This window comes from Quercus robur, chromosome 6 (assembly GCF_932294415.1).
Source record: "Quercus robur chromosome 6, dhQueRobu3.1, whole genome shotgun sequence".
Lineage (NCBI taxonomy): Eukaryota > Viridiplantae > Streptophyta > Magnoliopsida > Fagales > Fagaceae > Quercus > Quercus robur.
Window position 1 is genome coordinate 3,782,357 of NC_065539.1, and position 277,300 is coordinate 4,059,656.

General features: G+C 34.6%; 19 protein-coding genes and 1 non-coding gene across 29 annotated transcripts; 13 read left to right on the forward strand and 7 right to left on the reverse strand.

Moving 5' to 3' along the window:
• Positions 1–3,061: 3,061 nt before the first annotated feature.
• LOC126689604 (uncharacterized) lies at positions 3,062–7,587 on the reverse strand. Its single transcript, XM_050384836.1, has 2 exons — positions 6,247–7,587; positions 3,062–3,362 (listed from the first exon to the last, which is right to left on the reverse strand). The coding sequence occupies exons 1-2, from the start codon at positions 7,548–7,550 to the stop codon at positions 3,062–3,064; spliced, it is 1,605 nt and encodes a 534-aa protein (XP_050240793.1). The 5' UTR covers positions 7,551–7,587.
• A 12,829-nt stretch (positions 7,588–20,416) lies between these two features.
• On the forward strand, positions 20,417–32,410 carry LOC126732354 (uncharacterized). Of its 3 annotated transcripts, none has more exons than XM_050435142.1 (4): positions 20,417–20,797; positions 21,866–22,917; positions 26,745–27,621; positions 31,935–32,410. In XM_050435142.1, the coding sequence occupies exons 2-4, from the start codon at positions 21,949–21,951 to the stop codon at positions 31,940–31,942; spliced, it is 1,854 nt and encodes a 617-aa protein (XP_050291099.1). In that variant the 5' UTR covers positions 20,417–20,797; positions 21,866–21,948; the 3' UTR covers positions 31,943–32,410. The 3 variants fall into 3 exon arrangements, with proteins under 3 accessions (XP_050291099.1, XP_050291097.1, XP_050291098.1); XM_050435140.1 differs by having other exon boundaries at positions 31,953–32,410; XM_050435141.1 differs by having other exon boundaries at positions 31,979–32,410.
• Positions 32,411–39,752: 7,342 nt separating this feature from the next.
• LOC126732355 (ABC transporter D family member 1) lies at positions 39,753–67,562 on the forward strand. The gene is made up of 27 exons (XM_050435143.1): positions 39,753–40,085; positions 42,527–42,688; positions 48,594–48,873; positions 51,609–51,833; positions 53,438–53,635; positions 53,803–54,257; positions 54,396–54,534; positions 54,648–54,726; positions 55,930–56,168; positions 56,321–56,625; positions 56,719–56,830; positions 56,932–57,090; positions 58,161–58,260; positions 58,337–58,445; positions 59,123–59,213; positions 59,712–59,836; positions 59,970–60,119; positions 60,210–60,282; positions 61,619–61,799; positions 61,892–62,050; positions 64,650–64,811; positions 64,883–65,119; positions 66,068–66,231; positions 66,332–66,384; positions 66,483–66,561; positions 67,049–67,179; positions 67,296–67,562. The coding sequence occupies exons 2-26, from the start codon at positions 42,627–42,629 to the stop codon at positions 67,133–67,135; spliced, it is 4,023 nt and encodes a 1,340-aa protein (XP_050291100.1). The 5' UTR covers positions 39,753–40,085; positions 42,527–42,626; the 3' UTR covers positions 67,136–67,179; positions 67,296–67,562.
• A 7,830-nt stretch (positions 67,563–75,392) lies between these two features.
• LOC126732356 (uncharacterized) lies at positions 75,393–91,261 on the forward strand. Its single transcript, XM_050435144.1, has 2 exons — positions 75,393–75,923; positions 90,848–91,261. The coding sequence occupies exons 1-2, from the start codon at positions 75,512–75,514 to the stop codon at positions 91,033–91,035; spliced, it is 600 nt and encodes a 199-aa protein (XP_050291101.1). The 5' UTR covers positions 75,393–75,511; the 3' UTR covers positions 91,036–91,261.
• A 9,441-nt stretch (positions 91,262–100,702) lies between these two features.
• LOC126689605 (uncharacterized) lies at positions 100,703–101,302 on the forward strand. The gene has a single exon (XM_050384838.1). The coding sequence runs from the start codon at positions 100,703–100,705 to the stop codon at positions 101,300–101,302; it is 600 nt and encodes a 199-aa protein (XP_050240795.1).
• Positions 101,303–108,218: 6,916 nt separating this feature from the next.
• LOC126689606 (uncharacterized) lies at positions 108,219–109,250 on the reverse strand. The gene has a single exon (XM_050384839.1). It carries the CDS (start codon positions 109,248–109,250, stop codon positions 108,219–108,221), a length of 1,032 nt encoding a protein of 343 aa, XP_050240796.1.
• A 9,657-nt stretch (positions 109,251–118,907) lies between these two features.
• LOC126689607 (uncharacterized) lies at positions 118,908–119,288 on the forward strand. The gene has a single exon (XM_050384840.1). The coding sequence runs from the start codon at positions 118,908–118,910 to the stop codon at positions 119,286–119,288; it is 381 nt and encodes a 126-aa protein (XP_050240797.1).
• An 8,736-nt stretch (positions 119,289–128,024) lies between these two features.
• On the forward strand, positions 128,025–131,579 carry LOC126732357 (uncharacterized). 2 transcript variants are annotated; one of them, XM_050435146.1, is made up of 5 exons: positions 128,025–128,271; positions 128,400–128,473; positions 129,693–129,810; positions 129,922–130,233; positions 131,029–131,579. In XM_050435146.1, exons 1-5 carry the CDS (start codon positions 128,155–128,157, stop codon positions 131,299–131,301), a joined length of 894 nt encoding a protein of 297 aa, XP_050291103.1. In that variant the 5' UTR covers positions 128,025–128,154; the 3' UTR covers positions 131,302–131,579. The 2 variants fall into 2 exon arrangements, with proteins under 2 accessions (XP_050291103.1, XP_050291102.1); XM_050435145.1 differs by having other exon boundaries at positions 128,027–128,271; positions 129,919–130,233.
• A 1,446-nt stretch (positions 131,580–133,025) lies between these two features.
• LOC126732358 (annexin D2) lies at positions 133,026–136,371 on the reverse strand. The gene is made up of 5 exons (XM_050435148.1): positions 136,181–136,371; positions 135,690–135,835; positions 134,767–134,985; positions 134,142–134,354; positions 133,026–133,556 (listed from the first exon to the last, which is right to left on the reverse strand). The coding sequence occupies exons 1-5, from the start codon at positions 136,254–136,256 to the stop codon at positions 133,260–133,262; spliced, it is 951 nt and encodes a 316-aa protein (XP_050291105.1). The 5' UTR covers positions 136,257–136,371; the 3' UTR covers positions 133,026–133,259.
• Positions 136,372–140,217: 3,846 nt separating this feature from the next.
• Positions 140,218–140,290, reverse strand: TRNAR-ACG (transfer RNA arginine (anticodon ACG)). The gene has a single exon. It is a non-coding gene; the product is annotated as a tRNA-Arg (tRNA).
• Positions 140,291–140,379: 89 nt separating this feature from the next.
• LOC126732359 (uncharacterized) lies at positions 140,380–144,587 on the forward strand. Its single transcript, XM_050435149.1, has 8 exons — positions 140,380–140,829; positions 141,273–141,799; positions 141,915–141,987; positions 142,382–142,462; positions 142,548–142,611; positions 143,752–143,839; positions 143,972–144,056; positions 144,244–144,587. The coding sequence occupies exons 1-8, from the start codon at positions 140,707–140,709 to the stop codon at positions 144,325–144,327; spliced, it is 1,125 nt and encodes a 374-aa protein (XP_050291106.1). The 5' UTR covers positions 140,380–140,706; the 3' UTR covers positions 144,328–144,587.
• A 7,517-nt stretch (positions 144,588–152,104) lies between these two features.
• On the reverse strand, positions 152,105–160,299 carry LOC126732360 (asparagine synthetase [glutamine-hydrolyzing] 3). Its single transcript, XM_050435150.1, has 15 exons — positions 159,985–160,299; positions 159,322–159,460; positions 158,282–158,377; positions 158,057–158,198; positions 156,959–157,054; positions 156,443–156,537; positions 156,037–156,198; positions 155,029–155,109; positions 154,700–154,921; positions 154,450–154,584; positions 153,762–153,842; positions 153,516–153,602; positions 153,219–153,326; positions 152,619–152,905; positions 152,105–152,319 (listed from the first exon to the last, which is right to left on the reverse strand). The coding sequence occupies exons 1-14, from the start codon at positions 160,062–160,064 to the stop codon at positions 152,675–152,677; spliced, it is 1,755 nt and encodes a 584-aa protein (XP_050291107.1). The 5' UTR covers positions 160,065–160,299; the 3' UTR covers positions 152,105–152,319; positions 152,619–152,674.
• Positions 160,300–167,430: 7,131 nt separating this feature from the next.
• On the forward strand, positions 167,431–172,927 carry LOC126732361 (UDP-N-acetylglucosamine transporter ROCK1). The gene is made up of 7 exons (XM_050435151.1): positions 167,431–167,820; positions 169,099–169,147; positions 169,290–169,516; positions 170,386–170,584; positions 170,680–170,823; positions 172,160–172,234; positions 172,472–172,927. The coding sequence occupies exons 1-7, from the start codon at positions 167,687–167,689 to the stop codon at positions 172,631–172,633; spliced, it is 990 nt and encodes a 329-aa protein (XP_050291108.1). The 5' UTR covers positions 167,431–167,686; the 3' UTR covers positions 172,634–172,927.
• A 2,339-nt stretch (positions 172,928–175,266) lies between these two features.
• Positions 175,267–181,632, forward strand: LOC126732363 (uncharacterized). Of its 2 annotated transcripts, none has more exons than XM_050435158.1 (2): positions 175,267–175,889; positions 181,611–181,632. In XM_050435158.1, the coding sequence occupies exons 1-2, from the start codon at positions 175,336–175,338 to the stop codon at positions 181,615–181,617; spliced, it is 561 nt and encodes a 186-aa protein (XP_050291115.1). In that variant the 5' UTR covers positions 175,267–175,335; the 3' UTR covers positions 181,618–181,632. The 2 variants fall into 2 exon arrangements, with proteins under 2 accessions (XP_050291115.1, XP_050291114.1); XM_050435157.1 differs by lacking the exon at positions 181,611–181,632 and adding an exon at positions 179,044–179,450.
• LOC126732362 (BTB/POZ domain-containing protein DOT3) lies at positions 176,493–180,789 on the reverse strand. 4 transcript variants are annotated; one of them, XM_050435154.1, is made up of 7 exons: positions 180,647–180,789; positions 180,374–180,443; positions 178,479–179,374; positions 178,163–178,281; positions 178,017–178,072; positions 177,766–177,894; positions 176,493–177,127 (listed from the first exon to the last, which is right to left on the reverse strand). In XM_050435154.1, exons 1-7 carry the CDS (start codon positions 180,787–180,789, stop codon positions 176,774–176,776), a joined length of 1,767 nt encoding a protein of 588 aa, XP_050291111.1. In that variant the 3' UTR covers positions 176,493–176,773. The 4 variants fall into 4 exon arrangements, with proteins under 4 accessions (XP_050291111.1, XP_050291110.1, XP_050291109.1 ...); XM_050435153.1 differs by having other exon boundaries at positions 177,850–177,894; positions 178,017–178,281; XM_050435152.1 differs by having other exon boundaries at positions 178,017–178,281.
• A 16,641-nt stretch (positions 181,633–198,273) lies between the features above and the next one.
• On the forward strand, positions 198,274–201,385 carry LOC126732365 (ras-related protein RABH1e). The gene is made up of 6 exons (XM_050435161.1): positions 198,274–198,569; positions 199,491–199,561; positions 199,821–199,909; positions 200,107–200,218; positions 200,578–200,668; positions 200,928–201,385. Exons 1-6 carry the CDS (start codon positions 198,453–198,455, stop codon positions 201,066–201,068), a joined length of 621 nt encoding a protein of 206 aa, XP_050291118.1. The 5' UTR covers positions 198,274–198,452; the 3' UTR covers positions 201,069–201,385.
• A 201-nt stretch (positions 201,386–201,586) lies between these two features.
• LOC126732364 (uncharacterized) lies at positions 201,587–207,497 on the reverse strand. 3 transcript variants are annotated; one of them, XR_007659463.1, is made up of 8 exons: positions 207,273–207,497; positions 205,808–205,922; positions 205,661–205,731; positions 204,243–204,527; positions 203,967–204,054; positions 202,522–202,726; positions 202,032–202,479; positions 201,587–201,942 (listed from the first exon to the last, which is right to left on the reverse strand). XR_007659463.1 is itself a non-coding variant. In XM_050435160.1 (7 exons), the coding sequence occupies exons 1-7, from the start codon at positions 207,300–207,302 to the stop codon at positions 201,864–201,866; spliced, it is 768 nt and encodes a 255-aa protein (XP_050291117.1). In that variant the 5' UTR covers positions 207,303–207,496; the 3' UTR covers positions 201,587–201,863. The 3 variants fall into 3 exon arrangements, 2 of the variants coding, with proteins under 2 accessions (XP_050291117.1, XP_050291116.1); XM_050435160.1 differs by lacking the exon at positions 202,032–202,479 and having other exon boundaries at positions 202,618–202,726; positions 203,967–204,045; positions 207,273–207,496; XM_050435159.1 differs by lacking the exon at positions 202,032–202,479 and having other exon boundaries at positions 202,618–202,726; positions 207,273–207,494.
• An 18,184-nt stretch (positions 207,498–225,681) lies between these two features.
• Positions 225,682–230,894, forward strand: LOC126732366 (probable mitochondrial adenine nucleotide transporter BTL3). Its single transcript, XM_050435162.1, has 4 exons — positions 225,682–226,497; positions 227,185–227,488; positions 228,934–229,398; positions 230,500–230,894. The coding sequence occupies exons 1-4, from the start codon at positions 226,067–226,069 to the stop codon at positions 230,572–230,574; spliced, it is 1,275 nt and encodes a 424-aa protein (XP_050291119.1). The 5' UTR covers positions 225,682–226,066; the 3' UTR covers positions 230,575–230,894.
• Positions 230,895–235,783: 4,889 nt separating this feature from the next.
• LOC126732369 (1-aminocyclopropane-1-carboxylate oxidase homolog 6-like) lies at positions 235,784–244,797 on the forward strand. The gene is made up of 2 exons (XM_050435164.1): positions 235,784–236,695; positions 244,131–244,797. Exons 1-2 carry the CDS (start codon positions 235,838–235,840, stop codon positions 244,383–244,385), a joined length of 1,113 nt encoding a protein of 370 aa, XP_050291121.1. The 5' UTR covers positions 235,784–235,837; the 3' UTR covers positions 244,386–244,797.
• A 21,258-nt stretch (positions 244,798–266,055) lies between these two features.
• LOC126732367 (1-aminocyclopropane-1-carboxylate oxidase homolog 4-like) lies at positions 266,056–268,760 on the forward strand. The gene is made up of 2 exons (XM_050435163.1): positions 266,056–267,004; positions 268,120–268,760. Exons 1-2 carry the CDS (start codon positions 266,147–266,149, stop codon positions 268,372–268,374), a joined length of 1,113 nt encoding a protein of 370 aa, XP_050291120.1. The 5' UTR covers positions 266,056–266,146; the 3' UTR covers positions 268,375–268,760.
• The last annotated feature ends 8,540 nt before the right edge of the window (positions 268,761–277,300 follow it).

Genomic DNA, 277,300 nt, shown 5'->3' on the forward strand with positions numbered 1-277,300 from the left:
ATTGGACTCGTTGGATTAAGACTCCATACATTTTAAGCTTGGGCTCCAAATTGTGACCCTACAATTGGCGCCGTCTGTGGGGACCTGGTGTTTTAGCGAGTTGAACGCTCAACATACCGAGGCGAGGCAGCGATATATCGACCATTGGTGGAGGAGACCATTTTGGCCGTGGCGCATGCTACGCGGAGGATTGCTCCGTACGAAACAATATTGGGGGCTTTTAATATCAAGTACATATCTCATGCCTCCGTCAAGGGCCATGTTCTCACGAACCTGGTGGTCGAGATCGCTGAACCCTCATCAGATGAAATGACAGAAGCACAGTACATAGATGGAAAATTAGTTGACACGGTCTCGCTGCGTGGGATCTTTTGTCTAGAATGGTACATGTTGATGGCACTACAAATCAAAGGTGATCCAAAGTGGGGCTAGTACTATACCATCTCTATAAAGTGCTTAAACAGAACCTAACGCATGCCTGAGTCCTCGGACCAGGTGCTTGGGGGAAATTAACACTATGACATCTCTATAAAATGCTTAAACAAAACCTAACGCATGCCTGAGTCTTCGGACCAATGCTTGGGGGAAATTAACACTAGGACATCTCTATAAAGTGCTTAAATAGAACCTAACGCATGCTTGAGTCCTCGGACCAGGTGCTTGGGGGAAATTAACACTATGACATCTCTATAAAGTACTTAAATAGAACCTAACGCATGCCTGAGTCCTCGGACCAGGTGCTTGGGGGAAATTAACACTATGACCTCCCTATAAAGTGCTTAAACAGAACCTAACGCATGCCTGAGTCCTCGGACCAGGTACTTGGGGGAAATTAACACTATGACCTCCCTATAATGTGCATAAACAAAACCTAACGCATGCCTGAGTCCTCGAACTAGGTGCTTGAGAGAAATTAACACTATGACATCTCTATAAAGTGCTAAAACAGAATCTAACGCATGCCTGAGTCCTCGGACCAGGTGCTTGGGGGAAATTAACACTATGACATCTCTATAAAGTGCTTAAACAAAATTTAACGCATGCCTAAGTCTTGAGAGAAATTAACACTATGACCTCCCTATAAAGTGCTTAAACAGAACTTAACGCATGCCTGAGTCCTTGGACCAGGTGCTTAAGGGAAATTAACACTATGACCTCCCTATAAAGTGCTTAAACAGAACTTAACGCATGCCTGAGTCCTCGGACCAGGTGCTTGGGGGAAATTAACACTATGACATCTCTATAAAGTGCTTAAATAGAACCTAACGCATGCCTGAGTCCTCGGACCAGGTGCTTGGGGGAAATTAACACTATGGCATCTCTATAAAGTGCTTAAACAGAACCTAACGCATGCTTGAGTCCTCGGACTAGATGCTTGGGGGAAATTAACACTGTGACCTCCCTATAAAGTGCTTAAACAGAACCTAACGCATGCCTGAGTCCTCGGACCAGGTGCTTGGGGGAAATTAACACTATAACCTCCCTATAAAGTGCTTAAACAGAACCTAACGCATGCCTGAGTTCTCGGACCAGGTGCTTGGGGGAAATTAACACTATGACCTCCCTATAAAGTGCTTAAACAGAACCTAACGCATGCTTGAGTCCTCGGACCAGGTGTTTGGGGGAAATTAACATTATGACCTTCTTATAAAGTGCTTAAACAGAACCTAACGCATGCCTAAGTCCTCGGACCAGGTGCTTGGGAGGAAATTAACACTATGAAATCTCTATAAAGTGCTTAAACAGAACCTAATGCATGCCTGAGTCCTCAGACCAGGTGCTTGGAGGAAATTAACATTATGACATCTCTATAAAGTGCTTAAACAGAACCTAACGCATGCCTGAGTCCTCGGACCAGATGCTTGGGGGAAATTAACACTATGACCTCCCTATAAAATACTTAAACAGAACCTAACGCATGTCTGAGTCCTCGGACCAAGTGCTTGGGGGAAATTAACATTATGATATCTCTATAAAGTGCTTAAACAGAACCTAACGCATGCCTGAGTCCTCGGATCAAGTGCTTGGGGGAAATTAACACTATGACCTCCCTATAAAGTGCTTAAACAAAACCTAACGCATGCTTAAGTTCTCGGACCAGGTGCTTGGGGGAAATTAACACTATGACATCTCTATAAAGTGCTTAAACAGAACCTAATGCATGCCTGGGTCCTCAGACCATGTGCTTGGGAAAAATTAACACTATGACATCTCTATGAAGTACTTAAACAGAACCTAACGCATGCTTGAGTCCTCGGACCAAGTGCTTGGGGGAAATTAACACTATGACATCTCTATAAAGTGCTTAAACAGAACCTAACGCATGCCTGAGTCCTCGGACCAGGTGCTTGGGGGAAATTAACACTATGATCTCTCTTTAAAAACACTTAAATAGAACCTAAGACATGCCTGGGTCCTCGGACCAAACGCTTAGGGGAAATTAACGCTATGACATCATTATAAATGTTGAACAGAACCTTAGTACATGATGGTCCCCTTGGATCACTTGCTTTAAATTCCACATTCTTTGATGGTCGCACTGTTCGCAGTATAGAGCACACAATTATTTTCCTGATTATTTCTACATAGTTAACTTATTTAAAGTTAGCGGCCGGGTACTACTGTCGGTTTTAATAAAGTCAGGGTGACAACTTTTTGTTGCCGTCAACAGCATCAATTTTAAGTCCCATTTGAGGAAAAATACCAACACACCCATTCATGAAATAATTATTGCAGAAAAAGGAAAGATTCATAAAGTAAAAGTGCAGCCATTTTTTATTAAATAAAGGAAAAGTGCATCATATACAAAGTGGCTTAGGCAGGCTTGTTTCAAAAGCTAACTATAAAAAAGAAAGCTCATAGGAATGGTAGATCCACAATCTTGTTCTAGCAGCAATCGAGCCAGTATGGATGGTACCAGCGATGAGAAAGAAGAACAGGCGGGAACGCTTGATGGACCCCTCTTCTCCTAACTACAAAATGTTCTGCTATCAAGGCTAAGAAACAAGAAACCTATCTATCCTTGTCCTTGTTGATTTGCTTGATCAACCTTGGGTCGTTTTCACATCTGTACACGCATGATATATGTTGCCAGGTGAGACCCAAACTTTGTCGCACCAAAAATCTGATACAATCTACACCTGCTTTGGGTCTTGGCTGAAGGAGGAGAGATTTCTTTCTTGCTTGGTTGAAGGGAAGGAACGTCTTTGGCCTCTACTTCCCTTGCCTTAACTGTGTCATCCTGGATCTTGGTGGCATCTTTGGTTTCTGAGAAGGGCTTGGTTTCCTTGCCCTCACCTTTATCCTTGGCCACCTCATTTCCTAGACTTTGATCACCATCATGGCAAGGTCCTTGGGAATGCCTGAAAGGTTAAGAACTTGAGATTCCTACAGAATTTAAGGATCTGTAAATGAGGAAGAACGATTCCCCCAAGGTGTCTTATATAGAAGGCAAAATCTAGTGGAAATTAATTTGCCCGAATTTCAAAGAAAGAGTTATGAGCGAGATAAATCCCGCTCAATTTCCTGAGAAATTCTCAACCGTTGGATCTGCGTCACTTCGTAAAGATATTAATGAAGGTGCACCTCATGTACCGAAACATCAGGAACGCGACTTGGATAAACTAAAAGATATCTTGCAATCAAGTGGTGTAAAATGGGCACGAAGAGGCTATTATCACATCGAGATCCTCCTTTCCTCCCATGGAGAAGAAAAGAAGAATCCCGAAGGACTATTGTGGGGGTGAAAGGCCAGGAAGCCCATATCTATGTATATGTTGGGCTAAGGGCCCAATCCGAGGAAGAATTCCTCCTCGGCCAGGCAAGGCCGAGAACAAAGGGAATAGTCTGCCATCGAGAGTGACACCCCAGACCATTCCGTAGAAGAGGACAAGTGTTAAAAAAGAACAGGACAAAGGAAGGCATGGAAATATCTAAGAAAAGCTGCTACTATTGCATTAAATGATCTACAACTAACTGAACCAAGCTTTTCAACCTTTACAACTACTCCCAAAGACTTTGGAAAGGGGCTGATGGGATAAGTATTATCCCTAACAATCTAAATCTACACGTGGACGGTGGAAATGAGAGAAAGATAGTATAAAATAAAGGAGAAGAGAACAAAATCAGGGGAGGAGACTTGTAACAAAGTCTTAAGAACAGTATTGAAGAATCAACCTCCTCGAGTGAAATCCGAGGACATCTTCCCCTAGTAAACTTATGTTATCTTTCTTTCTTTATTGTCAAAACCTATTGGTCGATCATCTAATTCACTAAGGTCCAAGTTTCCAACTCATTCTCTATAAATTCATTGTATTGGGCTCGTTGGACCAAGACTCCATACATTTTGGGCTTGGGCTCCAAATTGTGACCCTACACCTTTTACAATTGAATTATTTCTCAACATTTTATACGATGGCTTGATGTATATTATTTTAAAGAGATAGAGATTATAATTTATGTGAACCTCAATATTGAATTACGTGAGACCATTAATAAATCTAGACGAGCATACAAAAGGGATTTCAACTAGAGTATAGTAATGTTCCAATAAAAAGTCCCTTTCACAATTGAGATGGTTTGATTTTTTTTTTTAAATAAAAAAACTATAATGTTTGTTCCATAATAAATATTTTTTATTATTAGAATAAGATACCAATAGATTTGGATTTATTTTGTAGTAGTTGGAGCTAGATTGGATTCACAGTTTCTTTTTCGATAACAAGAAACGTTATTAATTAAATTTAATTTGCTGGTGTCAATGTTCAACCCAACCCGCGAACACGACACAAACCCAACACGGGTTTTTGTGGGTTAAGGTTGGGCCTTAGCGGGTTTGAGTTATAAACGGGTTAATCCGAAAGTAACACAATAAGAAACAGGTTATCAGAGGGTTAACCCGCATGACTTGCAATATATACGTTTGACACACCAATTTATTTATGTCAACCTAAAATAACACATTTAACACAACCCATTTAACTTGTATAACAAAAAAATATTCATTTTATTTTAGAGTTGTCAAATACCTTTTATATCCAACCTATATTTTAAACGTAAAATAAAAAGTGAGTAATTACAAAAAACTTATAAGTATAATTGGAAATTGAAACTTTACAAATTTTATGTGCCCTAATATAATTGGAAATTGAACTATATTATTTTGAATGTGGGTTGAAGACTTGAAGTATATGCACTACTTTTGAAATGTAAAAAATATATATGTTACATTTAATATTAAGCATGTTGAAAATGGGTTGTGTCACATTCTTGTCAATCCTAACACGACATGTTTATTAAGCGTGTTAATTGGGTTGGGTCTGGTCAACCAGCCTCATTAACGTGTCGGATTAGAATTGAAGGATCATGACACGATTATTAAATGGGTTGGATTAGGGTTGAGCCATTTAGTCGAATACTCCTACCTCGACAAGACACGAACTTGACACAACACTAACCTGACGCGCTAACCCGAATTTACACTCCTAAATGGAAGTACCATTTGGGTGGTGGGTGCATGGTTTTAAATGGCAGAAGTACTTTCAATTTCAGGGCCTCCAATAGTAATATGAATATCCAGCGAGATTGAGAAAACGAATGCTTTGAAATTTGAATATTGAATCAATGCAAATCTACTTATCTGAAAGACAAAACATAGAACCGGTTTTTAAAACTGAAATTTCTACCACCTTTTTAATGGACAACAGCAAATTGTTTTGCAATAAAGATTTACAGTACAAACAAATTAAGCATTTAATTCAGAAACAATAAACATTTAAGAGCATCTCCAACAGCCTCTCCAAATTTTTGCCTAATTTTTGCCTGTTTGGAGAATGAACAGTGACATTTAGCTTTTAGCTATCCACTTTTTAAAATACACTTTCCAACAGACTCTCTATTCCTTTCTCTATCTCATTTAAATATTATTTCTTCATTCTTTCTTTATTATTTCTTTAATCTTTCTTTATTATTTTTTTATTCATTCCCAACAACTATATTTTTCAAATTCCTAACAGCTATATTTTTAAATTTCCCAACGGTAACATTTTCAAATTTTCCAACAATTATATTTTCTCAATAGCCTTTTTTTTTAAGGGTTATTTTTTTCAAATGGTAATATTTTTCAATAGTCATACTTTTCAAAAAGACTTGATAAATTTCAAAATTAACATAGATATGATAAATTTCAAATTACATCGAATTTAACCTGTAGAAAACTTTCATAAATGAAGAGAAATTTCAAATTACATCGAATCACTATATCGTTGCCACAAGTGCTCAATGAGATCCAATTGGAGTTGAAAATGAGTTTCTGTATCTCTAATTTTTTCATGGGCTGCAATGAATGCCGTAAATTGACTAAATTCTTCTGCAGGCTCATGGGACACTGTTGTAGGGATGCTTTCAGGCAATTGTTCATAATCAAAGTCTTCTGCTCCATTAGTATCACGTTCATCTTCAATTATCATGTTATGCAATATTATGCATGCCTTCATAATGTAATCAAGAGCCTCTGTTTTCCAAAGACGTGTAGGCCCACGAATGATTGCAAATCGTGCTTGAAGTACTCCAAACGCACGCTCTACATCCTTCCTTGTTGACTCCTGAGTTGTAGCAAAAAGACTATTCTTTCTACCCAGTGGAACGGAGATTGTCTTTACAAAAGTGGACCATGAAGGATATATACCATCAGCAAGATAATATCCCATTGTATAATCATGTCCATTGATTGAGTAATTCACCGAAGGTGCACGACCTTGAGCAAGGTTGGTAAATATAAAAGAACGGTCTAGCACGTTGATGTCATTATGAGACCCAGGTAACCCAAAAAATGCATGCCATATCCAAAGATCATATGATGCTACTGCTTCCAAAATAATTGTTGACTCACGACTATGACCAGTATACTGACCTTTCCACCCCGATGGGCAATTCTTCCATTTCCAGTGCATGCAATCAATGCTTCCTAGCATCCTTGGAAATCCACGCCTTTCACCAACTCTTAGCAACCTAGCAATGTCATTGCTATTTGGAGACCTCAAGTACTCTGTAGAATAAATGTCGACTATGGCTTCAACAAATTTTTTGAGACTCTCTATTGCAGTGCTTTCTCCAATTCTCACATATTCATCTGTAAAATCTGCCGCTACTCCATACGCAAGCATCCTTAGTGCGGCAGTCATCTTCTGAAGGGAAGACAAACCAAGCAATCCGGTAGCATTTCTTTTTTGAACAAAATATTCATCTTTCTCTTCTAGATTAGATTTAATACGTAAAAAAAGAGAACGACTCATTCGAAACCTCCTCCGAAATATGTTAGGAGGATATACTGGTGATTCTGCAAAATAGTCTTGAAAAAGTCTTTGGTGGCCTTGCTCATGATCACGTTGGATACACCTACGGCCTGGAACAGAACCACGACGTGATGTTGATGCCCTTTCTTTTTCTAATCTTTCTTCTTCCAATGCAAGAAGCGCAATTATCTCAAAATCATCATTGGAATCAGAGTCATTTAGAAGCATATTACGTACATAATTTGTATTACGACCCATGGACAAAATTTCCCAAGTTGCTGCCAAGTATCCTAAAAAAGCATTCAAAAGGTTTACTTAGCAAAGCATTTAAACTTTTAATCTCTAGCAAAACAAGAAACAAACTCCAGAGGAATGAATGATAAATGATAAATCACAAATCAACACCATACTTCAGGCCTAGGTCTAAATAAATGTTTTTACCACAGGGAGTTCTTTGTAGAAGATTAAGAACTCCCTTATATGGCGTCCAGGATACTCACACTGCAAAAAACAATGGCTTCCCTACAGTTTAGAAACTGAGTTCTGGTTTTAGAAAGATCCTCTCCACTGAAACCTAAATAACTTCTTGCATTCATGTTGATTGGTTATTTTAGGCCCTGTCCTTGGCCTGCTCTCAACTACCCTAGGCTGGGTACTTCCATTTTGGGGCTATCTTTAGTCTTAACCCAAAAAGCTTGCCCTCAAGCCTCTCGAACCTAATACTGAACGAACAATTTCATTGCTCCACACAAAGATATGCACTTGTTTTTTTGTTGGGCATGACACATTTGTTACTTGAGAGGAGATTTATTGAAAACAGACGAACATAACAAAATAAAATCAATGAAAATCAAATTGAAACAATCAAAGAAAATACATCACAAATTTATAGATTCTAAACATTAGCTCAAAACAACAAAATTGAACTGAGATTAAAGCCAATACTTTGGTTGAAGGCACAAAGATAGACCCAAAAATCCCAGATGACGAAGAAGATTCTTTAATTGGACCTAAAAAGTTCAGAAGTCAAGGAAGAAGATGACGCCGTTTTCTTATTCCCGTCCATTGCTTCTCTCAGAAACCTCTCTGTTGGTGTGTGTCTATATATATATATATATATATATATATTCAACAACTACTGTCTAAGAAAAAATTTCCCAAGTTTCCCCTGCCTTCTCTGTTTTCCTCAGAGCAAGATTTCAATCATATTACTGTAACACATGAATCAAAATGCATTGAAAAAAAAATAAAAGAACAAGAAGAAGGAAGGAAGAAAGAAAGGGATTAAGCTCTGTATCAGGGAAGGCCTTAAGTCGAACAGTTGGCATGCAAAAATAGAGATGAAGCCAAAAAATTTATTAAAAAATAAGAAACTAAAAAGAATCAGATTAGCTTATTGACTCTAAATAAGATTGATTAAATAGCTATAGATGAGATCAAGAAACAGAGTGAAAAGAAAAACACAAATCAGAGATACATAGAAAAAACCCATAAATCCAAAACTAAATCCAGACAGTAGCAATAGCAAATCATGCAAAACCACCAATAAATTCAAACATTATTAAAAAAAAACCATGAAATCAAATTTTGGGTACCGATTTCCGTTGTTGACCGATATTCTCAGATTTCCATTGTTGACCGATGTTCTCAGATTTCCGTTCTTCCTCACTGGTGGTTAAGCCACGATTTGGGCTTCAAAATATCTGGGCAGATCGTTTTGTGAGAGAGAGCTTCGTCGATTTTATGCTTCACCGTCGTTTTCTGATGAGAAGCAAAGAGAGAGTTTTTTTTCTAAAGAGAAGCAAGAGAGAGACGGAGTGAAGAAGATAGAGAAAGGAAGGAAAGAGAAAAAACTATTTTTTTAATTCAACCGGTATTAGTTTAATGAGAAATATTTTTTGCAAATGCTACAGTGATTGCTACAGTGCTCTCCAGACCTGGAGAGTCACTGTAGCAAATCTAAAAAAAAAAATAGAGATAGAGAGGCTGCTGGACTTCATTTTGGGCGTGAATAGTGGTTTTTTTCTCCAAATTTTAGATATGCCTAGTGCTGTTGGAGATGCTCTAATAAGCCCGTAATTTTTCTGTGTAAGTTTTTTATTTATTTAAATTTTGGTTCTTTCTTCGAGGAGGGAAAAATTAATTTTGATTCAGCACCACCAATATTGCTTTTATGTTTTAGAATCGGAAACTATTTTCTTGAAGTATCACTTTCCATAGCAAACCATTGGATTGGACATTGGTCCCCATTTGTCTCTCAAGTGCTTGACAGTTAAACAAGAAAATTGTCCCTAGTTTCACATTTGTTTGCACCTTTGGAAGCACATGTATATCACCATGTGTTGTACAGTACTATTTACAGATCATGGTTTTCAAGTGCGCATGCATGAATTCTCAAATGAAAGGGAGTGATGCCTCTTCTTAAACTACTGGAACATGGTTTTCACACACCACAACAAGAAACCAAACAGATATATACATATTGGTTTTAGAAATTAGAACCGCACTTGTGTACAATCTGCTGCGATCCCAGGGAAACAGACATTTATAGCTTAATAATACACCATTGTGGACTGGTTGTGCGTGTCCCCTTTTTAATCAAAATTACCTCATCATGATAATACATATTTTATTGCATAAACCTTACGAACAGATATATTATCAATCACAAAAAAATTAATATAGTTACAAATTAATGTATTATCAATCTCTAAAAAAAATTAAGTCGTACATTTGTTTATCATATTAAAATGACATTAATTATGTTGATTATCACTTTTGTAAGTTGTTTATAATAAAAATTTTTTTATCATTTTAAAGTGACATTACACGTAAATTCATGCATCTATGTTTGGAAAATATAAAAAGATTCAATTCGAATTCATTGTACTTATTGTTCTTAATTACATGTAATTACTACTATGAATATATATATTGTCCTAATAAAAAAAATTGAATATATATTGTCTACTATTTATTAAGAAAAAATGTTTCAAACATATATAATTTGTCATTATTCTGCTAGGGCCGGGCTATCAATTCCACGTATATACATTATATTGATCCCACAAAAGAATGTAAGCATAAACTTTTTTTTTTTTTTTTTGATAAACACCAGTTCAGAACTTTCATTAACTTGAATAAAGATTACATTGGATTACATCAGCTTGAATCTGATCAACAAAAAACAACACTAAGGGGAGAGTTGAAAAGAAGAACCTGCAGCTGCAGGAGCTGGTATATAGATATGCAGACAACGTATGAACAGAAACAGCTACTGTAACTTGGCTCCATAGCTAAAAGAAAACTAAAATGCTTTCCATGTCATATCCCCTTTTATTTCCTTTGTCAGAGTTATGTGTTTAGTGTTTACGAATATATATATATATATATATATATATACACACACATTGCAAGCATCGATCTTCTATCATTTTTCTTAATCTATTGATTTATTCTTCTTCCTCTTTCTTTCCCTATTTTTATTGGGAAAAGGAAATTTAACAACATTACTTAAACATCCGTACAAGGAAAGTCTGGGCCGGGGGTGAGTCACACCGCATACACATCAACCTCAAGTTGGCTCTGCACAAAAGTAGGGACAGAGAAAACAACAAAGGTTTTAGCTAGACGACAGCATTTTTTTGCGAGGAGATAATAAGCATAATGATTTTCCTCTCTATGTAAGTGATGCAAATGATAAACAGTCCAATTCTTGGCAATATGTTTACCCCAAAAAAAAATAATTCCTTACAACCTATTCTCACTCAATGAAATCAATAGCAATTTGGCACATGTGTACATTATTATTATTATTTTTTTGATGCACATGTGTACATTATTGGAGATTAATTGTATGAATTTCAAATCTTGATCTCTAATAAAATCGAATAAAGTAGCACATGGAACGTCATTGTGCATCAACCCTTTGAGAAGGTATCTTATACGTTAGAGATATATGTTCGATCTCTCATGGTACACAGATTTCACATGACTATGAAGTCCATATGAGAGGATTTTGCATTGTGAATGTAAACCATCAAACAAAATTATGTTAAAATCTTGTTTCCATTTTTTTTTTCTTCTCTCTTCATTAATTCACTCCACAACCTTAACCATACCTATATTGGTTTTATGATTAAACACAAGGTGTTCTTCGCTCAACAACTTTTAACCATACCTATATTGGTTTTATGATTAAATACAAAGTGGTAAGTTTCTACGAATGAAAAGCACTTCAGAGACAATAGATCAAAGAAAAGAAAGCCTTACGGAGACACATTTTTCCTTCTTTTTTTGGATATGGTAAAACTGAAATTACAACAAACACGGTCATTGTTTTATCATCGAGCATATATACTACTTTCTATTTAATAATATAAAAATGGAGTTTGTAGGTGTGGTCACTATTACCACATCACTTAAACCCTTGTATTGAGTAATGGCGTGAGACTACTTAAACACTAATGAATTTGTCACTATTCGAACCGACAACTCTTAAACTTGAAGGTGTGATAGGCAACAAGAGCTTCCTATTACTAGCTAAGCCACCTCCACCACTGACACTAAGACTATGAATTAATTATTTCTTGAAATAATAGCTAACCTCTTGTAGTTCTTAAGTTGGAGAGGACATATATTTCCACGATTCACTTTTTAAAGAAATAGGAGCAACATAATGACGATCATCCATAATGGCTGTCCCGCTAAATATCAAACACAGAGCCCTATTGCATGCCTAGCTACCTACCTACCTCAGCCAGACAGCCACCTTCGGTAATACTCCATTAATCCGTTTGGTTTTATGTAATTAATGATGTTTTAACAGTGCTTGCATTACAAGTTACAACCAACACAATAACAAAGTTTTCATGTCCCAGCCAAAAAATAATAAGTGTTCATGAAGGTTGTCGATTACTATTATTAACATGCAAGGTCACGTGACCTTTCGTCCATCTTGCTTAAAAATCTTCCATTCCAAGACGAAGAAACAAAAAAATCAAATTGATTTCAAAAATTTAATCATAATGCATTATTCTCTTTTTCTCATATTTATTGATGTCAATGAAAATAAACAGGAACACGTAAGTAGGAAGAGAAATGCTAAGATGCTAAGGTTAATCTCACGTATGACTAACACTGTCATGAAAGTATTTATGGACCTTAATTGCTATTAGTTTTGTGAGTCAGTGTAGCTTATTTTGTTATCTACAACTTTTTAAAATTTAACACTTTTCTTTTTACTCAACTCATTGTTCAAGCTGTTTCTCAACCAAAAAAAAAATTATTGTTTAAGCTGGCGAGTACTTTTCTTAATGTTGGACCTGGAGTTTAGAAAAAAAAAAAAAGGTTATTGTTTAAGCAAAATAAGCTTTTTTTTATTTAAAAAAAAAATACTTAATCCTTATAACACACCAGGATAGTTTTTTGACATTCAAAGTCATGCATGCATCAAGCCATCATATAGCATGTTGAGAAATAATTTCAGTTGTAAAAGGTTAAATCAAAATTAATACAAATGATGGCTTGATGCATATACCGAATAGGATTAAAGTGGACTAAATAACACCAAAGTTGATGCATCTTTTTTCCATCCCACCAAAAAAAAAAAAAAAAAAAAAACCTTAAGGTGGACCGAATAAGACCAAAGTGGACCGAATATGACAAAATTGGACTGATTAAGACTGAATATGATCAAAGTGGACCAACAGGACAAAAGTAGATTGAATAGGATTTAATGGACTTATAGGACCAAAGTTGATTGAATACAACCAAACAAGACCAAAGTGAACTGAATAGGACTGACGTATATTGAATAGGACCAAAGTGGACCAAATAGAACATAGATTGAATAGATCAAAGTGGACTAAATAGGACCAAAATGGATTGAATAGAACCAAATAAGAACAAAGTGGACAAAATGGACCGAATATAACTGAAGTGGATAAATTTCAAACAGGTGATGGGAGAAGCTGCATAAACAAAAATAAATTTCAAAATGCAGAAAATATAAACGAAAAACAAAGCCACAAATAAACAATTTAACAAGGCAACTAATAAAGACAAGATGCATACCTATTGGATTGGGCAAGTAAAAAATAGCACCCAATTAAGAGGTTGATATCATGTGTGTGTATATAAAATTCAATTAAATTCTAAGTTGGATAGTTAATTTTGTGTTACGTATCCGTCTAAATTTTTGTGCTAAAATAAATGATGCATTAACACCTAACACAAAAGGCAAGAAAACCACAACAAATACACTCAAATCTCTTAAAGCCAAAATTAAAAGAAAATCAAATTAGATTTCATATGGAGTATAATTTGATGCCAAGTGTCAAATTTAATTTATTAGTTTTGGTGTAGCTATTAACAACACTACAAAAATAGAGGAATGCAATTAAAAATATATTAAATGATGTAAATAGTGTGCAATTGTAATTGTTCTTAATTTTTCCCATGCATATGAATGGGGTCCCAAGCTAATTGAAATATGGGTGCTATTAACGGGTGTTGTCATAAAATTTAAAATAAATTATTCACTTTTTTTAGGGATGTGGAAAAAATTGAATATGTAATAAATATGTGTCAGTTTATATGAAAAAAGTCAAATCATTTTATGATAAAGTACACTTAAACAGTAAAATTTTGCCAAAGCTGATTCATTAACAGGTGTTGGCCGGCACCTGTTAACAAAGTCCTTAAAATATATACTACCTTCTAAAAATTAATCCATTGAAAAATAAAAAAGATTAAACCAAAGTGGAACCAAACCGGGGACAATTATGCTACCCTAGATCTTCCTTGATAAAGAATCATGATAGTTTTAGCTTTTTTTACGATGTTTGGGAGATCTAATTAATATATACATATTAATTATAGGGTACTCTATTACTAATATAATATTTTAAAAAATTTTATTAGTCATAATGCATTTATTAATAATTATAGTGTGGCATTATTGAGGGAAATAATGCCTATGATGCCACTAAATAGGAATTTTTTTAATTATTGGTTTAATGAGCCATTTCTCCCTATTGGATTTTTTTTTTTTTTTCGGTTAGTAATTATTAGGTTCTTTATTGTCAAAGAAATATTTTTGGTAGTTTTTTTTTTGTAATTATGCATTTAAAGATAATTAATGATGTGACATTATTGAGGAAGTGAATGCATGTGTATTGTAATGCCAATTATATTTTTGTTAGTTTTTTTAATTATTAGTTTAATCTCCTTTTGGAAATTTTTTTTCCTAGAGGGTACTCTACTGCTGGAGTATATTAGATTTTTTACACCAATTAATTATTTTTAAAAAAATAAATAACTAATAAAAAGGAAAGATTAGGAAAGTTTATTAGACAAATTTAAATTAATTTAACATTAATTTTAGTAGTACTTCTACCATTCTACATATTTATAGTCATTACACATAAACTGGTCAACTAATGCATTTTCAACAAAATATTTGAATAGTTGTTGTTTTGGAAGGAGAATGATTATGAAAATTAATAGGAAAATGACAAATTAAGAATGAATGATCATAGGTAAGAATAAGAAGGTGAGGTGAGCACAGATACCATAATAAAGAAATGTACTTGCTTATTCAAAATTTAAATTATATGCCAAATATTTAATAGGACAAAGTTTGGTTACAAAATTAGTTATAGTCTGAGAATACAATTTTACTCAATATTTTTTTATTGAAGGCGAATTTTGATAAATCCACTATTGGATTACATTTTCTTCTTATATTCTCTATGTTTGCAAAATTTATAGAAAATTAAGGTTTCGTTTGGAAGTTCATAATAGAATAGAATGATCATAAGGCTCCGTTTAGGAGGAGAGAATGGAATAGAATAAAAGGAATATTTTTAGAATATTCTTCCCTCCTCTTGTTTGGGAGTTTTAACGGAGGGAATGGAATGTCCATTCCCTTGTTTGGGAGTTTAAGTGGGAGGGAATAGAATGGTTAGGAGGGAATGCTCATTCCTCCCTTTTCCCTCAAAATCTCAAATTTTTGTTCCCCTCAAAATTGGGAGGAATGAGAGGGAATGAATTTAGGTTTAATGAAATTTTTGTTAAAATCCCTAAAATACCCCTTTAATATTAGCCTTTTTTTTTCTCATTCAGTCGTAAGAAAAATAAAGCTATAATTCTTGTACAATATTATCCGTCCTCTATAAAGTGAAGCTGCTGCCATTGGTCTTTTTTTTTTTTTTTTTTTTTTGTCTGCTGCAATTTTCAGATATTGCTCAAACCAAGTATGTCTATCTTTTTCTTTTTCTTTTCAGTTGTTTGCTAGTCTTTTTTTTTTTTAAATTTTTATGAACTGTTTGCTAGTGATTCATGAGAGTGATATATAGTGTTTTTGTACACCTAAAAACCAAAACAAACTACATTCTATACAACTAAAAACCTTGAAAGTGAAAAGAAACGAAAAAACCTTGAAAGTGAAAAGAAGCGAAAACTGCTGTTACCTGTACAGCTAAAAAAAAATTGTATTTAGAAATTTAAAAGTAAGAATTGTTGGAAAACTGCTATAGAACTGTTGTGAATTTGAAACTGAGAACCGCTAGAGAACTCAAATTGCTTTTTACTCTGTTTCCTCTTTGATTCTTCTGTTATTTACGAAGCAAGTGGTGTGTTACGTACACTTGCAGTTTTAAGTCAACCATCCAATTAGTTAATAGCTCCAAGGCTTCACCACCTGTATGGTTAAGAGGAAATGTCTACAAAAGCTAGTGTACAAGTTTAGACAAAGACATGTGTGTGGTTAAGAAAAAAACAAGAGTAAAAAAAAATTTAAATGAGAAGAAACTAGAAAGTAATGCACTGTTGCAGAAAATCATACACTGAGTTAGCATAGAAATTTATTTTTTTACTATTAATGCTGAACATGAAAATGATTCAGCCTAGGACCAAGTAACATGACTCTGCCCAAATTCAAATCAAGGCATTTCATTGAATATATTCTTAGCCAAAAATAATTCAAACAAATTTATTGCCCACTACTTATTCATGAAATCACAACAGAATTCTTGCAATGCAAATAACAAAACCAATATCAGACCAAGATAGTTCCCTTTTCTATCCATCAATCTATGTTATAATTTATCAACGTCAATTCCCTTTCTGTCTAAACAAAATATATACATAATATATTTTATGCATTTGTTTACAACTTATTAAGATGTTAAAGCTAGTGTACAAGGACAGGTGTGTGGTTAAGAAAAAAACAAGAGTAGAAAAAATTTAAAATGAGAAGAAAATAAAATGAAAAGTATTTTAATTAAAATAATAGTAGTTTAGAACTTTAATAAGTTGGAGTAGATTATTTTTAATATAAATTTTTTTATGCCTAAGGCCTACATATTTTTGATGGAAAATCCAACTTATAAAGAGATGTTCTTTGGTTGCCCAGATCATGAGCGCAAATGTGTCTTATTGACACTGATGTCTAGGCCTAAAAATTAAAAAAGTGTGGGATTTTTTGGCCAACCTTAGTTTTAGAATGGATTATGTTATTTTGTTTTGTTTTGGCATGACTCATTACCGGAGTTTTTTTTTTTAAAGATATTTGTTTGCATTGTTAGACAATATTTATTTTGTTGAGAATAAATATGTGATGCGTGAATTTTTTTCAACATAGAAATATACATAACTTGTTTTTTAGCTACAATAATTTTTTTTTTCCTTAATGAAATTGGGAGATGAAGATGTATTAAATTATCAAATTCATTGTAAAGCATACCAGCCAAAAAAAAATCCAATCTAAAACTAGCAGCCCCTAAAAAAAATTTGCAAATTGAAATAAAGAAATTGTACTATTGTTAATTTTTCATACCATTATCTTCATCTGTTAAATTATTGATTAGCGTGATACAATCTATTCACCTTGACAAAACAATATTGTAATTCAATAATCTAACACAGACCCAATTGTGGCTAACTAGTTTCACATCATCCACTAAATACTAAGTATTTCAAAGCAATTATAAGTTCTCATTGATTATTTTTTATGTTCTTTAAAATGAGGGGTATAATAGTAATGTTATTATAAAATGATTCCATTCCATTCCTTCCAATATCACTCCCAAACGGTGTTACTTACTTTCCATTCCATTCCTTTATTTTATAACATCCAAACAAGATTTTTAAATCACATTCCATTCCATTCCTTTCCCTACTAAATCCATTCCATTCTATTCCATTCCATTCCATTCCTTTAATGATCATTCCATTCCATTCCATTCTATTCCTTTATAAACTCCCAAACAGACCCTAAGAGAATGGAAAGGAATGGAATGAAATTAAGTAATCTTGATTAAATGTTTTAAAACAAAGGAATGAAAAGGAATGCAAATGAATATAATGTAAGTAATCTTGTTTGGAAGTAACATGAAGGGAATGGAATAGAATCATTTTATGACAATATTACTATTAGACCTCTATTTTAAAATAAAAGGGTTGAATATATAGGGGTATTTTGGGAGTTTTAGTATAAAATTTATTAAATCTAATTCCATTATCTTCCCTTCCCTTATGAACTCTCAAGCGAAACCTAAGGCTCCGCTCGGGAGGAGGGAATGGAATGGAATGGAAAGGAATAGAAAGGAATAAAAAAAATAATTTTAAAATGTTCTTCCATTCTCTTGTTTGAGAGTTTTGATGGAGGGAAAAGAAAGTTCATTTATTTGTTTGAGAGTTTAAGTAAGAGGGAATGAAATGGATAGGAGGAAACACTTATTCCTCTCTATTCCCATAAAATATCAAATTTTCATTCCCCGCGAAATTGGGAGGAATGAAATTAGATTTAATGATTTTTGTACCAAAACTCCCAAAATACCCTTATATATTCAACTCTTTATTTTAAAATATGGGTTTAATAGTAATATTGTCATAAAATGATTCCATTCCATTCTTTCAATGTTGCTTCCAAACATGATTAATTACATTCAATTCATTTTCATTCCTTTATTTTAAAACATCCAATCAAGGTTACTTAATTCCATTCCATTCTATTCTTTTCCATTCATTTCCCTTACTTAAATACATTCCATTCTATTCCTTTCTATTCCCTTATGACCATCTCATTTCATTCCATTCCATTCCCTTATGAACTCCCAAGCGAAGTCTAAGGAAATAAAGAGGAATAAGTGTTCCCTCCTATCCATCCCATTCCCTCTTAAACTCCCAAATAAGGGAATGAACTTTCCATTCCCTTCATTAAAACTCTCAAACAAGGAAATGGAAGAATATTCTAAAATTATTATTTTCATTCCTTTACATTCCATTCTCTCATCCCAAACGAGGCCTAAATATCAATAGCCATGTTATCAATAAATTGTTTAAATTGTAAGTTTTTGTAGTTTAAAATTATGCACAAAATATAAGTTTATAGATCATATAGTAAATAATATCCGATTGACACAAAATTTGACATTTGTATTAAGAGTATAAAGAACATACAATTCAACAGCTAGATTTCCAAAATATATAATAATGTCTATTTTATTAAATAAGGTTGTATCCTTAAACTACAACCAATTTTATAACTAAACTTTACATTTATAAAAAACATATAAATAATTTTTTAAAACTTGATATTGTTTGTCCATATAATACCAAAAAAATATAATGCATCCACAAGTTTAAAGAAGTAATTTTTAAATTTAAGTTTTTGGGCCATAAAGACCGATTCTGAAATTCAAAGTGTTGTTTAATAAGAGTCCTAAGACAAAAGAAAAAGACAGGCGTGTAGGAAACTGGGACCAAGAGCAGAAAAATAAAGGTTAATGATAAGATACTGTTGGCGGAATTATAATTGGAGAAAATGAACCTGGCCACTACCCACCCAGCCCCATGACCCATCCTCAATTGCCCCTTTACTTTCATAACGGCACTCCCTCGCGCTCTCACTCTCTCTCTCTCTCTCTCTCACGCTCCTTTCCTTCCCATTCTCTATAGTAGCTGTCCTTTTCTTCAATTTTTTTTTTAATTTGCTTTTAAAAAATAGAATAAAATGTAAATTTTACTTTTTTTTTAGTTTGACTAAAATTTATTTAAGTTTTTTAAGCTTATTTTTATTCAATTGAGTATTTTAAGTTTTAAATTTATTCAATTCAAACATTCTATTCAATATTTTATAGATTTTTATGCGAGATTTTTTTTTTTTTGGAAAAAATCTTATTTCTTTCATTAATTGCATATTTAATGATAATTTTTTAACAAAATTATAAAAAGTTCTGAATTGAATAAATGATAAATTGCAAATTACATTCCTAAAATTTGGAGTGTTTGGATTTTACATTATAAAGTTTCAGAATTTGAATTTTTTCTCCTAAAATTTGGGAGAATTTGGATTTTATACCTCAAAATTCTAAAATATCATGGCGTAAAATTCAAACACTTCCAAACTTTAAGGAATAAAATCTAAATACTTCAAAAATTTAGAAAGTAAAATCCAAAATTTGAAATATGAAGGTATAAAAACCAAACACCCCTAAATTTGAGGGGATAAAATCCAAATTTTAAAATTTCAGTGTGTAAAATTCAAATATCTGCAAACTTTAGGAATGCAGTTTGCAATTTATTTTTGAATAAATTTGAAAATTAGAGAATTCAAATAAAGAAAAGCAAAGTTCTAACTAAATGAATTTTAGTCAAACTTAGAGTACACAATTTACATTTTAGCCCCAAAAAGAGAAATAATATGTGCACAACATTTTCACAATATTTTTATAACAAATCCTAAGTGGTAAGTTGTTATTGTTTGTTATTGTTGGGGCAAAAAAAAAATCTTAGTATTAAGTTTAAATTTGAATTAATAATAACTAACCACTTATGATTTGTTGTAAAAATATTTTAAAAATATTGTGTATGAAGCATCTCTCACCAGAAAATATCACAAATTTATAATATTTTCAAAAATATATCAGAATATGTAGAACAAAATGAAAAAAAGCTTTTGCTAAAAAAAGAAAAAGAAAAGAGCTTGGGTACTACGTGAACAGGCAGCGCGCGTGGGAATAGATCTGTTGATTCTGTTCTTTTGGGAAAATCAAATTTTATTGGGTTGTAGGCTTTTTTAAAACAGTGACCATATTTTTTAATTCAAAGAGACGAGATCTTCTCTCGCCTGTCAGAATCAAAACCCCTTCACATTCACAAAACACAAACACAAACACACAACACTTCGTATGTAGTCTTTTTACTCCTCTCTCTCTTTCTCTCTTCTTCTTGTCTTTTTACTTCAGTTCCGTTTCGCAACAACACCAGAAAAAGAAGCAGAAACACAACAACAACAACAACAAAAAAGATCAAAATCACTGGAAAGCAATATATTCTACTTTCAAGCACTTGGGAAAAGAAAGAGAGAGAGAGAGAGAGAGAGAAAGGTTTTTTCTTTTTTCTTCTTTTTTTTTTCAGTGTTCGGTTTGGCTAAGGATTTTTTCTTCTGTTGTTAGTTCCCTTGTTGTACTTGTTACAAAACGAGTTCGTCGTCCGAGGTATCTCTCTCTTTTTCACTTCTTCGCTGTCTCTGTTTTTTTTTCTTCGCAAATGTATTTTTCACTCTTCATGTTTGAGATTGTTGTTTTGCTTGTTATTATTTTGTGGGTTTGCGAGGTTGAATTTTACTGTGTGATTACTGATTAGGTCGTCTTGGGGTTTGGATCTTACTTAAGAACTTGTATTTATAAGAGAACCCTTTGGTTAAAGCTTTGTCCTTTAGATCTAATTGATTCGAAAATTTAAGTTTAGTTGTTTTGTTTGTTTGTAGTTTGTACTAGAGTGGTCAACCTCTATTTTGTCTTAGTTTTTTTTTGTAAATTAATTGAAAATTTTAAAGATGCCGATTCTTCAGAACTTTGACAATTTGGGCTTTTGGATATGTAGAAATTCTGAACTTGTTGACAATGCATCTGTTGGATTGACTCAGATTTTTTATGTCGTATGTGGGTTTGGTTTGAATTAATATTTATGACATATGTGGTTTCTATGGATTCACTTTTTGCATTGATGAAATGAAATGAAAATTGAGTAATATGCTAATTTTGCTAGTGATTTGTATAGTTAATTAGTTATTTGATTTTATATGTCAATCCCTAAACAATGAATTCAACCATTACTTGGAGACCCTTTTAGGAACTTTCCTTAGAAAAAATGGGAATGGATATTCCTTAATTCAAAACTCTCTACGCCTATAGCCTGGATTTTCTAGAATTATTAGTGTTAGGAAATATGTATTGCAATTTATATGTAAATACATCTAGGAAATCAGGTAGTTATTTAGAATGAAGATATAGTTTGGTAAACCATAGGGAAGTTAGAGTAGTTTAGTAAAGTTAATATTTTTATTCAATGGATCATGGATTAGTGGTTATGCATGATAACATGGGCTAATGTGTATTTAACAAGTACTATTACATTCAAGTTCTTATGTACAGTCCACAATCTACAGTGTCTGCACTATGCTTTCTTGCCACAGAATGTTTCTGGGGGGTTTATTGGCTTTGGTTGGCAGCTAATGACATTCTACCAGCCAGTTGCTAATCCAATGTGTCATTTTTATGCAGTGTTGAAGAATTTATTCAGTTCAGCTAGTTGATGAGGAATTAACTTGTCAGCTCTATGAATACTGATTAGTTCATTGCTGAGCATGGATAAAGTATCATCTGACTGTCCGTATCCAGGTTGCTTCTTCTGTGTCATGAAGGAAGGAAATCCGAGCAAGCGCAGAGCAAGTATACTGAAATTCTTTAGAGAACTTCCTTCACAGGATGATGATGGTCAGGTTCTCCCAATCAGTGGTCTTTGGAATACTGCCATGGCACACCCAAATGACCAGGAGTTTATTGATTTGGGAATATTTGAATGCATGGCTGCACTCATATGGAAGGGCCTAAAAAATCGCCGTTGGCTTGCTCATGACCAAAACATATACATTCCATACTATGCAGCCCATATTATTGGATCCTACACCATGAACATGGAAGAATTTGCAGATAGTGCTGTTCATGCTGGAGTGATCCCTCCATTGGTTGAACTTCTGAGAGGGAGGTTAACTTGGGTTGAACAAAGAGTAGCAGTTCGAGCTTTAGGACACTTGGCTACATATTCCAGCACTTTTCCTGCTTTAGCAAGTCATGGTGAGATTCTGGAGCTTTCCATTCAGCTAGCAATGAGTTCCCTAGAAATAGTTTACTCACATTTTTACCAGTATGTTGATAGAAGGCTAAGTTATCACTGTGATCTGCTTACCCGTGGCATGGGTGGTGTTGAAATGGAGTCCAGAAAGGCAGAAGAATGGGCTAGTCAGTTACAGTGCTGGTCCCTTCAGCTCATCAATTGCTTTGCTTTTAAACCTGAATTTCTTTCTACTATATGCAAGCCTGAATTCTTAATAAAGCTACCAGGAATGTGGGGTGGACTTGTTAATGAAAATTCACCTGCTGGTATTGGTTTATTAAGAACAATCTGCCATCATAAGCTGGGCAGGGGACCTGTTGCTAGCTGTACTGGCATTATTGAAGCATTGTGCAATATTGCTCGATCATCAGATGATTGGCAATATATGGCTATTGATTGTCTTCTATGGTTGCTACAAGACCCAAGTACTTGTCATAAGGTATGTATCTTTCACATTATGCTGCATATACTTCACCTTGCAAACAATTTTAATTTCCAAAGATTCCCGGGAAATCCAAATGGCACAACAGATTTAATTTAAACCTTTTAGTGACTGTTAATGTGGATTATTTAGTTTTTCTTTTGTCCAATTATTAATAATCATTGTCATAAATTTTAGATGTAGAAGCTATGGTCTATTAAATCCTTATATTAAATTTTATTGTTCTCATTTCTTATGTTGAAAACATCACTTATGCTATTTGGATTTGATTTTTATTGTGGACAGTTTTTACCTGTAACAGTAGCCTAAAGTATTGTGTCTTATACTATAAAATGACTATTTCTTACTCTTGAAAAACCCTTTGCATTTAGGAGCCTATCACTTTGTCAAGGGAAATGTGGAATAAATATCTTCTGATGTTTTCATAGGTATTCCTTGCACGAGTCATGCAAGATGGTTAAGCTTTCCCAAATCGTTTGAACAGGCCCATCATTAATCCTTATCTATATTAAGTTGTCTATTTTTCTGAAGAATCATTATTCATCTGATACAGTTTACGTTTGATCAAGATATCAATTAATAGCTGGATCAACGTCTAACCGAATATTAATGCAAGGCACAACTCTTTTTAGGTTTTCGAAAGTTCTGTCTTACCTCAAAGCATTACCTTTTTTTTTTTTTTTTGGATAAGTAAGATGTTTTATTAAAAGAAAGGAAAGCTCAAAATGGCAAGCTTCCCTAAAAAATTACAAATGGACATTCAAATGGTCCAAAAAATCAATTATAGAACTGTATTTCACCTCCACCTAATCACAATGCAATATCCAAACAAAGATCCTAGAAAACTATTTATAATATCCAGTGTTAATTCCTCTTCATCATTGAAAGTCCAATGGTTTCTCTCTGTCCAAACGGTCCACTTTATACAATGGGAGTTGCTTGCCGCACAACCTAGTTTTGATGACGTCTGAACACATCACTCCATGAAAACAGCAAATATATCACCTGCTTTTGCACCATCCTTATCACTCCAAAAGCTGTAAGTGCAAAAGACCACAGCTGTTGGGCCATTGGGAAATGAAGTAGCAGATTTCACAGCTACATTTGCACATTATACATCTATCAACAACCACCATCTTCCTTTTAATAAGATTATCTAAGTTTAGGATAGAATTTATGACTGTTGTTCGTGCAAAGAAAGCCACCTTGCATGGTATCTAAGGGAATTGTGATGAAGGGACATGTCTCAAACACTCATAAAAAGATCTTACCCTAAACCTCCCTTTCCCATTCAGAATCCAAAGTAAGCAATCCTATTTCCTTTTGAAATTTGCTTGGAGTAAAGCAAATGTATCAATTCATTCATCCCTTCTAGTTCCCAAATCATGAAAAGTACCAAAGAATCATGGGTTCCAATACAAACTTCTATTATCCCCTCTAAATGAAATCAATTAGTTCATTGTAACATCCTTATTTGCGGCAATCAAATATAAATCTAGGTACAATTCCTTCAATGAATGATCCCCACACCAAATGTCATGCCAAAACCTGATTCTTTTACCATTCCCTGCCCTAAAAGACAAGAAATCAGAGAATCTATCCCAGCCAGCCCAAATGCTTTTCCACAAGCTATATGGTATTCTTGCCATTGCTGTAGTCTAGTCTCCCCAAGCTTGTCACCATTCTTGCATTATGCATGAACACCTCTGCATTGAAACATGGTAAGCAAAGCCCCACTCCCTTCTTGTTTTCTGTAGTTAAATGTATAGATTAATATGCCCTATTAATAAATAAATGTTTGTTTACATGTTACTAACTTGTGCATATTGGATTTTGAAAGTTAAAACTAATGGGTCTACTCAAATTGCAATCAAAATTCCATAGATAGAAGCAGGTTTGACTAACTTTTTTTTGCTATCATAGGATAAACTGTTAATTTTGCAAGCACTTGGAGTCCATAGACAAAAATTCGCTCCTTTATTTTTTCAGAGACCAGCATTCTTATGCTTTTGAGAGCAGCTCATATTGGGTTGACTATCACCAAAATTAATACTAAGGTTGAGTGCTATCATATTGTTATCTTTTAGTTTACAGTAAATCACTGAAATGTGTTTCATAAGGTGCTAATGGCAACTGGCTTACTGCTAACTTATAGAGAACATACTTTTCAGTGGCTTTTGAGGCACCCCTTGATGTGAAATTCAAGACAAATGTGTCAAAGCATAACCTTTAGGCTTAATTCTAGGCTCACACCAAGATTTTAAGGCTTTCATTCGCCATTTTCTTTTCACCTTAAGCCTCACTATATGTATGAAACATGCACCTCATATGAGTTCTTTTCAACTCTATAGCTTTTTGGTTCCTTTAATGTTCAATCGCTACTTTATTCTTTAAATTATATTGTATGACTGAAGATGAATAAAAGCTCTGCAGCACAAATAAGTGCCTTTATGAATAGGACAATTAAGAAAGGCAACATATTGGAGATGCTATCATCTGATCTTGTATCTTGAAAATTGAAGACTGTGTTTTGATATGGACTTCATGGTTGCATGTCACTGGCTTTAAACTTTGTGTTTGAGTTCCTGCCTTAATTAGGGAGCTCAAATGGCAAGCCTGCTGGAAACCTAACAATATCATAAACTCCTTTTTCAGTCTACAACCTAATATTGGTAATGTGATATGGAGTTCTCTGCCTTAAATGCTGTTTACAAAGATGCACTCTACATTGTTGGAACCTTGTTCGTTCAAAATGTAATATAGTTTTGCTTCACATTGCCTTGCCATGTTTTCTAGGTTACAGTTGGTAATTTAAGAATTAATTTCAAATTTTGACAGTTTGAAGTATCATTTTGCACCTTTTTTTTTTTTTTTTTTTTTTTTTTTTTTATAGGTAAGAAAAAGATTTATTGAAAAAAGATAAGCATGAGAAAACACAAGGTTCACGATAGTGAACAAGAAGAAAAAAAGAGGTAAAAAAAAGCAAACAAACACTAAGCTATACTAGAGACAAATAAAATCCGAGATAGTAGAACAATCTGAAAGGCTCCAACACCGAGACCAATCAAAAAGGGTCTGTCTGCATAACTCCAACATCTGATCCAATGACTTTCCCGTATCCTCAAAAGAACGCCGATTCCGTTCGGTCCAAATATTCCACATTAAACAACCCGGAACCAGATTCCAAATATCAGAATTATATTTCCCAAGCCAATGATACCAATAGAAAAATAAGTCTGCAACGGAACCTGGCATGACCCAATCAATCCCAAACAGCCGAAGCATAAACATCCACAGAGAATGAGCAACCGGACAGGAAATCAGCAAGTGGTCCACAGATTCCTCATTACAACAACACATACAACAATGATTTGCCAAAATGCAGCCACGGAGCATAAGATTATCCAAAGTAAGGATCTGACCATGAGCTGCTGTCCACATAAAGAATTCCACCCTTCTAGGAACTTTTACTTTCCAAATGCCCTTCCAAGGGAAAGTAGGAAAAGTTACATTTCGAATCTTATTATAAAAAGACCGAACATCAAACTTCCCACTTCTGTTAAGACACCAAAAAAGTCTGTCACTACCTTCACCCCTAGGAATTCAAGTTTGAATGAAGTGAAAAAGGGAATAGGAAGCAGCCAACTCCCAATCATTAAATTCCCTATAAAATCTTAAGCTCCATACTCTAACATTATCATTTTGCACTTATCAAAAAAAAGAAGTATCATTTTGTGGGGCTATGATTGAGTGAACACCATGATAAACTTCTTAGGAAGAATCAACTTATACTTGACTATAATACTTCCTGACTTGTTTTTCAGGTTATCGATAAGGCGGTACCAGCACTTGTAGATCTTGCAGAGATATCAGCTCTAGGTGATCACAAGAAGCTTGGTGATACCATTGTATCTGTTCTTCAGGAATGCATCCAATCACAAGGGAATGGACGTAACTCTCTCAGCAACCGCACAAAAGAACAGATCGAGGAACTACTAAATTCTAGGCAGAGATTGAAATGGGAAAAGAGCATGCCAAAGGAGGATCTCCACATTAAACAGGCAGCAGCCCTAGTGGTCAAGCTTGAGGGAAATTCCCTCTTTTCATCAGGTAATATATCTGGAGCTGCATCAAAGTACTCAGAAGCATTGGCATTGTGTCCAATGAGATCCAAGAAAGAAAGAGTGGTTTTGTACAGTAATCGAGCTCAGTGTTATCTTCTTTTGCAACAACCTTTGTTTGCCATAAGTGATGCTACACGTGCTCTTTGTCTTCACAATCCTCTTAACCGTCATGCCAAAAGTTTATGGAGAAGAGCTCAGGCATATGACATGCTGGGTTTAGCTAAAGAGAGTTTGTTAGATGCCATTCTGTTCATAAATGAGTGCTCTCAATCAAATGACCCTGATCTGTCATTGAGGCAAAATAAGGTTCCTGACTATGCTGAACGATTAGTGAAGAAGCAGATGCGTGCAGCTTGGTTATTCAGGGAGGCAGCTATCAAACATGGGGGTGTCCATTGTGAGGGTGATGCTGGTGACATCTATGGCCGAGAGACTGATGATTCCGAGTGGGAGACAGCTAGTGAAAGTGATATTGGAAATGATGGAAGAGATGAGATGGGCGATGATGATGATGATGACAGTGAATGGAAGAATGAGGACGAGAGGAAAGATAAATATGATAAACCCTCGATAAAAGGTATTGTTTGAGACTTGTATAACTGCTAACTTTATGTACTCGGTGTTTTGGATCTTTAAGAATGCTGAGGGCAAGTGGTCCATATGTGGAGAGTAATCCCACAATCCAATTTGCCCAACCTATAAAATGATGTTAACTGGCCGTGATGAAAAATTTAATCATATGATGAATCAAATTTTTCTATGGTCAAAGGTGATATTTATGTGAAACTCTAGAAGAGTTAAATTAAATGGTTTCCATCAACAGTTAAGTGTGTGCTTTACTTAAAAAATAATGATAATAATAAATAAATAAATAAAGAAAAGATAACTGTCTGGAAATAAAAAGAAAATGGTTCTTGCATATAGTTGTTGGTTCTCTCAGTGAGAATACTACTTCACTGTGATATGATAATAATGCTTAATTCGTGTGGCAAAATTATAAATAGGCTAAAATATCTTTAAAGATTACCCCTTTTTCTTTTTGTCTATTTTAAGGTACCTCCTGCTTTTGGTTTTCATAACTTCAGAGTTGGACATAGTTTATATACAACCCAGTTTGGAGGAATTCCTCCAAACTATTCCTCCAAACTAGGTTTGGTAGCACAATTAAAAATTGACTAGTATCTTTGTCACATGACCAATTAAATGAGCTATCAGACCCAAAGAAGTCTTTACCTGCTTAGTTATGCCACTTGCCACCCCCACCACCGGTGGTGGCTCCTAAGATCAATCCCTCTCTCTTCCTAAAGCTGAACCACCATGAACGAGTGTCAAGATCCTCTCACTGTTCCTCACAGACCCACTCTCTCTCTTTGATCTAAAGCGGAGGCTGCCACTCCATGACGGCGATTCTTAGCTTGGTTTGACTGAGTCTAAACCCCCACCCTCTCTCTCTCTCTAAAGCCTAACCCTCACATCTCTCATATCTCTCTCAACCTTAATTTTTTCTCTCTGGCGATGGTTCTTTGATTTTGGGGCTGTTGTTTTGGAGATCTAACTGAGCCATGGTGAGGACTAGAAATAGTGAATGGTTATGAAATGGGTATTTACAAAAGTTGGGTTTTAGGGGCTGAGGGGAGAACACGAGTTGGGTTTGTAAGGGACTGGTGGAGAGAAGTGGGTTAGGAGTTGTAAGGGCAGAGAGAGAAAAGGTGATGCAGAACGTGTAGGTGAATAGTAGTAAATAAAAGAACAAAACAAAAACCCAAGGCTTCACCACCTTGGGGTGTTTGGCATCATCACTAAATGTACAACACAAATCAGAAAATATCCTCTTATTTCAAAATACTCTACCACAGAATGTTTGGGGTGCCTCTTCTTATAGGTTCCAGATTACAACCATAATAAATGGCCACTGATTTGAAGGTACAGAAGTCAAAAACAAGGGCTACAAAGATCAATTTGAAGATACTGAGGACAAAAGGGGTAGTAGTACAACAACCCTCCCCCCCCCCCCCCCCCCCCCCACAAAAAAGAAAAGAAAATAACTATCTAATCTATCTGGTGTTCGAACCAACTCCCCCAAGGTGAGAGAGACTCAACCTTGTCGCCTACACCTCCCCTAAACTCTTGTAATAGGTGGGTGATGTCCTTGATCTAGTGATGTATCCACGCCACTCTGGTAGTGCTTGAATAAATATGGATCAAGTTGCTGTAGATCGTCTCTGATAATCCAAGTGCAGACAGACTTCGGACATTCTTGCCAGAGAACCTAAAAGCATTGAATTGTTCCACCCTTAGTGAAAACATCCTACAATCCAAAATAGCATCAATGGATTCTTTATGGGCTTGTGGAATGTGTAGTGGGGCAGGGTTAGGTGTAGGGCTAGGTTTTTTTGGGGGGGGGGGGGGGGGTTGTGTAACAAATAGGTCATAGTGATTGCTGGATCTTTGTATGCAACTAAATCCTCAATGTTAAAATTCAAGCTAATGCCATAATCATAGGGAAGATCAATAACATACACATTCTGGCCTACCCGCTTTAGAACTATGAACGGCCCAACGCTACAAGCTTGCAATTTCCTAATGGTCCAATCAGGCCTGATACGGATATGACATAGTCCCCTACATTAAACTCTAGGTATCAATGATGAGAATCAACCCTAATTTTGTAACAAGCATTGCTCTCATGAATATGCTTACTAATCTCTTTGTGCAAGTCATGAATGTGCCGAGCAAAAGACTTGGTGGATTCAAACATAAGAACATGAGGTGACATAGGGAGGAGGCTTGGCCTTGTAACCATGCACCACCTTAAATGGGATCATGCCAATGGTTCTATTAGCTGAGTTATTGTATGCAAACTGGTTTGTAGGGAGGATAGTGGCCCAATTTTGAGTGTTCACCCACTAGCCACCGCAACAAATTCCCTAGGCTTTGATGACAACCTTAATCTGGCCGTCTGGGGATGATATGTTGTATAGAACTTCAATTTCGTATTGACAAGGTACCTGATGCAGGTAATGTGATGGGCTGTTTGTGTATGGTTTAGAAACAATGAAAGGTTGAGTTGCTTAGAACACATTGATAGGTGGATAAGTACCTCTGCAAGAACACACAGTTCCAAATAGCATGCAAAGGCTAACAATTCATTCAATTACCCGAAACTGATTTACAAAGAGCTTACATTCTATTACTTATACTAGTTGTTTGGCATTGGCAGCCTCTAGATGGTTGACAAGTGTCTAAATCCTATCGGCTAATGCTTAAGAAATCATCTAACTAACTAACTAATTAGTTACAAGAGGATTAGGATATAGCAACTTGAAATTGCCCTGCATCAGTGCCACAGGGTTTTTCAAAAATAACCCATAAAGCCAACGTCCCTGTTTGACACGATGGACTTGGGGAGGCCATACAATTTGAAAACTTCTTCAAAATACAACCTGGCAATTTTGGCCGCATCTGACTTCTTGCTTGGAGCAGGGGAGGACCTATTGAAAACAATGAGAATGGACTCATGCTTCTTAATGGTTAGAGGGAGGCCTAACACAAATTCCATGCTGATATCTTGCCATGGTCTATTGGGTATGGGCAGGGAGTGTAAAGGCCAACGTTTTGCTTACAATGTTTGGCCAGTTGACATTGGTGACATTGATCAGTTACCTTGGCAAATGATGGTTGGGTATTTTGATGGCACAATAGGTAGATTTTTGTTGTTTTTTTGTTTTTTTTTTTTTTTTTTTTTTTTTGGTTTTTTTTGTTTTTGTTTTTTTTGTTTGTTTGGTTTTGTTTGTTTGTTTGTTTGTTTGGTTTGGAAGGTTGGGTTTTTGGATCGGTTGTGGTTGTAGGTGTTACGTTTTGAAGGGGTGGGGGCTCTCAGGTTCAGAGTCGTGCAAGGGGAAGGGTGGTGGGACTCACGGGTTTTGGGGGATTTGTGGTGGGATTTGGGGTCTGTTTGTGGGCAGCAGCGGCTTGATTGGGCTTGTTCAAGATGTCATGGGGTAAGTACTTGAAATGCGAGTCATGATTTTACCAGGTCTGTGAATGAAGCTTCTTCTGTGTTTTGTTATGGCTAAGTTGTGAAGGGGTGCTGTTCTGAGTGTGGATGGGACTTGCTGTTTTAGGCTTAGAATAGTGGGGGTTGGGTTGGTGGGATCAAAAACACTCTGATACAAAGTTGATGCAGAATGTTTAGGTGAATAGTAGTAACTTAAAGAACAAAACATAACCCAAGGCTTCACCACGTTGGGGTGTTTGGCATCACCACCAAACGTAAAACACAAATCAGACAATATCTTCTTATTTCAAAACACGCTACCACAAAATTTCTGGGGAGCCTCTTCTTATAGTTTATTGACAGTATGATTGATGGTCTATTTCTCTTAATACAAAGTTCTGGAAAATTGAAATCTTTACAAAATCAAAATCCAATTATAATAACTGTACCCTAAACATATAATTTTTTTCCAATATAATCTACAAATATTAATTCCATGATTGGGTGTCAATGTTTAAACTACTGTTTGTGCAGTGTAAATTTAAAACGGATTTGACTTTTTGGTGGTAGATGTTTAAAGCTAAGCTTGTCTGCAGGTTTTTTTTTTTTTAATTTAAACCATATCCTGTGCTCTGCTCTGCAAAAAGTTAGTTTGGCATGAATTGTTATGTGGTAGGTTTAAGGCCTTTTGTCCCTTGGACCACGTAATAAATTGGAGATGATCGATAACTAATCATCTTAATTTGTTTTGAAGATTGAATATTATAATATTTTTTATTCATTGCAAAGTTTGTTGCCTTTTTCAGTTTTATTTTTCACTTGCCAAGTTCTTATATGGTGTTTATTTTGTTCTTTTTGTGCCTTTCATGTTGGACTCGTTAATTTTGTGTTAGAACCTTGATATGGAACAGACATAAAGCATGGATACAATGTGCAGCTTGCGGAGGATGAACCATGAATTGTAGATGAGTGAACCATCATCAAATAGAAACACTTATTGTGACATACATAACAAGGCCATGAATGAAGCAGATTTGTTGGGTTTCACGTTTGGCACCTATAGCCACCTTGATAGCAGTGGCAGTTGTAACTTCCATCTCATATCAAGCAGCTTGGAAAGGAAACATGTTTTGGGTCATTGTGTTTGAGAGCAAAAACTTGTTTTATATCATTGTTATTATTATCATTTTCTTTTCTTTTTCATTTTCATTTTTTAACAAAATTTTCTTATTAAAATCAACTGTAGAAAAATGAACAAAGATTTTGAGTCTAGAGTATGTGAAACTTTTCAAGTGATGTAAGAGGCTTGTATATATAAAACCTTGGGGTTTATTGAATTTGAAATGCATATTTCTGTATTTGAATGATAGTGTGAATGTATGCTTTTCATTTGATATGTTCTTTCTCTGAGTTTATAAGAGTGCATTTGGATGCACTTTATTGATTGTTTGGTTGCTGAAAGTATAGTAGAAAGGTGAGGGAAATTATTTTTTCATTGTGGAACCTGCCAAGAGAAGCTGGTATTTTTTGGCTTGACAAACGCACACAAGCTCACATTATTAAGCATATTGTCCCAAGAAATATTCTCATAATCATGTTAGTAATTTACTTGGATTATTGCTGTTGCAAAAGTAGGGTGCTTCTTCTTGGTGGGTCTTTTTCAGAAAGTGTCTGCAGACTTTGAGGCAGTGTTATTTTCATTTCTGAAAGTGCCTGCATTAGAAATGCACTGGCTAGGAATATGTCGGTTTTCAATTGTCTAAACATCATCATTAGAAATGCACTGGCTAGGAATGTGGCAACTTACGCCCATGGTCTTTAGGTGAAATGTATAAAGAAAAGGTTTTTTTTTTTTTTTTTTTTTGGGGGGGGGGGGGGGGGTGGGGGGTTTAAAAAATAAGGGATAGGTTAAAATGCATTAAATTTTTTATCAAGTAATAATTTTATATTTTTAAAAAATAAAAATAAAGTCAAATTGTACACATATATTAAAAAAAAATCATAATAAATTTGTGCGTGTAAGTCAATGAATCATTAACAATTATATTTTCTTTTTAAAAAAGTGTGCATTACAACTTATAATTTAATGTTTATTAATTTTTAATGTGCATTCTTGAGACACTTGTTGACGAGTTTTAAAGATGACAGCTTCTATTTTTGAAATATGATCTTCAATAGTGACATGATTTTATTGGACCAAAATGGCCACAAATAGGTGTGTTTTGTAATTTAGTACAACTTATTTTTGTTATTATATTATTTAGTTTAAAACTCAAATAACAAAAATATAATAATATTCAAATAAAAATAAAAATTTGAAAATTATATGCAAATGAATAAAGTTAATGGTTCGATTAACGGGTGTTCTTAGCGCATTTGTAAGTAGACAATTTTATAAAAGTTTTAATAGCACTTTCATTATAAAAAATTATCAACAAAATTAATTGTTTTTTTTTAATTTTTCCATAAAAAATTTTTAAAAATAATTGTTAAATCAATACTCTTAGAAAATTTGTTAACTATTTTCAAAGTTAATAGGAAATGTTAAAGCCTTAAAGAATGTTCTAAGAGCATTGGTTTAGAAACATTTTATGAAAAAATGATAAAAAAAATTAATTTTTTTAACGACTTTTTATATTTTTATAAAAATTATGTCAAAACTTTGCTAATATAATTTATTAACAATTACTATAGACACTCATGACATGAACAGAGTTAATAAACCACATCAAAAAGTCTTAAGAAAGCAGTTGGATGTTGTTAGTTATATTCCAAATAATGGAAAATGACTGAATGAGAACCATGTGTCAATTTGGAGAGGTAAGACAGTTTGATGTCCTAATATTAAAAGGCATTGACGAGAAAGAAATATCCCCTCAATGATTTATTTATTTATTTATAAATCATTTTGGCACCGGCGTATTTTTGCCTCAATTATTTTGTGGTCAATTATAAATGATTGGTTGTCATTTTTTCTTAATTTTTTTTTTTCTTATCATCCACAATGTGGACAGTTATAATAAAAAGGCGAAAAACCCATTTTTGTCCTTACATTTTCACGCGATTCTTACTTTGGTCCCTAAGTTTTTTTTTTTTACCGCTTTTAGTCCCTATTTAGAAAAACACGTTCTGACATGGCGTTGATGTGGCGATTAAGTGGTATTTTTATATGCCACGTCAGCATTTTAATTTTTTTATAAAAAGCCACATCAGAAAATTTAAACCAAAAAAGAAAATAAATTAAAAATCAAAACTTAATGATTCTCAAAAAAAAAAAAAAAATCAAAACTTAAGCTTGCCCAGAAAATTAGTTAATTCTTATGCTTGCCCAGAAAATCAAAACTTATGCTTTGAAACCAAACACAAAAAGAAAACACAAAACTCAAACTGGACTCCCTTAATATTTTCAAACCTTCCTCTCTCTCTTCCAAAACTCTCACAACTCTTTCTAACTCCAATGCCGGCCTCTCTGCTCATCTCCACCGTCGCCGCCACTAAAACCGACAGAAGTTCATCGCCTCACCACATCTGACTGACCCACTCTCACGATTCGCTAAAGTCTCTCTCTGACCACCTGTGACCGATCCACTCTCACGAATCGTTGTCTCTCTCTCCCAGATAGGCAAGTTTCTCTCTTTCATCTTTCTATCTCTCAGCTCAGTGGTGTGGATCTGGGTTTGTAGGTTGTGGGTTTGTTGAGTTTTGATGATCTGAGTTTGTGGATTTGTGGCGGATTGGTGCACTAATCTGTGGCGAATTTGTGGGTTCGTGGGTTTGTGAGATTTGTTGATCTGGGTTTTTGGGTTTTTGGCGGATTGGTACACTGATATGTGGCGAATTTGTGGGTTATGATTCAAAGGTTGGGTTTGAGAGAATGGTGGGATTTGGAGGATGGTGGAGATTGGTGGGTTTCCAAGTTGGATTTAATTTTGTGTTTCGATGGATTGGTGGGTTTCCAACTTGGAGATTGGTGTTGATTTTGTGAACAAAGAGGATGCAGGTCTTTTGATTTTAATGGGTGTATGTTAGGTTAAAATTTTTGAATATGCAGATCTGTTTCTGGGTTTGATTGTTGGTGTATGTTGATTTTTGGGTTTTCAATTTTGGGGGGTGTATGTTGATTTCTGGATTTTGGTTGGTGTATGTTGATTATTGTTTGATCTAAGTTCTGAATTTCAATTTGTTTGGTTACAAAGAAAGTACTGGAAAGGCAAAGAAAAGAAAAGACAAGAAACTAGGAATTAATTTACTAAAAACATGAAGAATATGAACTGTAAGAAAACGAAGAACACAAAGATGATCTTCCAACAAAATAATGAAAAGAAAAGAAAATTTTATGTTAATTATTAATTATTATTTAAATAATTAAATAATAACTAAAATTTTATTTTATTTTAAAATGCTGACGTGGCATATAAAAATGCCACTTAATCGCCACATCAATGCCACGTCAGCTAATAGGGTGTTCCGACTGCCACCTAGAATTTTGCCGTTAGAGCACTGACGGTAGGGACTAAAACAGAACGTGTTTTTCTAAATATGGACTAAAAGTGGTAAAAAAAAAAAAACTTAGGGACCAAAGTGGGAATCGCGTGAAAATGTAGGGGCGAAAATGGGCTTTTCGCCTAATAAAAATTATAGTGTATTATGTGGTTTAGAATTCTTTTTGTTTTTTGTTTTTGTTTTTTATTTTTATTTTTTATTTATAAACAAAACATTTTCACAATAAATTATAGATGATTAATTGTTATTGATTTTAATTTAAATCTACTATTGAGATTAATTTTTTACACCACCTATAACAATTCGTGCTGTTTATAATTTGTTGTGAAAAATATTGTCAAAAATAACATTTAAAAAAAAAAAAAAAATCCAATCCACTCTCATACTGTACATCCCAAGGGATTCACATCAAACGTCAGGCCCTAGATAAGGACGTAGTCGTTGAGATATTTGTTTTCTTATGCGCACGGATACGATTGTAATTTGCAATTAACATAGGCATCGTATTACGAATTACTCTTACGGACCACGTATGTGTATGTACTATATAATATATATATATATATATATATACTCACTAGTCTCATCTTAATTAAAAAAAAAACAATGCCTACGTTTATAAAAGCAGTGGAGCAATTAGAGAAAGAGAGTAAAAAAGAAAGACAAAGAAAAAAAGAAAGCAATATAATGAAATTTATTAAAAACAAATGGAATGCTCATACATTTTAATTGAGTTTTGAGTTATTATCTTCCTTTGAAAGTAGTGAGAAAGTTATAACAGATGTACTTGATTTGATTTGTCTTTTAGAATGCGAAGAAGAAATAGAAAAAATGATAAAGACGGAGAGATATGTAGAATGAAGTAACTGTTTGTTATTGAGAATGTGATAATAAATATGTTCAAGAGAACAAGGAAAAAAAAAAACATAACTTTTTTTAAAAATAAAAAATGAATTTTAAAAAATAAAAACCGATTGTTGGTAAACTGCTTTTTTAAATTAGTAGTTTTACATGTCTAATCCTATTATTTAAGTTTTTTAAATATGTGAGTTTGAGGATATTTTAAGCATAAAAAAAGTATGAATCAAAATAGGAGAAACAACTTTTTTAAATTTATCTAAAATTTAGGAATTTTAAAATTAATAATTTTATGTGTATAATCCTATTATTTAAACTTTCTAAATAGGTGAATTTTAGGTGTAAAAAAATAGGAATCTAAACAGGAAAAACTTCTTAAATAGAAGTATATACATATAGTTTCGGAGTGTCAAGTTTTTTCGATCATGGAATATGGTAAAAGCCAAGAGCCATGGTTCCACATCCATTCAAGGTATTGGGTTCAAATTCATGGTTTTAATTATTGAATTAAAAAAAAAAAAAAAAAACCCTAACATCAATGGCACATCAATTGATAAATTTTATGTGTAATAACTAACATCACTTTTTGGTTATTTTAAATCAAAAAATCATTTAAAAATAAAATATAATTGGTCAATCACTATGTTTTTCAGAAATTTTTGTAGACATTTTTTTTCTTCTAGTCAGCTTAAAAGCTGGAACCCCACTTCATGTTATAAAATAATAAATAAATAACTTGATTTGCGATTGGTCTAGATATAATCTAATTTTTTTGGGTAATGCTATAGACACAAACTATTTTACAATATTTTTACAAACTGCTGATTTGGTTTTAGCATTTACCAAATAATTATTGGTAAATAAAAATGTGATGTTAATGGTGCTCCATATTAAAACTAATAATAATTTGCCACGTCAATAATTTATAAAAATATTGTAAAATAATTTGTGACTGTAGCATTACTCTATTTTTCTACTTTATTTTAATTTTCTATTAGTTGACACCTTCATATATTGTGAAAATGTCATGAGATCTTGTTGTGAAATAAAAAAGAACTCTTACATTAAAAAAAAAATTATAATCAAAATGTAAATATAGTTTTTTAGCTATAGTAAAGTAGATTCTCAAAAAGGAATGAAATGGGTGGGAAAAAAGGCTACAATAAGTTACGAGATTAAGATGATTGTGTCTAGTTTGGGAGAGACATACTTGATTCTTGAAAATTATCTTGAAAAAATGGCTTTTGTTAATGAATACCCCAAGTGTAGTGATTAAGGTGCATTTAATTCTTTATTAAATAGTATTTTTGTACATTTTTCAAAAAATAAAATCAAAATGTACACATATCAAAACACACACACACACACATAATTACAACGGGCTTATGTGTGTAAGCCAATGAATAACAATAAGTTTATTTTATCACCGCTCACTTTTGACGTGATAATCATTCTATAAATACAAGTTATTATGGGGTGGCGGGGAGGGTCATGATTTAAGTTTCTATAATGAAGTTTCACGTACATATATGCTAAATGATGATGATGTGGTCTTACCTAAGTGAATGAGGTTATCATCTTGGCTTTCATGTTGATTATTATGAATGGGTTATTTGACACTAAAATTAAAAAAATAAACTGGATATGTAAAGCAATGGACTAATTTTAGATTCAATTTTGGGTTATGATTGTGATTCTAATTTGTAGGAAATTGTATAAAAGTGGTGACTAATACAATTTGCAATACTCTAGGCCTTCAAGCCTAAAAGGTTGAGTTGATGGGTAATATGATTGACATTGTGTTTATAAACATAATAATATTTTGGAAAGTATAAATAGTAACTCATTAAGATTGTTATAAATAAATCAAACCTAATTCACATTCCCATAAATATAATAATCATATTTATAAATTAAATGTTTCTCAAAAAAAAAAATTATAAATTAAATTAAATGTGGGCATAGTTACATTTCTGAGCATCTAGGTTCTTTTGAGAACCCAGACGTTGAGGGTCATGTTAGATTTTCCAAACCAAACACTGCCTATAAGTAACAGGAAGAGGGGAAAAAAAAAAAAAAAATCCTTTCTTAAAATTGAAAATCCCATAGACCAACTACGAACAAATAAACTATAATAAAAAAATATATTACAACACCAAAGGTTATGCAAAAATTTGAGTAGACGACAACTAGAAGAATAATATCACTTACAAAATAAGAAATACAATCTCGACATAACAAAGGCGTAAGCGTCACTCAATGAAACTAATACCACAATGAGATCACTATTGTTAATATTTTATTTATTGAGAGAAAGGCAATGAGATCAAAGTTGTTGCACTTTTATTAAAAAAAAAAAAAAAATCGTTGCACTTATTTATTTATTTATTTATTTTTGATAAAAAGGAAACAACTTTTATCAAGAAAACTTAACTAAAGTTGGCTAAAGTAAAGTTACAGAAACTAGGCGTGAAGGAATATCCTTTATTCATATTGTCATCGATAAATCGCTAACAAGTCTAGTATGACTAGACAGGTTGACACTTTAAGTGTTTTATGATTATATTTTTGTTTTTGTTTTTAAACTTTTTTTTTTTTTTTTTTTTTTTTTGGAGTTTCAATTAGGACGTCTGTTTTTAAAGACTTAACCAATTGAGTTAATTGAAAAGATATGCTACGTCCACAATATTTTTACAATATTTTCATAACAAATCATAGGTGATTAGTTGTTGTTGGTTCAAATTTGAACCTAACACTAAGATTACTTTTTTGCCCAACAATAACAACCAGTAACAACTTGCCACTTAAAATTTGTTGTAAAAATATTGTGAAAATATTATGGACATATCATTTATCTTAATTGAAACCTATTTTTAAAGTTTTTATTTCATATTATAAAGAAGAAGGTTTATTTTATTTTATTTTATATTTTTTTTACGTGTATATTACTAACTATGATACCCACTCCTATATTTATGGATAGGTGATATATTACACTTCACTTTAAGATGCTATATATCATTTAATGAATTTACCAACCATTCCTTTAGAATTTTTAGGTAATTCTACCAAGATTACTAAAAATGAGAAAATTAAATTTTATCTAATTAACATTTGGAAAAAATAATGTTAATTATCATAATTTCTAAAAAAACAAAGGATCCTAAAATCCTAATTTCAGGTGTCACCTGGTTGTTAGTTATTATTACAGACAATAAATATTGTTGCCGTATAAAGTCATTGCCCATAACGATTTAAAAAAAAAGAAGAAGAAGAAATTTACCCCATTGCCCAAAATTACTAAATACCAAATATTCAGGACAAAAAAAAAAAAAAAAAAGAGCAGAGAATTTCCGGAAAAGGCTGCTGACACGATTCAAGATCACATATCACAATCACAATCACTCTCACTTTCTCTCCTCTCCTCTCCTCCTTGGCTATAAAAATTCAAAAGCAAACTATTGATTGATGAAAACTCTTACAATCTCTCTCCTTATGGTTTGGAGTTTTCCTCTCTCCGGTTCTTTTCCTGCCATCCAAACAGTTCTTCTGGATTAGACCAAAAAAAGAAAAAAAAGAAAAAGAAAAAAAAAAGGAAAATCAAGAAAATCCTAGGGTTTCGATCGCCAAGATCTCCGTTTCAATTTTCTTAGGCGTCCGGCTTGGGCTCGAATTCTCATCAGGTAATGGAACCGATTTTACCGGAATTGGAAATTCAAATTCTGTTTTTGTTTTTTGTTCTTCTAAATTCCAAGGGACTGTGAAATTGAATTTCTTCTTCCTCTTCTTGATTGTTTGATAATTTAGATGGATTTATATTAGGTAGGTGTTTGGGCATTAGGTTATATTTTTGTCGAGGAAATTTAGTTTTAGGCTGGTATGGAAGTAGAAAGTAGCTAGAGTAGCTGATTGAAAATCGTATATGGCAATTAAATCAAGTTATAGCGTATTGTTTTTTCCCTCCATAGTGAGAGGTGTTTCGGACTATGTGTGTATGTGTGGAAGTAGAAAGTAGCTAAATTGAAAATTGTATACAGCAATTCTAGCGTTATAGCTCATTTTTTTTCCAGCCCCTAACAAGGTGTTTGGGACTCTTTGTGAGAGAGAGAGAGAGAGAGAGAGAGAGGCATTCCGTGTGGAGGCCATCCTCAAGTTGCATTTCCTAATGTCATCTATCCTATCCATTATGGACAATTGATTCAAAATATGTAAAATCATCACTTTTAGGTAGGTGTCCCGTCAGGGTGCAACCTAGTGGTTGGAAGCTTGAGATGAGCTGTAAACTCAGACATTTTAGGTTCGAGAGCCACTAGGAGCTCTCTTGGATTACCTTATACTCGGTTTTGGCGGGCGGGTTGTGTATATGTGGTTTACTCAATAAGGGTGGGTCCGAAGGGCCCTGCCTTGGTAAGGTTCCATGTCGTCATAAAAAGAAAAAAGAGGTGTCCCCTTTCTATGGTCCGAAAATTTTAGATTACCCACATTGCAATGCAATCGATATATGGTGTGTCTTGTAATCTTTGATACTTATTTTTTTTGGGTATCCGTTTGCTCTTGACTAACCATGTTATTCTTTGTTCTCTCTATCATTCATTAGGTAAACTTACCTTGATTTTTACTTGGGTTTGAAATTATTACTTGAAGTGCTTCTTTTTCTCCAAAGAACCTATAACTAAACTTTCACAAAATCCTTGGGAATATCATCTGTGACATGCTTGTTGCATTTCTACTAGTTTGCTCATGCAGTTTCGTGATTCCTTGGTTAGTTGGTTATCAACTCAGTCAAATGATATTGCAGACATGTTTTTTTGATAAGTGATGTTGCAGATATGTTAACTGTTATTTGTGCCAAGAACTATTGTTAAGAACAAGCAAATTATGTAATGCATGTTTGCTGGTCCTAAATTAGAATCTTCAGTCTCCCAAAACTACGCCCTCACTGAATTTTACATATGGCGGAGCATGGTTAACATTATTGTCTGTTCAAAGGTTTTGGTTCCTTCAGAGCTTACTCTGAAATGGTACTGCAATGTAGCATCCTCTACGTGTAGTTAGCAGTGTTTGTGGTATATATACAGGGTCTACTTAATACATTGTTATTGTTGTACAGTATCTCTGCTAACTTTGATCATCTTCTTCTGTGTTGGCAGATATCAACAGCTGCCTTTCCATTAGGCTGCTTACTCAATTCCAAGTGAATAATTGTCAAATGAGAAAAATGTATGGGAATGTAGAGAATTTAATTTCTCCTCCAAATTTCTGAAACTGTTCTTCAATATATTTGTGTCTATGGTCCAACAGCCTTGTAGCTCAAATGGCACTAGGATTTTCCACGGAGATGTCCAAGGTTCAAATGGCCCCTCTTCCATAGTAACTATCCAAAAATGTATATAGAGTCCTTAATCAAGTATAGCCTTAAATGAATTCTTAATATTTTATTAAAAAATATTTTTCTAAATTTTCTCTCAATTCTCACATATTCGAATCAACTAAGCCTTAAATTCAATTAATTTGAGGCAGCATTATGAACCCTATTTAACTAAGGCCAACCACGCTTATTCATTTCTACCATTTATCTAATTATCCTGCAATTTCCGTATTTAAAATATTCTTCTTTACTACTTTTACCCTTGTTTTATGCTTTGTCCACTTCTTTTCGCTCCATCATGTCTATTTTCATCTATTTTGATCCAAAATGGCAAAGAAGAAATGAACTGTCACGTCAGTTTCCTAAGATGGTTGCTTTTCAGTCTTACCGTGCTCCTTTTAAACCTTTGAATTATGGTTGGAATTTGATGTATAATGAAAGGGCCTGGTGTATACCACTGGTCCAAAAATTAATAATAAATAGAAAAGGAAAGGCGAATCTGGATTTTGACATTTAGAATGACCGTTTGGGATGTATATATGTGTCCTGTGTAGTGTGATTTGCCTTGTATTTGTCCATAGCTAAAGTTAAGGGGTGACACTGGCTTCATAGTTGATATAAAATAATGTGGAATTTCGCAGAAAACATGTCTCAATTACGCTTTTAGTGTGTGCAGCTTTCATCCTTAATCCATTAAATGCTTCTACTCTGTCTCATGTTCTCTGAAATTTTTTATTACTCCTATTTTGGCTGCAGATTATGTTTTCTCAATTACATCTAATTTCTAGCTCTGGGGGCTAGGAGGAAGCCATCACAGTTGCTGATATTTGTTGATAGGGGGGGTTGATCTTAAGCCATGCCTTCTCTTCAACTCTTGCAATTAACAGAGCATGGTCGAAGTTTTCTTGCCTCAAGGAGGTATTTACTGCCTTCTATTTGTGTTTCTGCTGATAATGTGGATGGCTGGTTTCAACACTTCAATTCCATTATTGTTTCTTTTTTTTGGGGGTTTTATAGATATGGTTCTTGCATTTGTGCTGTCTTTTTATGGTCATGATTTTACCAAAATTTTATAATCTATTATTATTTTTGACAAAGTCCTGGCATTGTATAATTTAATTCAATATATGATTATATGAATTTAGATTTAATAGAAATCGATTGTTTAATGAGCGATGTGAAAGCCTAATTAATTGACTAGTTGAAATTCATTAAAATCAAGATCCAGCAGAGACTATATTTACATGATATTGAATAATATGCAATAGATATCTTTTTTTTTTTTTGGATAGGCAAGAAAGAAAATATATTTTTGAAAAAGGAATAGCAGGAAAAATACATAGGGTTCACGATAGTGATCAAAGAGTAAAAAGAAACAAAAAATAACAAACAGTCATTAAACTATTCTAAGAGACAAAAGAAAATCCATAAGAGCGGAACAATCTAAGAGACCCCAACATTGGGACCAATCAAAGAGGGACCGTTGGCATAAATCTAACAACTGAGCTAGAGTTTTCCTAGTATCATCAAAAGAACGTTGATTATGTTCAGTCCGAATAGTCCACATTAGACAGTCTGGAACTAAATTCCAAATATCAGAATTATGTTTCCCAAGCCAATGATACCAACCAAATAATAAATCTGCAATTGAACTTGGCATGACCCAATCAATTCCAAACAACTGAAGCATATACATCAACAAAGAATGAGCAACTGGACAGAAAATCAGTAGGTGATCCACAAATTCCTCATTACAACAACACATACAACAATTCGCCAAAGTGCGATCACGAAGCATAAGGTTATCCAAAGTTAGAATCTGGCCATGAGTTGCTGTCCACATAAAGAAAGCCACCCTTTTAGGAACCTTAACTTTCCAAATGTCCTTCCAAGGGAAAGTAGAATGCGTTACATTTCAAATCTCCCACTTCCGTTTAGACGCCAACAAAGACTGTCACAACCTCCACCCCTAGGAATCTGAGTTTGGATGAAGTAAAGAAAGGAGAAAGAAGCTGCTAACTCCCAATCATTGAATCCCCTATAAAATCTTAAATTCCACACTATCATTTTCACCCACTAGAGGACTTAACACTTCAGAAATACAAGCTTTCTTATTGGCTGCACACACAAATAGCTGAGGATAAAGAGTAATATGCGATAGATATCTATGAGAGATTTTATTGTTTTGGGGGAGATAGGACAGATTGTCATTGTTTATAAATGTTAAAAATGTGTTAATAGAAATTGAGAATTAAACAGTTGAGAAGCATTTTTCTCTACATATTGGCATTACTTGCGAATCAAGATAATGTAAATAATGGCATTACTTGTTAATCAAGACAATGTAATTAATGACTTTACTTGTGAATTACGACAATGTAAATAACATCATTACTTGTGAATGAAGACAATGTAAATAATGACATAGTAAAGATTGCCTATTGAGGCCTTTTGGTGTTCAAAGTTGAACTATAGAACAAAAATTCAACCTTTCTCATTGCAATTCTTTGACCTTCATACCTTGAGGAGTGGAAGCTAACTAGGAAACAGAACCAATGAAGCTTGACTTGGCGTTCGACAACATTCTTAGAGCATTAACTTTGGGAGTTTTATTTTTTGATGACATAGGAGAACTTCACTCAAATTAGTTGCATGTCGCAAACTATACTGTACAACAATTCTCATTTTTAATCAAACTCCTACGGGCAACTGACCCCACCCACTAGAACCAATTACCGAGTAATCAAAGGGCTTTTTACCCTTGATGGGCTAAGCTTTTTATCCTCATGCTCAGGAGGCAATTAGCATTGGGAGTTTTAGAACTCCCAAAATGTCATTTTAGACTTCAAAAAAACAAAAAACAGCCCACATCCCGGTTCTCAAACTCTACAAATTTTACCCACCAGCTACAGTAAACTTTTACATATCAGTAAACTCTATAGTTTACTGTAGCATCTCTTTTATTTTTCTCTCTTCTGCTGTACTCTCTCTCACTCAGACCTCACCTCTCTCTCTCTCTCTCTCTCTCTCTCTCTCTCTTGCCTCTCACTTCTCTCTGGCAGACCGGGTTTGGTGGTTGTTGGATTGTGGTTTTGTGTTTGCTGGTGGTGGCTGTGGTTTTTGTGGCTGGTGATGACAGTGGCTGGTTGTGGCTGTGGGGTGGGGTTTTTGTGGATTGTTTGGTGGGTTGCGGGTTTTGGGTGTGGTGGTGGAGGGTCGTTTTGGTGGGGCGGTGGCTCGTTGTGGGGGTGGATGGTTGAGTTTTTGTGGGTTGTGGGGTTTGTATGTGGTGGTGGTGGCAGTGGTTTTTGTGGCTGGTGGTGATGGTGGCAGTGGTGGTGGCTGGCTATGGAGGTGGATGGTTGGGTTTTTGTGGCTTGTGTGGGTTTGCTGACTGAGAGGAAGAGAGAGAGTGAGAAATGAATAAATAAATGAATAGTGTTAGGTGTGATGTGAAATATAAGAAATGGGATGTTGGGCGAGTTGTAAAATAGAAAAAATAGGTTTTTAGAGTGTAAATTGAGTATATCTTTAGAACTCCAAATGCTAATGCTCTTAGAAACCGAATCACTAATCTAATCTTTTTTTTTTTTTTTTTTCTCTGGTTGAAACAATCAAAGATTCTTTGTGGCTGGCAAGATAGGCCATTTGGAGCTGGAATTTTAGTGCATGTTCTCAGTGCTTGCTTTCTTCTTCTTCTTCTTTTTTTGTTTGTTTTTTTTCAAATGGCACCTTCTCCCCTTGTAAGAGGGAAGGCGGACGGTGAGGTTGTGGGGTTCAAATCCTACCAGGTGCAACTTACTAAATGAAAATAAAAAACAATGTTCAAGTTTGTTTGCCTTGGCTAGACATAAAGTGGTTTCTGTTGCTTCGAATATTATATCGGAGGGAGGAGTGTGTTGTTGGAATCTTTATTTTATACAAGATTTTCATGATTGGAAGTTAGAGTTGGTTAATAAGTTTTTTTTTTTTTTTTGGTTTTTTTGTTTTTTTTTTTTTTTTACCTTCTTTATTCTAACTTTCAAGCTACCTACTGAACACTTTTGTTCCTTGAAATTTCAAATGAGTGCTATTGGATAGCGGCATTGGGGAAAGTGATAGTGTAAAATCCTTGTAAGAGGGGTTTGTGCTAGATTGGTATTTTAATGTGCAAGGAAAGTGGATAATCATTGGATCATCTTTTGCTTCATTGTTTTCTAGCAAGAGAACTCCGTGTGCTCGTCTTTTCTTTATTTGGGGTTAAATGGGGGATGTTTAAGACAGTGGTGGATTGTCTTGCTTGTTGGAGAAGGAAATGTGGTATGGCTATGAGGATTGAAATATGGAATGCTACTCTGTCATGTCTTATATGGATTATTTGGTGAAAAAGGAATAATTGAACTTTTGAAGGAGTAGAGCTCTCAATGATTTCGCTCAAATCACTATACCTAAGAACTCTATCTGCTTGAATGAAGAAATTAGCCAGCATCAAGTCTTCTTTTTCTGTAGAATTTGTTGATCCTATAAATTTTAGATTGTGATTCTTCTAGAGTTCTCATATACTTCCTACATACTAGAGTAATTTTGTCTTTTCAAAAAATTGATATATTTTTTTAATGTGAACTGTCCATTCTTGAGTTTAAGTCTTTCTTTTTCCTTACTCTTCTTGAATGGTGTTTAGTTTTACTGACTTTTTTCTTGTCTTTCCCTTCTTGTTTTGCTTGATCATTGTAATTTGGTTTCTTGTTGATGATGCCCATATAGTATATTTCTTGTTTACTTGGGCTGTTTTATTTTCTAAATGAAAGTTTTATGATACTTGTCAAAAAAAAAGAAAAAAGAAAAGAAAAAAAAAAGAGATTTTTTTAAAAAAGCTCTCTTCAAAGCAATGTTGGTAAACAACTAAACATGAAGGGTATTTTCTTCAATTTTAAAGAACCATCAATAATGGTCAAAAGTCAAAACACTAACTCTCTATCTATTGAAGATACAAAATGTCTAAGCATAGATTCTTTTTGGTCAATTGAAGTTATGTTCATTGAAATAGGTCATTTTTCAAATTCCAATTCTATCTTAGCAACAATAATCTGTTCTAAGAAATTCTAACTTGTAAGTTTAATCTTAACCCGTCAATTATCAATTCTCAAGATTCAAATTTATTAGCACAAATAAGTCTTAAAACTTCCATTTTTTGAGTGAAATTCCCTACATAAATAATATATTGATATAGAGACTTGTGCATTGATATTTTGCCCAGGTTCATGGTATTTTGTATAGTTTATGTGGTTGCGAGGTGCCATTGTGATTACTACTAATGAAGAATTTATGGTCATTCAAAGTTTAAAGAGTTTAGGATATTGTGGATACACTGCCTTTTTTTGTAGGATTAATATGTTTTGCTTTTGGATATAATCTTTGAAATACAATAATAAAAACATTGAAGCCTTATTGTTTGTTCAGTATAGCTTATTTTGGTGAGCTGAAAATAACGCGGGGTTTGACTAAGCTGTTCCTAGGAAAAAGTGAGGCTTTAAAAAAGTTGTACCTAAGAGAATACGTTGGTTTAATTTATAAGATCAAAAGAACAATTGGAAATTACATATATAACTTGTAGGAGTTAGCAAATCGTCTATTAAAAAACTGCTTATAGAAAAGAAGAAGAAGAAGCTGGATACTTTATAAAAAAAAAGAAGATGAAGCTGGATATAATTTGATTTTAATCAGCCCTAGATATGTCATCCTTCAGTTTAATTGAGGGCACAATGTTGCTCTTTTATTTTCTATGGCTTGAATACTTAAATTTCACATGGATAATGGATTTTTTTTTTATAAAATTTTTACAAGTAATAATAATTTTATTGAAAGGAAGGAGATACTTTATGCGCAGAGTGTGTACACAAAAGATTTCCAAAAAATATAAACTCCAATTTTCGCAAAGGAAGAGCAAGTTCATCAACAAAATCTAAAATAGTTTGCAAACATCTAGAACCTCTTTGGGACTACTCAAACTATATTGTCAGAAAACTAGATTTCAATTCCAAAATAGTAGACTCATTATTATATGCTCAATTGTAACTCTCCTCCCATATAGCCCACATTAAACAATGAGGGGCAGAATTCCATGCAAAGGAGCTTCTATGTTTATAAAACCAACTTAACTCCCCTCCTTTTTTCCTTAAGACTCTTCTGGATTGGGTTACAGTGTTAGGCTTTTGTTCTTTTTCTTCAGTCCATGGTTTCATGGACTTTTGTACTTTATGCACTTAATTTGTTTTTGTCCCTGATGTATACTTCTTGTATACTCAGGTGACACCCTTCTTTTTAATATATTTTTATTACTTATCAAAAAAAAAAAAAAAAATTATAAAACCAACCAGCTACACCAGCAGAAAAAGACCTTGGTCACTTTGGTATTCTTGAGTTATTTTCGTCTCTCTCTCTCTCTCTCTCTCTCTCTCTTTTTATCTTTATCTTTTATTGATAAGTAATGAAGAAGAGTTATATTCTTTTCTCTGTCTAGAATAATGTGTCTAATCTGTTTTTGGACTGCTGTCTATTGTACAATCCATCATCAAAAGGCACATCTTATTATGGATATGCATTTTATTGCATTTTTTTTGTTTTGTTTTCTGTTTTAAATTTCAATTATTTTTTATGAAGTTATATGCTCTGGTTTCCTTGTTCTTGGTCTAGTGAATTTTGTGTTTGCTTTAATTGAATATCATTGTGACAGAAAAGTCCTTTCTTCCTTACCATATATTTTTGTGTTCTACATACCATCATGTGTACAACCCCCTGCTTGACCCTTTATACAGACAATTATGATATTGTTCTTGTTCCACAGGAAAACTCTGCTACTTGCCACTGGTATCTTAGTTGCTGGAGGGACTGCTGCGTATGTGCAATCACGGTTTAGCTCTAAAAAGCCTGATTCTTTTCATCATTACAATGGGCTCAATAATGATAAAGAAAAACTGGAGAACGTGGTTAGTGATACTAGTAATGTGAAGAAAACTACGCGGAAGAAAGGAGGATTGAAGTCACTAAAAGTCCTTGCTGCAATCTTACTTTCTGAGATGGGCAAGATGGGTACGAGGGACCTCTTAGCTTTAGTGGCCATTGTGGTAAGCCTCTTTTTTGTGCACATCTGAGGTGGAGAGTTTCAAATGCCTTTTGTTGTTATTTGCCAATTACTCTTTTATAACTTTATCTTACATTTAAATATTAGTGTGTATTACTTTGAGACATGAAAATCATGAAAATTCAAATAATTATGAGTCATGAAGAAAGAACCTTTCAATGGTATCATGCTTGAACCATTATATAGATGAGTGTAAATATGAAGTTTTAATATCTACTGTATAAGCTCTTGGCTGAAAGATACTATCATGAATGCTTCCACAAGTTCTGTAACCTTTAACATTTTGTAATGGCTCTACATTTGTTCCCTTGCAAGTATTTTGTCAGCTATCAGTATGTTTTCTATGATCTGTTTTGGACAGTGTCTCAAATGTACTCCATTATAGTTGTGGGGCTTGCTTTTGCATTTTTTGTCATTATGCCTTAACAAAAAGGAAAATTATAGCTGGTAGCTTTGGATCTACAAATCTTTCCTTTCTTTGGCAAATGAATGTAGCTCTTGAATTGCGTATTGTTATTGCAATGAATAAAACCTGTGCTTTTTTGTAACACGTATTTATCAAAAGATATAATTAAAAATAAGAAAAATATGCAAAAAGAAAAACATTTATACCATGATCATGTATAAAATATAAATTGTAATGATCATATTCTCGGGAAATTGTGTTCCAAATATTTAATCCTAATTACAACTCAGAAGGTTGTGGGGACGGGATTTTTTTTTTCTTTTTTTGACAAGTAAGAATAATTTATTAAAAGAATACTGCTTCATGCACAAAGTACACCAAGTGGCCAATTTTTTTCAAAGAAATTATGTACAAAAGGACAATGACAAAATGGAATCTCGAGTCATAAAGCCCCTAGCACAAGACCAATCAAACAAAGTGCCTACAAAAGTGTCCAGAAGCTGATCCCCAGTACTCTCCAGGGTTGGGACTAAATATTATATCATGAAATGTCTCTTCATTTTTTTTCCTCTTTGCTCTGACTTTATTCCGCATCTGAAGTTCTGAGTTTGCTACTTTGGGTATAACGTTTTAGGACACATATTTCTTTTCTCACTTTATTAAAGTTTCATTTTTCTCCTATTAAACCTTTTGGTGCTCCCTTCTTTAACTTCCTTTTTTGGTCATTTTTTTCCTATTAAACCTTGAGAGATCACTTGCCACTTTTTCTTTTTTTTGGTTTTCTGTTTTGGGTAGAGGCATAAAAACCTTTAGACAATAAGGGTGTTGGGGAGAAAAAAGAGGAAAAGAAAACAGGACTACTTGTAAGAGACAATTGTATATGTTAATATACTACTTCTAAGGGAAGTTCTAACTTTTTATTTTTCTTTAATTTTTTTTTTTTTTGGTCCAAGTAAGAAGTTGTAAATCTTTTATAAAATAAAGTTAACATCTTTTAGTGATACTGAAGATAATTAGAGTATGTGGGTATTGTATTTATTCTCTTGCATTTTTTTTTGTAGGTAAAGAATTTAAATTTGCTTAAAGAGCACCTGGGGTAACAAATTATGGTTATATAACGTAATTTCTCAGATTTGTTTCAGGCATACTTTCATGTGTACTATTATCCATTATATGAGGTTAGCAGTTTATTGGTTTGTATCCCCCCTTCTCTGTTCTATTTTCTCTCCTTCACCCCCAACAAGGATCCTACTTTAGCTTGAAACAGATGTGATTGCTGGCCGGTTTCATTAGAGCCTCATCTGATTGGACAGTCCCATTTTTCTTAACAGTAGTTAAACATGTGGATTTCCAAGTATAAAGGGTCAATACTCTGTACTGGTCCCCTAGGAGGGTTGGCTTTGATATGATCATACCCTTCAGCATTTTTCCATGAAGAGGTGGTTCTTGAGACTTGAACCCATACACACTTGTGCTTGGCAGCCCAATACTACTAGAGTTAAAGCTAGAAGGGATTGCAGTTTGAATTCTAATTATAATTTTTTTTCTTTACTTGTGATAATTCAGATTCAAGCAATGGAGTTACTCTCCAACATAGAAAGTAATATCATAGATATCTTAGCAGATGGATAATGGATAAAGATAAAATACAGGCTTGAAGGAATCACTCTCCAACATAAAAGTATAAAATCATGTATATCTTAGCAGATGTATATGTAATGTCTTGTTAAAATAAATTTTGTTGATGGTTGTTACTATACTTATTTAACGTGAAAAGACATAATCCCTTCTATGAGTGGTATGATGGGCTTTGAACTTGCAGCTGCTGTGTCACCAGTAGGCCCTAAAGAACCAAAAAAAGGTTTTATGTATCTTGTCTGTCTTAGTACCTAAGAAGGGGATAGAGAACTGCCAAATATTTAGCTATATGCATAAAATTAACTTATTTGAGAATATCAACTTTCCCCTTGTAAGGAATGGATTAAAAAAACCATGATTTAGATAGAAGAGTCATCAGTATATCATTGGAATGCGTTCTTTATTTTTGTGCTTTTTTAATGTGTTTATTTGTTGTGTATAAGAATGCATATTTGTATGGTTTAAGGTCAGAAGTGAAGGTTTATGTATCTTGTCTGTCTTAATACCTAAGAAAAAGGGGAAAGAGAACTGCCAAATCTTAAGCTATATGCAAAAAAATTACTTATTTGAGAATATGAATTTTCTACTGATAAGGAATGGGCAAGTTTTTGTGACAAGGACATGAGTGGTCTTCTAGTCTTTCTGTTGATTACTACCTCTGCCACTGTTTTCAGGTTTTGCGAACTTCTTTGAGCAACAGGCTAGCGAAAGTGCAAGGATTTCTATTCCGTGCTGCTTTTCTTCGACGTGTACCATTATTTTTTCGGTTGATTTCAGAAAATATTTTATTATGTTTCCTTCTTTCAACCATGCATGCGACTTCAAAGTACATTACAGGAATCTTAAGTCTGCGGTTCAGAAAAATTTTGACGAGACTTATCCATGCTCATTATTTTGAGGTACTTATGGTTGCCATTTTTGGGTGCCAGATTGCTGCACTAGTTTTTTGCTTCTTTTTTTTTTTTTTTTTTTTTCCTCCCTTTCTCTTATGTTTTTTTTTTCTTTAATTTTTATTTTTTATTTTTAATGTCTTGTATACTTTCTTTATTAGTGTTGTCTATATGCTTTGCCAGAAATTTCAAAGAAAAAAAAAAAATTTAAAAAAAATCCTCAGTGAGGCTTTGTTAGATATTGGTGACCAAGCTCAGAAGTTATTTTATATGTATTTGGCATTGGCCATTATTTGGAAATGTTTACAAGGAGCTTGTGATCTTTTAGCTTCCAAGGAAGCAAACTCTAGGGAGGGCTTATTTCACTCTAAAGATGGATTCGGTAATACTATTTGCTGAAGAGGTAACAAGTTAGATGGGTCTAGGTGATCTTTTCTGTTACTTGGATATCTTATATTTGTAGGCCAATCTGAAACTGCATTTTCTTGTGAGATCCTATGTTGGCTTACCTAAAAATTTGATTTTTTTGACCAAGATTAGGACCTTCTGTTGAGAGTAATTTGTGGAACATTTAGAGGGTCCTATGCCCCTTGTTCCTTTGACATCTTCTCAGTGGTTAAAATGATGTGAGCCAATATGATATAGTTACTGTTTCCATGCTTCTAATATATTCTGCATGCTTGGGCCTTGGCTCAGGTTATAAGGGGCTGGGTGGGTTCAATTTTAACTGATCAGAGAAAAAAAAAAGTATTTTTAAGATACCCCAAGAAGGCAAAATTCAAGGGTTTCCGTCTAAAGAGAGTCAATGATTTTAGGTAAGTCTAAAGCGCATCGTCTTGTATGCTCAAGTTTGTAGGCAAATCTTAAGTGCTTGTTCTTGTAAGCTCCTTTGCTACTTTACAATAGTTTGTTAGGCATAGAGTGCATTTTGGGATGTGTGATCCAAACCTTCACCTTCTTCTTTTAACTTCAGATTTTGCAATTTGGGCTGATACATTCTGGTATAGCTATGTAAGTTTTGTACATTTGGATTTACTTGATTTATGTAATTTTTGTATTTGATATGTACACCACTGTATACTCCCTGTGTACTTGGGTGTCTTTTTTTTTTGATATCAATAAATCTTTATTACTTATCAAAAAAAAAAGTTTTGTACATTTGGATCTTATTTTGCATTTCTAAACCTTTTTTCTGTCTGATAATTTTGTTTTAAATAAAAAGGCCTGTTGTGATAACCTTTTCTCTGAATGCAATCTTAGATATAATATATATATATATATATATTCTTTGGTACCTTCGGTTCCTTTATGAGGGAGAGAGTTATTTAGTGTGCATATGGCTGATTTTCTCATAATCATCTTGTATTGTCCTTTTCGTTTGGTTTGTATTGCTTCTGCATCTTAATGTCCTGCTTTCGTTCAAACATTTATAGTGCTCTCTCTTTAGTTAAGATCATGAAAATCTCATTTTTTTAATCATCTTTTCACTGTTGACACAAGAAAGAGCAGAATCTAATAATTGAGAAGTTGCCTAGTGAATGCGTGATGGTGTTTTACCTGGTACTAACAACACATTCTTTTTGTTGTTTATTAATTCTTTATTTTGGTTTCAGAATATGGCTTATTACAAAATATCACATGTTGATGGCCGAATAAGTAATCCTGAACAACGAATTGCCAGTGATGTACCGAGGTTCTGTTCAGAATTGAGTGAACTTGTACAGGAAGATCTAACAGCTGTAACTGATGGTCTGCTCTATACTTGGCGCCTGTGTTCTTATACCAGCCCCAAATATCTGTTCTGGATATTGGTAATTTTTTTTGTCGATCTCTGCCCTGATCTTTCATGTCTTTGATATGGTTCTTGATACTTTAGATGTTACAATACAGCTGCTTTCCTCACTATTTTCTGATAGCTTGTAGATTAATGTAATAATTGTTATAGCTTGCAACTTCAACCTCTTTTGTTGCTTTCCAGGCCTATGTAACAGGAGCAGGTGCCATGCTCAGAAAATTTTCTCCTGCTTTTGGGAAACTAATGTCCGAAGAGCAACAATTGGAAGGAGATTATCGGCAGCTGCATTCTCGGTTGAGGACCCATGCAGAAAGTATAGCATTTTATGGTGGAGAAAGCAGGGAGGAGTCTCATATTCAGCAGAAGTTTAAAAACTTGCTTAAGCATATGAGTCTTGTGCTTCACGATCATTGGTGGTTTGGGATGATTCAGGACTTTTTAGTGAAGTATCTTGGTGCTACAGTTGCTGTTATACTGATCATTGAGCCCTTCTTTTCTGGACATCTGAGACCTGATACTTCAACCATAGGGCGTGCAGAGATGTTAAGCAATTTAAGATATCATACAAGTGTCATAATTTCACTATTTCAGTCTCTTGGGACTCTTTCTATAAGTTCAAGACGTCTTAATCGTCTCAGGTATAATATGAGAATAAAATAGGTGTTTTGTAAGAATCAATATAAGCATTGTTTTAGAGAGAGAGAGGGATGGTGGCAATTAGGCATGTCCTATGCTGACTTTTGAATAATATTCTGACATATCATCTTTGTTTACAGTGGTTATGCTGACCGCATTCATGAATTAATGGCCATATCAAGAGAGCTAAGTGTGGGTAATGATAAATCTTCTCTGCAGAGAGATGGGAGCCCTAAATACATTAGTGAAGCTAATTACATTGAGTTTGCTGGTGTCAAGGTATGTGAAGTTCTTTGTATTGTCTACCTTGTGTTTGTATTTGTTTGATAAGCCTGCCCTGTGTTTGTACCATTTTTGTGTTTTTATGTTCTTATAGTAATAGTGTATTTCAGATTGTTACCCCCTCTGGTAACGTTTTGGTGGATAAGTTGACTCTAAGGGTTGAATCAGGATCTAATCTTTTGATCACAGGTAGCCTTTTTAACTTAAGAGCATATTTATTTGGTGTTATTGCATTAATATTTTCTCTGCTATGTGCCTCCTTGCACTTTGAGCATTATTCTACATTGGTCTTCTTCCTCAGCATGCTTTTCACTTTTTTCAAGAAAAAGGAAAATTATGTGAGATCATAGTACTCTTTTTTGTTTTTTTAAACTTTGATTCTAAATGATGGTTAATGTTCTCAGTGCAACAGAGCACAGTATTCATTCATTACAAAGTGCTTAATTTGGTATGGTATTTAGTGTTGGTAGCTTATTGCAAGTAATGTTCAGTGTTTTAAATCTGTAGACCACACAGCTTGCTTGATGTGGTTCTGTTGAATACAGTGTTGGTGTGGCGGAAGTTGGGGGTTTTGTGGATGTGGTGAACTTATGATGCTCCGGGAGTGATGGTGGACGGTGGACCCAAGGTAGCATCAATGTGCTATTCTCAGACGTTATAGCACACATGGGTTTAAGCTTTTGGGGTGGTGGTTTGGTTGAGTTGGTGCTGGAGGTGGCTATGGCTTTATGCTTTAAGATGCTAGAGTGGTGGTGGTGGAGGTATAGGCTAAGGTGGAGGTTTTATCGCGCAAATCGAGAAATTGTCCAAATTTACTTTATCAAAAAAAGAAGAGGTTTTAACTTAAGTGTAGATAAACTGGATATAAAATAAAATCATTTCAATTCTTAATTGGTTTTATTTTTGGTTCAGTTTATATCGGAACTGAACAACTATATGGTTTGTCAAAAATCCTTTACAAACTACTTCTTTATGGCAGAATCAGAAATTACAAAACAGACACCAAGGGGAAAAAACCAAGCAGCACATATGCAAATAAAATACAATTTAAGGGCATGGGTAGACAGGGTAGTTTAAGATTGTAATTCAAGAAAATTTAATTTTTAGAAGAATTGTACTTAGTACCTCATTTGTCAACATATGTAGGCATTGTTTGCAATGTGATGATAACCTTTATACTCAGCGTCTTGACATAAAAACAGCTCGTACTTAGTATTTTATTTGTCAACCTATTTAACTGACAATTTGATGTTTTTTAAATGCAATATGTTTTGTGATTTTAAATATATATAAAAATGCTTGTTTCAGTATGAATGGTGTATTTTTTTTCTGAGATACCAGCTCAGTATGTCATCATGAAATATGGAATTTATTGATTATTTTCTGCTGAAGGTCCAAATGGTAGTGGGAAGAGCTCACTTTTCCGAGTTCTAGGAGGCCTTTGGCCTCTAGTATCTGGACACATTGTGAAACCTGGGGTTGGTTCTGATCTTAATAAGGAGATTTTCTATGTGCCACAACGACCGTACACAGCTGTAGGAACACTTAGGGATCAGTTAATTTATCCTCTTACTGCAGATCAAGAGGCTGAATCTCTCACTGATAGTGGGATGGTGGAGCTATTGAAAAATGTAAAGTTACTATTTTCTCTTTTCTCTCTTATTCTTTTCTGACTATCACATGATTCACATTGATGCTTAAATGTTTTATTTCTATCGGTGTTTGATGAACATCCTTTGATATTCCTACTTCAATTGTGCGCGCGCGTGTTTTTTTTTTCAAGGTTGACCTTGAGTACCTATTAGACCGTTACCCACCTGAGAAAGAGATAAACTGGGGAGATGAACTGTCTCTGGGTGAGCAACAAAGATTGGGGATGGCTAGACTGTTTTACCATAAACCTAAATTTGCAATTCTTGATGAGTGCACAAGTGCTGTTACAACTGATATGGAGGAACGTTTTTGTGCTAAAGTTCGAGCAATGGGAACATCGTGCATAACTATATCACATCGACCAGCACTAGTTGCATTTCATGATCTGGTGTTATCCTTGGATGGAGAAGGAGGCTGGAGGGTTCATGATAGAAGGTAGGATTTCTAAGTTTGCTAATTTGCAGTATTTGTGTTCGTTTATGTTAGGAATTAAGACTTTTGTTTATTAAACTTCCGTTATAACTGCAGGGAGGATTCTCCAGTCCTTACTGAAGCAGATAGCACTATGGCGAACCCTTTTGAGACAAACCGCCAAAGTGATGCAATGGCTGTTCAACGAGCATTTGCCTTGACTGTAAAGGTTAAAAAGATTTTCTCAAATCTTAGTTCCTGTTATGGCTAGCTTTCTTATATTGTACCGTTTTACTTTATACAACTCTGTGTTCAATGGTTTTTGTCCAGAATTCTGCATTTTCAAATTCGAAGGAACAGTCATACATTACAGAGGTGATAGCAAGATCTCCCTCTGTGGATCAAACAGTTCAATTGCCTGTGTTTCCACAATTCCAAACAGCTCCGAGGGCATTGCCATTGAGAGTAGCTGCCATGTTTAAAATACTGGTGAATCTTTTTGGCTCGGTGATGATTTTTAAGTCAGTTTTATTATGCTATATTGTTGCCATAGTCTAAATTCACCAGCATAGTGGGTAAAGGTTGTGTTTTGTAATTACGTTATTTTCTGATGTTTTAATTTTTGATTTGGATCCTCTGATGAAAAGATGGCCCTTAGCATTCCAGTTTCTTCATCTTTTGAAACTTCTCAATATTTAATCCCAGTGGAAGTTTCATCCTTATGATTTTGCAAATTACAATGGTTAAGATATTCACATAATTGCCTGAAAATGTACTTGTTTGACAATTTCAATGGCTGTAGCTTTTGACTTTATTGCTTTGTTTTAACTTGTTGATGTTTTTTTTTGCAATCCACCATTTTATATTGGGAGTCCTGGTGGTTTTTTTTTTTTTTTTTTTTTTAATTTTTAATTTTTAGAAAATTATGATAATTCTGTGACATTGTTGCCCCCCCCCCCCCCCCCCACAAAAAAAAGACTTAAGGAAAAGAAAAAAAAAATTAGAAAGAGATGTGCTGACAATGGAACCCAACACTTGGTCTAATAAATTGATTTCTTAGTCATAAACAGGGTATCTTAGGTCCTTCGCAGCTGTGGGTGGTTTTTGGTTGTAGTGGGTCAATGGACTTGGGGTGAAATTTGTGATTGGGTTTGTTCCAGCCATGGGTGGTTGGTTGCCGGTGAATGGTTTTGACTATTTTTTTTTTTAAATCTTTAAAATCTTCTTTTAGAACATTTTTAAAAAACAACTACCAATCATGCCCTTAAGTTTACAAATAACAATTTTTGTTGTCAGTATATCATGATACGAACAGCAAAGTGCATAATTTCTACCCTAAAATTTATATGTGAAATCATCATTTTTCCCAGTTACTTCCAATATATTTCTTTCCTTGAGCTTAGTAATCTTGATCTTTGTTGGGTTGTTGAATGCTTCTAACAGAGATTATTTTAAAGTGGTTCTTGCTACAGCATCATTTTTTCATGGAATTTTTTTGGATCCACAACTACGAGTTTCTTAGAAATGTTTTTATTGACCTCTAACTAGTTGTTTTCCAGGTACCAACATTACTTGATAGACAAGGAGCACAATTGCTTGCAGTTGCTTTTCTTGTTGTATCAAGAACATGGATCTCAGATCGTATTGCCTCACTGAATGGTATTTTCGTTTCCCTTTTGTAAGCATTTTATGATCATAGGGATAATGTTTCTCATTGAAGTGCATTATTTCTCAGGAACCACTGTGAAGTTTGTTTTGGAGCAGGATAAGGCATCCTTTCTTCGGTTAATTGGTGTTAGTGTTCTTCAAAGTGCTGCATCTTCTTTCGTTGCACCTTCTTTAAGGTAATTTCTTGCTGCATCTTCTTTTATTGCACCTTCTTCAAAGTGTGGTGCCTTTGACGAGATTGGAATGCTAGAAGTTTTGATGGTTGTGAATGGTCTATCCTTGATGTTAAAACCTTCTTCCTTTGTACCTCGTTAGATTGGCTTATTGCTTTTCATCCTTCTCCTTGTTTTTCTCATTTAGATTTGGTTGAGCTTTGTAGTTTGAGAGCTTTTTGTAATTCTCCCTGAGTACACCCCCAGTGTACATTTTTTTTTTTTTTTGGAGAAGGTCCCCCATTGTACTTAGTTTTGTTTTTATTAATAAATTTTTTTGTTACTTATCAAAAAAAGAAAGAAAGAAAGAAGAATTTTTTTAAAACTCAAGACATTAACCAGTTTGATTTTTGGCTACTGAAAATCACATTTTATAAATAATTTTGCTAAAAATGGAGTGTTAGCAGTTAAATCCATATACTGTTTACTTTGTTCCTCAGGGAAGAAAGTTGTGTGATATTCCATCTGTGGTAATTTTCTTGAGTAGGTTGCTGGTAGTTGTTCTTTCTGTACTTAATGCTCTTGTACAGCTGATTTTGTATGATTACCTGTATTAGATTGTTTACGGCGTGGTGAAGAGAAAATTAAGACAATTTATTACCACTCATTTAATAATGGTCTAATTATGTTTTGTTTCATAGGCACTTGACAGCCAGGCTGGCCCTTGGTTGGAGGATCCGTTTGACCCAACACTTACTGAAGAACTATTTGAGAAATAATGCATTTTATAAGGTACTTATGTCTGAAGTGCACAGTTGATTATTTTGGTATGTCTATCATGTGTGAACCCCCTAAGCATGCTTGGTAGACAATCCTCAGATGCAGCGCATTAAATTAAAGCTTTTTGTTTGCTTATGGTTTGCATTAACTGACACTGCTATGATTCAAAATTAGTATTATTTCGTTTCAAATGATTCAGAAAAAGATTTTTGTTTTGGGAATTGTGCGCTGCATATCACAATCTAAGTAGTTTCAATTTTTTGGGTCGGTGACCAACTTATTAAAAGTTTATATTTTTTTGGTATTTGAATTAACTGTCAGTGTTATGATTTTTTTATTTTATTTATGAAAAAATATTGTCTTAAAATTTATGCTTCATGGTCAAAATATATGATTCTGTTCTTTTGGATTGGTGTTTGTTTCATTAAAAGCTATTTGCTTGATTTTTAAGCTCTTTAGTGAGACATCCAGGAGTAATGCCAAATTCACGTGAAACGCCTGTCTTTGTAGGTCTTTAACATGGCAAGCAAAAGTATTGATGCAGATCAGAGATTAACTCATGATCTGGAAAAGTTGACAACTGATTTGTCAGGACTGGTTACTGGAATGGTAAAGCCATCTGTGGACATTGTCTGGTGAGTATTTTATTCAATTTAGTTATCATAGTGGCAGGAGTTGGTGCCAGTAGTACTGATATGAGGTCGAGCTAGTACTTCCTCTTTTGTGATTTTGATTGATACATTATTACATGTTGCTCTTATTGTCAAGGTTTACCTGGAGAATGAAGCTGTTAACAGGTCATAGGGGAGTTGCCATACTGTATGCTTATATGTTACTGGGTCTGGGTTTTCTAAGAACTTTTACTCCTGAATTTGGTGATTTGGCAAGTCAAGAACAACAACTTGAAGGAACCTTTAGGTAACTTCTTTTTTGTTTCAGCTTCCTGCTTTGCTAATGCTTGGCTATTTGCTTTAAACCTTAACCTCACCTTTTATCATGCATAAATAGGTTCATGCATGAAAGACTGCGTACCCATGCTGAGTCTGTTGCTTTCTTTGGGGGTGGTGCTCGAGAAAAAGCTGTAAGTTACCTGAACTTCACAGTATGTTTTGTGTATGGATGTTAAGTTGTTTTTCTGTGATTATGGATGTTGGTATTGCTTGATGGTCTGGACCTTGATCTTTGAACATAGATGTAGGGTTTGGATTTTCACCTGATTGTTGGTGTCACTCATTGTCCTAATTGTCAAAGACTAGAGTAAACCAGTGAAAAAAGTGACTACTTTATATGATAATTTCTAAAAGGGGATTGATACATAAGAATTGGGTGTAGAATGCACTGGTATAGGACACTTGAATATGCCATGTTGTTTATCAAGCCAATCTTAAAATTTTAATTTCCCTGGATAAAAAAAGGCTTTTGTTAGATGAATACATTCTATTGAAGTTGAACTTGTCTTTTTAGGTGATGTTTTCAATTCAAATGATGTTTCTTGTTAGTGATATTAAAATAACATCTCCTTTTTGGTAAATGCTATGGTGACCTATCACTGAAAAAATAAAGATCTGAATAATGTAGTGATTCTACTGTCTCTGTCTTAAAGCATCTATTTAGTTACTTCAGCTTGTCTGGTAATCACCTTAGGTTAAAATGAGAAGCTTAAAGTTTTCATTGACATGTTAGCAATCATAAATATCTGAACTTTCGTTTACAGATTGGTGACAATTTGGGTCAGATTTATCTTCTGAATAAGTGAAAAACAGTTAATGGATTGTTAATGAAATGTTTCCCCCCCTGTTTTTGGTGATACCTGGATGTCTAGCATGTATTCAATTAAGAGGTTGAATGACTTGTTGAAATCTGGACTCAACAAGAAAAGAAAATTGTTGTTGTAGGTTAGGTGTCTTTAAGGATCATCAGTCGAACATTGTAGAACTCCTTGAATATGTACTTTTGGCCATACTAATGTCTACATAGCTTTTATTCTTCTACTCTTGAATTTTATTTTGATAAATGCTTCTGCCTTCAAGTATCGATTTGAAGCTTATCAAAATTGATTCTATTTGAGGCAATGGATATTTGAGTTGCTTAATATCCTTACATTTACACTTTTATAGTTCTTCCTATCTATTCCTTTATCATATGCTCATTGCACTCCTTGTAGTAGCTGGCAACTTTTAAAACTTGTCTGCTACTTCTCAAGGATGTGAAAACAATAGATACAACTGAACCACAATGCTATTAGACATTGTGTTTTGTATTTTTTTTGGGAAGGAACTTGTCTTTAACTTGTTTTGTATGCAGCACGGTTAACTCTAGCCAAAAAAGTTTGTATGAGATGCGGTCTTTAACATTATGTTTCACATCGTTGGTATACCTATTAATTTCTTAATTTATATGCTCCTAATACTAAGCAGATGATTGAGTCAAGATTCCGGGAGCTTCTCAATCACTCCACGTCTCTTTTGAAGAAGAAATGGTTGTTTGGTATACTTGATGATTTTACCACAAAGCAACTCCCACATAATGTGACTTGGGGGTTGAGCTTGTTATATGCTATGGAACACAAGGGTGACCGAGCATTAGTTTCCACTCAAGGTATGATTAGCATAACAATACTTTCATGACACTTTTAATAATTACTCTCTCTCTCTCTCTCTCTCTCTCTTATATGGTGATATTTTCTCCAGGTGAGCTGGCACACGCATTGCGGTTCTTAGCTTCTGTTGTATCTCAGAGCTTTTTAGCCTTTGGCGACATTCTTGAATTGCATAAGAAAATCATTGAGCTCTCTGGTGGCATTAACCGAATTTTTGAACTTGAAGAGCTTCTAGATGCTGCACAGTCCAGTATGTCTTTCTTTGTTCCTTTAAGACTTCAACTAATATTCGTATGGTCAATCTGTACTTTTTAGTCTCTTACATATGCAGTAGTTTCTAATATTCGTCTCTGAAATTTTTAATCATGAGCTGCTACCAGGCTCTCTTGGCAGTTTAGCCTATTTTTATTGAGCTTTTTAAAAAAGTATAGTCCAACTTTCTCAGTTTCTTGTGACGACTGGGAGAGGCAAATGATGTAAAACGGAAAAAACAAAAATGATGATGAGATTTTGGATGCAACTGAGTTTTAACTGCTTAGTACAGAGTTCGATCCTTAGTTTCTTGGAGACTGTGTTGTTTGCTAGGGAATAAAATTTTTATTTTACTTTCTGTCGGATAAATGTCAGGTTGTTTGTACCTCCTTGACTTGTACCAGCTATGTTTATTTGAATTAGAAAAGAAGGGGAGTTTTGGATTTTTTATGTTTTGACATCTGTATGTTGCTTGTTGAATTATTTTCCATTTCAGTCAAGCATAGGTTAGTACAGGTTGATCTTTCCCACATTTTGGGTGTCAATTTAATCCACTGCCCTTGGTTGAGGATTTTTCAGTTATCCTTTTGATCTAGAATGTAGATCTAGTGAATATCTGTTCTTTCTTCAACCAGCCACTGGATCTAGTTTCCATTGTTTTTCCTTTGATTTTGGCTAAATGATGCAGGACTGCAAGGGTAGCAAATAGAAATAATAGGAAAGAAAGAAGAACCTGACAGATCCTAAACTTCACTACCTAGAATAACTGAAACCCTTAGAATTTATCACCAAAAGGTGCTTGGAATCAACACCAAGCTTGAGAGAGAAACTCTCTATTCTGTATTATTCATCAAATTCGACATAACAATATTGTTACTCTAAAGCATATTAAAGGGGTAGCAGATTATATCAAATAAGGGGAATCAATTCATAATTAGATGGCAATCAAATATTAAAAACCTCAAAATAAAATTTATATCAACACAAATCCCATATCTGGACCAATGGAATCAATTGGCATTAATGTAGTGTCCACACTAATTCTTTTGGGGTGAGAGAAACTTGACCTTGTCAAGTACAACTCATGGAGGCACAAGATGGGTAACAGATGTAGGACTAAATGGGGCTTAAGGATGGATCGGGTTTGGGTTTTTAATGGGTTGAGTTGGGTTTAAGGGCCTTTTTTGTCATTGTTTTAATGGGTTGGGTTGGGTAAAAGTTTTTTTTTTTTTTTTTGTTTGGGGTGGGGGGGGTGGTTTGGAATTTTTTTTTTGAATAGGTTGAGTTGGGTGAAGTCTTGGGTTTATGTAAGTTAGGTTGGGTCAGTTGCAAACTTGGGGCTTTTGAAGATTCGGGTCAAATGCAAGTCTGAGTCAGGTTTTACTTAGTTACAGGGGTTATGGCTTTGGTAACAACAGTGTGGTGGCAGTGAAGGATTTTGGCGGTCTGATTTGACAATGCACGAACCAAAGTTTGCTTTGATACCAAATTTGGTGCAGGACAGGGAGGGTAGCAAATAAAAATAACAGGAAAGAAAGTACATGACAAATTCTTCGCTTTAACACCTAGAATCTGCCTGTAAGCTTCATCATCTAAAGGTGCTTGGAATATCCACCAAGCGAGAGAATCTCTATTCCTATTATTCATAAAGTCAATCTAACAATAATATTTACTCTGTGGCCTATAAATAGGGCATTGGCTTATATAAAATAAAGGAGATAAAATCTTAATTAAGATAACATACAATTCCCTTAAAACCCTCAAAATAAGATTCATATCAATTCATTCCATAATCTGGACCAATGGAATCAATTGACATTATTCTCGTGTCCGCATCATTCAGCTGGTATAGAGCCCCTTAAGTTTGTTTGTGGAACCATACTAGCGCTTGTTAGTGGGGAGATATTGAGGAAGAGACTACATGATGGGAAGCTGATATATGGTTTATTGGAATATGATCATTCTTCTCTTTTCTATCAGTTGCAACATGAAGAACATGCCTTGGTTTATTGGTAAAAAAAGAAAAAAGAAGAAGTGAGCTATACTATTTATTACTGAAGGAGAGCTCTCAAGTAACTAAATCCAAGTGGCAGAGGATGAGATTTAGGGGTATAAACTGCAGAGTTATTATGCTTTCCTTTTCCTCTATAATTATCTTTAGATTACTGGGACAGTTGGACGATGATGACACAGTTTTGAGTTTATTTATTCTTGTGTCATTTGGGAAGCATGTCTGTTTTATCGGTATAGATGTGGATTACAGCATGTTGAAACTTTTTGGAAAGGCTAAAAAATGTTGTTAAAAGGGATCAGGGAGAAAATAAATCTCTCTTATCATAGTGACGTTAGTTTCTGAGCTCGCCATATCAAACTTTGGAACTTAGTTGTAGTTTTATTTTGTCTTCGTTTGTTTGATTGTAATGTGTACCATGTCACAATGCTTTTCTTCAAATATATTGATGAGTTGAACTGGCTTTTTTGCCTGTATATATTGCTATGTAAATTATGGTTAATCACAATTATTCTTGCTTGATGATTGTTTGAATTGGTTCATCAGAAGTTATATGTTTGTGCTAATATATTAGCTGGCCTTGCAGCGGATTCTATGTTTGATAGTAAGTCACTATCTAAGAGGAGAGATCTTTACTCTGAAGAAGCCATTTCCTTCTCTGAGGTGGATATCATTACCCCGGCACACAAAATGTTGGCTAGGCAGTTGACATGTGACATAAGACCAGGGGAAAGCCTGCTTGTAACTGGTTAGTGAAGTAAGTTTCTATATTTATCCGGTTATGCAAATTTGATTCTGACAACAATGCAATATTTTAAGGTCCAAATGGGAGTGGGAAAAGTTCAGTCTTCAGAGTCCTTGGAGGTCTGTGGCCTGTCGTTAGCGGAAGACTTGCTAAACCAAACCAGAATATTTCTGAAGAGGCTGGATCTGGTTGTGGTGTCTTCTATGTTCCTCAGCGACCTTATACGTGCTTAGGAACGCTGAGGGATCAAATTATATATCCTCTCTCCTCTGAGGAAGCAGAGTTGAAGGCACTGAAGTTGTATGGAAAAGGTGAATTTCTTGATTAGATCAGAATACCTATGCTATACACTCTACTTTCCATCCTACTGTATCATATCTAGATATGGTTAGCAAGTCATCTTTTTCTCATGTTGAAATGTTTGAGACATTTTGCTTATGTTTCTATTTTCAGACTGAAATATGTTGAACCTCAGAAGTAGAACTTATATCTTCAATTGGTGAAACATTTATGGTAGTAGTAGTAGTAGTAAAAAGTCTTTCCTTCACCCTTTTTTCCTTGGTTGTTTCCCAGCCTACTTGAAATTGTCCCTTCGCACTGTGTTTAACCAAGGATCAGCCAGAGTTTATGTTTTCCTGGGGATGCACATTTGGGCATCCCAAAGCTAGAGTATGTCAGCATCTCTAGTTTGTTTTCTTGTTTTTTCTTTTTTGGGGATAAGTAACATCTCTAGTTCTTGACATTAACATATTAGCATGTGTGCTGAATTTGGAGACATCTAAACAATATTTAGTGTCTGTTTAGGAACAGTTTATTTAGCTTTTTGCTAAAAACTATTTGCTGGAAGTGTGCTAAAGTATACTTGTACCTTGCGAAAATGCAGAAAAAGTAAGGTTTTAAAAAGTTGTACATAAAAGCTAAAAACTAAAAGCTGGAGCTAATAAGCTGATGCCAAACAGACATTTAAAGTTGAAACATTTGAATTGGATCCTATTGCTTGACTTTGCCATGGTCCCCCACCAAACACCATCATGGTCCATTATCATGAGCTTTTAGTAAGAAGCTACAGCTTCATGGGTGATTTTGATAGTATGTAAAGTCTCTCCTCTCTATGTCAAGAGATTCAAAGAAAATGCTATGAAGTCAACTTTTTATCAAATATATGTTTGCACCAATTACTTTGCTTTTAATACATTCTTCTAGCCATTGTTTAAGGAGAAGTATCATTAATATATTTCTTTGTAATTGTGGAAATGTAGGTCAAAAAACTGCTGACACCAAAAACATCCTTGATTCACGATTGAAAACTATTTTGGAGAATGTTCGATTAAATTATCTTTTGGAAAGAGAGGAAGCTGGTTGGGATGCTAATGTGAATTGGCAAGATATTCTTTCTCTTGGGGAACAGCAGAGATTGGGCATGGTGAGCCAAATTAATACAAGTCACTTGTTTAAAAAAATGCTATAAAGAATGTAGTGACAAATTTCTTTATAACTTCAATACGATATTTCTGTTGTACCAGGCGCGCTTATTCTTTCACAAGCCTAAATTTGGCATCCTTGACGAGTGTACCAAGTATGTTATGGAAGTACTCATCTTTTTCCTTCTCAAAAGAGATGGTTTGCCGGTTATCTGATTTCTTGGTTTTATGTTTATCTTTTCTATAATTGCAGTGCAACAAGTGTTGATGTCGAAGAACACCTTTATAGGATTGCAAAGGATTTAGGAATCACAGTTGTTACCTCCTCACAAGTAAGTATTTGGAGTATGTTGTACTTTAGAGGCACTCTGTATTGATTACCCCTACCATTTCCCTGCATGCACAGATTTTATATAGAATAACATAAATTTAAAGTTTGGTTATGTGCATAAAATAATAAAAGTACTAAAACCCTTATGTGCATATATTATATATAGAAATATCATAATGCAGTGTGATTTGAGTACCTTCCTAAACCATGGTTCCCATTTGTAAATTATAAAATGGGAAATGCTAACGAGTGCCCATAGGGCATTGGTTAATAATCTATTTAAAGAAAGTTTTTTATGAGAAATAAAAAAAAGTAATTAATATTTTGACAGTTTTTTTCATTTTCCATAAAAATGGTATCAAAACTTTCCTAAAATAGTTTATTAATGAGTGCCCTAAGGGCACTCGTTAGCATGACCCTTATAAAATTTATCCATTCCCCACCCCCCATTTGCATTATGTTTATCTGTTGCTTTTGTCTTTTGGCAGCGACCAGCACTTATACCATTCCATGCCATCGAATTACGGCTAATTGATGGGGAGGGAAACTGGGAACTTAGTTTAATCAAGCAATGAAGTCAACTCTGCTAGCATCTGCAATGACTTCCCTTTTTCACCGTGTAAGATGATAATAACACTTACACTTTGCGGTGGGAAAAAGCCATATTTGGCTTTGCTAATAGAAGAAATTGATTTTTTTTACATATACCATGAATTATTGTGCTATATACTTCAGGTGGGGCTAAGTCAGATGCTAATCAAATCAGTCCAAGTGCAGAAACGATTATACAAATGGATAATAAGATTGGAGCGTACAAGCGGGTCATAATAGCTTCAGTAGCATAAAGTAAAATCCTTTCTGTAAAGTTTTCTTCCATTTTTTCCTCCCCTTTTTATTAGCCATTTAATCAGTCATATCATATGTTGTAAGAATTCTAAATCTATTACATTTATTAGCCCCCCATCAATAAAAATGCCAGAAGAAAAGGTTATTTTGATCTCATTCTGCATTTTATTTTCTTTAATCCCAAAGAAGTGCCTTCAACTTTCATCAACCTCATATTATAGTCGCTCTTTCATCACTCTATTTCATCATCCTTCGACTCTATTTATGGGCCTCGTTGAGTTAGCATTAGGAAAAGCCCAATCTGTTTATCATTTAGCGTTGAATTGTTTACCTATCTTTTAAACTTGTGTTATGCATGGCCGAATGATATGAGTTGTATTGGGAAAGTTTAGGGATGGAATTTTTTTGTCAGAACTTGCTAAGGTGATTGTCCACCACATCAGTCAATCACTCAATCATTTTAGAAAGTTGTGACAAAAGCTAAAAAATTGTGGTAAAAGTTGTATTTACGTAACAGAGAACAGAACAGGGCCTATATAACTTACATACTACAAGGAAAAAAAAAACATAGATTAACAAATAGTCTATTATTGTTTCTTTAAAAATAACCATTAAGGATGATTTATTGTGGAGTTCATCTAATAAAAAATTGGTAAAAATTAATGAGGTGATCGAAAATATTACTAAAGTGATAAATGAAATTTAAAAAGTTAACTTTATTGACTATATACTCTATAAAGTTGATAAAAAATCTGACATAAAACAAAATGATTTGGCATAAAGTTATTTTTTAATGAATTTTTTTTGGTTTAACGGGTACTTTACGGTGTTTATTAACATTACCCAAAAATAAAAATTCTGTTATTGGGCTAAAGTTGTTAATTTAACTGGTCTGTAACCAGTGGGGTGCGCAAGAATGCAGGTAATGTGGATTTCTCTCTCTTTTTAAATCTTTTTTTTGTCTATTTATGAAATTTGATAATTATTATGATTGTGTTTGTATATGAAACAAAATATTGTATCATTAGACATTTATTATAAAATATACTATGTTCAAAAACTTTTTTTTTTTTTTTTTTTGAGAAACAAACACACACAGAGGGGAAAAGGAAATAGGTTCTAACACAAAGAATGTTCAAAAACTTGATTGTTCATATCTTATTTGAAAAATGCACAACTGGAATAATTTTATTATATCACAATAATAATAAAATAAGTTAAGAAGTAACAATTTTTTTTCCTAAAATAAAATTAACAAGAATGAACAATTTTCAATTGCTACCAAACAATATTCTTATTAGACTTTTAAGTTGACAAAATATGAGAATGGCCATAGTGTAGGAATTTTAATGTGCGCTAGTGCTTGCCCGTATGCTAACTTAGCTGCTGTCGGCTCGCCCGGTGCAAATGGCTTTTTTTTTTTTTTTTTTTTTTAAATTTTTTTTATGAAACCAATCACCCTTTTGTTGAAGGTCATTTAAGCTTTTCTTGGAATTTAAACTTATCCATGCATGTATATGAAGTTACAAGTTAGTTTATATTATATATATAAAAACTGAAGCATTTTGACATTTTTTTTCTTTTTTAACTTTTTCATGTTGTGTCACGTTAGTTTTTGAGACTTCACAATTTTACATATCATTATTCTAATTTTTTTTAATTGATTTTAATTTCTTTTTTATATTTAAACCATCCCTTAAAATCTTGGTGCATCATACATTGTATGTATTCTACATTTAAACTATCCATCAAAATTTTGCTACTCGTGGCGGCTATGCTTGAAGCTAGGGCCGTGGACTAAGTCGCAACAAGGAGGAGCTCAGAATACTAACGTGTGGTTAACGATTACTAACTTTATTAGTATTTAAAAAAACTGTGTGGATCACAGTCATTCTATCGGATTACAACAACATTTTAGCAATTAAAAATCCAAAAGATAAACTCCGGTATCCTTTCTAGTAAAGTGAGAATTATAATTTATATATAGTAAAATAAAGTGTTATTTTCTGATCTGAGGATCTTGTTAAGCAAGTTGGGTTGTAAAGTAAAATCTTCTTGCTTAGGAGGTTTTGCTTCCACTTAGTAGAATAGTGATTTCTTCTCAACTTGTAGGGACGAGGATAGATGATAGTACTTTCAAGCAAGAAAAAAAAAAGAGAGATAGAAGATGGGAGAGAGAAGCAATTTGTTATAATAAAGTTTTCATGATAGACAGAAGATGGGAGAGAGATGCAATTTGTTATAATAAAATTTTCATGATACACGGGTTGATGTCGTGTGATATTGAATCTCAAATTTCTTATTCAGAGACTTTATCAGTTGAGCTAATTGGAACCCACATACGTTATAGCTTTTAAATTTTTTTTTTTTTGACTTATATATAATATTTATTATAAAATATAATGATTGGAGAATAAGTTTTAATTATATTATATATGTCATCAACAAGAAAGTAAAATAAAAATTTTCTATGATTAATATATGTAAGAATATAATAACTATTTTACTTGAGTTAATTTATAATTATTTAATTATTTCGACTAAATTAAACGTATGATTATTTATTATATTATTTTTGATTATATGTGTTATTAAATTTGTTTTGTCTTTTGCTATTTCCAATAGTTATCAAAGCAACTAAACTTGAGGAAGAATAGAATATCATGTTCCGAACCATTTTTTTATTTAAAAAATGTAAATTTTAGAAAAATAATCATAATAAATTTATGTAGGGTCACATTTTTCAGCCTAGGCCCAAGATGCATGGGACCTTAGACCAGTGAGCCCGGTACAATGAATTTGTAGAGAGTGGGCCAAAGAGCTAGGCTTTAGCATATGGACAACGGTTAACACGGTGTTCTTCATGATCGAGTTGAGATGGACTGAGTTTACCAGAGAGGATTGGTCCTCGGCTCGGTCCGAGGAGCTTTTCTGGTGTCTCTGGTGTGTTGGGGGGTCTCAGCCCCGCCTTTCTGTCTCCTTCCCCTCCCTTTTTATAGTAGTTTCCTCCTTTCTGAATGGGGTCCTTTGGGTAGGTACTTGTCCCATCAGCCCTTCCCTCCAGTTGTTGGGAGTGGTTGTAAAGGTAGAAAAACATAGCTATGTCAGGCACAAGGCACTGAATGCAGTCATGGCAGCTTTTCCCTCTGACATTTCCATTTTCTCTATTGTCTTTTTCTGCTCTAGTCCTTTTATTGTTCCGTGGAATGATCTGGAGTGTCATTACCAGTGGCGGGTTGCCCCCTTTGTCTTCGGCTACATCCATGCCGAGGAGAGTTCTTCCCATGGCTGAGGAGGGGTTTTTCCTTGGACTGGGCCCTTGGCCTAATGTTGACATGGACTTTTTTGGTCTTTTACCCCCCACAATTCATATTACATAAATTTACACCTTCTATAAATAATGAATTCATAAAAATAAATGCATTTATCTCTTTAAAATTAAAGATTATTTCATTATTATTTTTAAAATAGATATCATACAACAGAATTTTAACTTTTGATGTCCGTTCTATGATGATTGTGCTTTATTATTCGGTCAAGACATCAATATGTTTTTGGTGCAAGTAGGGTTCGAATCACATATTTCTTATTTGACAACAAGAAACTTTACCAGTTAAGACATGACACTAATTTATGATATTGCAATATAAGTTACTAAAGACCATAGATTTTAGTAAAATCAAACTATAATTAATTAAAAAAATTAACTTAAGTTATATGACAAAAGCAAGTAAGATTTAAAAAAAAAAAAAAATCAAAACTAAAACTTATGAGAGAAGATAAATAATTTAAAATAAATAACGGAACTTCATTTCTTTTAAAAAATTAAAACTTTTTAATAATAAATTGTAATGTAATTTTAATGTAGTGAAACTATTTCATCCAGAATAAAAATTAGCTTAATAATTTTAATGTATTTATAGTATGTAATGGGTACTCTTTTATTATATACACAGTAAATAAAGGGAGAGTATTTTTTTTTTTTTTGGGTAGAATAAAAGGAGAATATTCACTTATTTTATTGACAATTTCTAAAACGAAACTTATATCATATATTATATGATATAATAATGTGTGTGTGTATATATATATAAATAAAAATGAAAGATGAGTATATGTGTGTGTTATTGGAGAGTTTAGGTCCCTATCTTTTCTTTTGAAAGAAAATACGCAGATTTCACACAATAAATTAACACGACCGTATGAAATTAAGCTAATCACATGACACATTAAAATTTTATCATTTGGGGTCATGAAGTTAAGGTATATTCCTTTATTCCAACAATAAGAATCTTTTGTGTCTTGGAAGTTGGAACTAAGTTTTAATGTAAAAAAGAAAAGAAAAAAAAATCACTTATTTAAGGTTTCGTTTAACTTATATTAGGGTATGTTTCTATACAGAAATTTTAAAAGATTTCTTGCAAAGATCATGACTTCAAACTTCAAAGCAATAGCCTCTATAGTTGATGTATAAAAGACAAAAACAAGGTCTAAGATAAAAAAAGCAATAACACATGCATATACGAATTGTGTAGATGACCAATAACGAGTTAGTGGTATTTTGAGATTAGCCAAAAAAAAAAAAAAAAGAGTTAGTGGTATTTTGTTTTTTTTAATTTCACAAGATCGGATTAGAATCTAAGGGCAATCACTCTATAATGATTATATATTATACACACAGATAAAAATACACTCACAGATAGTGTATTATTGGGGGTGTCCGTAATTTTTTAACATTTTGGATCAGACTCCGTAAAACGATTCCATGGTGACTCCACTCCAGCAAGTTTCTAGTGATTAATAAATAAGAAATTAAAGCTTATAATATGTAACTTACGGGATGAGTCTACTTTAGCTACAACATGAAATAAATATAATCAAAAGCTTAGCAGAATATAAGACAATTTATGATAAGTATAACCCAACAGCTAGCCTACTGTTAAACAATTCTTGGTGGCTGTGGCCAGTGGCAACTGTTTTAGTGACAATTTCGAAACAGTATTTTTTTGCTAAAAATTTCCAAAAAATGTGGTATTTGGCCATTTTGGCCCAATTATAGTGCTATACAGTACAGACATTCACATAAGGACTTTTTCTACATCTACATGTTGAAAATTTTAAATAATATTGCTAATAAAACTTATCTAAAATAACCTTTCTTTAGAATAGTAGTAGTGGATAGAAATTATATCTCATCAAAGGGAGATCACTGATTCAAGATGAATCTACATAGAATAATGGATTTATTTGTGAGTTGCTGGATGATGCGAAGCTAGAACTTTTTCCCAAGAGGGGACAATGAGTAAAATTTAAAAAATATATATATATATATATATATTTTATAAAAATTGCAAAGGGGGGGGGGGGGGGGGGGGATAAGGGTTTTTTTTAAAAAAAAAAAAACAAACCTAGGGGACCCCTCCCTCGCTCTGCCAATGGTGATAACTTATAGTAGAAGAGGCCAAACTGCCAAAGTGTTGGCCGATCTTGACCTTTAGCAACAAGATCAGCTAACACTTGTTCTATGAAGTATTTATCTTCAACTTGTTTATATTTTTAGGGAGTATTGCTATCCAGTGGTTGTAAGAATTACTAAATTATTTATTTTTAAATTAAATAATGATGTGAGGATTTTATTCCAAGTTTAACCATTTGGAGGTTTGGTTTTCTCAAAGAAAATCACTACTTACTGTTTAGACTTTTATTTTCTACATATATAAACTTTTTTTTTTAATAATTCGATAATTACAATGGGAGATAGGGCATTGAATCTTGGATGTTTCCATTGGAAATACTAAGAGATGCCAATCAGTTGAGTAACAAAACTTTTGACCAACCAAGTTCAACATAAAAGAATATTACAAATGATTTTATAGTTTAGGGTGGATAGTTGCGATTAATTGTAATATAAAATTTTAACATAAATGCATAACCATTAGATCAATATTTTATAAGAAATTTATCACTAATTTTTTACTAAAAAGCTCATGATTTTAATAAGAACTAGTCCCTTAGCATGTGCTTTTGGAGTATTAGGTGAAAGGATTAGCAAAAATGAATTAATAAATTGGATAAAGCTTGGGTTCAGTGCTATGTGTTCATTAACGAAATCAAAAGTTTGGCAAGGATTATTATACTTTTAAAAACCAAACCAGTCCAAACTACTTAGTCCAATTAGTTCAAGCATGAATGAGATTTTAATTGGTTTGGTCAATACCCTATAATTGAAACTTTCTAAAAAACTAGTGAATATAGAAAAACGATAGTTCAACCACACAAACCGAAAATTAGAATTGGTTTTGACTCACCATTTCTTACCTAGCAAAAAAAATCTTTTGACCTACACAAACCGAGCAAAATTGCAACTGCAACTCAATTTATAGTTTCTTTTTATTAATTTTGACACTAGTTTTAGATAATGAAGTGGAAATTAACAATTAATTTCAAATCAGTGTATTTTTTTTTAATAATTCGGATAGTTACAGTGAAAAATGGAAAACTTGAACCCTAGACATTTATATTAAAAACATCGCTAAAGTGCTAATTGAGTAATAATACTCTTGACATTTCAAATCAGGGTGTTGACTGTTGATGAACATGATACGTGTGAATGTTGCATGCATGAAATAATTTTTGAGGTAGAAATAAGGTATAGGAAATAGGAATACTACTTTTGAGTTTTGACGGTCAAAATGTGTTCTTAACTGAAAGTGCCTTCTTTTTCTGTTAGAAAGTGTAGAAGTAGATCAGCTAGGTGATGGGAACACTACTTGGTTGGTGCTTATACCAATCTGGCTTTGACAAGAGTAATAGCAGATGCATTTGGCAAGATATATTTTGAGCAACACCAATTGGAGACTTACATGTAAAATTATGTTGAATAAATTATGAAAAATTATTCAGTTTTTAGGTATTATGGTTGATTCGAGGGTTGCTTGATAGTTGGACCATATAGTCCATGAATAATAAATATCTTACTTAAAGATATATCACTCAACTTATTAACTTGAGATCTCAAAATATAATTTTAATTTTTGCCTTATGAAAGAAGCTTGCAAAGACTCTTGCCAATTGTCAATCGTCTTTTCCAATGAAAGATAAAAAGGAAAATTGTCTTACTAATAAGTAAAAATATTGAATAATTATAGAGACATGCTTAATTTTACAAATTATTGATTTGTGTAACTGTGAATGGTGAACACTTTTTTTCCACTACTAATTATATGGACCCAAAACTTTTCATCGATTACTCACAATTGCATAAGTCAATAAATTGTAAAATTTAATGTGTGATTAGGTGTGTTTATAGGCGGACCGAAAAATATTAGTAATAACATTCATTTTTGAATTAAAAAAATAAAAGAGATTAGTTTTGTTTTGATGATTGGAAGTTTCGCATTGAAAAAAAAATAAGAAGAATGATATATACTTCTTTTCTCTATAAATATCATTCTCTTTCAATAATTCAAGCATTGGGTAGATGGGTTAACTTTGGTAGGAGACACAACATTCTTTTATAAGTAATGATGGGAACATATAAAATAACACAATTTTTACCACAACTTGTGGCAAAAGTTTTCTGCTATTTACTCTTTTTTTTTTTTTTTTTTCCCCTTTCTCTGTTGTGAAATATGTACTCAGGGTCAAGCTTAGCCGTTTCTCAAAAAAGAAAAAAAAGAAAAAAAAGAAAAAGGATCAAGCTTAGCTACTTTAAGCATCCACGCGTGCCAATTAACATTAAGGTTTCTTTTTGGTGGGCAGGGCGTGGCAATGAAGTTGCAAGTTGCAATGGTCGATTCAGAAAATCTTGTACGCACTACACAATCTCGTAGGATCATCCACTTCATGTAGATCTAAAGCATTAAATTAGTAAACTAAATCCGCCCACGAGTACAATTAAGATCTACCTGGCTAGCTGGGTCACACATATAATTTTTTAAGGCTAAGTACAGTCTCCTCTAAAAGCAATACCATCTTTCCCTTCCAAATTTCCAATATATATATATCTCCAGTTTCCCACAGACCAAGGTATCTAAATTAACCCAACAACACAGTTTTCTTTACAAACACCAACTTTCAAAGCCTTTACTTCTCTTTAAATCTCAATGGGTGCTCCTCAACTTTTGTCTTCCCTTAGCTGTGAATTGAGAATCATCGAAGCAAAAAATGTGGAATTCAAGTCCAAAGGTTCCTTCTTTGTCAGATACTATCTTTCTGCAGGAAACAACAAAAGTATTCGCCTCAACACCCGAGAAATCTCCTCCAAGTCCGACCTCTCTTGGAACGAGTCCTTCTCTTTGGATTGTTTTGGTAACCAAGACTCCATGGACAACCTAAAGCAAGAAAGCGTGGTTTTCGAGCTCCGGTGGAGGAACAAAGTGCCAGTTCTTGGAAAGATTGGAGGGTCACAGCTGTTGGGGAGGGCAGAGATTCCATGGAAACAAGTGTTTGAGTCACCAAACATGGAAATAGAGAATTGGGTCACTATGGCTTCAACAAGACAACATGTGCTTGAAGGTGCCAAGCCACCTAAGCTGCAAGTGGGAATAAGAATTCGAGTTCCTGCAATGGTGGAGATGGAGGGGAGGACACAAAGGAAGGTTAACAAGCGGGAATATGAGTGTGGATGCATAGATGGTCATGATTACAGTACTTGTAGAGATTATGAAATCTTTGCACTAACAGCAGCTTTGGAGGCCTTTTAGGCACAACTGAAAATTAAGTTTCGGTTGGTGTAGATAATTTTGCCTTGGCTATTGTTATTTGTTTTATTAAATTGAGGATCTGGGAATTTTGATTTTGTATATTTTTAGATAGTGGTGATGGGAAATGTGTACAGCTCCATCAAAATGAGTTGGTGTTCGAGCTAATTTGAAGACTGTTCTTTCCTTAGGAGCAATTTTCTAATGAGAATTTTCAGCAATTATAACTAATTACTTGGCTGCTTGGTTGGTTATATCATTTGGGCATAAATATAGGCAAAAACCTAAAACTGACTCATTTTCATCCTTTGTCATTTTAGTTCTCTGACTTTCATTTTTATCATTTCAGTTATTTAAGTTTTAATTTTTGTCAATTTAATATTTTGTTAGACGTCAAAACAATTGCCTATATTGAGAGATATTTGAGAGAGATATCAATATGAACTTCAGCTATTTTTGACACCGAATCAATCTCAACCTTCCCAACCAGCTTCGACCCATTCAACAAAATCTTCATATCACTCAGCAACCTCAACCTCCTCCTTCGCCAAGAACCCATCCCGGGAATCCATCGAATTGAACACCGCTGCCACGTCAGCCTTAATGGCCTCGCACGACAATGCCACAACCGCATCGAAAACCGTTGACAATGTTGCTGATTCGTGATCCAACAAAGTAGAAACTCCAAACGCCGATGAGAGTCTATCGAGTGCAGAGGAGTTGAGTCGTAGTGAAGCGAAGTTGGTGGCAATGACGTAGAGTGTTGGATTAGGGACTTGGAATGTTGGTTTCACAATTTTAAGATGATTTGCACCAGAATCCTCACTGCACAATGGAACTTCCTGGCATTTAGATTTTATTGGTCTCTCAAGTGTAACATCCACCTTCTTTTCTTCTTCATCTTCCCAAATTAAAAAAAAAAAAAAAAAAAAAAAAAAAAAAAAAAAAAAAAACGGCGTCGTTTTGACTCACTTAATGACACCACTTAACTAACGTCTAACGGAATACTAAATTGACAAAAATTGAAACTTTGAAAACTAAAATGACAAAAATAAAAATTAGAAAACTGAAATGACAGAGGATGAAAGTTAGAGGGTCAATTTTGAATTTTTGCCATATATGGTTTACGAACATCAAACAATTCCACTTTGTTTTAATTGTCACAACATCCAAACTAATAGCAAATAATGGGTTTTAGCATCCGAGTGACCAAGAATATATACTTCTTCTTGCTACGTGAAAAAGGAGAAGATATATATACCTAACATTCAGTATATGTCAGTACAAATTGGATCCAAAAATTCCAGTACCAGGCATATCAGTGCAGCCAAATTTATCTTTTAAGCCTTACATCCCTATGCTTGTAGCTAGCCTGGATATTTATGTTGTGTCTTGTAAAATGATAAAGATAATAAAAATAGATAAATGAAATATTTTCTTTAATTTTTCTGGCCCTATATTTCTTTACTAGGAAGAATTCGTTAAAGGAAGCAATTAGATTAATTTCTTTTTCAATTAGCCCTAACGTTGTTCCTTTTCGAACCCAGAGTGTGTTGCTCAGTAGGATGGAGTAGGATAGTCACTTGGATATGATTTTGAGCTGGACCTAATTAAGATCGGGTTTATGATGAGGTCAAGATCAGGCATTCCTTAGGGATGAGCCAACTTTATAATATTGGAAGAGAGCAGGCTCAGGGCATGAAGGGATATATACCATGAGGAGGCTTGCAACGCAAGTCCCTGAAAACAGCTGAGTGAGGCTGGTCGACCCTCCTCGAGGAGGTCGAGGGTAGCCAAGAAGAATTTATAGGCAGTTAAGATGGTTTTGAAGAAGACCTAGAAACTAGAGTTTTAAAATCCAAAGCAAATGAAAAACTGAAAAAGTGAGTGATTTCCTTATTTTTTTAGTCGTATCGAGGTTCAACCAATAATCAAACTAATGAAGTTATAAATATTTTAATCAATAATTCAAAAAAAAAGAGAGAACAAATTGCATATTATAAGAGAGGCTTAAGCTACCACATGAAAAAGTAAATCTAGAATAATTATAAACAAAAATAACAAAGCAGCAAGATCCCCCTTAGTGGGAACTAGTATAGGACCTCATATATCAAAATGGACAATGACAAATGGTGCAGAAGAAAAAGAATCACTGTTATTAATTAAATGGTAAATTTGTTTGCTTCCCAAATTGCAAGACATACAATCAAACTTATTAAATCTAATTGATCCTAAGTGACTTTTAATTAAGATGCTAATAATTGAAGACATGACAAGGATCCATGATGAAAAGGGGGGGAGTGCCACAATAATTGGGAGTGATGGTGGCAATAGCAGAGAAGAAGATCATACGAGAGAGAACCTTTAGGTGGTTGACCTCAAACAAATGTACAACTTTATGGCCTATCCCCACTCCCAAAAGCTGGTCTATCTGTGGATCTTGCACATCAAGACCACTGTTAGAGAAATGAAGATGAAGATTAAAGGATAGCTTAGGAACAAGGTAAAGTATTTCCCAACGGAAAACTTAGATGAGGAAATAGATCTGATGTTACCAACAAGCATAGAAGATCCGTCAAAGGTGTAAATGGTAGTAGGATGAGCTAAGGATGTTTTATGAGAGAAAAATAATTTATTAAGTATCATGTGATTGCAACATAGAATATCAAAGAACCAGGAATTTTTACACAAAAAATCAGTTTAAAAATGAAATGTTTGCCGTTTTTGGGTTTCTATTGAAACAATACTAGTAATGGAGACTAACAGAAGGCCTTGATTGAATATAGTTTGAAACTTATAGGGTTCAATTAAATAAAAGTAAAGTTAGAGGTCTAAAAATAATTTTGGTCAAACTTAAATAATGCAATTTATAATTTAGCTTTTTTGTTTTTTGTTTTTTCTTTAATGCGAGACTTCCAAAAAGTTTTTCTCATGACAACATTAATCTCTTTTATTTATTTTATACTCCAAAAAAAATGTTATGACTTATGACTAATATTTTTCAATTTGCTTACAAACACACTTAATCGACCGTACACACAATTTCACAATTTGCTAATTTGTGCGATTGTGAGTGGTAGATGAAAAGTGATGAGATCATATAATCTGTAATAGACAAAAGTATCAACCACTCATAGTCACACAAATCAACAAGTTATGAAATTAAGTGTGTGAGTGTGTCTCTAGAATTATTCAATATTTTTAATTATTTACTTATACCTTTCCCTTCTAATTTTCATTACAAAATACAATTGTGTCTTTACAAGCCTCTTTAGTAAGGTAAAAAATTAAAAATATATTTAAGAATTTTTGAGCTCATGTCCTATACAATCCAACCATCAGGCAACCTTGATTCAACAAATAATACCTAAAAAGTGAATAATTTTTCGATTATTATTTGATTCTGCCTTTTAAAACTATTAGTTAACTCAACATAATTTTACATGTAACTCTCTAATTGAAGAGGCATGTAATCGTGCTGGGGTTGCTTAAAATGTCTTATCAAATGCATATTACTCTTGGCAAAACCAGATTGGTAAGCACCAAACCAATTTGACCGTCAAAAGTAGTTTTCCTAACTCCCAATTTGATCTACTTCTACACTTTCTACCAGAAAAAAGAAGGTACTTTTAGTTATGAACACATTTTGACCATCAAAACTCAAAAGTAGTATTCCTATACCTAATTTCTACCTCTAAGGTACTTTTAGTTATGAACACATTTTGACTATCAAAACTCAAAAGTAGTATTCCTATACCTAATTTCTACCTCTAAAATTATTTCTTGCGGTCAAATATGTATTCGTGAGAATCAAGCTTTGCTACTTAATTTAAGCATCCACGCTTGCCAATAAACATTTAGGTTTCCTATTAGTGGGGCACTGATGATGGGCAGGGCGGGGCAATCTAGTTGTAGCCCAACATGCTAGGAGTGGTGCCATAAAACCCTATTGTATTATGCTATATTTGACATTATGTACACCATGATTTATTAGAGTAACTAAAAGTTGTTTTATTATCTAAAATAATGGTAACTTAATCATTTGGATATTTTCATATGATCCTTGAGATGTATTGTATTTGATTTAGTTACAGAAGACATAAAGCATAAGTTCCTTGTAAATTTAATATTTTGATTTTATAGTTTGTGATGAATTGGGCATTTAATCTGTGAAGATTATAACATGACCACTGAGATGGTTTTATTCTTAAAAATAAAAAAACTAAAACTTTTTTTTTTTTTTAATCATGAAAATGGAGATTTCTAATCGATATGTTGATGTGTTTTAACTTTTAAGTATTGTAAAATACATTAAATTGTGTGTGAGATTAATTATTTTATTAATAATTGTCAACTAAATAATAAATTTCATGACTTTCATTTACATAAGCTCTCAATCTTGAGGGAATTGCGAACCTAAACATTAAATATTGTTTTCTTTGATGTATCAAGAGTAAGATCTATTTTAACAATCAAAATCTCAGTATGTTGGGAAATTGTACACGTAATGATGATTGAATAACTATTTTCAAGATTGAATCTATAATCTCTTTTATCATGAGATATAAAATATTCCCTTGAGATAAGTTTAATGGGAACTCAAGGATCAAGAGTTAGTAATTTTCAATGTGACAATTATATTTTATGACTTTGTATTACTTTGAATATTTTCATGAAAAAGTTAATTAATTAGATAATAAAATTTTGAGATATAATTTTATTAGTAAAGCCTAGAGTGCAATTATATTTAATTATATAATGGTATAAAATTAATTAATGATAACTTTGGGTTTGTCAAGAGTTGATGAATAAACCCAGAGTCCATTGGAATTAGAGCTTTATTTGTTACTTTAGTCCCACCCTAAGCTACACGCTAAAGTCCAATTGGATTTGCTCAAAAGGCTAACCCAATTAGATAATCAATTGCTTAAAACAAGAATTATTAAATAAAATAATTTCCTACGTACATATGATTAAAACAAAAGAAAAACAATTTTTCTGGAAAACTACTTATCATCAAGAAAGAAAAAATAACTTACAGAGAATTAATTGAGAGACTACATATCTTGGGCACCAAGCTGGAATTGGGGTAAAGATTGAAGATTTCTTAAGATTGATCCTCTACTTTAATTTAAGAATCATTTCATCAAGGTATGTTTTCTATTCTTCATTTCTAAAATTCAAAAATTTTATGTTATCTCACATGAATAGAATAGATCAATATATTTTCCCTTCTTGTTTTGTATGAGATGCAAAACATAGTTTTCAACACAACATTGTTGCATTTTGAAAATCTTGTACACAATCTTGATCATCCACTTCATGTAGATCTAAAGCCTTTGAGTAAACTTAATCCTACAAGTTCAAATAATATCTAGCTAGCCAGCTTGGTGATACATATAATTTTGAGCAATGTTACATACATAACAAATTTTACAATATTTTTTACAATAGATAAGTTTACAAGCTTTTACTTGTTCTTATCTAAACTCACTATCGACAACATTTTTTTATCTACCAATAATAGTGATTTCCTCTCAACTTGTGGAGACGAGGATAGATGCTAGTACTTTGAAAAAAAAAAAAAAGCAAAGAGAGAGATGCAATTTGTTATAATAAAGTTGTGTGGCTAAATTGGGAAAAATTATATCTTGTTTAGGGTGTAATGTGTATACAATCTCCTAAACTGGACTTTGCTTGCTTAAGCCCATATAAGTCTAACCCACACTACAAAAAATGAGGGCTATAGCCGCGTTTGAAAAACGCAGCTATAAACCCTAAAAACGAAGCTATAGGCTATAGCCGCGTTTTCTATAGCTACGTTTCCAAATGTGACCTATCCTATGCGACAATAGCCCCCTGCGAGGGTTTATAGCTGCGTTTTTATAAACATGGCTAGAGGTCCCCCTATAGCTGCATTTTTTACCCCCTATAGTTGCATTTTTCCACCCCCTATAAGCTAAGACCTATAACTGCATTTTGTAAAAAACGCGGCTATAGACCCGCTTTGAGCTGCATTTAATACGCGGCTATAGCCTGGACCTATAGCGTTTTTAAAACGCAGCTGTAGGCTCAGATCGTAGTTGCGTTTTCTAAAACATGGCTATAGACTATCTTTGTGCTGTGTTTAGAAATGCAGTTAAAGCCCCTTACATTGTGTTTTTCTAGTTGCATTTTAAAAACACGGCTATAGGTTTTTTCTTTTTTTCGTTTTTCTAGCTAAATCTATAATTCCTGCCCAAAACAATTGCCAACACTCAACAGATGCAACCAATTGGAACCAACAAAACAATTTCCAACACTCAACATTTTGTCTTAATGGTGTTATTAATGCTGCCAATGAAGCAAGCTTGCTCTATGGTCTCTATACTATATCTTTTAGTCCTCATGTATTCTTAACAACCGTTTAGATACTGACACAGAGCAAGCTAAGCCTCCAATCACAAACACAACTACCAAAAGGTATTCTTTCTCTAGAGAACAAAATGACAAAGTTGTATACATGAAAAAGAGGATGCTAACGTAGACAGATAAATACAATCCATTTCTATAGAATGTCAACAAAGAGACTGATAAAACACAATTTCTAGTAGAACCTGCATTATACTTCTAAATTTTCTACCTTCTCTAAGTTTTAGAAACCAGGTAACTAGAAGTGCTTTTGCTGTGATGAGACACCTAAAGAATCAGCCATTCCAACCAAAATGCGATCATTTCCCAACCAAAATTTTACTTTCTTAGAAACCAAACGAAACCCAAAATCAATAATTAAAAATTTACCTATTAGTTAAACACTCATTTTGGGGCAAATGTTGGTAACAAAGGATGAGGAACCCTTCAACCACAGGTCCACAACATACATACATACCCCCTGCTTCATGACCAAATATGCGAGGATAAAGCGATGTCTGCCCCTACAATAGGAGAAATTATAAAATCCACATGGTGGACAAGTGATCTGGTCCACCATTCCACTAAAAAATTTCCACTTGTTTAAAATTGTTAGTTCGAAAATTTTTTTTAAACAAAAATTAATTACTGACGCAGCAATTTTAAACAAGTGGAATTTTTTTAGTGGAATGGTGGACAAGTGAGGTGGTCCACCAGAGGACTCTATAATTTTTCCTACAATAGAAATGAACATTTTAGTTTCAACTACAAAATGAATACAACCTCAACTCCTCAACCACACCTAGTCCAATTCAAGCACGTTGAAACTTTCCTAATCCATTTGTAAATAGATTCATCAAATCCAATTTATAAATTACATGGAAACAGTATGGCTAACTTCAAGCATTATTTTCCCACTTTAATAAACCAAATTAAATTTCAGATTTAAAGGAGCCAAAAAATAACCAACAAATTAATGAATGAATAATTACAAATGATCATTTATTTAATTAATGTATTTCCATTAATATTAGCTTGGAATTTGACATTTTATGTTTATGGTAGTTAATAGGCAATTATAATGAATGAATGTACCTACTACCCTATTTAAGAAATATCTGATGTGGCAGCATGGGTTAATTTATTTAATGTATTGCCATTAATATTAACTTGGTAAATACTCATTTTATAGGCATTTATAATGAATGTTACCGACTGTCCTATTTAAGAAGAATATGATGTGGCAACATGGGTTTTATAGGGAATTGTTATAGACCTGCTCCGTAAAAGTCCAACCACAAATTCAATAAATAAATTTTTTTTTTTTTTTTTGGAGAATCACAAATTCAATAAATAGTAATTAGAAAAAATTCCAACCACAAAGTTAAAAGATTAATATTTCATGATACACTGGCTGATTTCCTGTGTGATATGTAGATACATTATAGCTCTTTTGAAAATATTCATTATAAAATATAATGATCGGAGAATAAGTTTTAATTATATTATATATGTCATTAAAAAGAAAGTAAAATAAATTTTTTTATGATTAATATATGTAAGAATATAATAAATATTTTACTTGAGTGAATCTATAATTATTTCAACTAAATTAAACGTATGATTTTTTATTATATTATTCTTGATTGTATGTGTTATTAAATTAGTTTTTGTCTTTTGCTGCTTTTGTTTCAATAGTTATCAAAGCAACTAAACTTGAGCAACAAAAAGTCATTTTGTAGTTGTACTCTGATTATGTAATGTATTAAACACTATTATTATTTTTGTGTGTGTTTTAATAAGTATTACTATTTACTCAAAAAAAAAAAGAAACTTGAACAAGAATATCACATTCCGAACTATTTTTTTTAATGTAAATTTTAGAAAAATAATCATATAAATTAATTTTACATAAATTAAAACCTTCTACAAATAATGAATTCATAAAAATAAATGCATTTATCTCGTTAAAATTAAATATTTTTTTATTATTTTTTTATAGATATTATACAATAGAATTTCAACTTATGAAGTCCTCACCATGATTATTGTGCTTTATTATCAGGCCAAAATATCAATTAGTTTTTTGTGTAAGCAGGATTTGAAGCACATATTTCTTATTTGACGACAAGAAACTTTATCAGTTGAGACATGACACTAATTTATGATACTGCAATATAAGTTACTGCTTATACATATATTAATAGTATGCTAGTGTGATTCATGGGTTATATGTAAAGTAAAATAATAATAATAATAAAAGATCACAGATATTAGTAAAATCAAACTATAAAAAAATTAAAATAAGTTAAATGACAAAAGCAACTAAGATCATTTTTTTTTTATAATCAAAACTAAAAATTATGAGAGATGAATAAATAATTTAAAATAAATAATGAAAATTCATTTCTTTTAAAAAATTTAAACTTTTTAATAATAAATTGGAATGTAATTTTAATGTAGTGAAACTATTTCATCTAGAGTAAAAATTAGCTTATTAATTTTAATGTATTTATAGTATGTGATGGGTACTCTTTTATTATAAACATGGTATAGAAAGAGAGTATTTTTTTTTTTTTTTTTTGGGTAGAATAAAAGGAGAATATTCACTTATTTTATCAACGGTTCCTTAGACGTAAAAATGAAAGATTCTTATTGCTAACTATTGGAGGGTTTAGGACTTTTTAGGTCCCTATCTTTTCTTCTGAAAGAAAATACGTAGATTTCACGCAATAAATTAGCATGACCGTATGAAATTAAGCTTATCACATGACACATTAAAATTTTATCATTTGGGATCATGAAGTTAAGGTATATTCCTTTATTCCAACAATAAGAATCTTTTGTGTCTTGGAAGTTGGAACTAAGTTTTAATGTAAAAAAGAAAAGAAAAAAAGATCACTTATTGGTCTGTTTGGATTGAACTTATTGTTGTTGAAATTGAAAACTGAAAACACTGTAGCAAAATAATTTTTAAATATGTAAATAGTACTGTGGGACCCATTTTTAATATTTTTAAATGTGTGAACAGTGCATACACTGTTTATACACAATAAATTTTGTATCTGAAAGTCAATAACTACGGCTTAAAAAAAAAAAAAAAAAAAAAACGCGCGTTTGTAAATGCAGATGTGCAATCCAAACCCCACCTTAGGTTTCGTTTAACTTATATTAGGATATGTTTCTATACAGATATTTTAAAAGATCTCTTACAAAGATCATGACTTCAAACTTCTTCAAAGCAGTAGCCTCTATAGCTGATGTATAAAAGACAAAAAACAAAGTATAAGATAAAAAAGCAATGATACATGCATATATGAATTGTGTAGATGACCAATAACGAGTTAGTGGCCGGTATTTCGTATTTTTTAATTTCACAAGATAGGATTTGAATCTAAGGGCAATCACTCTATAATGATTATATATTATACACAATGATAGAAATACTCATTATATATACACTTACAGAGAGTGAATTATTTGGGTGTCCGTAATCTTTTAACATTTTGGATCAGACTCCGTAAAATGATTCCAAGGTGACTCCACTCCAGCAAGTGTCTAGTGACAACTAGACAGGCATTCTTATATTCTTATTAAAACTTTGAAGCCTTATCCCTAAAATTGATGATTAATAAATAAGAAAAGCTTATAATAAGTATAACTTAGGGGATGAGTTTACTTTAGCTACAACTTGAAATAAATATAATCAAAAGCTTAAAAGAATATAAAACAATTTATGAGAAGTATAATAGTTGAACACCCTACAGCTAGCCTACTGTTAAACAATTCTTGGTGCTAGTGGACTGTTTTAGTGACAATTATAGTGCTATACAGACATTCACATAAGCTCTTATTACATGGTTGAAAGTTTTAAATAATAATGCTAATAAAACATATCTAAATTAACCTTTAAAATAGTAGTGGATATAAATTGTATCTAATGAAGGGAGATCGCTGATTCAAGATGAATCCACATATAATAATGGATTTATTTGTGAGTTGCTGGAAGATGATAACCAGTGGCAAAGCTAGAGCTTTTTCTCAAGAGGGGCTAAGGAGTGAAACATAATATATATATATATATATATATATATATAAAATAAAAATTGTCTGGGGAATAAGGGTTTTTTTAAAACCTAGCGCCCCCCCTCCCCCCCCCCCCCAAATGATGATAACTTATAGTAAAAGAGGCCAAACTGCCGTTAAGCGTTGGCCGATCTCGACCTTAATTTAGTGACAAGATCAGCTAACACTTGTTCTATGGAATATATATCATAAACTTGTTTATATTTTTAGGGAGTATTGCTATCTAGTGGTTGTAACTTGTAAGAATTACTAAATTATTTATTTTTATATGAAATAATGATGTGAGAATTTTATTCAAGTTTAACCATTTGGAGGTTTGGTTTTCTCAAAGAAAATCACTACTTACTGTTTAGATTTTCATTTTCCACACATATCAATTAGTTTTTTTTTTTTTAATAATTCGATAATTACAATGGGAGTAAGGGAATTGAATCTTAAATGTCTCCATTAAAAACATTAAGAGATGTCAACCAGTTGAACAACAAGGCTCTTGGCCAACCAAATTCAACATAAAAGAGTATTACAAATGATTTTATAGTTTAGTGTGGATAATTGCGATTAATTGTAATATAAAATTTTAACATAAATTCATAACCATTAGATTCCATATTGTATAAGAAATTTATCACTAATTTAAAAAAAAAAAAATCAATTTAATAAGAACTAGTCGCTTAGCATGTGCTTTTGGAGAATTAAGTAAAAGGATTATTAGCAAAAAAATAATTAGCTAATAGAGGACGAAGCTTGGGTCCATGTGTTCATTAATAAAATCAAAAGTATGGCAAGTGTTATCATACTTTTAAAAACCAAACCAGTCCAAACTAGTTAGTTCAATCAGTTCAAGCATGGATGGGATATATTTAAACTGGTTTGATCAATACTCTATAATTGAAAATTTCCTAATACTAGTCAATATAGAAAAACGATAGTTCAACCACTCAAACCGAAAATCAGAATTGGTTTTGACTCATCATTTCTTACCTACCCAAAAAAATCTTTTGACCTACACACATCAGAGCAAAAAAGGCAGAGGAAGAAATAGCAGAAAAGAAGCCCAACATTAAATAAAATAATGTTATCTCTCATGCAAAAGTTAACCCATCTACCCAATGCTTGAATTATTGAAAAAAAGTATGATATTTATAGAGAAAATAAGTATATCATTCTTCTTTATTTTTTCAATGTAAGACTTCCGACAGGTCTTTCCCGCAATAAAACTATTCTCTTTTATATTTTTCAATCCAAAAAAGAAGAAGAAGAATGTTCTGACTAATATTTTATTTTTCAATTTGCCTACAGACACACTAAATTGATCGTACATCCAATTTTACTACTTGTTGATTTGTGCATGAAGAGGAAAAATTATGCATGACGGAGCTATCTGGACGGAGGTGGCACAAACAGACGTGGCATGTACAAACTGAACGGCCACGTGGCATCCAGCCCATTATTATGTGGTCTCCAAGGAACCTTAAATAGAAAATACTTGCAACACACGATTAGCCCTGATTTGTAGAATCCCAACATAAGTAGAATTCTAGAATATACACGCATTAATGAGTATTTTCCTCATAAGGAAAAGACTTGTTCTGCAAGCAAAGGAGTCTGGCCCTACGCGACTATAAAAACCCAAAGACCCTCAAGAAAAAGGTACGCACAATTTCTCTAAAGCTCATACTCTCTAACATTGTTGGAGCTCTCTTCTGACTTAACCTTCGGAGGGTCTTTGGCCGGTACCACACCGGTACTCTCTGTAAGGTCTTTTTCTATGTTGGGCAGGTCTGGTGTCGAGCGTGTTGGAATCGTGTGGCTCACTGGTGATTTTTTCGGCATCATCAGTGCACGTGAATGATCAATGTGAAATAGTGGTCCATATAATTAATAACGGACAAAAAATATTCATCACTCATAGTCGCATAAATTAATAAATGATAAAATTGAATATTCAATTAGATGTATCTCTAAAATTATTCAATATTTTTACTCATACGCTGTGACAGTCATTCGTTTATCTTTCATTGGAAATTGACAATTGGTAAGTCTTTATAAGCCTCTAAGGTAAAAATTACAAATATGAGTTTTTGAGCTCACAAGTTAATAAGTTTTTTTTTTTAGATGAAACAAGTTAATAAGTTGAGTAATATATATTTGACTAAGATATTTATTATTAATGATGGTCCAATATTATCCAACCATCAGGCAACCATCGATTCAACCATAGTATACCTATAAAGTGAATAAATTTCGATTCTTATTTGGTTCTGCTTTTTAAAACTTTCATTAGTTCAACATAATTTTACATGTAACTCTCCAATTGGTGTTGCTCAAAATATCTTCGCCAAATGCATCTGCTATGACTCTTGTCAAAACCAGATTGGTAAGCACCAAATCAAATTGATCATCAAAAGTAGTATTCCTGTCACCTATTTGATCTACTTCTACACTTTCTGCCAGAAAAGAAATTACTTACAGTTATGAACACATTTTGACCGTCAAAATTAGTGTTCCTAATTGGAAAGTTGCATGTAAAATTAGTTGGTGCTTATTTTGACAAGAGTAATAGCAAATGCATTTGGTACGATATTTTGAACAACACCAATTGGAGAGTTACATGTAAAATTATGTTGAATAAAGAATGAAAAATTGTTTACTTTTTCGGTATTATGGTTGAATCAAGGGTTGCTTGATGGTTGGACGATATTGGCCATGAATGATAAATATCTTACTTAAAGATATATAACTCAACTTATTAACTTGTGATCTCAAAAATTCTTAAATATATTTTTAATTTTTACCTTATGAAAGAGTCTTGCAATTGTGAATTGTCTTTTCCAATGACAGATAAAGATATTGAATAATGATAAAGACAGTCAATTTTACAAATGGTTGATTTATGTGATTGTGGATGGTAAACATTTTTTGTCTACTACTAATTTATGGATCCAAAACTTTTCATTAACCATTCACAATCACACAAGTTAGTAAATTGTGAATTTAGGTATGCGATTAGGTGCGTTTTTAAGTAGACTGAAAAATATTAGTAATAACATTCCTTTTTAGATTAAAAATAAATAAAAGAGATTAGTTTTGTTGTTATTGAAAGTCTCACATTGAAAAAAATAGAGAAGAATGATATATACTTCTCTTCTCTACAAATATCACTCTCTTTCAATAATTCAATCATGGGGTAGATGGGTTAGCTTTTGTACGAGGCATAACATTCTTTTATTTATGTTGGGTTTGTTTTCTGCTATATACTTCTTTTTTCTGTGTTGTGAAATATGTTTAGATCAGGTGGGTTTACTGAGTAAAGGTTAACCGTAGTTGAGTTTGAGCATTTTAAGTTTTAATTGATGTGGCATATTTTAGACCGTTGTTTTATTTTAAAGAGATCCTGTCCATGAAATGGACACTCTCCATTTCAAAGAGAAATGGAGAGGATCCGGATCCCTTTAAGCATCCACGCGTGCCAATAAACACTAAGGTTTCTTTTTAGTGAGCAGGGCGTGGCAATGAAGTTGCAAGTTGCAATGGTCGATTCAGAAAATCTTGTACACAATCTCGTAGGATCATCCACTTCATGTAGATCTAAAAGCATTTAATTGGTAAACTAAATCCTACCACAAGTACAAATAAGATCTACCTGGCTAGCTGGGTCATACATATAATTTTTTAAGGCTAAGTACAGTGTAATCAAAAAGCAATTCCATCTTCCCCTTCCAATATATATATCATCAGTTTCCCACAGACCAAGGTATCTAAGTTAACCCAACAACACAGTTCTCTTTACCAACACCAACGTTCAAACTTCAAAGCCTTTACTACTCCTCTATCTTTTTTACTCTATCTCAATGGGTGCTCCTCAACTTTTTTCTTCTCTTAGCTGTGAATTGAGAATCATCCAAGCAAAAAACGTGGAATTCAAGTCCAAAGGTTCCTTTTTTGTCAGATACTATCTTTCTGCAGGAAATAACAACAGTGTTCGCCTCAACACCCGAGAAATCTCCTCCAAGTCCGACCTCTCTTGGAACGAGTCCTTCTCTTTGGATTGTTTTGGTAACCAAGACTCCATGGACAACCTAAAGCAAGAAAACGTGGTGTTTGAGCTCCGGTGGAGGAACAAAGTGCCAGTTCTTGGAAAGATTGGAGGGTCACAGCTGTTGGGGAGGGCAGAGATTCCATGGAAACAAGTGTTTGAGTCACCAAACATGGAAATAGAGAATTGGGTCACGATGGCTTCAACAAGACGACATGTGCTTGAAGGTGCCAAGCCACCTAAGCTGCAAGTGGGAATGAGAATTCAAGTTTCTGCAATGGTGGAGATGGAGAGGAGGACACATGGGAAGGTTAACGAGAGGGAATATGAGTGTGGATGCAAAGATGGTCATGATTACAGTACCTGTGGAGACTATGAAATTTTTGCACTAACAGCAGCTTTGGAGGCCTTTTAGGCACAACTGAAACTCAAGTTTTGGTTGGTGTAGATAATTTTTCCTTGGCTATTGTTATTTGTTTATCAAATTGAGGATCTGGGAATTTTGATTTTTGTATATTTTTAGATAGTGAGGATGGGAAATGTGTACAGCTCCGTCAAAAGGAGTGGAGGTTGAGCTAATTTGAAGACTGTTCTTTCCTTATGAGCAATTTCTAATGAGAATTTTCAGCAATTGTGACTAATTACTTGGCTGCTTGGAATTGGTTATATAATTTGGGCATAAATATATGGCTTACGAACATCAAACTATTCCACTTTGTTCTAATTGTCATAACATCCGAACCAATAGCAAATAATGGGTAGTATCCTTGTCACCAAGAACATATACTTCTTCATGCTGCGTGAAAAGAAAAAAAAGATATACACATAAGCATTCAGTATATGTCAGTACAAATTGGATCCGAAAATTCCAGTACCAGGCATATCAGTGCAACCAAATTTATCTTTTAAGCCTTGCATCCCTATAGTTGTAGCCTGGATATTTATGTTCTGTCTTGTAAAATGATAAAGATAATAGAAATAGAAAAATGAAGTATTTCCTTTAGTTTTTCTGGCCCTATATTTCCTGGGTCCGTTAGAGTATACATTAATAAATCCGTTTTTGGAAAGTTTTTTCGGAAATTGATAAAGTTGTCAAAAAGTTTGACAACTTTTTCAATTCCTTATAAAAAAATTTCCAAAAATGGTTTACTAACATATGCCCTAAGGGCATACCTTAGTAAAATCCATATTTCTTTACTAGGAAGAATTCATTGAAGGAAGTGATTAAATTAATTTCTTTTTCAGTTAACCCTAACAGTGTTGTTTTTGAACTCGGAGTGTGTTGCTCGAAAAGGATGGAGTAGGATAGTCACGTGGATGTGATTTTTAGCTGGATCTAATTAAGATCGGGTCTATGAGGTCAAGATCTGGCATTCCTTAGAGATGAGCTAACTTTATAATAGTGGAAGAGAGCAAGCCTGGGGCATGCAGGGATGCCATGAGGAGGCTCACAAGTCCTTGAAAATAGCTGAGCAGCCTAGTCGACTGACATCGAGGAGGTCGAGGGTAGCCAAGAAGAATTTATAGACAGTTGAGATGGTTTTGAAGAAGACCTAGAAACTATGGTTTTAAAATCCGAAGCAAATGAAGAACCAGAAAAGGGAGTGATTTCCTTGTTTTTTCGTCAGACCAAGGTTCAATCGATAATCAAACTAATGAAGTTATAAATATTTAATCAATAATTCAAAAAAATGGAGAATAAATTGCATATTATTAGAGATGCTTAAGCTACCATATGAAAAAGTAAATCTAGAATAATTATCAACAAAAATGACAAAGTAGCAAGATCCCCCCTTAATGGGAACTAGTGCACGACCCCATATATTAGAACGGATAATTTCAAACAGTGCAGAAGAAAAAGAATCACTCTTAAATAATAAATTTGTTTGCTTCCCAAATTGCAAGACATAAAATCAAACTTATTAAATCTAATTGACCCTAAGTGACTTTAAGATGCTAATAATTGAAGACATGACAAGGATGCATGATGAAGAGGGGGGGAAGGGTCACAAATTGGGAGTGATGGTGGCAATTGCAGATTAGAAGATCATATGAGAGGGAACCTTTAGGTGGTTGACCTCAAACAAATGTCCGGCTTTATGGCCTATCCCCAATAGCTGGTCTGTCTGTGGATCTTGCACATCAAGACTGCAGTTAGAGAAATGAAGATCAAGGCTGAGTTCGCAAAATTGACAATAGAGAGAAGATTAAAGGATAGGTTAGCTAGGAACAAGGTAAAGTATTTCCCAACGGACAACTTGGATGAGGAAATAGATCTGATGTTACCAACAAGCATAGAAGATCCATCAAAGGTGTAAATGGTAGTAGGATGAGCTAAGGATGTTTTATGAGAGAAAAATAATTTATTAGGTATGATGTGATTGCAACGTAGAATATCAAAGAACCAGGAATTTTTACGCAAAAGAAATCAGCTTAACAACAAAATGTCTCTGTTTTTGGGTTTCTAATGAAACAATACTAGTAATGGAGACTGGCGGGAGGCCTTGATTGAATAAAATTTGAAAGTTGTAGTGTTCAATTAAATAAAAATAAAGTTAAGAGACCTAAAAAGAATTTTGGTCAAACTTAAATTGTGCAAATTATAATTTAGTCTTTTTTTTGTCAATGCGAGACTTCCAACAAGTCTTTCTCATAACAAAATAAATCTCTTTTATTTATTTTTTAATCCAAAAAAAAAATGTTATGACTTATGACTAATATTTTTCAATTCGCTTACAAACACACTCAATCAATCGTACACACAATTTCACAATGTGCTAATTTGTGCAATTGTGAGTGGTGGATGAAAAATGATGAAACCATATAATTAGTAATTGATAGAAAGTGTCCACCACTTATAGTCACACAAGTCAACAAGTTATAAAATTAGATGTGTGGTTGTGTGTCTCTAGAATTATTCAATATTTTACTTATTTAATTATACCGTTCCCTTCTAATTTTCGTTACAAAATACAACTGAGTCTAAGCCTCTTCCATAAGGTAAAAATTAAAAATGTATTCAAGAATTTTTGAGTTCATATCCTATATGATCCAACCATCAGGCAACCCTTGATTCAACCAATAAAACCTAAAAAGTGAATAATTTTTCGATTCTTATTTGATTCTTCTTTTTAAAATTATTAGTTCAACATAATTTTACATGTAACTCTCTAATTGAAGAGGCATGTACTAGTGCTGGTGTTGCTTAAAAAAATCCTATCAAATGCGTGTTACTCTTGTCAAAACCAGAGTGGGAAGCCCCTAACCAATCTGACTATCAAAAGTAGCATTCCTAACTCCCATTTTGATCAACTACACTTTCTACCAGAAAAAGAAGGTACTTTTAGTTATGAACACATTTTGACCGCCAAAACTCAAAAAGTAGTATTCCTATACCTAATTTCTAAGTCTACCTCTACAATTTCCTGCAGTCAAATATGTATTGAGAATCAAGCTTTTGCTACTTAGAGTGTTAGGTTTTAGATCCTTGTAAACTAAATTGCTTAACTTAATTAATTAACCAGGTTGATTATTAGGTTTATTTTTCAGATCTAGTTTAATACAATAAAATCATATCATGTAAAGCAACAGAAAATATAAAGAACACAAAGATATGATGATCCAGGAAAACTAAACTAGTAAAAAACCTGGGGAGGATTGAACCTAGTTATCCTCAAGGTAAAAAACAAATCTACTAGAAAGAATTGAAGTTTACAATAAGATTTAGACTACTAACATTCTATTACTACTACGCATAGAACTTACTACCATGACCCCATGATAGATCCGAGTTCACGAACAACTTCTTTCATTGGTCTTTGAGACTCCACTTAAAGGTTTATCAACACAAACTATCCTATTTGTGACTCCAAGACTACTTTTGAAGGTTTAGATTATTAGCACATTTGATAACTAGAGAAGGCAGTAACTTCTACAACACCAGATCTTAATATTCTTCAAGGAATAACACCGGTAGAAGACTTTAGAGAGCTTTTGGGTACAAAACCCTAAATCTACAAAAGAGGCACACTCTTCTCTCTCTGAAAAGCCTTATAAAAACGTGCTTAGGGTTTCCTTTATATACTAGAAGAAGTAAATTTGAAACCCTAATCATTTTTGGGCTTGAATTGTTGTTGGGTCGAACTTAAAATTCTATAGACTCGTATTTCGATCGGTTGAGCCTATTCCTCAATCGGTCGAACCAGGCAATCTCTGAACTCTTCTTTCTGCAGCTTGTATATTCTTGAATCTTGGCTTGTATCACCTTAAGCATTATTTAATAATACCTATAAACTTTAGGATCTATATATCTAGACAAGTTTGTACTCACGATTTGCCAATTGTTCTAAACTTTTAGAACCTAACAATCTCCCCCTTTGGCAATTTGTGACAAAACTTACCTACAAAATAAAATGCTCAAATACAAGAACAACCCAATACAATAAAATACCCAACTACATCACAAATCCCAATCTAAGACTCCTAACCTAGAAGTTGCAATAAGAGGTAGAAGGTCTTGATTAGAATGTACTTTGTCTTTCTTGAAAACACTCCAAAAAAAACATCACCGCATGTGCAGAAAAAAAGACATATAAACAATATGAAACACAAATATAAAAACAAAAGTAAACTAACTCTCCCCCTAAGTTATATACATAAAAAAAAAAAAAAAATTATATTCTCCCCCTTACAAAACAATTTCATCTCCCCCTAAACAAAACATTTTAAAAACCTTTTTAAACAGGATTCCCACATTTCATCTATTTTCTACCCTTTTTGTCACGTATTGACAAAGACAAGCCAATCATAAGGTAAACAGAAAACATAGGCAACAGAGGATAAGAGAAAATAGATAATCTAGGACACAAATGAATCCAGTTTTATAGAGAATAGAGACAACTCCCCTTATGAAGAGCAACAACTCCCCCTAAGAACAACAGAGGTTAAAAATAAGTTTCTCCCCCTATAAATATAGGAAAAACAAAACAAGTTTTGGGGAAAACGATTTAGAGGAAAATTTAGGAGGTGGGGGGGAAAAACCAAACTTAAAAAAACTAAGTTGAGAATACACATGAAGAAAAATATTCTCTCTTTCAATAAATGCAAACTTGACACTATGTGGCCCATAAACAGTTACATGAGTAGAGAAAATATTTGCATATTGATTATCCATCATATCTCTTAAGAAAAATATTTTCTGCAGTTCACACATAAAAATAGCATATACTAAAAAGTACATAACTCAAAAATTAATCAATCAAATTTTAAATCAAGTTAAGTACCTAATTTAGTAAATTGTATGCATGTTATGTGTAAAAACAATGAGAGATATGACTGCAAAACTGCAAGTGGATACAAAAAAAAAATGCAATGCATGTGAATCCTAAACACAAATGATGCATAAAAGAAAAAAACAGATTGGTCACGAATTTTAAAAACTGAAAATTTTTCAATTTCGATCGGTTGAGCATCGATCGAACATCAATCGAACCAGGTAGAAGGTCAGGTTTTGAAAACATAAAATTTTCGACTGATCGAAAAACACATTCGATTGATTAAGACTCTGAATAACAAACTTGTTATTAAGCCAAGTTGATTAACAAGTTTGTTATTCAAGTTGATTAACCTATCTCTCATATACATACGATTCCCATTGAGAGATGTGTGTTTTGTATGTTCTCATCACTGATTCTCCTATGAGTTTTCCTACTCTTTTTATTCGTTTTCTTATTGAGGTCCATATGAGTAGTGCTAAATCACATGGTTTGTTCTTCCCTGTTTTTTATTCATAGGATCCTCCTAGATTTAGGTTTAGGGAACTTTCCCGCTTTTGAGCCTATACATATTATATCTCCTATAGGTGCCACCTTTCTTAAGCAAAGGGCTGCTCTGTTAAAAGCTAGCTCTAAATACCCTAGAGTTGAGTCTTCTATAGGTGACGCATCTATAGTTTATTTTTTTATTTTAATTAATATTAAATTAACTATAACATCATTATTATTAACTTGAAATGGAAAGAGTCAATTTAACTATTAAGATTTTATTTCCTAGATCTGATAATGCAGAGAGTGTTACATAGTTTAAAATTTTAATTGGCATTGAATACTTATTTATATTTTTAATATTTAATCTGAATTATGAAATTATATCTATATCAAATGGAGTAGATCCTAACATGGTTAAACCTCGACTTGATCTCAAACCTTGAACCTCCCATTTTACAATTCTTTCAATGCTCTAATTTTAAAAACCTTGTCAGGTTGAAAATTTATCAACCCATCACATGCGTAGAAACCAATTCAACACAACTCATGTGGGTTGGGTTGAATTAAGTCGGTAGGTAGTGCTTCAAGTTTTCATGTTTTGTTAAAAATTGGGTTTTCATTAACTATTTAATCATGTTTGTTCGACGAATGAATAAAAATCACATAATATGCTAAAATTATTTTTCAAATTTTCAAAAATAATTCTCAAAATACCTTAAAAAAATGAAACTAAAAAAACTAAAATAAAGGTAATAAAATTAACTTATGTATATGGTGAGTCGGGTTAGGTCATATGGGTTGAAAAAATTATCAACCCAAATAGTCACGTGGATGTGATTTTGGGCTGGACATGATTAAGATTGGGTCTATGAGGTCAGGATCGGGTATTCCCTAGTGATGAGCCAACTTTAAATAACTGGAAGAGAGCAGGCTCAGACCATGCAGGGATGCACATGAGAAGGCTCACAAGTCCTTGAAAATGGTCGCGAGCCTAGTAGACCAACCTCAAGGAGGTTGAGGGGAAACGACTGAAGGTTGAAGAAGACCTAGAAAAAATGTTTTTAAAATTCGGACCAGATGAAGAACTAGAAAAGTGAGTGATTCCTGGTTTTCTAGTTGGAGGTTTATCCAATGATCAAATTAATAATGTCATAAAATATTTAATTAATAATTATTTAATAATACAAATAAATTAAATCAACTACTATTTTATAGAAATTATTAAAAAAATTCACATAAAATTTATTCAAGCGAGTTTTCTCACATTTATTTAAAAAATGGAAATAATTGTTGTTCCTAGCTATATGAAGCCAAATTAATCATTAAAATGCATGTGTAAAATTATACTTTAAATAAGGGGAAATTATTAGGTATTCCCGGAGTACCATAAATGTGTAGTCCTTCCTCTCACATGAATGATAGGTTCCATCGTGAATTTAAGTAAGAATGTTTTACAAAAGCTAATTTCTTGTTTCGAGATAGAGAAAAAGTAGGAGATGTTACCTCATAGGGCTACATATCTTATAAAAGACAACAATTCAACCACTCTTGCCATTCTCTTACTAGTGTGCATTATTAGGCAGGATAGAAAGTTCTAAAATAGTAACCTTATTCATACCCAGATATCATCATGGCTATTGAAAAAGGACAACTAAATTTGTTTTATAGAAAGAAAGTGAAGAATACAAAGAATGATAAGAAACTTTTCTAACCAATGGACATTAGATCTAACGGTGTGTTTGTTTTCTAATAGGTGGAGGAAGATGGGCTTTTTATAGACTTAGTGAATTGGTGAGGTTATACAAAGATTAAATAGACCAACTAAATATGAAATAATGGATATAAATACATCAAGTAAATATAGATTAATGGGTTTAAAAATGTGAGTTTAATATGGTTATAATTTCAAATAAAAATCCATCCATGTGTAAAAATTCATGGTCATAATTTTACTATGTAATTAATGGAGAATAAATTGCAAATATTATTGTTATTTTATTTAAAATATTCCAACAATAATCAAGGGATAAAGTATGTAGGGTCAAGGGTCCAGCCCACATATTGGACCTTGGGCTCTGGCCGAGAGCATGGTGATTCGAAGACAAATAAATGGAGGTGGCAGAGTCAAGCTTAGGTGAAATACGAATGGGAGGGTAGTTTGAGGAGGAATGTCTTCTCGGATAGACTAAGCACAACTCAAATATGTCTCCTAAAAAGTCAAGGTGACCTTCAAGGAAGTTCCAGTGATAGGGATGTGTCTCATGAACGTACAAATAGGATGGGAGCTAGGAAATATCTAAAGGAAAGTTGCTGCCACTACATTTAATGCACTGCAGCTAACTTTCTGGCCGCATTTATGTGGAGAAGACCCCTGAACAATGTTGTCTTGGCTACCACAACTAATAAAAGGCCAGAGGGGGTGTCTAATGGGACAGACATTCGAGTAGTGGCTCAAATAATCAACAGATGTAGAATCAAAATCATCCTGAGGGACCTATATAATGTAAGAGGTCCTCCATTGATAAGGACCGGGGAAAAAGAGAGAAAAGGCACTATAGCAATCTAAATTGCACTTGTAACCTCTTTAATTGATTGATATAAAAACTTACCTCCTCGGACAGTGAATTCATTCAACTCTATGTTCCTTGTTCTTGCTTAATCATCTTCTACATCCATATTAGCCGTTGTCAAATTCTTTAAGGCTTAGTTCTTTAACCCACTCTCTACAAATTTATTGTACTGGGCACACTGGGCCAATATCCCACACACTTTGGGCTTGGGCTGCAAAACGTGTCCCTACAAAGTACAAGTTCAAAAAATTTCTAATTAATATGATACATATTAATAAAATAAATAATCTGTCGTTTTAATTTTTATTATAACTAATGTTTTTTTTTTTTTTTTGAAACTGAAATTATAACTAATGTATTTATAGATTTCATTGTATGATATTTTTGTTTCTGTCTTCTAATCATTTTTGGAAAATTTTGAATTTTTTTTTATCATGCCTTGTACTTGACGGATTAACTATAATTATAATTATTTTTATTTATGCTTTTTTATGTTTTTTTATGTATAAGTTGTGAATTGTGATTATACATTTGAAAATTATTTATATTTCATTAGTTTTTTTTTTTTTTTAAATCAAGGTTACTAATTTTGAAATTTATTTATTTATTTTAATTAATATTAAATTAACTATAAGTTATTCAATCTCTGTTGAATCAAAACAATGTTCTTCGTAAAAAGAGTCAATTTTATTTTTAAGATTTTATTTCCTAGATTTGACAATGCAAAGAGTGTTATATAGTTTAAAATTTAAAATTTATTTTTTTGAGAGAGACTTTCAACCTATGGTGTCTGCTCCTGATGATAGTTCTTTATCATCAAACCAAGACACTAATCGGTTTTTAGTGTAAGCGAGAATTAAATCTCAGATCTCTTATTCCATCATCAGAGACTTTATCGATTGAGCTAACTAGAATCCACAAAATTTTAAAATTAAGCGGCACTGAATAGTCATTTATATTTTTAACATTTAATCTAAATCGTAGGGTTTCATTAACTATTTAAACATGTTTGTTCAACAAATGATTAAAAATCACATAATATGCTTAAATTATATTTCAAATTCTCAAAAATAGTTCTCAAAATACCTTAATAAATGAAACTAAAAAAAAATTAAAATAAAGGTAATAAAATAAACTTATGTATATGTTGAGTCGAGTTGGGCCATATGTGTTGAAAAAATTATTAACCCAAACCTGATCCAACCCTATACTAAAATTTCAAATCCAATAACTAATGGTGTCAGGTTAGGTTGGCTTTGTCTATTTAGTAGGTTGAATTAATGCACATTCCACATTTCTACTTCTACAATTTCCAGCAGTGAAAAACAGTATTATTTTAAGCATCCATGCGTTCCAATAAACATTGTTTCTTTATAGTGGAGTCACTGGTGTTCCAATCAAATTGTAGCCCAACACTGGTGCAACTTGCAAGAGAAATCTTCTACACAATCTCATAGGATCCACTTCATGTAGATCTAATCATCTAAAGCATTTAGTAAATCCTAGAAGTCCAAATAAGATCTAGCTGGCTAGCTGTATGATACATTTAATTTTTTAAGACTAAATACAGTTTAGTAGTTTACTCACAAACAGCAATACCATCTTTTCCTCCCACTATGCAATAATACAATCACTATATAAATCCCCACAGGCCAAGGCATCTAAGTAACCCAAAACACAATTTGCTTCACCAACACCAGCACAGAGCCTTACCTCTCTCTCTTTCTCCATCTCTTTGACCCTTTTAATGGGTGCTCCTCATCTTTTCTCTTCTCTTAGCTGTGAGTTGAAAATCATACAAGCAAAAAGCGTGGAATTCAAGCCCACCGGTTCCTTCTTTGTTAGATACTATCTTTCTGCAGGAAACAACAAAAGAATTCGCCTCAACACCCGAGAAATCTCCTCTAAGTCCGACCTCTCTTGGAACGAGTCCTTCTCTTTGGACTGTGTTGGTAGCCAAGACTCCATGGACAACCTAAAGCAAGAAAACGTGGTGTTTGAGCTCCGTTGGAGGAACAAAGTTCCAGTTCTTGGAAAGATTGGAAGGTCACAGCTGTTGGGGAGGGCAGAGATTCCATGGAAACAAGTGTTTGAGTCACCAAACATGGAAATAGAGAAGTGGGTCACGATGATTTCAACGAGGAGGCATGTGCTTGATGGTGCCAAGCCACCTAAGCTGCAGGTGGGGATGAGAATTCAAGTTCCTGCAATGGTGGAAATGGAGACTAGGACACATGTAAAGGTTAACAAGTGGAAATATGAGTGTGAATGCAAAGATGGTCATGGCTACAGTACTTGTGAAGATTACGAAATTTTTGCACTAGCGGCTGCTTTGGAGGCCTTTTAGGCATGCACTAACATGGGTTTTGGTTGGTGTACATAATTTTTGCCTTGGGCCTTACTGTTTTATTGATTTTAGGACGTTTGTATATGTTTATATGATGATGATGATGGGAAATGAATACAAATTTGTCAAAAGAAGTTGGAGTAGTTGAGCTAATTTGAAAACTGTTTCTTTTCATAGGACCAATTTTCCAATGAAAATTTTGATCAATAATGATTTACGACTTATTACTTGGCTGCTTGGTTGGTTGTGTGAGGATAAGTAAATGGTTTATGAGCTATCTATCTAGGGTTTGTAAATGAGCCGAGTCAAGCCAAGTCAAACCGAGAATTAAAAATTCATTCTTGTTCGTTTTATTTTGAACACAAGTCAAGCTCAAGTTTATTTCAAAATAAGATACATGTTCAAATTTGGTTCAAGTTGTTTTAGAACAAACATGACCTTATTAACACACTACTTGATTAACTTATTATTTTTTCATATATAGTAAAATCATGACTAAAATTTTTTACCTCTTTACAATCTATGAATTTTTACTACAATTGAACTGTTTATACTTTATATTATCAAAAAACTACAAATAATAATTTGATATTATATAAACCTATTTACAAATTTGTACAATTCAATCTTAAATTTATATGAGTATTTTTTAAGAGAAGTATGAATATAAAAATATGATAGCATATATAGTTAAATCGAGTATCATGTTCACAAGATTATTCATAGAGTAACGCTACAGTCTATAGCAACAAACTATTTTACAATATTTTTACAAAATGTTGATGTAACCGACCTCTTATTGGTTTTCATCTAAATCCTACCATTAATATCACTTTTTCATTTATCAATAATCATTCATTACATCAACAGTTTGTAAAATAATTTGTATCTCTAGCATTTTTCTTATTCATAAACGCATTATTAATGTTTGAGCTTAGTTCATTTAATAGTCGAATCTAAACTGATATTTTCATAGGAGCAATTTTCTAAATAGAATTTTCAGTAATTATGACTAACTAATCGCAGACCCACGCAATGCATAGGAATAAATAATTATTTTGTATTGGAATATAACGTATAATTTTTTCTTAAAATTTTTTTGAAGATAATTTTTTCTCCCTAAAAATTTAAACAATTTTTATTCGGTCCAATTAGGTCTACTTCGGTCCAATTTGGTCAATTTTGGTCTTCCTTCAGTCCATTTTAGACTAATTGGGCCTTATATTGATTCTTTTTGTAGGTTTTCTTTTCAACTTTAGCTCAAAAAAAAAAATTCTTAACTATTGGGTTGAAAAGTATGAATTTTTATTATATTTGGGTTAAAATCTTTAGTTTTGAGTTAAAAAATACAAAGAAAATACTTAAATAGACATTAGAAATTAGAAATATGAGCCCTAAAAATGCAATAAAATGATGAATATTCAAAAGTGATTATTCGGTCCACATTGGTTCTATTCGGTCCATTCTATCGTCTTCGGTCCAATTTCGTCCATTCTATCCACTAAAATTATATTTAGTCCATTCAGTTTTATTCAGTCCACATTGGCTCTTTTCAGTCCACACTGGTCCTATTCTATCCACTTCGGTCCTATTCAGTCCACTTTGGTCCTATTTGGTCCATTAAGTTTACTTTGGTTTTATTTAGTCCATATTGGTCCTATTCTAGCTATTCAATCCATATTGGTCCTATTTAGTCTATTTTGTCCACTTTGGCTCTATTAGGTCCATTCTGTTCACTTCGGTCTTATTTAGTTCACATTGCTTCTATTCGGTCCTATTCGGTCTAATTCGGTTCGGTTTGTCCAATCCACTCCAACTTAGTCCTATTCGGTCCATTAGGTTCACTTCGGTCCATTCTGTTCTATTTGGTCCACCTTGTTCCTATTCGGTCAAATTCTGTCCATTTAGTCCACTTTGTTCCATTTAGTCCAATTCAATCCATTCAAATCACTTCAGTTTATTTTGGTCTACTTCAATCTATTTTTGTGTACTTACATAATGGGAAAAAACATGTTTGGGTTGAAAGCAACTAATTTAAATCCAACTTTATTAAAAAAAATATAAATCTCAAACTCATAATATCTAAAATCTTAAGCATAATATTTATTATTACTACGCTTTTGTTGAACCACATGAATGTAGCGTTTCAATTCACTTTAGTAAGGTTAAATTTAAGTGAAATTTTTTCTAAAACAGTTGATGAAACACAAACTCGTCAGTAAGAGTGGGCAGATGGAATCCCTCGTGGTGCTCGAGGATATGCTTGATGAGGGTCACCGGTGTGGTGCCTGCCACAACGTCTCCGATGCCAAAGTTAGAATAATGACCAGACAGAATAAAGAATCAGAATGCGCTCTCAAAGTGTCAGTGTCTGTCTGGTTGATTTCGTAACTGCTCAGGTCATTGATTGACTGCATTGAATGACTCCCTGCCTTCGTCAGTGATGATTGCTTTCTTCGTTGTTCCTGATGACTTCATCAAGGATGCTTCCTTCGTCATTAATGTTATCTTCGTTGGTGGGATGTAGTATCGTCATTCCCATCAGTTGCCCCCTAGGTTCTGGGGTCGTCGGTGACGTGTCATGACGATCACGGAAGATGAAAAGTTTTCTTGTGACTCTTGGGGTTTTGTTCCGCATTTAATGCCTAGTGGCGGCGCTTCACGCAACGTGGCCGCGTGGCGCATGATGATCAGTGGAATTAATGGTTATGACCTTTGGGTTTCCCACTGGTTTTTCAATCGTTTTTTGGTCTAAGTTTAAAACTTCTCCTCTTTTAATTTTTCTTTTACTTTTTAGAGAGCAAAACAGAAAAAATACCAGTGATACTCTGAGCATTTCTTTTTCTTGAGACTCCGTTTTCTTCAAATCATCTGCGCTGCGCTTTTGGTGTTCTGCCATTGGAGGTACGTTTCTCTTTACTGGTATTTCCTTTATTTTTCCTTTTTTTCTTTACTGCAGTGTAGTTTTTGATTCTTCGTTTCCTTTTCTTTTTCTTCTTTGTTGGTCTTTGATTTTCTGGGGATTTAGCTTGTTTCGTTTTTCTTTGTCCTCCGATTTCCATGGTTGATAGTTTGGAGGTTAGGATAGCTTGCCCATCGATCTCATTTCTTTTTGCGCGTCTAGGGGGGTCCTTGGGTACTTACCCATTTTTAGAAAATTTTGTGTTTGAGGGCAATTGTCTGAGCGTGGTTTTGGGCGACTTGTTGCCTTTGCTCCGTCAATCGCTTAATTGGTTCGAGGGTTTAGCAAGGAGAGAATTGATGTCTGAGGTTAGATCTAGTGATCTCGAGACTGGGTTGTCGTCTAGTGGCGACCCAGCGGAAGGGGATACAGTCGTCTCTGGTCCTCGGGAGGTTAGGGCTTTTTATGCCCTCAGGGAGGTCTGTGGTTTGGACGCCGAAACTGTGAATAGGTTCAAGGATAGGTTCCAGTTTCCGGCTAGGGTTCGTGTCCGTCTACCTAGGGACGAAGATAGGGCCTGTCACTTTTTTCCAGGTGAAGTGTGCTTTTACGAGTCAACTTCCTCCTGCGGGCTTAGATTCCCCGTCCACCCGTTCCTGATGGAACTTTTGGCTCACTTTGGTATTGCTCCCGGGCAGCTCATGCCTAATTCGTGGAAGATCGTGATCAACTGTATGCAAATATGGTTGGCCTCCAACGGGGATATGATCAAGATGGGTGATCTCACCTATCTATATCGTTTGAAAGAGTCCAAGGAGTGGGGGTATTATAAGTTAGTCCTTTGGGAGAGAAAGACAAGGATTGTCAAGGGCTTACCCTCGTCCTTGAGGTATTGGAAGTCCCGCTTTTTCTTTGTGTCTGGGGACGACTTCGAGACTTAATCCAGCAGTGATTGGGGTGATATCCCGAGGTTGCTCCGTCGGTGGGGATCCCCGACCTTAGGTGGGTCAGTATTTCTCCCCGTCATTTAATTTTGCCACCTTTGAGGCTTTAGTCTTGCTAACTCCTTTGTTTCTTTGTTTGGTGTAGTTAAGAGACAGCCCGGGCTTAAGAGCCGGTATAAGGAACACATCGAGACTGCGATCGGGTATGCTGAGACAATTGAGAGTTGGGACGAACTGGTTGACCCCCGGTCCCTTGCATTTTACAACCTCGGTCCTGACCCGTCTCCTTACGTTCTTCGTCAAATTGGTATTGAAGGAAAAAAAAGTAAGTATTATCCTCGTCAGTGCTGATTTTTCTTATGTGCATTTAGGCATTCTTGATAAGCGTTTTCTTCTTGCAGAGATGACGACAAAATTTAACACAAGGACATGTACGCGAAAATGAGATCCAAAAAGGATGAACCGCTGTCCAATCTGGGGAAGAAGACTGTGCGTGTGACCGGGAAAGGCCCTGCTCCCACTCCCCTTAATATCATTCCTCCCCTAGCTTCTGAGACGACTAGGACTGCCTCATTACTCCCGGCTCCAAAAGGTCGCGCGTGGCTGGCAAAGGGAAGGAGAAGGAGAAGGCTGATACTCATTCGTCCACAATATGGGATGACGAAAGGTTGGCCGTGGACAGGGCTCATGAGGTTGTCACTCCAGCGGACTTGAGGGCTCTTTTCGACATGTCTTTGAACGATGTCGCCTCTCGTCATGTTCACAAGCTCGTCCAGGTACGGAGTTCTCCTTCCACATTTTTTTTTTCTTTTTTTTTACTGACGACTCTATAATTTCTTTCAGGTGTTGGGAGAGAGCCTCCATATTACCACCGAATATCTTACTCAAGAGGCCAAGGTGGCATCTCTGACAACCCGGATGGAGGCCTTGGAGAAAGAGAACTCTGACCTGAAGAAGAACCTGATTGCCTCCATGGACGATGCAACTTCATTGAAGGAGAAGGTCAAAGTGTTGGATGACGACCTCAGGGTTGAATGCAAGTTGACTCAAGAGAAGGATGAGCAGCTTCTTTCAACCAAAGAGAAGCTTGTCACCATTGCTGCCAGATCTGTGGAGGTTTTCCAGACCACTGACGAGTACAATATTGTACTCTTTAGTTGATATTTTAAAGGTTTCGAGCTTCTCAGGAGGTATCTTGTCAAGCATCCTTTCGGGGTCAACATGGAGAGCTTGGATCTGGAGGAGGTGGACAAGGAGATGGCTTTGGACGAAGCTGCTCAGTCTTCTGCCCCGGATGGTGATGCTCCAGAGCCTGCCACCGACGCACCTGCCAGTGAGGACGCTGCTGCTGATGCCTGACCTTGACACTTAGGAAAAAAAAAATTTCCTTTTGTTTTATTTTTGGTGGATGCCCATCTCGTTTTGGGCCTTTTTCTCTCCTTTTTTTTTTTGTAAATCTAATTCCAGAACAATCACTTATTTTGAAAACAATGTTAATTGCCCAATGGTTATGGGTTTAAATGAAGCATACTTACTTTTTTCAGCAGCTGTTTTGGTTGATTTACACTCGTCCATGTCTTTGTACCTTGCGCTATGTTTATTCGTCAACAATCTGTTAACGCATTTTGAGTGTTGTTTTGATTTGATGGATGGTTCTTCCCTTTTCCCCTTTCTCTTTGTGTGAATTCGTCAAGCGGGCTCTTGCCACTTGCACTTGCTAGGGGTTGTACCTGTAGTAACTTATGTCCGTCCTGGCGGAACCTTGTCACTTAGTCGTTTTACCACCTTTTTAGCTTTTGCGTCTGCTACAAGGGTTGTCAGTGACTTACATCCGTCAAGGCGGAATCTTGTCACTTTAACTTTTTATATCCATGGGGTTATCGTCAGTAACTTACATCCGTCAAGGCAGAATCTTATCACTTTAACTTTTTATACCCATGGGGTTATCGTCAATAACTTACATCCGTCAAGGCAAAATCTTATTACTTAGTGATTCATACCCATTAGGGTGGTCGTTAGTAACTTACATCCGTCAAGGCGGAATCTTGTTACTTAGTGATTCATACCCCTTAGGGTGGTCGTCAGTAACTTACATCCATCAGGGCGGAATCTTGTTACTTAGTTATTCATGGGCCTTATAATTAACTAGAACTGCCTGCACAAAGACATCAGGGGAATAGTTCTTTCATTAATTTCAAGGACAAATGCATTCGTCTATTACATTTACTCGTCGTACTTCTTCAAATGCTCAATGTTCCATGGTCGAGGGAGCCTTTGTCCGTCCATGGTTTCCAAGTGGTAACTCCCTTGTCTTGAGTAGTGAATGACGCGATAAGGCCCTTCCCATGTAGGACCCAATTTTCCTTGAGTAAGGTCTTTAGTTGCTGTAGTGGTCTTGCGTAGAACGAGGTCTCCTATGTCCAGTCGCCTGAGTTTAACCCTCTTGTTGTAGTACTCGGCCATCTTTTTCTGATACTTTGTCATCTTCCTGGATGCGTTATCTCTCACTTCGTCCAGACAGTCTAGGTTGAGTCATAGTTCCTTGTCATTGAGTCCTTCATTGAAAGTTCCTCGCCTGATGCTTGTTACCCCAACTTCTACTGGGATTACTGCTTCTGTGCCATAGGTGAGCCTGAAGGGAGTCTCTCCTGTCGGGGTTTTGGCTGTTGTTCTATAAGCCCACAGGACACTAGGTAGTTCTTCTAGCCAAGCACCTTTCGCCTCGTCCAGCCTGGTTTTGATAATCTTGAGCAGCGTCCTGTTCGTCACTTCCGTCTGTCCATTTGCCTGGGGATGTCCCGGGGATGAGAACTGATTCTTGATTCCAAGGTTTGAACAGAATTCTCTGAAGCTTTGGCTGTCGAAACTGCCTCCCATTATCAGATATGATTGTCAAGGGAATCCCGAACCTGCAGATTATGTTCTTCCACACAAAGCTCCGGATTCGAGCCTTAGTAATCGTGGCAAGAGCCTCTGCTTCAACCCACTTAGTGAAATAATCAATAGCAACAAGCAGGAACTTTACCTGGCCTTTACCTTGGGGTAACGAGCCGACGATGTCCATTCCTCATTATGCGAACGGCCATGGAGAAGCTATAGTCGTCAATCTCTCTGCTGGAAGCCGTTGCACATTCCCATATCGCTGGCACTTGTCACATCTCCTGACGATCTCAACTGCGTCTACCTGCATGGTTGGCCAAAAATATCCTGTTCGAATTACCTTGTTTACCAGGGATCTGGGGCCAGTGTGGTCGCCGCAAATTCCTCCATGGATTTCTTCTAGGATGTATCTGGCTTCTTCTTCGTCAACACACTTCAAGTAAGGCATAGAGAATCCTCTCTTGTATAAGGCATCATTAAGGATCGTGAACCTGACTGCCCTCTTCTTGATCTTTTTAGCTTCCTCTGTACTTAGAGGGAGGTGCCCGTCCTGGAGGTAGGATATTATGGGCGTCATCCAGCTATCTGTGCCCTGGATGGTGAATGTTGCAATTTCTTCAATGCTGGGGTGTTTTTGGACCTCTATTGCCAGATCTGTGCCAATTTTCCCTTCTTCTGATGAATCTAGTTTTGAGACTTCGTCAGCCCCCATGTTTTGACTCCTTGGGATCTGCATGAACTCCACTACATCAAACTCTTGAGTCAGATGTTTCGTCAGCTTGAGATATTTCTGCATCCTTTCTTCCTTTGCTTCGTATTCTCCCCTAATCTGTCCAATCACTAGTTTTGAGTCACTTTGAATCAACAAGTTTTTAGCACCAAGTGCCCTTCCAAGCCTCAGTCCCGTCAGTACCCCCTCGTATTCAGCTTCGTTGTTGGTGGCCGGGAATCTTAATTGGACCCCGTATTTCAGCACTTCTCCGTCGGGGGTGGTTATGACGACCCCTACTCCCCCCTTCCTCTGAGCTGACGAACCATCGGTCAGTATTGCCCATCTGTCCACCTCGTTGGTAACCCTGTCTTCGTCTGGAGGAGTGAACTCTGCGATGAAGTCCGCCAGTGCTTGCGCCTTGATCGCCGTTCTGGGATGGTATTCAATATCAAACTGACTAAGTTCAATCGCCCACTGGACCATTCTTCCTGCAGCTTCAGGCTTGTTCATTGATTTCTTGATTGGTTAGTCCGTCATTATGAGAATGGGATTGGCCTGGAAGTATTGCCTCAATTTGCGCGAAGCCACTATCAGCATAAACGTGATCTTCTCGATCTTTGGGTACCTGGACTCGGCTCCTTGGAAGGCTTGGCTGATGTAGTAAACCGGTAGTTGTTTCCTGCTCTCTTCTCTGATCAGGGCTGTACTTACTGCCGAGGCTGACACTGCCAGGTATAAATATAGGTTTTCTCCTTCCTTGGACGGGCTTAGAAGTGGTGGGCTGCTCAGATAACGCTTTTGTTCTTGAAACGCAGCTTCGCATTCGTCGGTCAAGGAAAAGGCCTGCTTCAGAGTCTTGAAAAAGGGCAGGCATTTGTCTGTAGCCCTAGAAACAAACCTGTTCAAGGCTGCAATTCTTCCTGTGAGTTTTTGGACTTCCTTGACGGTCCTAGGGGATGCCATGTCGATGATGGCTTGTACTTTTTCTGGGTTTGCTTCTATTCCTCTTTGGGAGACCATGAATCCTAGGAATTTTCCCGAAGCAACCCTAAAGACACACTTACTTGGATTCAAACTCATCTGGTGTGCTTTGAGGGTTGTAAACGTCTCCTTCAGGTCATCCAGGTGTGCGAGCTCTTCTTTGCTCTTGACGAGCATATCGTCCACGTATACTTCCATGTTTCTGCCAATTTGTTGGCTGAACATTTTGTTCACCAACCTCTGGTACGTAGCCCCGGCATTCTTCAGCCCAAATGGCATCACCCTGTAACAGTAGAGTCCTTGACTTGTGATGAAGGCGGTCTTCTCCTAGTCTTCTTCAACCATCCTTATCTGGTTGTATCCTGAGAAGGCGTCCATAAATGTCAGTAATTTGTGTCCGGCTGTGGAGTCCACGAGCTGGTCTATCCTGGGTAGGGGGAAGCTGTCTTTTGGACATGCCTTGTTTAGGTCGGTGAAGTCTACGCACATCCTCCATTTCCCGTTTGCTTTCTTCACCAGGACTACATTTGCTAGCCATTCAGGATAATACACCTCCCGGATGAACCTTGCCGTCAGGAGTTTGGTAACTTCCTCTGCAACTGCCTGGTCTCATTCTGGAGCGAAGGTTCTTCGTCGTTGCTGGACGGGTTTCCGTTCTGGGTCCACATTCAACTTATGCTGGATGACTTCTGGGGATATGCCTGGCATGTCCTCGTGACTCCAGGCGAAGACGTCTAGATTCTCTTTAAGGAACTTTATGAGTTTTGTTCTCATCTCGGGGCTCAACGTCGTTCCTATCTTGGTCGTCTTGTTCGCCTCTCCTTCTACCAACTCCACCGTCTCCAGGGCCTCTATTCTGTCTTCTTCCTTCTCCTCAATCATCCATGTGTGGTTCTCCTTCCCAGCTAGGACGGCTTGGTAGCATTCTCTTACCAGGACTTGATCTCCTTTCACTTCACCGACACCATTATCTGTTGGGAATTTTACCTTCAAACAGTAAGTTGACGTTGTCGCCTTCCACTTGTTGAGCGTGGGTCTTCCAACGATGACATTGTAGGATGAGGGACAATCCACCACTAGGAAATCTACTTGCCGAGTCAACTACACTGGGTGGGTCCCCGCCGTCACCGTCAATGTCACTATACCCCGGGGGTAGACCCTGTCTCCGCTGAAGCTGACGAGTGGAGAATCAAAAGGGCGCAGTCTTTTTGGATCTAGTCTCAGCTGCTGGAAGGCTGGAAGGTAGATGATGTCCGCAGAGCTGTCATTATCGACGAGGATCCTTTTGGTATTGAACCCTTCTATATTTAACATTATGACCAAGGGATCGTTGTGGGGTTGCTTCACTCCTATGGCGCCTCCCTCATTGAAGGACATGTCTTCGTATGTTCGTCGGTGCTTGGACGGGTGTACGGTGTGGACGCTGTTAACTTGTCTTTGGTATGCCTTTTTGAGTGATTTAAACGACCCTCCTGAGAACGGCCCTCCTGTGATCGTGTTGATCTCCCCGATCACCTTGTTTGGAGGATGGGACGGACGATCGTCATCTCGGGAGAATGATTCGTGCTGGGTTTTATTTTCATCTCTGGATTTGCTATATTCTCCTTTCTTCACATATTTCTGTAACTTCCCTTTCCGTATTAACTCCTCTATTTGCTCCTTCAGGTCCCTGCAATCTTCTGTGTTGTGGCCGTGATTTTTATGGAACCTGCAGTATTTGTTCTTGTCGCGGACATTAGGGGATGAGTGCAATGGTCTGGGCCATTTGAGATAATGCTCGTCCTTGATCTGCGTGAAAATCTTGTCAACAGGCATGACCAGAGGAGTAAATCTTACCGTCCGAGGATTTTTATCATCTTTCCTCCTATTCCCGTCGTTGTTCCGACGATCTAGTCGATCTCTCTTCTGCCCCCTGCGATCGTCTTCCCTTTTGGCCTTGTCGCTTGGCTTCTCGGTATCCTTTATGGCAGCTAAAGCGTCTTCAGCATTCATGTACTTCTGTGCCTTCAGGAGCATTTCTGCCATCGTCTTTGGTGGATTCTTAGCGAGGGAGGCCACAAGATCTCTGGACCTCAGCCCTGCTTTGAAGGTCGTCAGCTGCACCTTGTTATCGGCTTCGTCCACCTCCAAAGTCTCTCGGGTGAATCATTTGACATATGACCTCAGAGTTTCCTTCTCTCCCTGTTTTACGGTAAGTAAGTAGTCTACCGGCCTTTTTGGACGCTGCCCCCCTATGAAATGGCGTAAGAAGGCACTGCTTAATTGATCGAAGTTGTCTATGGACGAGGTCTGCAACTTCGTGAACCATTCTCTTGCAGCTCCTTTGAGAGTGGTTGGGAAGGAACGACATAGTATTTCGTCAGGTGGTTGTTGAAGACCCAGAGTCGTCTTAAAGGTATTAAGATGATCCTGAGTGTCCTTGAGTCCGTCGAATGGCTCTAGTTGAGGTAAACGGAACTTTGACGGTACGGGGCATTCAAGTACCGCTGCGGTGAAGGGTGAATCCGTAGCCCTTACCATTTTGTCTACACTCCGGTCCGTCTTCTCCTTGATGGCGCTCCTTAGTTCGTCCATCTCTTTCCTTATTTCTTGAAGAAGATCCGAGTTCTGTTTGTCCGGGGTAGCTGGCCTTTGGGGGGTACCTCTCCTGTGGCTATCTCCTTCTCCCTCTAGGTTACCTTTGGACCGGCTTTCGTCCTGTTGGGCCTGCTGAACCTGCTGGAGTCGTAGCTTCATTTCCTGGTTTTCTTTGGTGAGTTCTTCAATGGTGGCTGTAAAGGCTTGAACTTGTTGGGCCAAGGCTGCTGAGTCTGGGTTGGATTCCATCTGAATGTAGAGAATTAATGGAAACTACGTTTTCAAATATGAATCTGAAAACTCGTTTCCCACAGACGGCGCCAAACTGATGAAACACAAACTCGTCAGTAAGAGTGGGCAGATGGAATCCCTCGTGGTGCCCGAGGATATGCTCGATGAGGGTCACTGGTGTGGTGCCTGCCACAACGTCTCCGATGCCAAAGTTAGAATAATGACCAGATAGAATAAAGAATCAGAATGCGCTCCCAAAGTGTCAGTGTCTGTCTGGTTGATTTCGTAACTGCTCAGGTCATTAATTGACTGCATTGAATGACTCCCTGCCTTCGTTAGTGATGATTGCTTTCTTCGTTGTTCCTGATGACTTCGTCAAGGATGCTTCCTTCGTCATTAATGTTATCTTTGTTGGTGGGATGTAGTATCGTCATTCCCATCAACAGTAATGGTTCATGATTCGCATCATGGTATGACAGTACGAGTACACTTCTTATAAGCTAGTCTTTTTCTTTTCTTTTTTAAATAAAATTTTGGGTAAGTTTTTTTGGTCCTATATTTCCTTACCAGAAAGATTCGTTGAAGGAAACATTTAAATTAAATTTATTTTTAAGTTGACAAACGGTGTTGTCTTTGAACTTACATAGTGAATCTATTGGACCCAGAGTGTTTTGCTAGTAGGATGAAGTAGGATAGTCACGTGGATGTGATTTTGGGCTGGACCGGATTAAGATTGGGTCTATGAGGTCAAGATCAGGCATTCCTTAGTGATGAGCCAACTTTAAAAAACTGGAAGAGAGCAGGCTCAGACCATGCAGGGATGCACATGAGAAGGCTCACAAGTCCTTGAAAATGGTCAAGAGCCTAGTAGACCAACCTCAAGGAGGTTGAGGGGTAACGACTGAAGGTTGAAGAAGACCTAGAAACCATGTTTTTAAAATTCGGACCAGATGAAGAAATAGAAAAGTGAGTGATTCCTGGTTTTCTAGTTGGAGGTTTATCCAATGATCAAACTAATAATGTCATAAATAATTTAAGTAATAATTATTTAATAATACAAATAAATTAAATCAACTACTATTTTATAGAAATTATTAAAAATTTTCACATAAAATTTATTCAAGCGAGTTTTCTCACATTTATTTAAAAAACGGAAATAATTGTTGTTCCTAGCTATATGAAGCTAAATTAATAAATAAAATGCATGTGTAAAATTATACTTTAAGTAAGAATGTTTTACCTTTCAAAAAAAAAAAAAGTAAGAATGTTTTACAAAAGCTAATTTCTCGTTTCGAGATAGAGAAAAAAGTAGGAGATATGTGTAAGGTGGTGGGCCTTGTTTGTAATGTTGGGCTGCTTCCTACTGCACTAGGCCCAAGTTTTCTGGATAAGGGAGTTGGGACCGGTCCAATTGAAACCCACCTTGATCCGGCTTGTGCACAAACTACACCATGGCTGCCAGGCTTTGGTTACATGCCCATAGCAAGCAGAGCCGCTATTAAAGAAGTTATGGCAGGCAGATATAATATGGATAATACAAGAAAATATAGTCACTACTTTTAACTACAATGAATAAAAGTGAGTAACAAAAGGCTCTCCGCACACAGAATAAACTAAGTGAAGAATAAATAGAGTTAGTAAAATCAAAATGTTAGTTTGTCATGCCAAGTAATACACGGGATTAAAACCAAGAAAGGGAAAACTGTTCCCTCAACACGAGTAATCTCAGAGAAGAGATTAATTGTTTTGAGAGAACAGGCCTAAATGGTCTATGCCCAAATACAAATCTTTTGCCTTTTATAAAGAGCAAGACTATTGAGGGAGAGAAGAAATCAACTTATTGGTGCATGTCTGCCGTTCTAAACTCTCTGTTTTTCTTTTCCTCTCCTTCCTACTTCTTAGTTTTCTTTTTCTTTTGTTTTACTTTCTTTTTCTTTTGTTTTACTTCCTTTCCTTCTCAATGCTTACTTCTGGGTTATGTTTTTCTCTAAAAATTCTTATTACTGTGATTTTTCGAATCCCATTTCTCAGTGCAGAGCATGGGGTCCTTTATAAAGCCTACCGTGACTGGTATTTACTGTTTTAACCCTTAATTGCCTTTGTCTGGTGTAGGTGTCCTTGCCAACCACTTATTGGCCATCAGTGGTTCAGCCACCACCACTTACCTGTGCTGGCTGTGCTACTCCCCTCTGCCAGACAAAAAAATCTATTTTGTTTGTTTGCTTGTTGTGGCTTTTCTACCCATTATAGTGTGTATGCTCTCTCTCTCTCTCTCTATCCCTCATGGCATGCACTTGGTGGTTCCAACTCATCCTTACTTCTTTTGGGTGGCATGTCATCCCGACAGGACATTTCCCCAAAAGAGCCTGAGTAAGAACCCCAGAATAGGTTTTTTCCCTCTCCCCACCGCCAGACCATGCCCTCTGACCCATGACCCACCACTTCCTATATTGGCTGGGTAGAGGCTGGTGGTACCTAGGTCTCGCGTGTGCTTCACCTTCTTCACCCGCCGCTCATGCATTTGCCGTCTTCTGGAGATTGGTCTATACGTTCTGCCGTGCACTTTTGGCTTCTCATGGCGTGGGTTGTTTTCCGATTTGGCATTCTTTATGACTTGCTTCTTTTGGGGATTGGGCCTTGTTGGATCATGGGCTTTCCTTCCCCCGGCCCATTTTGTATTCACTCTGTGGCCTTGTTAGCATTTTCCTGTCGTACCACTCTGTTATTCCTGTTGTAATATTGTTTAACTCAATCCTGTTGGGCCTCTTTGGGCCTACTGTTTATTTCCCTCCCAGTGACTCAGTGTGTTCACTGTGCCCTTTCTTACACTGTTTGCGGGCTCTTGTGTCCTATTTCCCTCTTGGGCATCCTTGGCCCATTTGCTTTCTTTGGGCTTCCTCGGCTCTTTTCCAATCCTGCTTTCCCATGGGCCTTTACTAACTTTCTGGGGCTTCCTTGGCTCAATTACTTTATACTTCATCCTTGGGGCTAATGAGTCTTCCATTAGCCCCTTACTTTTTTTGCTTGCATTACTTTGGGCCTACTGTGGCCCATTCTCGCTTTTCTACATATTGTCCATGGGTTTGCTTCTTCTCTCTTTCCGGGCCCATTCAGGCCCGTTTGCTTCTTTAGGATCCACTTTATGAGCCCGTGAGCCATTCATTCCTGCCACTTGAGCTCAATGGCTTTTTCTTGCTTGCTAACTTTGGTCTGCCCATGTTGCTGGGCCTTTTCTCTTACTGGGCTTGCCAAAAATGAGCCTCAACAATATGTAGCCCTAATGAGTCATTAGGGCTACATATCTTATAAAAGACAACAATTTAACCACTCTTGCCATTCTCTTACTAGTGTGCATTATTAGGCAAGATAGAAAGTTCTAAGATAGTAACCTTATTCATACCCAGATACCATCTTAGTTATTGAAAAAAAGACAACTAGATTTGTTTTATAGAATGAAAGTAAAGAATACAAAGAATGATAAGAAACTTTTCTAACCAATAGACATTAGATCTAACGGTGTGTTTGTTTTCTAATAGGTAGAGGAAGATGATCTTTTTATAGACTTAATGAATTGGTGAGGTTATACAAAGATTAAATAGGCCAACTAAATATGAAATAATGGATATAAATACATCAAGTAAATATAGATTAATGGGTTTAAAAATGTGAGTTTAATATGGTTATAATTTCAAATAAAAATCCATCCATGTGTAAAAATTCATGGTCATAATTTTACTATGTAATTAATGGAGAATAAATTGCAAATATTATTGTTATTTTATTTAAAATATTCCAACAATAATCAAGGGATAAAGTACAAGTTCAAAAATTTTCTAATTAATATGATACATATTAATAAAATAAATAATCTTTCGTTTTAATTTTTATTATAACTATTTTTTTTTTTTTTGAAACCGAAATTATAACTAATGTATTTATAGATTTCATTGTATGATATTTTTGTTATTGTCTTCTAATCATTTTTGGAAAATTTTGAAATTATTTTTTATCATGCCATGTACTTGACGGATTAACTATTGTAGGGACCAGATTCGAGTCCCTAACCCAAAAGGTGGATGGACTTAGGCTCAAAAATCCCAAAACAATGAATTTGTAAAGATTATGTTGGAAAACTAGGCTTTAATGAATCAGACAACCACTAAAGTGGATTCAAATGACAAGATAATGAAGATAAACAAGTTTACATTGAAGAAAATCGTCCTCGGTACAATCCGAGGAGATTAGTTCTTGTATATTTCTCTCAAGTTTGGTTACAAATGCAATTCTTGATTGCTACAGTCTTTTGCTCTTAATTTCTCGATTTCCTTCTCTCATTGCTCCCTTTTCCTTTTATACTCTCTTCCCCTTTCGTCTTTACCCTCCACGTGCAAACCAGATGGTTGGTGTTTGATACTTGTCCCATCAGCCCCTTCCTAAAGTCTTTACGTAGTAGCTGTAAGGCTAAAAACCATTGTTCAGGTATCACCTCCACATTAATGCAGCCAGAGAGTTAACTGCAGAGCATTTAATGCAGTGGTAGCAGCTTTGTCCTTAAATATTTTAGGACTCCCCCCTGTCCTATGTTTTTGCAATGCTTACCTGTACCAACAGAACTTCCTGGAATGTTCCCCTGGACGGCAAGCCACCTCTACGAACCTCGGCTTTGGTTAGCCGAGGAGGCATTCATCCTCGACCCAACCTCCTGAGCCATTATGACCAAAACTAACTTCTTCATTTACTAACACAAAATCCCTTGATAACGTTTACTCCTTCTCGAACGATCTCTTGTCCTCGACTTGGGCCTCAAGCCCAATATATACATAGATAATAAGCTCCTAGGCCCAATACCCCTACAACTATAATTATAATTATTTTTATTTATGCTTTTTTATGTTTTTATTTTTTTATGTATAAGTTGTGAATTGTGATTATACATTTGAATATTATTTATATTTCATTAGATTTTTTTATTATTATCAAGGTTACTAATTTTGAAATTTATTTATTTATTTTAATTAATACTAAATTAACTATAAATTATTCAATCTTTGGTTGAATCAAAACAATGTTCTTCACTTGAAATAAAAAGAGTCAATTTTATTATTAACATTTTATTTCCTAGATTTGACAATGCAAAGAGTGTTGTATAGTTTAAATTTTTTTTTTTTTTTTGAAAGACTTTCAACCTATAGTGTTCACTCCTGATGATAAAGAGCTATCATCAGACCAAGACATCAATCGATTTTTAGTGTAAGTGGGAATTAAATCTCAGATCTCTTATTCTATCATCAAAAACTTTATCGGTTGAGTTAACTAGAACCCAAAAAATTTTAAAATTAAGTAGCATTGAATACTCATTTATATTTTTAGCATTTAATCTAAATCATAGGGTTTCATTAACTATTTAAATATGTTTGTTCAACAAATTATTAAAAATCACATAATATGCTTAAATTATATTTCAAATTTTCAAAAATAATTCTCAAAATACCTTGATAAATGAAACTAAAAAAAATTAAAATAAAGGTAATAAAATAAACTTATATATACGTTGAGTCGAGTTAGGGCATATGTGTTGAAAAAATTATTAACCCAAACGTGATCCAACCCTATACTCAAACTAAAATTTCAAATCCAATAACTTATGGTGTCAGGTTTGGTTGGTTTTGTCTAATCGGTAGGTTGAATGCACATTCCACCTTTCTACTTCTACTATTTCCAGCAGTGAAAAAGTGAGAAAAACGGTATTATTTTAAGCATCCATGCGTTCCAATAAACATTGTTTCTTTATAGTGGAGTCACTGGTGTGCAGGATGTGACAATCAAATTGTAGCCCAACACTGGTGCAACTTGCAAGAGAAGTCTTCTAGGATCCACTTCATGTAGATCTAATCATCTAAAGCATTTAGTAAATCCTAGAAGTACAAATAAGATCTAGCTGGCCAGCTGTGTGATACATTTAATTTTTTAAGACTAAATACAGTTTAGTAGTTTACTCACAAACAGCAATACCATCTTTTCCTCCCACTATGCAATAATACAATCACTATATAAATCCCCACAGGCCAAGGCATCTAAGTAACCCAAAACACAGTTTGCTTCACCAACACCAACACAGAGCCTTACCTCTCTCTCTTTCTCCATCTCTTTGACCCTTTAATGGGTGCTCCTCATCTTTTCTCTTCTCTTAGCTGTGAATTGAAAATCATACAAGCAAAAAGCGTGGAATTCAAGCCCACCGGTTCCTTCTTTGTTAGATACTATCTTTCTGCAGGAAACAACAAAAGAATTCGCCTCAACACCCGCTAAATCTCCTCCAAGTCCGACCTCTCTTGGAACGAGTCCTTCTCTTTGGACTGTGTTGGTAGCCAAGACTCCATGGACAACCTAAAGCAAGAAAACGTGGTGTTTGAGCTCCGGTGGAGGAACAAAGTTCCAGTTCTTGGAAAGATTGGAAGGTCACAGCTGTTGGGGAGGGCAGAGATTCCTTGGAAACAAGTGTTTGAGTCACCAAACATGGAAATAAAGAAGTGGGTCACGATGATTTCAACAAGGCGGCATGTGCTTGATGGTGCCAAGCCACCTAAGCTGCAGGTGGGGATGAGAATTCAAGTTCCTGCAATGGTGGAAATGGAGACTAGGACACATGTAAAGGTTAACAAGTGGAAATATGAGTGTGAATGCAAAGATGGTCATGGCTACAGTACTTGTGAAGATTACGAAATTTTTGCACTAGCGGCTGCTTTGGAGGCCTTTTAGGCATGCACTAACATGGGTTTTGGTTGGTGTGCTTAATTTTTGACTTGGGCCTTACTGTTTTATTGATTTTAGGACGTTTGTATATGTTTATATGATGATGATGATGATGGGAAATGAATACAAATTTGTCAAAGGAAGCTGGAGTAGTTGAGCTAATTTGAAAACTGTTTCTTTTCGTAGGACCAATTTTCCAATGAGAATTTTCATCAATTATGATTTACGACTAATTACTTGGCTGCTTGGTTGGTTGTGTGAGGATAAGTAAGTGATTTATGAGCGGTCGATCTAGGGTTTGTAAATGAGCCAAGTCAAGCAAGTCAAAACGAGAATTAAAATTTCACACTTGTTCATTTTATTTTGAACACAAGTCAAGCTCAAGTTTATTACAAAATAAGATACATGTTCAAATTTGGTTCAAATTTTTTTAGAACAAACATGACCTTATTAACACACTACTTGATTAACTTATTATTTTCTCATATATAGTAAAATCATAACTAAAATTTTTTACCTCCTTACAAAGTTACAATCTATGAATTTTTACTACAATTGAACTGTTTATACTTTATATCATCAAAAAACTACAAATAATAATTTGATATCATATAAATCTATTTACAAACTTATACAATTTAATCTTAAATTTATATGAGTATTTTTTAAGAGAAGTATGAATATAAAAATATGATAGCATATATAGTTAAATTGAGTATCATGTTCACAAGATTATTCATAGTGTAATGCTACAGCCTACATCTACAAACTATTTTACAATATTTTTATAAAATGTTGATATGGCCAACCTCTTATTGGTTTTCATCTAAACCCCACCATTAATATCATTTTTTCATTTACTAATAATCATTCACCACATTAACAGTTTGTAAAATTTTTTGTAAAATAATTTGTATCTCTACCATTTTTCTTATTCATAAACGCATTATTATGTTTGAGCTTAGTTCATTTAATAGTCAAATCTAAACTTATGTTTGAGCTTGGCTTGTTTGCTAAACAAACAAACATAAATAAGCTCTCTTTTAAAAAAATAATAATAATAATAATCGATAGAATTACTTCCCATCTATAGTTTAGTCTATTTAGTCTATAAAAATTAAAAGTGAAATCTTCTCTTAGTTTTCTGGTCCAATATTTCCCTACTAGGAATATAATAATGCGTTGAAGAGGGGAAGCAATTAAATTAAATTTATTTTTACCATATAACGCTGTTGAACTTAAATAGTTAAATCTCTTGATCCCATACAAATATTACATATCAAAACACATGGAGCCTGGAGGTATATGTAAGTGAAATTCAACAAACCCTCCTCCCGTTTGCTTTTCCTAAATTTATTTCCATCCTTGCCCTATATATGATTTTTACAACATATCCTTTCAAAACATAGTTAACTGGCCAATGGTACTCTCAGAACAGAAAAACAATCATTTTTCTGATACATTGGGACAGTTCTCCTCTCATTCCATATTGATTATTTTCAATCCAAATTACCGACGTGATTAATTAACTAGTTGTGGAATGGATTTCAATTTAGTTTATAGTGGACACACCCATATAACATATACCTAAATGCAACAGAAATTAAATTTTGACATAGAAATATGGTTACGAAGGTAAACTCTGACGGAAAAAACTCTCTAAGGGTTTATCAATCACCACCCAATGGAAGAATTTACTATAGTAAAATGGAAGTTTACTCACTTGATCACACTAACTCCAGTTGGACTCTTCTACCTTGTAAATTGCTTCAATGCAAAAATACCCAATTTGTGTCTAACATTACAACAATAACTTGATTAATGTAGATATTCATAGCAGCTTCACTTGGAACACCCTTTGATTTTCAAATTTTCAATACGTTGTCGAAGACGAGCTCTATACAAAACTCGTCTACCATGTGAATTTCATCTTCTCTATATGTTTTCTCTATGTTTATGATGACCAAAGAATGCTTCAAAATATATTTCCCCTACAGCACGAATCCCAAGACCTGTATCATCATAGGCTTGATTATGAGAATTTAGTAATCTCATGGCTCAACTGATTGACTAGAGTCAAGGCATGAGTTGAGCTTTAATGAAACTAGATCTATTGAGCCGCAGTTGAGCTTTCAGTAGAGGCAATAGACGTAATAGCTTCTTCAGCAATTAGACGCAAAAAACTTACAACTCAAATTACGATTAGACACGTTTTGCCAAAAAAAAAAAATCGTTAGCACTAATAGACTTTGACCCAAATATCTTTGAATAAAGTTTGGCTCTAAATAAATTTGAAACTCCCGTTTTCAACTAATCAAACTAATCAGGTGGTACATTATAATTATCTATGTAAATTATTTAAACAAGTCACATGACTCATTAAAAAATTCATGTAGTTAAAATTAAACTTCATATAAATGATCTCTTCAATTGCCATATAGTAAGTAAAATCCCTTTTTAATTGAAAACTAATTAAAAGGAAATATTTTAGTATGGAGACGCACCATTCAACTAATCCTGATCCTCTCGGGCTCAAATATGCGCATATACTTCTTAGATCCACTTGTCCCAAACAATCAGCAGCCCAGGTTTTGTTACTACTATATATATAGTATATACTATAAAACAGCTTCAAAAAAAACAAAAACAAAAAATCCCAATACAAACATTATAAATATTAATTCTGTGTGCTAAAAAGTCATATACTCTAGGGGGCAACTTTATACTTATTTCACATTTAAAAATTATAATAATATTGTCTGTTTTCGTTTTATTACTTTTATAAGACTTCAAGTGTGCATCAGTATTCCACCCCCAAAAAAATCAATATAAAAAGAAAAGTATTCCACCCAAAAAATTTGAATCTCGTGTGAATCTATAATAATGGATGGCACAATTTAATAAGCAAATAAGTGGTACTCTCAGAGTGGTGTTGGTGAGTTGGTGGAAAAGCCATAACAATTGTAACCCCAACATTGTTACAACTTGCAAGTGCTTAATTAAGTTTCGTTTTAATATTAATATGGCCCTTCAAGAAGCTAAAGGGCTTAATTTAATTGGATATAACCTTCCTCGCAATCTTGTATTGCATGATTGCTTTCATGCCAAAATCTAAAGCTTAAGTATTATTTTTATAGTACAAAAAAGATTTAGCTGGGGATCTACTCTCTCTAATTTTTGTTTGATTAAATTTAGAGCAGTCTTCATCAAAAAGCAAATAGCACCTCCCTTCTAATTGCTATACATGCAACACCATATATGATTATATTATATATGTGCCGGTAACATTTTCCCCATACAACACCTCCCTTCCAATTGGTCTAAATTTTACTTATTGGCCTCCCATTTTTTTTTTCATTAAAATAATAATAATAATAATAGAAACACACATTAAATCAGGACAAAGTTTGACTATAAACTTAGCTTAAGACTACAATTTCTTTTAAAAAATTAACATTACTACATATTTAGAAAATCTAATTGTTATATTGTATGTTCTTTATTATTTATGCTCTTAACACACATGTAAAATTTCGTGTCAATTAAATGTTATTTACTATATGATACATAAACCTATTTTTTATACATAACTTTAGACTACAGAAACTTTGCAATTGATTGATGAAATAGCTTTTTTTTTTTTTTTTTGAGAAACGACGAAATGTCTATTGATCTTTGATCTTCTAGAAATTTTGCAAGCATAGAAGATAGAAGAAGAAAATGTAATTTAATTGAAAATTTGTCAAAATTTACATCCAATAAAATATACTAAGTGGAGTTGCCGCTTTAGGCTACAATTAAAATAAATTGTAGCCAAACTTTATTCTTTAAAATATGAATGTCCTTTTTTTTCATATTCATTTTTTTTTCCCATATAACTCATTAACTTTAGGAAAATTTAATACATATATTTCCAAAAATATTTAAGGAATTCTTATTAGTTTTTTTTTTTTTCAAAAACAATTAAACTCTCTTTTTTATTTTATAATTAGAGAGTTAGGAATACAAAGGCATGAATTTCTTTTTTCTTTCTTTCAAAAGAAAATATTTAATGATGGTTAAAAATTAATTTGGGATATGTTCTACATTGTCGTCCATAAACAAAAGAAAATATATCCATTTTTTTTTTTAAATACCTCCTTCTCTTTTATTACATTAAATATTTTGAGATAACCTTTCTAACTAATCACAAAGGGTCATTTTGGGGAAAAATTATCGAATACTATGGGAGTATCATAAATGCGTACTCCCCCCTCTCACCATAAATTTAATTAGTACGACCTATAGTTATGTGAAAGGAGGAAGTAAGCATTTATGATACTCTGAGAGTACCCAATAATTACACCATTTTGGGTTGGATTGTCAATTTGTAGGTTCCTATTCATCCCTAGAATACAACAGCAGATAATTGCAAAGATGGTGAATTTGTGGTCCCCGCCTTAGACAGGTCCGAAATTAATTTAAACCAATCTCCTATTCCACTCAAAATATCCCCAGATATATTTTGAGTGGAATGGTGTTGATTTGAGGTCTAATAATTGACAATTAACATTGTATTGAAATCCACTAAGGTACAATTTATGTCTCAAATAAATTATTTTATACACTTAAAACTCTAACGCTTAGATCCAAATGAAACTGCGTGCATTTGATTACCAACTTGAATCATGGATCTCACAAATAAACATGGTCTCTTACACCATGTTATTGAACCACCAAAAACTTTAATTAATTAATAAGAAATCCAAAAAAACACAGCCAACTGACACAGCTTATTTTCAAAAGTCAATAATTAATGCACAACTTTTAATTTCAGTTAACCCACTTTTATTTATATATATATATATATATATATAGATATACACACATTTATATTCTTGTTTTTTTTTTTTTGTGGGTAAACGAGAAATGGTTAGGGGGCAAGAGTGTGGCTTTCTTACTTAAGCGTAATTATAGTAATACCCTAATTTAAAAGCAACATCAATAATTACCCTAATTTAAAAACAAAATCAACAATAATCAACTTCTTCATTTTTTTTTTTTATTCAAGATAGAAATTCGACTCTAACCTAATTTAAGTGTATATGTGTATGTGAAACTCTCTCCTAGAGACTTGAACCTTGGCCCTTGCCCTTGCCTCTTACACCATGTTATTGAACCACCAAAAACTTTAATTAATTAATAAGAAATCCAAAAAAACACAGCCAACTGACACAGCTTATTTTCAAAAGTCAATAATTAATGCACAACTTTTAATTTCAGTTAACCCACTTTTATTTATATATATATATACACACACACATTTATATTCTTGTTTTTTTTTTTTTTGTGGGTAAACGAGAAATGGTTAGGGGGCAACAGTGTGGCTTTCTTACTTAAGCGTAACTATAGTAATACCCTAATTTAAAAGCAACATCAATAATTACCCTAATTTAAAAACAAAATCAACAATAATCAACTTCTTCATTTTTTTTTTTTTTATTCAAGATAGAAATTCGACTCTAACCTAATTTAAGTGTATATGTGTATGTGAAACTCTCTCCTAGAGACTTGAACCTTGGCCCTTGCCACTCACACCCTGCAAGCACTTATACTTGTGGAGTAATCATCGCACCAAGAGTATGCGACGATCATAATGGGTGCATGGGTCATAATGGTTCAGCTATAAGCATGCATTTATCAAACAATAAAAGCAAGTCTATGTTAACATTAATTTGATAAGGATTTGTAAACCCTCTTGATTAGAGGTATACATATTACATAGTATAAACCCTCTTGATTCTAATCCTCTTATGTCTGAAAACTTCTAGTCACGTTGCATGGAGTTGATAGATCGATTGAGTCGAGTGAATGTTGCCTAGGATGAATCTAGGAAGAGACAAACGAAATCTCTGTTTAAGTCTTTAAGATGTGTATGTATATCATTTTTCAATTGGAATGTTATGGAACTTAACTATTATTAGAGTGTTAGGTTTGAGTTTCGGTTGCTGGAGCCTCGTATGTGAAATCTATAATTGCCCCAAGGTGATGCATTTGTGGTGATCTACTATTGTTACCTCAAAAGCTGCTAGATTGTTTTTGTTTTTATGAATTCAATAGTTGCTGGAGAGGAAATTTGAATCCTAATGTCTATGTTGAAAATACTAAAAAGTGTTAACTAATTAAATTACATTACTCTTGACATGTATAAATTAAAGTTTCTGTTATTTAATTTTAACCATTTTCTAAAACTTGATTTAAATTGGGTGTGAGCTATTTTGGAGACCATATAAAATTTAAATTATCAACATATATACTATAATTATAGCAAATTCCAATTTTGGATAATTAGACTTCCCCTTTTACGGATACACTTCAATTTCCCCCACTATTTGTAATTTGTAAAGGTAAGGAGTAATTTGCTAAATTCCAATACATCACGAACGACTTTGACCTCCGCTTAAATTTCCCAAACTTGAATAAAGAAAATTTTGGTTCTAATTTTTTTTTTTAATTTTTATAATTCAATAATTATAATATGGGAGAGACAATTTTCTTAATAAACGAGAGAATGCAAATTGACATGAATTATAAGACTCTTGAATCATGACTAATTCCAAATTTCTAATTAGTTCAAAACCAAGATTTTAATTTGGAGTTTGTGAAAACAAATTTTTCTATATGTATATGGTCCTAAAAAGATGTTCATCAAATTTTTTTTTTTTTTAAATGTTCCTCATGCAGGTCAATCTCAAAAGCACAATCCACCAGCTGCTTGCTTCTTCTTTTTTCCCCTTTCCTTTTCTTATTTTCTTTTTTTTATACCTTCCTTTTCAATGTATGTTTCCCAACAAGAGACCAGTGAAATGGTTCTTCACTTCACTCCACCGCATCACTCAACCAAAGGAATTACAAATATTGCTAATTCAAATTTCAAACTCCCTTTTCACCGTAGCTGCCAGCTACAATGGAAACTTGCAAATTGACAACAATTTTAGTTGGGAGATGCAAACACCACACCTTTGAAACACAGAACACTGTCATATTCAACTCAGGTTCACACGTCCCATTGTATATGATTCTAACCTAATTATGTGGATTTTACCTGTTACAGCATTGTATGATTAGCAACATCCCAACCAAAAAAATCTTCAGGATAAGTTTCCTTAGATGGTATACAAAGTTAACAACTGATCAAATTTGTAATAAGGAGTAAGGACATCTAACCTTCCGATGAATATTAAATTGTCTCAATTTGTTTTATAAAAGATTTCATGTTTATACATATTTTTGAATAACTCCATCCAATTTTCTGGAATGACTAGCTCCTGTATCTAGACATGATTCTTTTGATCAATTTGTTTGATATAAGTAAAAAGGAAGGAAAATTGCTTTATCAATAAGTTAATAATGAATGAACTAAAAGGCAAGCATGAAATATAATAGGAGCAGCAATGCATAAACTCCTCCAAGTAATCTTGTTGCTTTCAATCAAAATATGTAATTGAAAACAAAGTTTGCGACTTTTGATCGATTGCTTTTCAAACGTGGAACTAATCAAACTGCATCTCTCGAGAAATCGAGCATCAACCGAGGAACAGTCGAATTATGGCTTTCGATCAATTGAGCATCAATCAAGTAACTTTTTTTTTTTTTTTGAGAGATATCAATCAAGTAACTTGATCTTGAATACTTGAGCAAATTTTAGTAAGATCTTTTTATATTACATTGTCAACGAATATTGCCAACCTAAAACCTAAATAGAACTCTAGTTCTAATACAAATTGTTGTGCAATTACAAGGGTACCAAATGGATCATTTCATTAAAAAACCAATCTGTGATCATTTCAAAGACTATACCATATATTGTGAATGGAATAATTGAAAGATAGATTGGTAGATTTGATGTAACTAACCTCCTAACTTGAAAGGGAGAATAGGAGGTGTTTGATATATATACTTAAAAATTGAAAACATATGTTTGAAAACATATGTGGAAATACATGTAGATAAAAAAGTGTATGAAAATACGTGTAATATTGTTTAAAAACTGAAAACATATGTTTGAGTAGGTGTGCTAAATGGGGCATATACTTTTCGGATTACTTTTGTGCTTACTTCTCATTAATGCATTCAAGGTACATAAATAGACTAAGATAAGATAACCTCGTCAACGAATCCTAAAACATAGGAACTAATCTTATCGTAATCTATTACTACCTTATTTAGATAAAGATCTATTACTAAGCCTAAATTTAAATACTTCTAATTCGAATAACAATTTATCAAGCACATTATCTCGGTCATAACACCATTTTTGTAACCATACTATTTGCTCTTTATGCATTGAGAGAGAGAGAGAGAGCCTCTATATTTTCTTATATAAAAACAATCTCACATTACTAAAAATTGATAATAAAAAATAATATATTATCAAAATAGAAAAATATTTTAAACTTTAAACTTTAAATTGCTTTTTTAAAGATTTAATTGGATTATGTTTAATGAATCCTATCCACCCTAATGTTTTAGATTTGTATAAAACTTGGTATTCAATTACTTATAAAGGGAGAAAAAATTTGAGCATCAGGAATTAAAGCCTAATCTAAAAATGATTTTTTTTTTATTAATTATTATTAACATTTTATTATATAATTATTTTTTTTTTAAAAGAAGGTAACACATGTCAACGTTCACATATGTAAGAGATAGCGAGTCTGAAGTCTGAACTCCCCAAATGTCTCAATCTCTTAAAAAATAGAAAAAATAATAACAAGTCTGGTGGACGACATTTTTACACCAACCAAGATTTTTTTATCTATCTGAAAATTTCAAATTTTTTTTTAAAATATCTCAAACGCAGAGAGAGAGAGACTGAGAAACTCTGTGAGAAATGGAGAGAAACACACCAGTGAGAAAGCCTCACACATCCACCGCCGATCTGCTAACCTGGTCGGAAGTCCCTCCGTCTGAATCTCCGGCCACCGTTTCCGGCGCTCGCTCTCACCAGGTACCAACTTTTTCTCTCTCTCTCTCTCTCTCTCTCTCTCTCAGGTGAAAAATGTACTGTTGGGTTTGTTTACATTTACTCATTGTGTGTGTGTCTCTCTCTCTCTCTGTGTTTGCATTGATTCTCAGCCGTCCGATAAGATCAGCAAAGTCCTCCATGGAGGTCAGCTCACTGACGAAGAAGCTCAGAGCCTATTGAAAAAGTAAAAAAGACTTATCATTTCTATTACTTTTCACTCCAAAATTGTCTCTTTTCTACTTTCAAATCATCATTTCCTGTCATGCATTATCTTTATCTCAATTTGCAATCAGATCTAACCCATCTAAATTTTTTGGTCAAAGTTTTTTTTTTTGGGTTAATTCCTGATCTGTGCTATAAATGGGTTCAATTTTTATAATTTGTAATCTAAGCAATGAGCTAATAAGGCAATTATTAAAGTTAACTGCTAGTTTGCCATATTTTAGAAATGGTCTTAAGGTGTTGAAGCCAATGATGGGGTTTCTACTTTTAGAGCTATTGCTTATTCAAGATCACTAGCAAATAAAAAATGGTTTTAAGAATTAATTGTTTAGAAGAGAGTGGCAAACTTAAATTTTTTGATTTGATGGTTCATGTTGATTGTAGAGGCTAAACTAAAGCCCCCCAAAAAGCTTACTTTTAGAGTTTATTTGGGTAGTATCAGTCCTTTCAACTCATGTTAACTCTAAATGCAACACCTTGGTTGAGCTTTGGCTCAAATGGGTGCATATGTAACTCACCATTCAAAAGGAAAAAGGGTAAAGAAATTGAGTGCTAGCTCCTAAATGAAGTTTTGTTCAGAAAAAGAAAAGAGCTGAACTTGAACCTACTTGGAAACTTACTCTTTTTTGCCCTTGTTAGGGTTTATGGGTGGGGTTCAAATTATGTGTGGCGTAACTTTTAATGGATGGGTTTTTTACGAATCAACTGTTGGATTATGTTGCCTCTTTAACTCTGTGCTTGCAAGATATCAAGATTATCAGTTGTTAATAACTATTTAATCCCTAAAATGTTTTAGTTTCAAGTTTTTTTTTTTTTTTTTTAAATTTAACTTATACAGAAAATGTGAGCTAATTGATCAAACAGTAACATCCAATTAACACAAAATTTGACATGCGTGTTAAGAAAAATGAAAATGAGCAATCCAGCAGTGAGATTTGAAAATATTAATCCAATAAAAATTTACTACATGGTTTAACATTAATAAAAGGTTGCATCAAGTGTAACTTGATCTGGTATCCATATATATATAGAAAATATGAAGAATAAATCTTGCTGCTATAAAATTTGAAGCTTATGATAACGTCATTAGGATTCTTATCTCCAGTTCTTCTGGAATCATGATGACATATAATGCCTGTTTATCTAAGGCTAGTTACAACTGTTTCTTGTGCTACTTCTAGGAAGCCATGTTCAGGATATAAATTAAAAGAAATTACTGGTAGTGGTATATTTGCGGCCAACAGTGAGGATGGTACATCGGAATCTGATTCGGCCAAAACAGGACTCCGTGTTTATCAGGTATTTAGTTGATCTGTTTGAATTCAAGATGTAATATGAACATATAAAACATCAAAAGTCTATCATGTTGGCAATTCTCCTTCTAACTTATTATGGTTGAACTTTCAGCAGGCTGTGAATGGAATTAGCCAAATTTCATTCAGCACGGAAGAGAGTGTTTCACCCAAGAAGCCTACCTCTCTCCCTGAGGTAGCAAAGCAGCGTGAATTAAGTGGGACATTGCAAAGTGAGTCAGACTTAAAGAATAAGAAGCAAATATCAAATGCCAAGAATAAGGAGCTCAGTGGACACGACATCTTTGGACCTCCTCCTGAAATTGTACCTCGGTCAGTGGCTGCTTCACGCACCTCAGAATCAAAAGAAAGTAGAGACATGGGGGAACCTGCACCTCGAAATTTACGCACGTCTGTCAAAGTTTCAAATGTGAGTACTTCATGGGCATGGAAGTGAATCTTTTTATTTTCAAATTACATCCTGCCAAGTATTATAATTTCGATGAGAAGTTCAAATCTGTCACTCTGCTATCACCTTCTTCTAATACACCACGCTGAGTGAATGGGTATGGAGTGTCAAATTTTATGCATATACTTAAATTACAAATGTTCTATGGGCTCAATAGTTCAATTCCCAAGTTCCTGAATTATCAGAAGAGGATCCAATGACAATAATTTTTCAATTGCAATCTTACGGTAATTACAAATCAATCCTTTTGATTATTACATTATTTCAAGGAGTGCAATACATGTAATAAAGCAGTTCAAGCTTCAAAGTCATAATTTAACTCTTTTCATACTGCACGCATAGCTTACCAATGAAAAAAAAAATGCATACATAGCTTGATATTCTAAATTGTATTATTTCTTCACTTGAATGTCTATTTTAGGTCTTTCAATCTAATTGTTACCAAATTGCATCATGTAATCAGTATTTTTCTACGACTAGTTTTTGCTAGAGGCTTGACTATGTCCAATACCTCTTTCAATCAGTTTTGGTTTTCTTCTGACAATTAAAATGTTGTGTAACCTCAACACATTTAAGCACAATGTGTGAAGGAAGATGTAGTATTCCAAATTCTGTGGTTCTGCTACTACAATTCTCCTTTTTTATGGTCTAATGGCTTGAAATTCATAATTATCCAAAATGGATGTTTTGTGAATTTTCATATATTTTGATTTCAGCCATATAACCTCATGTTTTATTTTTGTTCATTTTATGTAGCCTGCTGGAGGTCAAAGTAATATTATGTTTAGTGAAGAACCGACTGTCAAGACAGCAAAAAAAATACATAACCAGAAATTTGCCGAGCTGACAGGCAATGATATTTTTAAGGGAGATGTTCCTCCTGGATCTGCTGAAAAGCCACTGAGCACAGCTAAGCTGAGAGAAATTAGTGGCAGTAACATCTTTGCTGATGGGAAGGCAGAGTCGAGAGACTATCTTGGAGGTGTCCGCAAGCCCCCTGGTGGTGAGAGCAGCATTGCTTTGGTTTAAATAATGAGTATATGCTGGTTTCTTCATATCCCTTTATGATGAACTCTTGTATTGACTGATAGACCTTTCATGCTTGATGAGGATTAAGAATGTGGGTTTTGGAGTGAATGAGTACTGTTATATTTTTACATTATTAGGGTTTAACATCCATATGAATATGGGATGGCTGGTTAGTTGGGTTATTTGTGTTTCAAGTTTCAACTATGTATTTACCTATGAACTAGGTAATATTTTAGGGAACCTTACATTTTCTATAATTTGATCCTAATATTAACATATGTATGTGAGTGTGAGGACAGACGGATGTGTATTAGATTTTAAATAAATTATGTTAAATTATAAGATTGTTATAGCATTCACATTGGGTCTTGCAAATGCCATATGTTGGTTCAATTTAGCATTAGAGCCTCAAACCCCCCCCCCCCCCCCCCAAATCATTACCCAGTCTTGCAAAGTCTTGCAATTGCAAAAAAAAAAAAATTGCAATTGTGCTACAGTGCTGGATGGCACTGTAGCAAACTTGTATAAGTTTTATTATATTTTATTCTCTCTTTTCTCTTTCTATTTATTGGATTATATTATTTTATTGGGTAGTATATATTATTTTAATGAGTTGAATAGGAAAATAAAAGTTGGAATGTTAGGTGTGTTGTAAAATGGTATGGTATAAATGATAAGATAACTTTTAAGGTGGTAAAATATAATTTTTTGTAGAAACTGGATGTGAATGCTCGGAAAATAAATTACTTATGTTATTTTGCTCAAAAACATATCTTTAAAGCGAAAAGTCAAAAGTATGTAATAAATATATGAAATTACATAAATAGATTCACAAATTAGTATAACAAAAATAGTATCTTATGAAATCTTATAAGGTAACATATGCAGCTGTCTATTTATCATGAACTATTCAGTGGAATCACTAACATACCTATATGTATTTTTATTAGTCTTTATTTTTTTCATATTTTCTTCACAATATGAAAGATAGCCTATTTAGCAAGAGAGTGGGCTAGAGTTGACTGGCTTCTCTGTATTCCTACAAGAGTAGTATCAGTTTCCACTTTCCATCATATAATTATATCACTCCATTGATTGCTAACTGCGAAAGTGTACCATTTAAAATGATTTAGAAAACATAGCTACCAGACCATATTTCGAGGCTAAATTGTACATATTGCATAACATAAGGGCCCCCATTTTAAATTCAGCAACAAAAAAAAAAAGGTCCCCCATTTTAAAGTAGTTGTTGTTCAAAAGCTGTGCTAGTTACCACTTTTTTGGGCAATGTGAGGGATCGGGTGAACCACTCGGTCTCGTCGTGGTAAAAGATGTCCCATGTGATTTTCTGCTCCTCACACGAGTACTGCAGAACTTGTTTTGGCCCTTCCGAGCATGTGTCATTTGCCAATGGAGTAATGTATCTTTTGAGTTATGCTAACTTCATAAATTTTTACAATCTTTTTTGCAGTCATTAGAATAATGTTAGGTACACAAAACCAACACCACTTTTATTAGTATCATTCACATGTAATCTAACCTGTTGTGATTGTGAAAAGTTGTACCCTTATACTTGTCGTTTGTTGGTAAATTACATCCAAAGTTGTTTGAGAATTACTAGTAGTATTAGATCCAAAGTTATGAGCTTGTTGTGGTTACTCAGTCAATGGCATATATGATATATATCATCAAAATAAAATGTATTAAAAAACAAACCAACAAAATACAAAACACTCAAACACCACTATATGAAACAGAACCAGTATGTTCATCTGAATTAGCATGACAAACAGTGAACAGAGCCCGCTGGGAACCATAAGAACGCACATCCAAAGCAAAGACAACTTGTCACACTCAACATAAATAATGTTCATATGGAACATAACAAGAGACACATCCAAAGAAAAGAGAACTTATAGCAAATAGCATAGATTATTAACTCAAACCAGCAGGCATTCTCATGCATCCCCATGTCCAATCAGTGCAAGAAGCATTTTCTCATAGTCTCCAGAAGTGTCGCTGTCAATTGCACGTTCCAGAGGAACGCTATTCCTCCGATGGTATTCTTCTTTAATTCGTTGCATGTCAACCTCAGCTCGAGTTGTGACTACTCTTGTAAGAGCCCATTCATCTGTCCCCAACTTGTTGATTGCCAGACGCAAAACCTTCTCGAAATATTTCTCAGGGCAGGTCAAGCACTTAATTGTTGCTCTTAGTAATTTGAGGTACTCATCTTCAGGATCAGTCTTCAAATCCTGCAAAAAGGATACCAATTATCAGTTTTAATAGCATCACATTATTATCAGAAAAGAGATAAACAGGTCACAATAATATTTACATTTAACTTTAATCACTATAGGCATGCCAAATGAATGAGCCTGGCTCAAATGGAACTTCATCCTTCTATAACAATAGATACTGGGTTTAAGTCGTGGGTTCAAAACTGCTAAACTATAATTGCCAAAGACATATATAGTAATCGAGTCACAATCGCATGTATGCTACTTAGGCCATCTCATAACAAGTATCAACACAGCCACCAGAATGGTTCTTAAATCTTCTGCTAAAAATTAAAACATTTAAACGGCCTACTTAATCATTTAGACACCATAAAAATATGAAATTCATAAAGTATTATTTAATATAGTGCTTCAATCAAGAACTTTTTCTAAAGTTTCCTCTAAGTGCACCCTTATAGGCAACCAAAATGAAAATAATAGACATTTAATCATTAACTTATATCTCTGAAATTTTGAAAAAAAAAAAAAAAATCGATAAATGAGCATGACCTTGGGAACAATTTTAGTCACAGAACATATATCATAACATATGCTAATTACCTTATTGATGGCATTTCCAAATGCGTTGTTGTAGTGATTGAGTGTCGCATTGATCTGTGATTTACTCCTTGTAGTTAGAATTCTAATGATCTCTTCATCATTGTAAGCTTTGTCCGAGATCTTCTCATGAAGTATCTTAGCCTCTGATTTTGCCATTGTCATGTTCACCTCATCCCCCTCGTATCGGAATGAGGTCACAAGAGGAACCAAAAGCTGTCAGGGAACCAGAACTAATCTATTAGCCAATGCATATTTTGCAAGCACAGAAAAGAAAGACTGAAAAACTGAAAAACAAGTAAGATGTACAATTCATTTTAACCTCACTTTTTTAGTACTTTATAATAACTGATACCAATACCTTCTCCAAGGAATAATATCATCCATTGAATCTCCGAAAGATGCACTACCTATTATTTGCAAATTTACTAATACTGAGAGACATTGTATTTATTTGTACTCATAAACATCACCAATGTACAAAACATTCATTTGTCCAATCAATGTCTTCATTTTCTCTTAGTTCTTAACCGGCTAAGGAAGTTGCTACATCTTTCTATAAGAATAAACTTTGTTTCTCACAAACTTAAATCTAATTACTTATGACTTAAGGAGTTTTAGGCTGTACCTTGCGAAAATCTCCAGATGTATGATATGCAACATCTTCTTCAAGGGATCTCTTAAAACGAGCATGATAAGCCTGCCTTACCACAAAGAGGTCATGTGAAGACCTAGTACAAGCTATTTCCATGACAATCCAGTTGTTTGAGGTCAACCTTTTTGTAGCCTCATTAGCCAAAAAAGCATCACGCTCAGCAGGATCCAACACCCACAGCAGCACAGTTCGCTATTTGATATTGATGCAAACAAAATGGACAATAAACAAGCATTATCATTAGCCTCTTAATTATGGCGCTAACGCAATCATTTCATAACTTCCCCTCCTACCCTAAAAATCATTTCACAACAATCACAACATTTTAGTGTGTTTGGATGAGCTTCTTTTCATTTATGGCTTATTTTGTTTAAGAATAAGCTGCGCAAAAGCACAATTGTATCTAGAAAAATGTGAGATTTCAAACGGCTACACATAAGCTAGCAGTGGAAATAAATTGACATTTTAAGCGTAAATAAACAAAACTAGTATGTAAGCTGGCCTTTTAAGCTAAAACAAACCGAATGAGTTCATTTGTTAAGGCTTAGTGTCTATTTACTGGTAGCTTATTTTTTTTATCTTATTTAGTTATATACAACTTATTTTTAACTGGTAAGAATAATTTTATTAAAACGAGATTACTTAATGAAAAATAACACAAAGTAGCCTCAAGCATTACAAATAGAAAAGTACCTACATATGAATCGACTCTACAAATAATACATACAACTTTTTAAAGCCTTAGTTTTTCTAAGTACTATTTTAATCTACTTTCAGCAATTATGCTCATCAAAATGCACACTTTAATTTATAAATTAGCCCAACTTATTTCATAGGTACAAGTTTTCAAAGCTTCAATTTTTATTATAAATAAATGAGTTAGTGAAAAAGCAAACCTCAAAGTCACTAGAGAGTTCTTTGTCAAGATCTTTAAGAAGATCTTCCCCATAAGTCTGAGCATAGGTCTCCCTAATTATCTTTCTCTGAGCTGCATTCCTGTGTGCCAATATCGATATGATCAATGCCTCATTCGTTCCCCATCCTGAATAGATCAACATTATCAATCAAAATCCATGCTAAATTGGATTATATATAATCAGATCAGAATAAAAAATCAAGGATTTATGAAGTTTAAGATTGAATAACATAAAATCTCTAATCTTAATTAACATGAATACCATAAAATCATTAGCACATTACCAGATTGGAATTGGAAAACTTAAATGTGATCATAAAACAGACAATTCAGTTTAAAGCACAGATCAAACATAGGTGTGATCAAAACGATCTGAGACAATTAGAACAAAATGCAAGAAATGACATTATAAGAGTAATATCAGAATTAGTAGATAACAAAAAGATTTAGAGGTTGAAACAGACAGAGAACCTTGGAAAGCCTTTCGGAGTTGCTCAGCATCCTCGGCCGGTGAAGGAACCAATGCTGGTACTTTAACAGATGCCATTGCTGTCTTTCTCTTGCAGTGTTTGTGTTTGTGCAATTGAAAAGATTATGTGAGCTTGGCCTTTTATATATAACAATGAAATGAAGAGTCATTATAGGAATAATTTTTTTTGCCAAATTAGGACAAAAATATATATTGAAATGTCCGCTATATTTTATATAAATGTTACCTTGATTTACTTTTTATGGCAAGGAATTAAAAGTGTGAGTGTGAATACCTACTTGTTTATTAGACTAAATGCCACGTAATAGTAAGCAACAGTATAAAGGAAAACAGCTCAGGATTGTAAACTACATCATTACAAATTCATGCGTTACTTACGGATGAATTTAAATTTGAATCTTATCCTCTCTGTCAGACTGGGAAAGTTCTGGGATAGTTCTGGGAAGGTTCTAGATCTCTATGACCTGATATGAAAATTATTAGGTACTCCCGGAATATCATAAATACATATTTTCTCTCTCATATGAATGGTGGGTTCCGCCATGAATTTAATTAGTGAGACCCACCATTCATGTGAGGAGAGAGAATATATATTTACAGTACTCTAGAAATATATAATAATTTCCCAACCTTAATACCATTATTTGCTTCTCTTAAGGGACAAAAGTCGCATGATCTAAGGATGTCTTGATTCTCGAGCCTAAACTTTTTTTTTTGTTTGTTGCTCTTGAGCCTAAACTTATGTTAAGGTTTAAGGATTTTTTTTTTTTTTTTTTTTTTTATGAGAAATACGTGAGCTTTATAATATGAGGAAAGATAAAAAGTATCTTGAATCACTAATGACTCAATAAAAGATTGAGTTTCTTCTATCCAACTTACAAAGTTATAATTTACGATTCTAGTTTTGGTGCCTAAGAATCCGTTTGAATACCGCTTATTTTGCTAAAAACTGAAAATACTTTAACAAAATAATTTTTAAATGTGTAAATAGTGTCGTGAAACCCATTTTTAATTTTTTTTCTAAATAAAGTACTTATGGCCACTGAACCGTGCATAGTGTCTTCTGAAACGCATGCATCAAAAAAAAAAAAAAAAAAAAAAAGGAAATGCCAAACGCAAGACGTAAATGCTAGGGCTGTCCAGATCAACCCGCCACCAGCCCCACCCGCTCGGACCTGACCCAAAACCACCCGATCCGACTGCTCTAGCGGTCAAACTCAAGTCCTGACTCCAAAAACCCGACGTCGACAGGTCGATTTCGGATCTCTTCCTCTAAAACCTGTGAAACTCAACCCGCTTGAAGACCATAAAATCCGACCATTTTTTCCAGATTCCGACCCCTTTTTCACTTAAATTTGTCGATTTTTGGCATAATAAACACCAGATCTGGCCGGATCAGTGATTTCTCATCAAGATTTGGCAGAAATCTCGTCGGATCCGACGAGATCTCATCGGATCTTGGATGGATCTGGCAAGATCTCGCCGCATTTCGCTGGACACCGGTGAATATTGGGTTCACCCGAAACCAACGACCTCCATCCGACAACTCGAACCGACGAACCCATTACTGTAATGGGTCGGTTGCGGGTTGAAAAATAGCCCACCGAAATGTAACGGGTCGGTTACGGGTTGGGCAAAAACCCAACCCATGGACAGCCCTAGTAGACGCTATCCAAAAGCGTATTAAGAGCAACTACATCAAAGGTTGTAAAATTTTGCAAAATACAAAAAATGGTTAATTTTACATATTTTGGCCCAAAAAAATGCTCACATCAATACTTATAAAATTGTGCATATATATAAAAGCGCTCAATTACCATGCATATATGACGGTTACTGTAACTTTACATTTAATATTTTACTATTTGTTTCTCTCTCCTTCACCTCACTCTCTCTTTTGCATAATTGAAGGAAATAATAAAAATATGTAAAAGAATGAATATTTTATTAAATAAATATTTATAATAGATAAATTAATGTGGATGTTTTGTAAAAGTGAATAAATAAAATAGAAAAAGTATGTTTTTTTAACAAAATAGACATAAATTTTACACTCTTTGATGCAGTTGCTCTAAGCTTGTGGTTTAAGGCTTATTCTAGAATTTAACAACTTAATAGGAGCCCAATATTTGAGAAACACAAAGCTCACCCAAGTTTGGGTTTAAGAATTTGGCAAAATGTCTTCATCTTGCCCAAGAGATGATTTTTTTTTTTTTTTTAATCATGTCATGCCCCATCCAATATGTATAATTTTAATTTTTTTTATGTACTATCATATTACCATCTCTTTCTTTTCTGCTCAAAAAAAAAAAAAAAATCTCTTTCTTTAGTACCTCATTGTTTGCCCCTTCCCATTCTATGTTATCTCGCTTACTCTTTTTTTTTTTTTTTTAGATAAAAGGTAAAAAAATAAAAACTATCTCGCTCACTCTTTGCCCCATTGGTGTTGTAGTCAAATAATAAAATGCATCCTTCCGAACCTCACCCAAGTTTTATGGGTTCGAAGAAAAGGTAAAATGCATTTGTCTCACCCCAAACATGAATTTTGTCTATTTCATCCCATCCCATCCCATACATTTAAATTTAATTTTTTTAATGTGTATCATATTAATATTATTATCTTAAAAGTACTTGTCACTCCCTTTAGGCCTTTCATTATTGCCTCCTCCAATTCTCCATTATCTCTCTCTCTCTCTCTCTCTCTCATTGGTGTCGTAACAAAACATTAAATGCTTTCATCAAAAAACATTAAATGCTTTCATCAATTTCAACTTACTTCGCTGCTATCCTTAATTGGTTTCATAGAATTGGAAGCAATAAAAATAAATAAAAAAGCTACAAAGGCACGTCATGTTGCATCACATTTAGATTTTAATTTGATCATGTGTTTCTAGATGATAGGAGTGACTATTTGTGTTTGCATATTGAGTTCATGTCGTGTTAACTCATGAATATTCGATTATATGAGTCAACACTAATTCGACATATTTATTAAATGGGTCAAGATTTATTAATCCTAACACAACTCATTTATTAAATGGGTCAGTTGTGTCGACCTGTTTATTAGATTTTACCAAAATGAAAAAAAAATACAAAAACAAACAAATAAATATTTTTAATATAAAATTCATAACTAACGAATAACATCACAAATAATTATCTATACTATTATTTAAAGAGCTTCCTATTATTTGGGATCCTCATTTTTTTTGTTCAAAAATGCCCCTACATCTCTATGTTTAAGTAGAGACAAAACTAAAGGTCAATCTGATAAAAATACAACTCTAACTTTCACTAAAACATTGCTTAAAAAATAGGACCAATTTCCTATGGTTTTATCCACTTATAAACTAGATTTTCAAAATAAAAATTATATATAAAAAATAAATATACAAACTTTTTTTTTTCTACAAAATAGGATCATTAAATCCAAAAAAGCCTTATCTCACACGCATATGATGAGACTAGTTCAAAACTAAAATATATCTCAATATCACAAATAATCAATCACATTATGTCAAAGAAAGTAAATCACAACAATTAATAAGTTTAAATACCTAATATTTGAAGGGTATATTAGTAAAATGTCATTTAATTAAATGAATCAAACGAGTCAAATGGGTTCTATAAGTTGAACACTAATCCACCAATTTATTAAACGGGTTAGTCGTGTTAATCCGAATATAACTCGAATCCATTAAATCTCAACTCATAACCTAGTAAGTTCATGTTGTGTGTATATCGTGTTGGATTCATGAATCGTGTCCAATTTTATCATCCCTAATGCTATATAGAACGAAGGATGTGATAATTAACAATGGGTCAATCAACAAAAGGAAAATCTCAAAAAGAAAAGGAAAATCCAAAAAGAATGGGCCAACTCAGTACTTCTTTAATGGACCCACTTCACTTGTCCAAGAAATAAGCCCACGTCAGTACCGTGAGGATAGATAGGTATGAAAACGACGTCGTTAATGTCTACTTTGAATAAAAATAAAATAAATATATGAAAGTACGACGACTCCACTGGGGATCGAACCCAGAATCTCTGGTTCCGTAGACCAGCGCCTTATCCATTGGGCCATGGAGTCCCTTTTGTCCATCCCCGAAGTTAATTACTATTTAACGTACTTTAAGGACTAGATACTACATTACATTGAAGCCTACAACAAGGTCACCGAGAATAACTTTTGACGTCCATTACACGACCCTGTCGGGTCACCTTTGTTGGCCGCCAATGCCATAGGTTAATATCTTTCGTTGGGTGGCAACAAATTCAACTGCTTTGAAAGCTATGTTACTTTGGATATACTCTTTCTTCTCCTGCCAATTCAACCTTACCCAGACACTGAAATTCTTTGACATATAAAGAGAGAAAAAGATTGTAATTGTAACATAGTACTTTTGGCATTAAAAAAAAAAAGTGGGAATACAGAATCAAGAATCATCATATCATATGTGTTGAAAATTGTACTGTAAAATTCCATCTTTTGTGTGTTTTTGAAAAATGGGTAGAAAGCAGTCACTGAGGAACAAAGCAGCTCACTTTGTGTCTGATCTCACCACTGTCATCCTCAACCCCATCTCTGACAAACCTTCCAAACCTCATCCTCATCCTCCTACACCTCATGTAAGTATCTCTCTCCCTCTGCTATGCCTTAAAAATCTTGACTTTTTTCTCTTTTTTGTGGTTGATTTTTTATATTTTAATGCAAGTTTCAGAATTTGGGGGTTTTGGTTATTGGGGTTCTGGTTCTCTATGTGGGTTTTTACTATATATGTTCTACAAGTCATCAAGCTAATTGTTTGGAATCTTAGAGCTCTGATTGGCTCTAACCATAGATGGGGTTTATGTGTATATCTTGTTTGTGATCAATTTATCATACAATGGAAGGTATTTCATTATGAACTAAAAAAATATGAGACTGATGGTTAGGATGCATAGCATATAGGAACAAAACCCTTCATCCAGATAAACATTAATATTGCTTGAATTATGATTGTGTTGAGTTTAGAATTTAGACTATTCATTAATTTGTCCAGATTCTAACTCTGTAGTTTTTGTTTTGTTAGGAAGATGTGAGTGAGTCGAAAATAAGTCAACTAGAGTCAATTAACGAAGAGGGTTCTGGGGATTTAGTGGATGGGCCTGATACTTCATCATTTAGCGCTTTTCTCTACTCTCTATTGTCATCCTCTGAGACTGAAGATAAATCAAAATCAGATGAGCAAAAGAATGACGAAGTGGAATCGGGTGACCTGCAATCAGACAATGTAATTAAAGAAAGTGGTGGGAAGAAAAGTTTGTTTTCTAGGGGAAAACAATCACTTGGTAGAGCTATGTACAAGGCTGCAAGAATTGGTGGCTATCGATCCCAGGATCGTAAGGGTGACTCTGAGATGAAAGTTGATGGGAATGATGCTGCTGAATTAGCTGGAGTTGAGATGAAGAATGTGCAAAATGAGAAAGAGTGTCTGGCTTTGATCGAAGTCCCAGACATTTCTGAACCTTCTTTGCTTCTTTCAGAGAAAACCAGAAGTGCTCTTTATGCATCACTTCCCACACTTGTTCAGGGGAGGAAATGGTTATTGCTCTATAGGTGGTGTGAAATTTCATTTGCATAATTGAATTTGGATCTTCCTAAAGTTGTAAAAAAATCTTGCTGTTACTATCAATTATGTACTCTTGCTTAACATATCTATTGACCTCTGCAGTACATGGAGGCATGGCATATCACTTTCAACCCTGTACAGAAGGAGCATGCTTTGGCCTGGATCCAGCTTGCTGGTAATTATAAATTTTTGTTTTTCTGGAGATTAACTTGGAATTCATATATTTAATTACTATCTTCGAGTAGAAAATCGTGAAAGATTTATTTAGGTGCTCAAATCATTGAAGAAATATGTTTTTCTTGGAGATGAATTCGTAGGCAAAATTGGATTTTAACATATTTTGAAAGTTTAAATTCTTTGAGCAGATGTACATATCAATTTTCCAAATTTTCTAGAAGCTTGAGGTTTCAGAACAATTATGTTGTTAATTTGAGAAAGATGACCTCTTTTATTTCTATTGTTAAGCTAGGAGCACAATTTGTGTTATTTAAATTTTTGGGTGTCACTACACACACTTAAATTCAGGATAAAACTTTTGTATTTATCATATGAACTTACTATTCTTTCAGGTGGTTGGAGACCGTCGAGGTGCAGTATTTGGTGGCATGGTTGAGGCCCCTCTAAGACCAACCGACAAGAGAAGATATCAGGTGTTGCTGAAACACATAATTTTTTTGGGTTCATTCAGCTAAGTATTTTGTTTTATGAATCTTTTTGACACCGGACATTGAACAGGGAACAAATGATACATTTGTTTTTACAAATAAACCGGGTCATCCTGTTGTATTCCGCCCCACAGGTACTTACTACTGCATATTAGCTTTCACAAGCAACTCGTCTGTGATTTCCCATCGACATTTGAGTCTTAGGCTTGGTTTTTCATGTATTCAAAATGGAAAGCAACAAGCTACATTTGTTTTCTCTTGCTTAATCAATGTAGTTAACATTGTTATCACAAACAAGTGGAATGTGTGATAAACATTATGCTTTCTACCAACTAGGATTACAAATAACAACAAAAATGATTGCTATACTATTATTCTTTGAGTGCTTAGAAGATATGTATATGCAATGGCTGACCCCAATTAGTCTTTACTCTGTTGAATTGAGGATCCATATGGACATGGTTTTATCCAGAGTGGACTTCCTGGTTGGACTGGGTTAATCATGAACAGAAGTCAATCTATTACTGTTTTTTTTTTTTTTTTTTTAAATTCTGAAAACCATGCATTTTAAATAATACCAGTGAAATATGCGAACCATAGGTCAATCCAGCAAACCACTGAACCATTCACCAGTTCAACCGGCTCAAGTTGTAAAAATTTGAAATGGTTACCAATGGGATTCAAACAAAAGACCCCCATGAAATTGTCTCTTTTCTGTGTATCCTAGGTTAGTTCCTAAGAGCTAGATAAAGACAGATAATTTCATCATGGAAAACTGGATTTTGATTTGCTACATTTGCCATTTACTGATCCCCTCCATAAGATTGCATGCTTGATGTAAATTTCCATTTTCTTATTGTCTGAAATTTAATTTGTGTCGGTTTTTTTGTAATGATTTGCTGGAATTCAAAAAAAATTTATTATTTATTTTCAAAAATGTATGTTGTCATTTACAAAGTAAATGTCAACACTAAGAAGCTATCATCTATATATTTTAGTTTCCTGTAACATTTTAATTCTAGGTTTAAGTCAAGCGGTAAAATTAATGAGATCATGGTAGAGATTTGACTCTCTGGTTCTACCTCAAATTGGATGTCATAGAAGTATAATTATGTGGAAAAATTATTAAAGGCATGCACACAGCAGTGTGGTCCTGAACCTAAACCTGCCTTGAAAGGGACCACTTTCTCAGAAGGGTGCTGGGTTTTTGTTCTACCTTTTTGGTTTGGTATGCAAGACTAATTTTGGTGGAATGCCTTGTTATATATGAGCAGGTGTAAATCGCTATTTCACTCTGTGCTCCACCGACTTTCTAGCAATTGGTGGAGGTGGTCACTTTGCACTGTATTTGGATGGTGATCTGTGAGAATTCTGCCACATCATCCCTCCCCCTTTGTTTTGTTGAATCTTTCTATAGTAGCATACCTTAGTTCCAGGATAAAAGAAAATGTTGCTATATTAGTTTTGTAACTATCTTGATTTTTTCTCTTGCAGTTTGAATGGATCAAGTTCTGTTTCGGAAACATATGGAAACCCTTGTCTTGCACACACTGAAGACTTTGAAGTGAAGGAAGTTGAGGTGTGAAGAAATTTATTGTCTCTCTCTCTCTCTCTCTCTCTCACACACACACACAGAAGCACACATGTTTTCTACAGCTTGGCTTACCAATTATTTGGTTGTGGTGCATTTGTTAATTGATGCAATATCTCTTTTGTATTGAAAAAAAATAATAATAATAATCCAAAATTTCTTCATGTAAATGCAGTTGTGGGCCTTTGTATATGCTTCAAAGTACGAGGAAATACTTTCTTTAAGCCGAACAGAGGCACCTGGGATTTGCAGGTGGTAAGTGCTCTGCAAACTCATTTGATGATTGGCCACCTTCTTAGTGAGGTAGCAGCTTTGTACTGTTGCATAATGCTGATTGCTGATTATCTTCCTAGTTGAGAACTGAGAGTGGACGGTCTTTTGTACATACCAAGATATGCTCCAACTCGGTATATTTTTGTACATATGTATTCGCCCCGGTATATACAAAGAGGGCTTGTGTTTTTTGAACTGCCAGTTTTGGGTAAAAGCTGAATGCTGATGGTATACTGGTTGATAATATGAGTAGTGGTCCAAGCAAAACAATGTGCAGTTTCAGAACTGAAACATGCATTTTCCTTTTTTCTTTTGGTCCTTTTGGTGAGGGGTGGGGAGTCAAGTGATGAACGTTCGGTTTACAAGGACTAGAATTACGAAAATTTACTTCCTTAAATGTTTAGAAGAGATCTAACAATGAGAGCATTTACTTTTTAGGTAAATTAATTTTTCCTTAAACTATACTCCTTTTACACTTTTCCTCATAAACTATGAGAATGTATACTTACTTCTCTAAACTATTACTCATGAAATGGGATATAAAGTGTTACATGAGCAATATTTTAGAGGAGTAATTGTGTACTCTCATAATTTATGGAGGCAAGTGTTATGTGGATAATAGTTTATGAGAGTAAACATGTTTTTTCCTAGTTTAGGGGGTAAGTGTAAAAAAAAGTATATGCATTAGAGGAATGAAGTGTAATTTCCTTTTTATGCTGCAGTGCTAAAAAAGTAATCTATCTGTTATCTTTTGTGTTCTTCATACTCCAATAAAGCAGAGGTTTGTTGATTTATTCAATAAAGTTTTATCCAAGTGGTTGGATAAGTATTCACAATCCAGGTTGTTAAAAAAAATCTATTTTACAACTTCAAAACCTATTTTATCTATTTTACCATTTCATTTTACAACTCACTTAACATCTTAGTTTTTATTTTTACATACAATTCATTAAAATAATATAAAAAATTATATTTACAACTCATGAGTGAGAGAGATGCAGAAGTATGAGAGAGAGAGAGAGAGAGTAAAATATCTATATTTGTTTACAGCTCATGAACAATAGGGTTGTATATGTATACAAATTACCATTCACCGTTGCTAAAAAATTTTAGATACTCATACATGAGTAAAGCTATGTTTTCTTTTCCCAATTATTGAATGATCAAAAAAAGAAAATGGTTGGTGTCGAATATTCAAATTCTCTTTTCCCAATTATTAAATGATAATAAAAAAATGGTTGGTATAAAATATTCAAATTCTCTTTCTCCAATTATTGAATGATCGGGAAAAATAAAAGTAAGCGGATAAGTTTACTTCTAAATTAAATTAGAAGAAAAAGAAGTGTCCAACTAGAAAGGAAAATGCTTGGTAAGAGAGTGTAATTAAGTGTGTGTGTTCAATAGTTAGTTTGTTTCTAAATAAAATAATATAAAATAAATCCTACAACTACAAACTATTTTACAACATTTTTTACAAACTTCCGATGTAGTAAGTAGTTATTAGTAAATTAAAAATTGATGTTAATAGTGGATCCATATCAACATTTTGTAAAAATATTATAAAATAGTTTATAACTATAGAAAATGATGGCTTTTCCTCATTTGTATCGGATTCAACTTTTCATGAACATGGCTATATTATTATGTACATTGCCAACATATTTGTATTTAACCAAATATATTTGCATTTTATTGGTATGATACACACAAGTAGTGAATTCTAAAGCCCAACCTTACTTCCACATTGCTTTTTTTTTTTTTTTTTGATAAGTAAGAATGACATATACAAAAAGCTACTCCATGCATGAAGAACATAGAGCAAACCCAAAAAATACAAGAAGAAAAAAACAGAGAAAAAACAAAAAAGAGAACCAAACAACAAAATAATTACAAAAGAAAAATGGAGCTAAGGAAAGAAGGGAGAGAATCACTAGTCGTGAGTCCCTATGCCCGAGACCAGTCAAAAAGAGTCTCACTAAAAGAAGTAAGCATCTGATCACCAGAGCTATCCAAGTCCTCAAAAGTCCGCCGATTCTGCTCCTTCCAAATACACCATAGGATGCACAACGGAACTAAGTTCCAAATTTGAGACAAGTGCTTCCTCAACCAATTCCACCAGCCAAAAAGCAAATCTGGGATCGATCTAGGTATAACCCAAGACAAGCCAAAAGTTATAAAGACAAAACTCCATAACTGATAAGCCATTTCACAATGAAGAAGTAAGTGGTCTACCCTCTCCACAATGACGGCACATAATGCACTAATCCACAAAATCTAATCTCCTCAATCTCAAGTTATCACCCGTTAGGATCTTATTCCAAGCTACACACCAAACAAAAAAAGAAACTTGCCTAGGGGCCTTTGCTCTCCATATAGCTTTCCAAGGAAAGACAATTGAGCGAGAATCCCTTAATTTGTTATAATACAACCGGATGTCAAATTCCTCATTAGGCTTCAACTTCCATCTCATCTGGTCTCCAACATCCATTGGAGGAGTATTAGGTCCTAATAAACGAAGAAAATGCAGTCCTTCATCCATCTCCCAATCATAAAATTCTCTAATAAAACGAACATCCCAAATTCTTCTCTCCTCCGCCTCCTGCCTTGATAAAGAAGCTCCTACATATACCTCCTTATCAATGGCAATACCATACAACCTTGGGAAAGCCAATTGAAAAGGTTGATCCCCATACCACCCATCCTGCCAAAACCTCACTCTATTCCCCAACCTAACAACAAACTGGCAATTTTTACTGAAATCCTCTCAACCCATGCGAATACCTCTCCATAAACCACACCCATGAACTCCCCTACCCAGCTTTGAGGTCCATCCCCCCCATTCTTCCCCATATTTTAAAGCTACCACCCTCCTCCATAACCGATCCTCTTCCTTCTCAAACCGCCACAACCATTTCCCCAATAAGACCTTATTGAAAGTAGTAAGTTTCCTTATCCCCAAGCCACCATTGGCTATAGACGCATAAACTTTATCCCATCCTACTAGATAAATCTTGCTATCACCCTATAGAAAGTCCCTTTGCAACTTTTCAATTTTATTAGCCACATGAATAGGAATGGTGAATAATGATAGAAAATAAGTAGGAAGACTAGATAGCGTACTATTGAGTAACATCAATCAACCCCCCTTAAACAAGTACAGCTTCTTCCACCCAGCTAATTTCCGCTTAATTTTTTCCAAAATTGGATTCCAAATTGAAGGGGAATTATGTGAAGCCCCCACAACGGCATGCCAAGATAAGACATAGGCAAAGTTCCAACTCTACAGCCCAAAATTTCAACCAGGACATGCACATTAACAACCTCCCCTATTGGAACCATTTCACTCTTGTGCACATTGACCTTCAAACCTATTACTGCCTGAAAACTAAGTAACAACAACCGAATATGAAGAATTTGCTCCACATCTGCATCACAAAATAGAATAGTATCGTCTGCAAACAATAGATGTGAAACACATTCCCAACCACCCCTCCTACCCTCAACTTTAAAACCGCAGATCAAACCAACTCCCTCCACTCTTCTCAAAATCCTACTAAACACTTCCATCATGATCAAAAACAGCATAGGAGATAAAGGATCCCCTTATCTTAAACCCCTTGAACTACCAAAGAAATCAACTGGAGATCCATTAATCAAAACAGAGAACTGAATTATGGATATACAAGTACGAATCCACTTACACCACTTCACTCCAAAGCTCATTCTATTCAACAAATACAGCAAAGCCTCCCAATTCACATAATCGTAGGCTTTCTCAATATCAAGTTTACAAATGACTCCAGGAACTCTACTCTTCCCTTGGCTATCCACACACTCATTCGCAATAAGAACTGAGTCAAGGATTTGTCCCCCACCCACAAAGATATTATGAGTCTCAGATATCAACTGATCTAAAACCACTCTCAAACAATTTGCCAAGATCTTAGCCAAGATTTTCTACACACTCCCCACCAAGCTAATAGGGCGGAAATCTCTAATATTAGAGACATCATGCTTTTTAGGAATTAATGCAATGAAGGTAGCATTAAGGGATTTTTCAAACTTACAATGTTGAAAAAACTCTTCAAAGACCACTAGGACGTCTTTCTCCACTACTCTCCAACAATGATGATAAAACGCCATAGTAAACCCATCTGGACCTAGAGCTTTGTCACTTTCTAAGTCACTTACAACTTGAAGAATCTCCTCTCTCTCAAACTTCCTTTCAAGCCAAACCCTCTCCATATCCCCAATACGATCAAAGTCCAAACGTTCCACAAAAGGCCTCCACCCCTCAGTCTCCTTGTACAAATTTTTATAAAATTGTACTACTTGATTCGTTAACTTGGATTCCTCCTCAAAAACTACCCCATCCACCTCTAAGGTCCTCAGAAGATTAAACCTTCTATGGGAGTTAGCCATTTTGTGGAAAAACTTGGTGTTATTATCCCTTTCCTTGATACATAACATCCTAGATTTTTGTCTCCAGGAAATTTCTTTCAAAGAAAGAAGATGCTCCACCTGGGACCTCAAATCTGCCCTATGACATTTCTCCCCATCAATGAGATCAAAATCCCCTTCCTTAGCGTCTAATGTTTTCAACTCCTCCAATAATTGCTTCTTTTAACGCTCTACATTACCAAACTCTCGGCAATCCATTGAACAATGTCCTCTTTCAGAGCCTTTAGTTTTTTTCCAAGCACGAAACTAGGTGTACCTATAAAAGAATGCCGATTCCACCAAGATTGAACTCTATCCACAAATCCCTCCGTCTTTAACCACATATTTTCGAATCTGAATGGACTTTTCCCCCTTGCCATTCCACTTTCCTCCAAGAGAATTGGACAATGATCTGAGATAGGACAGGGTAAAATCCTTTGAATAACATCTAGGAAATGGTCCTCCTAATCTGGAGTGACCAAAGCTTTATCAATCCTAGACATCGATGGTTGATCAATACCACTTGACCATGTAAAACTACCTCCTTCCTAAGGCAAATCAACCAAGTTAAGATCCTCAACAAATTCAGAGAATTTTTCCATAACTAGGGTCAAACGTGTCTCACCCCTATGCTCAATAGGAAAGCTACCCACCAACTCATCCCACATGTGACCCCTCTCGTTATTCTCATTTGGGCCATAAACGCCTGAGCATGCCCATATAAAACCGTCCCCCACCCCTTGCCACTTTATTGAAATTGAGAAAGTACTAACCATAACCTCCACCTTATCCAAAACCCTTTTATCCCACATAAGCAAAATACCATCAGCAGTCCGATCAGCCTCCAAAACAGCCCAATCCACATATGGACAGCTCCACAAACTACAAACCAGCTGTCTATTCATGCTAGCAATTTTCGTCTCTTGTAGACAAAACAACATCACACTTCCACTCCCGCAACAAATTCTTCACCACAAGTCATTTCCGAGGATCATTTAAACCTCTAACATTTCACGAAAGCATTTTTATCTTCATAAACACAAAAATATCCCCAACTACTGACACCAGCACAAGACCACCCTCTATCTCCTGTCATAATTCACCAAAGAGATTAAGTTTTGCAACTTTCTACGTCCCTTGTTTTTGGACTTAGCCACTTTTTTTGCTACTCGTTGCTTTCCTGTGTAACACATTGGCTGCCTCCATCATAGTTTCTAGCCTCTGTAAGAGAGCAATGCACAACTTCTCATGTCGAGTCATTAACAACCCAACCAATTTACTGAAATCAGGAATTTTGTGTTTCACCCACCCAGAAATATCTAACTTAGTCTCAATACTCAACACCTTAGTGACCTCCTCTAACTTTGCCGAATTTGTCAACGCACTCGGAGCAATGATTTGCAGAGATAAACAAACTGACAATTCTGTTTCACCAAAACCCACAGAAAAATCAGCTGCATCCTCCACAAGCATAACGTCCCTAGGAAGGTTTAAGAGTTCCTTACAATAAGAGGAAGTAACCTCCTGACCCAATACTCCAAAACCCAGTGACCCAGCTCACAAAAACTCCAAAAAAAGATCGGGAAAAGGATGTCCAACCAAACGCAACACTAATTTGAGAGTCACCGTCCTCTTACCTTCAGAAATCAACCCACCCGACAACATATTGGAGCCCAAACTACTGTTCCGGTCAGAGCTAAACCTGAAAACCATCGTCAGAGGAGACTCGATGCACCCCGACACTTCTACCGACGAAGCACAACACTGACACTCCACCTATATCGGAAAAACAGGACTCATCAGAGGCACCGAGAAGCTCTTTCCTCCATTCTCGACTTGAACCTATTCCTTCTGTGTCCTCACAGGACCTCTAGCCACCTGTATCGACATCTTAAAGCTCGTCGAAATCACCAATGTGCTCTCCTCAACCTTCTCGTGAATATCGGTTGAGAAGATAGGCCCTACAAATTTATTGGAACATTCTCCAGGCTCAAAAGTTTTTGGGCTTATGGTATTTGGGCCTAAACTAGACTAACTAATTGGCAGTTGGGCTGCCAATTTGTTAGAGCCCAAACCCAGCTTACCCTTGCCAAGTTCCTTACAAGCCCGTGTTACCCATTTAAAATTCTTTACTCCCCCTTTATTTCTATCCCAAGAAACCCGTCTCCTTCCTTTCACATCAATCTCCACGATTAGACCACTCCCTATCCAGCATGATCTCCTTAAATCACTCATCTTCCCAATTTCATTTGCTTTTGAATTCAAACTAAAACTTGATGTGATACGTTTCCTATTTTCTGCCGAATTTTGCTCACCTAAATCTGTCTCCACATTAATGCACTGTTCCCTCCTATCCCCTCCTCCCACCACCATCGTATCAGGCTTGCCCACCGGAAAATCCCCCACTTTAGCACCTGTAAATCTCGAATTCATCGCCAACAATCCCCTTGACTGATTCTGCCTCTCCACAGACTCCCCTTGAATCATATTTTTATCTTTATCCTTGGTTGTAATATGTTGTGACTGAGTCACATCCCTTGGCTGCACCTGACCCTTCAAGATCTCAACAAAAGACCGAGAGGGATGAAGCCCCAACATTCTCCTCTATGGCAGGGACACAAATTTGGCCTGGCCTGAACCACCTCAAACATATTGGTCAAGCCCAAAGACCTTCCAACCATTTTGTGCTTTGCCTCCAGGAATTATGACAGATCTTCTACGCCTGCCAACTTTGAGTTCAAACACTAAAAGGAACTGACCAAAGGAATTTGATCATCGCTATAAAGTGTACGCAATGTCTACTTTCCTAAGTGTAAAAAACTGTTTGGGATTGATTCTGACCACCGTGTGTTCTATATTCTTCATCAACCATAATGCTACATTCTTGCCCATGAATACTAACTTCATGAAGTGTTTGCCCTGTTCAAAAATACGTAAGGAGAAAAATTTTCCACCTTCCTCAACCACCAATTGAAAAGGCTTAAATTCAATGAAAAAACTACGAATTCCACCCATACTTAAACCCCTAACCCTTCTTAAACCTTATGTTGAAATTAGACAAAGTGCATTCCTTGAAGAAGTGAATGTCAACCACAATTTGAAAGAAACAGGAATTCTAGTGTTCCACCGGAAAACCAACTTTGCAGGAACTTTGAATGGAACACCATGGAAAAATCAACCCATTTGTCAATTTTTTTTTGTATTTTCTACAGGTGAAGTATCGTTTGAATTAGAGCTTATTAGCAAAATACATTTGTTTGAAATGACTATTCGTCTTTTGGACCAAGGTTTCTCAAATACTGGGGGAAAAAAGATACAACAAATTAAACATCCATTCACAACCACATGACATTGCCAAGCTTAAAATTGTTAAGATAGAGTAATCTAAGTCTACACAAGAAACCTGCGAAAAGACAAGTACAGAACTCTAATAGCCTAGCAACCAACAATCCAGAAATTGATTACAAAACAGTTGTGAGAGAGCCGAATTGATGTAAATGACAGGAACTTCACAGCCACAAGCCTTTTGTATCAGGATCTGTCACAATACCAGAAAAGGGTGTTATTAACTACATAATCTCACCAAGAGCCTTGTAGCTCAACTAGTTACGCACCTTCTAGTGTTTTTAACAGAGACATTCAAGATTCAAATCACCCCTCACCCGTTGTAACTATCAAATTATCACCAAAAACAATACACAATCTCATGCAAAATGCTTTCCAAGATACATGGACTGTACAATAAGTCAATAACCCAATTTCCTTGCCCCCCAAAAAAAAAAAGATTTGGTGCATATTTAAATGAATCAAAGTGTAACCAAGAAACCAGATACCTACCCGTCAAGAACAAATTTCAAGTGATGTGACAAATAAAAAAGTGAGGAAGTCCTCAATCAAACAACCGTTGTAGCTTTCTCTACAATCTCTGGTAGCTTTTGAGGGGAGCCATTTATCAGATTGGCGTCCTTGGCATCCACTTCTTCCTCATATGCAGCTGCATGAACACCAAGGGCAGCACGACCAGACGGGTCAGGATTTTTTGACCACGCAGCGTCCCATTCCACAGCTTTTGCTGTACTGCATGCTACACTAGGACCTCCAGGAACTGTTGACCTTGCAGCATTCTGTTCAGAAACGGCAAATTGAAAATAAGTATTTGTAATAAAATTTTAAAGATAATGTATACAATAGTCAGCACTCAGCAGGCACAGCAGGCAACACTCCAGTAGATATTGATCTTCCATTTAATTGAAAATAAGGTGTGGGAAAAGAAAAGGAGAAAATTTAGAAATTTAGAACTGTGACTTCAACATTGCACCTTCAAGATGAGAATGGAAGAAAATCTAACACCACAGATGGTAGATTAAAGATAATGATAAACAAAAACAAGCAAATATACACCACTCTAACTCTCATTGGAAACATGCAAAGACCAACCTTAGGATAGAACTTCTCAAATATAGACCTATAGTAGTATGCTTCCTTTGTGGCAGGAGTATTTTCAGGGTAAATAAAGCTTGCGTTCGTCAACATTGCATCTGTTACCTGGCCAGTAATGAACAGAAAAATGAGAAATAATCATATGCAGCCAAGGAAGAAGTATCACTTATATTTCATGATCTGGAAAGTCAAAAAAAGTTAACTACAGCTCTGGTTCCAAATGGTATATGGCAACACAACTGATTAAGCAATATAACTCATATCACCAATCCCACAAATTCAAACTATGCATACTTGTTTGTTTGCATGATCCTTCAAGCCGTCAATCCAACTGTACCCAACACCATCACTAAACTGTTCCTTCTGCCTGTATAATATGTGCTATAACCAAAAAACAAAGAATTCCAACAATTATTGCACAAATATTACATATTCAAGTCAAATATAAGAAGATGTAGGGAAAAAATAAAAAAACAAAACATGTAAGAAGTTTGGGCGGAATGATGGATGGGAATGTAGCAAAAGTGCAATAACCCCAACCTTTGGCAAATATGGATTATGTTCATCATCGAATGCATTGCGTAGGATCCACTTTTCAATTCTTCCAAGATCAGGCCTGATCTGTCATTGCAAATACATGGAAGTAACTAATAGGTACATTCAAAACAAAAGAGGGGGGGGGGGGGGTGTTTACATATACAGATTTCAGAGCAATTGCCATCATAAATGGACAATTAGTTTCAGAATGGTGTTTCATTTGACATCATAATCTTTAAATGGATATAAAAATAATTTAGAGATTTCTTAACGATCTCCCCTACCCTATTTCAATTCTTGAGGCGCCTATACTGAAATAAGCACCATATACTAGGATACTTCCTACCCCTAAGAGTAAAGAAAATCCAGAATAGTAAGAAATGGAACTCGAGATGCATATTCAATCATCATGGGCCGTAAGAATTAGAAACAGAAGCACAGAAAGCAACCAAGAAAAATCAAAATTTTAATATGTGTTGATATGCACTAAGGTGTGTAGATATAAATGCCAATGGCAAACACCAGCTAATAGATAGTTTTCTAAAAATAACAACCATAAATTCCTTAAATTTTTTTATAGGTAGGTAGCCACTAACGGTTATTGCATTCTGATCACATATTATATCTGAACTGCTCTGCAGGTTAAAACTGTGAAAACAAAATGTACAACCAGAGTCAACATGTGTGATACCAATTTCCACTCAGGATCAATGCTCATAGCAACGTTGATGAATTCTTTATCTAAAAAGGGTACACGAGCTTCAAGACCCCAAGCTGAAGTTGATTTATTGGCCCTCAGGCAGTCATACAGATGAAGAGATTTAATCTGTTGCAGTATCACAAAATGTCAAATAATAACACGGTAGTATAACGGAATCCAGCAATTTTACATGCACACAATGATCTACCACAAAAAACTGAAAAAGGCACTGTGTGGATACCTTTTGACATGTTTCTTGGTGAAACTCCTCCTTGTTAGGCGCCTTGTGGAAGTACAAGTAACCCCCAAAGATTTCGTCTGAACCTTCCCCAGAAAGAACCATTTTCACTCCCAAAGATTTAATTTTTCGAGACATGAGAAACATTGGTGTGCTAGCTCTGATAGTTGTAACATCATATGTTTCAATATGGTAAATGACTTCCTCAAGTGCATCAATGCCTTCCTGAAATGCCAAAGAGAAGAAACATTTCTCATATACTTGAACTAAACAAATCTGAGCCTTTTGCCCCCCTTGTGGGGAAAAAAAGGAGGGAAACCATAAGTAATTACCTGAACAGTGAAGTGAAACTCATGATGGCGAGTTCCAAGATAATCTGCTACCTCTCTGGCAGCTTTCAGATCAGGAGAACCCTGAATATTAGAAAATGGAAAAGGAGCACATAAACATATAAAAGGATAATCCATAACCATAAATCTAATAAAAAATTAATTTCAGGTTAACAATCAAGAGACACATAAACTAGCAAATTCTTGTCTCAGTAACACCAAATTTTGCACATGTAAGATAAACAATTAAGACGTCAATAACCAGGTCAATTTCACACTATTCTGCATCAACTTTTTAACACCCTTTACAGAGGTCACACAGCAGATCAAAGTCAGTGACTATAATAATCTATAGATACCACTAGAAGCACTCAGACAGCTGTTTTAATAGCCATTGGACATAAGCCAGCCAATATCCAAGCATGGGATAAAGATAGTAACCCAGAAATCACCACATGAGCTTGCTTGGAATCATCACCAAACATTGGAGAAAACTTTCAAACCAAATTTCATTCATCCATGATCAACTATTTAAAATAGTGAGTCCAGGGCCTTTTGGGCTTTTAATTGGCTTTCCAAATTACATCCAACATGAAAACAAACTAACTCATAATTAGATTACATAAGATTTGGAATTAATCAACCAGGTCCAACAAAATCAATCAGCATTAATAGGTCCAAACTGTTGGTTTCACCTGTAGGCATTTGCCTAGAAGGTGATTGTAGTGATTACATTTTATCATATCAACACATTGTGCAATCAAAATCTGCATGCACTAATAAAAGTTTTAAAATAAATAAAAATTTTATAACAATAGGTAACAAAACAACATGCAAAATCAATTATAAAATTTTTTTTAAAAAACAACATACAAAATTATCTTCATAGATTCCATTTTATTTTCCTCACCTAAAAATTTGTGTAACTAGAATCATTAAAGCCTGTCCTAGACACAAAAGAATAAAAAGATAAAAGAGGAAGGACTAAAAATAATAACCAAGTACTATTACCTTCAAACCAACGCAAAAGGTGTGCAACTGTGATCCCCACTGACAAGCAGCTTCTAGTTCTACCATATGGCGGCTAGCCACTGCAGCAACAAGAGAGGAGTCCAGTCCTCCGGACAAAAGTACACCAAATGGTACATCTGTCATAAGTCTCTTTACCACAGCCTAAATGAATTTGATACCAAAAAACAAGATGGATGAAGTTAAAAACACTAAGTATTCATTTAGTATGAATAGCACACAGGAAGCAATTAATATAGAAAATCAGTAACATCCAAGATGACCAAGAAAATAAGATCAACTAAACTGGTATATTTCACAAATTCAAAGAGGATAAACTAATTGCCCTACAAGTTAAGAACAAAAATAATAGCACTAGAATTTAAACAAGCACAAGTTCAGAGCATGCCTTCTTAAAGGTCTCACGTAGAAGTATGGGATCATATGGAGTTGAGGGTATCTGCTCTGAAAACCATGGTGGGTTATACCATCTTCTAAGTGCTCCTGTCAACATGTTACAGATTATAAAATAAACAGTTCATAAAACACCTAACACATCTAAGTACAAAGTTTAAAATTTCTAAAATTAATCATAATGTCTTGAGTTCCCCCACAACCAAAAAAAAAAAAAAAATTGTAAAATAAATTTCAGACACAATCTTTTTTTGTTATAAAAAAACATAACCAACTTTGACCATTAACAATATGATTATAAATTTTTCTGAAAAAACTTCAGGAACATTCCATAAAAGGCATTAATAAAATAATCCTCATTAACATGAATTGGAGCTTCAAATCCAAAACAGATTTCAGAATTTAGACCAACCCAGAACAAAAATTAGTCCATCAACTTTGAGAATGCATAACCAATACTATATTTAATCAAAAGAGAACTTTGCTCTTCACTAGCTCTGTAGATGTATACCCTGTTTGCTGGAATATAGATGCCCAGGGAGAAAAGACATGAATCTTTCACAATCATCACTCAGAGCCTTCATTTCTGAAGCAAACCATACCGATCCTACAAAATATGATCAACCATTAATTAAAGTATGTGGTCCTCACTAAGATTTTGAAAAATAAAATATCAGATTAAATGGCAAGCTCTAGATGAAGTACAAAACAAAAGTTTAAGTATCAACTGAGCCAAACTGGGTAAACTTTAAATTACCACTAATTTAAGATCTCACTAAAGCCGAGGAAATGGGAACTTAGAAGCATTGTAGTTTTTTCCCATGATCAAGCCCATCTTATATGCAACATACCCCACTTATTAGAAATGATTAAAGTCAACAAAGATTACAACTAGTATTTTTTAAACTTGAGAAATATATAATAATAAATAAAACATAATTAATCAAGAACAGGAACAAATGTCAAAGTAGAAAGATAATAAAACAAAAAAACAAAAAAAACCTCCTTGCCATCCCTTGTTGACGTTAACAAAGTAGTTTATCTTCTCAAATCTATTAGGCTTCACTAAAACAAGTAAACCACAAAGGCATATAAATGAAACAGGAATAAACATACTAGTGCTCTTATATGAGCAACATTGACCACAAGACGAGATATCAGTATTACCATGTAAAAAATGTCTAGAACCAGAATGGTTTTTATAAGCATAAAAGTATTAATGTATCAACAATGAAAATTATAAATTAAGACTGAATCTACAGGAACCTAAATATTGGGAGCCAAGCAAGATTAAATAATGCTTGGGACATCCCTCATACCAGCTCTATAAGATAGGAAAGGAGACCAATATATGATAGCCAACAACTTTTAATATTCCACTTAGATCTAGCCCGTTAGGAATAAATGCCCCTAGATTACTCCGCAATTGGTTCTAGCGGGTAGGGTCAGTTGCTTGTAGGTTTTACTATCTAGAGACGAGTCCCAAGGGCTCTTCTTTAGAAACTTCCCTACGGCATTCAAAATATATATAAATATATATATATATATATATATATCCACCTAGATCTTAAGAGAAAGAAATTCCTCATACCAAAATGAAGTTACATACCATCAAGACCCCAACCGATATATAGTGGGGTAATACCAATAGCGTCACGAGCTGCAATAAAACTGTTGTCCCGGGTGTCAAGAAGAACAAAGGAGAACATGCCATCCAACATGTCCACAAAATCTTCTCCATACTCTTCATACTGGAAAGATAAGTAGCTAAGTTCTCAATTGCTTATAATAAGAAGTATGAGCACAAAATCTAAATAGGTTTTCAATTACTTACAAGATGGGCAATCACTTCACAGTCGCTTCCAGTTCGGAACTGATGAGACTTCAGCTTCTCTCTCAATTGTTTGTGGTTATATATCTCACCATTAACCTAAGGACAGAGTTCCAAAATTCTAAGATGAGGACCATGAAGCTTTGTCCGTATAGTTATAATTTTTTTTTGTTACATAGATAGGTAAAATTTCATTGACTAAAACAGAGACACCACCCAGCACACGGGATATGTGCAAGGTGCGACATATAGTAAGAAAAGGTTTCTACCAATTCAGTATGAAACACTAAATGCAATTGTATTGTATTTTTATGAGTTTTGGCCCGAGGGGAGAGGGAATGGGAGATTCGAACTAGCAACCTCCACCCCATGAGGCATGGTCCCAAATCAATTGTGCTACTCTTTGGGGTTACCAAATGGCATTGTTAAAGAGAATAAAAGCTTAAAACTAAATATTATTGATAAGAACCATGAACGATTACAAAGAACGCACAAATCACTTTTATCCAAATACAATATTGTAAGTTTACATTTCTACATTATCCAGGTTCTACCATCTTAAAGTTCATCCAAAGTCTACCAAAATCAACATGTACATTCAAAATTTTCTCTATAAATTTTTTTAAGGGGCTTTATAGTTTTCCAATAGCTTTAAAACTAGAAATAAAAAAGATAAAAATAAAAAACTTTTATAGTTTTATTAGACAAAACTAGACATATGATGTTCCTTGAAGGCCTTTGAAATTATCAATCTTGTTGTGTATGCTGTGTCTATGAACTTGTTATCAATTATCCTCAATGCCTAGCACATATGTGAGGGGGGAAAAAACAAGAGCAACGATCGAGACACAATTTTTTTCACAACTTTCTTAAGGTGGCAAGTTGTGATTGGTTACTTTCACATGGGCACATCACTGACCGCACTTTTATTATGTACCCATCACAACATGCCACTGCGATTGCCTAACACTTGATGAAAATTCTAGTGTCACTAGATTTATTGAAAAAAAAAAAAAAAAAAACACAATAGATATAGAATATACCGTGACAACAACGGTCTTGTCTTCGTTGTATAGTGGCTGATCGCCGGAAGTAGGGTCTACGATAGCTAATCGTTGATGAGCAAGATAACAGTTTCCATGACAATGCAAGCCACTCCAATCAGGACCTCTATGGCGCAACCTACACTTCCAAATAAATCGAAAACAAACACGATTACTGTTAGTGTTATAGGCATTTCATTGTCTCTCATATAAAAAAATTATTAAAAAAAAAAAAAAAAAAAACAAAGCCAACATGTACTTGGAATCCCAAATCCCCCCACAAAAAGAATAAAATAACAACGATCAAAATTGAAATTAATTTTGCATTTTTGGTTAGGCAAAGTAAAATAGAGCGTCTGATATTGCCAGCTTATTTAACTTTTTGTTGATTGCTTTTTATATAGGCTACGTTATAAAAAGCTGTACATAAATAAAAATGATCATTTTAGAATTGGGAAACGCTTATATATGTATGTGTGCATGCATGTTTGTATCGAGCTTGAAATGATAGAAATGGCTGAATTTGGTTGAGAAAAATGTGATCGTATAAAATGTATTCTTAATAGAACCAAACATCAAAAATTTCAAAACCATGATTCATGACCATTTCATATCAAAAGAAGAAAAAAAAGAAGAAGCATTTTTTAGAGAGAATTTGAAAACCTGCGAGACAATTCGATGATGCGAGAGCGCTTGGCTTGAGAGTTGTCAATGCAACCGAAGACGGCGAGAATTCCACACATGGCTGGGCTGGCGGCTTCTCTTTCTCTCTGTCTCTCTGTGCAGGACTGTGTGTGTTTGTGTGACAGAAAATGGAGGAGAGAATTGAGAATTGAGAGTGGAGGCTTGGTTTAGGTAGGGAATCCAGTGGGATTTTGTGGTATTATATATGATCACAGCCGTTGATTCTGACTCAGTCTTTCAAAAGATTCCGATTCCTTTTTCTTTATTTTAATTACCGACTAGGGTTTAGGGCGTGATCCTCTGGCGAATCGAATCTACGCAAGTCAAGCTACTTTTTACTTTTTTAGTACTGTCTGTGTTACCTTATATCTAGCTCTAATTAAATATATATATATATGGTAAGCTAACAGAGCACGACGCCTTTGGGTCTTTTTCTTTTTTTCTTTTTTTGGACAATTCATATCAGCTTCATGTTCATGTTAATCAGATTATCTAAAATTTTCTTAATTATTTTAATTTTTTCAATTACTATAATCATCATCTTCCGTTCTCTTACTTTATGGTCAGAACAGGTAAAAAAAAGAATAAAAAATAAATAGTGTCAATATAAAATTACACGATTACTATAACAATTATATATTTTTACACAATTTTGTATAAACTAATGTGAGTAAATTTTGGACTTAATTAGCTAAAATGTGATAACTTTTTTTATTATACAAGCACACTAATGTGACACTTTGATCGGTTTATTTCAAAGTAAAATATTTTAAAATATTTAAATATTTTACATGTAAAATATTTCGAGTTTCGACAACCTAATTGCTAGCACATGTTATCGACGGTTACCCAACACACAGCTAGTGTAGTGACCTAACCACCAAATAGAGGGAGGGTTTTGGTAAAATATTTTACAAAGTTTTTAAAAATAAAACATTTTACAACTTTTTTATAAAATATCTTACTATTAACAACAAATACTTTATGACCACATTTTACATGTAAACAAACTTGAAAATAGGAAAACACTCCAAGGAAAAAAATTTACTTCAAACAAATGAAACGTATTATTAGAATCAATTTGGCAAAGCTATTGTGGAATTTCTCACCCTGGTATATCTAATCACGATCTGAATCCTCTTCGTTACACTTTTTAAAGATTATTTAATGGTTTAGGGTTGGGATTTGTTACCTTGTATAAAAGATAATAATTAATGTTAATTAAATTTTTTTTGCAAGTCAAATATGAACACCCTAAATTATATGTAAAGCCGCTATTGAGGGTGCAAGGCCCATTGAAGGGTTTGGGACCTTGGGTGGTGAGTTCAGTAAAAAAAAAATGTCACTTTTAATAAATTCTTTTGATGTTTTTAAATTCTAATAATGACCATTCATCAGTCAAAAAAGTATCAGAGTGTTTTGCCATTATGAAATTTTCACGAAATTACATGTAATTGAAAAACAAAACTACCATTAATGGATAACCGACTATCAAGTTATGGTGGGTTCCAGTTAGTTCAACTGGTAAAATCTCTAATGGTTGTATAAGAAATCTGGGATTCAATCCCCACCTACACCAAAAACCGATTGATGTCTTGGTCTGATGATAAAGAGTTATTATCAGGAGCGGATATCATAGGTTGAAACTCTCTCTCAAAAAAAAAAAAACCTATCAACTTATGGTATGTGTAGGGACACGATTTGTTTAACGGCCCATGAGTGACGTTGGGCTCGTATGTAAAGGACCCCAACAATATGATTTGTAGAGAGTGGGCTTGAAAGACATGACCTTGGGCACAGGTGAACGGTTTTATCATGGCGTCTATGGTAATTCTTATATGGGCGGGCCTGGCTTAACTAGCTAAGCCTTCCATTGGTACGGGTTGTGGGACTCCAGTCCTCGGACGCTGTCCTAGGACCCTTATATCCTTTCCCTTTTCCATTTTTTCCGGGGGAGAGGCCTCCTTTCCTTCTGGGGAGTTCTTCCTTTTATATCCGTGTTTCTTCTCCTTCTTCAAGTTCACTTGTAAGTCTCACCCTTTTTTCGGGGTGCAGACCTGTCCTGTCAACCCATACTCCAGTATGGTTTGGGGTCGCCGGAAAAGTTAAAGGGTATGGTTTAGAGCATGGACTTGTCAGATACAGTGCTTGGTATTATGATATTGGTAGTTTTTTCTCTTACCCTGCCCCTGAACTCAGTTTCCCCCCTTCCTCAGGCATTTCGTGAGGTGCCGAGCAGGAGGTTGTCCTCGGCAATGGTTCTCCTCGGTGTGGGCCCTAGCCCCTGGGCCCCCATGTAGAATGGGCCTGGGCCGCGAATTCACTAGCCCCACAGTATGTTTTTCTTCTTTAAAAATAGGTTATGGTATATTTCAAAATTAAAACCTTTTTTTTATGAGTAATGTTACACGCACAAACTATTTTACATTATTTTTATAAAATGTTGATATAGCCAACATTTTATTGGTTTTCATCTAAACCCACCATTAATATCACTTTTTCATTTACTAATAATCACTCACCACATCAGCAGTTTATAATTTTTTTTTTAAATAATTTGTATCTCTAGCATTATTTTACTAATGGTTATCAATAGTCTCTTCACACAGTGACATTACCCAATTCTTGTATAAAGGAGAATTTAAGTTCGAATTCTCCATCCCTACTTTGTATTAATTAAAACAAAAAAAACAAAAAAGGAAATAGTAATGTGTAAATTTTTTTAAGGCATAAACGTCACATATAAATGTCTCGGTCAAGCTTATGTATTGGTATTGCTTTTGCTAGCTTTATTTGTTAAAAGTCAACAAATAAGGCTAGGCAAACACATGCGTCTTGACAAATTGTCAATCAACTTGTGTATTTAAGGAGTTGTCTTATAAGATTCTCAAAAAAAAAAAAGAGGAGTTGTCTTATATTTTTCTTTTCTTTTCTTCTCTTTTCTTTTCTTTATTAGGGGAGGTGGGGAGAGGGCACTTACTAGTTTGGTCTTTTAACTATTAGAAAGTCCAATTTGATCATTCAATTATGAGATAGGTTTAAGTTACACATAGTATAACTCTTTAGAATTACACATTTTTTAAACTATTGAATTTAAGTATATCTAACGGTTAAAAAAAGACTATAATTATTACAAATATTCTTATTATAATCTAATTAATTACCTTTATTTATTACCTTCTAAACTTATTTGTAAACCCAAAAAAAGTTTGACTTTTGACTCTCTCATTTATGTTTCTCTCTCTCTTTCTCCTCCACCACCTCCACAGGTTGCCGGCAGATATATATATATCTTTTCACTGACATTGATATATACACCTATATGACTATATCTCTCCTTCTCTCTCTCAACTTAAACGGACTCTCTCTCTTCGTCTTAGACGAGATTTGGGTTACCAATGAACTTGAGATAGCATAAAGAGTTTATAAAGTTTCATGAAACTTCAATAGTTCAATAGATAATGGAACATGATTCTCCAAAAAAAAAAAGATAATGAACATATGGTCCCTTTTGACTTTTTTTGAATTAAGCAATTCGAAACAAGATCAGTACTAGATTAATTCTAGGAAATCCGAGCTTCCTTAGAATTCAATCTGGATAAAAGTTCACATATTTTATTTCATAATGCCTTGGCTTTATTTATACATGTGACAGCAACATGCAAAGACTAAAATCAAGGAATATATATGTATATATTCCTTGGTTTGTGAGTTCACATATTCAACGTGCAAAGACTAAAGTTCACATAATAATATCTGGTTTGTGAGTTCACTAACAATAGAGGCTTGTTTTTTTTTTTTTTTTTTGGCAACTTGTAGAGGTGGAACAATGGTGGAGGAGCAATAATGGAGAAGACAGAGAAACGTAGAGAGAGAGAGAGAGTCAAAAGTTTTTGGGTTTAGAGACAGATTTAGAATGTAATAAATGAGGGTAATTAATGAGATCTTAATAAAAATATTTGTAATAATGAAGGGTTTTTTTTAACCGTTGGATCTACTTAAATCCAATGGTTTAAAAAATGTGTAATTCTAAAGAGTTACACTAGGTGTAACTTGAACCCATCTATTTAATTATTAATGGTATCGATTTAGTCCATTAATTCTTAAAATTTAGTCAATTTCATTACTGGGTCTTATCTCTACCTAAATTTTAACAAATTTAATAGATGAAATTTGCATGATTTTAGATTTTTTTCACTTTTCATAATAACCTTTCAGCGTAAGCCCTATTTGCCAAATTAGTTAAGGACAACATTAACTTGATTTTGAAAGTTTGGGGATTAAATTGAAACAGTTAATAGTTGAATAACTAAATTGAACTTTACCCAATACTTGAAGGATTAAATAGTAATTTAATTATTATTTTTCCATATTACCTGTGGGGACCGGCCCAAAATAACAGGCTGGGCCCTAGGCCCGTCCGAGGACGCAGCCCATCTGAGGAGCCAGCATGACCCAAGCAATTCTTATTCAGGACCACTGGGGCAAAGAAAACATGTCCAATGAGTAATTTCTCCTGGGATACTGCAAAAACCGGAGCAAAGGTACATCCAAGCCATTACAGTCCATCTTCTAAATACGTAAAAAGGAAGGAAACCCGAAATATCTCAGCAAATGCTGCCACCACCACATTAAATGCATTACAACAACTCTCCTGGCCGCATTAATGTGGAGAAGACCCTTGAACAGTACTACCTTGGCTACCGCAACTCACAAAGAACTGAGAGAGATGTCTGATGGGACAGGTGCTCAAGTGGGGGTTTGGATGATCAACAAGTGTAAAACCTAGATGATTGAAAATGGCCTATATAATATGTAAAAGTCCCCCAAGAGAAGGGGATGAGAAAAAGAAATGAGAGAATACTGTAGCATGGAGAGGAGCCTTACAGGATTGATCTGTATCTATTAATCAAGTTTTTAGCTCTATCATTCCGGGTGACCTTTCAACATAATAGCATTTGTTCTTATACGTGTGTTCCCTTAACCCATGCCACAATCCGTTTAAACTTACTTAAACCGAGTTCTTTAGCCCATACTCTACAAGAATTCATTGTATTAGGTTTTTTGGACCAAGGCTTGTAACAACAAGAATTTGGTTACTAAATTGTGCCCCTACATTACCCTTAAGTTTTCTTTTTGAAAAAAGTTAACGAATGTTTTAAGAGCAATGGTTTATAAACTATTTCAAAAAACATTTTTATGAAAAAAGAAGAAGAATTTTTTAACAGCTTTTTATATTTCTCATGAAAGTGGTATAAAAAATTTCATAAAATTGTTAATTAACAAATATCCTAAGAGCACCTATTAAACCGGACCCTTTATTTTTTAACACTCTTGTTATGTAGGCATTGCTAAAAAGTCCGTGATGGCATCAAGCTAATATCTGAGGTCACAAACATAAACAATTGAATTAACAACCATTATATAAAATAAATGAATAATAGCCATTCTAGACTTCTTCTTTTTTTTTTTCCTTTTATTGGGAGGGAGTAGAGGAGGAGAATGTATAAATAATTGCAACACCTCTCTCACAAATGGTGGACTCTATACACTTGTGGTACCCGCATATTATAAGAGAGATACTTCTTAAACTCGTCCCATAAGATAATTTTCTAAGAGAGAGATTGATAATGATGATATTTATTTATGTCTTATAAAAAATAAAAAATTCTTACATCAATTAAGCATGCCATTTCATCATCCATCTCACAAATTTCTCATAAAAATTAATGGAATTTAGCATCCGTTTAACTTTTTTATACAATATAATTAAATAAGAAGTAAGAAGGTATTACTTACTGTGGGGGCCAATTAGCCAGAAGGTACTATTAAAACTGTACGAGTTGGGCCTATGGCCCAATCCGAGGATATTTACTAGTCCGAGGATGGTCAAATAAGGTTATTATGAGAATAGTAGAAGAAAAAGAAGTAAGGATTGTATATGATAGTCCAAAATATGTCTGAGGAGAAAAGTCATCTCGAAAATAGAGATCCGAGGTCAGTAGAAATGTTCTATCATCTTGAACATCTTTCAAGATTGCATCACGGTTAGAAGTCAGACATTGGATAAGGGAAGAGTAAAGGGAGGCAACAAATATCTACAAAAATTGTTATCTCCATATTAAATGCATCCCAGCTAACTCTTTGGCCGCATTAATGTGGAGATGATATATGAACAATGGTGAAGCAGCCTTATAGCTACTAGTTGAAGGTTCTGGGAGGTGTTGGATGGGACAAGAAGAAGTTCCTAGAACCTAACATACACGTGTGTGGTGGGGATAATACCAAGATTATAATATATAGCATGGAGAGGTGGCCTAAAGAGGGGGATCGAAAAACCAAGAAATCTTTGTAATAATCCTTTGAACTCTTGTAACCTTGATCATCAACTTAACATTATAACATAGCTCCTCGGACTGTGCCGAGGACAGATTTTCTCACTTTACTTGTGTTTGATTTTCTTAAAAAAAAATTGTTATTGTCTTTCTTACCGAATAGAACTAGTTCTTTCACCCACGCTCTACAAATTCATTGTTTGGGCCCGTTGGGCTAAAACCCAATTCTATATTAAGTCCAATCCAAATTCAGTCCTTACACTTACAAAGACCATGATATCTAACAATGCGTTTGGAAAGGGAAAAGATGAGGGAAGAGAAGGAAAAGGAAAGGAAAGGAAAAGGAAAAATGAGATTTATATTGATTGGGTAGTAAGAGGGAAGAGAAATAGGGGAGAAATTGAATCACTCGGGGTCAAATTTTGATTTCCACCAAATAGAGAGAAACTCCACACATAAAGTAATTACAAACTTTGACTTTTAATTGCTTCAAAAAAAAAAAAAAAAAAAAAACCATTTTCACTAACTAGTTTACATTCCTCTCTTTATTTTCCTTTCTTTTCCCATGGCTTCTACCAAACAAAGCGTAAGCCTTAGTGTGAGGTCATGACTAGGGTTAGGAGTGGTGGTAATGGACGAAGACAACAAAAAGTAGGAAGATGAATTCTCAACGAGAGAGATCATTTTTATTTTTATTTTTTTAAGTGATGAAATTATTTTGTTCTATATGACAGACATCATACATGTCATTCTAAATGAGATATTTTTAAGTAGAAGGCATAATTTTGGAAAAACAAAATAAAAAATTTTCATTTAAATTTTTTTATATGATGGAATATAACGGTAATGAGATAGTTTATCAATTAAGACATTACATTAGATGAGGATTGAAGTGGACTCAAAGTTGGGTCACGGGAAGGTGCAAGACCCAAAAAAAAAAAAGAGTTTCTGTATAAAACTTTTATTTTTTTTGAGAAACAAATTAGAATATTTATATCCATACCTAAAAGGAATGTTTATAAAGAAAACGAAACCATTATCGTATCTATAAAAAAGAAAGAAACCATTATCAAAATAAAGAAAAAAGGAACTAGATAATCATCAAATTGCACTTTTCACATATTCCTTTAAACTTTTCATCATGTCTGGCATTGAATAAATGCGAACCTGCCTACCCCCTTTCACCTCACTGGGTCCAAGAATCCAAGCTAAAGATCACATATATACCACACCAGTTTCACGCTATAAAAACTAACACAAACCAAAACAAAAAAAGAAGAAAAAAGAAAAAGAAGCCTCTAACCGTTCTCTCACTCAACAGGGTCGCCAATTTCCAAGCTCCAACAATGGCGACCAATGCCGTCAAGTCCAAGAAATCCACACCGCGCTCCGACAAGACGAGCGCCAGGATTTGGTTCTACTCGCTCCTGCTCACCTTGCAGTACGGAGCTCAGCCTTTGATCTCCAAGCGTTTCATCAGGTAACCTCCTCGTTCTTCAACTACCATTTCAGCACTCTGATCTTCCACAATTCCACATTAGAGATGACAGACAAAGATTTGTTGTAGATTTTTCTTTGGTTTTTGAATTGTAGGCGAAGATTTTTCTTAAAAAAAAAAAAAAAAATTGGACGGATTGAAAATTATGGATCATAGCTTGGTTTTAGGGTTTAGGAAATGCTGATTAGGTTTTCAGGTGATTTTAGTCGGTTTTAGTTTCTTCAATATAACAACGATGTAAATCTTGATTTGGATCTTGAGGCTGCTTTTATAGATGAATTGATGATATTGTGCTCAAAATAGATAATGCTTTCCTGATTGGGCAATGTTCTCCTGTTGTGTAATTTCTTTGTGGATAAGGAACACTCTTTTTATGTAATAAGGACACTAGTGTTTCCATACATGTTTAATACCTTGTGGTGTTGTTATTACATACTACCAGTTATTAATTTTTAAATAGTTAGGGGGGGGGGGGGGTGTTAATATTTTGAACTGTGATCAAAACACGAATGGGTGCTAGTTGAGCTACAAAGCTCTTTTTTTATGGGCCAGTGGGACCACCCATGCCTACACACCCCCACTATGCAGACATTAGACAAATTGCGAAATGCCTTAGCTAGGAGTCGAACCTGAGACTTCTGGGTTTATAGTTAGTCCAGGCATTCTCCCTTACTGCCGAGGCATCCCAGGTGGGGGCAGTTGAGCTACAGCTCTTTGCTACAATCCGCTATTAATGCAAATATTCTAATTTGTAATTTTGTTTGGAGGAGGGGGGGGGGGGGGATGTCATATAGTCTTGGTTCTTTGAAGTTCGCATTGTGCTGTTGTCAGACAATGTGTTCCGTGTATGTATGGAGGAAGGAGATGCTATTTTTACTTAAGATGGCAAAGAAAATTAGCATAGTCTTATTTGGTTCTTTGAAGTTCACATTGCCAGACAATGTACTCTTGTAGGATACTAATGCCTGTATTTACATTAATACATATGTTTTTGTAGTGTAAGTTCTCTTGTTGCTCATCATGAAAATTAATTTTTAAAATCAATCACAAACTTTTACTATTTTGCATTCAATCGCCACTTGCAAAGAACTACTTACAATACAATTTTGCATTCATAGATTGATGGGCTATTTAGTTCCTCCATTCCCTGTACAGGTGGGATAGGTTTATTGCTTTTAAGAAATTGAATATTTTATGCTCAGTTTTATCTCCTTACATGGTAAAGAAGTGCCATTATCTCATTATAGATTTCTTCTGCAGACGAGAGGTTATTGTCACTTCTTCTGTTTTAACATGTGAGATAGCAAAGGTAAAGTTTGTACTCGAAATGATTATCTTCTTCCTATCTATTTTGATTCTGTTTTAATTATTGCTGTTGTTGTTGTAGTAGTAGTAGTAGTAGTTATAATATTCCCTCATAAACAGACATGTACTCTTCATGTACTTCTTAGGTTATTTGTGCCCTATTTTTCATGACAAAAGATGGCACTTTAAAGAAAGTATACAATGAGTGGACTTTGGTTGGGGCGTTGACTGCATCAGGACTTCCTGCAGCTATTTATGCACTGCAAAATAGTCTACTGCAGATTTCTTACAAGAATCTTGATTCACTCACATTCTCAATGCTGAACCAGACCAAAATATTTTTCACTGCTATCTTTACATACTTCATAATGAGGTATGTTCCAGAATGGCATCTCTTCAATTCTTCAATTCTTCTTCTTGTTTTGGCACATATGGTTTCTCTGACAATTGGTCCTCAGTAAAAGCAAATAACCTTCTATGCACTATTATTAATAGAAGCTGGAGATTAAGACGATGTTTATGTTCATTTGGCTGATGCTTTCCTGCTATGCTGCAAGTAGTTGATTTCATATTGATCTGAAAGACTGTATTGGAACTTGCAAATGACTTGTTTAGTGGTTAATTGCCCACTGCCCTCTCTACCATTTATGAGGTGATGTGAGATTCAAAGAACGGTGCAAATAATCCATTTATTATTGTTGCAAATGATGTCCACTAGTAGCCCATGGTCCCTTTTTGTTTATGGTGTAGATTTCTTCAGCTATTACATTACTTTCTCTTTTGAGTATACTAAGGAATGCGAGTGTTATCTTGTGTCTTTTAGGTAGTTCTATGGTACAGTTACTTGTTCCATTTTCCTTTGATGGATTTTTCTTTTCATTAGCAACATATAAGGTACATATGAAAATTCAATAGTGCCATTGTCCATTGTTAATGGAGTTGTGCTCATTTTTTGACGGGAATGTCCACATTTGGAGTTCTATGGTACACCTATTTTCACCCCCATTCTGACAAATGAAAATTTATCTTCTCGAGGCACATATTTATGATTGTTTACGACGCAATGCCAGTTATTTTGAGAGATAGCACATTAGAATTTACAATGTATTTGTTTTGCATATTTGGCCAGAAATGTCTCAATAATGCATTTGTTTCTATAGATAATCTGGTTATGCAAAAGTCTAGGGGTTGTGAGGTATCTAGCATTAACTTTGGGCTAATCTTTGAGAACTCAATATGTAGGCAGAAGCAATCAATTCAACAAATTGGGGCCCTTTTTTTGTTGATCATTGCAGCTGTCCTTTTAAGCATTGGCGAAGGCTCTAGCAAAGGAACTAGTAGTGCTGATGCTGAGCAAATATTATTTTATGGAATTATTCCTGTATTGGTTGCTTCTGTACTCTCTGGACTAGCTTCTTCTTTATGTCAATGGGCTTCTCAGGTTAGCACAAAAAAATATTTTTCTCTAATTAGAATAAGTGATTCCATTGTCTTGTTAATTTTCTTTGCTCTCTAATACATTTACTTTTATTACAGGTCAAGAAACACTCATCGTACTTGATGACTGTAGAAATGTCTTTTGTTGGATGCCTGTGCTTGTTGCTCAGTACCTCTAAGTCTCCAGATGGAGAAGCTATCAGACAACATGGATTCTTTTATGGTTGGACTCCTCTAACTTTGGTAATTATCTAACTGCTCTACAAGAAAGCAATGTGAATTAATTCTATATTTATGCTGTTCTTTCTAGCTCATACTCAGGTAGAGAGCTAGCACGACTATCTAATAGTTAGTAGGACCAAACAGAGAGAAAATTTTATAGTTTACATCAAAGATCGCAAACTGTCTCTGCTCTTGCATATTGCTATTAGTTTGATGCGGAAAATTTAGATCGCCATGCTTTTTATTATCATCCCCTCTCAATCTTAGTAGTTACTAGATAGTACATCCATCAATAGACACCTTTGTTGTGGAATGCTGTATTTATGGGAGTATGTCTCATTTTTTCCTTTTATTCATCCTCTAGATGGGCTGACTGTGCTTGTTGACAAGCTGAGTATAAGTTAAACTTTATAGTTTATACATATACATGGTCTTCTAATTTTTTGTATAATTGAATCATTATTTTAAAAAAAAAAAAAAAAGCTGTGAGTGTTTGGGCTAAATATATACCTTCTGAGTTGTTTCCTCCTCAACTCCAAGATAACTTATGCTTTATTTTAGAACCTCAAAAATGTCAATTGTTCTTTATATTATTAATTGAGGGGTAAATTTGCAATGCTATACACAATTGCTAGGGTCTGTTTGTTTTAGCTTAAAATGACAGTTTATTTTCACCACCACCTTATAACTTCTTAAATCTTCTCTTTTTCTAGGTACAGTTATTCTTTAATACAGATTATTTTTAAACAAAACAAGCCAATGAAAGTAGGATCATCCAAACACAGTTGTGACTTATGAAAATTTTATGACTGCAGCGGTGGGCAGTTAGATATATATATATATATATATATAGAAAATTCATCAAGAATAATAAGCAGATTATTCTAGGGGCCTGGGTTCAAGTCCAAACACTCAATCTATGGGCGGGGTGGGGCGGATAAATTGTATTGCTCCCAAAAAAAAAAAAAAAAAAGAGAGAGGAAAGAGGCACCAATGACATGATTAATCAAGGATGTGGTGTGGGCTCTTTGAGGCTTCAGGCCAAAAGAGTTCAGGAGTTTGAAACTCCTCTTGGAATTGATTATTGTAATCAGGTTGACAGTCAACCGGCATTATGGAATTCGGATGCAAACCCCCTTCCTGCCCTTTTATCCTCTCCAAAAAAAGGCCCAAAAGAAAAAGAAGCCACTCACCTGCCCCAAAGAGCCCAGCAAAATACAAATTCCTCAAAGTAGCATAAATGCTGATGTAAATTATATTTAGTAAAACACATGATAATTTTATGATACTGCACTTACTGTTTAGCTTTTGTTGATGTGCCTCAACTTCATACCAATTTATTTTATTTTCATTTCAGATCCCGGTTATATTCAATGCCCTTGGAGGAATTCTTGTTGGCCTAGTTACAAGCCATGCTGGCGGTGTTAGAAAGGCAAGTTTGACTCTGTTATTCTTTTGAGACTTGATTACTTGATCATTCATTTAAGAACTGAAATATAGCGTGGTATACATATCTATCTAATTGCTAGCCATATTTGTGGGAATGACTGGCATCTTCCATTTCTTAAACAATTACAGTATCACTTCTCTCTTTCAGTTTTTAAATTATCAAGAAACTGTTTCATTGTGGAGAAGCTAATTGTAGAAGATATTCCTAACATGATTGCAGGGGTTTGTCATCGTTTCTGCACTTCTAGTCACGGCTATGATGCAGTTCATTTTTGAAGGGAAACCGCCTTCATTGTATTGTCTTGTGGCTCTCCCAATCGTGGTTTGTAGCATTTCAATATACCAGAAATACCCGTACCAAGTTAAAAAGAAGGAATTGTAAATTGTCACCACTACAGCATTTGGTTAGAAAAATTTCAATCTGTAAATGGTAGTTAGAACTTAGAGGAATTCTTTTGGGAGTGTACTTGTAAGTACCCAATCAAGGGAATTGAGAAGACGCGCTATGCTGCTTTCATCAAAATTCATAACCATTTGAATGGGGTATTGATACATGTTTGAGCAGTGCAGAATCGTGTGGGAAGTTGAATATTTTTACATTCATAAGAACAATGGACGTTTGAGTTGAGGTTATAAGTAAATTGATGCCAAAACTTTGGCAGCATTATAGTTATAATTTTTTCCCGCGTTGTCATGGTAATCTTTTCCACTTTGTTATAGCACAGCGCAGCATTCTTGAATTCATTCTCAGTAACAAGGTAAATTATATTCCCCATGCACACTAGCAAGAAGGGGAAATTTTAAATTGGACCACTGCAGGCAATTTGAGATGAGTAATCAACTGGTTATTGCTTGGTAAATTAAATAGTCTAACCTTTTCTTCTTGGTTTTTTGGATTGAATAGATGACGACTTGAATGTATTAAATTTTAATATATTTTGGACACTTTCTTGCTGATCCCTTCCGAGAGGTGAAGGGATTGAATTTCACCTATGATTAGAGGTGGCAAAGTAAGTCAAATCCATTTATCCACTTAAATCCACCCACTCTAATTAAACTCAAACCCACCCAATTATTAGTTGGGTTAAATTAGTATCAACCCAATTAGACCCAATGATTATTGGGTTTTAACTAAAAATTCATTGAGCCTCATTTAACCCAAAAACAATATACTCAAATTTAACCTAGCCCTTCCCATTATTAAAAAAAAAAAAAAAAAAAAAAAAAAAAAAAAAAAGCCTTTAGACGTTTTAGTGTTTCAAGGTTTTCATTTTCCTTCAATTTCTAGGCCTCCAAACACTTCTCTCTCTCTCTCTCTCTTGAAACAAATAAAAAAATAGAACCAAGCAATCGAAAAACAGACAATTCAAAAGAAAAAAAAAAAAGAAAAAAGAAAAAAGGAGAGAAAAATACCCATATGTGCCTTCGCCTATCTACTCCAATTTTTTGAAGCAGTCAACACTTCTGGAACCCCATAATAGGTACTCCTCCACGTTTAGCTAGCCTGGATTTATACGGAATATAAGGTCGATTTGGGTTGTATAAGAACTTTGTGTAGTGAGCTTGAATTCACGCCATGGCTCCACCGTGTCGTCACCAACCACCTCAGCGACTGAAACGCCTTCGTCTATAAGAAACTCTGCTTTTGATTTGCAAACGACGCGTATGCTTGCGACGACGACGAGAATCGCAACCACGGAGCTCTGAGCAAGGCCAACAATGACATGACCATGTTTACTAGGCTTTATATTCTCTTTGAGCAAGTTGGTGCGTAACACGCCTCACATAGTTTTGAGTTTGAAATGACATTAGTGAGAGAAAATAGAAAAGAAAAGAAAATATTTTTTTATTTGGATTTTTAATATAATTGCTTATGTGGATGTGCTTATGTGGAATTTTTTTATCTCAAGAAAGTGTTGGAGTTTTTACTTTAATGGCATTTTGGTAATTTTGATAATTGAGTAATTGGGTGAATTGGGGTTTACCATAATAATTGGGTTGGGTTGGATTTGGGTTAGAAGCAATTAGTTAAATAGATTTTAATGGGTAAATGGGTTTTATATACCCAATTCAATTATGTCCATCCCAAACCTACCCATTTGACACCCCTACCTATGATCAGATTAGTGGGCCACTATAGTTTACTACCTATGATCAGATCAGTGGGCCACTATAGTTTACTAAACTTTTTTCGTGGTGTTGTTGAAAGCAAATTTTGAAGTAGGCATCACTTCCCCTCTACTCTCCTTTCATTTCTTCTCCTTCCATCTCCCTATGTTTCAAACATACCATAAGTCTCCTTAGCACTGAAAAACACATTGGAAATTTCACAAGCTATCTTATATATTTGTACAAGCTATTTTTTATATTTGTGATGTGGTGGGCCTGAGTGAGGTGAGTGCAAAGTTTCATGTGTAAGGGTGTGAATCAGTCTTGTTGACTAAGTGATCATAGGCTCATTGATTAAGTGATGCACTCACATGCACACTAGATTTCCTTTTCCTCTAAAGTTATCCTAGTTAATAAAAAATTATCAAAAATTAAGTTGTATATTTTTCCTCATTTAGAGAGATTTGGACTTATGTTCAAATTATAAAAAGAAGAATTCCCCGATATTGTCAAATGTCAAGACTCAGATTAGGCATATTTTTAGAGAAGCTAACCAATGTGCTGATGCATTGGCCAAATTTAGATCTCCCCTTTCTGCTTCTATTGTTTTTTTTTTTTTTCATTGCCCATCGGTTGTGGTAGAGAACCTATTGCCCCTTGATATAGGGCAGCTATGTGTAATAGTCTTATTTCCATTTCTGCTCTATATCTATATGCTCTTTCACCCAAAAAAAAAAAGAAAGAAAGAAAGAAAGAAAGAAAAAAAAAATTGTCAAATGTCTATGTTATCCAAAATGCCCTCATACAAGGCCCACGTCCATACCTGGCAGCCCATTAACACTCATAGGTTGGACTTTTACTACCGCATGCATTAGCTAAGACCCGGCCCATTCCTAATCACACACAAAGCTCCACATTTCTCATCTTCATCACTCTGCTCAACTCCACAGTTCACACAAAAAAAAAGCCGAAAATATGGGAAGCAGATTGGGAAGACGAGTGGTCCACTTCGCGAACCTCCCAATCAAGCTGTTGATGCCAAGTAACTTCAACAACATCACAGAAATCGCTATCAAAACCATCCCTTCCGCCTCGAAGATCGAAATCAAGCGCGTCCTCGAGTCCCTCTACGGCTTCGAGGTCGACAAGGTCAGCACTCTCAACATGGAAGGCAAGAAGAAGAAGCGCGGCGGCCTGTTGGTCGCCAAACCGGACTACAAAAAGGCGTACATCACTCTCAGAAGCCCTCTCTCCATCTCCCCGGACCTCTACCCGATTCGGATCCTCGAGGAGGCGAAGCAGCGCATGAACAAGCAGACCAAGTCGAGCGTGGTCGAGGACGGCGAAGGGAAGCACCACTGGCTCGTCGATGATAAGCCTAGGGTTGCCGAGAAGAAAAACGAAAGATTCGGCGTTCGTGATCGAGATCGAGAACGCCGTCGCGGCGGCGGAGGAGGCGGAGGCGGCGGCGGTGAAGTGGCGAAGTTTCCGTGGAGCAGTATGAGGTCTCCTGTTACTTCTGCGAGGAGGTAGGGTTTTGAGAAAAAAAATTGATTGTGCTTAGAAATGCTTATGATTTTGATGGATTTTTGAATGTTTTATGCTTTTGCTTATGATAGATTAGAATAAGAACTTCTTGTTATTTTAAGAGGAAAGAAGAATTAAAAGCATTTTGATGGAATGAGAATTGTTTGTGGCTTATTTTGTTTATTTCATTAGGTACATGTATTTAAAATCTCACTTAGGCTATGGAATGTGTTGTGTTTGTGAAGTGTAGAATATTGAGGATTGAAGAGTATCAGGGATTTGAAATTAGGAATGCGTTATTGTGAGAAAAGTGCTTGTAGTTATTTATATGAAAACAATAAAATGGAGTGTGAAATTTAATTTTAGAAATTGATTCTTGATCGAACGACTTTTTTAAGTTGGTTTCAGAGGATCACAGAGTAAAAATTAGATGTTTTGCTTGATATGCGAAATGTAAATGTAGCTAGTGTGGTGGAAGATGCTGAGCTTCACCTGAGAGCAATGAGCACGTAATTGTGAATCTTAAATTGATTAAATTTTTGTTCGTGTCTTGTAGCATAAAGTGTAGCTAACTACACAATGTATGAGACTATAGAAATAGTATGTGACTAAAATTATGGACTTCCTTTCTTCACTCTCCACTGATACAAGTTCTATGGGCATCTGCTATTTTTCTTCCAAGCTAGAGAAGCTTTTTATTTTTTTGGGTATATGTAATAAAAATCCATTAAAGCTAGAGAAGCATTAAATAATACAGATTATTAGTTTGCTCTAAACCTTGTGAAAAGAAACCCCACCAAATTGGGAAAGCAGATATGGATGATCCTGTTGAAGGCTTTTGGATGGAATTAGCATTATAGTGCAGGATCTTAGATGTTGAGAAAATTTAGGAGATGGATGACCTTCGTTTGAAGCTACGTCTACGGGCTGGGTTGGGTCTCTGTTGTCCATCTCCAGTTTCATCCCCATCTAATTTTGTATGGAAGGAGTTCTTGATCTTCCTCCAACTGAATGCCCAACCCGATGCATTCTTTGGCTTGTTGCTTAGCTTTCCATACTCCTGTTGAAGCCCAGAGTAGTCACTCTGTAGCGCTTCCATCTTCGTCTTCATGTTTTCAAGCTCTGTCTTCATAGTCTTGATCTCCATGTTTGTAGATGACTGGTTTCCCTCCGGCTCAGAGGTATTGCCATTCTTATCTAGCATTTCTTCCCTCATCTTCAGTTGCTCCGACAGTAGCACCTGCATATCTCATCTCATCTTCTCTTCCACATGTGAGAAATGTTAAGTTGATATGCTACATACTGGTGAGCACTGAGCTTATGGCACTTTATGTCTGTTGAGTGCATTTACAGTCTTACTTAGCTACATGTCTATGAACTTAGTTTTGCAAAGAGCCTCTTGGCTCAGTGGCACTTTTGTCTCTTCCCATAGGGAAGAGCGTGGGTTTGAACCCTAGGCCAAGGTCCCCCTCAACTTATTGTAGCCCACAAGAAAGACTATGAACTTCACTTTGTGGAATCTTTTTATTTTTTGATAGGTCACTTTGTTGAATCTTATAAATCTATAACGATAGGCAGGCTGTGCTTGTGACATCATAAATACAAACATGCATAACTTCATATATATATATATATATATACACACACACATATATATGCATATATATGAAGTATCAATGTACTTTGTAAGAATAATGATATTTTGGCCTAGTGTCCATTCTTTATCCAATATTCATTATTTAACTACCTAGTATTGTTTGTTGATGAAGTATGTAAGAGTAAGACTTGTATGGATCTAAAAGTTTCTTACTTTTATTACTCACTAAAAGATCTACAAGGCTTGTGTAAGACAAGGTCTAGAATTCATAAAATATATACCTGGACAATGGTTCTTAGAGGCAATCGATCATTTTGTGCAGCATGCATGCATGCATCAAGAGACAGTTTCTCACAGTTCATTACCTTGCACAGCCTTCTTCGGTCATGCTCAGATAGTGAACGATTAGTCTGAAAAGAAGATTACATTGTAGAGTTCAAAAATTTCTTTCACTTCCTCTTCCCAAAAATAAAAGGCAGATTAATATAATAATAATACACAAGAAGAAGAATGGGAGAGGATAACAGGTAACCTTGAGGTAGGTGTCAATGGCTCTATAGAGACCATCATGACATGTTCGAACATTTTCTGGCAACGATTCAGCCAAAACTTGGAACTTAGTGACAGAGAGATTTGGGTCTCTTGCAATCTCAGCTAGGTAATTGTCTAAGAGCTTACTTATATTGCATTTGCCAGACTTCTGTTGCTGCTGCTGCTGCTGCTGTTCATGCATCAAAAAATATTCCACTATCCTTTGCACCACATCTATGTCATGCATTGTGCATTGTTCAGGAGAACTGTGCCAGCCATTAATGAAATACCAAGGATGAAAATTTAGTATTATTAGTTTCTTGATGGAGTGTGGTTAGTTATTCTTTTTATAGAGTCTTAGTCTATTTGGTTAGTTATTCAACAACTTTTTCTATTAAAATTTTTCTGGAATGTAATGTCATATCACACAATTTAGGAAGAAAGAGGAAGTTAGTATACTCACTTTGTTAGTTTCCCCTTATCAAAATTTTTGTAACTTGGGATCAGAAGATCATTCACACTGGCATCTTCCAACATCATCCCCACTCTCTTTTCAAGCTCCGAAATCAAAGCTGGTGTTGCAGAATATACCATTGCCATCTTTAGCATCTGCAACAGGAATTTACATGAAACAGCTTCTTGTTGAGGAGGAAGCATGCTTATTAGGCTCTCAATAATTGCTTTTTGCTCCTTGCTGTGTGCAATGCCCCCTTCTTCCTTCTGACTACAAATACTGAACTGAAGCTCATTCTTTCCATGGCCATATCCTCTAACTCCTTCTATCTCCATGTCCATACCCGGCAACCATCTCTCTGCATAGCGCATGATGCATTTACCTATGATCTCTGGTGTTGTTCCCTTAGCCCTTATTGCTGTTATAATCCTCCTGAAATGATCAATACGAAGGATAGCTATATCATCAAACCACCAGCCTTCTTCATGAACTGCATCTCCAGTTGATGAGTTTTTCCTAGAAGCCTTCCAAGCTAGTGAGTCACAGCATCTTCTAACAATTTGTAAATTTTCAGCCCATGGAGATAGAGCTTCACAGGATTTTAGAACAGTAATGGTATCTTTCCATGAGCAAAGGACTACAAATGTGAGGAAAGCTTCAGTCTTGCTGATGAGATTGCCATCTTCAAATTCTTCAGTCATCTCCAGAAATTCTGACGCACATCTTATTGAAGCTATGTTATTGGGGTTTAAGTCCAGTGGGAGACCATAACAGAATTTTAAAATGATTTCAAATGTTTCTGATCCCCCTGGGAAGTTTTCAAGATTGATGTTGTACCCATAATTTGAGATTGAAGGCTGAAGTTCCAATTGGCCTATGTAGCCACATTTTGACACCAAGGGATACTGTTTCAGGAGAATTGAGTTATGAAATGAGTGAATACTTCTGGTTATTTATCTTACCCCCTATATTCATCTTTAATTTTGATGTCAAAGTTATATCTGGCCCCCAACAAAGAAAAATCAGTATGACAAAAACACTATGGTTTTATTTATGCATTTAAGTTCTCACATGGTCACATTAAAAGGAAGGGAGACTTCTTGTTTAGATTGCTTCACTAGGCAATAGTCACATCTTTTTTCCCTTCCTAAAATTGGGTAGAGGAATTGGTCTTTAATGTTGTTGAGTTTAGAGCTTTATGAAGAGAAGAAATTCTACATGGGGGATTTTCTACTTTTTTTTCTTGATGCACCTTGAAGAATTCTACGTTTTTGTGCATCGGTATGGTGTATTATATCTACCATATCAAGTAGTCCCTTGTGTTATATTTATTAGATCATGTATAGTACACACATTCAATCACTCCAAATGAAACAAATTGTACCAATGCAAAGTGGTGTACGTGACACATGGTTTCAAGTGGTGTCTCATAACATATATATATATATATATATATTTATATATGAGTTAGGTTCAAGTTACATCTAGTGTAGCTCTAAGTAATATTACACCACTAAATAATTTATTATTAGATGCGAATTTTGACAAATTTACTGTTGGATTACATTATATTCATATACTCTCCATGCTTGCAAAATTTCTTAGTGATCAAAGATTAATAGTCATATTATCAATCAATTGTTTAAATTTAAATTTTTGTAGTTTAAAATAATTCATAAAAAATGAGTTTATGGATCACAAGGTAAATAACATCTGATTAGCATGAAAATTGACATGCATGTTAAGCATATGTTATGTATATATAGAGAGAGCATATATATGTAAACACTTAGTTTCAAGTTACTTATTAAAAAAAAAAAAACACTTAGTTTCAAGTTTTTGTGTGTTTCATAGTGAATATTGAATATTGAATATTGAACATTGTTTTTTTGTCTTGTTTATACCTTGTGAACATTAAAGGTAATTTCTTGAACTTGAATTGATAAATCTGTTGGTATTTGAGACGTGATAAACCTGCAAGAAAGATTTTATTAGAGAGAGAGAAGAGAAGCCGCTGAAAACAAAATGGATCAGAGGAAAAAAAAACAAATGCCAAAATTGAATATTTATGTCAAAGATGAGAGAATATCAGCTTAGACATTCTCTAGAAAGAACATGCTGTGGCTTTCCTATGATAAACTGATTTGTTGCCAATTCTAGACTAATACTTCTATTACCGTGAGTGTTCTCTCTTTTCCAAGCTATCAGCTATAGAGACGAATTTGGTGGGAATTACGATGCGTTGGTCATGAACTTGATCAATGCCATCCGAATCACTCCCTGGGCTTTGTGGTTCAGTTACTTGAGGAGACTTCTGCATGGTGGCTTTCTAGCTGGAGACATGAGTGACAATACATATGGTCAAAAAATATGGTTTAATAGGGTGGGTTGTTGTCTACATAAATGCCTGAGAAGTGAGTATGTGGCTGGCTTAGGAGTACCATTATGAGGGTTGGTGGGGGGGTTCATTTTTTTTTTCTTCGATGTCTATTCCCTGTCGCAAAATTCGATTGTGATATATTGAGGCCCATTAGGTTAGTGTCCGAGAAATGAAGATGATATTGGCTATGCCAGTTCCATTTTGAACCGCACAAATGTGGACTGGACCAATGGATGATTGTGTGGTTTCATATGTAGGTTGACCGTTCCCAACATTTGTAGCATATATGTAAACATTATTATTATTTTCTGTTTACTTACCAGAAAAAAAAAATGAGGATTTGTTTTAACTATATATTTATTGTAATGTAAAACACGCGTACATTTTTGCTGACATTTTTTTTGAAACAAAATTTGGGAACAACAAACGATTTTGAAACACGCATACATTTATTTCCATATTTGTTTCATTTCAAAAAAAATATCTTGTGTGAAATATGTGAAATAGAAATGTATTCAAAGGTCTCTTTCTGCATGCAACTGTACAGCCTTGATAATGTGCTGGGTATTCAAAACTTCTATACTATTGTCTGTTCAATTACATGTCAAAGATGTCCAAGGGGAGATACCCCATTGTTCACTGGTAATTTGACAGCCAAACGACTGATTGTATATTCTCACATTTTTGAAAATATTGAATTTGATGTTGATACCATACATTTGCGTGTATCCCATATCTTGATTGGCTTCATATTGGAGCAGCTTCTAGAATATGAAATCCTCACCAGGCAACTTTCATTCAAACTGACTCGGCTCGGGCAAGGCGAAGATAGTTCCAAGTTAGGATCCTCACGGCTTGGGTGGGATCATGATTGTGATAGTTTTTGTGGAAGTAATATAAAACAAAATTTATATTTTCATTTAAAGATTGTTGTACCATATAACCATAGATTCTAAATAGAACAAAATTGCGTACCTCTTAGCAACCCAAGTGTGTTGCCTCCCAAGGTATTCAAGTCTCTCTCTCTATGTTCCTTTTTGAGTTTTCAGAAGACTGCAGTATCACTCAGTAATTTTGATGGCCAACAACTAATATTATATATATATATATATTTTAAGACTTCTAAATCCAAGAGAGAGATTGGACGTGGGATCCTAATTGTAGGATTAATCAATAACTTTTTGAATGTTATTGACTTATCTTGAAACTCTTTTAAAATTATTCCTCAATTTTCTCAACCATATCAAGAAAATATTTGAACTTCTACAGATTGCAATAATATTCATCAACACATTGCAATTGACCCCTGAAAATTAGAGAATTACAAATGAGGTCTCATTACTTACAATTTTATATCTATGTCCTTCTACCACACTATATTCCCACAGGCCACTAAGACTGGATTAATATCATTGTCATGTCCCTAGCTTATGTAACCCTTAATTTCTTGATTTCTTGATTTCATAATTTCTATTGGACTCCAAAATATCTTTAAAAAAACTCTTTAAATATATATATACAATATTATATATATGAAAAACACTTTAAAAAAAATGTCACCGGCTGGTTTTGTTTTGAATCTAACTTCAATATGAAAATCAACTGAATATACTATTTTCTTTAGAGACTGGTGGATTCATTGTAGAGCATTTACATATTTTACTCATTACACACATAATCCTACATGTTTGTATATAGCCTTTAAAATAAGCATCACCAGTTGACATTGTCAAAGTTATGTACATAATAAATAAATAAATATACACAAACCTCTCATGTTTGAGGACAATAGAAAAATTGTGATAGAACAACGTTTTAATTAACAATGATCACTTCATAAGGTGTTTTTGATCGGATCCGATTCAGTGTATGTACTTGTTACATTACACTCACTTGTCTGCTTTAAGTAACTACTTCAATGATGGAGTAAATACTCCTATCACATAGCAGCACAACAAGTGTAGGCTTCAATGGTGATATTCAATTAATATCCACAGCCTAAAACAATTTAATAATCTATGAAAAATCATTACTCCTGGTCTTTGTTTCCTTAACCATTAACATGATTTTTCTACAGAGGCGACATCACATGCCACATTTAAACAATGAAATATACATATAAAAATTATGTATGTGAAAATAAAATTTTATTATCAAATAAAAAATGCATAATATTGTTTTTTAGAGCACATAATTCTAACATATTGGACCTGCCTCCTTGGCCAATTTGGACAAAGTGAAGCATGTCTGAAAAATTATTGGTCTCACCTCATCTGTATACTCATCCCAAGAAAAAAGATGTTCTCTTGCATTAGTTTTTCCAACCTTGCCTGAGCCTTGAACTTTTTGTGAATCTCATTTTAGTGTCCCAGTTCTAGGATTTGAACTTCCTAAGATTTTGGGACTAGTTGGTTAACTTTATGGTTAGTTTGGATTGGAGAGAGATGGAGAGTGAGGAGAGGCGAGGTCCTTCCATACAAACATAAGGTTAGTGAGCACTGTCATGTAATATTACCTTCCTTTTCTCTCCGTACTAGTATAGTACCTTTTCCCCTTTTCCTATCACCGAAGCAAGTCTCCTCACCATCCCTTTTCCCTTTCACTGGAGCTAGTCTCCTCACTGTTACTTCCTTTTTTCCTTCCTTTTTTCCCCTCCTAACCTTCTGCACCCATTGAACTGAAACAAACGTTTATACCCTTACCCATCCTGGTGTTTTAGTCTCCATTATGGAGGTCTCAGATCTAGTGGCCAGGACAAAAAAATGTTCGTGCCAAGAAAACAGAATTGAGCTCCCTCCAAACCAAAATACCAACCGACCTATTGATCTTTTCCTTCTAGCCAAAATCATAACCTCCAAAAATATTAGCTACAATATGGTAAAATATGTCACAGTTAAGGCTTGGAAGCCTGTGTTCCCAATGGAAGTTAAAAGACTCAACAAAGAAGTTTTTGTGTTCATTTTTCACCATGAAGTAGACCTTCACAAAGTGTACTCGAGAAGACCATGGTCCATCAGAGGGAGCCATTTAGTTCTTAAGAGGCGGAGTCCAGAACTTACATGGCAGGAAGTAGATTTTTCTACATCTTCAATATGGGTCCAAGTTCATGGACTTCCTCCTCTCTGGAGAACAAAGGATAATCTAAAAAGGAATGGGTCTAGAGTGGGCTCAGTCTTGGAAGTTGATTTGATAGGTGAACCGGGTGGTGCTTGGAGTAAGTTCATCAGGCTCAGAGTTGAAGTGGACATAGCTAATCCATTATCCCCAGGAGTTTTCCTTCCGCGGCCAAACATAAAAGATTTATGGATTGGTTTAAAGTATGAGAAAATCGCAAATCTCTGCGATCGTTGTGGTATCATTGGGCATGACCAAAAGAATTGCTCAACTGAAGTGTTCAAACTCAAGAACCCATCTGGTGAAATGTTTAAGGCTACTGGTCCTTGGCCCAGAACGGATAACGAAGATATTCCTGATGAAATCACCGATGCAAGTTCAACGGTAGACTCGGCTAGCCTGTCAAACCAAAGCAGTGAGCCGGCCAACAGCAACCACAGCTGGCAAAAAGCCGAGAGCAACCACATTAGTGGTAATGGCCAAGGATGTGACACGTGCACACCTGAGGACAGTGTGAATACCATGAGCAAGGACGGTGCAGGGACTGTTTCCGCGAATCCAGGAACGAAGCTCACATAGCTAGTTGCTGATACGCAAAGCTTATCTGTTCAAAATGAGGTGGGCCTAGACAACTAAGTGATGAGGAATCTAATTCTTTTGACACTGGTTAAAATTGGGCTGCATAAAGGTCCTAACACTACTGAGCAATTTCCTTCACAACATTCGGGCCCATCTATTGACCTAATCAGTAACCACGTGCCAAACTCACCTCCAAGTAAGGAACAACTATATCATGACCCAAACCCAATCAGCCCAAAAACAACTCCCAATCCACAGCAACTCCCTAACATCGATCACTCCAACCTAATCACTCAAAATGCCCAAAACCAAAATACCCTCACCATTGTCTCTGAAGATGCCTCTATCGAAACAAATACCTCACCTTCCACAAAACCTTTCCGATTCCTCACAGAAGCAAAGACCACAAGCCTTAAAAGGAAAACTTCAAAACCGGTGCTAGACCATTCCTCAAAGAGGCTAAGGACAGCAGTCAAGGGTTCAGAGCCAATTTATTTCGACCCAAGCTCAGCTTCTTTCATTCCGAGTTCCAGACTGGAATCTTTTATGTTGGAGGAGAGAAATGATGCCAAAAATCATGGTGAGCTCCTTCTTAAGCCAATTCTCCCTTTCATTCCCATGGTTTTTGATTGTGTTTTCTCTGACACTGTTAAAACGGCCGAGGAGGCGAGCCTTATCATGCCTCCAAAATCACCATGAAAATCCTAGTCGAGGTATTTGCAACACCTCGACAGTTCGAGCCCTTGGGGCTCAAATAAAAGGGGCAAGGCCTGACGTGGTTTTCCTCTCCGAAACGAAAGCTAATGCAAATAGGATGGAGTTTGTTAAAAAGTCTTTAAAGTTTGATTTTTCTTGTGTTGTTGAGGCTAAAGGCAATGCAAGTGGTTTATGTATTATGTGGAAATATGGAGTGAACTTAAAAGAAGTGGAGTTTAATAAGGATTTGATTGCAGTTAAGGTCTCTGACCAGTGTGTTAAGTGGTTGTTAGTGGGCTTCTATGGGCCATCTTACCACTCAAAGAAGAAGAAAGCGTAGGGAAATTTGTTTGCCCTTCTTGAATCTCACCAGGGGCCGTGGGCTGTCATGGGAGATTTTAACTTTATAGTCAATGAAGAGGAACAATTGGGTGGTAACAAGGGTGGCTCCTCTTCAATAAATTACCTTAAGGAACTTCTTTTCGAGCTTAATGCTGTGGATTTAGGGTACTCAAGGAACAAGTTCACATGGACCAGAGGTAAATGGGGCAAAGCTTCTATCAAAAGAAGGCTTGACAGGGGAGTGGCAAAACATATCTTGGAGGCTTGCTTACCCAAGGGCAGCCATCACGCATTTAGGTGCTATCAAGTCAGACCATGCCCCAATTCTGTTGAATACAAACCCAAGTGATAGTTTTGTTCACAAGCCTTTTAGGTTCGAGGCGGTTTGGTTGAGGGATGATAGATGCAGTGATGTAATTGAGGAAGCTTGGAAGGGAAAGGTCTTGGGCTCAGAGTTTATTAAACTATACAAAAAGCAAGCTGTAACTAGAGAGGCCCTTCGCAAATGGAATAAGGAGGTTTTTGGTCGCTGCTAGGACAGGATAAACTCTCTGCTCAAGAAAATAAAGGATGTCCAAGAGAGGCAACCTTCACATGAAAATGGTCTTTTGGAAAATGATCTTCAAACCGAGCTCTTTGAATGGCTTCTCAGAAGCGAAGTGATTTGGAGACAAAAGTCCAGGGAATTGTGGCTCAAACTAGGTGATAAAAACTCAAAGTTTTTTCATCTATCCACCATCATTCACAGGACAAAAATAATATAGATGCAATAAAAAAAGAGGAAGGAACATGGATCAATGAGTCTAGCCAAGTCAAAGCCCATTTCCGTGATAATTTCATTGAGCTTTTCAAAGAAGAAGAAGTTTGTTTCCCTGAACACCTGGATCACTTGGTGTTGCCTTGCATCACTGAAGAAGAAAATGAGGGATTACAGTGCATCCCAACCCCGGAGGAGATCAAAGATGTTTTGTTCCAGATGCAGGACCTAAAGGCCCCAGGCCCCAACGGTTTCTCGGCTCTGTTTTACAAACAACTCTAGCTGACAGTGGGAAACAATGTCATAAAGGCAGTAACATGTGAGAGACCGCACCCCCAGCCTGTTTTTATAAGATGTTGGGCTAAACCCACGTGAATAGGTGGAGTCGTGTTATTGCCTCTCAAAATAGAGGTTCGACTAGTTATATTTTTCCCTTTAGATTAAGGGTTTTACAATGGAGTCGCCACTTATTTAATTATTGGGATAAATAAGAAAACTGAAATTGAAAAATCCCTCATTTTATTAATTTTTAATTGAATTTACATTGATCATAGGAAAATTACATGGCTTTGGTCCTAGATACAATCGAAGATAAAGTACATAACTTTGTTTCCTAGTTACAATCTAAAAATTGAAAATTACAAGGATAAGCATTGGTCTATCAACTCTTGATCTAAGTTTGAAGGCTATGTTACAAGGTGGGAAGATGTTAGGCACCCACCTTACCCGGTGAAACCGGTCTTCTAGACTATGGTGGCCAACATTCATATCACATCATCTAATATGTTATCAATCAATTTGCATGTTGAATTTAATGTGTGTGCATGTGATAAACCCTAATTCAATTTATTAAGCATTGCATTTGGATTGAAAAATAAATTCTAGTGAATGTGTGTGGATGGTGATAACCTAGATTCAAGGATTTTGAAAGAATTATTAAACAAACATGTTTTTCATGTTTTTTTACGTGGATTTAAGATTAAATCTAGTGATATGCATGAACATGTGATGAACAACTAAGAACATGTGAAGAACATTCAAACATATTCAAAGGGAATTATCATGTTTTAATCTTAAATTCTCATCACGGCAACACAAACAAACAGTTAGGGAAGGGAATTATACCTTCATGCAAGATCCATATGGTGAAGGAGGGGACTCTTGATGGAGGTCCTAAGGGTGAAGGAAACAAAGATCTAGGAGAGGGAGAGTGAGTCTCACTCAATACCTTGAGTCTCAAGAAGACCAAGATATGACAAGATTACTCAACTTCACTAGAACTCAAGAGAAAAGAGGAGAGAGGGGGTTTTTTTATGTGTCCTGGAATGAAGGAGATAGGGGGTTTATATAGTAGTAGTGGAGGAAATATGAATGAAAGGTCATTTAATGAGGGTTGACAAAGAATCATGAACCTAGACCTCATTTTAGCCTTGGGGGAAATCTGGTGCATTAAATAGAAAGATTGGTGGGAGTGAAGAGCAAGCCAAAATTTCGTTTTCCCGTAGCTGCTGTAACAGCCTGTAGAGCAAATTTCAAATAATCATATCTGATACAATTCTGATCGGAATTGTCTCGTTCTTGTGCTCAAATTGAAGCCTTGGATGTCTAGTTTCTGGGAAAACTAACCTCATTCATAGATTCAAAATATTCTGAGAGATATCGATGAAATAGTGAGCAGAGGTCATTTGTTAGAAAATGATTTCAGCACAATTAACATTAATAGGTCCCAAATTAGCTCCTTATTGACATTAAATTACTCCAATCACTCCTATTTCAGACTTAATTGGTTCCAAATTTACCCTAATTAAAATATAGTTGCACAAATTACTCATTGAATAATTAATATTTAACTATCTAGTTAATTATGTGTATGCAACCCTACCATAAAATATAGTCCTAACCAATCAAATTATAACACATCATTGTTCTCAAATTGATTATATTTATAACCAATTGAAATCAATTGTTCATAATCACATATAGTCGGACTCAATTTGTGATTGTGTATCTCGGCCATTAGAACTTGATTTGATGATAACTTTCAATCTGATGGTCCGATTAGGGCTTATGACCAGTCGATTTGATCGTTACAACATCAAGATCATTTTGGTAAAATGAGATTAAGGATCTAGTGAATAGAATCAAGATGCATATTTCCAAGGTGAAATTACCCTTTTACCCTCCATGTGAGGTTAAATGCGGGTTGCAAAATGGGGTGTCAACATAACATCATTTTTCACCGAGGGATCAATGCCAAAAGAGGTAAATAGCTCCTTAATTGTCCTCATCCCTAAATTATCTTACCCTACCTCTGTCAATCATTATAGGCCAATTAGCCTTTGCAACGTGGTCTACAAAATTATCTCAAAACTCTTGGTGGAAAAGCTTCGACTTTTACTGGATAAGTTGATCTCCCCTACCCAATCGGCTTTTATACCAAATAGGTGGATAGCGGAAAACCAAATCATTGTTCAGGAATTACTCTACAGCTTCAAGACCTGCAAGACAAAGTCAGGTCTCATGGCGATCAAGCTTAACCTTCAAAAGGCATATGATAGAGTGAATTGGAAATTCCTGTCTGCTGTACTTCTTCACTTTGGATTCAATGAAACTTTCACAAATTGGATCATGTCTTGTGTATCTTCAGTCTCATTTGAAGTGGTTGTAAATGGGGGCAAGTCTGCGGGCTTTAAGCCAAGTAGGGGGCTTAGGCAAGGGGATCCACTATCCCCTTACCTTTCATATTGGGACAAGAAGTGTTATCCAGACTTATAGAGCACGATCTCAGGCTTAAAAATGTTGCTGGCATAAAGACTAGTATCAGTGGTCCGACTATTTCTCATGTTATGTATGCCGACGACATTGTGTTGTTCTCAAAAGCTTCCAGAAAAGATGTAGAAAGCCTAGTGAAAATTTTGGAGAAGTACTGTAGGTGGTCAGGCCAAGCTATCAATAGAAGGAAGTCGGGCGTTTTTTTCTCAAAGCATACCCATAGCCATGTCCGAAGGTCCATAAAAGGCATCCTCCAAGTTAAAAATCTAAAAAAGGAAGCAGTCTATCTAGGAGCGCCAATGTTCATGTCAAGGGCACCTTTTAAGGACTTTGCATTCCTAGAGAATAAGATTGAAGCAAAACTATCGGGTTGGAGGAGCAAATGCCTTTCTTGGGCAGGGAGAAGGACTTTGATAAACTCGGTGGCGTTGTCAACACCAATCTACTCTATGTCCTCTTTCTCTATTCCAAACAAGGTGTGTAACAAAATGGATGCCCTAACTAGAAGGTTCTGGTGGAACTTGAACAAACATGAAGGCAGATTTCTAGCATGGAAAGATTGGGATAGCTTATGCTGTCCAAGAAGTGAGGGTGGTTTAGGGTTCAAAAAATCAAAAACCATGAATTCTGCCTTACTGGCAAAGTTGACCTGGATGATCGCAACCAAAAGAGATAGCCTTTGTATGAGGATTCTCAGAGCAAAATATAGGGTAAAAGATGAATGGCTAAGCTCAAATGCAGCTAGACATGCCTCCCCTGTTTGGAAAGCTATAGAGAAAGCTAGGGAAGTGGTTCGGGAGGGAGCTCGTTTCATTATTGGTGACGGGGAATCAGTTGATGTATGGCTGGACCTATGGGTACCCTGGTTAAATGGCTTCATCCCCACACCAAAAGATGGATCAATTGTCCAATCAGAAATGAAGGTAGCTCAACTCATTGACTTTGAACAGCACACCTGGAGAACATCCTTGGTACGGAATATCTTCAACCCCACATTAGCTCAGGCTATTCTCTCCATCCGCATCCCTTCCACACCGTGCCCAGACAAGCTCATGTGGATTTCGGACTCCAAAGGTTTTTTTTTTTTCAGTCAAATCAGCCTATAATCAAATGCTATCAAACGCCCCTTCCCAAGCATCCTCCGTTGTAAGTTGGTCCAAAATCTGGAAAATAAGGGTTCCCGAAAGAATCAAAATGTTTCTTTGGAGAGTTGCTACCAATACACTTCTTACAAGGGAAAATTTGATGACCCGAATGGACATTACTGAGCCATGGTGTGTTCTTTGTAATCAGGAGGTGGAATCTGCTTCTCACCTATTTTTCAAATGCCCTGCTACAAAGGCGCTCTGGTTTGCAACAAGTTGGAGTTTCAGATCAGAGGATGTACAGTTAGCACAACCTTGTGACATCATTAAGCTCATACTAGAACCACCGAAACCTCTTGTCAAGCACAAGATCTTTGGCTGGTTTCACTTAAGATGGCGTTCACTCTAAAGGAGATATTGTACATTCGTAATGCAGTCATTCATCAAAAAGGTACCACTGACCTTAAGGCATCCATTGGCAAAATTGGGGAAAAGTTTAAAGAACGTACAAGAGTTTTTTCACAACCTCAAAACTCTATAATGGCACAACCTGTGATTTGTTGGTCCCCACCCCCTTCGGAATTTATCAAGCTCAATGTGGATGCAGCTATTGCTCAAAACACCTCAGCGCTTGCTGTAGTAGCCAGAAATGAACAAGGAGCGGTTCTGATGGCCTGGTCCAAGATTATGCCAAAGAGGTCTCCAATTGCAGCTGAAACTGAAGCTATCTTGTGGGCACTAGACCTAGCCAATGGTGAGAAATGGAGGAAGATCATTGTGGAAAGTGACTCAAAAATCTGTATTGACTCTATCCTTGACCACACGGCCTGCCATGGGCTATCTCTTCTCTTGTTTCTGATATTTGGCTGTTAGAAAAATCTTTTGTTTCTTGTCTGTTTTTTTGGATTAAAAGAAGTGGAAACGCTGTTGCTCATGAAGTAGCAAAGTACACAATTCAGTCTTGTTCTTCTTTTTCTTTTTGTGCGGACAATCTCCCAGCCTCTGTGGCTTCTGTTTGTTTGGGAGATGTCCAGGCTTTGTCTCTTTCTGTTTATTGAAATATATTGAAGGTTATCAAAAAAAAAAAAAAAAAGACATAAGGTTAGTGACTAAGGTCAATCGGGAGGATTGTGACTGTCGCACTTGAATCCAATTAGGGGGTGTCAAGTGCATTTGTCATTAACTTTTTAATTCAGCTTTTAGCTTATTTTGTTTATATATATTATTTAAAACTTCATTTCTTCCCACTTTTCAATGTCCAATTATAAAAGCACACTTTTAATAAATAAAAACAATCTAAAAAAAGCCAGATACATTGATGTCAAAAGAATGGGGTTGATATTTTGCATTTGACGCTAGATGGACATTTGTTGGTTTTTGGTTTAGCGGTATTGGTGTTGGTCCGTGTGGGATATTTAAGTATTTATTATATATGTTGTTATTGGTCTGAGTAGTTGGAATCTGGGTTGATGGCGTTAGGCCTGTTGTGGGCCTCATCTAAGATTTGTTGGTCTTTGGCATAAAGGAACTATAAGCATGTAAGGTTTGGGCTCAGCCCACCTTCAAAAAGCATCACAAATTTTTTGATAAAATGGTCAGCCTGCCAGTCAGGGGCCTCTGGTTCTAAAAGCAGCTCTGCGTGCCCTATCCAGAAGGTGACTTGCATTCTGGTCTGATATATATAAATATATATATATATATTAATCCCCAATATATATCACAAAGTTTTTAATCCTCAGTATATATCCCTATTTTTTTTTTCATTCATATCATGTTCTGTTGAATTTAATATCTGAAGCTTGTGGGTTTTGTTAGCTTAGGTGTTGCTCTATTTTTGTTCAGTTCAAAACTCAATGGTTCTTGTTCTGTTATGTTTTTGTTGCCGCTGGTTAGTCTTTGTTGGGTCTTGTTGTTGGTCCTGAAGGTCTTCTTTAGTTTTTGCTCTGTTTATGGTCTGCTTCAAGCTCTCTCTCTCTCTCTCTCTCTCTCTCTCTATACATATACATATATATATATATATATATATTTGGTTGGGTTGGTATTGTCAGAATTCAAAATTCACAGTTGACAACTGCTCTGGCCCATGTCAAAATAATGGGCTCTCCTCCAATTACTACCTGGTCATGTCAATAGCCCAATTGTGTGACACCAATTTGGTGGGTTGGCCCAAATTAGTGCTTGACCACCCCTAATTGCAATGAAAGACTATTATTTTATGATAAAATTTCTATTTATCACAGGCAAAATAACACAAAATAACATGATAATAATAAAAGAAGACGAAATATGATTCATATGCGAATCCAAAATTAACCATGTGACATCATGTCATCATCATTTCTTGTACAATGCATTAGATTAGAGATTTGTCCACCTTTTAAAGGGCTTGGATCCACATTGACATTTTTTTTTTCTATTTTACATTCTCATTTTTTAAAATACTGCATATCAAATTATCTACATTTCTATTAAAATATCAATTTCTTCTTGATTTTTTAAAATTGTTTATCTTTCTTCACATATAACAATCATCATTAACTTTCTTCCTCATCCTTGAGATACATAAAGAAGTAATAAAACACTAAATTCAAAATTAATAGCGTCAATGTAAATTTATATGATTGCTATAACAATTATGTATTTTTATATAATTTTACATAACTTAAATATGGGTAAATTATGAGCCTAATTGGTTAAAATATGGTACATTTTGAATTATACAAGCAATAAGCTTATTTTCACTGCCATGTGTATGTTGCAGGAGCATGATTGCATTGACAAATTCATGCGCAATTGCACATGCTGGTGTAAAACTTACATAATCTCATTCAGCAAAAAAAAAAAAAAAAAACTTACACAATCTTATTTCCGGTCAAAATTCACACCCTACCATGACAATAATAATGACTAATCCATCCTCTGGAATCTGGATTCATACGCTGTGGCGGAGGAAGTGCCATGTTGTTGGGCTCCATTTTTGCCGTAAGATGAAGCTATTTATTCATAACAAGAGAACAGCTGAAAGACAAGGCCAGAAAAGTACTGTTGGATTTAAAGACATTGTTAGACTTTTGGTTGCAAGATTTCTCGTTAATTGTGTGCAAGCTGCAAGCAATAAATTCCATCCCCATCCCTTAATTCATTTTGAAAAAGTCTATGCCATGAAAATTATTACAACTTCTTGTCACAATTTTAATCAAATATAGTGTGATTAGTAAAGAAAAAATAATAAGTCTATGTACAAGTGATAGTTAATTACTCATAGTTTGCTACGTTAGAGTTATTGCAAAAAAAAAAAAATATATATATATATATATAGATATATAAAATAATGTGTTTGTAGAACAATTCATTGATTTCTTTATAAGATAGTTAAATTTTTAGCTAATGGGATGGGATTGCTTTCCTCACCCTGCAGCATCATATGGATTTATTCCATTCTGTGTGTAACTTGCACATTTGCACCTACATATCCATGCACATGTTGGTGTAAATTTTACGCAATCTATTTTATGAGAGGATGGCATTGTATGATATTCACGAGGCCTTAGATTTAAAATATTTAACTTCTATTTTTGGAAAATTTCTTAAGAGATTTCCTTTATGTCCGAGGAATTGTTATATATTCAAAGAATTTTGAATGCACTTAAAAAAAAAAAAAAAAAAAAATTCAAATCCTAACACGAGCTAAAGAATATATATATATATATAAAGAAAAAATAGTGATATTAGGGACATTATTTAATTTTACTACATAAAATTTACATATTGATGTGTTAGAGGGAAGATCAGTGTTATGCTTCATTGGTCAATTTGATTGCTGAGGCTAAGAAGTAAGAACCTAACAAAAGCCTTTGTTGATTTTAGTTTTTTTTTTTTTTTCCATACTATGAGACTGGACACTTTTATTGCTCACAACCTTGTTAGACATGTTAGAGCACTAGCAATAGTGGTGCTAAAAAGCTAAAAAACTATTTTTAACACCGCTACACATAAAAAAGAGGGTTGCAGTAGTGGAGTTAAAGGTAAAAATTTTACAATCATTGCTATAGTGCACAACTGTGCACTGTAGCTGAGAGTTTAAAAAAAAAAAAATTATTTTGCGTTCACAGTACTTTTTTTTATTTTTTTATTCTTTCTGCATTTCATTATCCTTTCTTCGTGTCTCTCTTCTCACTGCCTTTCCATCTCTTCTTTCTTCCTCCATAGACCGATTGCTGATCTGCATGAGCCTAGTTGCCATAGACCCATTGCCGCCGACCCACGCTCGGCCGTCGACCTGACCCATCTCGGCCTCTCTTCTCTATTTTCAGCGTTTCGACTTGTGTTTTAGCTTTGTGTTTCAGGCTGTGCTTATGTTTTAGGTTTGTGTTTCAGGCTAGGTTTTTGTTTTGGGCATGGGTTTGGGTTTGGCTATGCTGATTTTTCTGCATTCTTTTTTTGTTCTTCTTCACTGGTTTTGATGGGCACGGTGAGGTTGTCCAGTGATTTTTATGGGTTTGATGGTGGTTGTGGTTGTGTATTGGTGGTTGAATAAAATATTATTTTATTGTGTTAAAAGCTCAAATAAAACCATTGCTGTAGGATGTGAGAAGTTAAATAGATAAAATGACTTTTTATGGTGCTAAAAAGCTAAAAATTTAGCTCCACTGCTGTGGATGCTCTTAGTAGCTTACTAGTGTGAATGAAAAATGTACCTCCACACTTTAATATTGTAATTTTAACTTATTTGGCTAAATTATCTTAATAGTAAAAGTTACCGTCTTCAAAAAAAAATTAAAAAATACTAGTAATCATACCAACATTCATTAATTAAGTTGTTATAATCTGTTAATCACATTTATTATAACATGAATTTGTATTTTGTAAAGCCAAATTTGTAATAATTTTAGTATTTATCATATCCAAAAAAGCCAAAGAGGTAAATGTCTTCGACTCACTTGAGCACCGTGTAGATTCAGGAGTCGTGGGCTTGGGCCGAACAAAAAAGAGTGTCATGTTACCTCAGGTTTCTCAAGCTCCATGCATGCTTAGAGCATTAGCATCAGGAAATGCTACTCTACTCTAGTTTACCAACTCAAAAAGCCACTTTATCATTTATACCATACCATTTTACAATACTTCCAGCATCCCAAACTTTTATTTTTCTATTCTACTCATTAAAATAATATATCTATATAATAAAATAATATATATCAAAACCCAAATAAAAACAAAAACCCAAATCTGCAACCACCTACTACCACCACCACCATAAGAACATACCCAAACCGAAACCCATGGCCACGCCACCACCCCACGGCAAAAATCCAAACAAATGAAACCCATCTTTGCCACCACAACCAAAGACACCACAATGGCAACAACACACCCACCACCACCATGCAAAGAAACCCACAAAAAATAAAAATAAAAATCCATTCAGAACCCCCATCAAAACCCATCAGAAGTTGATCTCCACGCCTCCACCGGCGCTGTCTCCATAACCACGACCCCATGCAAGATCAATACCCAACCACAACCACGGCCCCATGTCGCCACTGCACCATCGCGACCCAAAACCCACTCCCACAAATCAAAACCCCACACCCACACCACCGGACCCCATTACAAATCACAGAGAGAGACCATAGATGACCGGAAGGTACCCATCGGCATCGACAGCATTGCCAACCTCCTTGGCAATGGTCTTCACGGCCTTGAAATCGTCGTTGGAGGCGGCGGGGAAGTCAGCCTCGATTATGTCGACGCCGAGCTTGGCGAGCTGCCGGGATATGTCGAGTGTTTCCTTGGAGGTTAGAGAGGCGCCGGGGATTGCTCGCCGTCGCGGAGAGTGGTGTCGAAGATGAGAACGTAGTTGGGGTCAAAGATGCGATTGGGGATGTAATTGGGGCGGTGGAGGGGGGAAGTTGTGGGTGTGGGAGTGGAGTTTGCTGGGGAGAAACAGGGAGTGGGAGATGGAGAGACAGAGTGGGAGTGAGGGAGAGAGGACTGAAATGAGAGACAGAGATGAGAAAGTTAGAGAAAATATTTTTTATTTTTTTACAATACTGCTACAGTGCAATTCTAAAGATAGAATTGCATTGTAGTAGTATTGCAAAAAAATTTGCAATACTTGCCTTTAGCATTCCCTAATGCGCTCTTACACAATTAAGCTACTTAATTATTATTATTTTTTATTTCTTTGAGTAATGAAGCTACTTAATTACTAGTGAAGGTCAACTAGTTTGCCATTACATTTGCACTTTTCATAAATAAATAAAGAAAAATACATTTTCTTTTTGTAAAGTAAAAGGATAAGATAAGTGGGTTAAAGTTTGAATTAAGATAATGCTACTGAACCACAAAACTCTTAATATAAAAAGAAACAATATTTGAATGGTGAAAAAATGCCTTTTGCTATTAAAAATTTCCCAGAAAATTGGACATAAAGGCAGAAAGATGTTGATTAAATGGAAAGGTTAAAAAAAAAAAAAAAAAAAAAAAAAAAAAAAAAAAAAAAACCTCCAAATTGATGGAACCTCTAATTAAAGTGAATGTTGTTTGCCTACTTTGCTCAATGGGTCCAACCGCCAATGGGATACTTATGTCATATCCTTGGTTGATCATCCAGATCAAAGACTAATAAAAGGGCGCAAATAACATTTTTGAAGAAAAAACACAGACACATAGGGATCAATCCTTATATAGCAAAAGCAAAGTGCCAATAGAAAAGTTGATTTTCACCATGCTTAGGATCATCATGACAAAAATGAGAGATTTCACTAAACTAATTGAGATACATACTGATGGGATAGGGATAGTGAAAATTACATCTCATGTTAGTCCATATGAATCGTCCATGAACCTTGAGTCAAATGTTCAAATAGACCGTATGAGCAGAGGAGTCGTCCACAGGCAAAGCACATGGACAATTCACATAACACTCCGTGCATGAACAAAAGAGTCGTCCATGCACAAAGCGCATGAACGACCACAAGACACTTAGAAATCCTCAGGTATAGATTCACTCACATGTGTGGAAGACTCGAGCCACAAAATCTTGGAGCGGTTACCAAAGCCATATTCATCGCCACAGAATCCTCCTAAGTATGTAACTTCCATCAACGGTTGTAATTCCTATAGCCGTTGAGGAAGTTATGTCTGGACTCACTAATTTCCACGAATCTTGGGGAAGTTACTAAGCCAATAACCGCTCCAAGATTCTCTATATAAGGACCGGTCTGAATCAAATCAAGGTAAGTGTGTGCTTTCTAAGATTTTACATCCGATAAAGTTGGAATTCCATTTCTTGTGAGAAACTAACTTAGCCATTAGAGGGTGTTTGGCCGGTTCACTCCGGTCCCCTTTTGATTGTGTGTTCATCATTGTAAGCCTTCCACAACCACTAGTAGCCCATCGAAGCCGAAGCATTCAGCCTATTGATCCTATGCAGCATCACATGCTATATTAGATAGATATTTATTGGGCTTCAACCATCTTGGGCAAACATTTTCTAGGTAAGCAACCATTTATCTTATAATATTTTGATAATTGTTTTAAATAATTTCTAACTGAGACACATAATACATCACACCCAAATTAGTATTTAAAGCATGCAACTTTTCCCTCTACCTTAGGAAAAATTATTAAATATTCTTATAATACAAAAAATATAGTACTCTCTTACCTCACATAAATAATGAATCATAGTAAATTCAATTGACATGATTCACTAAAATAGTAAAATATGATAGAGTAGTGATAATCATTAATAACACAATTGTACTCTCATAATATTGAATAATTACTCATTCTTTAAACAATTTGATTTATATTTACCTCATTGACATTCTTTGCTCTCACGAGGAGAACTAGGTTCGAAATCTCTGGCTCGTTATTCTAATTATTAAAATATAAATTAAAAAAAAAAAAAAAAAAAAAAAAAAAAAAAAAAAAAAACCTTATTGATAGACATGAATGTAATAACAAGAAGGTAAGTTGAAAGATTAGACTTTTTATTTTCTTCTGCCGTCTTCAACTACGTCGTGTTTGGCGGTTTCTCCTCGAAACAACTATATATACATTCAACTCAAAAACATCCATTCTTTCTTGTCTCCCTTTCTCTTTCTCTTTCTCTCTCTCTCTCTCTCTCTCTTCCATATTTTCAGAAGAGAGAGAAAATTTTCTGAGATTCAGATCTAACAATCCTAACCTGCACACCCCACATACCCGAAATACACTCTCTATAAGAAAGAAAGAAAGAAAGAAAGAAAGAAATGGCAGCTGTGTCCCCTCTAGCCAAATACAAGCTGGTATTCTTGGGTGACCAATCCGTAGGCAAAACCAGCATCATTACTCGCTTCATGTACGATAAATTCGACGCCACCTACCAGGTCTGTCTCAGACTCAGGACCTCTCACCTTTCTTTCTTTTCATGTTATTGAATGTTCATATATGAATATTTGTGATTTGGATTCTTAACATGAGTTTTGTCGTTTTGGAAATTCACGTGGATCGTTCATCATTCAATAACAATCTTTTCATTCTTTTACATTATTAGAATTATCATTTTTTTTTATACATTTCTTATTGTGCAAGCAATGTGTCACGGGTTCGACTCCAAGAACCAGCTTCTTAAAAAATTAGGGTAGAGCTGTTTACCAATCATATGTTCCGTTCTTCACAAAAATAAGAATTTTGTGCAATGAGTACAATGTTTTAATTTTTGTTTGAGAGATAAGTTAAGATAAAAATTAGCTTCGAAAACGTGATTCTTATCAATTCTCATGTAAAATTATTATTTATCTTTTTACAATCTTGGATGATATTTACAATTTTTCAAGGGATTATTAGTTTATTTATTGAACCTTTTAATTTGGATTCGAAGATTTGTTCTCTTGAAGGGTTTGTAATTATAATTGTGCCGTCTTTGATTTTTTTTTTTTTTTGGTTCACTTTTATTATTGTTTGTGGTGTATTCAATTAATGGGATGAATTGTAAATGCTTATATATCCTTTAGTGGGATGAATGTTTAATTCATTTAGTTGCTACCGCTAGAAAAGCAAAAGGAATTAAACATGAAGTTTTGCGTTGTTAATTTAGAACAAGGATTCAGGCAAAGATTTTAGTAGGTGTGTATGAGCTGATTACTCATAATTGTTCAAAGACATTACTGTTATACTCTGCCACCAGTTAGTGCCCATTATGTTTTGTTAGGTTTAATGGAAGATGATTAAAGTAGGTAATTTGGTTATGGAAATTAGATTTCCACAGTATTAAACTTTTGCCTAATGCTTAGCTACATAAACTGCAGGCTACAATTGGAATTGATTTCTTGTCAAAAACAATGTACCTTGAAGATCGGACAGTTCGTTTGCAGCTTTGGTAAGATGCATCACCTTTTGTTAAATATTCTCCCAAGTTAAAAGATTTTTGCTGACAGAATAAACGTTGGTCAGGCTTAGGGCTTAGCAAGCAAAGTTTACCATGCTTTACAATGTTTGTAATGAACATTAGATAGTAAACTGTCTAGTAGCTGATTTTGGTGACATACCCGAGTTGTTTTTCCAATTTTTTCTATTTATGCATTTGATGTATATATCCGTTTAGTTTTGTTGGTATAATATGATAATATACTTCACAGGGATACTGCTGGGCAAGAAAGATTTAGGAGTCTCATTCCAAGCTACATCAGAGATTCTTCTGTTGCCGTAATTGTCTATGACGTAGCAAGTATGTATTTAGTCTAGCTCAAGAGAAGTTTACTTGTTTCCTTAGAATTTCTTTTTGGGGGGAACACTCCTTGCAAGCTTCTCTGTCAAATTGAGTTCATTTCAGGAAGATAAGAAGAAGCTAAAAGCTTTTCCCTTAGACTTTGCCATACAGATGAACATGGTTTTCTAATTCCTAACAAAGCTGTCATAATGCAGATAGGCAGTCATTCCTGAATATTAACAGGTGGGTTGAAGAGGTACGTACAGAACGGGGCAGTGATGTCATCATCGTACTTGTTGGGAACAAAACTGATCTTGTTGATAAAAGGTGAGGAATTAACAGATTATCTGTTCAAGTTTAATAATTTCAGTTTCTATTCATGGGAGTCAACATGACCTATGTCTTTAGTTGGTTTCTTTAGATTTGATAAACCTCATTAACAAAACACTAGACAGTACCGGTTTATCTTCTGTGAGTTGGCATGCTTTGGCATTGATCATAAAGAGCGTAAGAGAATTTTGTCATTTTTTTGTTGTTGCTAAGTACAGTTTTGTTGTCATTAGTACAAAGGAATTCCTGCTTTATTATGTTAGATTTATCAGAAACATTGATCTAGTTATTACTTTTGCTACTGTAATTCTGTTTCCAAAAATTGTTCTGATTATGTTGTTTTGGTGATCAAACAGGCAAGTATCTATAGAGGAGGGAGATGCCAAGTCTCGTGAGTTTGGAATCATGTTTATAGAAACCAGTGCAAAAGCAGGATTCAATATCAAGGTAAATTTTAGGGGATAAAAGATCCTTAATTGCTTCATATCTTTTGTAACTCTAGGGTGGGGAGTGATCTATTATCTCATCTTATGTCATTGCACTCAAAGTGCATTTCTTCTAGTATATTTCTAGTGGAGAATTTTAAGTCCATGCTGACCATCCCATTTAGTTTGCAATGATCCCTTCCTCTGATACATGTCTGTTTTTGTGTAATGTTGTTTTGGTTTCTCATATTTTTGATAACTTCCATTACCTAAAATTGCAGCCTCTCTTCCGTAAGATTGCTGCTGCCTTGCCAGGGATGGAAACCCTTTCTTCCACAAAACAGGAAGACATGGTTGACATAAATCTAAAACCCACTGCCAATTCATCCCATCAAGAGCAGCAAGGAGGTTGCTGGTGCTAGAGAAATGTATCTGTTTCAGAAGATAAAGAGAGAGAGAGAGAGAGAGAGAGAGAGAGAGAGAGACGCTGTTCAGATATGAAAGCTGAGTGAGATCAGGCGCTTTATAGCTAGATGAAGTTGCGGCAGACTTGAGTGCTTAGTGAACAAAGGTAGTAATGCTTTTGGTCTGACAAACAACGGTTGATATTTTGGAATCTTTATTACCATTAGCATTTGTTTTCTGCAGTAATTGTCTTGAAATTTCTCCCAAATGTTATTAGTGTGACCTGCAAATTCTCTTCAGGATTTCATTTATTACAAAAGAAACTCTTTGGATATATTGTAAGACATCTTACATTTTTTTTTTCTTGGATCATCTTATTACATATAAGAAGGTATCAGTATGCTTTGGGTATAACATACACATACCTTGTATTTAGGTCAATGATTGGTAGCATTAACCATATGTGAAGACTGATAATGTGACTATTAGCAAGAGTAACTGATTAGCATATGCAATTGGCAGCATCACATAGTGGTGGCATGCTAGTTGTTGCATACTAGTTCATTGACATAATAATTCCCCATCAGATATGCATAGCACGGTGCCCTTATTGCTGAAATATGAACACTGAGATAAGCTGTGATAGTTGCATATTACAGAAAATTTAGTAGAATTGTGAATGATAGAGAATTGTGAGTGATAGTTACTACTTATGTACAGAGGACATCCAAAAACAGTTTCATGTTAACATTGTGGGCAAGAGATCTTCAACTGTAGTTCTGAAGAGAACTACACAAAAGCAGGTTGAACAATCAGACATGAACATAATTATCACCACTCTGCCTAACTTTCAATGTCAGATATATCAGCACCAATGTTCCCAAACTTGACCTGGAAAAAGAAAACACATAATTGAATCAATGGTCAAACAAAGGGGGAAAAAACCATAGAAAAGGCAAACTCATCCACAATGAAAAAACCTTGCCAGCAGCTGGTATTAAGTTCAGTAAAAAGTGCTCCCCATCAAGCAAATAAACCCATCTGTGCAAAGAACACCTCCTTTACCTGTTTGGTTAATATGGAATGTGTGGCTGGGTGAAGGGCTTGAAACTTGAAACTGCAGGGCCCTCTAGTGAGAATGCCAGCGATACCGGCATGTAGTCTAAAATCTTAAATGAAAAGCCGTTTTGTATGCTTTAAATCCCAAGTGTTTAGTGGAGTAAAATCCTATAATTATAATTGACACCAAGCCAACAACCCATTCACATGCTTTTCCCACCTTGATCATTAATATCATACAGCAAATTATGTCTGGGTCCTCCTAATTCTAAAGCAAGCATTTCCAACAAGTTCTAAGTTGAAAATGTATCATGATAATTATTCTGGAACATTCAGAGTTCATAATTATGTCAATATGAAATGATGGAGGCTCAAACCAGTTCATAATTATGTCAATATGAAATGATGGAGGCTCAAACCAGAGCATGGATATAAAGCATATATCATTGGAAAGCAGTACTTTCCCTACTGTCACTATCATCAATTCGTTGAGGATCTGCAGCTTACATGATTGAAAATAGGAGAACGATCTTTCTTGAATCAAATGAGGTAGAACGCTTATATCTTCTCCATCGATTATTTGCAGTATCATGGGCCCTTTCACTCACTGATTTATCTGTTCGATCAGAAATGATAGTTGAAAAACAAATTAGGTACCTAGTTGTAAACCGGTAAGCATACAATGGTATTAGAAAGTGTGCAATATGTATGTTTTTTTTAATAAGTAGAAAGTGTGTAATAAGTTAATTATATGCATATTAAAAGTTTGTGATTAAAAGTAGTTAATTGAAATTGTAGAGAAAATTATTAGATATGCATCTCATGCTGGGAAATTGACTTAATCTTCAAAGAACAAACTAAGAAAGATTCAATATTATGCAAAATATTGAATGACACCTGAGAAATAAGATGGTAAAGACACCTGACAAAAGTTTACATGCAATATTATTATGAAGAATTCCAATTTGATTAGCCATACAAAGCAAAGGGATCATGACCAATAATTCTATCTTCAAGTCTGGTCAACCATATCTCTTGTAAAAGTGGAGTTTCTAGTCTGTGTGTGTGTGCCATGACGTGGTACGCTCATGCTTGTGCACTAGCACCTCACCATTTTTCTGAAAAAAAAAAAAAATAACATGAAGTTCTCTCATGCTTTTGGCCAAGGAATCATACGCAGTCCACTTGGATATAAGAAGTTTTGAATGTCTTCAGAACCTAGAAGCAGCCATGGAAACTTTCCCCTGGGAATATGCTCTTCTTTTCAAAAAAAGGTTCTCACTATTCGATGCCTTACAAAATATGTTCATTTGTCAAGCCATCAGGAAATTGATGTATGAAACATCTTTCAAACCTAAGCTGCTCAGCAAAGCTTGCTTTTTGACAATATTTCATATTCATTTAAACATGTATGGATTTGACAAAGAACAACACCAGAATTTATGAGACAAGGGATGCAAACAAATCACAAAGAAAAGAGTCACAGCTTGCCTTTTGACAGTATATCATATTCATTTAAACATGTATGGATTTGACAAAGAACAACACCAGAATTTATGAGACAAGGGATGCAAACAAACCACAAAGAAAAGAGTCACAGCTTGCTTTTTGACAGTATATCATATTCATTTAAACATGTATGGATTTGACAAAGAACAACACCAGAATTTATGAGACAAGGGATGCAAACAAATCACAAAGAAAAGTCACACAGCTTGTTTTTTGACAGTATATCATATTCATTTAAACATGTATGGATTTGACAAAGAACAACACCAGAATTTATGAGACAAGGGATGCAAACAAATCACAAAGAAAAGAGCAATAAATCAATGGTAACATAAATGCTTACATACCTCTTGAAGTGCCAACATTCATGAAAAGCTGCATTAGTTTTCCACCTATTGTATGGCTTGCTTGTCTCCACAACACCCTCTGCAAATGCTTTAAGCCATTAAATAGAAACTTTAGAAACAGAAGAAAACAATTGAATCAACATTAATTTAATGACAGATAAAATGATTCCACAGAATCCAGACCATATAATAAGTGGTTTGTAATTTCTTTAAATATACTATTTTAGATAATTTAAAGGCTATCTATCTAATAGGAACTTGAACAATAAAACTTACAGTTAGTGCACCTTCACTTTTCAAACTTTCAACAGCTTCATCATTGGATTCAGGTGTTTTTGAATATTCCTTTTCAATATTTAAATCGACAATGCATGGGGAAAGAGGATCAGCACTTTTCACTGGCAAATCAATGCAATTTTGGCAATTCAATTGTGCATCCAAGCACATCTGATTTTTAGATAGATTAGCAACTTCCAAAAAGCTTAGAAATGCCAACTCTGAAGCACATTGTGGACTCTTCCCTTCACCAGACAGCACTGAAATGCTGTAGACATCTTGGCCCTGCAAATATAGACATTATATTTTAGCCCAATTTCCAATTTCCAAATTCTGATTTTGCATTAAATTAACCATTGAGTTGAATGATCAAAATCACAGGGACTTGATGTCTACAAACTCCTGGACTGGAAAGAAAACAAAATGATGTCTATTGGAGTCCAGAGTGATAACAACCAAAAATATAACATACAATCAAGAAACATGACTCTCGCAATGCCAGTCACGGCATTCCTTCAAGAATTCTGTAAAATAAACCCGCTTGGTCTATCATCCTTCAAGAATTTTAAAATTAAAAAAAAAGGCCTTGTCAACATTGATAATTATCCTTGTTTCCTTTTATCATGTTTTCTGATAGATAAAAATGACAGTAATATTCATGTTCCTACAAGCATAATCCAAATTTAGTGAGTACCAAACTAACACATGTCCAACAACTTTGATGACGGCAAGATCCTCTTAATAATAATCATAACTATCATTTACTTCCCTTTAACCAAATACTTCAGGTTGGAAACAGAACTATTGATGAAAGATGAATGCAGCACTTATTCATGTCACAACAAATCAGGACTAATAGTGACCGTACAAGATGCATTCCAAAATGTGTTTGTGTAATATCGTGGATGGAGCTAGGACTTAGAGTTAAGGGGGGTGGCTTTGCTGTTGGCCGTGTGCGGCGGATCCGGCCTCAGGCTCTTTTGCTGCCTAGCTGTTTAAGGTTTTTTTTTTATTGATAAGTAAAAAAGTGGTGTATGTGGTGGGCCAAATGCTAACCAATAAAATTTGCTATCTCAACAATTTGTAAAAATGTTGTAGAAAAGTTTATGGCTATAACATTACTATTGAAAGAATCAATGATAATGTTAAGGGGGCAAAGTGTAATTTATATAACAAAATTGCTAAAATAAAAACCCACGTATATACTAGTAATTTTTTTTTTTTATAAAATTTGGGGGGGGGGGGGGGGGGAACTCTAGCTCCATCCATGCATGTGGGTAGCAATGAATAGTGCATTCAGTTTTTAGCACTAAAATTCCCAGAAAAATCAACAGAAACTCATTATTACTTTCTTTTTTTCTTTTTTGAAAAAAAGAAAAAGAGAGAGTAATCTACAACAGTTAAAAAGAAGAACTTACATGTGAATTGTGCAGTGGGCAACTTAGTCTTGCTGGAAATGAAGCCCCCTCAAGCAGAATTGGCAAAATATCTGAAACGAATTTCAAAAGAACCATTCAAGATGCATGCTTAAATAATAAAGTGTGTAATTAAGAAACTGATTTTACCTATAGAACAGTGCTGGTTGACCTCATCAAAACTTTGATTTAGTAGCTTGAAACATGAACAGCTGACAGGTAAGCTGCAAATACCATCCTGGATGCCCCGGTTGTTTTGTCCCCCCTGCAAGCAATATACATGCCAAATTCATGCATGAAACATTCTATAATTAGGGCGTGGGGCATTACAATATGGTTTTACATGACTCATATACGATACCCCAATTATTAAAAGCCATTTGCTACCATCACAACTAGAAAGTTAGAATATGCTTTGGCATGGACAAGCAAAGCAGGACATTTGAGTATACAAAGGAAGCACCATATAATAGGGAATTCCTCTACATTTGTTACAGTACAAATGAATAAGTCTTCATAAAGCCAGAAAATAGCAAAGGATCGGATAAGAGCAAAGGAAACGGGGCCTCCTCCACCTTTTTAAAGGAGAGGGGGTAAGGATTTGAGGGAATTTGGGGGAATTTGAAGGGTAAGGGATTTGCATTTCCAAAGTACAGAGTTTAATAGAAGAAGAGTATATTTGTCCATTTCCTTATACATTATCATTTCTTTCCTTTCCTTCTACAACCAGACAAGAGGAATTATATCTAATTCTCCTTCCACGATATTAATTTTAGAACATCCAAAATAAGAAGATAGGATATCTACTCTCTACTCCTCACTTGTTCTCTATCTCCCTCTCTTATCCTCTCCTGTCCTCTCCCCCTCCAAACTTCCAAAAAAAGTGCAAATTATCGCAATGAATGCGAGGGTTTCGATTCAAAACCGTCATTGTTGCACCAAATGAAGTGAAGATAACAGTCTATTGAATCAGCAAGAAACTGCTTATCATCTTAGCTAGATGAGAGTGGATCAAAACTCCTTTTCTTTTCTTTATTTCCTAAAGCATAAAGGAAACACAACTAACTACTAAACAGTAAACATCTCACTCAACAAGCTAAGAATTTAGTTCAAATACAAAGGAACACAATTACAAAGTAAGAAAAAAAAAATGCAGATTTCAAGTTCCAAGGAATAAAATTACTAGTAGAAAAAAGTTGATTAGAGCCTAATTAGACTAGGTGGACCAGCTCAATTCTGAATTTCAAGAAACAGTCACAAAATTCAGTTTTTTATTTTTATAATATATAAATGAAGAATAATAATGTCCGATAATTAGGTCTACCCCATCAATTTCTTCAACACTTCCATAATGCTAAGAGCAACTAAAAAAATTCTAAATTTATTAACTTTTATGTTGCTTTATCTTTATAAATAGAGTCAAATAAGTGAAAAAAATCGAAAATTTAGTTCAATTTCTTGGCTTCTAACCACTTGAATTGAAAATTGAAGCACAATTAGAAAGCAAACTGGAAATGCAGCTGGAATCAGAGAACCAAAGGTTAGAATAGTTAGAAATCGTCACTGATAAGCGCTAAAACAGCTGTAATTTTGAAGAGAGATTCAAAAACTTTACCTCATTGGCCGAATCAGCAGCCATTGGCATTGTGTGCAATCACAGTCTGTGAAATTTTAGCTAAGGTGTGAAGTGTATGAGAGAGAAAGAGAGAGCCTTTCGTACTTATATTTTCAGATTGCAGAAAGAGAGAGAGAGAGAGAGAGAGAGAGACGCTCACAGGTCTACTAGTCTCTCTCTGTGGATGTGAACGTTACGTGGGCAGAGAGAGCTTTTTACTTTTTCTTCCTTTTGATCAGTATAAAAATTTATATTCTGTTAAGTACGCGGCGCGTTTGTCTGAAAAAGCAACTGACTACGACTACGACGTCGTCGACTTGACAATTTGTTATTGCTATCTACCACTCTCGCTGTACATGAGAATGTATTTTGTATGACCAAATTAGCCTTAAGTTTCCTAGACAATGACCGTTCTTATTTTTTGACGTTTAAAAAATCTTATACGTTTTTCAATTTCCACTATTTCTATTTAGGGTCCTTTCTGGTTTATTTTCTTGAAATTGAAAATTTTTTGCTAAAAGTATTATAAGTAAATATAAAAGTTAGTTAAAATAGTACAGTAATAAAAAGTGCAGTAGGATCTATAAATAATAGTAAAAATAAATTGAATAGTAAAATAAGTTGGCAAAAATAATATTTGTCAAACAAACACTTATGAGTCTTTTGGCTGAATATTGCTAAATTCGGAGTTTATTTGCGTTATAGACACTGTTCCAAGTTATTTAGGGAATTAAGGAAAGAGAGTGAATTTCGGCAACAATGTTGCCAAAATTCAACAAAACGCGATAGTGAATTTCCCCCTATTTCGGCAATGGTATTGCCATAATTGGTTTGGGCAACACCACAGCAGGAATTTCGATAATGTAATTACCGAAATTCAAAATTTTTTCTCTCCAATTTTTTCTCTTTCTCTCTCATACTTTTGTTGAATTTCGGCAACACCATTGCCAAAATTTACTCTCCTTCCTCAATTCCCTAAATAACTTGGAACAGTACCTCTAACGCAAATAAATTCCGGATTTAGCAATATTCAGCCAAAAGACTCAACACTTATTGTCCTCCAAACTTTGGTACTTTTAGGGTCCGTTTGGACACTATTGAAAACTGAAAATACTGTAGCAAATTAAATAGTCAAATAAATTGGCAAAAATAATATTTGTCACATAGACATTTATTGTCTTCCAAACTTTGGTACTTTTATTTTATTTTTTAGATATTGTAAGGTGATTTATTTGATCAATGATTCGCATACTGAATTTATTGTCTTAGATAAAGATAAAAAAATAGAAGAAGAATTTATTGTCTTTAGATAAAGATGAAATAATTGACATATTCTGAGCTTTCTATTACAAGATATTTTGGAAATATTTTGGAGCCAATTTTTTTTTATTTTTTAAATAAATTAAAGAAGCATTATAATGGATGAGACTTGCTAAGTAAGAACTTAATTTTTCTATTTTACATACTCACTTTTCAAAACACCCTATGACAGATTATTTATTTTACACTAAATTACATTAAAATATTTTTTTAAATTGTTTCTCTTTCTTTACACACAATAACCTCCATCCAATCTCTTCCTTCAACCTTGTAAAGAAAGAATAAAAAACTATATGACAGATTATCTATTTTACACTAAATTACATTAAAATATTTTTTTAAATTGTTTCTATTTCTTTACACACAATAACCTCCATCCACTCTCTTCCTTCAATTGTAAAGAAAGAATAAAAAACTATATGCAAAGTGAATAGTATCAATGTAAATTTACACAATTACTGTAGCAACTTTGTAATATTACACATTTTTAGTTTGACTGATATGGGTGATTTTGGAGGTTGAATATGTAAAATTGATATATTTTTATATTTTGTATTGATTGATGCAAATGCTTTAAGTGCTCATTTGGCTTAGGTTATTTTCATTTATTTATTTGACTTAAAAAATAAATTGGACAAACTTACAATGACACTAAAAAAAAATTAAAATTATAAAAGTTGTTCTTAAGCTAAATAAGTTGAATGTTAGACCAGGCAGCATACCTAACTTTCCTCCCAAAGTTTGGAAAAAAATTGGTCAAATAACTACTAGATTTACAACCATTATAATCTTGCTTGAATATGTTTAAACTTTAAACTAGTGACCTCCATTTAATGAGGCATGTTTCTCAACTAATTGTACTACTCCTTAAGGTTGATTCTAAATTTATATCTTATGTACGGGCCAAAGATGAGCGCTAGCCAATGGTTAATACTTTAGAAAGCATTAAAAATAAGATATAAATTTATGAATCAAATAATAAATAACATTTTTGTAGGACTATAAAAATTCAAAGCCAACTTAGAATAGTGGAGTCAAATTTAGTGAACGTTTGGATAGAGCTGAAAAGTGTTTTCAGCTGCGCTGTGTGTTTTTCAGTGGGTCTTGTGCATTGTTCACGAGACTCGCAAGTACTTTATTCAGTAAAAAAAAACTTTAAAATTGGGTCCCACGGTACTATTCACACATTTAAAATTTATTTTGTTACAGTATTTTTAGTTTTCAGTTTTCAACAATAATCGGTATCAAAACAAATCCTTAAAGTCCAGTGCAATTAATTTGTCAAAGTATGAGCTTGCAAGGTCAACTTTGACATGTAGTTATGATCCAGCTAGAGGATTAATGAAATGAGAACTTTAAAGGTAACAAAGGAAACACGACGATAGAAGAATAACACTTCCTCGGGTATAGCCAAGGATGTAATATGCATAAAAAAGGTTTAAGTCTTTAATACAGAGTCTTGTTCTTTAGTTTTTGTCCTTTTCTTTTAGGTTTTTCCTTTCCTTTATATAGGTCTTAGAATTGCATCATATCCCTACACTTGTACAGCCAAGATCTTTCCTTTGGATGCTTGTCCCATTAGAGTTGTGCTGGAGGTGATAAACTGTGTTGCAAGCTGTGAGTCCACTGTTCAGGGGTTACTCCTTCATTAATGTGGCCATCTAAGTTGGTACAGTGCATTAAATGCGGAGGTGATGTCTACTTTATCCAGATATTTCATTTGTTCCTTGCTTTCTTATCTCTTCCTCCTCCCTCGGTTTCTTGTCTTGTAATACTGTTGGCTTGCTTAAGAATCCTCGAGGGATGCTTGCTCCTCGGGCTCCTTAGAAGGTCAGCCTCTTTATCTTTTTTCCTCGGACTCAAGCCCTTAGGTTAGGTCAGGATCTGATGTGCGTTGTGGCCTTTTTTTCCTTCTTAGGCTGGGCCCATAGTTCCTACTCCGTACTCGGTTCCTCCCTTCCCATACTTTCATTTATACAAAATTTGGCATGAATATTATACACACACACACACACAAGAGCTCTCAATAATTTAATTTTAACTTATACTTTAACATATTTAAAATTCAATGGGAGCCCTCAATATTTAGTTTGAAAATATTTACCAAAATTTCAAAAATATCAGAATTTATAAAATTAAAAAATTAAAAATATCAATCTAATATATATTCCATTTTTTTCCCAATAATTGAAGGTTGATAGATTCTCCTCTCTATGGTCAAAATAGGAATTAGGTCATACCATTAAATTATAAGGTTTTTGAAATTGTTAACCTTTTCTGTAGATAAAAGTTTTTAAAAAAATTTGCTTGGGAGGCAGTAAACAAATTCCTCCTATATATTTTTTTTTTATTAGATGTTAATTTTGAAAATATAATCGTTAGATTGCATTTTTTATTTATTCTTAACACATATGTCAAATTTAGTTCAAATCGGGTGTTATTTAATATTTGATTATAAATAAACTTATTTTTATGCATATGTGGTGGCAAGAAGATAAGACAAGTTGAAAGGATGATATACTTGCTACGTTTGCTCACACAATTAATTTGTAGAGGTGGGATGTTTAATCAGCCTTATATGCCCTTTTTTGAGTAGATTAATCTATTTGGAATTGGAAAAATTAATATTAAGGCTTCGTTTGTTTTGGCTTCAAACTGATTCCGGAAAAGTGGATGTTTGGCTGTTACTGAAAATTCGGTCAAACTAAAAATGTTTTCAGTTTAACCGTAAAATAAGGTTGAGAGGGCGGAAAATAATTTTCGTTCTCATTTTCACTTCAAATCACTTCCGCCCTAGGAAAATAGAAGAGAGAGAGAGACAGCAAGGAAGAGAGATCACACTAGCACCCCAGCACCGACGAAGGCGAGATCGATCCACATCCAACAGCTCCGACAAACCCAAAAAACCCAAGACCGAGCTCACTCATTCATTGAGCAATGCCCAAAGAGAGTGAGAGAGAGAGAGAGAGAGAGAGTGAGTGAGAGAAGGAAGGACTCAGATGTGCAAACAGAGAGATAGAGAGAGAGAGATCGTGCCGTCGAACCCATTCCTCAGATCGCGAACCCAGAAATCATCAAACCCATTCGTCACTGATCGTCGCGGACCCAGAAATCGTCAAACCCATTCGCCACCAATCATCGCGAACCCAGAAATCATCGCACCATTCGTCAAACTCGAGATCGTCCCGCTGAATCGTCAATCTGCTTGCTCTGGGTCGATCCTCCTCTGGGTTGATCCTCCTCTGGGTTGATCTTGTCGCCGATTTGCTTGCTCTCTTTGATCTCTGATTTTCTTGTTGTTGTTGTGGTGGCGTGGGTGGTTCTTGTTTTGTTGTTCTCTGATTTTGGGTTGATCTTTGATTTGATGAATTTTTTTTTTTGTTGGGTATTGAAAATTTGGGTTTTGATGAATTTGGGTTTTGTTGGATTTGATGATTTATTTGTTTGGAAGCTGAGAAAATGTGAGAAACATGATAAAAATGGGTTTTTTTAGAGCATTTTCAAGAATACAACCAAACATCAGAAAATATTTTCCAAAATATTTTTTGGAACGCAACCAAACACTTGAAAATATTTTCCGTTTCCGGAAAATATTTTACATCCAACCAAACACAGGCTAAGGGTCAATTTGGATACCGCTGAAAATTGAAAACAGAAAACACTGTAGCAAAATAAATTTTAAATGTGTGAATAGTGTTATGGGACTAATTTTTAATGAAAAAGTTGTTGAAAAAAAAGGTTTGTGGGTCCCGTGAACAGTGCAGGGGACCCACTAAACAGCACTAAAACGCGCTTCTCAATGAAAAAAAATGAAACACAAACGCACTGCGTTTCAGCAGTATCCAAACAGATACTAAGTATTATTATACAAGTATTTTAGAAAGATAGCCTTGAAGGGCTTGTATTGAACTCCTCGAGTTTAGTCCGAAATAGAGATTACAAGTGTTCTGAATTCGCTTTCTATAGGGATTCTTGTGCCTTGTATACTTAGCTAAGGTGCATCTGAGCTGTACATATGGAGGGTCATGGTTTACTTCCATTGATATTTGTCCCATCAGGGCCTTACTAGAAGGCTCTTACATTAGGTTATGAGCTGTAGTTACACTATTCAGATGTCATGTCTCACTAATGCGGCCAGCTAAGTGGATGCAGAGCATTGAATGTGGAGGTGATGGATACTTTATTTATCTTATTTTTTTCCTAGCTTGATAACAAATCTTCCTTTTCATCCTTGGTTTGTGCTCGACGGCCTACAGCATGGGATCTCGGCTTCCTGAGAATGCACAGGTGTCCTTGGAGTCTTCGAGCTTTGTGGTTTTCTTGCTTTGGTAGAGGGTTGTCTGTGTTTTCCCGAGGGTATGTTATTAATGTATTTTGAGGTCCATACATATGATGCTATCCTCGGCCTATTTGTTCGTATCCTTGGATTCTCATCTTCCCATAGCATAATTTTATACCACAAAAACTTGAAATTTAAATATTTAATCAATGACATAGCTATTAATTTTTTATTTTCTTGAAAATTTGCAAATATGAAAGATATAATAAAAACATATAATTCAACAATTAAAATTTCAAAATTCACATCCACTAAAAAGTTATAATAAAAAAATTGAATATAAAAAGAATTTGAAGAATTTTTTCCGTAACTTTTGAAAAGAAGCAGTTTCCATACAAACCACGCAGCATTTTCTCAAAAGAAAAAAAAAAAATATATATATATATATATATATATATCCCCGCAGCAGTACCCCATACCATAAGCACGTGGGAGATTCTTTCTACGGTGTACAAAACGTGAAGGGCAAAAGTGAGAAAGACGGCAAGAATCTTTGGAGATATTATATAGTACGGTACAAGATTTGTATAGATGTTGAGATTAGCGCTGCATGTGAAGCTTTAAAGCGACGAAAAAGCTATTTTGGTACTGAAAACAAAGACAACGAGACAAAAGTCAAATCAAACGGAGTCACGGGGCTGTTAACTATTTTCACAAAACCTTTGAGAATAAATATTGGGACCCCACCCTCTTTCGCTGTCACTGTTAACGTTTACGTAAGACGAACAATACAAATGTAGACCGACTTTGTCGTTTGGGGCAGGTTCATCTTATTTATAATTCGATCCGTTGCATAATGAATCCGTTGGACCTTGGAAGTGTGGAAATTGTACCATGTGAGCTTTGGCATGACTTTCAGTTTTCAGCGAATCTGTATACACTCGGGTTTCTATTCGATTCGATCGCCTTGCCCCAATCCATGAAATTTTTCTCCAAATTCATTATAGAACTAGTCACGGGTTGTTGACTATTCAGAACCTTTTTTTTTTTTTTTTTTTTTGGGGACGAGCAATGTTATGATGTAGACCAGCCTTGTTTTATTGATTTTATTTATTGTCCGTTTGTCCTTGGATTATAAGTTAGTAATAAACTAGTTTCAAAAAAAAAAAAAAGTTAGTAATAAACTTAAGTAGTTAGTTTAGTGGTTAATAAGTTCTTATGATATTTATGAGATTTCGAGTTTGAAATTTCTTGCTAATATTTTGGAGTCACTTCTATGAGATTTCTTACTGTAATAACTTGGTATGTGTGGGACGGGAGATTGTATACACTCGAAAGAATAATTAGATACTTAAAGAGGTTTTTGAATATTTGGACACCCTCATTTGTCACAAAAAATAATAATTTGGTGTAATATTTGAATCATAAATATGTCTATTAAAAATATTAAAAAGTGTCAGTTGAATTATAAGATTTTTAGCAAATATAATAGCAACAATTAGTAGCACTTTTATGAAAAACAAAAAAAAAAAAACACATCTCTCTCTCTCTCTTATTGGGATCTGAGATAGAATTATAGTCTAGCATAATTTAAGTATATGTGTGTAAAATTCCCGCATGAAAATTCTGAACTTTAACCCTTGCCCCCAACACCCCATATGCAATTATATTTGATGATCACGGTAAATCAGTAAGCTGAATGCTCCAAGCGTCAATGATCTAGCGGTCACTTGAAAAGGCTTGCAAAGAAAACACACTATCAAAGGTGATCAGTCTGGACTGGTCAATAACCCTCCGATGTTTAAGTTAGTTTTTCTCTCAAATTCTAGAGTTCCAACTTCTTGGGAAATGTTTCACACTTACCTTTTCTTGTCGTAAATGAGTGTTTAGATACTCCGCTCTTGGAGCAGTTATTTGACATGTAACTTCCCCTATATTTGAGGAGGTCAAAGAGTTCTTGGATAACTTCCACAACCGCTATGAGAGTTATCGTATATTCATCTTCTATAACTGTTAATGGCAATTTAAGTATTCACAAAGGGAGATGAAGCGGAGCCTTATTTACGTCTTTAGAATAATAACATGTGGCCCAATTTACTAATTTGTGTAGATAAAACTTCTCTTGGAGTTTGTGTTGGGGATCATCTTGTTACAATCCTCATAGACGACCATAGGCCCATGGACAACCCACCAACTTATGGATGATTGTTTCGTTTGGCATGGCCACTCTTGGTCTGGACGGCTCTCATGAACGAGATTGGAGTTCAACTTTTTAATCAACTTTTAGTTCACCATCAATATTTGTATAGGAACCATTACCAAGGTTGTCAAACTCGGATTGGACTGGGCAGTCCGACCGGATTAATCGAGAATTGAATTGAAATCCGGTTTTTTAAATATAGAGAACCAAATTTATTGGAAATTCCATGAACCCCTTATTATTTATTGGAAATTCCTTCAAAGATATTCAATTTTACTTCAAAAATTAATCATAAAATTAAATGTTTTCATGGTTATTATTTTATTTTATTAACTTTCTTATTTAATTTGTAAATATTTGTTTGAAAATCATTAAATTTTCCTCACATATATAGATATATTAGTCAATTTTGTTACTTTTATAAATTTAATATCTATATTTGGGCTTTAATTAATTATTAAAGTAATTATGACGTCATCGCAGTTTGACCTTAAAAATTTTGAATCTCTCCCTTTACTGATTCTTTGAACTGTCCGAGTCTAAAAACCACGACCATTACATCAAATGTGTGCGGTGGTTCTCTTTTCTCATTTCACACATTTACAAAAATTTATCAATTTTGTTACCAAACAATTGTAATAGATTGAAATCACTTTATAATTGTAACTTGCCAATTACATTTTTTTTTTTAGAAAGAACTTGCCAATTACTTGGTCATACCGTAGCTAAAATTTTGTTGAGCCTGGACATGAATACTCTAGAGCAAGGCAGGGATCAGTGGTCCACGTTAGTCCTAATTAATATTTGCTAAGAGTTATATAAAAAAATATTTGTTTAGAATCTTTAACTCAATTGTTACCTCCTAACAGTGTTTCCTATAAAAATATTCAAGTTCAAATGCTATATGTATATATAATATTTTATCGATACATGTTTTCACACTAGGATACAAATAATTTATAATTCCATTAATGACCAATATTTATTGGATTATTATTATGTGAAATCACATAAAACTCCACAATCTAATCTTAGTTTTAATTGAACCATAAATCCCTAATTTATATCAATTAAACACTATAATTACAAAATCATTTCAATATAGTTCAATGTGCGAAAAGAATACCTAATGTTATCCACCTCCTCTCCCCTTTTTTACCTTACATTAAGTAGGGGAGCGGGGATTCAAACCCAAATTCTTTCCCATGGAAGAATTGGACAATGTTACTATTCTTGGCATCCACACCTTCTATTATTATTTTATTATTATTCCCACTCCTAACCATGGATTTAAAAACCAAATTAGGGGCAAAATTAGATTTGCCTTTGGCTCCCGGCTTTGGCCAATTTTTAAGGTTTTTTCCAAACCAAACTAGTGGTCAGTTTTTGATTCAATTGATCGGACCGGCCAGTCTGATTTTTAAAATCATGCTCCTAACAACTCTCTCTCTCTCTCTCTCTCTCTCTCTCTCACATTTGGTTTGACTTGATTGCTTAATGGTGGGGGGACACAGTAGTGTTGTGGCAATGGTAAGGAGCAACAATATGGGAGGAGGGATTCGACTTAGTGACTTCTCAAAGTCTCTCTCTCAAAGAGTTCGACAATGGCTCTCAAATCGACAATGACTCTCTTAGATCAAGAACAACTTTCTTTGTAATGGTTAAGTTGATTTTTTTTGTTGTTCAAAACGAGAAGAGAGTGAGGGGAAAATAATGAAATAATGAATGTTAAAATGATAAATAACCATGTTTTTTTTTTTTCAATATATATTCCCATTAAAAGCTTATAAAAGTTGAACAAAGCTTTTTAAAAAAGGCTCCAATTTATAGTTTTAGTTTTTTAAAAAACTATATTTTTATAGTTTTACTTAACAAATGTTGTCTTGGAAGGTGACTCCCTACTGGTGATGGTGGCCTTGAACTCCAAGAACCCTGTTTTGGCTCCTTATGGTTTGATGATTCAGGACTCTCTGTCTCTTTCTTCAGCTTTTTCAAAATTGTCCTACTCTCACACTAAGAGAGAGGGCAACACAGTTGCACACAATTTGGCACAATTAGCAGTTAATTTATCAAATTGTGTAATTTGGATGGAAGATGTTCCTCCTGATGTATTGTCTTGTTACCAAGCTGATTTAGTTGGTATTTCCTAATTAAATGCATCGCTATGTTGATTCTCAAAAAAAAAAAAAGTTAGAGATATTTCCCCAAATTGGTCTATTAATAAAGTCATTAGTAATATATCAAGTATTAAATTTCATTTCCTCAATATTTGTTTCGTTGGGTTAAGAGAGATTGCAATTCCACCATTTATATAACTATAAAGTTCTCACTTAATGTGAAAGACTGTTTTTATTTCAGTAAGACAATCTACCAAGAATAATTGTCCATCCGTTATTTTTCTTTGAATGGAAATTACAAATTATCAATAAATAAATAAATAATTGGTAGATCAAGTTGTAGGTTACTGGACCAACCATTTGCAAGATTTTGAAAGGATCATATAACATAGAGGAAAGTTTCCAAGGTCCCAATGAGCTTTTCTTGTAGGGTTGAAGTTGAAGTCTTAAAAAGATCTAATTCCCAATTTTAAAGGACTTTTCCACTCTATATCTGTTGGTCTGCAACTTCAGCCTTACTTGTAAAGCAAGCTGATTTTATTTAAAAATTCCTAAGATCTTTACTCATTTTTTAAAAGAACATAAGATTGTCTAGGATCTATAGGCTTCTGCAATCCAAATTATGATTTTAACAACTATGATCCTAATATTACATTTTAAGGATAATTTGTTGAGTTTTAATTTTCTCCAATATTTCACGTTAAAATTGATATAGAAAATCGATTGGTCTTTTATATGCTTTGATAACATGAAATGAATATCAAAATTAGGTTTTATTTATGTGTGATTAAATTCATAATAAACATATGTGTGCATACAACTTAAAATTTATTTGTGATTATTATAAAAAAACACACACATATTACTTCTATGTGGGAGAAAATGGGCAAATGCCCTTTTCTCCCAAACTAAGCAGCGTTTTGCCTCATTTTTCAAACTAATTAGGGAAATACCCATATTTTGTAACTCGATTTGAGATAAATCGAGATTAAAAAAAAAAATAAAATTGGAGCCCTATAGCGGCGTTTTTAAGGACCTATAGTGACGTTTTAAGGACCTATAGTAACGTTTTGTAACTCGACCTCCATGAAATCGAGTTATAGACAATTTTATTATTTATTTTTTTTACCTATAACTCGATTTCATAGAGGTCGAGTTACAAAACGCCACTATAGGTCCTTAAAACGTCACTATAGCCTCCTTAAAAACGCTGCTATAGGGCCTAACTTGATTTATCACAAATTGAGTTTCAAAAGAGGGGCATTTTCCTAATTAGTTTGGGAAAGAGGGTAAAGAGCTGCTATTTTTGCTCGAAAAGGGCATTTGGCAATTTTTTCCCTTCTATGTGTGAAAAGGAACTTTGGATTTTTATTTTTATTTTATGGTTTCCTGAAAAGCAAATAGGGTTGAGTTAATAAAAAAAAAAAAAATTGAAAAGGAACTTTGATTTTTTTTCTTTTTCTTTTTTGGAGTTTTTGAAAAGTAAATAGCAGCCTAAGGTAATGTTAAGTGGGATATTTTTGGAGAAGAAATGAGAATTCTATCTAGGCTAAAATATTATTTTTGTCCTTAAACTTTACCAAAAGTTTTTTTTTTTTTTTTTAATTCCTAAACTTATTTTTTTTTAATTCATAAATTATTGAAAAGTTCATTTTTCTTCCCTAAACTAGTGAAAATGTTTTACTTTCTATTCTTAAACTTAATAAATAAATAAAAACTATTGAAAAAAGTTATTTTTTCATCCTTATTTTTGTCTCTTAAGTCTGAACCATTGACCAAAAAACTCTTTACATATTTTAGGGATGGAAAAAGAACTTTTAAAAGTTTAGGGATGAAAACAAAGTTTTGGTAAAGTTTAGGAACCAAAATAATATTTTACCATTCTATTTATTTAACATTTCACCTCATCAAAACAATGCATTTATGTCAATATATTAATTACTTTCCATACATTAATGAGATAAATTTATTTATTCCTATTAATTAATTATCTATAGTCTATAGATGATGTCTAACTATTTATATAAAAATAATTGTTAATTGATATGGTTATTTTTTTTTATAAAATTTATACAAGAAACTATTTATTGGAATACTTATTATAGATAAAATTTTTTTTTAATAAAATTATAAAAACTTATGTGCATAAAATATTAGTTGAAATAAAAAAATAGTTGTGAATTCATTAACTAATATGTTCGTATTTTTAGTTATATGAATATTAACAATATACTATTATGTACATTTCTCATCCTTTTAATATACGTGTGTGTGGAACCAATACTATCATAGCCTAAATTTGTGTAACATAATTAAACAAAGTATTAACAAAGTAGTGAGTTTTAATTAGTTCAACTAGTAAAGTCTCTCACGGTTAAATAAGAGATTTAGAGTTCAATTCTCACCTACACTAAAAAGCAATAGATGTCTTGGTCTAATGATAAATAAATTATTATTAAGAGTGAATGTCATATTTTGAAACTCTCTCAAATATAAATAGAATAAAAGTATTTATTTTCATGTATTAATTACTTATAGACGGTACACTAATTATTTATATAAAATAAAATTTTATGATTTTTTGAAGATCAATATTGAAATATTGATTTGGAATATGACATTCTTACTCAAATTGAATTGCTTTGGCAATAGTTGAAAAGAAAAAGAAAAAAATAAAATTTAGTAATATACTGTAAAGAATATTAAAAAAATTTATATGCTTAAATTAGTCAAAATAATCGAATATTTATTAATTTACTCAAGCAATACATATTTCCCAAATACTGTAACACATAATAACTATTAAGTCTACTATAGACAAAAATAAAAAATTTCTTACAAAATGTTTCAAAATGCACACAATTAGTTGGGCCAAAATGGCCCAATACCACGAATTTTTGAAATATTTTGTAAAAAAACACTATTTCGGAACTATATAGGAAAATACCACTTTTTATGGAACTCGAGTTTCTTAAACTCGAGTTCCTAGGAGTTTTGCCACCGTGGCGCTGCTGAGGTGGAAATTGGGCCATTAAAAAATGCTTTTTTTTTTTTCTAAGGTACTCGAGCTCGAGCTCGAGTACCTTGTAAGGAACTCGAGTTTAATAAACTCGAGTTCCTTATAACTTTTTTTTTCTTTTTTGGTTGTTGGGATTATTGACAAATAAACATAAACATAAAAATAAGTAGCTTTTTTTTTTTATGTTTTTTATTTATTTAAATAGAAGCATTGTAAAATATAGAGATTTTAATTTCAAAATATGAATTTAATTTCTACATTAAGTAAAACTGTTCATTGTTTTCTCATAAAATTTTTCCCGGGGGTGTTGCCCCCGGACCCCCAAAAGGCTTGTCCATAAGCGCTCCAACTTGAGCCTGTCGACCTAAGCCTCCGCTCCATGGACTAAGCCTCCAAAAATCTCCCATTAAAAACCACATAATATTATTCGAATCAGGTCGAGTCGTCAACATGAATCAAATGATACCCTTAAAGTGTGGATGAAATGTGATGAACTCTGGGATATCAGTGGACTGAAAATGCCGGGCCTTGCTAAACTTACGATTGAATCCTGAGAAAACAAGTAAAAACTCAGAGGAGACCGGTGGTAGCCGGCCAAGAACCCTCCGATGGTGAAGTTAGTCTCTGACTGAAAGAAATGTAAACTTAGTTTCTCAAGAACAGAAATCTTTACTCTTTCATTGACGTGTGCTTATATAGTATACGGGAAACGGTTACTTGTTTAGTAACCGCTCCTACAGTTGGGGAATCCAACAAGCTCGGAAATTAACTTCCGTAACTGATGTAGAAGTTCGTATTTCACAACGGTTGGGCTTGGCTGGCGACGGTTCGTTCTTCCACCCGGCGGAGACGTAGTAATCCTCCCTCTTGTCTTTTACAGACGAGGAATGGTAGCGAGCTCGTTCGTCCATGTCAGACGGACAAGTGCTAAGAAGCCCGTTCGTCCTTAAGGACGGACGGAGGTCAGTAAGCTCGTCTGTCCCGTCTACCTTGAGGACGGACGGATGAGTAACCAATGACTTACCTCGTCAATCCTTTGGACGACGCGCATGGACAGAAGATAACTTAGCAAATTTTCGTTACACATCAAAATGTTTTATAATGCTTAAATTTATAAAAGATACTAGTGAAAGTTCCATGCGTTGCATGGCTTTAATCCTAAATTTTCTTTATATATTTTTTTGAGAAATTATAACTAAATGAGTTATTATTATATAATTTTAGAATTATTTTCTAACTATATATAAGACAACTGATGATTATGTACATTCAACTTTTACAAATCTAAAAATTAACTGTTCATTAGTTTTGACTAAGTTTATATGAAATCATTGTGCCATTTTTTTCCCTGCTATTCTTTGTTGCTACATATGATTCTTGTGCTTTGATTGGACAATATCCTCTGCTTTGTAATGTAGGAAACACCTTAGGAAGTGAAATGCCTCCAGTTTGATAGTTATTACCAAACATGCTACTTTAAAAAAAAAAAAAAAAAAAACTCAGTTTCATATTTTACTTTTTAAAACTTCCACTTTTTCCAAAAAAACTGTTTGAAAAAGTTGAATCAAACTCACCTTAGTAGAACTAATAGATTGTGGTTTTTTTTTTAGTTGCAACTTATGCATATGCAAGTATTATAAAAGATTTAATTGCTTGAGTTCACATCATCTCCTTCATTAATAAATAAGGAGTTATAAAAAAAAAATTAGAAAGGTTTTTTATTGATAATCTTAATTAAAGATATTATATATAAGGACAAATATACAAAATTATGCATGTGTATATTATAATAATCATTCATTTAGTTAGAAAATAATTCTAAAATTATGTAATAATAACTCATTTAGTTATAATTTCTCAAAAAAATATATAAAAAAAATTTAGGATTAAAGCCATGCAACGCATGGAACTTTCACTAGTATCTTTTATAAATTTAAGCATTATAAAACATTTCATCCACACTTTAAGGGTATCATTTGATTCATGTTGACGACCCGACCCGACCCGAATAATATTGTGTGGTTTTTAAGGGGAGATTTTTGGAGGCTTAGTCCATGGAGCGGAGGCTTGGGCCGATAGGCCCAAGCCGGAGCGTTGCCCCCGGGAAAATTTTTATGAGAAAACAATGAACAGTTTTACTTAATGTAGAAATTAAATTCATATTTTGAAATTAAAATCTCTATATTTTATAATGCTTCTATTTAAATAAATAAAAACATAAAAAAAAAAGCTACTTATTTTTATGTTTATGTTTATTTGTCAATAATCCCAACAACCAAAAAAAAAAAAAAAAGGTTATAAGGAACTCGAGTTTATTAAACTCGAGTTCCTTACAAGGTACTCGAGCTCACCAAGCTCGAGTACCTTAGATAAAAAAAAAAAAAAGCATTTTTTAATGGCCCAATTTCCACCTTAGTAGCGCCACGGTGGCAAAACTCCTAGGAACTCGAGTTTATGAAACTCGAGTTCCATAAAAAGTGGTAGTTTCCTATATAGTTCCAAAACAGTATTTTTTTACAAAATATTTCAAAAATTCGTGGTATTGGGCCATTTTGGCCCAATTAGTTGTTACTAAAATCACCAAAAAAAAAAAACCTACCTAACTAGTTGTTAGTCCTGGACTCCTGGGGACTTGAGTTGCTAGTGCGAGTGGGCTTGTATGGGATTATACGGGTCAGCAGTTCATGGGCTTCTCATTCTAAAAGGGAATAACCAGTTAATCACAATTGTAAAAGCTGGACTTTGGGCTTATGTTATGGGTCCATTCAAACTAGAAACCAACGTTAAAGATAGTTACCCACCCATGGATCAAATTTGTACCCCTTCCGTTGAGAAAACATGAGGATGAGGTGAGATCGGATCGGGTTCGGACCGGGGAACCCATTTAGGACAAGAGTGGGGCAATTTGGGGCGGGTTGGTTGGGGGTCTTTGATGATTTTGACATTGCCGAGGTACAAATGAAAAAGAAATTGAAGAGATAAAACTGTTTTGGAGATAATAATAGAATATGCATAAAAAATAAAATATAAACAAAATATGTGAAAAAATTTAAATTATATATATAAATTAGTTATTAAATTATTCTAAAAAAAATTGTTAAATAAAAACATATATTTAGAAATTTAGGACGAAATGGAGCAGGTAAAATTTGTCATCATCAATAAGAAAAATTCATGTGGAACAAAACAGATTGAGTACAATAGATTTTTTGTCATCATTAAAGAGATCGATACAAATTACATACGTACCATATGAACATAGATCAATACAAATTACATACGTACCATCTGAACATAAAAAGATTGGTAGCTTACCTTAGATAAACTAATTATCAACAATATTTGTTGGAAAGTTTGTGTAAACTCTGATAGCTTTAGTATCTATGTGATTGCTAGCTTTACCCAAAATAGATTAATAACTATAATAATAATAATAATATTTTTTCCTATTCATTTTTAGAATTTCTGTCCAGTGTTAATGTTAGGTAATGTTTATCGAAAAGGGATATCGAAAAGGGAGAGGAACATATTTATTCCACAAACAAGTTGCATAGCAGCTGAAAGCATAATTCTCTAATTCTCTTTTTGGATTAAAGATAAAGTCTCGACCACCATTTCCATTCTTTTAATAAAAGATAAAAGATAGGAGAGGATGTAATTGTAAAGTGTACCTGAAGGCCTTAGGATTTGGCAATTTAATAAGGAAAATCCCAATTCGTTTATTTTGTTTTTCCATTTTTGCTTTCTTGTGTATTTTTTTTTTTTCCTTTTTAAAATCACATTTGATGGGGGAGACCACTTATATGGAATCAATCTTTTAGAGTTTTATTCAATGTTTTTTTTTTTTTTTTTTTTTTTTTTTTTTTTTTTTTACCTCATAGAAATAGAAATAGAAATAGAATATTGAAATTGTGTTGAAATACTCACCTTTAAGTAATTAATTTCATGGTGATCCGATGTGAGAGGCCACTGAACTAATGACTGCATTTGAAGAAGCCGAAGCTCTTTCTCTCTCAAGTCATTTGATTTATCAAGCCTTACAATTTGAAGGTGATTGCATTAATTGTTTTTAACCAAATTGTCAATGATTCCAAAATATAAAAACCGAAATGGTATGTTCACCTATAAGTAAACATGCTATATCATTGATGGACTAACCTACAATATTTTGAACATTTTCTTTATATGAATTGTGTATTCAATGTGGTTCAAAATTGAGAGGTTTGCAAAACACTCATCATGGAGAAAAATGTTTACTTGGTAGAACTTTATCTTCACTCTAGAATCAGTATACGTTTCTCCAAAAACAAAAAGAATCAGTATACAAGTATTTGTTTTAAAAATTTCCAAATTTTAAAAACAAAGCGAATTCTCATTATAACTCCCAAAACAAAAATTTGAAGTACTTTAAATCTTTTGCAAAAAAAGGTGAAACTTGTTCATAAGATTATTCTTTACAGAGAGGTGTCTTTTTTTATTTTATATATATATTTTTTAAAAGATGGTAACTAAATAAAACTCAAACAATCAAATAGAGTAGAAATGAATAAATAATAATAGTTACATACTTAAGGTACGTTTAGTACACTGAATGGAGATTACAACAGAAATTGTAATATTTATTACTAGGAATAAAATGTGTTGTAATGTAATAACTAAACATATTCATAAGTTTGATTGTGAGTTATAACATTAGAATAAAACTTAAGATTTATTTTAAGAAATATCTTATTCATACAATTATATCTCCTTAAAAATTGTTATTTTTTAAATTTAAGAGAGAGATGTGTTTATTCTCAAAAAAAAAAAAAAAGAGAGATATGTGTTATTTTTTTATGATTTTTTATTTTTATAATTGTTAAATGCATATGAAAAGTCTGTTTATTCCTAAAAAAAAAGTTTGTTTATTTGGAAATATATTAAGTTTTGAAATTATTGCACTTATTAAGGAATAACTAATATAACCCTTTTAAAGAAGAATAGTTATTCCTCATTTTGAAGAATTGCTATTTATAAGGAATGACTATTCTTTTTAATAAAAACATAATCAAACTAAAAAATATCCAAATCATAGAAATAACTATTACATTATAGTCTACCAAATATACTCTTATTGTACACACTATTACAACTCAAGTTTTTTTTTGTTTGGAATACTGTTTTTACAAACATATTAGATATGTAGCTAGAAATAAAACATATTAATTATACGACCTTATTTAAAACTTGGGTTTTTTAGGTATGAGTTCTATAAAGAAAAGCTTGAGATTAATAAAAAAAAGAAAAAGAAAAAGGAAAGAATTTTTTTTTTTTTTTTAGAATACGAAAAAAAAAAAAAAAAAAGACTTGAGTTCCAAATAAGATTACATACTAATACGTATTGTCCTTTATCAGGAAAAAAAAAAAAAAAAACTCATGTAAAATTGAGTATATAACGGTTATGTAATACGATTTTCCGAAAATAAAAAGGCTTCCTCTTTTTTGAACCCCATTTTCGAAACAAAACGGTATGGCGGAAAGGAAGCAAAAAAAGGCGAAAAGAGACAGCGGCAAGCATCATCAGACTCCAACTGGAATGCAAAAATGCGTATGCCTGTGCGAGTAGGTGTGGGGCGATGCAATTGGCCCTGTCGAATTGGAAACCAAAATCTCATTCCCATTCCGATTCCATTCTCTCTCTCTCTCTCTTACCCTTCAAGCCTCCCCCACCCCCCACACCCCCCCAATTTTTTTTCTTTTTTAAAATCCCAATGCACTTATTAAAACCCAAACCCAAACGCAAACCCCACTCCCACCAACCCCCTCAACTCCCAAAACCTCACCCTCTCTCTCACCACCACCGCCGCCGCTACCGTACCAATGCACGGTACAGATCGATGGCTCACCCACCTCCTAATCAATTCCGAGCCCTCCGATCCGTGTCTCGGACTCGGCGGCTTATTCCTCGACCGCCACACCATTCCTCCCTCCTTCGTCTCACTCTTCGATTCGGGTTCCCGGACTATCCAGACCAACGCGGCGGTCAGGCTGAGAAGAAAGAGATTCCGGGGTGGGTTCTTGTCGGTGGGCTTGTCGATAAAGGGCGGCTCCGATGTGGAAGTCATGGGGCAAAACGGGAATAATAAAAGTTTGGTGGAGGAAGAAGAGGAAGAGGACCACGAAACGGCGTCGTTGTCGTTGTGTAATAAGGAGGAAGACGAGGTTAAGGTTAAGGTTAGGGGATCATCGTCAGGTGCTTTCAATGTCACCAAGCATCTCTGGTCTGGTGCTGTTGCTGCTATGGTCTCTAGGTGTTTGCTCTGTCTCAATCTTTTTTCAGTGCTCTATTTGATCAGTTTTAGTAGTTACTAGTTAGTTGGTATCTGAATTCCGTTGCTCTAACTGTCAACCTGAATTTTTATCATTGCACTGAAATGAAGATATACTTATATTGGGATAATCCAATGTGAAAAAAACATGGACTAAATTTTACTACTGATACAACAATTGTTAAACACAAAACGAGCTTTCAAGTTAACTCAACTAGTAATGCCAATTTGTCTCGAAAAACTAATATGTTAGTAAATCTTAAAAAAACAGTGATTTAAGAAATATATTTATGGGCAAAACTTAGTTACGTTTCTTAGGGGTCGTAGTATCTTAGTTTCTCCAATTAAATTAAATTATGTGGCTGCATTGATCAATAAGCCACATGGTTGAATTTAATTCTCTAGAAAAAGATAACAGTGTTTGTACATGGTTGAGTTCAATTGGGTAACATAAGGTACAACAACTATGAGGTTACAAAACTGCATCTAAATTTTTCCATTTATGTTGTTGACGTGGTACTAATAACGTTCACTGTCATGTCAATTTGTAAGCCTATCGTAATAAAATTGATAGTTCTTTTAGTATGTAGTAGATGTGCTTCTTAATTGGCTTATTCCTTTTTTTTTTTTTTTTTTTTTTGTGGGTGTGCTCATGTGATGGTGTATCAGGACCTTTGTTGCCCCGCTAGAGAGATTAAAGCTGGAATATATGGTTCGTGGGGAACAGAAGAAACTTTTTGAGCTAATCCAGACAATCGCGGTTTCACAAGGGTTGAAAGGTTTTTGGAAAGGAAATTTTGTCAATATTCTTCGCACAGCACCCTTTAAGGCTATCAATTTCTACGCTTATGATACATACAGAAATCAACTGATGAGAATGACTGGGAATGAAGAAACAACAAACTTTGAGAGGTTTGTTGCTGGTGCTGCATCTGGAATTACTGCCACCTTGCTTTGCATTCCTATGGACACTGTATGTGGCAAGATAGCTCTTTGTTAGTTCTGATCGCATGATTTATTGTTTTTATCTTATTTTTTGCCTGGTGAACATTTGAAACTTTTAAACTAAGGAAAAACATTAAAAATATATAAAGTTTGCCCTGGCTCCTCCAAAGGTGGGCTCAGAGGTTCCATGTAAAAAAGAAAAGAATTCCCTTGATGTGTCTCATACTTATATGCATAATACTGATATTTTTTACTTTTATTTTTGATGATGTGGAATCTCACCAAGGTAGGGCCCTTTGGACCCATCTTTGGGGAGTAAACCATTGATACATGACCCCACCTATTAGAACCGTGTATGATGATGTAGTTTAATTTTACTTTAGGAAAATATAGAATCCAACACCCCATTTGAAACCATATATTTTGCCTTTACTGCTCTCTTATCCTAAGATCGAGTCATGAGCATCCACCTTTGTTGTTCCTGCAGGTCATTGCTTGCCTAAAAGTCTAGGGTACGCACACTACTTATCAAAAAAATAAGTTTAGGTTACCAAGCTAGTGCAAGAATAAAGAGTGCCATAAATATGTTGCTATCTATCACTATATTTTGGGTAATGTAACGTAACATATGGGCTAAAAGGTTAAGCAAGGCTCTCTCCTTGTATCGATTTCAATTATTGTGTGTCAATTTAGAAAGAGGTTTCTGTTTCTCATCGCTGTTGCTCTTCTAGGTCATCCCACTTCTGTCTATACTTGATATGAGATGAAATGATTGAAATCGAAAGTCAAGTAGATGGAAAAAAGGGGCTAGAGGGGGTGTTGGGATATCACTTGCAAGGGCACAACCTTAGCTATGCCTGGGGTACATTAACTTACTTGCCAAATAGACCATATGGCACTAATGTTTTCACAAATATTAGTTGAGTTGGATATGGTATCTATTTTTAGTTGGATGTCCTTGAAATAAGATCATTCAACTGTGTTTATATTTTGCTTCAAATGAATCCATTTTGTTTTCATTGCATATGTGAATCTATGAGGTAATTATATGATGTCATTAGTGGACCTTACTTTTGTTGCAAAAAATAATCATTTCTGTGATTCAAAACGGTCTTACACAAGTTTCATGTTGTAATCTTAGGATCTCAGGTTCTAGATTTGTTTCAGCTTATGGCTCCAACTTGGGCAATGTTATATAGAAGTCTGACCTTACGTATCAGTATGCTCATAGTACGCATGTTTTGTAAATTTTAACAGAATGATATTTGGTTTGGATGGGATATGTGACAGGCTCCATAAGAATTTTAGATAATATTACCTTCACCTATACAAGAAATTATTGTTGAAGTAGTTAGTAAATGTTTTTGTTTTGTTAATCTAAAACAATTCCTGCAGTGATAATAATGCTATATAGAAATCACCTCTGGAAACAAATCATCCATACATCACATCCTAAAATTTTAAAGTTTTCAGATCAGGACAAAGATGGTAGCACCTGGTGGGGAGGCCTTGGGTGGTGTGATCGGTACTTTCCGCCACATGATCCAAACGGAAGGGTTCTTTTCTCTTTACAAGGGCTTAGTACCCTCTATTTTAAGCATGGCTCCTTCTGGTGCAGTGTTCTATGGTGTTTATGATATATTAAAATCAGCATATCTGCATTCGCCAGAGGGGAGAAAAAGAATCCAAAACATGAAACAAGGTCAGGAATTGAATGCTTTAGAACAGCTGGAGTTGGGTCCAGTTAGAACATTAATTTATGGGGCAGTTGCTGGTGCTTGTGCTGAAGCTGCTACATATCCATTTGAAGTTGTGAGGAGACAGCTTCAAATGCAAGTGAAGGAAACACAGTTAAGTGCAATGGCAACTTGCATCAAAATTGTTGAGCAAGGAGGTGTTCCTGCTCTCTATGCAGGATTAATTCCCAGCTTATTGCAGGTACAGTTCAGATCTTTGGTAATCTTTTATTTCTTGAAGGATTTTTGGTTCTTAGAGTAATGATTACTTGGTGGATGAATGCTTTAGTAGACCGTAAAATTGAAATAGATGCCTAGTTTTCCAAATTTTGTTTATGTTCTACACATTATCAATCCATGTATGCCACACAACTGGTAATTGTCCTGCCAATGATAAGTGCTATTGAAAGATGAAGTTTAAGATGGTGAGAATTTCTTAGATTCCCTTCCCACCTCTCTCAATTTTTCTTCCCCAAGGTGAAACAAATGACTTTTGAGCACTTAAAGAGATCCAAATTAAATATATTCATGGTCTCTACATCTTTGGACAAATTGTTTATGTAAAGGAGCTTTATTTAGTATGAAATATAGGGGTGGTGAAAGAAGCAAAGAACTGAAGAAAGCAACTGAATATTTCCCCCCCTCCCCCGGTAGAGCCATTGTGTGGTTCACCATGGGTCTTACAAGAAGGCCTTGCATCTTCTTTCTTTTCAACATTTTAGTTTGGGTAAATCTGACTGGATTCAGCAAAAATACATGGATCTCTCTAAACACAATTGTTGGGTGAGCTATCACTGGCATCTTCATCCTTCTTTTGTTATTCATGAAATTTCTTGATCCAGATAGGATAATTTTGGGTGAGCTTTATTAATGACGCCTGTCTATCCCTCAAATCAATCACTTCATTAAAGAGATCGACATTATCTAGATTATAAAATTTCTATTCCTATCAAATAATAAAAACTAGAATCCCAGCCTCTGATATTAAATTCCACTCAGGCTGCCTACCCTAGAATTTAAAACCTTACTTACATCCCACTTTTGAATATAATTCCTTACCTCCAACCTCATAACCATGGGAGGTCAATGTATTTTACCTCTTCATGCTCGTTACAGAAAGGTGAGACCATGGGTTCAACTGTTTAAGACCTACTAGGTGCATTTTAAAATGCACTACTTGAAGTTTCAGGTTTGCATAACATGTACATTAAGTTCAATTTCACTGCTTTCTTGTGGAGCACTTGATAACATCAATTTACTATTTCAAGTTTCCAACATGATTTTATCTGTCTTTGATTTTCAGGTTTTACCATCAGCTGCCATAAGTTATTTTGTGTATGAGTTCATGAAGATAGTTCTCAAAGTAGAGTCCACATAGAAGTGCAAGTCTGCTAAAAGGTACACCGGACAGCACTTGTGATAGTTAAATCTTTTCCATAATTTTTTGAGAGGCCGCTGTGCCCATGGTGGGAGAGGGGGGGGGGGGGGGGGGGGTGTGGGGGATGCTAGGATAAAGGGTGATAGGAAAAATGGAATATACATGATTAAATGGAGCAGTTGATGTTTTCGGATGTGCTTCTGCTAGACAATTGGAATCTTTTTAATTTTTAAAGCAAAAAATGATGGAAATTTTTCCATCAATGTATTTCTCCGATAACTTTTTTGTGTATTGGAAGAAAAGTGAATATGTTTCCCCAATTTTCATTTTGGTAGCAAAGGATGTTGGCCGTTGGACAAAAACATTACAGGTCTCTTTAACCTTTCCATATCCATTATGTCAGGGTAGTTGCTCCGTAAATGCTACTTCGGTTTATGAAAATTATGGTTTGCTGTCTCCAATTATAGAAGTCGACAATCATTTTTCTTCATTTAATATTGGATAAGAACCTATAAATTCGGTTAAAAAATTTCCATTGAAAATTTAAAACATCAGATAGAGTGGCAAAGCACGCGTTACTATATTACACTCTTTACAACTAATAATCTCGTACAATAAATAATAACTGGACCAAAGCTGAAAAGAATTTCTTTTACCATGCTGTAGGCCCTGCGTCCAACCGGTCAAGGCCATAAATTAGAAACTTGCAACATTGCCATGTATATTGATATAGCTATGGGAGCGCCACTATCTAGCACGTCATATTTATGTCATGTATGAAACATTAAGAATACACAAAAAAAAATTGACAACTTTTTCTATTTTCTATACCAATTGAATTGGCAAGTTTTCAATGATTTTTATTTAGGACATCACTTACGTAATTTTTTATTTATTTTATCTATAGCTAATAATTTGCCATATCAACATATGTCCAATTTTTTGTATATGTAGATTTTCTCGCATAAATTTCGTAAAAAATGAGAGTACTGAGTTCAGAGGTCTCTTTACCCTTTTATTTATTTATTTATTTCCTTTGGTGCCCTATTATAGTAAGCAGAAAAATGGCCTTGGAGACTTTGGTGTATGAGTTGCTGATGTAACATATGCATATAAAGTATAGACATGGAGGAATGGATAGCTGTTGAAACTATAAGACATTATTGAATTCCGGCAAGTTCTTCAAAGTTGATTTCTTTCTCGAGATATTCAAAGTAGAATATAGATAGAAACAAGAGAGTAGGTAATGTCATATATGTGGATCTAATAGTAATAGGAGGTTCCGAAAGACTATTCTCTCACAATTATCACGACTATTCCTGAAAGGCTGAAACTCTAGACTAGAAATAAACCTTTCTAATGAAATTATTCCTTCAACTCCCACCATTTGCTTCCAGAGTCCAAATTCAACATAGGTAGGCGCGGTCTTGAAAATGTTTAACCAAATAGTATTGAATTGGTCATAGATGAGTTATATATGGACTCTGATCTTCTCTTATGATAATTACTGGGAGAATTTTTGTTTTTTGAGAAGTACACTTTAGATGCTATGGTCCCTTTGTTGTATTTTACAAATATCTGTAACCCAAGTAATTTGGTGGATTATGATTCCCGTAACTCATGTTGTATCTGTCATAATAAAATTACACCAACCCTGTGGACTTAGCAGAGTGTGCTTAGTTGAATATCAAAAAAGCAGAGTGTGCTTGTGTATGAATTGATATAAATATATATATATATATATATATATTTTTTGTCTTGTTTGCATGATATGGTCTCATCTCATTTGAGTCATTTCCCATCTAGAGTTCCCCCCTTTTCCCCCCACAAGAACATCTTAAGAAAATCTTGATTATTATAGTGCTTCGGTTCTTTATGTAAGATAGGCACACAATAATTTTTATATTGTTTTTGCAAGTATGATTTTTAGTGATTGGTGTAAAATCATTGTCATTTGAGTCTCACTTTCACTTTCACGTAAATTTATTACTAGCTGTTTGTTTGATTAGAATTTATTATATTAATTTGAGTCTTTTTATTATATTTTCAAGTTGCTCGAAGTGAATCTCAAAATGTTCAAAAGTAGCTCGAACTGATTTTTGCCATACTTCAAAAACTAGGGTCTAGGGTTTGGATTGAAAATGCTTAACTTAATAGGAATTTTTGTAAAATGTGCAAGTTAACAATGAGTACCAGAAAATACTTAGTGACTAAAGTGACTAAAGTTATCAAGTTTGCTTTATCAAGCCTAACTGCCTAAGTTATCAAGCCTACTCTACCAAACCTAAGTTATGAAGCCTACTTTTTTTTTTTTTTTTGTTTTTTTTTGTTTTTTGTTTTGCTGAAGCCTACTTGAAGTGCACATTCTCAAATCAAACTGATCCAGATTAAGCCAAATCAAAGTAAAATAAATAATAAGAAATGTAAAGGATTTAAGAGCCTACTTAATTATCCTAACACTAAAGTTATTCGAACTAAACAAGAGAACTGGATAAATGCATCAAACCTAATAAACAATTGATCTCATAAGTGCTCTGGTTTATTTTATGTGTCCTTTCTTGTAGAGTAAATCGGTCAAAATGGGGTTTTATCCTTTTCTCACAAACTTTTCAGCAAAATGGCCCAAGTCTGAAACTATTTAGGGATATGTCCCTGTTTTCAAACTCAATTTTTAGAAAATCGAATTTCAATGCAAAACTCGATTTTTGGACAATCGAATTATAGAGAAATGAAACTTAAAAAAAAAAAAAAAAAAAATTTGTGGAACTCTAGTTCATGGAACTCGAGTTCCATTCAAAACTTGAATATTTTTAAGGAACACAAGTTCAGTATTCGAGGAACTCGAGTTCCACAATTTTTTTTTTTAAGTTTCATTTCGCTATAACTCGATTGTCCAAAAATCGAGTTTTACATTTGAAATCCCTAAATAGTTTCAGATATGGGACATTTTACTGAAAAATTTGTGAGAAAAGAGTATTTTGCCATTTTCCCGATAGTAAATCCTGTATCTATGCTTGAGGTTTTGACTGGTCTTATGCATGCTTGTTCCCTATGCTTAGTGTCATTTCTTGATTGCATCTTCGTTGTCATATATGCTACGAATAGTAAGGCTTCATAGCCTCTTTTAACCTGTTCGTGGTGACCATTACCTCATTACCCTTGACTGTCTGGCACGTGCCTTCATATTTTATACTCTGATAATTGCTTGAATTAACGGATTGAGATAGGTATTGCACCTGATGCAATAACAATGAATGGTTAAGATTAAAAGTTAGAAAAAATAACTTTCAATCTCAATTATTAAATAAAAAATAAAAATAAAAATAAGTAAAAAAGATAAAAATGTAAAAAAAAAAAAAATTGTATAGGAAATGAGATAATTGCATGGTGCAATTAATTTGCAATTGCAACGGATCCTAATCCTGAATTAACCACTCGATGTACTTATTGCCTTTCCTTCCTCGTGATGGCTTGAAACTTCCAATAGGTTAATATGACCTGTCATTTTTTTGGCTTTAATCTTTAATTTTCTTTTTGAGAGATAATTATACTATGTTGCTAACTTCGCAGCTCGAACTCTTTCTCTCTAAACCCTCAAGCACTCTGAGCATGATAAGATGTCAATTCAGTTACAAAGCCTTGGCTTAATCTTTAATTAAACTATTTCTAACTTGGCAATGTATTAGCATATCCTTTTCACATGGCTCATTTCCATCTTGCCATGTACTTTCATTATGTACCAATAGCAACAGAGCATGTTAACAATGATGAATAATGTTGTGAACCTAATTAGGAATATGGACATAATTTTCTGTAATTAGCGCAAAATTACTCTTACTTAAATTTCACTTTTATTTGAGTTCACTATTGATAGAGATGTCAACAATGATAATAATGTCGTGTACCTAGAATGGACAAGGATGGTTTTGAGATCTGTTAGAATACCATACACCACAATCAAGATAGGTTGACGAATCAACCGCGTGCTTTTGAACTTTCTGTATCTTTTATTGGACTAGATATAAAGAGTTTTAAAAAAATCATACAAAAAGTTAATAAAAAAAAAAAAAATATATATATATATATATATATATATGGACGAGGTTTAATACATTAAGAGACCCAAAAAGCATGGACGAATCATCCAAGTATCAACATATTTTACTACCAGTAACTATGGAAAATGTCAAATCTAATCCCTATCACGATTCTGTTCTACTTCAAAATGTTTATTAAAAAAAAAAAAAATCATACAAAATGTTAAAAAAAGGAACATGTGGATGAGGTTTTTAAGAACCATGCATTCATTCAAGGACAATGATGTATGGAAAATTATAGCATGTATCGGCCACATCCACATGTGAGAGAGAGAGAGAGAGAGGGGCAGTGTGTATACTTGCTCATCATCAGAGGGAATGCGTAGAATAGCTGTTAATAGGGATTCAAAGTAGTAAGTTAGGCAACGTTTCAAAGTTTTAAGAAAAATAGCATCTCGAGTTTTAGAAACTTGAGATCCATATTAAAACTCGAGTTTTATAAACTCGCTTTGCGAGTGTTTGGCTGGACGATTTGGACTGAAAATGCCACATAGATCTCGAGTCTTTAAGACTCAAGAGTTCCATGCAAAAAAATTTTCCCCTATAGTGGCGTTTTTAAGTCTTATAGTGACGTTTTAAATTCCTATGGCGGCGTTTTCCTGCAAAATTTTTATAAGTGTGACCATACCAGGTTCAGGGAGCCCTATAGTGGTGTTTTTAAGCCTTATAGTGACGTTTTAAGGCCATATAGCGACGTTTTCCTGCAAATTTTTTTTTGTGTGATCCATACCAGGTTCTGGGAGCCCTATAGTGGCATTTTTAAGCCCTATAGTGACGTTTTAATGCCCTATAGCGACGTTTTTCTGCAATTTATAGAAATCGAGTCTTTAAAACTCGATTTCCACGTGGATTTTTTCCCACATCAGACCCATCCGCTTACAAATCGAGACTTAAAAACTCGAGTTTTACCTTGGAACTCGAGTTTTAAACACTCAAGATGCTAGTTTTCAGCATTGTTTTGAAACGTGACAACTAACTACATTTTTTGATATTTATTGTTATTTGGAAAGGGTGTTCCTCATCATCATGTTCTACATCCGAACAATAATTCTTTATTATATATACGGCACCAAGCAAGGCAAACACTGCACATAATAAAAATCAGTGTCCGTAGCCTTTGTTCAAAACACATTCATTCAAACACTTTAGTCTTCACTGAACAAAAAATGGCAACTACTCATTTTGCTACTCCCGTCTATGACCGTGTGAAAGAGGTTAAGGAATTTGACGAATCCAAGATGGGTGTCAAGGGCCTCGTTGATTCTGGCATTACCTCAATACCCAATATGTTCATTCACCCACCTGAGACTCTCTCCACCCTCAAAAAGCCCACCTCTCAAACATGCACCAAAAAGACCATACCACTACTCGACTTTTCCAACTTCAACATCCCCACCAAACGACACCAACTTGTGGAACAAATCAGAGATGCCACTTCCTCATGGGGCTTCTTCCAAGTGATCAAGCATGGGATACCTCTGACAGTCCTAGACGAAACCATGAACGCAATCAAAGCCTTCCATGACCAACCCCACGAGGTCAAGTCCAAATTCTATGCTCGTGCCCACAATAGGGAAGGGGTTATATACACAAGCAACTTTGACTTGTACCGAACTAACGCTGCAACCTGGCATGACTCGCTCGCAGTTTGGTTGTCCCCAGAGAAAAAGCGTGCAGAGGAGAAGGAAATTCCTGAGGTTTGTAGGAAAGAGTTGCTTGCATGGGATTTGCATTCACAAAAGGTGGCTGAGGCTTTGTTGGAGTTATTGTCTGAAGGGTTAGGTTTGGGGGCTGAGAAGTTTAAGGACTTGGGGTTTTTGGTTACTAAGCTGATTATGGGACACTACCATCCTTATTGTCCACAGCCGGATCTGACGGTGGGGATTACACCTCACACAGATTCAGGGTTGACTGTGTTGTTGCAGAACCAGGTGGGAGGGTTGCAAGTGAAGCATGATGATGAGTGGGTGGATGTAGAGCCCATCCCTGGAGCATTGACGATCAACATTGGCGATACCATTCAGGTACTGAAAGTTCAAATATGTGTATAAACACCCTTGAACGTTTAGACCCCCAATTTACAAATTAACCAATTCAAGCTTTATGTCAAACAACTAGTGTGTGGAAAATGAACATAAGCTATAATATAGAATTGGAAAAACTATCTAAGCCAAATTAAAATCACAACCTACAACAGATAATAGAAGGCAAAGATAAAAGGGAAGGAAGATGCAAACACAAAGACAACATGCGATGTGTTATCGAAGAGGAAACCGATGCCCTCGGCGTAAAACCTCTCTGCCACCTTCCAAGCGGTAAACAATCCACTAGAAAATGTAGTTGGGATACATGGGCAGCAATAGACCCTTCAAGCCTAATCTACCCAGTGCACCTAAGCCCTCCAAGCTTCTTGCTCCAACGAGGTTGCACCGAACCTTTTTCTTTTCTAGCTTCCCGGATTCCGCTACTAGATCGTAGCATCAACTAATGTAGATTGGTTCCTTCCTAACTGCTTCCCAAAACACCAAACAGCCCTCTCACAGTGATGAATATGGTGAGAACAAGGTTTTGGTAAAATGCCTCTCAAGGGTTTGACAATGGAGAGGAAGAGAGTTGAGGAATTTGAAGAGACTCTAATGTATAGATTGTAGGTGAATCAATCTTGTTTTACTCTAGGGTTTCTCTCTCAAAATTCTCTCTGGAAGCTCTCTTTCATTTGTGGGTATAAAGGGTATTTATACTGGGGTGAGAGGAGAATGTGAAACGTCAGGTTTTTCAAAACAGGGGTGGCTCGCGGCTTGGACTCGCGACTTGACTAAGTTGCGAGATAACCGTATGGCCAGTTGTCCTGTTTTGTCCTGTAGTGCTCCAACTAACATGACTGTTCACCTTCTGGCATGCTCGGCACGTGTGCTGCATCTGGCGGCTTGTAGCCGCGAGTCACCCGCGAGATCAAGCTGCGAGTCTCTGTTTTCTTGCACACTCTTGAGCAATCAACACTCTATTTCACTCACTACCCTTACAACAAACCCACCTAAATACAGGGTTACTAAATGCTGAAATACAAGTAAATTTGGCACGGAATAAAGCCAATAAGATGGTTGATTAAATTCAACCTTACAATCTCCCCCTTTGGCTATTCCGTGACAAAACTCTAAAACAGACTCTAGACTTAACATGTGAGTTGGGAACAGTTGAACAAAACTCACTCACACCTAACTTTAGAAGCTGTGAAGCACTTGAATCATAAGAATATGAAACTCCTGAAACACAAAAATACACCATGATCATTGTATGCAGAAAAGTATGAAATGCATATGAAACAGGCTTAAGGTGATCAAGCAAAGATGAAGTGAGGTATCAAATCATGGCTTGATCAACCAAGTAATCACCACAAGGTAGTGATCACAGTGTTCATTCACACTTGGAATGAACACTTGAACATACAAGTTAACAAGAATAAAGCAAGTTACTTGTATGCCTAACACTCAACCAATGCATAATACACTAAGTATATGCATCTAGGAACAATCCTACAAGGGCACAAGAGTGACAGTACTTAAAACAAAATGCAAGACATTTAGATAGAAGTACTGATTTAAACAAAGCATAAAAGGTTGCATAAAGCAAGGTACAAACCATAAAGCCTACAAATATGCAAAAAACATAACCCTAAAAGCTTACATAAGCAACATGGGTACAAAACACAATATAACAACTTAAACTGAAGAAAATATAACAACTTAAACTGAAGAAGAATGCAGAAACACTCCCTCTTAGGTAATTTCCTCCCCCTCTGATCAGGCTATCACTCCCCCTTTTTGTCATGGAATAGGCCATACATTCTCTTCTAGCCTTCTCTGAATCTGATCCAATTGAGTTTAAAGTGAGGTAAACTTCATATCCCATTGAGTGCTGTGATGGTGTAGAGTAGATGTGAGTCCAAACATCTTTGTATTCAACTTGTGTACAGAGGATACAATGTGATCAAGTTTTTCATCAAGGGAGAGAGTGCTGAAATGAGAGCCACTGTGCGATGCGGAAGTTTCTGGTTTGGCTCTCTTCTGACTATGTCCAATGCTTGTGTTGAATGTACGCATGTTGATTGGACTCGGTTTTGAGTGAGGAGATTCATCTACCGTTGGATAAATTCCCTTGAGCTTCAAGATCCTTGAAATGAGACAGTAGAAAGGAATGCACATTCGGGACTTAGTTCGTAGAACCGTTTTGCACAGAACATGAATGATATGAGCACAGATGTCAATTTCTACATAAGAGATTAGATCATGAAGAAACAAAGCACATCCGAGGTTCATATACCCAGTGCTTGATAAGGGGTACAAATTGTGAAACATCACAATTGTAAGCACTTTCAGTTTTGGAGGAAGAGAGGAAACACTGACAGAGTTTCCATTGGATGAGAATTCCAAGTCTTGTCCAAGACCCTCCTTGAGAAGTTCCTCGTCAGGACAAAGATCATCATAAACCGGTGAGTGTCGAAGCATTGGTCGGTTGATGTGAAGGATCTTTGCCAAATATGCAGGAGAGACTGAAAAACTCTTTTTCCTAACCCAACACTTAAGTTCATCTTCTTCCACAATCGCGTTGGCATAAAATTCCTTTACCAAATCTTCATACGCGTCATCCAGATCAGAGAGAAAGTAATTCCAATCCTTGTGAGCAAACCATTTTGGAATGTCAGTGTCATGAAGTGATGATTGATCAACAGGTCTTTCTAGTAATGGTGTAGCATTTCGGAAATAATTCTCATGAGACTGATAGGCAGCATAGGATCTGAACTTGTTGGGATCGAACCTTTTTGATGAAGAATGAGTCCCTTTTGTTTGAGGTGAGTAGTCATCAACATCAATTGCATCTTCCTTCCTTTTTATCTTTGCCTTCTATTATCTGTTGTAGGTTGTGATTTTAATTTGGCTTAGATAGTTTTTCCAATTCTATATTATAGCTTATGTTCATTTTCCGCACACTAGTTGTTTGACATAAAGCTTGAATTGGTTAATTTGTAAATTGGGGGTCTAAACGTTCAAGGGTGTTTATACACATATTTGAACTTTCAATTGGTATCAGAGCGGGTGCACTTGTTGTGGTTTTATTACCTAAGTGCGATCCTAGACCCCTGTGTTGTGGTAGCTGTTATGGAAAATACCATGCTGAATTGTAGTTTAAGTGTTTGTGAAAATGACTCTATGCATATGTTTGAAGGGTGTCTTACCGATGATCTTGTAGAGTTGTTAAAAACTAAGAAACATGCTAGGATTTTTGTTCACATGCTGGAATATTTTGAAAATCAGAATCATATCTTACACAACAGTATATCTGAATCTAAATCGTTGATTAAGAAATATAAGAGAAAGAATAGAATGTTGTGTGAGATGATTGAGAATCTGAAAATGAAAGGTCAATCTGACAGAAGCATGAAAATTGATGATGAGTTTTTGTTTGAAGGTCAAGAATGTTTGTCTCATGTGAGCTTATTTGTGCATACCTCATTGAAGGTGTTTAATGCATGCTTGTGGTATCTTGACAGCGGTTGTTCTCGCCATATGACAGGGGATAAGTCACTGTTTAAGACACTCAAAGAAAATGTTGGTGACTATGTAACTTTTGGTGATGGAAGTCATGCTCAAGTCCTAGGCAAAGGGACTATCGAGATACCTGGATTACCGCTGTTGAAAGATGTGTTATACATAAAAGGGCTGAAGGCAAATTTGCTGAGCATCACTCAAATTTGTGATGATGATTTCCTGGTACAATTCTCTAAGAAGGGATGCTTGATTATCAATGAAGAAGGGATTTAGGTCTTGGAGGGAAATCGGACTACAGACAACTGTTATGGAGTAGTTCCCACGGCACCCATTTCATGTAGAAGTGCTCGTGTTGATATGTTGAAACTTTGGCATCACAGATTTGGGCATGCTAATTTCAAACAAGTTGCCAAAGTGTCCAAACTTGAAGCAGTTGAGGGACTTCCTAAGTTTGGAAAGGTGAAGAAAACCATTTGTGGTGCATGCCAAATGGGAAAGCAAACAAAGGCAAGTCATCACAAGATGAATGTCATTGCTACTTCTCGGTGTTTGGAGTTACTTCATGTTGATCTAATGGGGCCTACCAGAACTGAAAGTCTAGGAGGAAAGAGATACATTATGGTCATTGTGGATGATTACTCAAGATACACTTGGGTTGAATTTCTTAGAGAAAAATCAGAAGCATGTGAGAGGTTGGAAATTCTGTGCAAGAAACTTCAAAACGAGAAAGGGATCCCTATTGCCAAAATAAGAAGTGATCATGGGAGGGAATTTGAGAATGCAAGATTCGAGTCTTTCTGTGAAAAGAATGGAATCAAAAGGGAATTTTCAGCTCCCAAAACTCCATAACAAAATGGAGTGGTAGAGAGAAAAAATCGGGTGATTCAGGAAATGGCGAGAGTCATGTTGCTTAATAAGCAAATACCTCAAAAGTTTTGGGGAGAAGCTGTCAACACCTCGTGTCACATTGGCAATAGAATATTTTTTCGAGTAGGAACAAAGAAGACCGCCTATGAGATTTGGAATGGAAAGAAGCCTAGAGTGAAGTATTTCCGGGTGTTTGGAAGCAAATGTTATATCCTAAATGATCGGGAGAATCTTGGGAAGTTTGATGCGAGAAGTGATGAGAGTATTTTTCTTGGGTACTCTACTACGAGTCGGGCGTATAGAGTTTTTAACAAGAGAACTAAGACAGTGATGGAGTCCATCAATGTCAAGATTGATGATGCCTTATCTAAGGTGGAGATGATTGATGATGGAGAAGGTCCGAGCACCAAAGAACTCGATGTTGATGTCACGCCCCAAACCCCAAAGGATCTAAAGCATGAGAGAGACGTCTCAAGTACCTGTAATTTTTTTTTTTTTTTTTAAACTCACGGGATGTTACAATCTTCCCCCCTTAAAAAAATTTCGTCCTCGAAATTTTACGTACCTTGATCTTGAAAAAGGCTTGGGTATCTTGACAACATATCATCCTCACGCTCCCAAGATGCCTCTTTCGCCGAATGATTCTTCCAAAGCACCTTTACCCAAGGTATTGTTCTATTGCGTAACACTTGCTCCTTACGGTCCAAAATCTCTACCGGAACTTCTTCATATGATAAATCATCTCTAATTTGAAGAGGCTCATAGCTCAAAACATAACTGTCACGCCTCAAACCCCAAAGGGTCTAAAGCATGAGAGAGACGTCTCAAGTACCTGTAAATTTTTTTTTTTTTAAAAAACTCACGGGATGTTACAGTTGAGGTCGAAGCTCTTGATATAGAAGTTGAAGAACCTACACCAGAAGAAGAATCGACTCCCATCAACCCAAGAATGGAAATGAGATCGATGTCTAGAACATCAAGTCCTCTTACTCCTCCGGAAGTCCATCCTCCCATCTCTCGAAGTGATGAAGTCTCTACATCAAAGAAGCCATCTTTAAGAGTAATCAAGAACCATCCGGAAAGCAACACGCGATGTGTTATCGAAGAGGAAACTGAAGCCCTCGGCGTAAAACCTCTCCGTCGCCCTCCAAGCGGTAAACAATCCACTAGAAAATGTAGTTGGGATACATGGACAACAATAAACCCTCCAAGCCTAATCTACCTAGTGCACCTAAGCCCTCCAAGCTTTTTGCTCCAACGAGGTTGCGCCGAACCTTTTTCTTTTCTAGCTTCCTGGATTTCGCTACTAGACCGTAGCATCAACCAATGTAGATTGGTTCCTTCCTAATTGCTTCCCAGAACACCAAACAGCCCTCTCACAGTGATGAATATGGTGAGAACAAGGTTTTGGTAAAATGCCTCTCCAGGGTTTGACAATGGAGAGGAAGAGAGTTGAGGAATTTGACGAGACTCTAATGTATAGATTGTAGGTGAATCAATCTTGTTTTACTCTAGGGTTTCTCTCTTAAAATTCTCTCTGGAAGCTCTCTTTCATTTGTGGGTATAAGGGGTATTTATACTGGGGTGAGAGGAGAATGTGAAATGTCAGGTTTTTCAAAACAGGGGTGGCTCGCGGCTTGGACTCGCGACTTGACTAAGTTGCGAGATAACCGTATGGCCAGTTATCCTGTTTTGTCCTGTAGTGCTCCAGCTAGCATGACTGTTCACCTTCTGGCATGCTTGGCACGTGTGCTGCATCTGGCGGCTTGCAGCCGCGAGTCACCCGCAAGATCAAGCTGCGAGTCTCTGTTTTCTTGCACACTCTTGAGCAATCAACACTCTATCTCACTCACTACCCTTACAACAAACCCACTTAAATACAGGGTTACTAAATGCTAAAATACAAGCAAATTTGGCACGGAATAAAGCCAATAAGATGGTTGATTAAATTCAACCTTACAGGTACAACATATTTTCTTATGAAAAATAAAAAAGAAACAATTTCCTCGGCTCAATATTTTTCAGGACTACTTCTAATACTAGATGTTGCGATTTTTTTTTTCCTTGAATAACACGTTTTATTGAAGAACAAGGACAACAAAAAGGGGTTTGAGAGAAAAACTAGCCTCTCATATTACGAAAAAAGGATTGATACATTATGAAATAGTGTAAAAATGGTAAACTCATGTAAAAGTAATATTACTTTTATTACTATAAGTCACATCAAAAGTTAAAAAATGATTAAATTGTAAAACACACTTCTAAAATTTTAATAGGTGAAATAAAATATATGGCAAACTTAGGTGTTACTTAACAAACACATCATAACAAGACATAAGAAGGGATTGTTAATCAAATCGATCCCCTAACTAATTAAAGTAAGTATATCAAAATTTTGAAATGTTAGGAGGCAAAATCAAAATGATCCTAAACTTTAAAATACTTTAAAATGTGCCTTGGTTAGTTATCCTAATATAGGAAAGTATCCTATATAACTGGGCATTAGACTATGTTTTATAAAGGTCTCAATAATAATAACAATACATTAGTTAGTGTGTAACTATTAACATGTCTCACATCACTCCATGCATGTGTATGACTATCGTAAGATGTAATTTATAAGAAAATGGTGCTCCTATAATTTATGTTTGTCCTGATTGTATTGTTTCATTTGGATTAATGTATTTAAAGAGAAATATTTTGATTTTAAATTTTAGTTTAAATAACTTGAATAAAGTATGAAATGAAAAACTTTTGCTCTCCTATGAATGAAATTTATTGATAGATTCAATATAACTAAGTGTAAGATGCCATTTTAAATCCGTAACATTACAAGTGTTTTTATTTATAATAAGAAATTGTTCTTCAAATTCCTTAACTTGAAATCCTCAAATTCAAACATTACTATAGAATTTTGTGCATGTTATTCAATAAAAACACTTACATTATGTGTTTTTGCCGTGTCATATTCTCTGTGTACATGTTAGAAAGTTTTGTCACAGTTCTCACTAATTTTGAAATTTTTTATTTAATTATTTTCTAACAGATAATGTCTAACAACAAATATGTAAGTGTGGAGCACCGTGTTTTGGCTAAGGCATCTAAAGAGCCACGTATCTCAGTCGAGGCATTTTTTGACTTGGAGACTAAGAGCGATACTAATTACTTTGGACCATTACCAGAATTATTGACACCTGATAAACCAGCTCTTTATCGCAAATTCACAATTCCAAAATTCCTAGAAGGTTTTTACAGCAAGGGATTGGATAACAAGTCTTTCATTCAAAAAGTCAGGCTGTGAAATGAGAATGATAACTAAATAAAGCTCGAAGTAGAATATTTTCACAAAAATTTCACAACAAAATCTAATTGGCAAGCTTTAATTAGTTCTCATCTTGGCCCACTATTTGCATTACTTTTTCACTTACCATTAACAGCTTACTACCTAGACTTTGTTGTGAAAATATTATATATAATCATAGCACTATTCATACTAAAGAGCAATTTTAAAGTCGATATAATGCATGTTGCATATTTATGTACCTATATGAATGGAATGGAGTGACCCATTCCTTTCTCTAGAATGTGTATTGCTTGAGGCATAATAAATGACGCAAACTCAAGTACTTAGCTTAAAGCTACCCAGCTATGAATAAAATTCATGCTAACTAAGCTTTTAGTATATATTTTGTTTCATATTGCTTTTTTCTCGAACCAATTTTTCAATTTGAGTGGCACCTCTTCCAAATAAGAAAAGTACAAGGACCAACATTTATTATCCAATTAACTTGAAGCACCCCATAATGTAATGGGTTCCAAAATACAGGGATCAACATATTTAATTCTTTACCACTGTACACTTTTGACGTGAAAGTCACTCCATAAATATAAATATTTGTGGAGTGTTGAGGATAAGGATCGGGATTCAAGTCTCCAAAAAAAAGTTTTACATACATATACATTTAGATTAGGTTAGAGTAAAATTTTTATCTTGTATATAAGTATTTTTTTAAATTATACTAATTAAAAAAATTGAAATTGATTTTGCCTTCAACTCTTTATTTTCATCTTGCCCCTCCTAAACTAGAATCCTAACTCCGCCATTGCGAGTAAGCACAAATATTGCCTTGGAGACTTTGGTGTATGAGTACAGATGTAACATGTTTTATATAGACTCTATATTAGTTGTATATAGATGTAACATGTTTCTTAGTTTTTTCTATATGAATAAAATTGCAGATTATCAAAAAATAGACTCTATATTATGGAGGATAGATACATGTAGATAATAAAGATAGCTGAAACTTGAAGGCACTAATAAATTCCTGCACTAGTTCTTCAAAGAAGATTTCTTTTCTCTTCTTGAGATGTTCTTCATGGTATTAGGTAGGATATAGACAGTAACAAAAAGAGCAAGAGAGTAGGTATATTCATATGTGGATCAGATAGAAGATTCGGAAAGACTATTCTCACAATTTTCACAACGATAGCTGAAACAGATTGTTGTGACTTTTAGCTCGCCTAAACCTTTCCAATGAAACTATTCCGCCCAGTCCAAAACTCCCAGTTCAACATAGGTAGGCGCGGTCTTGAAATTTTAGCTAGGTTTAAGTAAATAATATTGAATTGGTCATGGATGACATATATATGGAGTAAGATCTTCTATGTTGGTGTATATATATTCAAGGCCGGCTCGATATAATTTGAAGGCCTAAGCCAATAAATTTAAGTGGGTCCTTTTATATATAAATGTCAATTAAATAAATTTATTTAATATTAACCGAATCAAGGTTAATTTGATGAATTAATACAAACTAGACCAAAGTTGATTTCATATAGTGATTTAAATATCATAGTTCAAGCATAAGATTCAAAAAAATAAAATAAATTTCTTTTTTAATTAAAAAAAAAGAGGTTAACTTTTTCTTGGATATAAATCGATATATGGTTAAGTAAAGTTGTAATCTAATATTTAATTGTATATTTTGGTGTTACGAGAGAGATAAAGATTATTTGGTGTGTAGCTATGTAGGAGATTAGATACCTAATTTTGATAATTTATCGAGTAAAATATAGTTTTGCAAAAACTAAAGTCTCAATTTATTAGGATAAATTAATAATTATTGATGAAATGGGATATTTACGGCATTATGTTTTTGAACCATTTAGGATTTTAATTGGGTTAGGTTTTTTATGTTGGCTTTTTTTTTTTTTTTTGGAGGCTTTGTTAGAGATTAGAAAAAGGAAAATGTCAAATCTACTGTACAAATTTTACTACCAGTAACTATGGATCCAAGTATCAACATTATGGGGGCATTGTTAAGGATTTGCAAGTCATTTTAACAAAGAGCAATTGCATGCAAAATTTTCAAGTAGAAAATGGCTTCCTTCCCCTAGACTAAACAATAAAAACCCACTGATTCCCCCCCCACCCCCCCCCCCCCCTCTTCCTGACAATCTTAAAATATTTGACATGAATATTATTCTAAACCCAGATTTAAATGGCACACCAAATGCACTCTACCTTTGGCATTATGGCTACAGTTGTAGTAGACACATGCACACGACCCTGTGTTTCTGTCTAAGGAACATTGAACCCAATATTGAACACTGAAAGCTCGAAAAATGTGTTAAAAACACAAGAGCTGTTTAGACAAAAAAAAAAAAAAAAATTACGGCTCGATAGATTTTACACTAACTTAATTCTAAGTGCGGAATAGTGTAAATGTGAACGAATAAACAAACAAGCTACTCTAACACATATTCATATAATCACAGCAGTAAAATGAAATGTAAAAGAGTAGTGAAGAAGAATGCAAATACAGATAACACGCCGATGTGTTATCGAAGAGGAAACCGAAGAACTCGGCGAAAAACCTCTCCGCCGTCCTCCAAGCGGTAATCAATCCACTAGACAATCAGTTGGGATACGTGGGTTAGCAAGAGACCCTCCAAGCCTAATCTACCTGCTGTACTTAAGCCTTCCAAGCTGCTACTCCAACAAGGCTTCTCGGAATCGTGTCTTGTCTAACTCTTTGGATCTCGCAACAAGCTCCATGTTGCATATGCCATCCTTGGCTTCTTCCAATACTTCCCAGCAGCACCAAACGATCACTTGACACTTTGAAAGGGTGTGTTAAGTGTTTGAGCTATGAACCTCTCAATGGTATGGAAATGGAGAGGTAGGAGTTGAGGAAAATCCACAAACTTATGTGTAGAGATATATGAGTATGATAATCTCTAACTCTCAAGGTTTTAGGCTAAGGTTTTCTCTCAGAAGCACTCCTCAATATTTGTGGGTAATATGGATATATATAGTGTGGGTATAGAAAGTGTGTATTAGATAGTACAGTCTGACAGAATAGAATGTTTTGCGGGTGTTTCACGGGAAGGCCTTACTCGCGAACTACTCGCGAAACACAGTTGTCTCCATCTGTATTGACTCTTCGCATTCCAGTCATGTGCAAGGCACATGCTTCACTTCGCGGGATGCTTAGTCGCGAGCTACCCGCGAGAACTCTTCTGGCTTCAATTGCTTGAGTATTCACACACTCTCTCTCTCTATCACACAACCCTTATAATAAAATTCCACAATAAATATAGGATACAAAAGATTGAATAAAATTACAATCAAATTTGACACGAAATAAAAGCCAACTAAAACCATAATTGTAAATCACAACTTTACAAACACCATTTTTAGCCTTAAGAATAGAGAAATAAATACATAAATAAAGATACACCTGTTGTATATATAAATACATACAAAGATAGATTGTAATAATGATATAAGTTTGGAGAATATTCATTTGTAAAATGAATTAAATGGAATTTTGAGATTTGAAATTTTCTTTGTGAAAATTCAAGTTTCAGGGTATTCGATTGGTCGAAACTTTAGTTCGAGTGATCAAAGTAGTGAGAAAGACTTTTCGATCAGGGCCCTAGGCCTATATATATATTGAGAGCCTTTTTTTTTTTTTTTTTTTTGTGTTTAATTTCATTCAAGACATGTCAGCCAAAAAAAGAAAAAGAAAAAAAAAAGAATACACTCTAGACACTCTTAAGCCTTTTATTGTAATTTTTTAAAAAGTAAAATTTAGATATATAGTATCTTAAGTTCTATATATCAGGTTCTTTCAATTAAATTCAAACATTTGATTGTTTTGACTAACAAAATAAAAACAATGTTGTTTATTTTAAAGAAAATTAAATTCAATCTACCCAAATGTTTGAATTTATTTAGAAAACTTAATATATTGTAGCTATTGTATATAAATTTTACTTTTTTTTCTTATAAATGTAACCCAACTAATTTGGTGATTATATATATAATTATTATTATTACTACTTTGTGGTAATTTATGTACTTTTTTTTTGAGAGAAAAAAAAGGGACTCGCGTGTGGCAGTCATTGTCCCACGCCCCACGGTACAGTTGGGTAATCCCATGGGTACCACTAGCTCGAACTAGAGCTCGGAAACTCCGAACCCACACACACACCAGTTGTACCACATCCGCTGGGGTAGTGATGATGATGGTGTTTGGGTTTGTGAGAGAGAGAGAGAGAGGTAGTGAGTGAGAAAATAATAAAAAATTGTAAAAGAATGAATATTTTATTGAAAATATGTGTAGAATAGATAGAGTGATGTAGGTGTTTTGTAAAAATGGATGTGTAAAATAGAAAAAAAATAGTTTTTTTTTGGGTGCAAAATAGATGGAAAGTTTGCATCCACTAATGTGGATGCTCTATGATAGGCCAAGAATGTTTTGACCCCTTGTGATAGATTAACCAATTAATTAGCCAAATTGATTAATTATTCAAATTAACATATAATATGCATGGCAGCATAAAAAAATCACCAATTAAACTAAATATGCAGCGGAAATTAAATTGACACGGTGATTTGTTTTCGAATGGGAAAAATCTACACGACAAAAACCCCCACCGAATGATTTTAAGGTCACCTCTCCCAAGAATTTACTATTATCACAACAAGCGGTTACAAGTAAAGGAATCCTAGTACCTTATACCAACTTACAGTTGAACCCTTACCCCAATACCCAGTTAGACTTGTATAGTAGTGACAATCTCTCCTTTCAATGCACGGCTCTCAGTACGTGACTAACTAATAGATGCGCGAATCCCAGTACATGACATGATCACTAACTTGAGAAAGATGTTGACTACAAAGTTTTTCAGTTCATCACATAATAAAGATCAAGAAACTCCTTGGTCACAAAACCCTAAGGTGTACAAATACAGCAGCTTCTTCAAGAGAAAGATGAACTAGGGCAACTTCTGTCTTTGATTACAATTTGCATGAACAAAACTTTATTTCACACTTGTGCAATCTTTTACGGCCCTTAAAATAATCCTTATATATGTTTAGAGTTATGAGAAAAGAAAGCCCAAATATATACTCACGGATTGGATGAAAATCAGCTCTGAAAAACTGAGTTTCATAAATCTCGATAGATAGCCATCTATCGAGCTAGCTGTCGAGTCACGAGCTGAAACAGCTTTTAAGCTTCAATAGATGCTAGCTGCCGAGTTTTAAAATCCAGCACTTTCTCACTTGTTTCTTGGATAGACTTGCATGATTTTAACACTTGAACTTGAAACATTGTTCCTTGAAGTATTAAACACATCTTAGATCTACCAAATTACAAGTAAAATGCGTTTTGTCAAAGGATTAGCCAATTACATAAAACATTGACATATGTTACTTCCTAACATTGAATCTCATCTGTCCTAACAATCTCCCCCTTTAGCAATCCGTGACAAAACCACAACAAATAAATGAAATATGAGAGAAGTCATAAATCACTCAACTCATAATCAATTGTTGAATACAATAAAATCTATCCTAACACGAACTCTTGAAAATTTTTGCAAGAAGAGAGTTTATGGCAAGTAGACTTTGACAACCTATATTTCTGAAATACTTTAAACAAAATTCATTACGGCATCTTAGTGTGAAACAGAATTAAAAGATTGCATACAATATATAAGAAGCATATGCATAAAGAGAGAAGAAACAACACATGTAGATGATAGGTGAAATAACTTACATCAATATATATAAACTAAATATAAGTACAATGTATGTCAAATGGTCACGAGACCAATGTACAAGAGATAATGTATCTAAAATAGAAAGAAAAGAGAAGATACAAAAATCCTCACTACATCCCTCATATACATACTCCCCTTAACACAAAATCTCCTATACTAACCCTCCCCCTATGGGTATGACTACTCTCATCTCAAAACTACTTCCCCTTTTTGTCACGAGTGACAAAGGGCAAGTATATCAAGTAGACATCTCATCATCACTAGGCGAGCTAGCACCATCATCCTTATCAGCATCCTCACTGCCGGAGCCATCGTCACTCTTATCCTCGGGCCCCGGTGGAGATGGAGAAGAAGCAACAATGAAACCACCCATGACAGCCTGTCGTTGTGCAATATGACTAACACGGGTACTCACCTGACACAACTCATTACTGAGAGTGTTAAGGTGAGCATCCATGCACACAAGCTGTGCCATGATGGTCTCAAGTGTCACTCCACCCGTAGAAGATGAAGGAGTGGAGGTGGATGGAGCGGTAGAAGTTGGAGGAGCAGCTGTCTCTGTCCATAGTCGCCTCGGTCGAAGCTGAGCCTCACTCCGTTTGATGGTAGCCCTATCTATGGCACCCATGACCGAGAAATGAAGGGACACGAGAAAAGAGATAGAAAAGTGGCGAAGGATCTGCATTATAGCCGAAGGAAAAATAGGCATATCACGGGTCGCCGTATCCCTATAGACATCTATAAGGGATAGAATAAAGTGAGAAGGAAAGTCGATAGAGATATCCTCTAAGAGGGATAATAAAAATCGAGCACGAGGCTCTGTGATAGTGTTATAGTGAAACAGTGGGTGAAGAACGAATGTCATTACCATGTTAAGGAACCTCGAACCTTTTGCAAAGCCCGAGTAAGGGGTGTTTTGACGATCACCCCAAGAAGAATGTGTCTCACAAAAGAGAGACGAGAGTTCGTCTTTGGACACTGTCCTCAGGCGCTCACAACCAAGGTAGTCAGGATGCGTTACCCTAGGAACGTGTAGTACCTCGGAGACAATCTCTGGAGTAACTACGATGCGCGTACCACGAACGAGAGAGAATAAATGAGGTACAAAAGTATCGATTCCGTGCATATTGGAGTAAACCTCCTGTATGATCTTGGAATGGCATGTGACCGGGATGCCACACAATAACTCCCAACCTCTATTGTAGATGACAATGGGTAGGTCAGTGTTAGAAAAATCTGACAGAACGACTTGGCATTCTGAATGAATGCCTCGTTGTGAAAAGTTCTCCGAAAAGTCCAACTTGGCCTTTTCATCACGGAATTGTACGTGAGATGGAGTGGGGTCAGAAGAAGATGCTTCAGAATGAAGAGAGTTTCGAGACGGAGTGGATTTGCGTTTAGGTGTCATAGAGCTGACTAACGCAAGAGAGAGAGAGAGAGAGAGAGAGAGAGAGAGAGAGAGAGAGAGAGAGAGAGAGAGAGAGAGAGAGAGAATCAGAAAAGCACCAACAACATAATATAGAAGAATATAAAAGATTAAAGGTACGTATGCATGAAAATGCATGAACATGTGACATGCAAACTTAAAATACATCATGGGCTCAGCCCAATCTAAACCTACCAGCACATATCATAGCAACAAAGTAAACACACATCTAAAATGCATGAAACATTGTTATAATGCAAATGTGATGCAATGCATGATCTTTTAGGGTCAAATATACAAAGCCCATCCCAAAAATTTAGTAAAAACTTCATTGATTTTGAAAAACCTCAAAAAATTCCAAAAACCCCAAAAGTTAGGTCAGAAATGCATGAAATGTATGATAAAATGATGAAAAGAGGATCATACCTGTGAAATATGCAAGATCAAAACCAAAGAAGGAGTGGGGAAAAGATTTGGAGTGATTTAAAGGTGATTTGGGAGGTGAAGAGGCAGAATGGATTGAGAGAGATCGAGAAAAGTGAGTGAGAAATCACGAGGATCGCTTATATAGAAACTTCATGAACCTCGATGGATCGAGAGCTATCAAGATTTAAAATGCGCCTTTTAGCTATCAAAGAGCTATTGGGCGTCTAATGAGAGGTGTCCACAGCAAAGATTCTCGATGGATCGAGGTAGCTATCGAGAGGTTAGAAAGTTTCACGATGGGTCGAAGTAGCTATTGAGAGCTATCGAGAATGCAATAAAAAGAAGCTGAATGGTCTCAATAGATATCCTAGCTGCTGAGAGGTATTGAGAAGCTATCGAGATTGCTTAAAAACAGTTTTTCAAAGAAGAGAAAAAAACAGATATGAATGCAATCAAGCATGCTACTCAACTAAAGATCCAAACAACATTTTAAGCTCTCAAAATTCATCTCTCAATCAAGAAAAATGTTAAGCACATAGATCCAAAACACACACACTAAACAAGTCTAACCAATTTTATATTTCAAAAACAAGTCATGACAATTTAGTGAGTACACATTAACACATGTATTCCTTGTGATGACCAAATCACATTGTGCCTGCACATGTATCAAAAGTAGCAAAGAATATTGCGTGTTATGTGTGAAAAATATCGCAAGATTGCATAAGTGTCTACATGTTATGACGATTTGAGATATAAGAAAATCACTTTAAATCACACATAATCATAACTGTTTGATAGGGACTATCACCTTTGAGGTACATCCTATAACTCTCACATCTCTAGAAGACAGGCTTGCAATCATATATAAAGCATTTTGATATTTTTGCTTTTATTTTTCTTTGCATATTTTTCTTTTAATAAGCATATCATGCATAGGCATATAGGAAAGAGAAAAGAAATACCCAATGATGTTAAGTTTTTGACATTGCACTTTTGCTATGCCGAAGCATACAGATGTCTTTTCATGATTGGTGGGCAACAGTGATGAGATGATTATTTATGCATTTCTCTTAGGATTTTCTTGTCTTTCTTGTCAAAAAGAGTGATACGAGTGTTAAGTCCAAGAAATCACTTAACCTTACTCATCACAAACACGAGCCGCAAAACTCACTTGCTTAGTTGTGCATAGAGATGCTCATCTAAGCTACAAAAGATATAAAGTTTAGAAAATTTTGTTTCATTGGCCATCCAAGGTACACAAGTATCAATGTAAACAAAACACACACTATTTTTGTATTTTTTTGATTTTTCAAATTTTATTTTATTTTATATGAAAAACAAAATACAAACAAAACTGAAAAGTAAACAAACAAAAACATGTTAAACAAAGCAATGCATAAAACTAGATTGACTCAAAATAATAAAGTAAAACACACAAGTAATGCAAAACAACAACAACAAGGGAAGAGAGAAAAAGTGTCAGAATCACTTGAAGCCTTTTTCTTACCACACTTTGGAAAAATCTTTCCGCTTAGCAAACCCTTGATCTGGCAGTGAGGGAGAAGAGTTGAAACTGTTCAAGTTCGAAAGGAACATGAGGGCTTTAAGAAGATCTCCAAGAGGAGTAAACGAGGATGGAAACTGATTCTGGTTTCTCAACGCGATCATGTTGTTGCTCTGTTGAGTGGCTAACCACTTATAGCAATTAGGTCGAGTATGTCCAGCTGCGCCACAGTGATGACAGAAATGCTGCTTTTTCTATTTGGGCTTTTGAGTATTTCCCATCTTAGCCCTAGAGTTTTTAATTTCTTTCTTATCAAGCTTAGGGGGTGCTCCTAAGATAGATTTACCCTTGTCTATGTTCTTACTAGCTAATTCATTCTTAACATCATTGTTCTCAGTTTCAACATTATTAGTAGGAGGAACAAAAATAGTAGTACTAGTAGAAGCAATAATAGGAGAAGAGAAATCATACCCTAAACCGGTTTGATTGAAAGTAGATTTCTGAAGATTAAGCATCTCATTAAGCTTCGCATTGGAAGTTCTCTCTAACTAAGCTTTGACTTAGAATAGTTCTGCTTCAAGTTTCTTGGTCTTCTCAGCCAATACATTATTCTCAAATCTTAGTGCTCCAATGGTTTTATTTGCTTCATCAAACTTTGTGGAAAGCTCTTCTCGATCAAGCTCCACATCATTAAGCTTCTTGGTGGCCAGCCTCTACAGTTTCTCATGCTTCTCAGAGACCTTGTACAATTTCTCAAAGACAGCTTGGATATCATCTTGATCATCCGTTTCTCGAACTTAGAGTCCATCAAGTCCTCTTCTTCATCCACATCTTCAGCAATCCCCTTAGTAGGATTTACAGTGGCAGTGAAGGCATTTAGGATTCCATCATCCTTATAATCAGAATCATCCTCAGGCTCCATGTCGTTTAACGTAGCAGTAAAAGCCTTACTCTTCCCAATAGTTTTGAGATAAGTAGAGCATTCTTGTTTCATGTGTTCAAAACCTTGACACCCAAAACACTAAGGTCCTGAGGGAACAGTGTACTGACCGCCATCCCTAGCATCCTTCTTGCCCTTATCTTGGCTCTTGAACTATGAGGAACTGGATTGCCTACAGTCCTTATCGAAGCCCTTCCCATTTGCATTCTTCATGAACTTCTTGAATTGCCTTATAATGTAGGACTTCATTTTAGAATCTTCATCATCTGAAGACTCATCCATGTCACTGCTCTTGGCCTTCAGTGCAATACTCCTACTCTTGCCTGATTTCTCGATCCTTGTCGAACCTAACTCATAGGTTTGCAGATTGCCAACTAGCTATGTCAAAGGAATTTTGTCAATATCCTTCGATTCCTCAATCGGGGTGATCTTGGCATGAAATCTCTCGGGTAGAGATCTGAGCATCTTTCTAACAATCTTGGGTTCAGGAATGATTTCCTCAAGATTAAAAGCTGAGTTCACTATGTCCTTGAGCTTGTCATAGAACTTGTCAAACGACTCATCCTCCTCTATCTTGATCTCTTCAAAACTTGTAGTAAGCCTCTGAAGTTTCGAATCTTTGACAACCTTGATTCCTTCATAGGTTTTCTGGAGAATGGTCCATGCTTCCTTAGTAATTTCAGTAGAGGATATCTTCTTGAATTCCTTATTCGTGACTGCACTGAATAGAGCATTCAATGCCCTGCTGTTGAAGTTTGCCGACTTATTTTGTATTTGTCATATATTAAAATTACACTAACCCTGTGGAGATAGTCTTAATTTTGGGTGAAGAGAGTTCTTTTTTGTAGATTGATATTTCCTTTTGTTTGTTTGCATCCCATGGGTTAGGTCTCATCTCATGTCCCACTCCCATCCAAAGTTTTTTTTTTCCCCCTTTTCTTTTCTAAAGACATCTTAATTAAGAAAAATATATAGATTGATTATTTATCGTAGTGCTTCTTCTGTTCTTTAGGTAAGACATGTCTTTTACTTAGTCAAAAGAATAAATTTTGCAATGATTGTACAGTTAGCCGAATAAATTTTGCAATGATTGTAAAGTTAGCCGCACAATATTTATTATATTTTTTTTACAAGCATTACTTTTTGTGATTGCTGTAAAATTACCGTCATCAGTCATTACCTGGGTCTCACTTTCGCTGGAATTTATCATGTACCAATAACAACCATGCCAATAACGATAAAGAAAGAAATAAATAAATTTATAAAAAAAATGATAAATAATGTTGTATACTCGAGAGCATGGACATGATTTTTGTGATTAAGGCAAAATAACTTAAATCTCACTTTTATCTGAGACCACTAACAATATTTTCATGGATTCTATTAACGGATATTCTTAGAGCATTTTGTTAATAGATTATTTAAAAAAAGTTTTGATACTACTTTTAAAAGAAATGTAAAAAATTATAATAATAAAAAATCAATTATTTTTTCTTTTTTCATAAAACTATTAAAAATATATTTCATAAATAGAAGGCATTGATAGTTTTTCTCTACTTTAATTTTTTATAATATATCGACAACGATGTTAATTTTTTTTTAGTAAACAGTAATACTTATTAGAATACACACGAAAATAGTAATATTAGTGTTTTAAACCAGGTTTATAATACATTATATAACCAGAGTACAACTACAAAAGGGCCTAACTTTTGTAGTTGTAAACTGGGATTCTAAACAGCAGACACTAGACACACACAACCAATGTGGGATAAACATCTCTACTTTTTTTTTTTTGAGTAAACAGTAATATTTATTAGAACATATACGAAAATAGTAATATTAGTGTTTTAAACCGGGTTTATAATATATTATATAACCAAAGTACAACTACAAAAGGGCCTAACTTTTGTAGTTGTAAACTGGGGTTCTAAACAGCAACACTAGACACACATAACCAATGTGGGATAAACATCCCTACTTTTTTTTTTAGTAAACAGTAATACTCATTAGAACACACACGAAAATAGTAATATTAGTGTTTTAAACTGGGTTTATAATACGTTACATAACCAAATTACAACTACAAAAGGGCCTAACCTTTGTAGTTGTAGACTGGGGTTATAAACAGTAGACATTAGACACACAACCAATGTAGAATAAATATTCCTACTTTTTTTTTTTTTTTATAGTAAAAAGTAATACTTTTGTGTAACTAGACCTTACACTACCACTTTCTCAACAAAACAAAAGAAAAAACCTTACACCACCAAGATATATTGACTGTCGTCCACGTGCTTTTGAACTTTCTATATCCTGGATTAGATTCAAAAAGTTTCCAAAAAAAAAAAACCAATAAAACAAGAAAGAAAAATGTGGATGAGATTAAAAACAAACAAATATGTGAATGAGATTTATCCACTAAGATATACGAAAAGAAAATTTCCAGGATCAATCAATTCTACAACATTTTTCCTCTCCTATATATATAGTGGCTAACTATAAGCAGTAAAAAAGAGAGTAATGTGTTCATTTGAAAGTGATAAATAACAATTTACAAATTACTAAAAAATAATATTAAGATTACAACTATTTATACAATTTTTGTCACAACTCATCTCATGACAAGTTATGAGTCGTCAATAAAAGGTAGTCATATATGTTGTTAGGACATATGTGGAACATGTTAAGAACATATGTCATATAGAATTGGCTAATCCTTTGATAAAACGCACTTTACTTGTATTTTGGTAGATCTAGGATGTGTTTAATACTTCAAGGAACAAGAGTTCGAGTTCAAGTCCAAGTCCAAGTATTGAAACCATGCAAATCTGTCCAAAAATCAAGTGAAGAGGTGCTGCTTATTAAAGTTCGACAGATATCTCGATAGATGTATCTATTGAGGTTTAATTATTCGAAACTCGACAGATATCTCAACAGCTATATCTATTGAGGATTACAAAATTCAAATTTTCAGATCTGTTTTTCACACTTATCCAAGCTATGTGTTTAAGTTTTCTTTTCTCACAATCCTAGACATATATAAGGATTATTTTAAGGGCCGTCTCACTGAATGCAAAGGTTTTATTCATGCATATTGTGACCGGAGACAATTTGCCCTAGTTTATCTTTCTCTTGAAGAAGCTGCTGCGTTTGTACACCATAGGGTTTTATAATCAAGGAGCTTCTTGGTCTTCATCGTATGGATGAACTAAAGAACTTTGTAGCCAACATCTTTCACAAGTTGGCATGTTACTCACGTATTGGGATCTGTGTATCGATTGGTTAGTCACGTGCTTGGAGCCGTGCATTGAAAGGAGAGATTGTCACTACATTACAAGTCCAATTGTGTATTGAGGTAAGGGTTCACCTGTAGGTTGGTATAAGATACTGAGATTCCTTTACTTGTAATCGTTTGTTTTAATAATAGTGGATTCTCGGGAGTGGTGATCTTAAATTCACCTGGTGGAGTTTTGCCTTGAAGGTTTTCCCCATTCGTAAATAAATCACTTGTGTCAAATTTAATTTCCGCTGCATTTAATTATTTGGTGATTTGTTTGTGCTACCACACGTATTGCATGTTAAATTGACTTAATTAATTCACTTGGCTAATTAATTGGTTAATTTACCTAAGGGGTAGATACGTTCTTGGCCTATTAAGTGGTATCAGAGCAGGCACACTTTGATTAGGGTTAATATTTGCTGTATGATCCATTGACCCTTATTTGTCATGGATGTCTCTTATTATACCTCCTTTATTTGATGGCATTAACTATGCATACTGGAAAGTATGCATGAAAACTTTTTTGCAGTCTTTAGATGAGAAGGTGTGGCAAGCTGTGGAAATAAGCTGGATTAAGCCAAAGGAAGCGTCGGCTGATTAGGATGATGCTAAGATCAAAGCGGCAAACTTCAACAGCAGGGAATTGAATGCTTTATTCAGTGCAACCATCAATGAGGAGTTCAAGAAGATATCCTCTATTGAAATTGCAAAGGAAGCATGGACTATCATCCAGACAACTTATGAAGGGACTAAGGCTTTCAAGGATTTGAAACTTCAAAGGCTTACCACAAGCTTTGAAGAAATTAAGATGGAAGAGGATGAGTCATTTGATGAGTTCTATGTCAAGCTCAAAGACATAGTGAACTCTGCATTTAATCTTGGGGAAACCATTCCCGAACCTAAGATTGTGAGAAAGGTGCTCAGATCTCTTCCAGAGAGATTCCATGCCAAGATCACTGCTATTGAGGAATCAAAGGACATTGATCACATTCCTTTGATATAGCTGGTTAGCAATTTGCAAACCTATGAATTGAGTTTGTCAAGGATCGGGAAATCAAGTAAGAGCAAGTACATGGCACTGAAGGCCAAAAGCAGTGACACCAATGAGCCTTCGAATGATGAAGATTCTAAAATGAAATCCTACATCACTAAGCAATTCAAAAAGTTCATGAAGAATGCTAATGCGAAAGGATTCGACAAGGACCGAAAGCAATCCAGTTCTTCATAATTTAAGAGCCAAGATAAAGGAAAGAAGGATGCTAGGGATGGCGGTCAGTACACTGTTCCCTCAAGACCAAAATGCTTCAGTTGTCAAGGCTTTGGACATATGAAAGAAGAATGTCCAACTTATCTCAAGACCATTGGGAAAAGCAAAGCCCTTGCTGCAACCTTGAGTGACACCGAGCCTGAGGATGATAATGATGACTTTTTTGTGTATTGGAAGAAAAGTGAAAATATGTTCCCCCAATTTTCTTTTTGGTAGCAAAGGATGTTGGTCGTTGGACAAAAACATGACAAGTCTCTTTAACCTTTCCATATTCATTATGTCAGGGTATAAATTTCTGGTTGCTCTGTAAATGCTACTTCGGTTTATGAAAATTATGGTTTGTTGTCTCCAATTATAGAAGTGGACAATCATTTTTCTTCATTTAATATTGGATAAGATGTTGGGAAAAATTCTATATTACTGTGAATAAATTTTAGCAAGCACAGTGGAAGCACAATCACTCAAAAACACAAAGATTTACGTGGAAACCCTTTCTCTTTGAAGGGAAAAATCACGGGACAAACTCCAAATAATTTTACTATATAAAATAGAGATTACAACACTTAGAGATACAACTTGAGAAAAAAAACTCTCTTTTTCTTTTCACTCACTGCTCTCTTCCTCACTGTGTATTTTCTCTTACTCTCTCTATTTTTCTCTTCTCTCTTGCTTGCTCTCACTCACGCAGCTCTTCAAGACTGCACTAGTCCTCACCACACTCTTGGGACTTCACTTATTTTTTCCCCTCTGGGACTTTCACTTCTTCAGCCCATCTTCACTGGCCGAATGGCCTTTCTATTTATTTCTTCATCTTTTCCTTCTTTTCTTCCTTTCACACTCTTCACATCAAGTCACAATAAATGCAAACCAACTTATCTTAACTTAGCTTCAACCAATTTCAGCTCTCCCTTAGCCGAATGACCTTGCCTTCTACTTCTTTCTTTTCTTTCTTCCTTCCAACGTGTCTCACAAGTTTAACATCACATATCATTTATGTGGCTTGACTTTTGTACATCCCTTCATAAATGTTGTTGGACTTTTATATATAATTGAGGAAAAGATGAACCTAACTCTTCTCTTTCGGACAAGCTTCTCCAGCAAACCCATTTCACTTTGCTGACTTCTCAACACTTGTCCAACAAGCTCATTTAATGAGCTAAGACAATGTGTGGGCTGGAACATTGTGCAGTGCACCCAACATAAGAAACTATAAATTTGGTTCAAAAATTGCTATTGAAAATTTAAAACTTCAGGTAGAGTGGCAAAGCTCGCGTTACTACGTTACACTGTTTACAACTAAGGGTCCATTTAGTAATATTGTTTGTATTTTTTGAAAATATGTATGGGTGAAAAAGCATATGAAAAGAACTTCTTTCACTATGCTATAGGCCAAGGGTCCAACCGGTCAAGGCCACAAATTAGAAACTTGCAACATTGCCATGTGCATTGATATAGCTATGGGAGTGCCACTATCTAGCACGTCATATGTATGTCATACATAAAACATTGAGAAAATGCTTGTTGTCAGTTGTCAACAATGAAAGATCTGAAGATTATGCATGGTGTAACACTACATACACCAAAAAATTTGACAACTTTTTTCATACCGGTTGAATGGGCAAGTTTTCAATGATTTTTATTTAGGTCATTATTTACGTAATTTTTTTTTACCTTTAACTAATAATTTTCCACATCAAAAGCCTAGGCCCCCCCAAATATTTTGAAAAATATCTATTTTAATATATGATGTAATTATATTTACAACTAATTGGGAAAATACAACTTGGCCCCCTTTATTTATTATTAAATTTCTAAATACTTTTTAGTGTAAGCATAGTCAACAAATAATTAAGTAATAATCCTCTCATAATATATGTTAAGAGTGATGATATGTGTATGTGTATTAGGTTGTAAATAGCATTAGTTTTTTTTTTTTTTTTGGTGTGTAAAATGTAATAATATCTTTCCAAGTATAATTTTTTTTTTCTTATTCCATGTAATTTTCAATCGTTTTAACCACATGTCTGTAATTTATAATTGATTTAATTACAATACTTGGCTGCCAGCAAATTGTTAAAAAAAACTGTATTTTATTTAATATTCAGATAACTTATAAATTATAGAGTAAACAATATACAATGACCTAGTATTCTTTTAAATCTAAATAAATAGAAACATAAAATATAAAATGAATTCTTCAAAGCATTTTAAATATAATGATAATGATACAAATTTTTTTCTTCTTCTTGAGTTTTTTGTTGTTTAGATAATGGTTTATGTTAATTGTGGCTCCCCAAATAAAACTTCTTGGCTCCGCCACTGCTTGGAGACTTTGGTGTATGAGTTGCTGATGTAACATGTGCATATAAAGTATAGACATGGAGGAATGGATAGCTGTTGAAACTATAAGACATTATTGAATTCCGACAAGTTCTTCAAAGTCGATTTCTTTCTCGAGATATTCAAAGTAGAATATAGATAGAAAGAAGAGAGTAAAGAGAGTAGGTAATGTCATATATGTGGATCTAATAGGAGGTTCCGAAAGACTATTCTCTCACAATTATCTCGACTATACCTGAAAGGCTGAAACTCTAGACTAGAAATAATCCTTTCTAATGAAATTATTCCTTCAACTCCCAGCATTTGCTTCCAAAGTCCAAATTCAACATAGGTAGGCGCGGTCTTGAAAATGTTTAACCAAATGGTATTGAATTGGTCATAGATGAGTTATATATGGACTCTGATCTTCTCTTATGATAATTACTCAGAGTATTTTTTTTTTGAGAAGTACACTTTAGATGCTATGGTCCTTTTGTTGTATTTTGTAAATATCTGTAACCCAAGTAATTTGGTGGATTATGATTCCCGTAACTCATGTTGTATCTGTCGTAATAAAATTACACCAACCCTATGGACTTAGCAGAGTGTGCTTAGTTGATTATCAAAAAAGCACAGTGTGCTTGTGTATGAACTGATATTTTATTTTTCTTTCTTGTGTTGTTTGCATGCTATGGTCTCATCTCATTTCCCATCCAGAGTTCCCCTCCTTTTTCCACCCAAGGACATCTTAAGAAAATCTTGATTATTATAGTGATTCGGTTCTTTATGTAAGATAGGCACACGATAATTTTTAAATTGTTTTTACAAGTATAATTTTTAGTGATTGGTGTAAAATCACTGTCATTTGGGTCTCACTTTCACGTGAATTTATCTCTAAATGTTTGTTTGATTAGAATTTATTATATTAATTTGAGTCTTTTTATTATATTTTCAAGTTGCTCGAAGTGAATCTCAAAATGTTCAAAACTAGCTCAAACTGATATTTGCCATACTTCAAAAACTATGGTCTAGGGTTTGGATTGAAAATGCTTAACTTAATAGGAATTTTTGTAAAATGTGCAAGTTAACAATGAGTACCAGAAAATACTTAGTGACTAAAGTTATCAAGTTTGCTTTATCAAGCCTAACTGCCTAAGTTATCAAGCCTACTCTACCTAAGTTATGAAGCCTACTTTTTTTTTTCGCTGAAGCCTACTTTGAAGTGCACATTCTCAAAGCAAACTGATCCAGATTAAGCCACCTCAAAGTAAAATAAATAATAAGAAATGTAAAGGATTTAAGAGCCTACTTAATTATCCTAACACTAAAGTTATTCGAACTAAACAAGAGAACTGAATAAATGCATCAAACCTAATAAACAATTGATCTCATAAGTGCTCTGGTTTATTGTGTGTGTCCTTTCTTGTAGAGTAAATCCTATATCTATTCTTGAGGTTTTGACTGGTCATATGCATGCTTGTTCCCTATGCTTAGTGTCATTTCTTGATTGCATCTTCGTTGTCATATATGCTGCGAATAGTGAGGCTTCATAGCCTCTTTTAACCTGCTCGTGGTGACCATTATCTCATTACCCTTGACTGTTTGGCACGTGCCTTCATATTTTATACTCTGATAATTGCTTGAATTAATGGATTGAGATAGGTATTGTACCTGATGCAATAACAATGAATGGTTAAGATTGAAAATTAGAAAAACAACTTTCAATTTCAATCATTAAATAAAAAAATAAGTAATAAATAAAAAGATAAAAATGTAAAAAAAAAAAAAAAAAGTGTAGGAAATTAGATACTGGTGCAATTGCAAATTGCAATTTCACCGGATCCCAATCTTGAATTAACCACTCGAAGTACTTATTGCCTCTCCTTCCTCGTGACGGCTTGAAACTTCCAATAGGTTAATATGATCTATCATTTCTTTTGGCTTTAATCTTTAATTTTCTTTGTGAGAGATAATTACACTATGCTTCTAATCTCGCAACTCAAACCTTTTCTCTCTAAACTCTCAAGCACTTTGTGCATGAGAAGATGTCAATTCAATTACAAAGTCCTTGACTTAATCTTTAATTAAACTATTTCTAACTTGGCAAATGTATTAGCATACCCTTTTCACATGGCTCATTTCCATCTTGCCATGTACTAATTAATGTACCAATAACAACAGAGCATGTTAACAATGATGAATAATGTTGTGAACCTAATTAGGAATATGGACATAATTTTTTGTAATTAGTGCAAAATTACTCTTACTTAAATTTCACTTTTATTTGAGTTCACTATTGATAGATATGTCAACAATGATAATAATGTCGTGTACCTAGAATGGACAAGGATGGATTTAGATCTGTAAGAATACCTTACACCACAATCAAGATAGGTTGAAGAATCAACCGCGTGCTTTTGAACTTTCTGCATCTTTTATTGAACTAGATATAAAGAGTTTTAAAAAAATCATACCCAAAAAAAAAAAAAAAAACATACGGTCGAGGTTTAATACATTAAGAGACCCAAAAATGTAGTCAAATGTTGGTGGATGATTCGTCCATGCTTTTATCCAAGTGCACTTGGTTTTCAAACGTCTCAATGGACAAGGACGGATTGAGATCTGTTAGAATACTGCACTAGCTAGCAAGATATAGATTGACATATCAACCATGTGATTTTGAATTTTTTGTATCTGCTACTAGTTACAAAAAGTGACATAGGACAAAAGATGTGTTCAATTTTTATGCTTTTTTTTTTTTTTTTTTTTTTTTTTTAAAATTTATGTAATTTTCGTTATTTTAATTTTTGGGGTTGTGTTCTTGATTTTAGGTGTTTTTAAGGCTTTCACAGTAAAATTAGAGTTCTATTATGGTAGGATATCAATGAGAATCAGTTTAGAAATATTAACTTGCAGAATAAGTTTTTTTGTAACCTGTAAATAGGTTTCCAAGATGTAAAATGAAAAAAAAAATTACAAATTGATATTTTTATTATTTCTGGTGGATTTCAATATTCAAGAGCTCAAGAACGAGATTTAGCCCCTACTATGCTTTGTATCCTAAGTCTATTGGTATCAGAGCTTGTTAGTATCCTGATAGCTAACCTACTGCATTTTTTTTGTTTTGCGTTAGGTAATATCAGAGCTTTTTAATGATTTAGTATGGTAAAAAACCAAGGTGAGCATAACAACCATGTTGAAAGAGATTAGGGGGTATAATCCTTTTGGGATGCACTCCAAACTCATCAACAAAGGAGGAATGAGAATTCCATGAGATTTGCAAAAATGTTCATCAATCTTGGTTTCAAAAACAAAGGTGATCGTGATGATGGTAGAGGTATACATGTCAAAGACTGCTTATAATATATCCATCAACTTGCGCCTTTATAATTTTAATGATATTCCATATATACTTTGATGGGGTATCATACAAAGAAGATTTCATAGATTAGATCTTAGATCTTGGATATCTTGAAAATTATTTTGCTTGTAGAAAGATCCTTGAATATTAATTTGAAGGTGCAATTTGTAATAATAAATTTTTTTATGTGATGTAGCGCAGATTAGTGCAGTGATATAGAGTATTTCAGAATGCCAAGGGGCAAGCCTAGAATTTTCTCATGGCCAAGAATGAAAAAGATGAAGGCAAACACTTCCTTTTCTTTAGATTTTGATAAAATTATGTTTCGTACAAGTCAGAATTATAAGGGAATAAACTCATATATTATGGATAGAAACAAGATTTTAGGCATTCAATTATCAAGTGAATTCAGGGTTCAATGATAACAAGCCAATTTTTGAAGAAGAAAATATTGAAGAAGTTGAATGTGATGATGAGATTGTAGACCAAGATACTATTTTGCACGAAATTATTGAAGAGACTCTAGAGGAAAACACAGAGTTAGATTGAAGTGATTTGTAAAATTGCATCGAGGAAAATATTGTGTTGAGGAAATTGTTCTATTACAAATCTAATAGGGTATCAATTAGAATCAGTTTAGGAATATTCTATTTTGTAAAATAATTTTTCTGGAGCCATTAAGCGTGGGTTTGGATTGGCCATTTTGCTCAATCCGTGCATTTTGTGTTGTTTTAGTGGGTCCTCTGGGTACTGTTCACATACCACCAAGTAGAGCAAAATGCAGATTTTTAGGTAAATTTAGGTCTCGCAGCACTATTTATACATTTAAAAATTATTTTGTTATAGTATTTTCAACAATAAATTTTCAGTTTTTAGCAAATAAGCGGTATCCAAACACACCATAAATAGACCTCCAAGATGTAAAATGAAATTAACAATTTACATTTAATAAATTGAGGTTTTTATTTTTTTATTTTGGTAGATTACAATATTCTTCCTTCTTGATTTGAGGATCTCCTTATTAATTTAAAGGTTTCATTAAGTTAGAACGAAATCTAATCCCTATCACGATTCTCTTCTACTTCAAAATGTTCATTAAAAAAAAATCATACAAAATGTTAAAAAAACGAACATGTGGATGAGGTTTAATCCATTAAGAGACACAAAAAGAAATGTAGTGGATGACTTGTCCATGCATTCATTCAAGTGCACCTTGATTTCAAACCGATCGACAAGGACAATGATATATGGAAAATTATATCATATATCGGCTACATGTGAGAGAGAGAGAGAGGGGCAGCGTGTATACTTGCTCATCATGTTCTATATCCGGACAATAATTCTTTATTATATATACGGCACCAAGCAAGGCAAATACTGCACACAATAAAAATCTGTGTACGTAGCCTTTGCTCAAAACACATTCATTCAAACACTTCAGTCTTCACTGAACAAAAAATGGCAGCTACTCATATTGCTACTCCCATCTATGACCGTGTGAAAGAGGTTAAGGAATTCGACGAATCCAAGATGGGTGTCAAGGGCCTCGTTGATTCTGGCATTACCTCAATACCCAATATGTTCATTCACCCACCTGAGACTCTCTCCACCCTCAAAAAGCCCACCTCTCAAACATGCACCAAAAAGTCCATACCACTAATCGACCTTTCCAACTTCAACATCCCCACCAAACGACACCAACTTGTGGAGCAAATCAGAGATGCCACTTCCTCATGGGGCTTCTTCCAAGTCATCAACCATGGGATACCTCTGTCAGTCCTAGACGAAACCATGAACGCAATCAAAGCCTTCCATGACCAACCCCATGAGGTCAAGTCCAAACTCTATACCCGTGCCCACGATAGGGAAGGGGTTATATACACGAGCAACTATGACTTGTACCGAACTAACGCTGCAACATGGCATGACTCGCTCGCGGTTTGGTTGTCCCCAGAGAAAAAGCGTGCAGAGGAGAAGGAAATTCCTGAGGTTTGTAGGAAAGAGTTGCTTGCATGGGATTTGCATTCAGAAAAAGTGGCTGAGACTTTGTTGGAGTTATTGTCTGAAGGGTTAGGTTTGGGGGCTGAGAAGTTTAAGGACTTGGGGTTTTTGGTTACTAAGCTAATTGTGGGACACTACTATCCTTATTGTCCACAGCCGGATCTGACGGTGGGGCTTACACCTCACACAGATTCAGGGTTGACTGTGTTGTTGCAGAACCAGGTGGGAGGGTTGCAAGTGAAGCATGATGATGAGTGGGTGGATGTAGAGCCCATCCCTGGAGCATTGACAATCAACATTGGCGATACCATTCAGGTATAACATATTTTCTTATGAAAAAAAAAGAAACAATTTCCTTGGCACAATATTTTTCAGGACTACTACTAATACTAGAAGTTGGGAATTTTTTTTTTCTTGAATAACACGTTTTATTGAAAAACAAGGACAACAAAAAGGGATTTGAGAGAAAAACTAGCCTCTCAGATTACAAAAAATGGATTGATACATAATGAAATAGTGTAAAAATAGTAAACTCATATAAAAGTAATGTTACTTCTATTACTGTAAGTCATATCAAAAGTTAGAAAATGATTAAATTGCAAGACACACTTCTAAAATTTAATTGGATGAGATAAAATATGTGGCAAACTTAAGTGTTACTTAACAAACACATCATAACAAGATGGACGAAGGGGTTGTTAATCAAATCAATCCCCTAACTAATTAAAGCAAGCATATCAAAATTTTGAAATATTAGGAGGCAAAATCAAAATGATCCCAAATTTTAAGATGTGTTTTACAATTTAGTCTAATTCAATGGTATAACCAAAGGGAGGATTTAGACCTTGGTTGGTTATCCTAATATAGGAAAATATCCTATATAACTGGGCATTAGACTATGTTTTATAAAGGCATCAATAATAATAACAATACATTAGTTAGTGTGTAACTATTTACATGTCTCATGTCACTCCATGTGTATGACTATCGTAAGATGTAATTTATAAGAAAATGGTTGCTCCTATAATTTATGTTTGTCCTGATTGTATTGTTTCATTTGGATTAATGTATTTAAAGAGAAATATTTTGATTTTAAATTTTAGTTTAAATAACTTGAATAAAGTATGAAATGAAAAACTTTTCTCCACTATGAATGAAATTTATTGATAGATTCAATATAACTAAGTGTAAGTTGTCATTTTAAATCCGTAACATTACAAGTGTTCTTATTTATAATAAGAAATTGTTCTTCAAATCCTTAATTTGAAATCCTCAAATTTAAACATTATTTATAGAATTTTGTGTATGTTATTCAATAAAAACACTTACATCATGTGTTTTTGTTGTGTCATGTTCTCTGCGTACATGTTAGAAAGTTTTGTGCAGTTCTCACTAATTTTGTAATTTTTTATTTAATTATTTTCTAACAGATAATGTCTAACAACAAATATGTAAGCGTGGAGCATCGTGTTTTGGCTAAGGCATCTAAAGAGCCACGTATCTCAGTCGTGGCATTTTTCAACTTGGAGACTGAGAGCGATACTAATTACTTTGGACCATTACCTGAATTATTGACACCTGATAAACCAGCTCTTTACCGTAAATTCACGATGCCAGAATTCCAGGAAGGTTTTTACAGCAAGGGATTGGATAGCAAGTCTTTCATTCAAAAAATCAGGCTGTGAAATGAGAATGATAACTAAATAAAGCTACAAGTAGAATATTTTCACAAAAATTTCACAACAAAATCTAATTGGCAAGCTTTGATTGGTTCCCATCTTGGCCCACCATTTGCATTACTTTTTCACTTACCATTAATAGTTTACCACCTAGACTTTGTTGTGAAATTGTTCAGAAAATATTATAATTGTAGCACTATTCATACTAAAGAGCAATTTTAAAGTCAATATAATGCATGTTGCATATTTATGTACCTGAATGGAATGGAGTGACCCATTCCTTGCTCTAGAAAGTGTATTGCTTGAGGCATAATAAATGACGCAAACTTAAGTACTTAGCTTAAAGCTATCCAACTATGAATAAAATTCATGCTGAATAAGCTTTTAGTATATATTTTGTTTCATATTGCTTTTTTCTCGAACTAATTTTTCAATCTGAGTGGTACCTCTTCCAAACAAAGAAAAGTACAAGGACCAACATTTACTATCCAATTAACTTGAAGCACCCCATAATGTAATGGGTTCCAAAATATAGGGATTAACATATTTACTTCTTTATTACTGCATGCTCTTGACGTGGAAGTCACTCTATAAATATAAATATTTGCTGAGTGTTGGGGGTAAGAGTCGGGGTTTAAGTCTCCAGAAGAAAGTTTCACATACATTTACATTTAGATTAGGCTAAAGTAAAATATTTATCTTGTATATATATAAAAATATATATATATTTAACTTCTTTTCCCTCTTTTGAGTTAGGATCTCTAAATAGACTTTTAGCTGAAAACTGCACCTCACTTTAAGAAGGAAAAAAATCATAGGTATGGGACCCAAAGATTAGAGAAATCATAAATTAGAAGTGGGACAACCAAATGACAATTTCATACTGTATAAGAAATACCCATTGGGAAAGGTCATAATTTTTTTTTTTCAATTGTTTTTACTAGCAGTACAACTTCATCTCACCAATGGAACAAAGTCATATGAAAAGCTCACAACAAATTAATATAAAACATTTTAACCTCACAAAAAAATTACACTATAAGACACTGCTAGCTCCAAATCATATCTATTCTCTCAAAATATTCTTCCCATTCCAAGCATTGGTTCTCAACTGTTATTACTGCCAACCACCATACTGTTAATCACAGTTACCATCCATATATCGAGTTTGGACCTCTACCACCAGCTGAACCTCCATAACCACTAGCAGCTCCTCTTTGACCAGGAGGAGGCATACCACTCCCAAGTCCCAACATATGGTGGTCATTCGCCTTGCGGTGAATATGGCCCTCCACCGTAGCCTCCAACTTGGGGCTCACGATTTTGGTTATAATCCCCATTCTGGTTTCCTTTATGATTGGTGCCTATTTGGACCTCCAGGAGGACCATCAGGCCTTCCATATTGTTGATGACTAGGTCCAGTAGACACTGGAGGTTGTGTATTGATGGGATGATTAGGCCTATGCCAATGTTGCGAATGATCTTACTCGGTATGTTGAATGGGAGGCAGGTGGGCATGCTGTTGAGGGTGCTGCAATTTCTCTCTCTTTGCTATTTCTTCATTTTGTCGTTGTTTTTTAATTTTTTTTCCATTTAATTTCTAATGTGATGATTCATACTGCGGCAGGTTACATGATCAAAAGATAAAAGCAAGGTTACAACGGTAGCACCATAGCACACAGGCACTCTCACAAAACTCAAACCCCAAATACACCTAAACAACTCTCTCTCACCAGAAGCACGTGATAAGAAAATTTTCTATAAATCCAAAGCACGACTTAGCTCTATACTGCTCTCTATTCAATATTGTGGCACAACTCAATTCTCATGCTATTAAAAAGAGCCGCCTTTATATACATCATGAGTTTGGCCAGGGCTTAATGCCCTTTTAATTAGTTGCTGAGGTTACTGATGTTTGTAGGAAACAGAAGGTTGCATGGGAATCGCATGCAACAAAGGTGGCTAAGGCTTTGTTGGAGTTATAGTTTGAAGGGTTAGGATTGCAGGCTGAGAGGTTTAAGAATCAATATTTACTTCTTTTTTCTCTATAGAGAGACTGTCGGTTTAACCGTTTAAGACCTACTAGATAGTAGATACATGTAAAAATGCATAAGACTTTAAATTTTCAGGTTTGCATCACATGTACGTGAAGTTCAAATTCGCTGCTATTTTGTGGAGCACTTGATGACATCAGTTTGCTATTTCAAATTTCCAACATGATTATATGTCTTTGATTTTTAGGTTTTGCCATAAGTTATTTCGTCTATGAGTTCATGAAGATAGTTCTCAAAGTTGAGTCCGCATGGAAGTGCAATTCTGCCATAAAATACATTGGAGAACGCTTCTGCCAGACTATTGAACTCTTTTTAAATTTTTAAAACAAAAACTGATGGAAGTTTTCCCTCAATGAATTTTCTCCGTTAACTTCTTTTTTTTTTTTTTTTTTTGTTTATTGGAAGAAAAAAGTGAAAATATCTTCCCTCAAATTTTCTTTTTTATTTTTATTTTTTATGGGCAAGGTCTAATGTCTTGATGTTCTGATACCATGTTTTTGATGTTCTGGAGACTTGAACCCCAACACTTGCCCCTCCTACATCCTATAAAAACTTGTACTTGTGGGGGTGTTAGGAGTTTTACTTGTTGTTGATGATGGCATGAGGAATGAGGGTGCTTGGACAGCATTGGACTAATCACTTGGCTTCATGTTTTCTCAACACACTCCCAGCTCCTCATGCCTGACTAGTGATGCTCCTAAGGACTTTTTGAGGGGGACTTGCCCAGTCTCCCTAGTTGAGTTAGATCGATGAGCAGTGATGAGGGGCAGCATGTGGAGGCACCTTGCTCCACATGATGCCCTAAGGCCATGGCAGAGGAGAGCCATGGTGGGTAGAGAAGGATTTTGATAATGGGCAGCAGCAGGTGGTGCTGACCTTATGTGAGGGTGCATGGCATTGGTGGCGTAGTTGTTGGTTCCTTATGTGTAGGCTTGGTGGCTGAAGTGCAAGGCAGGGTTGGGTTGCTGTGACGATTGAATGCTATGTGCAAGGCATTGGGCTAGTGGGGGCCGGCTGAATGCATGGACAAGTGTTAGTGGACTGATGGCAGTTGCTTTGTGTGTTGCATGTAAGCATGCTGTGTGAGCTGTAGTGCTGATGGGAGGCCTTGAGCATGGGCTAAGCCTCCTAAAACGAGTGAGAACATGTTGTGTGGGCTGGTGGAGGATGGGCAGAGGCCTCATGGTCTGCTGAGACATGGGTTGCGCATGTGCAGCATGTGCAGTGGCAGTTACCAAGAAGTTCCTAGCTTTCTTAATGATCAGACTTACTGTGTAGGGGGCTGAAAATGTGAAGAGTAAGCCAAGACATCATTAGTTGAAGGTGTCCTAAGTTAGAATACAAGTGGCAAATTGTCCAAGACCCAGCAATTACTAGGCAGTAATTGCCATAACAGTTAATTCTGTGTATATAACCCTAAGGATGTTGGGGGTGTCAACAGCAGAGTGTATTTTGGTCTTGGGAAAATTCTGTGTAATTCTCTAGGCTTATAAAAGGGTTTCCTTTGTACTTGAGATTAAGTAATAAAATTTGGGGGTGGGTTTCCTATAAATATTGTGTGTGCTATGTGTTTAAACGTCTCTATATTATCTGTTCTAAGTATTACTATAGTGTGTGTGTGGTGTTGGCTGAGACTAAGTCAGGGACTTAGGGCCATCATAGGCAGAAATTTTGAGTGAAAAATTGACTCTGTGACAATGAGTGATCATCGCACTAAGGATGCACGGTAGTATTAATTAATCACATAATACTAACACGCTATAAATTGGTTCAACTTCAATTGAAAATTTAAAACATGCACTTATAATTTCTTCTAGTAGTCGTATTATGGATTAATTTACAATAAATAAATTGATAAAGAATGCGAAGAATTTCTTTTATTATTCAAGCAATCAATAAAACTGAAGTCATAACAAAAATTCATAACAATAACAGTATATATGTAAGGTGATATGTAAATTGGGCAGTGATGTGAAATTTTTATTGTCACCCTCACCACAAATCTAGCAATCAATAAAACTAAAGTCACAACAAAAATTCATAACATTAATTGTTTATATGTAAGGTGATATGTAAATTGGGGGGTGATGTGAAATCTTTGTTGTAACCCTCGCTAGAAATTAGAAATTTGCAATTTTCCATGTACATTGACATTAGTTAGGATTGTGTGCCTATTGGATTGGGTAAGTTGAGGATAAAAATTTCAACCAATCCACCATTGACAGGTTGGAAATATTCCAAACCGCCGCCGACCCACCAACTGCAAAAAATGGCATGTTGGTTGAAAATTTGGGTAGTTTTGACTTGACACATCAAGTGGGTTTTGCAAGTTAGTTTTAGTTATGTGTCATATAATAAATTTTAAAATTTATTTAGCCATTTAGAGATAAATTTAAGAGGTTGTATTTCCTTTAAATCCTATAAATCATTGAAGAAAACTATAGGAAGTAACCTGCTTTCCCATAGATCAAAGTATACATGCCCACATTTCCTAAAGATACTTAAACTATGAGTACTTTAAAATCAACATTTTCTAAAAAATAAATTAATAACAAAAACTATGAGTATCATAACCATGTTACTGTATATGTTTATAAATATGTTGGAAAGTATCATTCATTTTTCATTTAAAACGCGGCCTTTTTATCTGCACACCCTTGGGCCGCGTTTTTATCTCAAAAAAACGCGGCCTCAGATCCTGTCTATGGCCCCGCGTATAAAACGCGGCCTTAAGGTTCTCCTTGGGCCACATTTTTAAAAACGGGGCTTTAGCCTCACCTTGGGCCGCGTTTTTTCTGGCCGCGGATTAAAAAACGCGGCCCAAGGTCCCCGCGTTTTGTAGTGATAAAATGATTTTATTAATTTTATAATATTTTTACGTCAAAAAAATATTTTTTTAATGCCAATTTTTTAGAGAAAGTGGGCGAAAGACCTAAATTGAATAAATGTAAAACTTAAAAGACTCAAATGAACGAAAGTAAAGTTAAAAAACTGAAATGGATTTCAGTTAAACTGAGATGATGTAATTTGCATTTTAGCCTAAATTTTGTATATAGGTGAGTTGAATTGAGTCTTGACAATTAAAAAAAAACCCAACTCAATGCCCAACTTGACCCGTCATTTTAATACTTTAACCCACCCAACGCACTTGAATATCAATTTATATACATATGAAATAGGGCGGTATAGACGTATAGTGCAGAATGGGTCAAACAATTTGAGTGAATTTAGCAGACTGTTGCAAGACATGACTGTGCAAGCAGCCGAGCCCCACTAGCTAGCACGTGCATAAATATGCACTACAATTTCAGATGCTTTCCATCTACCCTTAGAAAAATCTAAAAACTATGATTGATGCATATGCTCACTCAAAGTACCCTATTACTATTATCTTTTTCTTTTGGAGGATGGGTATCCCACTTAGGTCGATCACCCTTACGAGTAAGCAAGGGTGGAGTTAGGGGGGGTCGAGAGGGGGCAATTGCCCCCGACCTCACCCAAACTAACACCCCCTTAATATTCTTATATTTTCTTTGTGTATGTTTTTGTTTGCTTTAAGCTTATATTTTGTAACTCTGTATGTAATATTATGCTACAGGGTTGTCACTTTTAACTCTATGTGTAATTTTACTTTTCTTGGCTGATGATTAGTAAGAAGCTCATTATATTCCTCTTAAAAAAATCATTTTTAGTAACAATAGCTTTGACCTGAAATTTTATTTTGAAAATATTTCAAACTCGTCTAAAATATAACGAAGAGAAAAATTCTTATATGTACTCTATGTAGTCTTGAAATTAAAAAATGGTATATTATCACAACATCTCCAACCAATATGCCAAAATTTTTATGTTACTTTCTTTAATTCTTCTATAATGCTTTTACGATAAACATAATATAGCATAGAATTAATAAACATCAATACTTTTATGATTTAAAAATAAAAAACGTCATACAATCTATTTGTAAAAAAAAATCTAATGCTATGCACAAAAAAAAAAAAAAAAAAAAAACAAAAACAACAACAACAACTTAACACTTACATTATATTTTATATGCTAATCAAATTTTTTGATTAATTAGTTAAGTATTTGTTTTAATTATACTAATTAAAAAAATTGAAATTAATTTTGCCTTCAACTCTTTATTTTCATCTTGCCCCTCCTAAACTAGAATCCTAGCTCCGCCATTGCAAGTAAGCACAAATATTGCCTTGGAGACTTTGGTGTATGAGTACAGATGTAACATGTTGTATATAGACTCTATATTAGTTTTATATAGATGTAACATATTTCTTAGTTTTTTCTGTAGGAACAAAATTGCAGATTATCAAAAAATAGACTCTATATTATGAAGGATAGATACATGTAGATAATAAAGATAGCTGAAACTTGAAGGCACTAATAAATTCCTGCACTAGTTCCTCAAAGAAGATTTCTTTTCTCTTCTTGACATGTTCTTCATGGCATTAGGTAGGATATAGACAGTAACAACGAGAGCAAGAGAGTAGGTATGTTCATATGTGGATCCAATAGAAGATTCGGAAAGACTATTCTCACAATTTTAGCTGAAACAGATTGTTGTGACTTTTAGCTCGCCTAAACCTTTCCAATGAAACTATTCCGGCCATGCAATATTCTAACGTTTCTCCAAAGTCCAAAACTTCAAGTTCAACATAGGTAGGCGCGGTCTTGAAATTTTAGGTTTAAGTAAATAGTATTGAATTGGTCATAGATGACATATATATGGAGTAAGATCTTCTATGTTGGTTTATATATATTCAAGGCCGGCTAGATATAATTTGAAGGCCTAAGCCAATAAATTTAAGTGGGTCCTTTTATATATAAATGTCAATTAAATAAATTTATTTAATATTAACCGAATCAAGATTAATTTGATGGATTAATACAAACCAGACCAAAGTTGATTTCATATAGAGATTTAAATATCATAGTTCAAGCATAAGATTCAAAAAAATAAAATAAATTTCTTTTTTAGTTAAAAAAAAAAGTGGTTTACTTTTTCTTGGATATAAATCGATATATGGTTAAGTAAAGTTGTAATCTAATATTTAATTGTATATTTTGGTGTTACGAGATATATAAAGATTATTTGGTGTGTAGCTATGTAGGAGATTAGATACCTAATTTTGATAATTTACCGTGTAAAATATAGTTTTGCAAAAACTAAAGTCTCAATTTATTAGGATAAATTAATTATTATTGATGAAATGGCATATTTACGGCATTTATGTTTTTTAACAATTTAGGATTTTAATTGGGTTAGGTTTTTTATGTTGGCCTTTTTATTTTGGAGGCTTTGTTAGAGATTAGAAAAAGGAAAATGTCAAATCTACTATACAAATTTAGAAAAAGGAAAATGTCAAATCTACTATACAAATTTTACTACCAGTAACTATGGATCCAAGTATCAACATTATGGGGGCATTGTTAAGGATTTGCGAGTCATTATAACAAAGAGCAATTGCATGCAAAATTTTCAAGTAGAAAATGGCTTCCTTCCCCTAGACTAAACAATAAAAACCCAGTAAAACTGATTCCCCCCCCCCCCCCCCCCCCCCCCCAATGCACTCTACCTCTGGCATTATGGCTACAGTTGTAGTAGACACATGCACACGACCCTGTGTTTCTGTCTAAGGAACGTTGAACCCAATATTGAACACCATTTTCAGCCTTAAGAATAGAGAAATAAATACATAAATAAAGATACACCTGCTGTATATATAAGTATATACAAAAATAGGTTGTAATAATGATATAAGTTTAGAGAATATTCATTTGTAAAATGAATTAAATAGAATTTTGAGATCTAGAATTTTCTTTGTGAAAATTCAAGTTTCAGGGTGTTCGATCGGTCGAGACTTTAGTTCGATTGATCAAAGCAATGAGAAAGATTTTTTGTTTGAGGCCTTAGGCCTATATATATATATATATTGAGAGCATTTTTTTTTTTTTTTTGTGTATGTTTAAGTTCATTCTAGAAAAAAAAAAAAAAAAAAGGAAAAGAAAAGAGTACACTCTAGACACTCTTAAGCTTTTTATTGTAATTTTTTAAAAAGTAAAATTTAGATATACAGTATCTTAAGTTCTATATATCGGGTTCCCTCAATTAAATTCAAACATCTTATTGTATTGACTTATAAAATAAAAACAATGTTGTTTATTTTAAAGACAATTAAATTCAATCCACCCAAATGTTTGAATTTATTTAGAAAACTTAATATACTGTAGCTATTGTATCTAAATTTTACTTTTCTTTTCTTATATGTGTAACCCAACTAATTTGGTGATTATTTATATATATATATATATATATATTATTATTACTACTTTGTAGTAATTTATGTACTAATGATTCCTGTAACTTATTTTGTATCTGTCATATTAAAATTACACCAAGTCACCAACCCTGTGGAGATATTCTTAATTTTGGGTGAAGAGAGTGCTTGTTTGTAGATTGATATTTCCTTGTGTTTGTTTGCATCCCATGGGTTAGGTCTCATCTCATGTCCCACTCCCATCAAAAGTTTTTTTTTCCCCCCTTTTCTTTTCTAAGGACATCTTAAGAAAATATATAGATTGATTATTTATCGTAGTGCTTCTTCGGTTCTTTAGGTAAGACATGTCTTTTACTTTCCTTAGTCAAAAGAACAAATTTTGCAATGATTGTATAGTTAGCCGCACAATATTTATTATATTTTTTACAAGGATTACTTTTTGTTTTTGTGATTGCTGTAAAATTACCGTCATCGGTCATTATCTGGGTCTCACTTTCACCGGAATTTATCATGTGCCAATAACAACCATGCCAATAATGATAAATATATAATGCCAATAATGTAATATCCGGAAAAAAAAAA

Coding starts and splice junctions, on each gene's coding strand:
- LOC126689604 (XM_050384836.1), bottom strand. CDS start 7,550: ATGGGTCGTAATACAAATTATGTACGTAATATGCTTCTAAATGACTCT. Junction 3,363..6,246: donor CAACGATATAGTGATTCGAT/GTAATTTGAAAT, acceptor TTAACCTTTCAG/GCATTCCCAAGGACCTTGCC.
- LOC126732354 (XM_050435140.1), top strand. CDS start 21,949: ATGGATAAAGTATCATCTGACTGTCCGTATCCAGGTTGCTTCTTCTGT. Junction 22,918..26,744: donor ACCCAAGTACTTGTCATAAG/GTATGTATCTTT, acceptor CTTGTTTTTCAG/GTTATCGATAAGGCGGTACC. Junction 27,622..31,952: donor TGATAAACCCTCGATAAAAG/GTATTGTTTGAG, acceptor GATATGGAACAG/ACATAAAGCATGGATACAAT.
- LOC126732355 (XM_050435143.1), top strand. CDS start 42,627: ATGCCTTCTCTTCAACTCTTGCAATTAACAGAGCATGGTCGAAGTTTT. Junction 56,169..56,320: donor TGGTGGAGCTATTGAAAAAT/GTAAAGTTACTA, acceptor TTTTTTTTCAAG/GTTGACCTTGAGTACCTATT. Junction 59,837..59,969: donor CCATCTGTGGACATTGTCTG/GTGAGTATTTTA, acceptor CTTATTGTCAAG/GTTTACCTGGAGAATGAAGC.
- LOC126732356 (XM_050435144.1), top strand. CDS start 75,512: ATGGGTGCTCCTCAACTTTTGTCTTCCCTTAGCTGTGAATTGAGAATC. Junction 75,924..90,847: donor AAGACAACATGTGCTTGAAG/GTGCCAAGCCAC, acceptor ATGTGCTTGAAG/GTGCCAAGCCACCTAAGCTG.
- LOC126689605 (XM_050384838.1), top strand. CDS start 100,703: ATGGGTGCTCCTCATCTTTTCTCTTCTCTTAGCTGTGAGTTGAAAATC.
- LOC126689606 (XM_050384839.1), bottom strand. CDS start 109,250: ATGAACAAGCCTGAAGCTGCAGGAAGAATGGTCCAGTGGGCGATTGAA.
- LOC126689607 (XM_050384840.1), top strand. CDS start 118,908: ATGGACAACCTAAAGCAAGAAAACGTGGTGTTTGAGCTCCGGTGGAGG.
- LOC126732357 (XM_050435145.1), top strand. CDS start 128,155: ATGGAGAGAAACACACCAGTGAGAAAGCCTCACACATCCACCGCCGAT. Junction 128,474..129,692: donor GCTCAGAGCCTATTGAAAAA/GTAAAAAAGACT, acceptor TGCTACTTCTAG/GAAGCCATGTTCAGGATATA. Junction 129,811..129,918: donor CAGGACTCCGTGTTTATCAG/GTATTTAGTTGA, acceptor TTGAACTTTCAG/CAGGCTGTGAATGGAATTAG.
- LOC126732358 (XM_050435148.1), bottom strand. CDS start 136,256: ATGGCATCTGTTAAAGTACCAGCATTGGTTCCTTCACCGGCCGAGGAT. Junction 134,986..135,689: donor AACTCTCTAGTGACTTTGAG/GTTTGCTTTTTC, acceptor AATATCAAATAG/CGAACTGTGCTGCTGTGGGT. Junction 134,355..134,766: donor CATCTGGAGATTTTCGCAAG/GTACAGCCTAAA, acceptor GTTCCCTGACAG/CTTTTGGTTCCTCTTGTGAC.
- LOC126732359 (XM_050435149.1), top strand. CDS start 140,707: ATGGGTAGAAAGCAGTCACTGAGGAACAAAGCAGCTCACTTTGTGTCT. Junction 141,988..142,381: donor GGCCTGGATCCAGCTTGCTG/GTAATTATAAAT, acceptor CTATTCTTTCAG/GTGGTTGGAGACCGTCGAGG. Junction 144,057..144,243: donor TTGAAGTGAAGGAAGTTGAG/GTGTGAAGAAAT, acceptor ATGTAAATGCAG/TTGTGGGCCTTTGTATATGC.
- LOC126732360 (XM_050435150.1), bottom strand. CDS start 160,064: ATGTGTGGAATTCTCGCCGTCTTCGGTTGCATTGACAACTCTCAAGCC. Junction 158,378..159,321: donor ACAAGACCGTTGTTGTCACG/GTATATTCTATA, acceptor CTCTGTCCTTAG/GTTAATGGTGAGATATATAA. Junction 158,199..158,281: donor GTGAAGTGATTGCCCATCTT/GTAAGTAATTGA, acceptor TTATCTTTCCAG/TATGAAGAGTATGGAGAAGA.
- LOC126732361 (XM_050435151.1), top strand. CDS start 167,687: ATGGCGACCAATGCCGTCAAGTCCAAGAAATCCACACCGCGCTCCGAC. Junction 169,517..170,385: donor TTTACATACTTCATAATGAG/GTATGTTCCAGA, acceptor CTCAATATGTAG/GCAGAAGCAATCAATTCAAC. Junction 170,585..170,679: donor TATGTCAATGGGCTTCTCAG/GTTAGCACAAAA, acceptor CTTTTATTACAG/GTCAAGAAACACTCATCGTA.
- LOC126732363 (XM_050435157.1), top strand. CDS start 175,336: ATGGGAAGCAGATTGGGAAGACGAGTGGTCCACTTCGCGAACCTCCCA.
- LOC126732362 (XM_050435152.1), bottom strand. CDS start 180,789: ATGCAGAAGTCTCCTCAAGTAACTGAACCACAAAGCCCAGGGAGTGAT. Junction 179,375..180,373: donor TTACCTTTAATGTTCACAAG/GTATAAACAAGA, acceptor CTCCTGAAACAG/TATCCCTTGGTGTCAAAATG. Junction 178,282..178,478: donor GATAAGGGGAAACTAACAAA/GTGAGTATACTA, acceptor TGGCTGGCACAG/TTCTCCTGAACAATGCACAA.
- LOC126732365 (XM_050435161.1), top strand. CDS start 198,453: ATGGCAGCTGTGTCCCCTCTAGCCAAATACAAGCTGGTATTCTTGGGT. Junction 198,570..199,490: donor AATTCGACGCCACCTACCAG/GTCTGTCTCAGA, acceptor CATAAACTGCAG/GCTACAATTGGAATTGATTT. Junction 199,910..200,106: donor AATTGTCTATGACGTAGCAA/GTATGTATTTAG, acceptor GTCATAATGCAG/ATAGGCAGTCATTCCTGAAT.
- LOC126732364 (XM_050435159.1), bottom strand. CDS start 207,302: ATGCCAATGGCTGCTGATTCGGCCAATGAG. Junction 202,727..203,966: donor GAATGTTGGCACTTCAAGAG/GTATGTAAGCAT, acceptor CTGATCGAACAG/ATAAATCAGTGAGTGAAAGG. Junction 201,943..202,617: donor GTTCTCCTATTTTCAATCAT/GTAAGCTGCAGA, acceptor TTCTTTTTCCAG/GTCAAGTTTGGGAACATTGG.
- LOC126732366 (XM_050435162.1), top strand. CDS start 226,067: ATGCACGGTACAGATCGATGGCTCACCCACCTCCTAATCAATTCCGAG. Junction 226,498..227,184: donor GTTGCTGCTATGGTCTCTAG/GTGTTTGCTCTG, acceptor ATGGTGTATCAG/GACCTTTGTTGCCCCGCTAG. Junction 227,489..228,933: donor TTTGCATTCCTATGGACACT/GTATGTGGCAAG, acceptor TAAAGTTTTCAG/ATCAGGACAAAGATGGTAGC.
- LOC126732369 (XM_050435164.1), top strand. CDS start 235,838: ATGGCAACTACTCATTTTGCTACTCCCGTCTATGACCGTGTGAAAGAG. Junction 236,696..244,130: donor ACATTGGCGATACCATTCAG/GTACTGAAAGTT, acceptor ATTTTCTAACAG/ATAATGTCTAACAACAAATA.
- LOC126732367 (XM_050435163.1), top strand. CDS start 266,147: ATGGCAGCTACTCATATTGCTACTCCCATCTATGACCGTGTGAAAGAG. Junction 267,005..268,119: donor ACATTGGCGATACCATTCAG/GTATAACATATT, acceptor ATTTTCTAACAG/ATAATGTCTAACAACAAATA.